Source organism: Pinus tabuliformis, chromosome 5_2 (genome assembly GCF_031772625.1).
Source record: "Pinus tabuliformis cultivar Carrire ecotype Pingquan chromosome 5_2, CPIR1, whole genome shotgun sequence".
Classification (NCBI taxonomy): domain Eukaryota; kingdom Viridiplantae; phylum Streptophyta; class Pinopsida; order Pinales; family Pinaceae; genus Pinus; species Pinus tabuliformis.
In genome coordinates, this window is record NC_142306.1 from 248938533 (window position 1) to 249226890 (window position 288358).

The 288358-nt window shown below is 36.7% G+C and overlaps 1 protein-coding gene across 1 annotated transcript; it reads left to right on the forward strand.

Annotated features, from left to right (window-relative positions):
* Positions 1–97690: 97690 nt before the first annotated feature.
* Positions 97691–99016, forward strand: LOC149158473 (carbon catabolite repressor protein 4 homolog 1-like). The gene has a single exon (XM_089433999.1). It carries the CDS (start codon positions 97691–97693, stop codon positions 99014–99016), a length of 1326 nt encoding a protein of 441 aa, XP_089290125.1.
* Positions 99017–288358: the final 189342 nt, after the last annotated feature.

The window sequence follows — 288358 nt, forward strand, 5'->3', positions numbered from 1 at the left end:
TCCACTCATCCCTAATTTTTCTAAGTAAGAGGTTTTTTAGTGTGTCAAATCCTAAATGATGTAGTTTTACCCTCTTAACATTATACATGAACCTCTCTATTAGATCCTCAAGACTTTCATATTCTCTTTGATTCATTCTAAAGATTTCTTCCTTAAGATCATGATCTTTATATTTTCTAGAAATATATTTTGCATATCATTCCATGATCTTATTGAATTAGTCCCTAAACTCATGAACCATTTAAGAGGTTTATATTTCAATGTTTTCGGAAACAATATCAATTTTTGAGTTTTTAATAAGTAACCATAAGATCTACAAACAATTTCAAATTCAAAGAGAAAGGTTTTTGAATCCTCTGACCTTAGACCATGAAATTTTTGAAGAAAAGAGGGAGGGATGTTCTTCATGTGTACACTAACATCAGTATCTTGACTGGGAAATCTAAGAGGATCTTCCTCATTGTCATCATCTCCATCCATTTATTCTACATTTTTTGTCATCTTCTTCTACTACCTACAAAAGTGAATGGTGATGTGGCTCTTACTGCACCACGTGATCAATTGGGGGGTGGGTTTGGTGTTGGAAATTTATTTTTTTGTTTTTATGATTGAATGAAAACATTAATGCAATGCAATTTTCTACTTTTGAAATGAAATATACCTAATGCAAATATTTTTTTATTTTTTTTCAAAAAGTAAAAAGAAATTAATCAACATAGGAAGAAAACAATGCATACTTTGACACCTCCCTGGCAACGGTGCCATAAAGTGATGAACCTCGGTATTGCAACAAAAATGTTGCAACTCCCTAATGAGCCTCATCATTGGGTAATTATATGGGCCTTAATTCACCTCCTAGCTTAGTCAAACCAACTATTCTCACAACTTATTGCATACTTTTGATTATATTTTGTTTATGAGATGAGTTAGAGTTCGATATTTTGCTTTGTGGTCTAATGTGCATTTAAGATAGGATTAAAGGATAAAAGCAAGGAATTTTAGCAAAGACCTTGGTCAAAACTCAAATGGGACAAGGGAGAGGAATTATAAGAGGTAAATCCTCCTCATTTACTACCCCTCCATTCGAATATTCCTCCTTCATTTCGGAGTGCAAACAACCAAATCACGAGGACTAGAAGGCAGCCGAACAAGTGAAAGTCAAAGCACCAGTTTATCTTGAGTTTGGGAGACAAGCCTCCCTAATTTTAAAGAATTTATTGGAGACTTCAGATGTATAAGTGGAGAGGCCTAGGAACTTAGTATGATTCAGATTTTTTATTGTAAAACTTTACTCTATTTTTGAGCTGCAAGACTTGTGACAATTTTTGATGTAATCCATTGTTTTGATAATAAAAATGAGTTTTTTTTTTATTTAGCCAGCACTGAGTTAACTCAAAGGTCTGAAGCTCTTGGGATTAAGGCCCAACCCTAGTAGCCAAGGCTCCTCTTTATTGTACATTTATGCTAGCATATATTCATGGTTTGATTGTTCATTTGCTTAAGTAGCTGCATTTCCATTACAGCAGTGCAGAGTAGATTAGTTGTGTTTTAGTTTGCTTCCATTTGTTCCTTCTTTCAATTAGCAAGTTAGAAAGGAGAAAATGATCACTATAAGGTTGTCAGCAAGTGTCTCAACCTCACCTCCTCCCTCTGGGACCATGACATGAGGAAGAGACCCTTCAGTAACCTCAAAAACACAGATTTCTAATTTTTGCATGAGCTTTGGAGTTTGTTGTCTTGATTCAGTACTTGGTTCATTTCATTGTCATCTTTTTCCATCACTCTCTTTCAGTAATAAGATCTCACTCATATTCTCATTTCCTTCAACACGAAATTCTTAAGCGGAAGCTAATAAATCACATCTTAATCAGATTATACCCGTGGATTTCCTTACTTTCTTATCCACAACAAACTTGGCCAATCACCGTTAACCATGTGTCACATATCTGACATACTCATTTCAACGTTTGACTTTATGCACTCCAAATATCCATCATCGATCTGCCTTGCTTGATTCTACGGCTATCGCGTCACCCTCCCACCAACTAGCTTATTTGATCTCCACCATTGATCAATCCTGCATGATCCAATGGCTATCGCACAATCTCGCATGGATTCTTGCACGACCGATATTAGATCAAGAGCGCGTGAGGAAAGTGGTTTTCCCATGCTACGTGTCACCCACTTAGGCTAATCGTATAAAATTTAGGAATTCCACTTACAGCTTTGAGGGCACACGACAAACTTCTTACCACCTACGAAGACCGCTCCATCATTCCGCACATTTTCCACCCTTCTGCCGACACGTGACTTGATGTGATCCATCCATCTATTCACTTAATCTCAGCGATAAGATCTCTACCACTCATCTTCCGTTAATCATGTTTGTTGATCAATCCATCCATCTATTCACTTAATCTCCACGATAATATCTATGCCACTCATCTTCTATTAATCTTGTTTGTTGATCGATCCATCCATATATTCACTTAATCTCCGCGATAAGATCTCCACCGCTCATCTTCCGTTAATCTTGTTCATTGATCAATCCATCCATCTGTTCACTTAATATCCACGATAAGATCTCCGCTGCTCATCTTCCATTAATCCTGTTCATTGATCGACCCATCCATCTATTAACTTAATCTCCAGCGATAATATCTTTGTCGCTCATCTTTCGTTATTCCTGTTTGTTGATCGATCCATCCATCTATTCATTTAATCTCCTGCGATAGGATCTCCACCACTCATCTTCCGTTAGTCATGTTCGTTGATCTGCCCGATCCAATGGTTCCTATGAATTGTTGCTTCATTACATCTTCGTTTCACTGATTTTGATCTTCGATTGCTCTTCTGCTTGACTCCTTCCTGAACTTTGTTCTACATATTATTTAAACAATGCCACTCCTAAGCTTTTATTTGGTTATTCAATCAGACTCCAACATTGTCTGATCATCACAAACACCAAAAAACCAAAAAAGTGAAAACAAATTTAGTTTAGTTTCCTTGCTTACACATTAGTATGGTTTGATGTTCTTTACTTCTATAACTTAGATAGCAGCATTAGGTTAGCATTGATTTAGCAATTCTGCTTAGCAAAGTTGTTTAAATGGTTAATTAGGATATGGTGTGATTTAGCATTACATGTTATTTTCTTTATTATTGCAGTAGAGTAGCTCTCTTAGAATAGATTTGCTCTTCTTCCATCAAAGAATTAAGATTCTTCTAACTCTATAGAAGTTTGCCTTGGTACCCCTAGGGTCTCTTGCTAGATGAACAGTGACAACAGGTAGGAGCTTCACTTTTACTTTTGCATATAGCACTCTCACCTCCAATTTTGTATGAACCCTGGGTTGATAAGTAAAGTTGGTAGCCCAGGAGTTGCAGCATCCTTGCTGCAATACTGGCACTCATCACTTTTTGGCGCTGTTGTCGGGGAGCTGTCTGAGTAGAATGTGATTACTGTTTTCTTTTCTTCTATTTCTAGTCTTTAATTTTCTTCCATTAGTTTATTTCTATAAAAGTAATCTAGTAGCTTCCTTTCTTTCATTTGCCATTATCTGCTTTCCTTTCCATTCTGCAATTAGAATTTCAATTCAGCAAGTAGCTTTTCTTTTTGTGAGTAGTTTTCATTCAGTCAACAATTTCATTTCTGAAAAGTACTTTCCAGCTAAAAAAATCTCACAAAAACCAACCCAAAAACGTTTCCTTTCATGCCTCGCAGGAATAGGACAACTTAGGGAAATTCTTGCCAAATACCCCCACTGCATTCAATACCCAACCTTTTCTCTTCTTCGGTGGATGTGAACTAGAGGAACCTTTAGGTGAGAAACCTAACATATTTGAAAAACCTACAAAGGAAGAAGAAGAAGAAGAACCCATTCCTACTGAACCAATGGCTGAAAACTGAAATGACAGAGGGAATAGAGAGAGTTGAGGGTGCCTCCCTTATCAAGGGAACCAATGGGGACACCAAGATGAAGAATATAAGCCCATCTTCCCTACCTCATTTCCATGGCCTGACCACAGAGGACCCCGACACTTTCTTATTTGAGTTTGTTGTTATATGCTGAAGCTATGACTATATAGATGACGAGCAAAAGTTAAAATTGTTTCCATCTACCCTCAAGGATGCAGCATTGCGTTGGTTCATGGGTTTACCTAGAGATAGCATCACAACTTGGGCTCAGATGCAGCAAGCATTTAAAAAAAAATATCAGGACTAATGTGGGTCAAAGGATACTAAAGAAGAGATTTTTAGGATGACCATGGGACGGGATTAATCCTTAGAAGACTACAAAGAAAGATTCCAGCTTAGTTACAAAAGGGCCAGGTGCACACTTGACCCTGAGTCACTAAAGTTGGTCCTGCTCAGAGGAGTAAGGGAAGATCTTCTGGATACCTTATCCCTGTTAGCAGGAGGATATATCTACCAATTACCCTATGAGGATATCAAGAATGTATTTAGAAACCATTCTAGGGCAGCCAGGAAAAATGGTAGCAGTAGTCAACCTATGGCCAGTACATCATTTTCCAACTCATCCATCAAGGGTGAAATAGGAAATATGTTGTAAGATTTCAAAAGTGAGATGATGCAAACCCTTGCCTTGCAATTGGACACCATGAATATCAAAAAGTAGCAAGAGGGAGCAAAGAGAGCCTTGGCCATCTTTTGTCCTAGATGCACCAAGAGGCATCCTAGAAAACCACTCCACAAACAAGTGCCCTTCTTTACCCAAACTTAAAGTTGTATATCAAGGAGTTGAAGGCATCACTCATCAGCTTTGTTACATCAACCAAAGGAGACCGCCTGTGCCTAGACCATACCAGCAGGGTATGCAAGGGTCATCCCATTCATATTACAACCACAACTATACCTTCTTGGGGACCCCCTGCTCATCCTTCCTGGTATACACCCCCTCCTTGGTCATATGCATCTTAGTATCATTCCCAGCTAGCCAGCCACTCATTTAAACCTTATGTTCTACCACAACCTCAGTGGAATCCCCACTCCAGTGGTGGAGGCCCCAATACAACAATGCTCCATGTTGGGCGCGAGATCCCCCAAGGCAAGTTTTGGGGCTTAGAGCCCAAGTTTTGACTAAGTCTAATATAAATACTTTGCGATGTGTGGGCACGGAGCGTGAAGATTGTAAATGCGTTAGATGGTTTTCTACCCTCATTTTTGTAATGTAATGTCGGCTTGACAGATCTACCCATGGTCCACGAACCATGGGATTGTATAAATAGGGCGAGGCTCTAACTTGTAAAGGGAAAAGAATGAATAAAATATATGAATGACAATGAATTGAGTTTGATCTAAGTATAGGGTGATTCATTGGGTTGTAGAGTAGGAGAAGGCTCTCTAGCTGAGTGCGCAGAGGCCTAGTAGTCTGCAGCTGAGTGCGCGGACCCCTGCAGCTGAGTGCGCAGGACAGGTTGAGTCTATAACCGATTAAAGCAATAATAAAGAGGATTTTTACATTATTTTTGTGTATTGTTTCCTATTTTATGCTTTGAAGTACATTGGGCATGCATTATAAGGTTACTGTTTATTTGCCGCGCGAAATTATATGAATATGTTGAATAAGTGAATATAAGATTAAGTATCTATTTACGTGAAGATAACTAACTATTATAAGAAGATAAGTAAGATCCACATTGTTACTTGTGGAAATAGTGTAGATCGCTACTTTAGCAGCGCGAAAGCTCCATAGCCCCTTGTTAGGGTTGTGCGAAGTGGAATACGACAGGGCGCGAAGGCCTCACAGGTCAGGAAATTGCAGAGTAACCTACGTGAAGGTATTCATAGTTGGACTAAATTGACCCCTCAAACATCTCAAGGGTGCAGAAACTTGGTTCTAGAATCCCCCCATACTGCTTCAGGTGAGACCTTAGTCGCGCTCTGCGGGCTGTTGCCGAAAGGGCCAGTAGTACAGGGATTTGTTTGGCTAGATAACTTCAAACCTGGGTCAGGCCCCATCAATCCAACAAATGGTTTTTTTGTCGAGACCAAAATCTGCATAGAGATGTCTAATGTCATATCATTGGAATCCAACTAAGAAGGAAATTGAAGATTGGTTGGATAGGAGAATCCACGAGTTCATGGCACAAGAGAACATGAATCTGCAACTAACAAAAGAAGAGTGGTTAAACTGCTACCTGTACGTAGAGACCCACAAAAATTTCTTCACATCCTTCTCTACTGAGTTGTACAAGTGGATCGCGAAGCTAGCAGATAGCTAAGGAAGGTGCAAGCTCAATAGTCCTATTGTGTGGACCCCAGAGTTTGTGCGCAGATTGGAAGGATAGGAGGATAAGATCGCATGCACTGTTGATCACTGGCTCGATCAGATTATATGAGGATTCATTACTGAGTTTACAATAGACACTACGGTAAGCTACAGCGAGGCCGAGCGACGCTTTCTCAAAGGACCACGAGGTAAGTACGTTAAGTCTCTGAACACTTGGATCTAAATGCTAATGTGTGAAAAGCGAATTATGTGAATACATTGATGTTCGAGGCTACGTGAAGTTGGAGAATTTACAGAAATGAAGGTAACACAGAACTAAAAACTAACCCCTTGATTTCGCCTCTGTGAGGGGACGAGGAAGAGCTCGCGAAGGTCTCACCAAGAAGTGCGATCAATTTGATAAGGCATAGGATTCTGCACATACCACCCCCACCCACACCACCACCAACTTCACTGCCTTCACCCCCATCTTCACCTATACGAACCCGCATTTTAATATGGTGAGCTCGATAAAGTTGCCTATGTTCAAAGGAGTGAGAAATGAAGATCCGAACCAGTTTTGGTTTGTGGTAAAATTTGTATGGGAAGCGCAGGGAGTGACAGATGATAATATCAAGAAAGCAATGTTGGTTAGCACTTTGCAAGATCGCCTGCTGACCTGGTACTTTAAGCACTCTAGTGATCACCTGAATGTAGGAATCATGGCTATCCAAGCTCCGCTAACTAGGGAGTTTAGCATACCGAAGTCAAAAGCATAGTCAATCATTAAGTTCAAAGAAATTAAAATGCTACCAGGTGAGACTCCTTGGGAGTTGGATCAAAGGATGAAGTGCATGATTCGTGAAGCTAATATGACCCTAACAGATGGACAACAACGTGAATGGTTTGTAGCATCACTATCGCCACATTTGAGGAACACGTTGTCGCAGTAAAGGTTGACAACTCATGCCGAAGCCTTAGAGACCGCGATGAGGCTGCATGAGACCCCCATATAGGAACCTAACCCGGGAGTTCAGCAAATCCATGCACAGTTGAAGAAACTATGCCTCGAGACACAGAGTCTGAAACAGGACAGAACAGTTCATCTAGAAGTGGGCAAAGAATTATGGTGCATAAAATGTAAGCCTCAGGGACATGACAAGGACCACTACCCAGTATTCGAGAATTATCTCACAAGAGGAGGACTGATGCCAGTAAGGCCAAAAGCGCAATCAGGACTCAGCGTGGTGCCTGCTTTGTGGTGCACGATTTGTCAAATAGGAGGAAAGCATGTTATGGACAACTGTCATGTGTTGCAAAAGTACACGCAGAATTCGTAACAGTTGTTCTGTAATTTCTGTAGATCAGTGGGACATGATGAGCGCACCTGTAGAAGTTATGAGCTAATGATGGATAGAACTCCTACTTATAGGGTTCAGGCCAAAATGTGGCCTTTAGACTGGGGCACAGGGATGGCGCGGGCCAAATTCCAAGGCATGGTAAATTTTAGGGGCGAATTATAGCCCAAAGACGAAATTTGAGGGTTTTTACATTTTAAGAGGGCGAATTTTTTATTAAAAACTCTTTTCATATAGTTAGCCCCAATTTTATTTAAACAATAATTAATTTTTTGATTTTATCCCAAAATAAAAAATGGGCGGATAAACTAACCGAACCTTCATTTGGCCTAATTCGCTGGTTTTGGGAAATCGTATTCCCTTAAAATCGCTGAATTTTGATATTTGCCCCTCATTTGGGAGATTAAAATGATTTAATACCTTACATTGGGCACAATTTTTTTTAATACCATGGGCCAATACCACATGCCCAAATACCATCTCTCATTTCACAATCAAAATATTTATAAATATTTTATTTGAATTTAATTTTATAACATTTTTAAATTAAATCTAAAAGCAAAAATACTATAATTACTTTTAAGATATATCTAAATCCCTTATCACATTCAAATATATGAGATATAAATAATAGTTATAAATTAAGATCCATTTTACCATATAAGTTAGTCTAATAATTTTTTAACCATATTTAAACTTTATTAATAAGCACATAAAAATTCAATACTTATAATATAACAATTTTTTTAACCATGGATATTCACCACCACTTTACCATGGACATTATTAAATTGTGAACATGCTTTGTTACAATACCATGGGCCAATACCATGACTTATCAATACCACATGCCCAAAAACCATCTCTCATTTTACAATCAAAATATTTTATAGTTTTTTTTATTAATTTAATGTTATTACATTTTTGGTATGGAAAAGATATTGTAATGTCATGTTATGTTATCTAAACATTATGACTCAATCAAATTTAAAAAATTGATTAATTAATTAATTAAAAATTAAAATATTTTGACTCAATGAAATTGCATAAAAATAGAAATTACATTAAATAATAATAATAATAATAATTACAATAATTAATAATTAAACAAACCTAGATCCATTTTAACTTTGGATCTATCTAGAGATTTGATAATTAATAACCCTATGTTAAAATGAAAAGTCTACGTTATTATTTTATGTAAAAATTTTAGGTTATTATTTTTTTAATCAATTTTTGTTGAGTAAAGGTAAATTTGAAATAAAAATAAACATAACTCTATGTAAAAATGAAAATTCTACATTATTTTTTTTTATTATATCAAGAGATATTGTTTCGTCCATCACTGGTTTTTGAGCTCAAGGTTTATAAGAACCCATGGTATTCATGTGGAATATAGTCTATTTAAAGGGGGGAATTATGCCATCCTAAATCCATCTTCTCATTCTCCCTCTCTCTCTCTCTCCCTCAGTTTTGTTTCACATTTCGCATTAGCCTTAACTGTGGATCTCTCAAAGATTTGTCGATCTCTCAAGCTTAGAGAGGGATGGATCTTGGCTCGTGTATATCTAAAGAGAGGTATGCTTTGAATTCCTAAAGTAGTATACTTGGATTTGCAAAATGTAAGATTTTGTTTACATAGGGATATCTTAAAATAGTATACTTGGATTTGCAAAATGTAATACTTTTTTTACATAGGGATATCGTTTACTTTTGATTATGGTCTTGCATATTAAGTGCCCATATTTAGTTTTCATGAGTTTTGATTATGGTTTTGATCAGGTGCAATGTGTATGACTCTTTCCTATTAAGTGTCTATATTCTATATTTGATCGAGTGAAGAGTCTATAACCCTTGTCTATTAAGTGCCCATATTCTAGCTATCATTTGGGAGGTTTTTTTTTGCATCCAAGGATGTTGTCTTGTTCTGTGAAGTTACCAGTGGTTTTTGATCTCCAGGTTTATGAGAACCCATGGTATTTCCCATGATATTCATGTGGAATATAGTCTTTTTAAAGGGGGAATTAAACTAGCCTAGATCCATCTTCTCCCTCTTCCTCTTCCTATGCATCGAAACCATCAGTTTTGATTCTCATTTCCCACTTGCTAGGTTTTGATTCTCATAAAATAGCCTAGATCCATCTTCTCCCTCTTCCTCTGGGTATCCCTCAAAACCCTCGGTTTTGATTCTAATTTCCCACTCACTAGGTTTTGGTTCTCATTTCCCATTCACCTTAACTAAGGATGGATCTAGGTTGGTGTGTATCAAAAGAGAGGTATACTGTGAATTCTTAAAGTAATATCCTCTGATTTGCAAAATGTAAGGTTTTTTATATAGAGATATGGTTTACTTTTGATTATGGTTTTGATCAGGTGAAGCATCTATGACACTTGCCTATTAAGTTCCCATATTCTACATATCACTTGGGAGGTTTGAATAGGTTGATCATGACTGTGAAACCCTATTCCAAAACAAAGACATCTATCCACTTAATTAATATATATTTTTTTCATTTTAAATTAAAATAAAAATCAATAATATGAAAAATATCAATTATGGGGCTGAAAAACGCTAAAAGCACTAGTAGTTGTTGGGAGATTTCAGGTTTTCTAATATCATGAGAATTTTTTTTTTTTGTTGCTTTATAATTTATAGTTTGTGTACAGTAAAATATGGTATATTAACGGCTTAATCACTTTCTATCTTAATGTTTAATTTTTTAAATTAATTTAAATTATAATTAATTAACTTGATATAAAAATTATTGATGAGACAATATTATATACAGGGAAAGTGATTTGATAATTATAATTACAACTTGTCCAAATTTGTGAGTGAATGATTATCTTCACTTTCAATTTTTGAATTGAGATATAATTAAATTTGTAATGGTTTATTTATACAATCATCATTCAAACATGATATTTTTCCACAAGGAGGTCACTCACAAAACATTATATATATATATATATATATATATATATATATATATATATATATATATATATATATATACATTTAATTCCAAAACTAAAGAGATCATTTCAAGTTACAAGGGTTTGTCTAATATATATCTATATATCTATATATATATGAAAATTAACCATCATGCAATATAATATTATGTTGACTCCGTTAAATTAAAACATAAGGTATTATTTTAATATGATAACTATAATTATTATTTTATATGTGTCCTTATAGGTATCCTAAAGTGTTGTTAGATTCTAGCTAGTTCATTTTTTATCATGTTAAGGAAACAATCATAGTACCTAAGGTGACCATGTATATTCATTTTAAAATTTAAATATTTTGTAATAATTTTTGTCAATATAGACAATTTTAAAAATGAAATTCACTAAGCAAAATCATAACAACACTTATCTACTAATCTCTTTCAAAACATCTCTCCCTAGACTTTTGTAATTAATATACATTTAAAAATAAATATTCAAAACTGAAAACTAAATCTCTCCTTAGTTTCAAATGTTATATAAAATGTTTTTTAAAAACTAAATATTCAAAACTTATTTTTATTCACATCGAGCGCTCATATTGCTGGGAGGATGATACTAAGATGTAAAAACTGGAAATTCAAAAAATATTGTAAGATAAAGAATAAATAAGTTAATTACATTATAATTTTTTTGAGTTGAATTGCAAGTCACAACCCTCGAAATTTAACAAAACATTACTTAAATCATGATCAAGCTATTTACCTGCTTGCAAATAGTAAAATCTCATCTTCCTTCTTAACTCTTGCGAATATATGTAGGGCTCTACATTTTAAGGACCTTGCTTTGAAATGTAGAGCATTTTTGCAGGGCAGAAACCTCTTCTTTGACTGATGCGATGGGTTATCACTTATTTTCATCTAGGGCTTTACGTTTTTGGGTTTCATCTTGATACATAAAATTCCAAGGGAGACGTGGACTTATTATCATTGTTTTGCTTGGTCGCAGGAGTTTTAAGGCTGATTTCTATTGCAAACCTTTATGCACTATAACCTTTCTTTTTTATTTTCACCATGCAGATTTTATTAATATGTTATTTTAGTATGTAATGTTGGATTTTTTATGCTTTTTAGTTCTAATTTTTTTTTGGTTTGGGAATATTGTCGATACAGTTGGGGCATACTTGATGATGGACATGGCTATACCTGTACAATTTGTTACAACAAAAAAATGGGAGAATTCTATCTCCAATACTCATATTTGTTCATCTCCATCTAAATATAGGTAGGATGAGTAAAAAAAAATTCAAAAAATCCATGCTCTAACATAGCTACTTGGAAACTATTTTACAAACTAATTATATAACAAGATACATAGATAGATCATTCCTTATTTTTCAATAGGCCTCAAAGGAAGTACTCAAACTCAACGAGCAAGGATTGTAATCACAATGCTTTGTTCCATTTAAATTCTTGTTCTCACATTTCCTTCCCAGATTTCCTCCCTCTCATGACTGGCATAGAGCTTAATGTTTGTTTAGCTACACTTGCATAAGTGAGAGTTCTAATGTCTACCTTTGTTACCCGTAGGCTGAGGGAACATCTTCTCTCACTATCTCTAATCATTGTTCCTCCCATGGATTATTAATTTGTTGTTTCACCATTTTTCCCTTGTATTTCTTCTCAATTTTTCCATTTTCACCTTCTTCTTTTTTTGGCACTTATCTTCTTCATGTCAATTTTCTAAGGACTTATTGTGGCTCATTTCCCACTCCTCAGTCATATATTTATATTTCAATACATGAGAAATATATTTATATTCCATATGAGTAATATACATATTTCAGCCCTAGAGGGATTGCTTAGAAAACAAGGCTCATAGTCATTACAAGAAATACTCATTATGAGTCCAACACATTGTCACATGTAGGATTTCTCCCTACCACCTGCGCTAAACGTAATTGACTTTCCATGAGAAATATCTTTATATTCCATATAAGGAATATACTTATAAGGAATATACTTGTTTTGGTTCTTGATGGATTGATTAGCAAGGCTTCAAGCCATTACAAGAAATACTCATTATGAACTTTGTTAGCCCTTTACAAAGCCTTTATTATTCAGTGAAATATTCACCAAGATCTTACAAGATTTTATAATCCAATGAAAGATTCGCCATGATTTTACAAGATAATATAATTTGGTGAGATTTGCCAAAAGAATTATATATACATATTATATTATTGATAAAATCGCCTTCCATTTTTCCTATGTATCATGGGGATTCGCCCATTTATTATATATATATATATATATATATATATATATATATTATAGGGGGGTTCTTAAAATTTTCCTGTTCCAGGGGCTCAGACGAGGCTTAGGGGGAGGAGGACTTGGGAGAGGTCGTGGAGAGCTGATATGCTACAATTGTAGAGGGCCAAGACATTATGCCCTTGATTGTACAAATCCAACATGTCTATCATGTATGTATTGTACCTGTTTGATCATGATACGGGGGATTGTCCCACGCTAATAGCTAGGCTGCGTGATAAGGGAGAGCTCCAACCTACCCTAGCTCAGAACCTGCAAATGATGAGTTTTGAGCCATGCAAGGAAGATCCAAATGTAAACATTGTGCTCCGAAGTGGTATTAGGACAGGAGAGGATAAAGGAAAACAGCCTGAAGATAGTACTTGGGTTCACAAGGCTCTGACGAAAGAACCATAGTTTGATTTGGAGCACGCTAAGGAAACCTTCATGGAAGCTAGGAAGAGTTTCGCTGATGCCTCCACTTTAGGAAGCAAAGATAGATCAGAGCCAGAAATGGACCCATCTATGATTACGACGTTCCTAGAAACATGTATGAAGTTACTGTGTGACAGTAAGGCAATAAAGGGACTACAGCAACTCATTAGCAGATGCGATGGGACCATGCCAGGAGAACCGCACGCGGTCTAGAAGATTGGAAAACACAAGGCAAGAAGAAGAAGAGAAATGAGGCTAACTGCGTAGATTGGCGAATATGAGATGGACCAAAGTAATTCTAGATCTAGGATCAGATGCGAACATTCTGCCAAAGTAGACATGGGAGCACATGGGGAGGCCTACGCTGTGATAACACCCCTGGGGTGATTATATGGAATCACAGTGGATATAGAAGGAGCGAGCATGCTAGCTAACTTTGAGGTGATAGAGATTGTCGATGACAGCAATCCCTACCCCGTGCTCTTAGGAATCGATTGGGCCACTAACATGAATGAGGTGACTAACCTAAAAAAGCACAAGATGATTTTTGAGAAGAAGTCTCTGCACTTAGTGAAACCTTTGGACCCTACTGAGGAATCGTGCTACACTAAGCCAGTGCACAACTATGAAAGCGACGATGACTTAGACTGCATCTATAAGATAACCGTGTGACAGTAAGACTGGGTAAACCCCACCATGGATGGAAAAATCTCATGGGAGCGTGAAATCTCCTCTACGTTGGACTCGGATGAAGAAATAGAGCGATGGAAGAACTGGTTACACGAGGTAACCACGTTGAACTATAACATGATGACAAGATCATTGCGCTACGTTTCAATGAAAATGAGAGATTTACCTACTTATGATCGATTAAGTGATATAGATTCTTTCTTGGACAAATTTGAGAGAGAGGTGTCAAAGAAACAACATTTTGAAGCCTTGACTTGGGTATTATGCGCTATGCCCACGATATGGTGGGGTACGCATAAAGGAAACTTTGATGACTGGCGTGAATGTAGAAGGATGATGATACATTTTGGGAAGCCTTAGATGTGACTAACAGATAAACACAATGTACAGGATGGTCCACGCGCGCATATGTCCAAGTGTGTATAGGCATATGGTGAACAACCTGCGCAGATGCCCATGGACTTCATGTTGAGGAACACCGTCAATAAGCATGTGTTGGGGAGGTAATTGTGCAAACGGTCCCTCAAGTTGGAACGACAGAGGCTGAAAAAATGAGTGCGCAGAAGGTTACCCATGCAGAAGCATCTAACGAAGTACATGAAGCATGGAACAAGGTATATAATGCGCAAAAAAGTGATTGGGACCTATGCCTACTAGTAGTTTTGTGGGCTTGTAGGACAACATGCAAGAAACTGATGGAATAGATGCCTTCTAGGCTGGCCTATGGAGCAAACATTGTAGTCCCAATAGAGTATAATATGCCTAGTCTGTGCATAGTAGTGCTGGTGGATATGACGGTCCAAGGAGCCTTGGAAGAAGGGATCGTGCAGCTGAACGAAGAAGAACGTTTGGGACCTAAGAAAGAAATCCGACAGGGTGATCTTAGACACCAAGAACTCATGAAATAAAGAGTGTGGTTAAGGGAGAAAAGTGCTCTAGTGGAAGCGGAAGTCAAGAAGCTTGAGGAAGAAATAAAGAAGGATTTTCTCGATAATAAAACTATGGTGATAAAAGAGGGTGCGCACAATTACATTGACAAATTTGGGGACAACCACCGAAAGTTGATCAGATTGATGCCTTGGATTAGATAGTATATTACTAGAGGGATCACCCATAGTGGCGCAATACATATGGTAAAGTGTGCAACATAGATAGTAAAGATAGAAGGTGATTTTTTTCCAGGAAAAGTGATAGATGGTCAGTTGAAACCCTCTACAGGTGGCGCGGCCACCTAACTAGTCGTGGGAAGCACATTCTTAGCACACCAGGTAGTTGAAAGGAGGTGTGGGAGTATAAACTACTCTGCCCGAGAGTTGCGCGATGTTGGGGCTGCGCGCTAGAGAGAAGTGTCACAAGGTTCGCAACAGCGCAAAGGTAGCTGCGTTGCCACGTGTGTTGGCTAGAAAGTGACTGTTATAGTCACTATTCACGATGTGATGCTTGGTTTGAGACCAAATGGAGTAGGTGGTGGGCATTTAAGGCGAGTTTTATGGGCAATATTTGGGAAAATCTACCGCCAAGGGAGCATTAATGGACTGGGTTTTGGGGGAATGGTCGAATTTGAATTCAAAAGGTGCTATAAATTACAAAGGACTACCCAAGACACAATATTTGGTCATTTGAGCACTGAGCTATTGCACGCCCCGAGTATTCTGAACCGAGACTTGTTTTCCCTATGGAGAGTGTTGTTCGAGCACCTCATTAAACAATTGAGAGATTTCTGGATGAAAAATATGGCAGCATCTGAAGAAGCCAGGGAAATCACAGAAATAACCACCAAAGAAGTCGTGAAAGCCATGACCATAGAAGATTCCCCTAAGAACATCAGGATTGTTGCGAAAATCCCTAAATCATCATGCACGTCGAGACCAAAGAAATATAAACAACCCATAATTCTAGTGCATGTGTCCCCTCAAAACCCGCTGCGAACTAGATTAATAATGGAGGAAAAAGGGAAAGTAGTTAACTTGGAAACCGATGAGGAGGAAGAAGACCTTGAGGATATAATAATCGAAGAGGATGAGGACAAGGGCATGGAGGAAGAAACCGAGGGCACGGTCCCTCTAACCAAGCTACCCACATATGTCCCTCTATGGAAGGGGAAGGCAAAGGTGCCCAAGGACCTGGATGATAGTAAAAGACCTCTATAGACTCCATTGTTACCTGATGATATCATTTTCGAAGGAGCACACTTGGGAAGGGTGTCGAGTTTAAAGTTAGAATACTAGGATCTTGCTGACCATCAGAAATTCCCTCACATAGCGACCACGCACATCATGAAGTTAAAGAAACACACCACGATGAGAGTTATAGAGTTGGAGTCGCACAAATGGTTTCATCGGGTTGAAAAGGCAAGGTTGTTGAACTTGCTCTAGGTACCGCATTACCATCATTCCCCAGTAACTATCTTTGCCATCAGGCAGTTGCTCTACTTGGTGCATGATGGGTGTTTGTGGCTGGAGGAGCCCATCCCCTTCACGGACCACCTGATCCATCGAATTACCCATCTCACGTGTAAAGGAGAAGACCCCGCAAACACTTCGGAGGGTAAAAGCATTGATTTAGCCATCAAGGCCATGAAACAGAAATACAAATTGGAGAAGTAAAAGAGGGGCTATGCAATCTCCAATATCAACAACAAGACAGTCAGATTTGTGACTCAAATACTAGTGGGTAAGGTCATGTGGAAGTGCCTCACAGATGAGGTGCCCGCGTCGGTGGTTTCAATTGCCAAACACTGCGTAGAGGGGGTCTAGTTTAACTGGTCCGAATTCTTATGCAAGGAGTTCCTAGAGAATTTTTGTGAAGCACAGGAACAAGGGAAAACCTTCCACTATGCATGGCTTCTCCTTTTCATAGTGTTGGTGGCTGGGGAATTGCCTAAGGACAGCTAGTTCCCCACAATTGCAAGGGATATCCCAGAGGCTGCGAAGTACGCTTCACTATGGTCTACTAAAGATGTGCAACACATCTGCGACAGTAAAATATTCTAGGTGTTTATGGAGATGAACATCAAGATGGGGATTAACTGTAAGTTGTGGTTATCACCCACTGTCTACAACAGCCTACAAAGTTTCGCAGAGTTTAAAGTGGACTTTCATCACATCTACCTCAGGGCACGCAAGGACATTGCAAAGAAGTGGAACAAACTATCGTATATGAGCACAGATGATGTGATCTTCGACGTACTTGAGACATGGTCACCGGAATGGCGCACTCCAGACATCTCTGTGGTGAAAAAGTCTATTGCGCAGAAAAAGAAGGAGGAAAAACTATGTGTGGCATAGTTGCCGGAAAAGAGAAGAAAAGAAGCAATAGTAGCAAAGGTGTAGGAGGCACGACATGCTACGCAAACAACAGCAGAATATAAAAAGGTCATAGCAAAAGCATAGAAGGCAGAAGAAACGGAGCGCGAGGGCCAGAAGTCACCTTCGCCTGACCAGGAGCAAGAGATGGAAACAGAGATAGGGGAGGGAAACATGGACCCACATACAGCATCAACACAATTGAAGTGCCAGCGCCCGAGAGAGCAAGTGGGATCACGCAAGAAGGTAAAAGTGTCTAATATGTCTATCGACCCAATCACCCTTACCGAGGGGGATCTGCACAATATAGGAGAGATGATGCGCGGTGTCACCAAAGAGGCCCTCCAGAACTTTGCAGAGGAGAATCAGATTGTGTTGGGGGCCCTCCGAGCACAGATTCAGGAGTTGCAGGTGTGCACTCCTCAGGTTGGTACTCTCTTGACTAGCCTCGTAGTAAGAACAGTCATAGTCGAGGAAATTTTTCACATCGTATGACCAACACAATAGTGTTGCCAGAGGGGGCATTGGTTACAACAATTGAGGCCGAAACACCTACGGTCAGTGCATTGAAAGGAATAGGGATCGACATGGTTGTGCTCCCTTGGGAGACGCTCTATGTTTTGTAGAATGGGATTACTGCAAAACTGCGGGCTAGGGAGAGTCGCGTGCTATTGGTGTTGAGTGAATAGAGGATTAACATGGAGCAGTTGAGCTTGTAGTGCGACGAGTTCATGTCTTAGAATAGGCAAATGGTATAGTTAATGGAAGAAGCCTGCCAGATGGTCCCTGAGTTGGCCATCCCAACAGAAGCACTAGTAGAGGTGTGCATCTAGAGATTAGTAGCAGGGGCGCATGAGGCATGAGAAGAAATGGCCAAGGTTCAGCTGGAGTTGAACCTCCAAATAGCAGAGCTGTGGTTGAAGGCACAACCTTCAACTCCTCCAGAGGTAAGGGAACAGTGTGTCAACACCATTACATCAAGGATGGAGGAGATCTATAGTGCAGTAAAGGAATGCACCAAAATGTTGGAAGAATCATTCGAGGTCCTCACCACTCTACAGGAGGACCTGAACATACAATGCTTAGAAATAGAGGCACGTGAGCTACAACAACAATATGACAATGTCAAAGGGATCGCGCAGATGGTGGCCCTTACACAAAGGCTCACATGGATGCAACAAGCCAAAGCGCTTATGGAGCAGGTAGATGCAGCACGACATAGAGAAGCAGTTTTGAAGGCATGTGTCCAGCCTTGGATCAATGAGGCCTTCGTTATCACAGCAACAATTGAAGGCAAGCTCGTGCAGATGTAGGGGATGCAGGAGCAGCTATAGGGAAGCAATTCAGATACCGTGGTCTCCAAATAACACGTCCAGGAGATACAACAGACAGTCGCTCAGTGCGTTGCTAACCTTGTAACATTCCAAGCAGAGTTGGGAGGTCTCCACGCAAATATCTCTGCATTGATAGAGTGACTCGAGGGCAAGTTACAATGTTTGTGTTAGGGGCCTATTGGGAATGGGATCCCCCAAGGAAATTTTTGGGGCTTAGAGCCCAAGTTTTGACTAAGTCTAATGTAAATACTTCACGATGTGTGGGCGCTGAGCATGAATATTGTCAATGAGACAGAGGGTTGTCCGCCCTCATTTTTTGTAATGTAATGTCGGCTTGAGAGATCTACCCATAGTTTGCGGACCATGGGATTGTATAAATAGAGTGAGGCTCTAAGTTGTAAAGGGACAAGACTGAATGAAATAGATGAATGACAATGAATTGAGTCTGATCTAAGTATACGGTGAGTCGTTGGGTCGTAGAGTAGGAGAAGGCTTTGTAGCTGAGTGCACGGACCCCTACAGCTGAGTGCGTAGGGAAAGTTGAGTCTATAATTGAGTAAAGCAATAATAAAGAGGAGTTTTACATTATTATTGTGTATCATTTCCTTTTTTATGCTTTGAAGTATGTTGGGCATCCATTGTAAGGTTACTATTTATTTGTCGTGCGAACTTATATGAATATGTTCAATAAGTGAATATAAGATTAAGTATATGTTTACGCGAAGATAACTAACTATCGTAAGAAGATAAGTAAAATCCACAGTGTAACTTGGGGAAAAAGTCTAGATCATTGCTCTAGCGACGCAAAAGCTCCGCAGCCCCTGGTTAGGGCTATGCGAAGGCGAATACAACAGGGCACGAAGGCCTCGCAGGTCAGGAAAGTGCGTGGAGTAACTTGCACAAAGGTATTCACAGTTGGACTAAATTGACCCCTTAGACATCTCAAGGGTGTAGAAACTTGGTTCCAGCATCCCCCCATACTGCTTCGGGTGAGACCTCAATCCTCACTCCACGGGCTGTTGCCGAAAGGGACAGTATTACAGGGATTTGTTTGGCTAAATAACTCTAAACCTAGGTCAGGCCCCATCAAGCCAACACTCTATCTCTATTTCCTCCACCAACTACCCAACCACAACTCCTACACTCTACCCCACCCAAGCAACCCCATATGCCTACCTAGCCAAATCCGAACCTGAAAAATAGGCAGGCTCAACAAGTATACAGTGGAGAGACATCATACCCAGCTTATGCTATAGAAATATAGGAGGTCAACCTAAGATCTAGGAAAATTCTCCTGGATAACCAACCTCCCTCTCCACATAGGGAGGTTAAGGGAGAAAGAGAGAAAATCAACCCTAAAGTAAATCCACCCTTTCCTGAGAGATTAGCCCAACCACTCCAGCCTACCCCAGAAGACACTGAACTTCTGGGAGAATTGAAAAATTTATGTGTAAAGATCCCTCTTCTCTAGGAAATAAAATATGTTCCCATTTACAATAACTTGATTAAGGATAAATTCTTCAAGCATCCAAGACGTATAAAAAGGGATGCCCCTACCACTAATGCCATTGGGCAGCTGTCCAACTTAATGCTGGGGTAGGTAATATGTCCGAAATATTTCAACCCTGGAAGCACTATAGTAGATGTGCACATCAATGGCACCATCGTCCCACACACTCTGATCAATCTTGGGGCTACCATTAATGTGATGACCAAGGACACCATGCTCAAGCTAAACCTCCAAGGGTCATTGAGGAAGACCACAACGGTTCTGCAACTTGCAAACCATTCCACGGTCACCCTTGAGGGAATTGTGGAGGATGTGATGGTCTCCATTGACTCTTGGGAGTACCTTGCAAATTTTCTAGTTCTCCAGCCTAAGGCTAAGCTTACTAGTTACCCTCTCATCCTTGGGAGGCCATGGTTAGCCGTAGTTGATGCTTACATTAGCTGCAAAGATGGGAATATGACCATCAGGAATGGGCATATGTCCAAACAGTTAGTCCTATAACCTCCTTCTCAACCTTCTCTAGAGCATGATTTACCTTTATGGTTGGATGAGGAGGAAGAAGATGAGGTTTATTCAGCCCAACTTTATGCTTTGGAAGCAACCATAGGAGGAGGACAGCAAGATGAGGATGACTTAATTGAACACCTGCTCCAAAGTCCAACTCCTAGTTCATTACCATTAGAAGAAGAAGTAAGGGAAACCTAGAAAAATCATCCAATTGACTTATGCTTAGCCGATTCCAACCCACTTCGTGTCAAAACTATAGAATTTGGCCCAAGAAAACTTTGAAAATTAATCCATCTATTTCTACTATTGAAGAGGAAAAGCCATGCACCATGTTGAGAGAAAACCTAGAAGCCTTCGGTTGGAGTTATAAGGAAATAGAGGGGGTACACCCTTAGTGTGTACTCACCACATATACATCAAAGAAGGTTGCAAGTTGGTCCGCAACCACAAAGGAGGATGAATCCATCTCTTGAAGATATAGTCAAAGAAGAACTGCAAAAACTGCTAGATGCAGGATTCATTTACCCTATCTCCGACAGTGAGTGGGTCTCTACTTTAGTGTTAGTTCCCAAGAAAAATGGTAAGTGGAGGATTTGTGTTGATTACAAGGAGTTGAACAAAGCCACAAAGAAGGATCATTTTCCCCTACCCTTCATTGACTAAGCGCTAGATGGCCTGGCAGGGAAGAAGTTTTTTCTTTCCTAGATGGATTTAGTGGGTACAACCAAATCCAAATCTGCCTAGAAGACCAAGATAAGACCACATTCACCTATCCTTGGGGTACCTTTGCCTATAGGGTCGTTCCTTTTGGCCTATGCAATGCTCCTGCCACTTTCTAGAGAGCAGTCTTGAGTATTTTTGCTGAATTAGTATTGTTAGCTCTGGTACATACTTCAGCATTTGGAGGACCAAATATCAGCTCGACCATGAGTTTATGCAGAAAAGGCAGATTACAGCAGTATTTTACTCCCTTCTCCTTCATTTTCCTTATACTCCATAGCCTCGCCATCTCTGTTTTTCCTCCTAAAACCTCTCCATTCCCCGTTTAAACCCTCTAAAACCCAACAAAGCCCCTGTTTGGCCCCTAGTCCTTAATCGTGAAGTGAAAAGTATAAACCCATAAGACCATGATCGTGTGCCCTCATGCCTCCATTTTCTACACCCCGATCTGACGGTCCAGCGCCACGCATAACTCGCCCAGTTGTTCCCCGCCGTCCGATCATCCCTACCGCGATCGGACGGTAGTCGCTCCTCCTGATCCTGTAAACTGCCCACGCATTAACTCGTGGGGAACGCGGTTTTCATCACGTCCCATCCGCCACGCGTTGCCCGATGGATGTGATCGCTGGCCTTTGTACATTTACCACTCGCCTCTGATAAGCAGTGTGGGCAAAACCGCTTACCGCTCGTCCGTCATCCCCGCTCATTAACCTTCGTGCATATCCTCCGCCCGGTGATTGTTGGATCTACCCGCCCAAGATCCAACGGCTCAAAATTGTCCACCCCCGCTTTCTCCCGATGCCTCCCATCGAGAGATCCCTGTCGTTCATTTTTTTAATCCAACGACCAATATTTCTCTGCCATCCAACCACTCCGCCCACCTACAATCCACGTACTGTAACCATTCTATGCTCCCGAAATGATGAAGGTAGTCAATTTCTGGTGTTAGGTGCATTTCCTCCTCAACAACTTCGCTCCACGAACAGTATGGCTGAGGGGAACAGGACGTGCTTCGAGCATATCAGCGCAGTTATCAGTTATGGAACTTCTTTCAGACAACACTCCACCTGCTCGAGAAAGATAACAGAGGCCCGAAGACCCATTCTATCACATAAAAAAAGGCCGGGAAATAACTTTCGGGAGACAGAGGCCGAGAAGCAATCATGGGCATCGATAGCATAGCTCAACAAACCAACAGAATCAATTATGGAGCATATTTGGCACGAGAGAGCTCCCTGACAACACAGCCTAAAATATCTTAATATGGTTAGTCTTCTGTTAGAAGAAGAAACCACCGAGCCATTCCTGCCGATAGATGGAATCAAACAGTTAGGGACAGATCAGGAAGATTAAGACTCTGAGCCTTCTTGAGAGCTCAGGAGCATTGTAAACAGGCTATAAATAGTTGTTAGTAAGATGTAATAGGGGTTCAACTTCTGTAGACTCATGAGACTTTGCTACTCAAGCTTCTCATCTTCATTCATTAGTAATACAAGCTTCTTTTGCTGTTATACGTTCAATGTCGATTTTCTCTTCTGTTCTAAGCTTGCACTTGAACAGGTTGTTCATGTTTCTTCTGTGTTTAAGGCTAGATAACTAACATCTTATCTCTACTTTGATATAGTAGATTTGCAAGCTTCTTTGTTGCCTATAGACAGACATTCATATGTGTTCATGTATGCAATCTGCTGGTATGGGTAGTATTCTCCATCTATCCATTAAATCTAAAAACTATTAAGCATTTGCAGTCTAAAGCCTTGTGCTATTGGGGGTGTTCATGCATATCTTGAGTAAAAACATAGTCGAAATGGTTATCTAGCTTGATCCAAACCATCATTTATTCCCATAGTTCAGAGAACAATATTGAAGATTATATGTTACCAGGCATCTCCGATCTACAGCCTAGGAGAGTTTCTTGGAGTGCTAACATTAATTGGAGTCGTTACCTAGGAGAGGAAACTAAATCTCAACTTCCCTAGGAAACGACACAGACCCAGCTTTGATGATATACAAAGTCTAGGCATATTTTTGGTTGTAATCATCTATCTGGCGACTCTACTGGAGGCCAAACTTCTTGGCGACTCCACTCCATAATTCTAGCTCAGTTTGTGAGGCATACTCGGAGAAATCCTCATAAATCGCGAGCTGACCCAGTACCTGACTCGGAAAAGACCATCAAGGAGAAGAAAGTATTGTGGAAAGGAGCATCGGGTTTAGGCAAACCTAAACAATATTCTATATCTCTTCAAGAAGGTCCTGCAATAGAAAAAATACATGTTGAGAGTATAGATTCTAATGCTAGCAGTGAAGAAAAGCTCTCAAAAATTCATAAAGATTCTTATTCTTTAGTTTCTCGTTTTTTTGTTAGCCCAAAGGGAACCTCACCTCCTATTCACCATACTCCTTTGATCTCGTCAATCACTCCCCCACCTTCTATCATTCAGACTTCTAGTACTCTTTTAGTCACCACCGTTATGGCACATCCGCAAGCACCCACCAAAATGGAAAGAATCATAGCCGCTAGGTATGGACCTTTGATATTTCCCACTCCTTTGAATGCTATGCCCACTGGAGAATATCAGAAGTATATGCTAAGTTCACTAGGGACTGAAGGTGTCACTGCTGAAGAACACCTTGAGTCATTTTATAGCTATGCTGATAATCTAGATATTAGTGAAGATGATGTGTGGATGAGAGTCTTTGTCCAAAGCCTAGATGGGGAGGCTAGGAAATGGTTCAAAGAACAAGCCCCAAGATCTATAGCGGATATAGAAGCTTTAGATGATGCATCCCTAAAGCACTAGGGGGATAAGAAGGATCTCCTCTATTACCACACTAAGTTTGGGAACTTAAAGAGAGAAAATGGTGAACTGCTGTCTGATTTTAATAAGAGATTTAACTGCATGTACAGCAAGATACAAGCTGAAGTGAAGCCCACTACTACCTTATGCCTACTGTTGAGAGAGAGGCAGTGTGCTACTTTGGCTAACATGCAGGACAAAACCTTGGAATTATAATAAAAAATCATGGCTGCAAAAAAACTCAAGGGAAATGCTAATAGAAGAAGACAGAGGGGTGAGTCTTCATCCTCCTCTGATCCCAAGATAGATAAAATGACCAAAATGATCGAGTTATTAGCCTTTGAAATTTCCAAATTAAAGTTTAATCAGCACCCTCGGAAAGGGAGAGCTCCCAATACCTTTGCTCCTAGAAATTCAAATCCATATAGAAGAGCTAATGAACAGTTGCAGATATTTCAAAGAAGAAAAGATGCCAATGAAGACCAAAGGTTCAAGACCCATTTCCAGAATGTAGTCATGGAGGAAGAGAAGTTTGAAGAAGATGATGAGATCCATTGCCTTGAAGACAAAGGCAATGCTTCCTTTTTTACCGCAGCTGCATATGAAAAGTCATTATGCAATGACCAGAATAACCAAGAATGGGGTGCTGAAGCTGTTCTACAGATTGGTGAACAGCAAAGATATAATCTGATATCAAAGGAAAACAATGTCAAGGAGAATCCTGCTCAAAGAGCTACAATCCCAACAGAGCCACAAAACACCAGACAGAAAAGGCCGGCAGCTGATCAAGTCATCCTCAAAGCACTAGCTCAAGAGGTAAGAAGTTCTGACATTCCCCTTTCAGCTTTGAAGCAGAAGTCTAGAAGTTAAAAATATTTGTACCTCTGTTAGAACTTGTAAAGAGTGAAGAGTTTAGAAAGCCTATCCTTGAAGCCCTTGAGCTGAAAGCCACACAAACCTCCACTGACTCTGTGAATTTGCAAGATGATAAACCTGCAGTTGTGCTTGGCCCAATGACTGAACCTATTGATGATAATTCTCCATCATTTTATGACTCCTTGACCATTCATGATAAAATCCTTCATAATTTCCTGCTAGACACCGAGGCTAGACACCGGGGCTAGCCACAATCTGATGCCTAAAGCAGTCATGGAAGAGTTAGGAATTGATGTCAAAAAACCATATCATGATCTATTCTCCTTTGATTCAAGAAAGGTGCAACTTCTGGGACTGATTAAAGATTTAGTCTTTACCCTAACTCAACTTCCCGTGAAGAGTATGGTGATAGACATTGTGGTAGCAGATGTCCCTCACAAATTTGGCATGTTGTTGTCAAGAGGATGGATTAAGAGACTAGGTGGGACATTACAGAATGATCTATCTTATGCCGATGTCCCAGTTTTTGGAGGAGAAAGCAGGAGATTGTACAGAGAAGCATAGCTGGCATATATCATCAGTGATGAGAAGAATCCTTCCAATCATCCTATATATGTTGTGGACACTAATTGTGGAGCATGTATACTCCAAATAGAAGAATCTCAAAGGGCCTCGACCCAGATCAAGAAACCAACAAATTAGGCCGAGGAAGAGCGAGGAAGTCAGGTTTGGGATATTTTATTTGATGGAGCATGTTCTAGGGAGACTGCAGGAGCAGGGGTGGTGCTGGTATCTCCAAAACAAGAAAGCACACAACTGTCTTTTAAGTTGGATTTTCAAGTAACTAATAACATAGAAAAATATGAGGCTCTGATATTGGGCCTTAACGCAGCTAAAGACAAAGGGATCAGAAGTATAAAAGTGTTTGGGGATGCTGATATGATCATTCAACAGGTAAACAAAATGTTTCAAGCAAAGCACCCAAGGCTGAAAGCATACAGAGATGAGGTATGGAGACTCAAAGATTCCTTTGATAATTTCTGTATTTCATATATCCCTAGAGCCAAAAATCAGCTTGCTGATTCCCTTGCTGTGTCTGCTAGCATGTTCATACCTCCCATGCCTCCCAAACTAGTTTATGAATTTCAAATGAAATATAGACCATCCTTGCCTGATAATGTCCAACATTGGAAAGTTTTTGAAGATGATGATGAGGTGAATAGGTTCCTGCAAGTCATTGATGAATTTTCTGAAATGCGAATTTACCAAGATGTTGGGTTGTGTTATATTCTTTCCACGACTAACCTACCTATGGTTTTTTTTGGACCCTATATTAGGTTGGGCGAACCTACCTATGGTTTTGTGCATGATTTTCGCACATGGTATTGGACGCGATGGTTTTTCGGTTCATGGTATTGGATGCTTCGGCATGTATAAATATGTATTGTAACATTGAAAGGAACATAATGAAAAATCAAGCTGGTAGTCCCGGTTTTGGGATCCAGGGAAAAATCTCTGTGCATATGTGTTTTATGGGTTATGCTCTCGCATTGTTTATTTTCTTTGTTTAAGAATTCGTATGCAGGTAATTTCTGTATAGGGTTAAAACCTACATTTGGTATCAGAGCTGTTTTGGCTTCAAGGGGACGCCTTTGTTGCTGAGGGGTTTTGCTCGGGCCTGTGGTAGACCCTGTTCAGTGGGAGATCTGCGAGATCGATTCTGGTGGTGAAAGAAGATGGCGAGCAGTGGAAAGATCGAGATTGAGAAGTTCAATGGTCAGAGTTTTGAGTTGTGGAAACTCAAGATGGAGGATCTGTTGGTCGATAAAGATCAGTGGATCGCGGTAGATCCGGGTACTAAACCATCGGGAGTGACCGATGAAGAATGGAAGAAATTGGATCGGAAGGCAAAGAGCACAATACGATTGTGTGTCTCAGATTCAGTATTGTTGAATGTATCAGGGGAAGCTACGGCGAAGGCTTTGTGGGTCAAGTTAGGGACTTTGTACCAATCTAAGTCTCTGGTGAATAAATTGTTCCTGCGGAAAAAGCTGTATAACCTGAGGATGAAAGATGGAGACTCGGTGACAGAGCATTTGAATGCGTTTAATACTGTGGTAAGTCAGTTATTATCTGTTGATATTAAAATTTCAGATGAAGATAAGTGCATCAGTCTATTGTGTTCTCTACCAGATTCGTGGGATAGTCCGGTTATTGAAATAGGTAGCAATGCAACTGCTTTGCAGTTTGATGAAATAGTCTCAGCCTTGCTGACGGAGGAGATGAGACAGAAGAATATGGACAACCAGAATGGTGATGCCTTGTCTGTACAAGGACGGTCCCAGAACAGAAACAAAAATAAGTCATCGAGTGGGAGATCTAAATCTAGAGGGAGATCTAAATCTCCAGGAAAACCTACAAAGGTGGTGTGCTGGAAATGCGGAAAGGAAGGGCACTTCAGAAGGGATTGTAAATCTAAAGCTCCTGATAAAGGAAAGGGATCTGATGATGCTCCTTCTGCAGAGGCGAAAACCACCTCAGATGAAGGTGGGGATGTGTACTTGGCTTCTTCAAGTACACATGTAGATCATGAGGCATGGTTGATTGACTCAGGTGCATCCTTTCACTTCACTCCCCATAGAGAGTGGTTCTGCGAGTATGAGAAATATGATGGTGGTGATGTCTTCTTAGGAGATGATAGGAAGGCTAGAATCATTGGTCGGGGAAAAGTAAAGTTGAAGTTGCAAGGTGGAAGGGTTAGAACACTTCCAGGTGTTCTACATATTCCTGCATTGGCCAGAAATCTTATTTCTGTAAGCAAGTTGGATGATGCAGGTGTAAAGACGGTGTTCGAGAAAGATACCTGCAAGATGGTTCGAGGAGCACTGATATTGATGCGGGGAGTTCGAACTGGAACTCTGTATAAACTGCAAGGTAGCACTGTTGTTGATGGGTGCAATAGTTCTATGGTTCCTGAAAATGGAGTAGAAAATCTAGTGGTCTCTGGAGAGAAGACCATGTTGTGGCATCAAAGGCTTGGACATATTGGAGAGAAGGGCCTTCGAATACTTCATGGTAAAGGTATGGTAGAAGGTATGAATGATAGCTCTCTGGATTTTGATTTCTGTGAAAATTGTGTGTATGGGAAGCAAAATCGAGTGAGTTTCCCCTCTGGTGGTAAGAGGATGAAACAAATATTAGAGCTTGTGCACAGTGATGTGTTTGGACCTGTGAAGGTTCCATCACTGGGTAAGTCTGTGTACTATGTATCATTCATAGATGACTTCTCAAGGAATACATGGATATATTTCCTTAAGAAGAAATCTGAAGTCTTTGACAGGTTTAAAGAATTTAAGGCTCTGGTGGAAAATCAGACAGAGAAGAAGATAAAGGTGCTGAGCACAGATAATGGTGGAGAATTTTGCAGCAAGGAATTTGAAGAATTTTGTAAGAAGTGTGGTATAGCACGACAAAAGACTACTCCATATACACCTCAGCAAAATGGAGTCGCAGAAAGAATGAACAAGACGTTGATGGAAAGGGCAAGAAGCATGCTCAGTGGTGCCGGGTTAGGACAGGAATTCTGGGCAGAGGCGGTGGATACTGCACGTTACCTGATCAACAGATCACCCTCATCAGCGTTGGAGGATAAGACTCCATAAGAAGTATGGACTGGTAAGAAACCCTCTCTTTCACATCTGAGGGTATTTGGATGTGATGCATATGTACATGTTCCAAAGGAGAAACGAACCAAGTTGGATAGTAAATCTGAAAAGTGCATCTTTATTGGGTATAAGGATGGTTTAAAGGGTTATAAGCTTTGGAACCCAGTCACACGGAAGGTTGTGTACAGTCGAGATGTGGTGTTCAGAGAGGTAAAAGATGTTATTCAATCTGAAGTCCAACCAAAGGAACCTGAGAAGATAGAGTTTGAGCCAAAGGAGGAAGAATCAGACTCTGCGGAAGAGGAGGAATCAGAAGATGAAGATCCACAAACTCCGGCTGTGAGAAGATCAGGTCGAGAAAGAAGGCAGCCAGAAAGGTATATTCCATCTGCTTTCAGTTCAAATTTTTCTTTGTCTGTTACTGATGATGATCCCAGAACTGTGAAGGAAGCAGTGGATTCAGAGGATGGAAAACTCTGGAAAGAGGCCATGGTTGATGAAATGGCATCTTTGCACAAAAATGAGGCTTGGGATCTGGTAGAGTTGCCGGCTGGAAGGAAACCCATTGGCAGCAAATGGGTGTTCAAGAAGAAGACTAATGCAGAAGGAAAGGTGGAGAAATACAAAGCTCGGTTGGTAGCAAAAGGTTATTCCCAGGTGCCGGGAATTGATTTTGGTGATATTTTTTCTCTTATTGCCAAGGTAGCTTCTATTAGATTACTTTTATCTGTTGCTGCTGCTTTTGATTTTGAGGTAGAACAGATGGATGTGAAGACAGCATTTCTTCACGGGGATTTGGAAGAGGAAATCTACATGAGGCAACCTGAAGGCTTTGCGGTGAAGGGTAAGAAAGAACTGGTATGCAAGTTAAAGAAGTCTCTGTATGGGTTAAAACAGTCACCAAGGATGTGGTATCAGAAATTTGATACATTTATACGGGGACTTGGCTTCACCAGAAGCAAAGCAGATCATTGTGTGTATTTTAAATTAATTGGTGACCGTGTTATTTATCTGGTCTTGTATGTGGATGATATGTTGCTGGTTGGAAATGACAAAGAAATTATCCAGGATTTGAAGACCCAATTGTCCTCCAAATTTGACATGAAAGATCTTGGTGCTGCAAACTATATTTTGGGCATGGAAATTAAAAGAGATCGGGCAAAGAGGAAGCTCTGGTTAAACCAGAGGAAATATGTCGAGACAATACTGCAGAGGTTTAATATGCAGGATAGTAAACCGGTGAAGGTTCCTATTCCTGTAGGTGTGAGGTTATCTGCTGAACAGTGTCCCAAGACACAAGAAGAGGAAGAGGACATGTCCCGTGTTCCATATGCAAGTGCAGTCGATAGCCTGATGTATGCAATGGTTTGTACTAGACCAGACATTGCACATGCAGTGGGAGTATTGAGCAGGTTTATGTCAAAACCTGGGAAGGAGCACTGGACAGCAGTGAAGCGGGTTTTCAGGTATTTGCGTGGCACTAGTGATTATGGTTTGTGCTACCAAGGAAGACCAGGATTGGACAAAGTGTTGGATATTCATGGTTTTGTTGATGCAGACTGGGCTGGAAATCTGGATCAGAGAAGATCTACAAGTGGGTATGTGTTTAACCTATTTGGAGGTGCAGTCAGTTGGATGAGTAAGAAACAATCTGTAGTGGCACTATCAACTACAGAGGCAGAATACATGGCAGCCACTCATGCAAGCAAGGAAGCAGTTTGGTTGCAGAGATTGTGTTCAAGTATGGGGTTAGTACAGGGAGCTATAAGAATAGACTGTGACAGCCAAAGTGCAATCTTCTTGGCAAAGAACCCTGCTTATCATTCAAAGACAAAGCACATTGATGTTCAGTATCACTTTGTGAGGGATATGATAGAAGACAAAAAGGTGTTGCTGGTAAAGGTGGACACTTTGAAGAATACTGCAGATGCATTGACAAAATCTGTGAGCTCTGAGAAGTTCTCTTGGTGTAGAGAAACAATGGGTGTTTCAGGGCTGGAAAAATGACTAAGCTCTCCTGTGGCCCCCTGTGGAAAGAAAACAACAAGTGGGAGATTGTTGGGTTGTGTTATATTCTTTCCACGACTAACCTACCTATGGTTTTTTTTGGACCCTATATTAGGTTGGGCGAACCTACCTATGGTTTTGTGCATGATTTTCGCACATGGTATTGGACGCGATGGTTTTTCGGTTCATGGTATTGGATGCTTCGGCATGTATAAATATGTATTGTAACATTGAAAGGAACATAATGAAAAATCAAGCTGGTAGTCCCGGTTTTGGGATCCAGGGAAAAATCTCTGTGCATATGTGTTTTATGGGTTATGCTCTCGCATTGTTTATTTTCTTTGTTTAAGAATTCGTATGCAGGTAATTTATGTACAGGGTTAAAACCTACACAAGAGAATGAAGCCTTAGAAGAAAGCCCCCAATCCCAGCTTAGAAATAAAATTGGTAAAGATAGCATTGTCCAACTTCCCAACAATCATATACCTAAAGGTGTAATTACTCTAGAAAGACTTTTTGATCAGAATGATGTGCCTTATAAGGCTACACAAAAAGAAGACCAATCTTCAGTCTGTAAGTATGATATAGGGAGTCCAGGTCAGCCAAGATATATAAATTTGTCCTCTCATCTGTCTGTTGACCAAAGTTCTGAATACTGCAATTTAATGAAGCAATTTGCTTATGTCTTTGCCTGGGAATATAATGACCTGAAAACTTATGACAGAAATATCATCCAGCATAAAATCCCTTTAGAGAAGGACACCATCCCTTTCAAGCAGAAGCTGAGACCAATAAACCCTTTGCTCCTTCCACTCATTGAAAAAGAAATTAAAAAGTTATTGGCTGCTGTTGAGGGCCCCGAAGTCGGGTCAACAACAAGGGGGATACCCACCCGGTGCGGAACCTGGTTGGCGGCTCCTTGCCCGTTTGGAGTAGCGGGTCCGACTGGGGGTAATGGGACCAGTTTCCCAATGTGAAGGGTGTGCGTGTGTGTGTAGAGTTTGATGATATTAATCTAAAAGGTTTCTCTGAACTAGTCTTAATTCTAACAACTAAATTACTTCTATACTAATGTGATCTAATGAAGAGAAACAATACATCTAATCTACGCTAACCCGGGGTGTTCTCTTTTGTTATGCGATCTAGAAAGATTTCTAACAACAGCTGGTAATAAAGATCATTCAACTGTTATCAGAATATAAATCGATAAAGATAAACCATTCTGCATAGGAAGTTAGGCAGAGTAGTTGTGAACGGCATATCGCATAATCAGTTTTCTATATGTCAAGCATAAATAAATGACTCCACTGTACAGAAGTGCCAAATGGTAATACAGACATTCATACAGTAACATATAAAGAACTCAGCTGTATATCACTTTAGGGATACTAGCAGAATTTAGTCAAGAGATAAAAGTACCATTTATGACTGATTTCACTAATAAACTTCAAGCAATAATGATTTACTTCTACTTGTTCTAATATCTGCTAAGAGTACAGAAGTGCAACATCAGTAACAGACATTAAAATGCAAACATAAATAAATCTCGATCCATCCATTCATCAAAAACCTCCTCTGAGGGTGCAGAAGTGCATGTTCTGAGGACAAGTTTTTTGACAGATTTCCGGACCCTTCTCCAAATGCCATGAGAAGGGTTAAATACTACTAGCTAATTGATCTTAATTACACGAATTTAGGGAATCGGCTTCAAATGACCGCCCTTTACTAAAAGCAAATTTATTTCTAAAACTTTAAATCTAATTTCTGACCGTTTCTGTATATTCTCTTTAGTGCTGTCAACTACGCAACACTTTCCTGGGAAGAGTCGGCTGGCTGCCTTCTTCTTTTGCTCGGGAGATAAAAGTGGAAATAACAAGAGCTGGCACCTCCTTCTGACAGACCAGAAGATATTTTCGAAAACCTTTCTCTAGCTGGGTGTATTCGCCGCGTGTATACTTAGCACAACCCAAGTTCTTCTCGAACTGATTTTGCTGTTGCTGTTTCGGTTTCCGGTCGTGCGAATGACTGAGTGGGTTAGGAGTCGCGCTGTATGGACATCCCCCTGTTTTGGGAATTGTTTCCATTCTTTGTTCCAGGTTTTTCTGGAGCGTCTTCCTTCCTATGCGCTTCTTTCTCTGCTTTACCAAGTCTGAGCTTCAGGATTTTTTGTGAACACGCTGCTTTTGTGCGCCTTTAACTCTGAGTCTTGGATAGTCTAATTTCATCAGTGCCGGTTGTCTGATAGTCTGGAATCCACGGCCCTGCTGCATGCGGCATTCGTTTGCGGAGGCATCTTCTCTCTGCTATTTGATTGGCGCTTTCCCCTTTCTCTCAGATGTTTCCTGCATATAGATTTATATCAGTTGCGTGTCTTGCAGTCTACGCAAAGAAGAAGGGAAATGAAAAGATTGACATAAAAGCATTAAACTCTAATGAATGCATAATCCTGACATGCATCATGACTTGACTCTTCGATAAATGTGATGTAATCATTCCTTGATACTCAAGCATGCGGTCATTAATTTCCTTTAAGGCGCGCGCTTGGTCTCGGGTTTATCGTGTGATGAGTCTTTTCAGATCGCAGATCACAGTTTACTGATATCGCAGATCGCAATCATCGCAGATCGCAGATCGCAGTTTTTATTCAATGGTTCATGGTGCCATAGCGTGACGTTTGCGATGTGCGATGTCGCATATCGGCAATCGGCGCTTCTTGGAGGTTCTCCTTTTAGAGCGCGTTTGAGATGCATGCGACGCGATGAACTTTGCGTCGCTCTTTCGCAGTTTTACTTTTCGCGTTTTAAGTAATGCTTCAACCTTTCTTTGCGATGCGATTTAAGCCTTAGGGAGAAAAATACAAAAAATTAACAAAATATTTTTTGGGATTTTTTGTTCAGGGTCCCCCCTTTGCTCGACGTTATTGCTAATATCAAGCAAAGAGGGGGGGTTGTTGGTGACCACAACACCTGCCAAAATCATAGTTCCTCTCAGATATTCAAAATGGGTAGCCAACTTGGTAGCGGTAAGGAGGAAAAGTGGAGAAATCAAACTTTGTGTTGACTTCAGAAACTTAAACAAATGTTCTAAGAAAGAAAATTATCCCCTACCCAAGATGGAGCATTTGCTACAGAAAGTCTCAGGAGCTAAAGTGATGTCTTACTTGGATGGATTTTTTGGGTATAATCAAGTTGTTGTGCATCCATCTTATCAAGAGAAGACTGCATTCACCACTCCTTGGGGCACTTTTATGTATTCCAATATGCCTTTTGGGTTGATGAATGTTGGAGCCACCTTTCAGAGAGCTATGGATATAGCATTTGTGGGAGAGAAAGATAAATTTGTCCTTATCTACCTTGATGATATAACAGTATACTCCAACAACCATCAAGACCATGTGCAACATTTGAAGAAAGTGTTTTTGAAGTGCAGAAGGTTTGGGATTTCAGAAAATCCTATGAAGTCACAGTTTGCTTTAGAAGAAGGCAAGTTGTTGGGACATATTGTTTCTGCTGCAGGTGTCCGAATTGACCCAGAAAAAGTAAAAGAGATACATACCTTGTCTATCCCAAGATTGAAGAAGGAAATCCAATCCTTTCTGGGTAAGATTAATTTTGTAAGGAGGTTTATCCCAAATTTTGTAGAACTTTTGAAGCATATTACATCTAGGTTGAAAAGGGGGTCAAAAATCAAATGGACTAGCGCGGTAAGAAAATCCTTTGAGTCCATTAAACAAGCTATTATGGAGGCTCCCTCTTTAATCAGTCCAGATTACAACAAGGAGTTCCATATATTTTCTTTTGCCTCTATTGACACCCTTGCAACATTTTTATTGCAAGCAGATGAAGAAGGCTCAGAACATCCGGCGGTATTTTTCAGTAAAACCTTAAGGGATGCTGAGTTGAGATATGATATTATTGAGAAACAAGCATATGCTCTTATCAAGTCTTTGAAATCTTTCAGAGTTTATATTCTGCATTCCAAAATAGTTGCATATGTACCCTCTGCTGCAATAAAAGATGCCTTAACACAACCTGATGGTGATGGAAGAAGGTCTAAATGGATTGTAAAGTTAATTGAATTTAATATAGAACTGAAGCCCACTAAGCTTGTCAGATATTAGGGTCTTGCCAGACTATTAGCTGAAGAAAATTGCTTAATATTAGACATGAACCTAATGTGTTCGAATTCAGAAAATGGTCAAACAAAATAAGAGGAAGCAGTTGAACCAGGAGAAAAGCAGTCATTGACAGAGAATCTAGCTTCTTGTGATTGGTATTCTGCAATATCTAATTTCTTGCTGAAGCTAGAAATCCCTCTAGCCCTTACTCAAAGTCAGGCCAGAACTGTTAAACTCAGGGCAGAAAAATATTGCATCCATGAAAATCTGCTCTACTGGAGGGACCCATCTGGAATGCTTTTTCAGGTGTCTGGACAAAGAACAATCAATGGAAGTTATGCAGCAATTTCATTCTAGCATGTGTGGAGGACATCATTATTGGAAAACTACAGCCCACAAGATCCTCAGAGCTGAGTACTATTGGCCCACCTTATTTTCTAATGTCTTTTCTTTTGTTAAATCTTGTGACAGGTGCCAAAGATTCGAAGGGAAACAACAATTGAAGACCCTGTCCTTAAAACCAATACATGCAAAAGGACCTTTTCAACAATGGGGCTTGGATTTCATTGGAGAAATCAATCCACATTCCAATGGCCAGCACAAATCGATATTAGTAGCCACTGATTATTTTACTAAGTGGATTGAAGCAATCCCTACCAGAAAGGCTGATCATAATGTGGTCATGAAGTTTTTGATTGATCATATCTTCACTAGATTTGGTTGTCCACATAAATTAGTCACAAATAATGTAGCAGCCTTCAGAGCAAAAGAATTGGTGGAAATGTGTAATTCAATGGACATTAAACTGGTTCATTCCACCTCATACTACCCTCAAGGCAATGGTCTAGCAGAATCTTCCAACAAAAGTCTTATAAGGATAATTAAGAAGTTGTTGGAGGACAACAAAAAGAATTGGGATTCTAAGCTCAAATATGCACTTTGGGCTGATAGAGTGACCATTAAAAGATCCACAAGGAATTCTCCATTCAATCTGGTGTATGGCACCGAAGCTGTGTTCCCAATTCAGTTAACTCTCCCTGTGGCAAAGTTCCTACAACAAGAAGAGGATGAGGAAGAAGATATGGAAAAAAGAATCACTGATTTAGTAGAGGTACATCAAATTAGAGAGCAGTTGGTTGAAGAGTCTACAGCAAATCAGAGAAACATCAAGGAAGCCTTTGACAAAAGGAAAAAAACAGATAATTTTCACGTTGGAGACATGGTCCTTAAATGGGATGCACTAAAAGAAAAGAAAGGCAACCATGGGAAGTTTGATTCTTTCTGGACAGGACCTTTTATCATTTCTCAGATCCAAGGGAACAATACCTTCATGCTACAAAGTATGGGGGGAGAAGCAGTTTTTGATGGCCCAGTTAATGGGCGTTTTCTAAAAATTTATGTGATTTAAGGTCTTTTGGCCTTAAAATTGTAAATATTTTATTTTATCAGTTTTAGTGTAGGTTCAATCAAACTCCATGCCCAATGGAACACTAGGAAATTTTGCTAATTTGTTTTCATCAGAAAGGCAGTGATCTGCAGGTTCTTGAGACCTCACAGGGAGGATCTCATCCCGAGAAGGAGTCAATGTTAGCTCTGCTACATACTTTATCATTTTGAGGACCAAATATCAGCTCGGCCATGAGTTTATGCAGAAAAGGCAGATCGCAACAGTCTTTTCCTCCCTTCTCCTTCATTTTCCTTATACTCCATAGCCCCGCCATCTTTGTTTTTCCTACTAAAACCTCTCCATTCCCCATTTAAACCCTTCGAAACCAAACAAAGCCCATGTTTAGCCCCTAGTCCTTAATCGCGAAGCGCAAAGTCAAAACCCATAAGACCATGATCATGTGCCCTCATGCCTCTGTAACCCATCATCACCGTCTTCGCAACCGTTGATTTGTCGCGCCCCGATCTGACGGTCCTGCACCACACATAACTCACCCAGTCATTCCCTGCCATCTGATCATCCCTGCCGCGATCGGACAACAGTCGCTCCTTCTGATCCCGTGAACTGCCTGCGCATTAACCTACGGGGAACGCGGTTTTTGTCACATCCCATCCGCCACGTGTCACCCGATGGATGTGATCACTGGCCTTTGTACGTTTACCACTCACCTCCGATAAGCAGTGCGGGCAATATTTCTTACTGCCCGTCCATCGTCCCTGCTCGTTAACCTTCGTGCATATCCTCCGCCCGGTGACTGTTGGATCTACTCACTCGAGATCCAACGGCTCAAAGTTGTCGGCTCCCATTTTCTCCTGATGCCTCTCGCTGAGAGATCCCCGCCATTCATTTGTTTAATCCAACGACCAATATTGCTCTGCCATCCAACCACTCTGCCCACTGTACAATCCACGTACTGTAACCATTCTATGCTCCCGAAAGGACGAAGGTAGTCAATTTCCGATGCCAGGTGCATTTCCTCCTCAACAACTTCGCTCCACAAACAATATGGCCGAGGGGAAGAGGACATGCTTCGAGCAGATCAGCACAATTATCAGTTATGGAGCTTCTTTCAGACAACACTCCACCTGCTCGAGAAAGATAACAGAGGCCCAATGACCCATTCTATCACATAAACAAAGGCCGAGAAATAAATTCCGAGAGACAGAGGCTGAGAAGAAATCATGGGCATTGATTCCATAGCTCAGCAAACCAATAGAATCAATTAAGGAGCATATCTAGCACGAGAGAGCTCCCTGCCAACACAGCCTAAAATATCTGAATATGGTTAGTCTTATGTTAGAAGAAGAAGCCACCGAGCCATGCCTTCCAATAGAGAGAATCAAACATTTAGGGAACGGATCAAGAAGATTAAGACTCTAAGCCTTCTAGAGAGCTCAAGAGAATTGTAAACAAGCTATAAATAGCTGTTAGTAAGATGTAATAGGGGTTCAACTTCTGGAGACTCATGAGACTTTTCTACTCAAGCTTCTCATCTTCATTCATTAGTAATACAAGCTTCTTTTGTTGTTATACGTTCAATGTCCATTTTCTCTTCTGTTCTAAGCTTTCACTTGAACAGGTTTCTCATGTTTCCTCTGTGTTTAAGGCCAGATAACTATCATCTTATCTTTTCTTTGATATAGTAAATTTGCAAGCTTCTTTGTTGCCTATAGACATCCATTCATATGTGTTCATGTATGTAATCTGCTAGTATGGTCAGTATTCTCCATCTATCCATTAAATCTACAAACTATTGAGCATTTTCAGTCTAAAGCCTTGTGTTATTGGGGGTGTTCATGCATGTCTTGAGTAAAAGCATTGTCGAAATGGTTATTTGGCTTGATCCAAACCATCATTTATTCCCATAGTTCAGAGAACAATATTGAAGATTATATGTTACCAGGCATCTCCGATATATAGCCTAGGAGAGTTTCTTAGAGTGCTAACAAGTACATGTTGCGGTGGCAATTTATATGGATGATTTTACACCTTATGGCTTTGATTTTCAAGAAGCACTAACTAACCTAGGCAAAGTATTGCATAAATGCATTGAAATGAACCTGTCTCTAAGTCCAGAAAAATGTGAATTCTTAATGACTGAAGGGACCATGCTAGGTCATTAAATATCTCAGCAAGGATTGCAAGTGGACCTGAACAAAATAGAAATCATCCAAAGGGTCCCACCTCCACAAAAGTAGAGGGATTTCAGGAGTTTCTTAGGGTTAGCTGGATACTACCGAAGATAACTAACTATTATAAGAAGATAAGTAAGATCCACATTGTTACTTGTGGAAATAGTGTAGATCGCTACTTTAGCAGCGCGAAAGCTCCATAGCCCCTTGTTAGGGTTGCGCGAAGTGGAATACGACAGGGCGCGAAGGCCTCACAGGTCAGGAAATTGTAGAGTAACCTACGTGAAGGTATTCATAGTTGGACTAAATTGACCCCTCAAACATCTCAAGGGTGCAGAAACTTGGTTCTAGCATCCCCCCATACTGCTTCAGGTGAGACCTTAGTCGCGCTCTGCGGGCTGTTGCCGAAAGGGCCAGTAGTACAGGGATTTGTTTGGCTAGATAACTTCAAACCTGGGTCAGGCCCCATCAATCCAATAAATGGTTTTTTTGTCGAGACCAAAATCTGCATAGAGATGTCTGATGTCATATCATTGGAATCCAACTAAGAAGGAAATTGAAGATTGGTTGGATAGGAGAATCCACGAGTTCATGGCACAACAGAACATGAATCCGCAACTAACAAAAGAAGAGTGGTTAAACTGCTACCTGTACGTAGAGACCCACAAAAATTTCTTCACATCCTTTTCTACTGAGTTGTACAAGTGGATCGCGAAGCTAGAAGATAGCTAAGGAAGGTGCAAGCTCAATAGTCCTATTGTGTGGACCCTAGAGTTGGTGCGCAGATTGGAAGGATTGGAGGATAAGATCGCATGCACTGTTGATCACTGGCTCGATCAGATTATATGAGGATTCATTACCGAGTTTACAATAGACACTACGGTAAGCTACAGTGAGGCCGAGCGACGCTTTCTCAAAGGACCACGAGGTAAGTACGTTAAGTCTCTGAACACTTGGATCTAAATGCTACTGTGTGAAAAGCGAATTATGTGAATACATTGATGTTCGAGGCTACGCGAAGTTGGAGAATTTACAGAAATGAAGGTAACACAGAACTAGAAACTAGCCACTTGATTTCGCCTCTGTGAGGGGACGAGGAAGAGCTTGCGAAGGTCTCACCAAGAAGTGCGATCAATTTGATAAGGCATAGGATTCCGCACATACCACCCCCACCCACACCACCACCAACTTCACTGCCTTCACCCCCATCTTCACCTATACGAACCCCGCATTTTAATATGGTGAGCTCGATAAAGTTGCCTATGTTCAAAGGAGTGAGAAATGAAGATCCGAACCAGTTTTGGTTTGTGGTAAAAGTTGTATGGGAAGTGCAGGGAGTGACAGATGATAATATCAAGAAAGCAACGTTGGTTAGCACTTTGCAAGATCGCCTGCTGACCTGGTACTTTAAGCACTCTAGTGATCACCCGAATGTAGGAATCACGGCTATCCAAGCTCCGCTAACTAGGGAGTTTAGCATACCGAAGTCAAAAGCATAGTCAATCATTAAGTTCAAAGAAATTAAAATGCTACCAGGTGAGACTCCTTGGGAGTTGGATCAAAGGATGAAGTGCATGATTCGTGAAGCTAATATGACCCTAACAGATGGACAACAACGTGAATGGTTTGTAGCATCACTATCGCCACATTTGAGGAACACGTTGTCGCAGTAAAGGTTGACAACTCATGCCGAAGCCTTAGAGACCGCGATGAGGCTGCATGAGACCCCCATATAGGAACCTAACCTGGGAGTTCAGCAGATCCATGCACAGTTGAAGAAACTATGCCTCGAGACACAGAGTCTGAAACAGGACATAACAGTTCGTCTAGAAGTGGGCAAAGAATTATGGTGCATAAAATGTAAGCCTCAGGGACATGACAAGGACCACTACCCAGTATTCGAGAATTATCTCACAAGAGGAGGACCGATGCCAGTAAGGCCAAAAGCGCAATCAGGACTCAGCGTGGTGCCTGCTTTGTGGTGCACGATTTGTCAAATAGGAGGAAAGCATGTTATGGACAACTGTCATGTGTTGCAAAAGTACACGCAGAATTCGTAACACTTGTTCTGTAATTTCTGTAGATCAGTGGGACATGATGAGCGCACCTGTAGAAGTTATGAGCTAATGATGGATAGAACTCCTACTTATAGTGTTCAGGCCAAAATGTGGCCTTTAGACTGGGGCACAGGGATGGCGCGGGCCAAATTCCAAGGCATGGTAAATTTTAGGGGCGAATTATAGCCCAAAGACGAAATTTGAGGGTTTTTACATTTTAAGAGGGCGAATTTTTTATTAAAAACTCTTTTCATATAGTTAGCCCCAATTTTATTTAAAAAATAATTAATTTTTTGATTTTATCCCAAAATAAAAAATGGGCGGATAAACTAACCGAACCTTCATTTGGCCTAATTCGCTGGTTTTGGGAAATCGTATTCCCTTAAAATTGCTGAATTTTGATATTTGCCCCTCATTTGGGAGATTAAAATGATTTAATACCTTACATTGGGCACAATTTTTTTTAATACCATGGGCCAATACCACATGCCCAAATACCATCTCTCATTTCACAATCAAAATATTTATAAATATTTTATTTGAATTTAATTTTATAACATTTTTAAATTAAATCTAAAAGAAAAAATACTATAATTACTTTTAAGATATATCTAAATCCCTTATCACATTCAAATATATGAGATATAAATAATAGTTATAAATTAAGATCCATTTTACCATATAAGTTAGTCTAATAATTTTTTAACCATATTTAAACTTTATTAATAAGCACATAAAAATTCAATACTTATAATATAACAAATTTTTTAACCATGGATATTCACCCCCACTTTACCATGGACATTATTAAATTGTGAACATGCTTTGTTACAATACCATGGGCCAATACCATGACTTATCAATACCACATGCCCAAAAACCATCTCTCATTTTACAATCAAAATATTTTATAGTTTTTTTTATTAATTTAATGTTATTACATTTTTGGTATGGAAAAGATATTGTAATGTCATGTTATGTTATCTAAACATTATGACTCAATCAAATTTAAAAAATTGATTAATTAATTAATTAAAAATTAAAATATTTTGACTCAATGAAATTGCATAAAAATAGAAATTACATTAAATAATAATAATAATAATAATAATTACAGTAATTAATAATTAAACAAACCTAGATCCATTTTAACTTTGGATCTATCTAGAGATTTGATAATTAATAACCCTATGTTAAAATGAAAAGTCTACGTTACTATTTTATGTAAAAAATTTAGGTTATTAATTTTTTAATCAATTTTTGTTGAGTAAAGGTAAATTTGAAATAAAAATAAACATAACTCTATGTAAAAATGAAAATTCTACATTATTTTTTTTTTATTATATCAAGAGATATTGTTTCGTCCGTCACTGGTTTTTGAGCTCAAGGTTTATAAGAACCCATGGTATTCATGTGGAATATAGTCTATTTAAAGGGGGGAATTATGCCATCCTAAATCCATCTTCTCATTCTCCCTCTCTCTCTCTCCCTCAGTTTTGTTTCACATTTCGCATTAGCCTTAACTGTGGATCTCTCAAAGATTTGTCGATCTCTCAAGCTTAGAGAGGGATGGATCTTGGCTCGTGTATATCTAAAGAGAGGTATGATTTGAATTCCTAAAGTAGTATACTTGGATTTGCAAAATGTAAGATTTTGTTTACATAGGGATATCTTAAAATAATATACTTGGATTTGCAAAATGTAATACTTTTTTTACATAGGGATATCGTTTACTTTTGATTATGGTCTTGCATATTAAGTGCCCATATTTAGTTTTGATGAGTTTTGATTATGGTTTTGATCAGGTGCAATGTGTATGACTCTTTCCTATTAAGTGTCTATATTCTATATTTGATCGAGTGAAGAGTCTATAACCCTTGTCTATTAAGTGCCCATATTCTAGCTATCATTTGGGAGGTTTTTTTTTGCATCCAAGGATGTTGTCTTGTTCTGTGAAGTTACCAGTGGTTTTTGATCTCCAGGTTTATGAGAACCCATGGTATTTCCCATGATATTCATGTGGAATATAGTCTTTTTAAAGGGGGAATTAAACTAGCCTAGATCCATCTTCTCCCTCTTCCTCTTCCTATGCATCGAAACCATCAGTTTTGATTCTCATTTCCCACTTGCTACGTTTTGATTCTCATAAAATAGCCTAGATCCATCTTCTCCCTCTTCCTCTAGGTATCCCTCAAAACCCTCGGTTTTGATTCTCATTTCCCACTCACTAGGTTTTGGTTCTCATTTCCCATTCACCTTAACTAAGGATGGATCTAGGTTGGTGTGTATCAAAAGAGAGGTATACTGTGAATTCTTAAAGTAATATCCTTTGATTTGCAAAATGTAAGGTTTTTTATATAGAGATATGGTTTACTTTTGATTATGGTTTTGATCAGGTGAAGCATCTATGACACTTGCCTATTAAGTTCCCATATTCTACATATCACTTGGGAGGTTTGCATAGGTTGATCATGACTGTGAAACCCTATTCCAAAACAAAGACATCTATCCACTTAATTAATATATATTTTTTTCATTTTAAATTAAAATAAAAATCAATAATATGAAAAATATCAATTATGGGGCTGAAAAACGCTAAAAGCACTAGTAGTTGTTGGGAGATTTCAGGTTTTCTAATATCATGAGAAAAATGTTTTTTTTGTTGCTTTATAATTTATAGTTTGTGTACAGTAAAATATGGTATATTAACGGCTTAATCACTTTCTATCTTAATGTTTAATTTTTTAAATTAATTTAAATTATAATTAATTAACTTGATATAAAAATTATTGATGAGACAATATTATATACAAGGAAAGTGATTTGATAATTATAATTACAAGTTGTCCAAATTTGTGAGTGAATGATTATCTTCACTTTCAATTTTTGAATTGAGATATAATTAAATTTGTAATGGTTTATTTATACAATCATCATTCAAACATGATATTTTTCCACAAGGAGGTCACTCACAAAACATTATATATATATATATATATATATATATATATATATATATATATATATATATATATATCATTTAATTCCAAAACTAAAGAGGTCATTTCAAGTTACAAGGGTTTGTCTAATATATATCTATATATCTATATATATATATGAAAATTAACCATCATGCAATATAATATTATGTTGACTCCGTTAAATTAAAACATAAGGTATTATTTAATATGATAACTATAATTATTATTTTATATGTGTCCTTATAGGTATCCTAAAGTGTTGTTAGATTCTAGCTAGTTCATTTTTTATCATGTTAAGGAAACAATCATAGTACCTAAGGTGACCATGTACATTCATTTTAAAATTTAAATATTTTGTAATAATTTTTGTCAATATAGACAATTTTAAAAATGAAATTCACTAAGCAAAATCATAACAACACTTATCTACTAATCTCTTTCAAAACATCTCTCCCTAGACTTTTGTAATTAATATACATTTAAAAATAAATATTCAAAACTGAAAACTAAATCTCTCCTTAGTTTCAAATGTTATATAAAATGTTTTTTAAAAACTAAATATTCAAAACTTATTTTTATTCACATCGAGCCAAGTTTTCCAATGATGGTCTAAAATCCAAAACCCTAGTAGAAAAAAAGATTCCTTGCCACATGATACCCTTCTTTGCGCTCATATTGCTGGGAGGATGATACTAAGATGTAAAAACTGGAAATTCAAAAAATATTGTAAGATAAAGAATAAATAAGTTAATTACATTATAATTTTTTTGAGTTGAATTGCAAGTCACAACCCTCTAAATTTAACAAAACATTACTTAAGTCATGATAAAGCTATTTACTTGCTTGCAAATAGTAAAATCTCATCTTCCTTCTTAACTCTTGCGAATATATGTAGGGCTCTACATTTTAAGGACCTTGCTTTGAAATGTAGAGCATTTTTGCAGGGCAGAAACCTCTTCTTTGACTGATGCGAGGGGTTATCACTTATTTTCAGCTAGGGCTTTGCGTTTTTGGGTTTCATCTTGATACATAAAATTCCAAGGGAGACGTGGACTTATTATCATTTTTTTGCTTGGTCGCAGGAGTTTTAAGGCTGATTTCTATTGCAAACCTTTATGCACTATAACCTTTCTTGTTGATTTTCACCATGCAGATTTTATTAATATGTTATTTTAGTATGTAATGTTGGATTTTTTATGCTTTTTAGTTCTAAATTTTTTTTGGTTTGGGAATATTGTCGATACAATTGGGGCATACTTGATGATGGACATGGCTATACCTGTACAATTTGTTACAACAAAAAAATGGGAGAATTCTATCTCCAATACTCATATTTGTTCATCTCCATCTAAATATAGGTAGGATGAGTAAAAAAAAAATCACAAAATCCATGCTCTAACATAGCTACTTGGAAACTATTTTACAAACTAATTATATAACAAGATACATAGATAGATCATTCCTTATTTTTCAATAGGCCTCAAAGGAAGTACTCAAACTCAACGAGCAAGGATTGTAATCCCAATGCTTTGTTCCATTTAAATTCTTGTTCTCACATTTCCTTCCCAGATTTCCTCCCTCTCATGACTGGCATAGAGCTTAATGTTTGTTTAGCTACACTTGCATAAGTGAGAGTTCTAATGTCTACCTTTGTTACCCGTAGGCTGAGGGAACATCTTCTCTCACTATCTCTAATCATTGTTCCTCCCATGGATTATTAATTTGTTGTTTCACCATTTTTCCCTTGTATTTCTTCTCAATTTTTCCATTTTCACCTTCTTCTTTTTTTGGCACTTATCTTCTTCATGTCAATTTTCTAAGGACTTATTGTGGCTCATTTCCCACTCCTCAGTCATATATTTATATTTCAATACATGAGAAATATATTTATATTCCATATGAGTAATATACATATTTCAGCCCTAGAGGGATTGCTTAGAAAACAAGGCTCATAGTCATTACAAGAAATACTCATTATGAGTCCAACACATTGTCACATGTAGGATTTCTCCCTACCACCTGCGCTAAACCTAATTGACTTTCCATGAGAAATATCTTTATATTCCATATAAGGAATATACTTATAAGGAATATACTTGTTTTGGTTCTTGATGGATTGATTAGCAAGGCTTCAAGCCATTACAAGAAATACTCATTATGAACTTTGTTAGCCCTTTACAAAGCCTTTATTATTCAGTGAAATATTCACCAAGATCTTACAAGATTTTATAATCCAATGAAAGATTCACCATGATTTTACAAGATAATATAATTTGGTGAGATTTTCCAAAAAAATTATATATACATATTATATTATTGATAAAATCGACTTCCATTTTTCCTATGTATCATGGGGATTCGCCCATTTATTATATATATATATATATATATATATATTTTAGGGGGGTTCTTAAAATTTTCCCTGTTCCAGGGGCTCAGACGAGGCTTAGGGGGAGGAGGACTTGGGAGAGGTCGCGGAGAGCTGATATGCTACAATTGTAGAGGGCCAAGACATTATGCCCTTGATTGTACAAATCCAACATGTCTATCATGTCTGTATTGTACCTGTTTGATCATGATACGGGGGATTGTCCCACGCTAATAGCTAGGCTGCGTGATAAGGGAGAGCTCCAACCTACCCTGGCTCAGAACCTGCAAATGATGAGTTTTGAGCCATGCAAGGAAGATCCAAATGTAAACATTGTGCTCCGAAGTGGGATTACGACAGGAGAGGATAAAGGAAAACAACCTGAAGATAGTACTTGGGTTCACAAGGCTCTGACGAAAGAACCATAGTTTGATTTGGAGCACGCTAAGGAAACCTTCATGGAAGCTAGGAAGAGTTTCGCTGATGCCTCCACTTTAGGAAGCAAAGATAGATCAGAGCCGGAAATGGACCCATCTATGCTTACGACGTTCCTAGAAACATGTATGAAGTTACTGTGTGACAGTAAGGCAATAAAGGGACTACAGCAACTCATTAGCAGATGCGATGGGACCATGCCAGGAGAACCGCACGCGGTCTAGAAGATTGGAAAACACAAGGCAAGAAGAAGAAGAGAAATGAGGCTAACTGTGTAGATTGGCGAATATGAGATGGACCAAAGTAATTCTAGATCTAGGATCGAATGCGAACATTCTGCCAAAGTAGACATGGGAGCACATGGGGAGGCCTACGCTGTGATAACACCCCTGGGGTGATTATATGGAATCACAGTGGATATAGAAGGAGCGAGCATGCTAGCTAACTTTGAGGTGATAGAGATTTTCGATGACAGCAATCCCTACCCCTTGCTCTTAGGAATCGATTGGGCCACTAACATGAATGGGGTGACTAACCTAAAAAAGCACAAGATGATTTTTGAGAAGAAGTCTCGGCGCTTAGTGAAACCTTTGGACCCTGCTGAGGAATCGTGCTACACTAAGCCAGTGCGCAACTATGAAAGCGACGACGACTTAGACTGCATCTATAAGATAACCGTGTGACAGTAAGACTGGGTAAACCCCACCATGGATGGAAAAATCTCATGGGAGCGTGAAATCTCCTCTACGTTGGACTCGGATGAAGAAATAGAGCGATGGAAGAACTGGTTACACGAGGTAACCACGTTGAACTATAACATGATGACAAGATCATTGCGCTACGTTTCAATGAAAATGAGAGATTTACCTACTTATGATCGATTAAGTGATATAGATGCTTTCTTGGACAAATTTGAGAGAGAGGTGTCAAAGAAACAACATTTTGAAGCCTTGACTTGGGTATTATGCGCTATGCCCACGAGATGGTGGGGTACGCACAAAGGAAACTTTGATGACTGGCGTGCATGTAGAAGGATGATGATACATTTTGGGAAGCCTTAGATGTGACTAACAGATAAACACAATGTACAGGATGGTCCACGCGCGCATATGTCCAAGTGTGTATAGGCATATGGTGAACAACCTGCGCAGATGCCCATGGACTTCATGTTGAGGAACACCGTCAATAAGCATGTGTTGGGGAGGTAATTGTGCAAACGGTCCCTCAAGTTGGAATGACAGAGGTTGAAAAAATGAGTGCGTAGAAGGTTACCCACGCAGAAGCATCTAACGAAGTACATGAAGCATTGAACAAGGTATATAATGTGCAACAAAGTGATTGGGACCTATGCCTACTAGTAGTTTTGTGTGCTTATAGGACAACATGCAAGAAACTAATGGAATAGATGCCTTCTAGGCTGGCCTATGGAGCAGACATTGTAGTCCCAATAGAGTATAATATGCCTAGTCCGTGCATAGTAGTGCTGGTGGATATGAAGGTCCAAGGAGCCTTGGAAGAAGGGATCGTGCAGCTGAACGAAGAAGAACGTTTGGGACCTAAGAAAGAAATCCGACAGGGTGATCTTAGACTCCAAGAACTCATGAAAGAAAGAGTGTGGTTAAGGGAGAAAAGTGCTCTAGTGGAAGTGGAAGTCAAGAAGCTTGAGGAAGAAATAAAGAAGGATTTTCTCGATAATAAAACTATGGTGATAAAAGAGGGTGCGCACAATTACATTGACAAATTTTGGGACAACCACCGAAAGTTGATCAGATTGATGCCTTGGATTAGATAGTATATTACTAGAGGGATCACCCATAGTGGCGCAATACATATGGTAAAGTGCGCAACATAGATAGTAAAGATAGAAGGTGATTTTTTTCCAGGAAAAGTGATAGATGGTCAGTTGAAACCCTCTACAGGTGGCGCGGCCACCTAACTAGCCGTGGGAAGCACATTCTTAGCACACCAGGTACTTGAAAGGAGGTGTGGGAGTATAAACTACTCTGCCCGAGAGTTGCGCGATGTTGGGGCTGCGCGCTAGAGAGAAGTGTCACAAGGTCCGCAACAGCGCAAAGGTAGCTGCGTTGCCACATGTGTTGGCTAGAAAGTGACTGTTATAGTCACTATTCAAGATGTGATGCTTGGTTTGAGACCGAATGGAGTAGGTGGTGGGCATTTAAGGTGAGTTTTATGGGCAATATTTGGGAAAATCTACCGCCAAGGGAGCATTAATGGACTGGGTTTTGGGGGAATGGTCGAATTTGAATTCAAAAGGTGCTATAAATTACAAAGGACTACCCAAGACACAATATTTGGTCATTTGAGCACTGAGCTATTGCATGCCCCGAGTATTCTGAACCGAGACTTGTTTTCCCTATGGAGAGTGTTGTTCGAGCACCTGATTAAGCAATTGAGAGATTTCTGGATGAAAAATATGGCAGCATCTGAAGAAGCCAGGGAAATCACAAAAATAACCACCAAAGAAGTCGTGAAAGCCATGACCATAGAAGATTCCCCTAAGAACATCAGGATTGTTGCGAAAATCCCTAAATCATCATGCACGTCGAGACCAAAGAAATATAAACAACCCATGATTCTAGTGCATGTGTCCCCTCAAAACCCGCTGCGAACTAGATTAACAATGGAGGAAAAAGGGAAAGTAGTTAACTTGGAAACCGATGAGGAGGAAGAATACCTTGAGGATATAATAATCGAAGAGGATGAGGACAAGGGCATGGAGGAAGAAAACGAGGGCACGGTCCCTCTAACCAAGCTACCCACATATGTCCCTCTATGGAAGGGGAAGGCAAAGGTGCCCAAGGACCTGGATGATAGTAAAAGCCCTCTATAGACTCCATTGTTACCTGATGATATCATTTTCGAAGGAGCACACTTGGGAAGGGTGTCGAGTTTAAAGTTAGAATACTAGGATCTTGCTGACCATCAGAAATTCCCTCACATAGCGACCACGCACATCATGAAGTCAAAGAAACACACCACAATGAGAGTTATAGAGTTGGAGTCGCACAAATGGTTTCATCGGGTCGAAAAGGCAAGGTTGTTGAACTTGCTCTAGGTACCGCATTACCATCATTCCCCAGTAACTATCTTTTCCATCAGGCAGTTGCTCTACTTGGTGCATGATGGGTGTTTGTGGCTGGAGGAGCCCATCCCCTTCACGGACCACCTGATCCATCGAATTACCCACCTCACGTGTAAAGGAGAAGACCCCGCAAACACTTCGGAGGGTAAAAGCATTGATTTAGCCATCAAGGCCATGAAACAGAAATACAAATTGGAGAAGTAAAAGAGGGGCTATGCAATCTCCAATATCAACAACAAGGTAGTCAGATTTGTGACTCAAATACTAGTGGGTAAGGTCATGTGGAAGTGCCTCACAGATGAGGTGCCCGCATCGGTGGTTTCAATTGCCAAACACTGCGTAGAGGGGGTCCAGTTTAACTGGTCCGAATTCTTATGCAAGGAGTTCCTAGAGAATTTTTGTGAAGCACAGGAACAAGGGAAAACCTTCCATTATGCATGGCTTCTCCTTTTCATAGTGTTGGTGGCTGGGGAATTTCCTAAGGACAGCTAGTTCCCCACAATTGCAAGGGATATCCCAGAGGCTGCGAAGTACGCTTCGCTATGGTCTACTAAAGATGTGCAACACATCTGCGACAGTAAAATATTCTAGGTGTTTATGGAGATGAACATCAAGATGGGGATTAACTGCAAGCTGCGGTTATCACCCACTGTCTACAACAGCCTACAAAGTTTCGCAGAGTTTAAAGTGGACTTTCATCACATCTACCTCAGGGCACGCAAGGACATTGCAAAGAAGTGGAACAAACTATCGTATATGAGCACAGATGATGTGATCTTCGACGTACTTGAGACATGGTCACCGGAATGGCGCACTCCAGACATCTCTGTGGTGAAAAAGTCTATTATGCAGAAAAAGAAGGAGGCAAAACTATACGTGGCATAGTTGCCGGAAAATAGAAGAAAAGAAGCAATAGTAGCAAAGGTGTAGGAGGCACGACATGCTACGCAAACAGCAGCAGAATATAAAAAGGTCATAGCAAAAGCATAGAAGGCAGCAGAAACAGAGCGCGAGGGCCAGAAGTCACCTTCGCCTGAGCAGGAGCAAGAGATGGAAACAGAGATAGGGGAGGGAAACATGGACCCACATACAACATCAACACAATTGAAGTGCCAGCGCCCGAGAGAGCAAGTGGGGTCACGCAAGAAGGTAAAAGTGTCTAATATGTCTATCGACCCAATCACCCTTACCGAGGGGGATCTGCACAATATAGGAGAGATGATGCGCGGTGTCACCACAGAGGCCCTCCAGAACTTTGCAGAGGAGAATCAGATTGTGTTGGGGGCCCTCCGAGCACAGATTCAGGAGTTGCAGGTGTGCACTCCTTAGGTTGGTACTCTCTTGACTAGCCTCGTAGTAAGAACAGTCGTAGTCGAGGAAATTTTGCACATCGTACGACCAACACAATAGTGTTGCCAGAGGGGGCATTGGTTACAACAATTGAGGCCGAAACGCCTACGGTCAGTGCATTGAAAGGAATAGGGATCGACATGGTTGTGCTCCCTTGGGAGACGCTCTATGTTTTGTAGAATGGGATTACTGCAAAACTGCAGGCTAGGGAGAGTCGCGTGCTGCTGGTGTTGAGTGAACAGAGGATTAACATGGAGCAGTTGAGCTTGTAGTGCGACAAGTTCATGTCTTAGAATAGGCAAATGGTATAGTTAATGGAAGAAGCCTGCTAGATGGTCCCTGAGTTGGCCATCCCAACAGAAGCACTAGTAGAGGCATGCATCTAGAGATTAGTAGCAGGGGTGCACGAGGCATGAGAAGAAATGGCCAAGGTTCAGCTGGAGTTGAACCTCCAAATAGCAGAGCTGTGGTTGAAGGCACAACCTTCAACTCCTCCAGAGGTAAGGGAACAGTGTGTCAACACCATTACATCAAGGATGGAGGAGATCTATAGTGCAGTAAAGGACTGCACCAAAATGTTGGAAGAATCATTCGAGGTCCTCACCACTCTACAGGAGGACCTGAACATACAGTGCTTAGAAATAGAGGCACGTGAGCTACAACAAAAATATGACAATGTCAAAGGGACCGCGCAGATGGTGGCCCTTACACAAAGGCTCACATGGATGCAACAAGCCAAAGCGCTTATGGAGCAGGTAGATGCAGCGCGACATAGAGAAGCAGTTTTGAAGGCATGTGTCCATCCTTGGATCAATGAGGCCTCCGTTATCACAGCAACAATTGAAGGCAAGCTTGTGCAGATGTAGGGGATGGAGGAGCAGCTATAGGGAAGCAATTCAGATACCGTGGTCTCAAAATAACACGTCCAGGAGATACAGCAGACAGTCGCTCAGTGCGTTCCTAACCTTGTAACATTCCAAGCAGAGTTGGGAGGTCTCCACGCAAATATCTCTGCACTGATAGAGTGACTCGAGGGCAAGTTACGATGTTTGTGTTAGGGGCCTATTGGGAATGGGATCCCCTAAGGAAAGTTTTGGGGCTTAGAGCCCAAGTTTTGACTAAGTCTAATGTAAAGACTTCACGATGTGTGGGCGTGGAGCATGAATATTGTCAATGAGACAGAGCGTTGTCCGCCCTCATTTTTTGTAATGTAATGTCGGCTTGAGAGATCTACCCATAGTTTGCGGACCATGGGATTGTATAAATAGAGCGAGGCTCTAAGTTGTAAAGGGACAAGACTGAATGAAATAGATGAATGACAATGAATTGAGTCTGATCTAAGTATACAGTGAGTCGTTGGGTTGTAGAGTAGGAGAAGGCTTTGTAGCTGAGTGCACGGACCCCTACAGCTGAGTGCGTAGGGAAAGTTGAGTCTATAATTGAGTAAAGCAATAATAAAGAGGAGTTTTACATTATTATTGTGTATCATTTCCTTTTTTATGCTTTGAAGTATATTGGGCATCCATTGTAAGGTTACTATTTATTTGTCGCGCGAACTTATATGAATATGTTCAATAAGTGAATATAAGATTAAGTATATGTTTACGCGAAGATAACTAACTATCGTAAGAAGATAAGTAAAGTACACAGCGTAACTTGGGGAAATAGTCTAGATCATTGCTCTAGCGGCGCAAAAGCTCCACAGCCCCTGGTTAGGGCTATGCGAAGGCGAATACAACAGGGCACGAAGGCCTCGCAAGTCAGGAAAGTGCGTGGAGTAACTTGCACAAAGGTATTCACAGTTGGACTAAATTGACCCCTTAGACATCTCAAGGGTGTAGAAACTTGGTTCCAGCATCCCCCCATACTACTTCGGGTGAGACCTCAATCCTCACTCCACGGGTTGTTGCCGAAAGGGACAGTATTACAGGGATTTGTTTGGCTAAATAACTCTAAACCTAGGTCAGGCCCCATCAAGCCAACACTCTATCTCTATTGCCTCCACCACCTACCCAACCACAACTCCTACACTCTACCCCACCCAAGCAACCCCATATGCCTACCTAGCCAAATCCGAACCCGAAAAATAGGCAGGCTCAACAAGTATACAGTGGAGAGACATCATACCCATCTTATGCTATAGAAATATAGGAGGTCAACCTAAGATCTAGGAAAATTCTCTTGGATAACCAACCTCCCTCTCCACATAGGGAGGTTAAGGGAGAAAGAGATAAAATCAACCCTAAATTAAATCCACCCTTTCCTGAGAGATTAGCCCAACCACTCCAGCCTACCCCAGAAGACACTGAACTTCTGGGAGAATTGAAAAATTTATGTGTAAAGATCCCTCTTCTCTAGGCAATAAAATATGTTCCCATTTACAATAACTTGATTAAGGATAAATTCTTCAAGCATCCAAGACGTATAAAAAGGGATGCCCCTACCACTAATGCCATTGGGCAGCTGTCCAACTTAATGCTGGGGTAGGTAATATGTCCGAAATATTTCAACCCTGGAAGCCCTATAGTAGATGTGCACATCAATGGCACCATCGTCCCACACAATCTGATCAATCTTGGGGCTACCATTAATGTGATGACCAAGGACACCATGCTCAAGCTAAACCTCCAAGGGTCGTTGAGGAAGACCACAACGGTTTTGCAACTTGCAGACCATTCCACGGTCACCCTTGAGGGAATTGTGGAGGATGTGATGATCTCCATTGACTCATGGGAGTACCTTGCAAATTTTCTAGTTCTCCAGCCTAAGGCTAAGCTTACTAGTTACCCTCTCATCCTTGGGAGGCCATGGTTAGTCGTAGTTGATGCTTACATTAGCTGCAGAGATGGGAATATGACCATCAGGAATGGGCATATGTCCAAACAGTTAGTCCTATAACCTCCTTCTCAACCTTCTCTAGAGCATGATTTACCTTTATGGTTGGATGAGGAGGAATAAGATGAGGTTTATTCAGCCCAACTTTATGCTTTGGAAGCAACCATAGGAGGAGGACAGCAAGATGAGGATGACTTAATTGAACACCTGCTCCAAAGTCCAACTCCTAGTTCATTACCATTAGAAGAAGAAGTAAGGGAAACCTAGAAAAATCATCCAATTGACTTATGCTTAGCCGATTCCAACCCACTTCGTGTCAAAACTATAGAATTTGGCCCGAGAAAACTTTGAAAATTAATCCATCTATTTCTACTATTGAAGAGGAAAAGCCATGCACCATGTTGAGAGAAAACCTAGAAGCCTTCGCTTGGAGTTATAAGGAAATAGAGGGGGTACACCCTCAGTGTGTACTCACCACATATACATCAAAGAAGGTTGCAAGTCGGTCCGCAACCACAAAGGAGGATGAATCCATCTCTTGAAGATATAGTCAAAGAAGAACTGCAAAAACTGCTAGATGCAGGATTCATTTACCCTATCTCCGACAGTGAGTGGGTCTCTACTTTAGTGTTAGTTGCCAAGAAAAATGGTAAGTGGAGGATTTGTGTTGATTACAAGGAGTTGAACAAAGCCACAAAGAAGGATCATTTTCCCCTACCCTTCATTGACCAAGCGCTAGATGGCCTGGCAGGGAAGAAGTTTTTTCTTTCCTAGATGGATTTAGTGGGTACAACCAAATCCAAATCTGCCTAGAAGACCAAGATAAGACCACATTCACCTATCCTTGGGGTACCTTTGTCTATAGGGTCCTTCCTTTTGGCCTATGCAATGCTCCTGCCACTTTCCAGAGAGCAGTCTTGAGTATTTTTGCTGAATTAGTATTGTTAGCTCTGGTACATACTTCAGCATTTGGAGGACCAAATATCAGCTCGGCCATGAGTTTATGCAGAAAAGGCAGATCGTAGCAGTATTTTCCTCCCTTCTCCTTCATTTTCCTTATACTCCATAGCCTCGCCATCTCTGTTTTTCCTCCTAAAACCTCTCCATTCCCCGTTTAAACCCTCTGAAACCCAAAAAAGCCCCTATTTGGCCCCTAGTCCTTAATCGCGAAGTGCAAAGTATAAACCCATAAGACCATGATCATGTGCCCTCATGCCTCCATTTGCTACACCCCGATCTGACGGTCCAGCGCCACGGATAACTCGCCCAGTTGTTCCCCGCCATCCGATCATCCCTGCCGCGATCGGACGGTAGTCGCTCCTCCTGATCCCGTAAACTGCCCGCGCATTAACTCGTGGGGAACGCGGTTTTCATCACGTCCCATCCGCCACGCGTTTCCCGATGGATGTGATCGCTGGCCTTTGTACATTTACCACTCGCCTCCGATAAGCAGTGTGGGCAATACCGCTTACCGCTCGTCCATCATCCCCGCTCATTAACCTTCGTGCATATCCTCCGCCCGGTGACTGCTGGATCTACCCACCCAAGATCCAACGGCTCAAAATTGTCCACCCCCGCTTTCTCCTGATGCCTCCCATCGAGAGATCCCTGTCGTTCATTTTTTTAATCCAACGACCAATATTGCTCTGCCATCCAACCACTCTGCCCACCTACAATCCACGTACTGTAACCATTCTATGCTCCCGAAATGATGAAGGTAGTCAATTTCTGGTTTTAGGTGCATTTCCTCCTCAACAACTTTGCTCCACGAACAGTATGGCTGAGGGTAACAGGACGTGCTTTGAGCATATCAGCGCAGTTATCAGTTATGGAACTTCTTTCAGACAACACTCCACCTGCTCGAGAAAGATAACAGAGGCCCGAAGACCCATTCTATCACATAAAAAAAGGCCGGGAAATAACTTTCGGGAGACAGAGGCCGAGAAGCAATCATGGGCATCGATAGCATAGCTCAACAAACCAACAGAATCAATTATGGAGCATATCTGGCACGAAAGAGCTCCCTGACAACACAGCCTAAAATATCTTAATATGGTTAGTCTTCTGTTAGAAGAAGAAACCACCGAGCCATTCCTGCCGATAGATGGAATCAAACAGTTAGGGAACGGATCAGGAAGATTAAGACTCTGAGCCTTCTTGAGAGCTCAGGAGCATTGTAAACAGGCTATAAATAGTTGTTAGTAAGATGTAATAGGGGTTCAACTTCTGTAGACTCATGAGACTTTGCTACTCAAGCTTCTCATCTTCATTCATTAGTAATACAAGCTTCTTTTGTTGTTATACGTTCAATGTCCATTTTCTCTTCTGTTCTAAGCTTGCACTTGAACAGGTTGTTCATGTTTCTTCTTTGTTTAAGGCTAGATAACTAACATCTTATCTCTACTTTGATATAGTAGATTTGCAAGTTTCTTTGTTGCCTATAGACAGACATTCATATGTGTTGATGTATGCAATCTGATGGTATGGGTAGTATTCTCCATCTATCCATTAAATCTAAAAACTATTAAGCATTTGCAGTCTAAAGCGTTGTGCTATTGGGGGTGTTCATGCATGTCTTGAGTAAAAACATAGTCGAAATGGTTATCTAGCTTGATCCAAACCATCATTTATTCCCATAGTTCAGAGAACAATATTGAAGATTATATGTTACCAGGCATCTCTGATCTACAGCCTAGGAGAGTTTCTTTGAGTGCTAACATTAATTGGCGTCGTTACCTAGGAGAGGAAACTAAAGCTCAGCTTCCCTGGGAAACGACACAGACCCAACTTTGATGATATACAAAGTCTAGGCATATTTTTGGTTGTAATCATCTATCTGGCGACTCTACTGGAGGCCAAACCTCTTGGCGACTCCACTCCATAATTCTAGCTCAGTTTGTGAGGCATACTCGGAGAAATCCTCTTAAATCGCGAGCTGACCCAGTACCTGACTCGGAAAAGACCATCAAGGAGAAGAAAGTATTGTGGAAAGGAGCATCGGGTTTAGGAAAACCTAAACAATATTCTATATCTCTTCAAGAAGGTCCTGAAATAGAAAAAATACATGTTGAGAGTATAGATTCTAATGTTAGCAGTGAAGAAAAGCTCTCAAAAATTCATAAAGCTTCTTATTCTTTAGTTTCTCCTTTTGTTGTTAGCCCAAAGGGAACCTCACCTCCTATTCACCATACTCCTTTGATCTCGTCAATCACTCCCCCACCTTCTATCATTCAGACTTCTAGTACTCTTTTAGTCACCACCGTTATGGCACATCCGCAAGCACCCACCAAAATGGAAAGAATCATAGCCGCTAGGTATGGACCTATGATATTTCCCACTCCTTTGAATGCTATGCCCACTGGAGAATATCAGAAGTATATGCTAAGTTCACTAGGGACTGAAGGTGTCACTGCCGAAGAACACCTTGAGTCATTTTATAGCTATGCTAATAATCTAGATATTAGTGAAGATGATGTGTGGATGAGAGTCTTTGTCCAAAGCCTAGATGGGGAGGCTAGGAAATGGTTCAAAGAACAAGCCCCAAGATCTATAGCGGATATAGAAGCTTTAGATGATGCATCCCTAAAGCACTAGGGGGATAAGAAGGATCTCCTCTATTACCACACTAAGTTTGGGAACTTAAAGAGAGAAAATGGTGAACTGCTGTCTGATTTTAATAAGAGATTTAACTACATGTACAGCAAGATACAAGCTGAAGTGAAGCCCACTACTACCTTCTGCCTACTGTTGAGAGAGAGGCAGTGTGCTACTTTGGCTAACATGCAGGACACAACCTTGGAATTATAATAAAAAATCATGGCTGCAGAAAAACTCAAGGGAAATGCTAATAGAAGAAGACAGAGGGGTGAGTCTTCATCCTCCTCTGATCCCAAGATAGATAAAATGACCAAAATGATCGAGTCATTAGCCTCTGAAATTTCCAAATTAAAGTTTAATCAGCACCCTCGGAAAGGGAGAGCTCCCAATACCTTTGCTCCTAGAAATTCAAATCCATATAGAAGAGCTAATGAACAGTTGCAGATATTGCAAAGAAGAAAAGATGCCAATGAAGACCAAAGGTTCAAGACCCCTTTCCAGAATGTAGTCATGGAGGAAGATCAATTTGAAGAAGATGATGAGATCCATTTCCTTGAAGACAAAGGCAATGCTTCCTTTTTTACCGCAGCTGCATATGAAAAGTCATTATGCAATGACCAGACTAACCAAGAATGGGGTGGTGGAGCTGTTCTACAGATTGGTGAGCAGCAAAGATATAATCTGAGATGAAAGGAAAACAATGTCAAGGAGAATCCTGCTCAAAGAGCTGCAATCCCAACAGAGCCACAAAACACCAGACAGAAAAGGCCGGCAGCTGATCAAGTCATCCTCAAAGCACCAGCTCAAGAGGTAAGAAGTTCTGACAAGTCCCCTTCCCCTTTCAGCTTTGAAGCAGAAGTCCAGAAGTTAAAAATATTTGTACCTCTGTTAGAACTTGTAAAGAGTGAAGAGTTTAGAAAGCCTATCCTTGAAGCCCTTGAGCTGAAAGCCACACAAACCTCCACTGACTCTGTCAATTTGCAAGATGATAAACCTGCAGTTGTGCTTAGCCCAATGACTGAACCTATTGATGATAATTCTCCATCATTTTATGACTCCTTGACCATTCATGATAAAATCCTTCATAATTTCCTGCTAGACACCGGGGCTAGCCACAATCTGATGCCTAAAGCAGTCATGGAAGAGTTAGGAATTGATGTTACCAAACCATATCATGATCTATTCTCCTTTGATTCAAGAAAGGTGCAACTTCTGGGACTGATTAAAGATTTAGTCCTTACCCTAACTCAACTTCCCATGAAGAGTATGGTGATAGACATTGTGGTAGCAGATGTCCCTCACAAATTTGGCATGTTGTTGTCAAGAGGATGGATTAAGAGACTAGGTGGGACATTACAGAATGATCTATCTTATGCCGCTGTCCCAGTTTTTGGAGGAGAAAGCAGAAGATTGTACAGAGAAGCATAGCTGGCATATATCATCAATGATGAGAAGAATCCTTCCAATCATCCTATATATGTTGTGGACACTAATTGTGGAGCATGTATACTCCAAATAGAAGAATCTCAAAGGGCCTCGACCCAGATCAAGAAACCAACAAATCAGGCCGAGGAAGAGCAAGGAAGTCAGGTTTGGGAGATGTTCTTTGATGGAGCATGTTCTAGGGAGACTGCAGGAGCAGGGGTGGTGCTAGTATCTCCAAAACAAGAAACCACACAGCTGTCTTTTAAGTTGGATTTTCAAGTAACTAATAACATAGAAAAATATGAGGCTCTGATATTGGGCCTTAACACAGCTAAAGACAAAGATATCAGAAGTATAAAAGTGTTTGGGGATGCTGATATGATCATTCAACAGGTAAACAAAATGTTTCAAGCAAAGCACCCAAGGCTGAAAGCATACAGAGATGAGGTATGGAGACTCAAAGATTCCTTTGATAATTTCTATATTTCATATATCCCTAGAGCCAAAAATCAGCTTGTTGATTCCCTTGCTGTGTCTGCTAGCATGTTCATACCTCCCATGCCTCCCAAACTAGTTTATGAATTTCAAATGAAATATAGACCATCCTTGCCTGATAATGTCCAGCATTGGAAAGTTTTTGAAGATGATGATGAGGTGAATAGGTTCCTGCAAGTCATTGATGAATTTTCTGAAATGCGAATTAACCAAGAGAATGAAGCCTTAGAAGAAATCCCCCAATCCCAGCTTAGAAATAAAATTGGTAAAGATAGCATTGTCCAACTTCCCAACAATCATATACCTAAAGGTGTAATTACTCTAGAAAGACTTTTTGATCAGAATGATGTGCCTTATAAGGCTACACAAAAAGAAGACCAATCTTCAGTCTGTAAGTATGATATAGGGAGTCCAGGTTAGCCAAGATATATAAATTTGTCCTCTCATCTGTCTGTTGACCAAAGTTCCGAATACTGCAATTTAATGAAGCAATTTGCTTATGTCTTTGCCTGGGAATATAGTGACCTGTAAACTTATGACAGAAAGATCATCCAGCATAAAATACCTTTAGATAAGGACACCATCCCTTTCAAGCAGAAGCTGAGACCAATAAACCCTTTGCTCCTTCCACTCATTGAAAAAGAAATTAAAAAGTTATTGGCTGCCAAAATCATAGTTCCTCTCAGATATTCAAAATGGGTAGCCAACTTGGTAGCGGTAAGGAGGAAAAGTGGAGAAATCAAACTTTGTGTTGACTTCAGAAACTTAAACAAATGTTCTAAGAAAGAAAATTATCCCCTACCCAAGATGGAGCATTTGCTACAGAAAGTCTCAGGAGCCAAAGTGATGTCTTACTTGGATGGATTTTTTGGGTATAATCAAGTTGTTGTGCATCCATCTTATCAAGAGAAGACTGCATTCGCCACTCCTTGGGGCACTTTTATGTATTCCAATATGCCTTTTGGGTTGATGAATGTTGGAGCCACCTTTCAGAGAGCTATGGATATAGCATTTGTGGGAGAGAAAGATAAATTTGTCCTTATCTACCTTGATGATATAACAGTATACTCCAGCAGCCATCAAGACCATGTGCAACATTTGAAGAAAGTGTTTTTGAAGTGCAGAAGGTTTGGGATTTCAGAAAATCCTATGAAGTCACAGTTTGCTTTAGAAGAAGGCAAGTTGTTGGGACATATTGTTTCTGCTGCAGGTGTCCGAATTGACCCAGAAAAAGTAAAAGAGATACATACCTTGTCTATCCCAAGATTGAAGAAGGAAATCCAATCCTTTCTGGGTAAGATTAATTTTGTAAGGAGGTTTATCCCAAATTTTGTAGAACTTTTGAAGCATATTACCTCTAGGTTGAAAAGGGGGTCAGAAATCAAATGGACTAGCGCGGTAAGAAAATCCTTTGAGTCCATTAAACAAGCTATTATGGAGGCTCCCTCTTTAATCAGTCCAGATTACAACAAGGAGTTCCATATATTTTCTTTTGCCTCTATTGACACCCTTGCAGCATTTTTGTTGCAAGCAGATGAAGAAGGCTCAGAACATCCGGCGGTATTTTTCAGTAAAACCTTAAGGGATGCTGAGTTGAGATATGATATTATTGAGAAACAAGCATATTCTCTTATCAAGTCTTTGAAATCTTTCAGAGTTTATATTCTGCATTCCAAAATAGTTGCATATGTACCCTCTGCTGCAATAAAAGATGTCTTAACACAACCTGATGCTGATGGAAGAAGGGCTAAATGGATTGCAAAGTTAATTGAATTTAATATAGAACTGAAGCCCACTAAGCTTGTCAGAGGTCAGGGTCTTGCCAGACTATTAGCTGAAGAAAATTGCAGAACATTGGACATGAACCTCATGTGTTCGAATTCAGAAAATGGTCAAACAGAAGAAGAGGAAGCAGTTGAACCAGGAGAAAAGCAGTCATTGACAGAGAATCTAGCTTCTTGTGATTGGTATTCTGCAATATCTAATTTCTTGCTGAAGCTAGAAATCCCTCTAGCCCTTACTCAAAGTCAGGCCAGAACTGTTAAACTCAGGGCAGAAAAATATTGCATCCATGAAAATCTGCTCTACTGGAGGGACCCATCTGGAATGATTTTCAGGTGTGTGGACAAAGAACAATCAATGGAAGTTATGCAGCAATTTCATTCTAGCATGTGTGGAGGACATCATTATTGGAAAACTACAGCCCACAAGATCCTCAGAGCTGAGTACTATTGGCCCACCTTATTTTCTAATGTCTTTTCTTTTGTTAAATCTTGTGACAGGTGCCAAAGATTCGAAGGGAAACAACAATTGAAGACCCTATCCTTAAAACCAATACATGCAAAAGGACCTTTTCAACAATGGGGCTTGGATTTCATTGGAGAAATCAATCCACATTCCAATGGCCAGCACAAATCGATATTAGTAGCCACTGATTATTTTACTAAGTGGATTGAAGCAATCCCTACCAGAAAGGCTGATCATAATGTGGTCATGAAGTTTTTGATTGATCATATCTTCACTAGATTTGGTTGTCCACATAAATTAGTCACAAATAATGCAGCAGCCTTCAGAGCAAAAGAATTGGTGGAAATGTGTAATTCAATGGACATTAAACTGGTTCATTCCACCTCATACTACCCTCAAGGCAATGGTCTAGCAGAATCTTCCAACAAAAGTCTTATAATGATAATTAAGAAGTTGTTGGAGGACAACAAAAAGAATTGGGATTCTAAGCTCAAATATGCACTTTGGCTGATAGAGTGACCATTAAAAGATCCACAAGGAATTCTTCATTCAATCTGGTGTATGGCACCGAAGCTGTGTTCCCAATTCAGTTAACTCTCCCTGTGGCAAAGTTCCTACAACAAGAAGAGGATGAGGAAGAAGATATGGAAAAAAGAATCACTGATTTAGTAGAGGTACATCAAATTAGAGAGCAGCTGGTTGAAGAGTCAACAGCAAATCAGAGAAACATCAAGGAAGCCTTTGACAAAAGGAAAAAAACAGATAATTTTCACGTTGGAGACATGGTCCTTAAATGGGATGCACTAAAAGAAAAGAAAGGCAACCATGGGAAGTTTGATTCTTTCTGGACAAGACCTTTTATCATTTCTCAGATCCAAGGGAACAATACCTTCATGCTACAAAGTATGGGGGGAGAAGCAGTTTTTGATGGCCCAGTTAATGGGCGTTTTCTAAAAATTTATGTGATTTAAGGTCTTTTGGCCTTAAAATTGTAAATATTTTATTTTATCAGTTTTAGTGTAGGTTCAGTCAAACTCCATGCCCAATGGAACACTAGGAAATTTTGCTAATTTATTTTCATCAGAAAGGCAATGATCTGCAGGTTCTTGAGACCTCACAGGGAGGATCTCATCCCCAGAAGGAGTCAGTGTTAGCTCTACTACATACTTTAGCATTTTGAGGACCAAATATCAGCTCGGCCATGAGATTATGCAGAAAAGGGAGATCGCAGCAGTCTTTTCCTCCCTTCTCCTTCATTTTCCTTATACTCCATAGCCCCGCCATCTTTGTTTTTCCTACTAAAACCTCTCCATTCCCCATTTAAACCCTTCGAAACCAAACGAAGACCCTGTTTAGCCCCTAGTCCTTAGTCGCGAAGCGCAAAGTCAAAACCCATAAGACCATGATCATGTGCCCTCATGCCTCTGTAACCCATCATCACCGTCTTCGCAACCGTTGATTTGCCACGCCCCGATCTGACGGTCCTGCACCACACATAACTCGCCCAGTCATTCCCTGCCATCTGATCATCCCTGCCGCGATCGGACAACAGTCGCTCCTTCTGACCCCGTGAACTGCCTGCGCATTAACCTACGGGGAATGCGGTTTTTGTCACATCCCATCCGCCACGCGTCACCCGATGGATGTGATCACTGGCCTTTGTACGTTTACCACTCACCTCCGATAAGCAGTGCGAGCAATATTGCTTACCGCCCGTCCATCGTCCCCGCTCGTTAACCTTCGTGCATATCCTCCACCCGGTGACTGTTGGATCTACTCACTCGAGATCCAACGGCTCAAAGTTGTCGGCTCCCACTTTCTCCTGATGCCTCTCACTGAGAGATCCCCGCCATTCATTTGTTTAATCCAACGACCAATATTGCTCTGCCATCCAAACACTCTGCCCACTGTACAATCCACGTACTGTAACCATTCTATGCTCCCGAAAGGACGAAGGTAGTCAATTTCCGATGCCAGGTGCATTTCCTCCTCAACAACTTCACTCCACAAACAATATGGCTGAGGGGAAGAGGACATGCTTCGAGCAAATCAGCACAATTATCAGTTATGGAGCTTCTTTCAGACAACACTCCACCTGCTCGAGAAAATAACAGAGGCCCAAAGACCCATTCTATCACATAAACAAAGGCCGAGAAATAACTTCCGGGAGACAGAGGCTGAGAAGCAATCATGGGCATTGATTCCATAGCTCAGCAAACCAACAGAATCAATTATGGAGCATATCTAGCACGAGAGAGCTCCCTGCCAACACAGCCTAAAATATCTGAATATGGTTAGTCTTATGTTAGAACAAGAAGCCACCGAGCCATGCTTGCCAATAGAGAGAATCAAACAGTTAGGGAACGGATCAAGAATATTAAGACTCTAAGCCTTCTAGAGAGCTCAGGAGAATTGTAAACAAGCTATAAATAGTTGTTAGTAAGATGTAATAGGGGTTCAACTTTTGGAAACTCATGAGACTTTGCTACTCAAGCTTCTCATCTTCATTCATTAGTAATACAAGCTTCTTTTGTTGTTATACATTCAATGTCCATTTTCTCTTCTGTTCTAAGCTTTCACTTGAACAGGTTGCTCATGTTTCCTCTGTGTTTAAGGCCAGATAACTGTCATCTTATCTTTGCTTTGATATAGTAAATTTTCAAGCTTCTTTGTTGCCTATAGACATCCATTCATATGTGTTCATGTATGTAATCTGCTAGTATGGTCAGTATTCTCCATCTATCCATTAAATCTACAAACTATTGAGCATTTTCAGTCTAAAGCCTTGTGTTATTGGGGGTGTTCATGCATGTCTTGAGTAAAAACATTGTCGAAATGGTTATTTGGCTTGATCCAAACCATCATTTATTCCCATAGTTCAGAGAACAATATTGAAGATTATATGTTACCAGGCATCTCCGATCTATAGCCTAGGAGAGTTTCTTAGAGTGCTAACAAGTACATGATGTGGTGGAAATTTATATGGATGATTTTACACCTTATGGCTTTGATTTTCAAGAAGCACTAACTAACCTAGGCAAAGTATTGCAGAAATGCATTGAAATGAACCTGTCTCTAAGTCCAGAAAAATGTGAATTCTTAATGGCTGAAGGGACCATGCTAGGTCATTCAATATCTCAGCAAGGATTGCAAGTGGACCTGAAGAAAATACAAATCATCCAAAGGGTCCCACCTCCACAAAAGTAGAGGGATGTCAGGAGTTTCTTAGGGTTAGCTGGATACTACCGAAGGTTCATAAAGGACTTCAGTAAGTTTGCCTCTCCTTTATTTGGGTTGTTGGCCAAAGATTCTGAGTTTATATGGTCAAAAATTTATCAAGAGGCCTTAGACATTTTAAAGGGTAAGTTAACCACTGCACCAATTCTTCGAGGCCCAAACTGGGCCCTCCCTTTTCATATTCATGTTGATGCCTCACACAAATCCATATGAGCAGCCTTAGGTCAAGTAGAGGAGAAATTTTCCTATGCCATCTATTTTATCAGTAAGAACCTGTCAAAGGATGAGCTAAATTATATTGTGACCGAAAAGGAACTCCTAGCTATTGTGCATTCATTAAACAAATTTAGGCATTACATTGCAGGCTACCAAACATTTGTGCATAATAACCACGCAGCAATCAAATATTTAATGAACAAACCAGATGTGAATGCTATAATTATAAGATGGTTGTTTTTATTACAGTAGTTTGATCTAACTATTGTTGATAATCCTAGTTAGGAAAATGTTGTTGCAGACATTCTATCTAGGATGAATCTGCCTACAGGTGAAGAAGGAATGGTGGATGACCAATTACCAAACAAGCATTTGTTTTCTATTTCAGTTCTCTCCCCATGGTTTTCTGATATAGCAAACTATTTGGTATTAGCACAATTCCCACCAAACTTTCCCTCCAAAGAAAAAAGCAAGAAAGTGAGGAAAAGTGCCCCCTTCACCTGGATTGGGGGCAATCTTTTCAAACTTGGCCCAGATCAAATCTTGAGAAGGTGTGTAAGGGAAGAGGAAGTTTTTGACGTCCTTCTGATCTATCGTGATAGGCCTTGTGGTGGTCAATTTGCATCAAAGAGGACAGCATTCAAAGTGTTACAAGCAGGCTATTATTGGCCCACTCTTCATAAGGATGTGAAAATGTAAATTAGTCAGTGTGATTGGTGCCAGAGGATGGGAAAGCCTACTCCAAGAGATGAAATTCCCCTACAACCTTAAGTGAAATTCGAGCCATTTGACAAGTAGGGCATGGAATTCGTTGGGCCTATAAGCCCTCCTTCAAAGAAAAAACAGTATATTATTGTGTGCACTGATTATCTAACTAAGTGGGTTGAAACCAAGCGATTAAGGCAACAACAGAAGAGAAGGTGGTTGAGTTCCTAAGGGAGAATATATTCTACAAATTTGGGTACCCTAGAGAACTATTCACAGACCAAGGCAACCAGTTTACCGCCAACATGATTGAAGAACTTCTCAACCATCAAAAAATCAAGCATAGGACCTCCACTCCTTATCATCCACAAGCTAATGGGCAAGTGGAGGTGACCAACATGGCACGAGAGAGCATCTTAACCAAGGTAATGAGCAGGAGCTAGAAGGATTGTTGAAATCTGGTACCGGAGGACAGGTGGTTCCCTTAGGCTTTGATATTTGGCCTAGAGAAAATTGTCCAAAAGAATTTAATTTTTCTCCTAAAGTGACTTTATAATTTTATAAAGTTAAATCTAATTTAAAAGTGACTTTAAGTGATAAAGTTACTAAGTCTAATTTTAAAGTGACTTTTATAAAGTCAATGAAAAATTAGAAAGGAAAAGTGACTTTGGAAATAAATGACTAAGTGGGTCTTTATTAAAGTGGGGTGAATTAAAAAATAAAAAGTGAGATTTAAATGAGCATTTAATCTCAGCCATTGATCTAAATCTATTTCAGCCATTGGATTTATAAATCACCCAAAAGTCACTTGGATCACCCAAAAGTCACTTGGAGTTATATTAAGGGAGGAAAAGGAGGAAAAGATCACATTCGATTCAATTCTTTCATGAGCAGATTGAGAGAAGGAGAGCAAGAGAGCAAGGGAGATTTCTGGGCGGTGTAACAGCTACGGAGTAACAACAGCGAAGTATGAGCAAGGCTGAGTTTCAGCAACGGTGTAACAACAACGGAGTATCAGCAGCGGTGTAACAGCAGCGGAGTATCAGCAGCGGTGTAACAGCAGCGGTGTAACAACAGCAGTGTAACAGCAGCGGAGTAACAGCAGTAAAAAGGCATTTTCCAGAAATAAAGAAGAGCTCTCAAACTGGTTTTCCCCAAGAGTTGTAGGGGGTTTTTCCAGGGTCACATTGACCAAAAATCTCAGTGTTTAAATGTGTTTTAATTACTATTTATTACTGCTGATTTTTGTTTCTGCAATTTCCAGCATTCTGTAAAATTTCCAGAATTTGTGTTTTCAACAAATTTATTTTTTCAGCTTGTTAAATGTATGGTTATGGGAAAGGGCATTTAACTATATGGGAGAAATAAGGAGAAACTAAAACCGGGGTGGGAAATGAGAAATTTCTACAAGGATTGTGCAAAGAGACTAGTTGAGGCCACCTGGGGTTATAATACAACATGGAATACTGCCACTAGATTTACACCCTATGAGATGGTATATGGGAAAAAGACTTTGCTATCCAATAAGTTTGAATATAACACATTGAGGATGGAAGCCCAAATGGATTTGGATCTCAGTCATGCACAGAAAGAAAGAGTGTTCCATTTGAATGGCTTGGATGAATTCAGAATGCTGACCCTCCTACCTACAGAGATAGTTCAGCTTCAAAGGAAGATCTGGTATGATAGAAATATTAAGGAGAAACAATTTCAATAGGGCAATTGGGCATTGTTATATGATTCTAGGTATAAAGACTTCAAGGGAAAGCTAAGGACAAGATGGATCGAACCTTATGTGGTGGAAAGATGCCATGATAATGGTTCAGTGAAAATCAAAACTATAGATGAAGAAGCAATTCCATTGTTTGTTAATGGGCACTGATTGAAAATGTACAAGAGGCCTTTATCAAAACAAGATTTCATTGAAAATATCAATAAGATAGTGATGATGGTGGAGCAAGTTCCAGCTCCTCCCTCATCAGGTCACTGAAAAAGAAAAAGAATAAGGATTCAAGTGAAAACCTCCATGAGGTTCCTGAGTCCCATCTTTGGACTGAAAACCTTGTGAGGTGGCCCAATGATGAAACAAAATTCAAAAAAGAATAAGAAGATCCCTGGGTGAAAACCTTCCTTGAGGTGCCCAGGGAAAACATCCAGGGTGAAAACCTCTCTAAGACACCCTAGGTGTTTTTCAAAAAAAAAAGAGAGAAAAGAGAAAAAGACATAATTGTTATTTGCAAGTGGGCGAGAAAGACAATCAAGGAGCAAAGAGAAGATCCAAAGGGGACCATGCCTCACATATATTCATCTCCTCCACTCCTTACCATGCATCCCTCCATCAATTCCATTGTTTTTTCATTTCATTGCTTCAATTTAGGCGAAGATTGTGTTTCCTACAAGATGATCCTATACGAATTACAATGGCCCAGAAAACCCATAGGAAGCAATCCAAGGGTTAATGGTAGGTTGGTTAAGTCCCAAAAATTCATTCTATATATGATCTAACCCCTCACCTCATCCATTACCATCATCCCTACACTCACCATTCAAAACAAAAAAGAGATGAGTTTCTGCTAGTTATGAAAAAAAAAGAGAGGGGAGTAAGAGCATTACCTGAATATCCCTTGCTCCACACACACACCTACTACCTTTGTCCATTCATTGCAATACCCTCACAGCCCTAGCCAGCGACATGATTAAGAAATTCTAAGGGAGAAGCAGCTATAAGACATCCTGTAGGGAATCCTGTAGCAACCTATCCCAAAAATATCAATCATCAACTACAAGTCTTCACTAGGATGATCCAAGAGCTCCACAGTGTAGAGTTTTGTAGAATTTTTCCTACAAATCTGCTAGCTTTGATACCATGTAGAACTTTTTCTACAAATCAGCTAGCGCTGATACCATGTAGAAATTTCCCACCTGTAGATCAACCTAGTAATGCAATGTACTAAAGCAAAACACTTGATCTACTTCTACAAACAATTTAGCGGAAGCTTAATCAACCATGAGCAACATCAATAAGAACACATATAACTAATATGGAGAAATCAAACACACATAACACGGAATATATCACTAGGAAAAGCACCAACATAAAACCCCAACACTGTATTATCAATCAAGTGTAAATATGTCCGGATTACACAAAGCCTTAGCTCGGAAGCTATCCAGCTCTCAGTACAATCCCTCTGCTGCTCATAGACAGTCAAAGGCTTCTCACAAACCTTCTCCTCTACACTCCAAGCCTCCTATTTCTATGCCCATTTTTTCTTGGGTCCTCCAGCTGCAACCTGTGTAATTCTCACCTCACACACAACATTGACCTCTGAAATAACTACACAAACCTCAAGGAGATAAATCCTCATCATGGATGAGCTTCCTTTATAGGAAAATTATTCATCCAACTAATTGTACATTGTCCCTTCTAAGATCTCAACTAGGTTTCTGTTTGAACTGACATGCATTAATTATCCATGAGTGAATACATAGTTATCTGAAAAAAATAGTTGTCACATGCATGAAAGCATCAACAAACTGTATCTCATTAATTTAACAGCTTGTTAAATTAATCTAACTAAACTTGACTAAGTTAAACTAAGTCAACTGGTCCTCTCAATATAGAACTCATCCTTAATTCCTCAATCAATGGACAAAATCAAGGACACATTCCCCAATTAGTGGAGAAATAATTGCATGTTCTCACAAAGACTTCAAGTTTGATTTTCCTTAACTAATTAACTCATGGAAAATTAATTAATTAATATTCCAAACTGTTGTTAATACCAAATTCGATTTTACTTCCTATAGATAGACCAGGGACTACTATAAATAAGACGGGACCCAAAAATGCTATTTTTAGAAGATTCTATTTTTATCAGTTTCACCTCTCACCGAAGGTGGCCAAAATGCTCATTGGCCAAAATGTTATTTTTAGCAGTGTTATTTTCAGCACTTCTATTTTTAGCATTTCTTGTTGCACATTTTTCAACACACAACAACAACATCATTAGATATTCAGTCACAGACACCTGCAAAAGCCAAGAAACCATCAGTAAACAACAAAGGAGGAAGAAGAATGACCATGCAGCAAATAAACAACACAGCACTGCTGATCTTCGACAAATGCAGCATGGCATCGAGACCACAGGTAAGTATCCCACTCACTCACTCATATGCATCATGTGATCAAAAGTTGTAAGGGTTACGAGGTAATTGGTTTATAAGTGAAAAGGTGGCCAATTAACTTGGCCACCTTCGTTTAGTCATCACATACAAAATCGGGTGTCCTCTCACATGTGGCTGCAGTCAACTCAAAGACAAAGGAGGAGTAGGACAAGAAGTGGTTAACTACGGATCTACGAGGTGGGAGCTGATTACAAGGAACCTCACCCCGAAAAGCCATAAAGGGAAACAAAACATCGTTTGCATGCATTCATGCATTCCACCTCCTTGAAACTCCCTCACTCAAGTTGCTCTCATAACTCTGGCCACCCACCGGAAGCAAGGATCCATCGTTCTACAAGAGAATTTCTACATGAGCATGCAGTCTACAGGAGTAGTCTACAGGATACACAAAGGCAGTCTACAAGATAGGCAGAGAGGTTTTCAAGATGGAATATCACAAGAATCGTCCACTTCCACCATTCTAAAGAGGTAGGACCTAAAAATCCATCCCCATTTACAAGCAAATGAACTAGAAATGCTCTAAAAGCTAGTGGATGTAACAACTGTGGGAGGTGAATTATATACACAGGAAACTTTGTTTTCTCCTGAATTTAAAATTCTTGTGTCAAACCACTCATTTAATCCTCAAGCCTCACAAGTAAGATTACAGGAGGGTTTAATAGGAGAGAACCCACAAACACAGTGAGGATACAACAACACCCCCAAGTTCTTGAAATCTTTAGAAGACACCAATGGATGGGGTTTTTTGAAAAATTCATAGGGTATGATGATGAGGTGGCTAGAGAATTTGCTAATTCCCTCACTCCACATAGCAGAATCCATGCCACTATTATAGTTAGAGGGATCACTATAGATCTCACCCCAGAGCTCATCAGTAGGGTCACCACAATTCCCCTAGGAATTCCATGGAGAAAATAAGACAAAGCAGACAGTCAGGTGGCAAAAAGGAAATTCTTTTTAGAAGGTGAAGAACCCATAGAGAATAAAAATGGGGTAAGGAGAGATATTCTTCCATACCCATGGAGTGAGGTAGGTTACCAACTCATCAAATATATCTCATGTGAGGGTAGATACAGTGTTGTCTATGGGTACCATTTTAGGATGCTTGACGAATTAAGATTTGGGGTAGAAACACCAGTTCACCAAAGACTTAGCATGCCCTATTTCTTGATGCAATCACTCATAGACTCCAACAACAAAGTAAAGGAAAGGAAATCCCAAAAATTGGCTCACCATGGGTTGATCAATATCCTCATTAAGGATGCCCTCTGAAACCTTATTATTCCTATAACATGGTCAATCTTCAGAGACTTACTAGCAGAGGATGACATCAAAACCCTCACCTATGATGTTAGTCCTTCTGTCAGTGAGGTGGATGAAAAACAATAAGAAGAAGATAGAGAGCTAGATGGGGATGAGATGGATAAAGAAGAAACTAATACAGAGGAACAGGATGAAGCAGAAGAAGAAGGGGGAGAAGAGAAGGAGGATGATGCTGAAACAGAGGAGGAAACAAAGGAAGAAACTGATGGAGATGAGAAAGAATAGCAAGAGGAAGAAGATGAGAAAGAACAACAAGAGGAAGAAGATAAGAAAAACAGAGAGGAAGAAGGCATTGAAACAAAAGGGGAAAAAATAAGGAGTTGTCACCTAGGGTGTCTCCAGAGGCCCCTGAGAGGGAGGCAGTAGCTTCCCTCACTGCTCTCAGCACCCCAGTCAAGAAAAAATAGAAAGGAAGGAGGAAAACCCCTCTACATTTCAGAACACGAAAGAGCACAAGAATCAAACAAGGGAAGCCACAAATATCAACAAAAATCCATATTGAGATTGAAGATCCCCCTACACCAAGAGACAAAAGGCCTTCCCCTCAGTCACCAATCACCTATGTAAGGAGGCCTAGTACTAGATCAACTTACTTAAAGGGTAAGGCCATCCTACAGGATCCACAGCAAAAACTACAGGAAGCACAGAAATTGGAAACCAAGGTATGGGAGCAGCAAGAAACAAAAGAGGAAGACATTGTGCACATGGAAGATAAGCTCAAGGAAATGGGCAAAGAGCTAAGTGGCTTAAGGGACAGAAAAGCAATAATGAGAGATCAACTTGAGAGGGAAAATGAATGGCTGAGAGGACAGTTGTAGGAAAGGCAAAACCAACTAGCATGTATGGCCAACCTCTCTTTGGAGGCCATCCAGTGTAGGATGCCTGCTAAATCCTATGCTATTTACCTCAAAGAACAATGGCTGCAATTTCAGATTAAAACATTAGCACAAAGGGGAACCATGCCATTTTAGGACTATAGGCAGTTTATTGATCTTTGCGATCAAAGTACACTAGAGGATAGGGACAAAATGGCTAAGTTTTACTTGCACAACATGGCCCTCACAGACCTAAATTTTTTGGATCCTAATGCTGAGCTAGGAGATCTACAATTAATGGCTTTGGCATCATGGATGAACCATGAGGAGTCTAGGACTGTAGAGATGAAAATAATATTGGCCAGATTGAAAAATGAAACTCTTTTCATCAAAGCTAAACAATCAAATCCCATGGCCTAATCAGCAACCATAAGCTAATTGCAAATAATCCTCAACTGGCACTTGGATATCTTACGTCCCAAGAGAAAACAATTTCACATTTTGAGGATATGTTTAGGCTGCTAGGAGATGATAGTATACATGCCTGCTTAAGGCGATGTAACACGTTGCCACACAACTTGAAGATCATAGGATATCACTCCCCTCAAAGGTTGAGAGAGGTACTCAACAGGACACCTATGTATAAGCAAACAATGCAAAGTCTGAAGGTCAATTGGATAGGCCTAAAACTCAGTCCACCACTACTCCTAGGGATGCTAGAAGGGAGAAAAGAAGAAGAGGAAAAGAGGTAGTGGGAAGAAGTAGAAAGGAAATCAGGCTTCTATGAACAAGAAGAAGAGAGCACAGTAGAGGCATGGAATGTCAGAGAGGCTACTAGAGCCATGAAGGACATGGACATTTACTAAGTTCCTCAAAGGATGAGCAACACTTTTAGTAGCGGGGTGATGATGAGCCTCAATGTTGGGTAATTATATGGCCCTTAATTCACCTCCTAGCTTAGTCAAACCAACTATTCTCACAACTTATTGCATACTTTTGATTATATTTTGTTTATGAGATGAGTTAGAGTTGGATATTTTTCTTTGTGGTATAATGTGCATTTAATGCAGGATTAAAGGATAAAAGCAAGGAATTTTAGCAAAGACCTTGGTCAAAACTCAAATGGGACAAGGAAAAGGAATTAGTGAGGGGATAACATGAGATTTGAACCCAAGAATTTCAGTTGAGTGAGACTTCATTTCCAAGCCATTCACAATTGAGCTACCCCAAGGCCATAATGTTACATTATTTCAATTACATAAATGATCTATTCAAACAAAACCAATATAGATCCATGTTAACTATGGATCTAGTAAGTACATTAAGAGATCAAATCTCTTAACATACAAATCTATTTGAGAGTGAAAATTGAGACTAAAAAATTTACAAACTACATATTTTATCCTAGGAAACCTAATAGATTTGTAATTATTATGTATCTATAATGGTGATATATATAATTTTTAGTTATTTAAATTATATTTTTCAAAGAATAAAATATATTCAACCTCTTCAAAATTTACTTGGGAACTTATTGTGTGCACCAAACAACTACTTCAAACACATGTTTGCTACCTTTTAAATAAAACTAATAAAAAATAACTTAGAAAATGGCCAGAATGAGGCTACTAAAAATGTTTTAGCCATAACGTTTTTGCAATGCTTTATAGAATTTATATATAATTCTTTTTTTTTACTAATCTATAATATACACATTTTTAAATAGTTTTCTTGAAATATTTAATTTTTTGACTATATTTTCCACATTAAAATGATTTTAATATGGTCAACTCTAAAATATTTTTTCATTTAATTTCTCTCCATATGCATTGGGATGAAATTGAGATTCAAATAAATTAGTGAACATGTGTATTTAAAAAAATTATCATATATATATATATATATATATATATATATATATATATATATATATATATATATATATATATATATATATATATATATGGAAAGAAGGACATGTCATCTTTATGTTGACCTAAATTATACATCTCCCTCATAAAAAAAGACACTCTCATCAGTTAGATAAAAACATTTCATAAGAATAACCAACTATAAATTTATAATCCTTTCTATCAATTTTTTTCACATATTGATGTCTTCTTAATATTGTATATTATCATCAAGATTTTATATCTTCTTTTCAATTTTATTTTATTATTAAAATAATATTTTATAATTATAGTAACCATTTAAATAAACAATTAAAAATCTATTAACACAACACAATTGCATATTCTTGGCACTAATAAATTGGAGTTCATTTTAAGTGGCTAAATTTGTTTTGGTTATAAATCCTTATTGTTTTCTTGTTTTGGTTCTTAGTCCATGGGTCAATACTCCCTATAAAAAATAAATTCCATATAATGGCAAATCTCCTTAAATAATTCATATCATCAGTTTTGGTTGAGTTTGGTTTTATTTATTTTTTACTTTTTTAAACTAATTTTAAAGATTTAACTTTATTTGAATGGATTTGTGCACTCTTTCACTATTGATTACAATTTGTCACTAAGTGGGTCTTCTCATAGGTAATCAAATCCCTAATCTAGTTAGAATATTAAAATATTTTCCAGCTAACTCAAATAACAATGTTGTTGTCAATTGTTGAAGGACAAAGGCTAAAATAATCATAAGATACTCTCATTAAAAGATAAATCTAGTTACTATCATTAAAAAGGAATCAAGAAGCAACATTTACCATTTACAAATTATCTCTAATAATATAACTATTTCAATTTGTGTTGATTATGTAGAATTTAGGGAGAAAAAATAGAGTTGTAGCAAATTAGAGCCAAAATATTCAAATTGGAATATTTTTGTGGAAGGTAGGTTTTGATAACTCCTTGCCATAGCAATGATGTAATTTCTTGGTCAATACTTTTGCATATTTACATTACACTGAAGAAAACTTGGGAATGGTAAAATTAGGAGGACACAAATTTCTAATTTAATATATAGATTCATCTTTTCAAATTCAAAACCCAATAAATTCAGAAGATTAGAGTTATCCTAAAACCACATAAAATGGCCAAAATTATATAAAATGCCCAAAATTGTATTTTTCTTCTGGAATTCAAAACTCAATAAATGCAAAAATTCTAAAAGATACTTTAGTGATAGTGTATAGGTATCTGCATCATTTTTCACTTTTTGTGGAATTATATCTATACAAGGCAAAATGGTAGGTTTCTTTTCATACCCAACATACATAACTAAAATTCTTTTTATTTTAACTTAGCTACCAACAACAAGGATGAAAAGTGAAATTAAATAATCACAAGACATAAAAACATTGGAGTTTACAAAACCAAGTAACAAAGAGAAGTGAAAATTAAATAATCATAAGACATAAAAAAACCTTGAATTTAGGGGTTCTTATATATAAAAATATCCTAAATGTTTTACATGTTCCCAAGATATCTTCATCATTTATTCACTTTTTTGTGTTACCTTGTTAATTCCATTTGTTTCAGGTATTATGATATTATGCTCATAATTTATGCATTTTTCAAACCTAAATTGTTTTGGATTTAGGTGATATTATAAGATAATTAAACACCTTTTTAAATAGAGAGAGTCCTCTATTTTCACCTCTATTTCTAAATATCTCCCACCATAATATGGGTCCAATATTTAAAGGATTTGGTGCTCCACTAGCCATGTAGTTTCTAAAGAGAGGTATTTATTCTTTAGAATGGTCTTCTACATTACACTTTGTATACCACTCCTTTTTTATGGCTTCCTTACTTTTCTTTATATCTTGTATATGGAGAGTCAAATTTGTGAGTTGTCTATGGATCTGCTGCATACCTACATTGGTATCCCCTATATGCGAAGCTTCTAATTTCATCCCAAGTTCTAAATCTTCAGCTTGAGTTTCTATCTTCTATTGCCACAAAGGCAATCTTATATGTGGCACAAATCAACTATAAACCATTCTTTATGTTGTTGTAAAGTTATTTCATAGCTCACCTCATCTAAAAATACTTTGAATCTCTAATCAAATTCCAAAACACACTAAGTAGGCTTTCGTTTTGATTTCTTTTAGCTCTGCGATGTTATTTTACAAAAGTTGTTTTAATGTTTGCAAATCATCTAATTTGATTTCTGGAATACTTCATGTACCATGTCAAATATTTATCTCGAAATGTAGTGACAAGCTACGCTTTATTCATATTTTCAACATGGACCTATTAGCCATACTCCCTCACATAAGAACCAGAACTAGTATGGATCCTTTGATCCAATCCATTTTAAGATAGGTATATTAATATCATCATCCATAGTTCTTCTTGGAGGGAGAGGGGGAGAGGGTGGGTGAGGGGGATTCATAAGGGGAGGGGGATGGGGGGTAGTAGGACAGGAAACCCAAAACCACCTTCATTTCTACTTAATCCTGGCTTCAAGGAACTTTCTGGCTAGAAGGGCGAATACTGCGGAGTTACTTCATGGTTCTCACTGAAGTTTTCTTCAATTTAAAACTCACTTAAAAGAGGGCCATAGTGAGTTTCTATAAAAGTATTTGGATAGTGTTGTTCCAGTTTCTTCTTCCGATTTTCTCCCAAACATAAGTAACCAATAATCTCACTACATTTGTAAAATTTACTTTTCACACAAGAACTTACAAAGTTTTGGAGATCTCAAGAACTTAGCTCGCTGTCTTTTGAAAATTTTCCATTCTTCTTTTCTATAGGACACAATCAAGTCCACCATGAACTGTATAATGAATCCTACCAATATGTTATCAATCTAGAAATCAACAACTCTTAAGATCCTATTTTTGATGTTCTTGAGTTGTTGTATCACCTTAGGAGTCCACTCCCTAGGTCTCTCTCCTCCAAAAAGTTCTTTCTCTCTTTCATCCTTGATACCCAATGGTATAATTCCACATGGAACAAATTGAAGAAGATTTCATATTTATCTTCAAAAATATACTTCTCCAACCAACTTTCAGTTGAGAGATGACTATTTTATTGTTTTGCAAATTCTTGGTCCTTTTATTCTACCCAATCTTGAATTTCTTTCTTTGATGGGTGCCACATAAACATATCCCTCAAATAGATTCTGGTCCCAGCAACAAAGCCATTGGTTGGCTTAGGTTGGGCTAACCCTTGTTCAAATATATATTGCACACCAACAAAAACCTGGCCCCTTAGGCAATGACCTCTAAGTAGATCATAGTCTCACTCAAAGTGATTATGGGAGGTTGTAGAACCAGGTTAGTGCAGCGTGGAGGGATATTGCAATGTGGAAATTTTGTATTTTATTATGATTTGATAGTTATAAACTACTTCAAATTCATGAACTACTTCTCACTTATATATTACTTTGTAGAATTGCATTTCTCAAACTTCACAATACTGAAATAAAGTGTAGTCAATAAGAAAATCAACACATGAAGACACATATTTTACCGTGGTTCATCCGAATGTGGGACCACATCCACAACTGATGTTGTTTATAATAGAGAATTTGGTACAACAAATAGTTCTTCACCTATTCACACAGTTGTATGTTGTTTGTGTGCTAAGTTGCAAACTGTCTGCACACTAAGCTGTAGACTGAGGCCTCCATGCACTTACCTGCACATCCTTGCCCCTTTCTCCAAAGTAGAGATCACAAAAATACAACCATAAACATAGATATCGATCATATTGATTCATTTCATGCCTTCCTTCTTTATTATTCATCCCTATATATATTATTACATTGAGGTATTACATTGCTACATTACCATGGACCCAATACCATGGTTTCTAGAAGACAAGGGACTATAGTCCAAAACCATTCAAATTTTACAATATGCTATGCTTTTACAAAATTTGAGGGGCTTCACTGTGAAGCCCCTATAATGCGCGATGATTTTGTTGTGTGGTCCTCATTGTGCTCCGTTGGTCTACGTCCACTTCGCATTGTGCAACACCATTTCTACTGTGTTCTCTACCCACAAAATTGAGATTCCTTGCCCAAAATTTACCAAAGTTAGGTTGTACCCAACACTCCTTGTCTCTATGGCTTTACCATAATCCAGAGTGGATCACTAGGACCTAAACCAAGACATAAGCCTCTGAGTCTTTACTGCGATCCACATCGGATCATTGATGTTAGGTCCCTATACTACTAGTGTAACCCCTTATTGTTATTAGTACAACCCCCTAATTTCCTATGTAGTCCCAATATTGTTATTATTGTGCCCACAAAAGCCTACTATTGTTATTATTGGCCCTTACATTATTATTGTCATGTTCACTCAAATTATATTATGACCCCTTAGACACCTATATATAGAAACGAGGTCTTTCCATTTGCATCATCAAATAATTGTTCATTTGTGTAATGTAAAGGAAGTTTCCCCCTCGAAGACGCTTAATTCTAAGGCATTGATCTATCTTTTTATCCTTTTGTGAGCTCGTTTCCTAACATTTGGTATGAGAGCTTTGGATTCTAGGGTTTTGCTACTCCAAATAGGTCATCATGGCATCATGGCATTGATGTTTCAGAAGCTCAAAAAAAAAAAAAAACCCATTTGAGAGGAAATCGCATTGAACCTCGAGGCTGAATTTCATATCATGTTTCGCTATATTTTCGGAGATATGATCTGAGGAATGGAGGGCTTTTACAAGCTCAAAAATTTCATCTAAAACAGGTGAATGTAGAATTTTCGTTATAACTCTTTTGCTACAAAATTTCAGAAGCTAAAACCAAAACCCATTTCAGAATAGATCGGTCTGAATCGCAGCTCCAAATTTCAGATTCTATCTTGCTATATTTTTAGAAATATAATTTGAGGAAGTTAGGGTTTTTGGAGACCCTCGAATTACATTCCAATAGGTCACCTTCGCAAAATCACCATAACTTTTGTTTTGAGCATCAAATTGAAATTTCGTCAAAAGTTTGAGAAAGAGGACGAACTATAGTTTCCTTTGTATATTTTTCAGATCCGAAGGTCAAAACAGTGACATGTGTCATGTCGTACAAGTTTGCTCTACTCAACTAGTTTATAATCAGGTCACCGTGGGAGATTTGGCATAACTCTTCCTTGGAGAATCCAATCTTGATCATACTTGTTGGGTTAGAAAGAGGACTCAAAGGGCTACTGCAGGACGAAATTTCGGAACTTAAAGATCCAAAAGTATAAAGTTACAGCCATTTCAAGATCGAGCTCCTAAAATCAAGAAAAATCGAGATGAGGAAGTTTGATGGCAAGGATCTGGTAAATTGGATACTATAGATGGAGAAATATTTTGATCTACATGGTGTACCATTGTTACAAAAGGTATGTATTGCATCTTCATATTTAGAATAAGATCAATTTTTATGGTATAAAGGGCTTTGTTCTCGTAAACCAATTATTACGTGGTCAATTTTCACAGAGGAAATTTAGCACATTATGAGGATACAAAGAGCAACACCTTCTTTAGAGCAACACCACAACAATTGGAAGAAGAAAAAGCAAAAGGGCTTTGTCACAAAGTGGAAAGCAAAATTATGGCAACAAGGAAGTCTACCCTTCATAAATATAAATATGGAAGTGTTGTTTCTCCTAGGCTTCCACAACCTACAAGGGTTACACCACAACAATTGGAAGAAAAAAGAGTAAAAGGGCATTGTTACAATTATGATAGAAAATGCACTAAAGATCATAAGTGTGCCGAGAAGAAATTATTTTACATGGATTATGAAGAGGAGGAAGAAAAGGATCAAGAAACATCAAAAGAAGAGGATATACACGAGGAACCAACCCCAGAGAAAGAAGAAATGAATCCTACCATATCTTGTAAAGCATTGGCAAGAATTACCACTCCTCAAACTCTCAAGATAGAAGGATATATCAAGAAGAAAAAAGTTCAAGAAGTGAAAGATCACATCGAGAAAGAAGAAATGAATCCAACCATATCTTATAATGCATTGGTTGGAATTACCACTCCTCAAACTATCAAGATAAATGGACATATCAAGAAGAAAAAGGTTCAAGCAGTGAGACATCACATCGAGCATCAACAACAAGTTCTCCAACTTTTAAAGGATAATGCCACTTTGGTGTAGAATCAAATGAAACAATAGGTAGATCAACATCGCAATGAAAAAAAATTTGATGTAGGTGATTGGGTATTTTTATGGCTACATCTCAAGCAAGCTATTTATGAGAAGGAAATGTTGGCAAAATAGTAGGTAATTCTTTTCATACCTAACATACATGGGTAAAACTCTTGTTATTTCAACTTAGCTACCAACACCAAGTAGCCAAAAAAAGTGATAATTAAATAATAACAAGACGTAAAAATCTTATAACAAAGAAAAGTGAAAATTAAATAACCATAAGACATAAAAAATACTTGAATTTAGGGGTTCTTATATATAAAAATGTCATAAATTTTTTACATGTTTCGCAAGTTATCTACATCATTTATTCACTATTCTATGTTACTTTGTTAATTCCATTAATTTCAAGTATTATGATATTGTGCTAATAGTTTATGCATTTTTCAAACTAAATTGTTTTATGGATTAGTCAGGTGATATTAGAAAAGAATTAAACACTAATTTCTTTTTTCCTATTCTATATTTTTGTAGATTATTTTTAATAAAATTAGTTAGCACAACAAGATAGGTTAAAGGCAGTTCACAAGGTATAATGCCTAATTTTCATAACAAATAACAATCTTCTTCTTAATGTTCACCTCTATTTTTAAATATCTCACACCATAATATGGATCCAATATTTAAAGGATTTGGTGCTCCACCAGCCGTGTAGTTTTTGAAGAGAGGGATTTATTCTTTAGAATGATCTTCTACTTTTAACTTTGTATACCACACTTATTTTATGGCTTCCTTGCTTTTCTTCAAATCTTGTATATGGAGAGTCAAATTTGTGAGTTGTCTCTAGATCTGCTGCATACCCACGTTGCTTTCCCCTATAGGTGAAGCTTCTAATTTCATCACAAGTTCTAAATCTTCAGCTTGAGTTTCTATCTGTTGTTGCCACAAAGGCAATCTTATATGTGGCACAACTCGACTATAAACCATTCTTTATGTTGTTGTAAAGCTATTTCATAGCTCACCTCATCTAATAATACTTTGAATCTCTCATCAAATTCCCAAACACACTCAGTAGGCTTCCATTTTGATTTCTTTTAGCTCTGCGATGTACTGCGACTAAGACATCGACTTCTTAAATTATTTTACAAAGTTTTTTTAATGTCTACAAATTATCTGATTTGATTTATCGAATACTTCATGTACCATGTCAAATATCTATCTTGAAATGTAGTGACAAGCTACACTTTCTTCATATTTTCAACATGGACCTACTTCACTCGCCATACTGCGTCACATAAGAACCAGAATTAGTATGGATCCTTTGATCCAATCCCTTTTAAGATAGGTATCTTAATATCATCAGCCATAGTTCTTCTCAGAGGGGGAGGGGGAGGGGGTGGGTGAGGGGGATTCGTAAGGGGAGGGGATGGGGGTAGTAAGATGGGGAAACCCAAAAGCACTGTCATTTCTACTTAATTCTGACTTCAGTGAACTTTCAAGCTAGAGGGGTGAATACTGTAGAGTTATTTCAGGGTTCTCAAAGAAGTTTTCTTCACTTTCAAACTCACTTAAAAGAGGGCTATAGTGAGTTTCTATAAAAGTATTTAGATCTTAGCCACGGGATCTCTTCCTAGTGTTTATCATATATATTTTTCCACTTCGTGTTTTTCCAGTTTCTTCTTCTGATTTTCTCCCAAACATAAGTAACCAATAATCTCATTGCATTTGTAAAATTTCCTTTTCACACAAAAGCATCTTAATCCAAAGTTTTTGAGATCTCAAGAACTTACCTCGCAGTCTTTTGAAAATTTTCCATTCTTCTTTTCTATAGGACGCAATCGAGTCCACCACAAACTATGTAATAAATCCTACCAATATGTTATCAATCCAGAAATCAACAACTCTTAAGATCCTATTTTTGATGTTCTTGAGTCGTTGTATCAGCTTAGGAGTCTACTCCCTAGGTCCATCTCCTCCAAAAAGTTATTTCTCTTTCAACCTTGATACCCACTCGTATAACTCCACATGGACTGAACTGAAGAAGATTTCATATTTATCTTCAAAAATATACTTCTCCAACCACCTTTGAGTTGAGAGATGACTATTTTATTGTTATGCATCTTGGCCCTTTTATTCTACCTAATCTTGAATTTCTTTCTTTGATGGGTGCCACATAAACATATCACTCAAATAGATCCTGGTCCTGGCAAAAAAACCATTGGTTCGCTTAGGTTGGGTTGACCCTTGTTCGATTCTTTATTGCGAACCAACAAAAACCTCAGTCACTGGCCCCTTCAGCAATGATCTCCAAGCAGATCGTAGTCTCACCCAAAGTGATTATGGGAGGTTGTAGAACGAGGTTACTGCAACATGGAGGGATATTGCGAAGTGGAAATTTTATATTTTCTTATGCTTTAACAATTATGAACTTCTTCGCATCCATGAAATACTTCTCACTTACATATTACTTTGTAGAATTGATTTCATCACTTAAACATATCATAAACATTAATAAACTTCACAGTAGTAAAATAAAGTGTAGTTAATAAGAAAATCAACCCATAAAGACACATATTTTACCATGGTTCATCTAAATGTGGGACCACATCCATAAGTGATGTTTCTTATAATAGAGAATTTGGTACGACAAATAGTTCTTCACCTACGCACACAATTGTAGGTTGTCTATGCACTAAGTTGTAGATGGTGTGCGCACTAAGCTATAGACCAAGGCCTCCACACACTTAGTCGCACATCCTTGCCCCTTTCTCCAAAGTAGAGATCACAAAAATACAACCATAAACATAGATATCGATCATATTGATTCATTTCATGCCTTCCTTCTTTATTATTCATCCCTATATATATTATTACGTTGAGGTATTACATCGCTACATTACCATGGACCCAATACCATCGTTTCTAGAATACAAGGGACTATGGTCCGAAACCATTCAACTTTTACAATATTATATGCTTTTACAAAATTTGAGGGGCTTCATAATGCCTAGTGAGTTTTTTGTGTGGTTCTCGTTATGCTCAGTTGGTCTGCTACGGGGTCCACTTCACACTCTGTAGCACCATTTCTATTGTGCGCTCTACCCACAAAATTGAGATTCCTTGCCCAAAATCTACCAAAGTTGGGTTGTACCCAACACTCCTTCTCTATGTGGCTTTACTGTAATCCACAATGGATCAATAGGACCTAAACCACGACATAAGACTCTGAGGCTTTACTGCAATCCACATTGGCTCAATAGGTCCTATACTGAGACTTCACCCTTAGGCTTTATCGTGTATCTTGCCAAAACTAGTTAAGGGATTCCTATTCCTTCAGGAATTTTCATGGGACAACCTCCACCTGAGATTCTGAAACCATCTCACAATTCCAAAGATGAAAAACTGTGAAAGCAATCCCATCAGACCATGGCTATCTGCGAAAAGGAAAGGCTAGGATGAAATCCATTTTCAAAACTTAACAAAATCATGCCACCAATAGCAAGAGAACCATATACCAACATGCAAAGTCATCCATGTCAAAACGTGCTAGGAAATCACACATGCAATATGTTACCTACAAGTATTCCTATTGAAGCTCTTTGATCCTTTTCTTCCTTGCTTGATCTTTGCTTTCCTCCCTTTCCTCTGCTTGCTTTTCCCTTCCTTGCTCCAAAGCTAAAATGCTCCAAGAAAACTCTAAATTTCCAATAATGAGAGAGAGAGAGAGAGAGAGAGATATCGAGACACCTCCAAAACTAAACTCACAAAAGGTATCGACTCATCCTTATAAACCTTTTTATCAATTTTGCCTCCATTTTATCAATTTTCCATTATTTTCCTTCATTTTCCTACTCACATGCAACCTATGACCTTTCACCTTCCTGTCAGGCGGAAAGAGTCGATAGTGCAGACACAACCAACCTCCCTAGGAGCCTAAGACTCTCTAGTGAAAAACAAGACAAACAAGAGCGATCCTTCTCTAAACATTCATTTACCATACATGAAATCAAGTGTTTAGATCCGACCTGTAGTCCAACGCTGTTGTAGCAGTCCAGCCTCGCTGATCCAGATGAGCTCCTCCTTCACTTCAAAACCTACGTTCACTAACAATCAAAAGATTAAATAGCACTTGATAATCTCATAAAATAAAACATATTTAACACATAGACCAAAGAGTACATGAAATAACTCACAAATAACAAGTTATTGAGAAGAATGGACTCATTTGCATTAATAGGAAAAAAAAGGAACAATTACAACCTGAGCCTTGGTGTTGTGCAAGTCCCTCCCAGGGTCCATCAAGAGTTCTCCTTTACTTTGACAAAGCTCACCCACTTCCAAATAGAACAAGCAAAGATGGAAATCTCTCCTCACAAGCTTCTAAATGGGAGTCCTAATTCCAGCAGCATCTACCCTTAGAAATGTTTAGCTTTCAACCTCCCCTCCCTTTGGCCCATGCCTGTATTTATAGTGCTCTAGAGGAAGTTATTCAGGTCCACCATCAATGGGATAAGCCCCTCTTTGGATGGGATAGCTCCCTTATTGATGGGATAAGTTCCTCTTTGGTAGGGGTACATGAACCATCAAGAGGCGCTTCATACACGTCAAACATACTTCTAGAAGCCTCTAGAAATGACCACAAGTAACTTTTTTGGAGTGAAACTTGCACTTTTTGACCTTTACAGGGGTACGCACCTGCCCCTTTACATACAGAGTGTACAAGTACGCAACTTTTGTGAACATTAGGTGCGTACCCGCAGGTAAGGTCGAGAGAATCTGCGTACCCAGAGATAAACACATTTACAAAGATTTTCTCTCTTTCTTGAAGTTTGACATGGAGAGCAGAGGCATGAGACTTGCCCAGGAGGATAGCATGACTGTTGATGGAGCCATACTAACTGTAAATAGCCATGGTGACATTTTTTAGTGTAACACTTCCTTTTCTCCTATTTTCTTTTATTTTCGTAAATAAATGTGCTAAAAAGGTGTTTTTACCTTGTTAATGCCTTAGTGATTTCCTTTACGAGTTTCCTCAACCATAAACACATCGAGTGATGCCCACTGGGATATCTTTTCCCAAAATTCAACTTGGAATAAGTGTCCCTTAATCATGGTATTATTTTTCCTTTATTAACTTCTATTACATGAACTTTTAATGAGGAGTTGTTACATTTTCGGACTTGTCCTCAAGTTCTCTATGGCTCTTGTTTGGAACAAGTGCTCTAGAGTCCCTGAAATATCTTGGCGTGAGCTACTAGTTCACATAGTTGTACGTTGGGACAAATGATTTGGAGCCCTCAGTGGGTTGAGTTACTCGTTCGTGGAGCCTCGATTGGAACAAACACTCTAGAGACCATGAAGGTCGTGGGTTGGGTTAATAGTTTCTGTAGCGACTAATCGTGTTGATGTTAGTGATATTTGTACCATAGAGGTTGAATGAGTGTGGTTGAAGGTTGAGGTGGTTTGGTCTTTGAAAGCGTTGGTTGGTTTTATTCTGGTTTATTCGAGGAGATCCTATATTCATGCTTGGAATATGGCGCAGGGGTGATTGGTTGAAAGACAGATTTGCTTGAGCCCAATCTATGGTCGGGTGGTACATGAAAGTCCTTTACTTGGTTCGAATTTTCATATGTTAATAAGAGTTATTTTCATATTATAACCTAGGAGAAATTGTGCTCGTTATTATGTTGACATTGTGACCTCATTTGTCATGGTTTATATTATAGTTTATATGTTGGTAATATGTTTCATACTATCTATGGCTCTCGTCATGTTTTGACAAGTTAATGGATGGTTGAGGAATGCATGGGCTAGCAATTTTTAGTGTAGCTATTTTGATAAGGCATTAGAGCCCTCTCGGTGATAATAAGATGAATTTGAGAGGTTTATAGTCAAATATGCCTTCTTAACATGCAGCTATGGTGTTTACCACATATGTACACCTAGGGTGGATATTTGGCTCCTTAGCGATTTGTAGTCGAGGAGGGATGTCAAAAAGGCTTCAAGTTGTAGGCCCCACTTCCATAATTGGGACTTGGATGTTAGGTCATATCATAGTGACACTCATCTCATGTTTACCCTCCCTAGATGTGAAATTAGGTAAATGTGGGACGAAGTGGTTAGAGCGGGGCCGAGGTGTCATTTTCACCAACCCACAACAAGTCACCTCATGGGATTTTCCAATGTGTAATTACATTTCCCCCATAATGTTTACCATGGAGTGAGATTCACAACCCAAACCTCAATATCCACATGCATATATGTACAACACACACGTGAGGGAAGGGTATTAATTAATAACTAGTTGTTGTGTCAAACGTGGGTAGAGGGGGTGAAGTCTTGATGGCAATTGGCTATTGGATAGGAAGTAATACCTAGCATAGATCACCTCTTGAGGCGATCCAAGAACTTCAAAGCAAGTTTTTTTTTTCATGGAGGTAGATCATAAACTAGGAGGCATCCACAAATTGGCTAAAAAATGGCTCATGTAGGAGAAATTTGGATTGAGAGAAGATATTTTCTAGGTTTAGAAGATATGGACAAATGCTTCTAAATATTGCAGTGCAAAAATAAGGGATGATGAAGACTAAGAATTATGGTCTTTTAAACCTTCCATGACTTGTGCCTCCAAGATGGGATATAAAGTTGTATTTGAGGAAGGTTTAGTGGGAGAATAAATTTGGTGGTGGAGAACCATATGAAATGTAAGGTGTGCCTCCAATAAAAAAATATTCTTGTGTATGGAAGTAAACCACAAGGATCATTCTTGGGATGTTTTATAGAGAAAGCACTTTCAGCAGAAGATGGATGGTGTAGTTTATACTGATAAGTAGAAGAAGCTATAGATCATTTACTTCTGACATGCTCCTTTTCTTAAAAGGTTTTAAAATAATTTGGCATTATGCCAAGGCTAAGGAATGGATGGCAAGGAGGAAGCATGAAAGAATCTTGATATACACACAAATAAACAAATAAAATGAGATCTCTCTCACCAATACAAAGTGGAAAAATTGTCTCACTAGAAACTTTAGTATTTTGCAATGACAAGAAACCCTAACCTCAAACATCTAATTTATTAAATGTTTGCCTCCAAATTAAAGAAAAAGAAAAAAACAAAGAACTAAAGAAAATGTCATTATGGATATTAAGTAAGAATACATTTAATGTTCCTATAAAAGAAATCAATTAATAAGAGGCTCGGGAGGAAACTAACATTTATATATAATTTTTGTTTATATTTATTAAAACTTATTTTAAATGATACTCTAATTTAACTAATTCTTAGAATTTGGTTTGGTTTCTGTTTTATCATAATAAGTAAATTGATAAGCATCATGATAAAGTAATTGTTTCTGGCCTATTCCCATTTACGAGCCATTTAATGGGTATAATTATATTAGTTTTATATTCCCTCATAAATCATTAGTAACCTGCACATACTGCTTATTTTCATTATTTATTATGGCTAAAAGTTTGCTTTTCCAAAATACAGGATAGATCGCAGACTTCTTTGGGGAGATGTGATTTCCTAGGCTACAATGTATTAAAATTAAGTGAATCATGGAACTCTGACTGCCCATCCATCCTTCGGAGGTAGGAAATATTAGGTCGACATTGCAAACAAGCCCCAATTTCAATTTCAATTTCAATTTTAAATAGCTAAGGGTGGTGAGTTAACTTGGCCACCCTCAGCTATTGAAAAAAAAGTGATCCATTAGTCCTCATGCATTATAGGAGTTTCATATCAATCAAATTGGTTAAGAGGTAAGTCAGAATCAATTAAGAGGGAGTGGGTGTTAATTACGAGGCTCAAGAGAATGATCACACAAGGTGGGCGAATGGTCCAAATAAGGAAAATTCATACCACTGAGAGCCATCACAACGCTATGATCCCTAGCCATAAATAACATAAATCTTGAACTTCCTTGCATTTTAGATCATTCCAAAATCCATTGAGGTATGCCTGAGCTCGGGAAGCTATCGAGAGAGTCGAATGCTACTTTGTCAATCCTACGGGAAACAACTACAAGCGGTGTAGGAGGCTACATGAAACAACTATAGGAAGTGCAGGAGGCTACAGGAAGCTACAATAAGCACATAAATTGCTACAGGAAGCCTCCAAGGGTGCAAAAACACTTCCTATGGTTGATTTAGTCTTCAATTGTCATTACACCATGCTTTATAGTGAAAAGTAAGTGGTCCTCCCATTCTTTTGTCCATGATTTTCATGCTGGGACACCTTGTCCTCTCCTAGAAATTTAGAGAAATATGATGTTGCCTTCATGTGTCCAGCATCAATATTAAACTCACAACTTGTTTATTCAATAACCCAAATACGGCCCACTCATCGAAGTATACTTCTAAAAAATTGTGATATATTCTTTGAAAGTTGTAACCACAACTCTTGAAAATATGGCAGGGACATTCTTAAGTACAAAAGTAATCATTGTATACTAATATGAACCCCATTCCATAGTGAAGGTGCTCTTATTTTGATCCTATGGTGAAACTCTAATCTGATGGTATCCTGAAAATTCATCTAAAAATGAATAAGCTTCCTCACATCCTACATTGTCTAATAATTCATCAATGAAAGGAGTAGGGAATGGGTTATGTAGACATGCAACATTTAACTTCCTTAAGTCAACACAAATCCTGATTTCTTCTTGTGTTTTCTCTTCTTATACCACCATAGGACATACCCACTTTCATTCTTCCACATGTTCAATGATTCCAACTCTTATCATTTTTTCAAGTTCTCTATTCACTTTCTCTTTGTACTTTGGATTCAATATATAAGGCCTTTGCAACTTGCTTTGGATCAGGCTTGATAGGAATATTCATAACTCCTAAATCTCCTACAATTCCCTTCATATCCTAACACTTAGTAGGAAATAACTCTTGGTATTCATGTAGAAGATCTGTCACTTTTCTGAATGTTTCTTCATCCCAATAATCTCCTATCATTGCAAACTTCGACCCCTCTTATAATCCTATATTCACCTACTTTGTCTTCAATGGCTTTGTTATATCACAAATTTCTAACTCAGGTCCTTTCACTTCATGGTAGCCTTCATATTCTACTATGTCAATATTGTGAGGGTCTTCATCTTCGTATCGAGTGATGTTGTAGCATTCTAGTACATTATGTAGTTGCACAACCCAATCAAGCTTCCAATTGAGTGGAATTTCATTTTCAAAAATATTCTTTTTAACTTCGTTAAGGGCTAAATCTATATATGAACAATTATCTTCAAAGTTGAATGTCAACATAAAACCATCAACCATATTTGTCGAGTTTCCCTGTACCATGTCGAAATTCTATTTCTAGGTACTGGTTTTGAGGTATTGTCTCCAATGTATGGATGAACCCATGCACCCATTCTTCTCATTGAATCTCTTTCCATGTTGTCATGTAGAGCTAGATGTGCTCTCTAGGATCAATTTGACCATCATATTTATCTGCCAACTCTATTTCTACCTAACTAGAACTTATCCATATCAACCTTCGACATTCTTACCAAGTTCCTATATTCTTCTTATGTGCATAGTGCCATCTTGGATGAGTAGCTCTTAGGGATATATCCAAAGCTAACAATATTTGACACTCTCGTGCCTATTCTTCATATCCTTCAAGAAAAGTATTATATCACCCAAACCATCATAAAAAGGCAAGTCACATACCTCAGTTTTCATACAACAAACTACTTTAGCGACTCTTGCACATCGCCTTGTAGACACTTCATGTAACATGTTTTGCCAACTTTCTAATTCGTTTTCTAAATCTGAAGCACATGAACTGTCATGCTCCAAACTCAACCTTCCTTGTCTAGGGTTAACACAGTCTTGCTATTTTTTTGTCATCTAATATAAGCTATCTATATTAGCTACAATGTACTCCTCTTTAGTTGGTTCAACATATGTTTCTCCTTCTGATGGATCCAAGGGAATGATCACTCTCATATTGTTGATTTCAAATATCATTTGCCTCTTCTTTAAGTTAATTATATCCATGTTGGGAAATTCCCAATCCATTCCAAGTAATGAAGGATAGGGGTTACTGTCATCCATAATTTCTATTACTTAAAAATCAATACTGGTGGACGCCCCTTCAATGTCCATTGTAATGCTAGATAATCTTCCTATAGGAACAATCTTTTGTTAATTCACCATTCTTAGTTGAATATGTGACCACTGCAACTTTGGTTTACCCATTAACTCCCATGTTTTATTTGTGAGAACATTAGCTTCAGATCCCAGATCTAAAATAACTTGGTCCATGTCATATTCTCCTAGTTATGCACTAAGCCTCATTTCCTTTCCAGTTCTCTTCTCTCTCTATAAATTGCTAACTTCGCATATGTCACTCCGCGATACTTTTTTAAATGCATAGGAAGATATCAATTCCCGAAGTCCTTCTACAACTCTTTTATCTCGCAACAATTTCATACAAATTTGAAGAAAATATTTTAAAGTATCTACCTTATATTATGCATGTTGTTTATGTATTGTTAGAGCTTGGCCTTGTGTCGAAGATGATACACTGCACATATTCTTCTGATTCTACTGCACACTAAATGTTAAATCTCCTGCATCCATAAAGCTTCACTTCACTTCCATAAAGACTTCCTTTCCCTTTTGAATATCAAACATAAGAGATTTTTGAGTAGTATTTCTTACCCATGTTGCTTCAGCTTCCTTCTCTCCACCTGATTTATCATTTCCAATCACAACTCCACTCCTTACAATATTAATGCGAGGTTCGTTGTTCCACAGTCATCATCTGAATGTTCTATTGGTGAGCGCCAGTATTGCAACAATAATGCTGCAACTCCCGGGCTTCCAACTTTACTTTTATCAACCTGGTAGTTCGTAACAAACTTGGAAGCATCGGTGCTATATGCACAAGTACTAGTTCTCACTGCAGGTTATCACTTGGTCAGCCAGCGTGAGATCACTAGGAGCTCAAGCCAACTTCTATATATTTCAAAAGAAGCTCTATGTGTGATTAAAGGAAAGAAATATTACTCTACAGATGCTATTCTAACTACAAAAAGAAGAAAGACTAGAATGTAAAGCAAAACCTAGTAAACCATAATTAACAAGCTAATTCTACATTTGCCAAAAACACTATGAAAACCATGAAAGAAATGTCATTACCTACTCAAGGAAGTAAAAAACATCTAACCATGCTATTTCTAGAAGTAAATAAGAAAAAAACATATTTTTGGATTTTTATGTGTTTTTATGTGAATTTAACATGCATATAATTTATTGTGTGTGAGTGTGGCAACAAACAGGTGGCCTTAGAGGATGGTTTTGGAGCTTGGGAGAATGTAGGATGGTGTGGATGGGTCCTAAGAGGCCTTAGGTGGCCTTCTAGAGGCTTTTCCCACACTCGGCCTTTAAAAGAAAGACAACATGAAAACTACAGGAGGAAAATAGGGAAACTACAAGAAGCCTATAGGAGGAGGCCAGAGAAATTTTCATTGTTTTGAGGGTGTGAGAGTGGGTGGAAAAGGTGGATGAAGGTTTGAATGAGGTGTTATGGCACCTAAGGTATACCATGAATCACGAGGAGAGAGAAATATGATTAGGTTTGCTCAAGGAAAGAGGAAAAAGTTCTATAAAAAATGAAGGAAACTAGGGCAGAATTAAGGTGAGGTTTGGGAGACCTATAGGGCATGGATCAGATGGAGGGTGTGATTTCTGGTAAGATGGCCTACTACTGGAAGAGATCTACTGCATAGAAACTGACAGTCAACCGAGAAAATCAAGCAACCAATGAAATGAGTGCATTATAGGAAAAACAAAGTTTTGCATTAAAATGGCCTAAACTATGATGTATAGAAGGAAATGCTGGGAAATGTTGTAAGAAAGGAAAGAATGCAAAAGGACTATTTCAAATCAAGAAGTAGACATGATAAAGAAGATCTAAAGCAAAGCAAAACTGGACTATCAACCTACTAGAGAGCTGCAAACACTAGAAGTCCTAGGAATGATGAAAATCTGTGTTTTTAGGGCAACAAGAGAGTCTTTGCCTCAAATCATGGTCCCAGAGGGAGGAAGAGAGGCCTAGGCATTGTTTCTATCCTTTTTAATCTTCTCTGATCACTGCTTAACCTACTACAAAAATCATTAATGGAAGCAAGCTACTAAATCATCAAAAGCAACCTATTCTTAACCATAAGAGAAATACATCTAACATCAAACTAATCTTCAAACTGAGGTAAAGCATACAAATACAAGTAAAGAGAAGCTTGGATTCTTGGATTGGGCCCTAACTCAAGATCTTCATCCCTTTGAGGTAACTCAGTGCTAGCTCAAAAAGGATTCCATCTTCATTATCAAAAAATAACAAGATTACATAAAACCATCATAAAATAGTAAGCTCGAAATTTGAAGAGAGTTTACACAAGAAAAAAAAAGATGACCCTAGTGAGGCCCTAGACTTCTCTACTTATACATATAAAGCTACCAACAACTTCTTTAAAATTAGGGAGGCTTGGCTCCCAAAACTCGAGATAACTATCAATCATCTTCCACTTGCTCGCTACCTTCTAGTGCATGATTCAGCTGCTTGTACCCCGAGCTGAATGAAGGGGAATTCAAAGTGAGGAGCAATAAATGAGGGGGATTCCCTCCTATAAGTCCTCTCCTCTGTCTACTTTGATTTATTGCTGCATTTTGACCACTAGGTCCTTGACTTTGACATTGAAATCCATTAACAATCTGCATTAAATACATGTTTGACCACATGGCATAATAACTAACTCAACTCACCCTATAAGCATAAATATAATCAAAAAATCATATAATAAGCTAAGAGAATGGTTGATTTGACTAGGTTAGGAGGTAAAATGAGACCATATAATTACCCATTTATGAGGTTCATCATCTATGTCGACTATTGATTTTTCTTTTCTTGCATTTTTACCATAAGTACTGGACACTCTTCAATTACATGTGGTGGTGGGATTCTGACGATCTCTTGTGAAGTGTCCTGGTCAGCCTCAATTATAGAAGATAATATGTCCTCATCCTCGAACTCTTCCTTGATAACCACCTTGACCACTGCGATGCCCATTCTATTCGTGTCCATGTTCTTCCACTTGCATTCTATATGCATCAACACTTCACTCCATCATTAGTTCATAAGATCAACAGTTATTTTAATCATGTCCAACTGATTTTCGTAACAAATAACAATCTTCCTCTCAATGTTCACCTCTATTTTTAAATATCTCACACCATAATATGGATCCAAGATTTAAAGGATTTGGTGCTCCACTAGCCATGTAGTTTCTAAAGAGAGGGATTTATTCTTTAGAATGGTCTTCTACTTTACACTTTCTATACCACACTTCTTCTATGGCTTCCTTACTTTTCTTCATATCTTGTATATGGAGAGTCAAATTTGTGAGTTGTCTCTGGATCTGCTACATACCTACATTGGTATCCCCTATAGGCGAAGCTTCTAATTTCATCGCAAGTTATAAATCTTCGACTTCAATTTAATCCCTCAAATAAGCTCTTCTTCTATCAAGCATTCAAGTTGTCCTGATGATGGATCCCGGTTGGGATTTGAAACGTTGGCAGAAAATGGTTCTTACTATGGATTCTCCGGTAACTAAGTTGAAATTACATTTATATCTTCTGTTGCCACAAAGGAAATCTTATATGTGGCACAACTCAACTATAAACCATTCTTTATGTTGTTGCAAAGCTATTTCGTAGCTCACCTCATATAATAATACTTTGAATCTCTGATAAAATTCCCAAACACACTCAGTAGGCTTCCATTTTGATTTCTTTTAGGTCCGCGATGTACTGCAACTAAGACATCAACTTCTTAAATTATTTTACAAAAGTTGTTTTAATGTTTGCAAATCATCTCATTTGATTTCTCGAGTACTTCATGTACCATGTCAAATATCTATCTCGAAATGTAGTGACAAGCTATGCTTTCTTCATATTTTCAACATGGACCTACTTCACTGGCCATATTGTGTCACATAAGAACCAGAACCGGTATGCATCCTTTGATCCAATCCCTCTTAAGATAGGTATCTTAATATCATCAACCACAGTTCTTCTCGTAGGGGGAGAGGGAGGGGGTGGGTGACGGGGATACGTAAGGGGAGGAGGATGAGGGGTAGTAGGATGGGGAAACCCAAAAGCACCCTCATTTATACTTAATTCTGATTTTAGCGAACTTTCAAGCTAGAGGGGTGAATACCGTGAAGTTACTTCAGGGTTCTCACAGAAGTTTTCTTCGCTTTCAAGCTCACTTAAAAGAGGGCTATAATGAGTTTATATAAAAGTATTTGGATCTTAGCAAGGGGATCTCTTCCTAGTGATTATCCTGTATATTTTTTCCACTTCTTGTTGTTCTAGTTTCTTCTTCCGATTTTCTCCCAAACATAAGTAACCAATAATCTCATTGCATTTGTAAAATTTCCTTTTCACACAAAAGCATCTTAATCCAAAGTTCTAGAGATCTCAAGAACTTAGCTCATGGTCTTTTGAAAATTTTCCATTCTTCTTTTCTATAGGACACAATCGAGTCCACAATGAATTGTGTAATGAATCCTACCAATATGTTATCAATCCAAAAATCAACAACTCTTAAGATCCCATTTTAGATGTTCTCGAGTCATTGTATCAACTTAGGAGTCTACTCCCTAGGTCCGTCTCCTTCAAAAAGTTATTTCTCTCTTTCAACCTTGATACCCACTCGTATAACTCCACTTGGACCGAACTGAAGAATATTTCATATTTATCTTCAAAAATATACTTCTCTAACCACCTTTGAGTTGAGAGATGACTATTTTATTCTTCTACAAATTCTTGGTCCTTCTATTCTACCCAATCTTAAATTTCTTTCTTTGATGGGTGCCACATAAACATATCCCTCAAATAGATCCCAGTCCCGGCAATAAAACCATTGGTTGGCTTAGTTTGGGCTAACCCTTGTTCGATTCTTTATTACACACCAAAAAAAACCTCAGTCACTAGCCCCTTCGACAATGATCTCCAAGCAAATCGTAGTCGCACCCGAAGTGATTATGGGAGGTTGTAAAACGAGGTTACTCCAACGTGGAGGGATAGTGCGATGTGGAAATTTTGTATTTTCTTATGCTTTAAAAGTTATAAACTACTTCCCATTTATGAACTGCTTCTCACTTATACATTACTTCGTAGAATTGCATTCATCACTTATACATATCATAAACATTAATAAACTTCAGAGTACTAAAATAAAGTGTATCCAATAAGAAAATCAACACATGAAGACACATATTTTACCGTGGTTCATCTGAATGTGGGACCACATCCATAAGTGATGTTTCTTATAATAGAGAATTTGGTACAACAAATAATTCTTCACATGCGCACACAATTGTAGGTTGTGTGTGCACTAAGTTGGAGATGGTGTGCACACTAAGCTATAGACCGAGGCCTCCACGCACTTAGCTGCACATCCTTGCACCTTTCTTGAAAGTAGAGATCACAAAAATACAACCATAAACATAGATATCGACCATATTGATTCATTTCATGCCTTCGTTCTTTATTATTCATCCCTATATATATTATTACATTTAGGTATTACATCGCTACATTACCATGGACCCAATACCATGGTTTCCAAAATACACGGGACTATGGTCCAAAACCATTCAACTTTTACAATATGATATGCTTTTACAAAATTTGAGAGGCTTCACCGTGAAGTCCCTATAGTGCACAATGAGTTTGTTGTGTGGTCCTCGTTGTTCACCTAGGGTGGGTTCTTGGCTCCTTGGCGTTTTGTATTCGCGGAGGGATGTCAAAAAGGTTTCAGGTTGTAGGCCCCACTTCCATAATTTGGACTTGGATGTTAGGTCATGTCATAGTGACACTCATCTCATGTTTACCCTCCCCTCCCTAGATGTGAAATTAGGTCAATGTGGGACGAAGTGGTTAGAGCGGGGCCGAGGTGTCGTTTTCACCAACCCTTAACACGTCACCTCATGGGATTTTCCAATGTGAAATTACATGTCCCCCATACTGTTTACCATGGAGTGAGATTCACAACCCAAACCTCAATATCCACATGCAAATATGTACAACACACACATGAGGGAAGGGTAGTAATTAATAACTAGTTGTTGTCAAACGTGGGTAGAGGGGGTGAAGTCTTGATGGCAATTGGCTATTGGATAGGAAGTAATACCTAGCTTAGATCACCTCTTGAGGTGATCCAAGAACTTCAAAGCAAGGTTTTTTTTTTCACCGAGGTAGATCATAAACTAGGAGGCATCCACAAATTGGCTAAAAAATGGCTCATGTAGGAGAAATTTGGATTGAGAGAAGATATTTTTTAGGTTTAGAAGATATGGACAAATGCTTCTAAATGTTGCAATGCAAAACTAAGGGATGATGAAGACCAAGAATTATGGTCGTTTAAACCTTCCATGGCTTGTGCCTCCAAGATGGGATATAAAGTTGTAGTTGAGGAAGGTTTAGTGGGAGAATAAATTTGGTGGTGGAAAACCATATGAAATGTAAGGTGTGCCTCCAATAAAAAAATATTCTTGTATATGGAAGTAAACCACAAGGATCATTCTTGGGATGTTTTATAGAGAAAGCACTTTCAGCAGAAGATGGATGGTGTAGTTTATACTGATAAGTAGAAGAAGCTATAGATCATTTACTTGTGACATGCTCCTTTTCTTAAGAGGTTTTAAAATAATTTGGAATTATGCCAAGGCTAAGGAATGGATGGTAAGGAGGAAGCATGAAAGAATCTTGATATACACATAGAGGAACAAATAAAATGAGATCTCTCCCACCAATACAAAGTGGACAAATTGTCTCACTAGAAACTTTAGTATTTTGAACCCTAACCTCAAACATCTAATTTAGTAAAGAAAAAGAAAAATACAAAGAACTAAAGAAAATGTCATTATGGATATTAAGTAGGAATACATTTAATGTTCCTATAAAAGAAATGAGGCTCGAGAGGAAACTAACATTTATATATAATTTTTGTTTATATTTATTAAAATTTATTTTGAATAATACTCTAATTTAACTAATTCTTAGGATTTGGTTTGGTTTCTCTTTTATCATAATAAGTAAATTGACGAGTATCATGATAAAGTAATTGTTTCTGGCCTATTCCCATTTTACGAGCCATTTAATGGGTATAGTTATACTAGTTTTATCTTCCCTAATAAATCATTAGTAACCTGCACATACTCCTTATTTTCATTATTTATTATGGCTAATAGTTTACTTTTCCACTTCTTTGGGGAGATGTGATTTCTTAGGCTACAATGTATTAAAATTAAGTGAATCATGGAACTATGACCGCCCATCCATCCTTCGGAGGTAGGAAAGATCAGGCCGACATTGCAAACAAGCCCCAATTCCAATTCCAATTTCAATTTTAAATAAAATTAGTGAAATTCGGTATAAGATCAGGCCGACATTGCAAACAAGCCCCAATTTTAATTTTAAATTTAAATGAAGTTAGTGAAATTCGGTATAAACGCATGGACAAATCTTTTCTATTTATATCACGAACACAACTACAGATCCATCTGCGCGGAGCTACATTGTAGGTGAAAAACAGAATTCGATCTTAACCACAGCATGCCGGTAAGGCTTATAAAAGGCTGGTAACTCCCAACAGAAGGCTAAAAATAAACAAGTTTGTACGCGAAGAAGCTAAGCCTAAGATTGCTGAGCTGGTACACGAAGAGGCTAAAGAAAGTAGAACAACAAAGAGTATTTAAGGGTAAAATTGGTGGAATTGAAAATGTTTCCTGTTGAACCTGTTGTTGATATTACACTAAAAATGGTGGAATTGAAAATGGTTCCTATCGAGCCTGTCGTTGATATTACACTGCATGCAAATGATTTAGCAGAGGGGCATTTAAGTGATGATTATGATTATTTTAGGAGCAGGAAATGGTATTCGAGGAGCAAGAAATGGTATTCGAGTAGTATTGTTGATGAATGCAATTTTCCCAACGACACTTGTTTGTTACTGTCTTCCTCTGACTTTTACAAACCCACCACTGAAGATGTGGGCAAGGTATTAGTTCTCGAAGTTGAAGGAGAGGGAAGTCTTGTTACTAAGCCTGTTATTCCTTTTCCAAGTCCTCGGCAAATGGTACAAATTAAGAACGACACCAACAAAGATGGAAGTTTCACATCTCCATCATTCACAATTGTGACATACAATGTTCTGGCAGACGTATACGCTACCTCACAACACTTCCCCAACTGTCCTTCATTCGCTCTCAAATGGGCATATCGCAGACAAAACTTGTTGAAAGAAATATTACAGTGCGATCCTGACATCATTTGCCTCCAGGAGGTCCAACAGAACCATTTTATTTATTTTTTCCATCCAGAATTGGTCAAATTAGGATATGAAGGGGTGTTTAAGGAAAAGGAAAGACAGCCACCCATTCCAACTGTTGACTGTTGTGTTGATGGTTGTGCAACTTTTTATAAACTGAACCAATTTCACTTGGAAGGTCACTGGTCTATTCATTTGGTATATAGAGACAACATTTCCCTGCAAGTGATCCTTTCATTCAACAATGCCGATCAACGTCTATGCATAACCAATACCCACATCCATGCAAATCCTAAGAACAGAGATATAAAACTATTGCAGGTTGATTATTTGGTCAAAACGTTGGAGGCATATGTCATGGATCACCCTGATCTCACTCTTGTACTATGTGGTGACTTCAATTCTTTGCCAGGAAGTGCCGTCCACTCACTTCTTACCAAAGGCAGTGTCCATCCATCACACCAAGAACTTTCGCGTTTTCATCCATCTGATAGATTGAAGTTTATTCATACAATACCTATAGGAAATGCTTATCTTTCCTATTCTCGATGTGCTGTTCCCCTGGAGGAAGTGTTGAAGAAAATAGATAGTCAAACAGGGGAACCGCGTTTCACTAACTCCGCACAGAATCCCCAAGGAAAATTTCACGGAACCTTGGATTACATTCTCTACAGTGCCAAGAAGTTGAAGGTGGTGTCGTTACTGGAGCTGATTGATGAGGACGAGGTGAAGGACCGCGCACTTCCTTCAGTTAAGCGTTCTTCGGATCACATTCCACTTGCAGCTGAGTTTAAATACATCTCCGCATCAGAATAGCTATTTTCTGCTGGGAATTGCGATTTTTTTTTAAATTTTATTTCAAATATTCAATTAGTAGATTAACTTGAATATCTTTTGTTATTTGTTGAACTTGGATAAAACTTTCAAGGATCAAATTTTACACTCCAGGATTTCTATTATTTTGTAATGGAAATTTATGCTTATTGCCTTCTCTTTTACATCCATCTCCATCTGTGTTAGTAGTCACCACTTGAATGTCAAAATATGATTTCCCACATGTCAAAGCCATGACAGGTCTAAGGATGAACTAATTTATCAATTCTTTTAGAATTTCTTTTTATGTACAGTCACTTTATCATCTTTATATAAAGTCACTTGCAAAAAGTTATTGTTTAAGTTGTGATGATTTTCTATATTCAGGCTCACTAGTAAGTTGAATATCATTTCATGCTTATCATCACATTGCTCCATTGGTTTATTGTTTTTAAGACTCATATCTTTAGGAGAATAAGGTTAAATAAATTATTCCACCTCTTAATTATCTTCTTCAATGTGCTCTTACTTGTTCTCCATTTTTACTTATTTCCTCTCCTTTTTCATCCTCAATTCATTTCTTCACATTCCTATTTATGGAGAAGGTTATTTGAAAGCTTAATTACATATATATATTTTTTATTTCTCAATAAAAAATATTTTTCAAAACAATCTTCTTTTATACTTTTATAATTTATATCTTTCTTTTCTTTTGATTTCACAAAGTATAATGCCTTTAGCCTATCATGTTGTGTTAACTAATTTTATTAATTTTTTTTTACAAAAATATAAAATAGGAAAAAAGAAATTAGTGTTTAATTCTTTTCTAATATCACCTAACTAAGCCATAAAACAATTTAGGTTTGAAAAATGAATAAACTATTAGCACAATATCATAATATCTGAAATTAATGGAACTAACAAAGTAACATAGAATAGTGAATAAATGAGGCAGATAACTTGGGCAACATGTAAAACATTTAGGACATTTTTATATATAATAACCCCTAAATTCAAGTATTTTTATGTCTTATGATTATATAATTTTCACTTTTCTTTGTTACACTATTTTTATGTTTTGTGATTAGTTAATTTTCACTTTTCTTTGCTACTTGGTGTTGGTAGCTAAGTTGAAATAACAAGAGTTTTACTCATGTATGTTAGGTATGAAAAGAATTACCTAACATTTTGCCTCATACTTATTTTCTGATTGTTGATGTAGATAATTCCACAAAAAGTGAAAAATGATGGATACCTAGAATCTTGGCATTTATTGAGTTTTGAATTCTAGATGAAAAATGCAATTTCCAACATTTTATGTGGTTTTTGGATAAATCTAATTTTCTTAATTTATTGGGTTTTGAATTTCAAAGGATAAACATATAGATTAAGTTAGTAATTTGTGGCCTCCTAATTCCACTATTCCCAAGTTTTCTTCCTTGAGATGTAGATATGCAAAAGAATTGGACAAAAAATTAAATCATTACCATCATTGCTATGCCTCTAATTTGCTACAACTCTATTTTTTCTCCCTAAATTCTACATAATCAACCCAAATTGCAATAGTTATATTATTAGAGATAAATTGTGCAAGGTAAATATTTCTTCTTAAGTCTTCTTAAGGTTTACCTTATAATTATAGTATCTCAGGTTTATTTTAGCCTCTGTCCTTTAGAGATTGACAACAACATTATTATTTGAATTAGCTAGAATATTTTTTAATATGCTCACTAGATTAGGGATTTTATTACCTATGAGAAGACCCCTTAGTTACAAATTGTAATCCATAGTGAAAGATGGTACATAATTCATTTAAACAATTTTTTTTTAAATTAGTTTTAAAAAATAATAAAAAAGACTCAATAAAACATTATATGCATTATTTAGAGAGTTTTGTCATTATATGGAATTCACTTGTTATAGGGAGTAGGAATGCATGAAGTAAGAACCAAAATAAATTTAGCCACTCAAAATGAACACCAATCTAATTAATATGGAATTTTGTTATGTTAATAGATTTTTAATTGTTTATTTACATGGTTATTTAAGTTTTGTTTAATCTAACCTTATTTATATACTTTATATGGTTATTTAGATTTTTAGATTTTTAATTCTTTTTGTTTCAAAAATGTACCACATGAATTTCAAAAAATAAATGGTATCCAAATGGATTGCATGATACCTTGGGAACATTTAAAACATTTAGGATATTTTTATATATAAGAACCCCTAAATTCAATGATTTTTATGTCCTATGATTATTTAATTTTCACTTCTCTTTGTTACTTGGTTTTGTAAACTCCAATATTTTTATGTCTTGTGATTATTTTTAGTTAAGTATGTTAGGTATGAAAAGAAACCTACCATTTTGCCTCATATAGTTATGATTCCACAAAAAGTGATAAATGATGCACATAGGTACACACCATCACCAAAGTATCTTTCAGAATTTTGGCATTTATTGAGCTTTGAGTTCTAGAGGAAAAATACAATTTTGGGCATTTTATAGTTTTCCAATTTGAATATTTTCTCTCTAATTTGCTACAACTCTATTTTTTCTCCCTAAATTCTACATAATCAACACAAATTGAAATAGTTATACTATTAGAGATATCTTGTAAATGGTAAATGTTGCTTCTTGATTCTTTTTTTAATGATAGTAACTAGATGTATCTTTTAATGAGAGTATCTTATGCTTATTTTAGCCTTTGTCCTTGAACAATTGACAATAGCATTGCTATTTGAGTTAGCTAGAAAATATTTTAATATTCTAACTAGATTAGGGACTTGATTAAGTATGATAAGACCCACTTAGTGAAAAATTGTAATCAATAGTGAAAGATTGCACATAATTCATTCAAATAAAGTTTAATTTTTAAAATTAGTTTAAGAAAATAAAAAATAAATAAAACCAGACTCAACCAAAAATGATGATATGAATTATTTAAGGAGCTTTGCCATTATATGGAGTTTATCTTATAGGGAGTATTGATCCATGGACTAAGAACCATAACAAGAAAACAATAAGGATTTATAACCAAAACAAATTTAGCCACTTAACATTATTTATATATTTTGTATGTTTATTTATATTTTTGGATTTTTTTATTTTTATTTAGCCTTATATTTACAAACAATTTAGGTGGAAAGACAAACTTACACATCTCCTTTTTACTAGGCACATATTCCATAAGAAATTTGGGATGATATTATATTAAGAAACAGCTATGCATTCCTCATAATTAGAACATGTAATCATTGTTATTATTAGATATGGAGTTGTTGTTGTTGTTGTTGTTATTCCAATCTATTTGGGTTACACTTACATGCAAGCAAGTTTTTAAAAGATATAACAACAGACTTTCATCTACTTATATATACCATTCAAGAAAATTTAATCTAACAATACATGTGTATTTTGAATCAATAAATTTTAAATTAATAATGAAGTGAAATTTAAATAGAATTATAAAATATTATTTTAATAATAAAATAAATTTGAAATGAAGATATAAAATCTTGATGATAATATACAATATTAAGAAGATATCAATATGTGAAAAAAAATTGATATAAAAGATTATAAATTGATAGTTGGTAATTCTTATGACCCGGACTGGAGAAAAATCAGGTCGTAAGGGTTTGACGAGATTCAACAACTGTTACTAATGGAGAAATGCAGGGGAGGGAGCTCCCCTCCCTCATACAAAACTGTTGTGGCCAATGGAGGCAAGTCCCCTATGGGCAAAGTCAAAGATTCGGAGGAAGGGGAACAAAGTAATAGTGAAAAGGATACAGAGGGGGGAAGACCCAAGGAAAATGTTAGTACTAAAGACAAAGAAGAAGGAGACAAAAGCCATGGCACAAGGAAAAATAAACAAAAGGGACCATGCAGACCCAAAATGGAGGTAACTCCTAGAGTGGTTAAATGATCCTACACTTCAGGAACATAGAGAACACATGGGGATCTACGCTATAATCTCCAAGTTTATGGGATTATGGCCCACAGAAAAGACATTGCAGTTATGGATCGAGTATCACTGGAAACCCAAAGGAAGTATAGACTTGCATCTAGGGTCCAAGGGATTTTTCAGTGCGGTGTTCACAAACATTGAAGACAAAGACAAAATATTCGAAGGAGGACCCTATTTTTATGCAGCAGCTCGCCTCTATATGCGGCCTTGGAAGATGAAATTTGTGCGAGAGCAGGAGACTTTCACTTTGGTTCTCATTCTGGTCTGGGTAAGACTTTATTCTCTTCCTCTTGATTATTGGCAAACTAAATCACTTGCTGCCACTGGTAACAAACTAGGACGTTTTGTTAAAGCTTCGGAAGCCACAGGAAGGGGAAAATACACTTCCTATGCTAGGATCTGTGTAGAAATGGATCTATCATGAGCGCTTCTGAATCAAGTCATCTTGGAAGTTTTTGATGAGGATTGGGTTCAAACAGTAGACTATGAGCATATCCCGTTTAGATGTCGTAAATGCCATGAACATGGACACTTGTTCAGAGATTTCCCTCTTAGTCAAGCAGAAAATAAAGGCAAACCTAAGTAAATGAAGGATACAGATAGCTTCGAGAAAGTTATAAGCAGAGGAAAAGGAGGCAAAAAAGGATCAAGGTAACTACATAATGAGGAGCAAAAGGTTAGTGAAAACAGGTATCAAGTACTGGAGGAAAATATAGAAATGGCAAATGAAGACCAATCTATGGAGGACAGCCCTAATGGAATGGAAACGGAGATTAAAGAAGATTGCAACCCATCACAAGAGACAGATAATAAGAAAGATACCATACCGAGTGAATCGGAACTCGAGATGGATCAGGAGATGACCCAAAGCAAAACAGATCTGGAAGATCATGAGCTTCAAGAAATTCTAGATAAGGAACATCTAGATCTAGAAGGGTTCTTGAGGGAGGGATCCATGGGAGGGATAGATTCACCACCCCAAGAACACTGCAACAAAATTCAGCAGATATTCTTATGGAAAACTCAGGAAAGAGATTTAGTTAATGAAAAAACCATTGAGACATTGGAACAGAGAGGAGTTAAAGTAATGAAAACTACTCCAGGATTAGCAACAAGTAATGCAGGAAAAAATAGAGGTAGGAAAAAGCAGAAGGACCTCTTGATGGAGTGTGGAAAGTTAATGATAGACTCAGGTAAGATGAAAGACCTAACTAGTTACTCATTTACAAATATTTAAATATGAAGCTTACATCATGGAATATCAGAGGTCTAGGTAGTAAAAGAAAACAAAGAATGCTCAATCATAGAATGAAACTGGGAATGCCAGATGTTATCTTCATCCAAGAAACGAAATGTTCAATCCAAAAAATAAAAAAAATCCATAGCAAATGGCTCAATAGATTTGATTTCCTGGAGGTTAAAGCTGAAAACATAGCGGGAGGCATTCTGACTATGTGGAACCCAAGGAAAATCAGCATAACAGATGCAGAAGCATCTAGAAACTACTTACCAGTGGTCATTCAACGAGTGGGGGAATCAAATACCTTCTTAGTCACGAATGTTTATTGTCCTCAAAGAATAAACAATAAACTCAAAATGTTAGACTTCCTTATTGATCTTAGGCATAGATAGGGTAGGATGCCTTGGATCATGAGAGGGCACTTTAATATGATCAAATCATTCTCGGAAAAAAAAGGAGGTACCAGAGCACTCAACAAAGACTCCTTAGTGTTTCATACTTTCACAGAGGAGATGAAACTCGTTGATTTAGACCTTAACAATGGATTTTTTACTTGGAACAACAAAAGAGGAGGTAAGGCACAGGTAGCCTCCAAATTGGACAGGTTCATGATTTCAGAGGAGCTCTTGCTTACATATAAAGAAATTACAGCAATGGTCCTTCCCTTTGGAGGTTCTGACCACTGGTCGATTCAACTGGAAATCAAGGGTTTGATTTCTCCTAGGAACAGGCCCTTCAAATTCGAGAATATTTGGCTCTCTCACTCGAATTTCATCAGCAATATTGAAAAATGGTGGTCGGAGGACTTGCAATTCCAGGGCTCGAAAATGTACCTCCTTCACAAAAGACTTAAGCATGTCAAATTCAAACTAAAAGAGTGGAACAAAAAGGATTTTGGCAACATTTTTGTGAACAAAAGATCTTTGGAAATCAAATTACAGGAACTCAACTAGGCTCTGATCAAAGACGGCTTTGACAAAGTCAAAAGTGATCAGGCTGACAATTATCACCAAGAATGGGATAATTTATGCAAACAAGAGGAAATATTCTGGAAGCAGAAATCTAGAGTGCAATGGCTCAAGGAAGGAGAGCGGAATACAAGATTCTTCCACAGATCCACGATGGCCAACAGAGCACACAATAGAATATCAACGATAAAGGATGAGAATGGACAGCTATAGAACACCCATAAGAGTATTGAAGTTGTTCTTGTACAGTATTTCTGAAATATCACCTGAGAAAACAATCCAAATAGAGAACATTACATCGAGGAAATTACAAGGCATATTCCCAAGATAGTGTCTAGAGAGGATAATTTTAATCTTAACAGACATGTTACTGAAGAGGAAGTTAGTGAGGTCCTCAAAGATATGAAGAACTGCAAAGCACCAGGTCCGGATGGTTTCAATGTGGATTTATTTAAAGCTTGTTGGCACATTGTTAAACAGGACATTCGGGATGTAGTGGAAGACTCCAGATCCAGTAAAACGATCCTAAAAGCCCTCAATACTTCCTTCATCTCTCTGATCCCCAAAGAGGAATTAGCCCAAACTGCAGACAAATATAGACCCATAGCTTTATGCAATGTGGTTTACAAGATAATCTCTAAGATAGTGGAAAATAGACTTAAACCTCTCCTTCCTTCTTTAGTTTTAGAGGAACAATCAGGTTATGTGGAGGGCAGACAAATCTTAAATAACATCATTCAAGCCCATGAGGTGGTCCACACGCTTACCAGCAAAAAATAGGCAGGGATGATAATTCAATTAGATATAGCAAAAGCCTATGACATGGTTAATTGGAGCTACATCAAAAAGGTTCTCAGCGCTTTTGGGTTCGACCACAATTGGATCCGTTGGGTCATGGCTCTGGTGACCTCTTCCAGATTTTCAATTTTGGTGAAAAATTAAGCATGCCAAGGAAATGGGAAAAATCATAGGTCTTCAATTAACGAAAAATGGTCTATCTCTTACTCACCAACAATTTGTAGATGATACCATGCTACAAGGGCTCCCCACTATCAAAGAGGCTTCAGCCTATAATCTAATCCTGAAGGAATTTGCTTTGGGCACAGGTATGGAAGTCAATCTTTCCAAGTCAAAAATTTTCTTCTTAAACACTAATATTGCTATTCAGAGAAATATTTCAAGAATTCTAGGCTTCCAAAGGGATTCCCTCCCCACAAAGTATTTGGGAATTCCTCTCACAGACAGACCAATGCACAAAAGTATCTGGGAACAGACGGTTAATAAATTGCTTGACAAAGTTAAAAATTGGACTTTTCGGGTCTTGAATCTAGCAAGCAGGTTGGTTTTAACAAAGGCAGTTCTACAATCAATCCCAGTTTTCATGTTATCAGCCCTCCCAGCTCCCAAAGGCGTTTTAGAGAAATTTAGAAACATTCAAAGAGATTTCCTCTGGGGTAAAGAAGAAACCAAGAAGAAATGGGCATTGGTCTCTTGGGACAAAATCTGTAAACCCAAGGGACAGGGGGGTCTACGCCTAGATGATCAAGAGAGTCTCAATAAAGCTCTAGGAGCCAAGCTTTGGTGGCATTGGGTTCAAGAGCCACAAGCTCAGTGGGCAAGAATCTGGAAAGAAAAATACGCCAGCTCTTGGCACAATAAGGATCTAATAAGAATGTCTCGCAATGTGAAAGGGTCTCAGGGAATAGAGCCTCGGATAACAGAAGCCTTGTTCAAAATAACAGCTTCTGGGAAATCAGAGTTGGAGATCTGGCACTCTTTTGGGAAGACAAGTGGCAGCAAGAACCAACACTGTTGACAAAGGACTTTGTGAGTCTCAAGTGGGAAACAGATAATCAAGGGCTAAATAAAGTCAAGGATTTCTAGGATCTAACTCAGACATCAGGAAAATGGAGAAGCTGGAGTAAACTTTATTATGGAGATGATAACCCCATGAAGATTAAGGCAGAGGTTCTTGGGAGCTTACTTAAACAAAGAACGATTTTAGCCACGGAGGGGCAAGATCAACTGAGATGGGGCAATAACAATAAAGGTAATTTTGATCTTAAGGAAGCCAAAAGTATTCTTCTTGGGCTTGATTACAGTGCTCCAGACAAGACATGGCAGATCCTCTGGAAGCACCAAGGTTGGATGAAAATCAATATTTTCATGTGGTTGGTTCATCATAAGAAATTTTTGACTTCGGATAACATACGGAAAAGGGAAGTCATGGGGCCCTCCAAATGCGAGCTTTGTGAAGAGGAGGAAACTATGGAGAATATTCTTAACAGATGCTCTTATACTACCTGGTTTTGGGATTCCTTCTCTTCCATTTTCCAGTAGTTAGACAGGGACATTAGTAGTATCACTAATACCCTAAACAATTGGAGAGTTAACTTTTCAGAGAATGAGTTCATTAATTTGGCCTAGGCCTTCACGCCAAGCTTCATAATCTGGAATATTTGGAAAGAATGGAATAAAATGATTTTGAAAAGTGAAAAGTACACCCCACAAGGTCTTTTTAATCTTATCCTAAAACAACTTCAGGAGACTGTTAGTACCGCGGTTCAAAATCTCCCCAAAAATCCTCCCTCGTTGTTTGAGCTGAAAATTCTCAAACAATTGGGATTGAAATGGATTATTCCTCAAAGTCTAAGGAGAAAGGACATAGCAAAGGATATAGGGGAGTTCTAGCAACCTCCACCGAAAGGTTATCTGAAATACAATATTGATGGGGCTTCAAAAGGCAATCTGGGAACAACTCGTTTTGGAGGATTTTTAAGAGATGAAGAGGGAAAAATCATATTCATATTCCATTATCATCTTGGCAGAGCCACTAATAATATGGAAGAATTAATGGCGCTGGAATAATGTCTGGAGTTTCTTATCCAACATCATTGCTCAAATGTCATTGTTGAAGCGGACTCGGAGATTACTATCAACTTTGTGAAAAGAATCAATTGTGGTACTCAGCCGCAGAAAGTTTCTAATCACTAGAAACTTCTCCTCATTTACCAAAGAATCTAGGTTCACCTCCAAAAGCTGCGAATGGTGAGTTTCAACCATGTTCGACGTTCGGCCAATAAACTAGCGGACCTTCTTGCCAACCAAGGGGTGAACAATGCAGCAAGTGGGATAGCATACAAATGGCGCGAGACTCCTCAAAATTGTTTAAAGGTCCTCTACAAGGAACAAGCTACGGAAGATAAGGAAATCTTTTGTTATCGAACTCGGATAGCAAGTATTAATTAATTTCTCTAGCATGTTGCTTCTAAACCTTTTGGAATGTATTTGATAAAAAAACATTCAAGGGTTTGTCTTTTGCCCTACCGGAATCAGGTGAAGGGCAGTCTCAGATTCTCGAAGAACATTTTAAGGGATCACTGATGAGCCCCAAAAATGGATAATTATTTGGGCTCATTCAACCTCCTAATTCAACTTAATCCACCATTCTCATTAGTTTATTGCATGTTTTTTATTATATTTATGTTAATAGAGTGAATTGGGTTAGTCATTATGCCAACAAGTGTAATGGGTGCTTTGTGTAGCCTTTTTGGTCAATTTGGAGACAAAATTGAAGGTTTTAATGAGCACTTGGCAGCCAAATTCGTGGGAGAACAAGGGAGAGGATTTGTAGGAAGGTGCCCCCTTCATTTATGGGCCTTACCTCAAATTCTCCACCATCACCTCGGAGTTCAAGGGCCACCAAATCAATTAACACAAGGGCAGCCAAGCAAGTCACGTAGGACAACTGTTAACTACAAGTTTTGGGCAGCCGAGTCCCTAAAGTTTAGGAGGACTGTTGGGGTCCTCAATTTGTATAAATAAGAAGCCTTAGCGCCTCATTTTGGTTTAGCTAGTGGTTAGTCATTTTTTGTTAGCTGGTATTTAGTCATTTCATAGTCTTGTTGTAGTCATTTTGTAGTTTGATTTTTAGGCAATAGATTAGTTTTGTTGTCAGCTCATTTTCAAGTTCTCCTTGTGGATAGTTTTGATGTAACTCTTCATTTCTTGATCAATAAAGATGAATCCAGCTTTGCACCAGCTCTAAATCTCTCTTAGGAGGTTGTAGCTCTCTGGGTTGGGCCCATCTCAAGCACCCAGTACCTCCTTTGTTTACCTTTATGTGTCTTTGCTGCATTTCTTAGAGTAAAATCTGCTATTTAGATTTAAAACTTGTTGTGTTATTTAGGTTGCTTTTGATGATTAAAGTAGATTTTCATGTTCAGATTGATTTGGATAGATTAATAACATAAAGGATCCTTGGAAAAAGGGGCTCAAGCACCTCTGATCTTACCTCTCCCTCAGTGGGATCGTGAGTTGGGACAAAGGTGACCTTGCTGCCCACAAAAACGTTGTTTTGCTTCACCATGCAAGTATTAGTGTTGGATTCTTAGTTGTCAAACTTGATATCAGTTTTGACTACATGCTTAGGGTTATGATTTCTTAGTTGCATAGTTAGTTCATCTGATTTTGTGCAGATAAACTTCTGTTCCATTTCTTTTGCTATTATCTAGGTCAGATTAGGTCAAGGTAATTAGGTTCTTGATTTTCCAAGTCTTCATTTGTTAAATTCGAAAAATAACTTGCAGATCACCTGTTATCCTTCTCTATCTACCCATAATCCATCAGATAATCTGCTCCAACCCTTATTCCATGATTCGTACCCTTCATTTTCCATACTTTCCCCACCTTGCCCTAATTCCTACATTCTTGTGCATCATCGCTTCCTCCATTCTTGAACAAATCCAATCGCTCCTTAGCCTCATCCACCAAGTCCTAGACCTCTTCACACCCCTATTTCACCTCCATACTCATTCCTCCATCTTTTTCCCTCCATCCATGCTCCAAAATCCCATTTTGAAACATCCTGTAGAAGAATTACAGAACATCCTGTAGAAATCCTGAACATCGTGTAGAACCCCTGCAGACTTCCTGTAGAAGCTCATAAACACAGTTTCTTGGCAGCCAAACTTTGTGAAACTCCCTGGAAGGGTGTTAGGGACCCCTTAGACCCTCTCTGAACCTTCCCAACCTTTCCCAAGCATTTCTCCTCCTTGATCCACCTCTGCACAGTCAAAAATAGTTAGAAGCACATGCATGATAATTCCAACAACTTAAACAAAAATACAAAAAGATGTTTTCTTCAGATAGAGGTAGTCTAGACACATGTATTTTACCTTCATAGAAGTAATGGCATCTCTTTTAGTAGTTTGCATGCTCTCCTTTGCGTCAGTAGGACTAGCTGTTAGAATTAGGGTTTGCTAGGGTTTGTGTTTCTTTTTGGCTTTCAGTTTCTTTCCACAAGTAGATCAACTTCCTTTGAGTTAGCTTTCATCCATCAGTTAACAAGCTTCTTCTAAGAGCTCATAGAAGTTGGCTTAAGCCCCTAGCGGACTTGTGCCAGCTAACCAAGTGACAGCTGCGGCAAGAGCTAGTACTTGTGCATACAGCACCGTCGCTTCCATGTTTGTTATGAACTGCCGGGTTGATAAAATTAAAGAAGGGAGTTCCAGGAGTTGTAGCATTATTGCTACAATACTGGAGCTCACCATCTTTTTGGCACCGTTGCCGGGGAAGCGTCAGAGTATTGGCAATTGCTGCTTTTCTTCTATTTTCCACTACAATCTTCTGCTAAGTAGTTTATTTCATTTCCATTATGCAATTTCGTTTATGCAAAAGTAGATTAGAATTTCCCGCTTTCATAGATTAGCATTTCAGTTCCGCAATTTCATTTCTGCAAGCGTAGATTAGCATTTCAATTCCAGAATCGTAGCCTAGCATTTCATTCCTGCAATTTCATTTGAGCAAAATAGATTAGTCCTTTCCTGCTTTCATTTCAATTCCGCATTTTCATTTTAGCAAGATAGTTAGTTGTAGTTCAATCTATTTCAGTTTTGGAGGTACAAGTATAAAAAAGCAAAAATCAACCAAAAAGATTTCATTTCATGCCTTGTAGGAGTAGAGATAAGTTAGAAAAATGATTGCACAACACCCCCCACTGCTTCACACAGCCAACCTTCTCTCTTCTTCTATGGTTGTGATTAAGAAGAAGCCCTAGGTGGACATCAAGGCATCTTTAAAGAACCTCTAGGGGAGACAAAGAAGAAAACATTCGTCTGGAGCGAATGGCTACAAGTAGAAATGTTGGGAGCAGTGTCTTATCCAAAAATGAATTTGCAAATCAGATCGAAGATTTCAAGAGTGATATGAGGCAGTTTCTTGCCATGCAACTGGATACCTTGCGGATCCAAAAGAAGCAAGAGGAAGCCAAGAGGGCTTTGGTTATTTTTTGTCCTATGTGCACTAGAAAGCATCCTAGGAACGAATGTCCATTGTACTCTATAAAAGTGTGTTTTGTCTGTGAAGAATACCATCCTACAGATCAGTGCCCTTCCTTGCCCGGAATTAAAGCTGCATATAAAAGAGCTAAAGGAGCCACTGAGCCACTCTATTATATGAACCAAAGGAGGATGCATGGACCTAGATCTTACCAGCAGGAAGTGCAAGGGATAGACGAGACCTATTATGACCCCTATCAAGCCACTTTCATGCCTTCTTGGGGTCCCCCTGCTCATCCTTCCTGGTTCACACCTCCTCCTTGTTCCTTCATAGATCCATATTATGCCCAACCATCTTCTCATTCATTTCACTCTTATGCTCAGCCACAACCTCAGTGGAATGCACCTCATCAGGGGTGGAGGCCCCAATACAACACTCCTCCCGCTTATTTTCCTCCACCACCTGCTCATCCACTAACTTGCAGCAGTACTCTCTTCCTCAGCTATGTTTGATCCCTTCAAAGTCAAATCATTTGGTCTCTCAGATCTCGATAGCTGTCAAAGCATGCATTTCAAGCCGCCACATCATTTTATCTCTAATCTCAATGTGCACATGGTTCCATTGGAAGTATTCTTATACTTGAAAATGATTTTGTTTTTCAAGTAGGGTAGGGTAAAAAATAAAAAATAAAAATGAAAATAAGAGAAAAGTAAAAATCTAAGGTGAAAACCTCTTCAGAGGCGCCTTAGATTGGCTCATTGATTGAAAACCTCCATGAGGCGGTCAATGGGTTGGGAAAAAAAAGAAAAGAGAATAAGATCTCTGGGTGAAAACCTCGCTTGGAGGCGCCCAGGGCAGGCAATTAGGGTGAAAACCTCCATGAGGCGCCCTAGTTGTTTTTCAAAAAAACAAGGAGAAAAAGAAAAATGAAAAATAAACCTAATTTGCATTGAATAATTGTAGGTTGCAGCAAGGACATTTCAGGTCAGGAGGATCACTCAAAACAAGGTCAAAGGAGTTTTTGTGCCTTCTACAGGAAGTTCTGTATTTCTACAGGAAACATCCTGTAGAACCTTCAAGCGAGCCAGATTCGATTTTGGAAGGGAATCTAAATCTTGGAATCTGTTGGTTAGGCCTGCAAGCACCTCTGTGTCCATCCCTTTCCTTTCTCCATCATTTGTCCACCTCATTGTGCTTCTACATTGTGCTTCTACAGGAAGTTCCTGTAGAAATTGTAGGAAGCTAGAAATGGATTTCAAAAAGGTGGTTTGGCGAACATGGTAGCTTCCTCAAGGGTTCAAAAGTCATCCTGCAATGTTCAAACTCCTCCTCCATCATCTCCATACCTGCATCACAGCCCAAGCTCAGTTTTTCCTTCCATGAAAAAACTTGCAAAATGCTTTGAAGAGAAAATACATAGAACAAAATTTGTTTTTTCCATAACTTGAAAGCCATGCATCCATTTGAAAAACTGTTTTACAAAGAATTGTATAGGGATGATGGCAACATGCTCGAGCAGTTTCAGGCCATTCCAGTGCACGGTTTCCAAGAAATTAGTCTCCATCAACATCAGCCATTTTTGCATTTTCTCCATATCCATGCATCTGTTTCAAAACCTGTTTCATGGGGATATGCATATGGGTGATAGTAACCTACCCAAGCAGTTTCAGCCGATTCCGATGCACGGTTTCCGAGAAATTGATCTCTGAAATATTCAGCCATTTTCCATTTTTCTCGAAATCTGTGCATCCATGTATCACGATTTTTCTATGGGAGGTGCAGAATGATGATAGGAATGTGCTCAACAAGTTTCAGATCAATCCGGTTTACCGTTTGGGAGCAATGGCGATGGTCCTCTGAAATTCAGCAGCAGTAGCTTGAAGTTGCAAATTTGAACGTGGAAACAAATTCTTGTAGCTTAGATCTGGTCAGAGGACAACTGCACAAGGAAAACAACCAAAAAATCAGCAGCCAAGCCACATGCAACCGCAAAAACCAGTGCATGCAGCAAATGACAGGCCACAACACCTCACAGCAGCCATTGGACTTCCAGGTACGTGACTGAAACTCATTCCTCTGATTGCATGAATGTAATTTAGAAACTGCATGAGAAATGAGATGGTCGGGATTAAAAAAATCAGTGTCCAGCTAACTGACCACTGTCATCCAGTTCAATAGCGCTCGGTGGGTGAATGAGACACGTGCGCTCAGCCATCTCAAGAGGGAATTAGAAAACAGGTAGTGATGGACAGTTAAACTTCAGCGTGATTGATGGACGAAATTACAGGCAGAGAAAAAATAGTTAAGCACTGCAGGGAACCAACAGTTTGCATGGGCCAACGCATGTCTCTACCACCTCACCACAATTCACGCCACAATTAAAAATTCTCTGCTGACTCTCACCATCCGCTGATTAATTTGCACTTGCAACATTCTTAGCTGAAGTATGCGTCCTCTGCTCCCACAATTGGTTAACCTATCGTCCTCCACTGAGCTTTGCGGCCTGGTTCGAATTTCTCTAGTGTATCGGGCTCACTCAAAGGCAGAATAACATTCTACAGGAAACGGGAGGGGTCTTCTACAGGAAGTACGTTATATCCTTCTGAAGCAGAGGAGCCTGAGTTTTTCTTCATCAAGTTTGGAGCTTGAAGAAAGGTAGGCTCAAAAACACCATTCCCATGCATGATATTTCGAAAGGTGGTGAACTAGCTTGGTTGAAATGGGGAAAATTAAAACCAGTCTACCTGTGGGTCAAGAATGGTGGTTTGCTCGTGGGATACACGGAATTTCTTTCAAATAGCGCTGCATCACATTCTCTTCCAAGGTTCCTGTTAACAAATGCTCCATATGATAATGATAAACCACTGTAAGGCTTACTTGTGCATAAAAAAATTTGTGACTGTTATGTGGTTGGAATAAAAAACAAGCTCTGCGCCCTGTCTGAGAGAGCCTAATTCCCTTTTGTCAGTCGAATTTGGGCAGCAGCAACATTCTAAATGGGGATTTGGTGCAAAGGAAAATACAAAAAAATGAGGGGAACTCTCGAGGTGGTAGACCTGTTTACCCATGCCAATTGGATGACCTTCTGTGACAGAATCCAAGGCTATGATGATGAGGTAACCGAAGAATTCCTAATATCCCTGCAGCCTAAATCCAAAATACTGGCCAGTGTAAATTTCAGAGGGTTGACCCTAAAACTGACCCCACAACTCATTAGTCGAGTCACTGAGATGCCATTGGGGACATCATGGAGTAAAGAGGAGAGGTCATTGGGCCAAAAAGCCAAAAAGGAATTTTTTCTACGAGAAGAACAATTTTCAGAGGATAAGAATGGGGTCCGGAGAGCCAGCCTTCAGCCATTATTAGAGCGAGGTCAGCCTTCAAGTTATGAAGTATATTACCTGTGAGGGGCGATTCAACATTGTATATGGTTATCATTTCTACTTACTAACAGAACTCAGGCATCAAATGGATCTGCCCTCAGAAAAAAAAATTGAGCATCCCCTACTTCCTCCTGCAATCCTTGATGGAATGTGCCACAAAGCTAAGGGAGGGGACACCAGACCAGCTGGCCCATCATGGGCTTATCAAGCTCCTCGTGGAAGATGCACTCCATACTTACACTGTCCCTCTCTCCTGGGGAATTTTTCGGAATATGTCTAAGGATGATGACATCCGAATTTTGGCCGAGGAACTCACTTCCTCCAGTAGCAAGGAAAAGGAGAAAATTGAGACAGAGAAACTAGCTAAGAGCAAGGAAACGCAGGGCAGACCATCACTGGAAAGGCCGCCAGAAAAGAAAGAGGAAAAGCAAGAGAAAAAAATAGGATGTTGAGGCCAAAACAGTGGGTAGTAAAATAACACAAACATCCAGGGAGAAAAGACTGCAGAGTAGGATAGAGAGGACTGAGAAAGCCCAGGCCAGTGAAGGCACCCCTAAGGCAGCATCAACCAAGCTAAAGGAAAAAGCACCCTCAGCCAAGCAGGCTAAGACAGTGCCAACTGCTTCTACAGGAAGCTAGAAACTAGCCACTACAGGCATTTCTACAGGAAGTCTGAAGAAAGGGCAGCAAAAGGCGAAATTGGCCGAGATTTTAGCTAGGGAGGCAGCACTTGTGCTGGCCACCCTAAGCACATCCATCCCCTCCATCAACACTCATTTTTTTCAGGGTTCGGACACAATTTAGTCATGGTTCAACCTTCTACAGGAAGCTACAGGACTTTCTACACGAAGTTCTGTATTTTTACGAGAAACATCCTGTAGAAGCCTTTGGGCAGGCTAGAATCAAATATGGAGAGGGATTTGAAGCTTGAAGTTTGTTGAGGAGGTATGAAACCACTCTTTTCTTCCATCCTCCACTGGTTTCATCTCCTTTCACCACCATTGCCACCATCATATTGAATATACTTGCACAATCATACCAAAGTTGAGAATTCTCTAGGAAAAGAAGCACAAGTAGTGGGAAGAAGAAAAGAGAAAAGCATGGTTTCATGACAAAGAAGAGGACATCACTTGAGAAGCGTGGCATGATAGGGAGGCCGCCAAGGCCATCAAAGATGAGGAGATATATTGGTTGCTCAGAGGATGAACAACACTTTCAGTAGGGGGTGATGATGAGCCCCAAAAATGGATAATTATTTGGGCTCATTCAACCTCCTAATTCAACTTAATCCACCATTCTCATTAGTTTATTGCATGTTTTTTATTATATTTATGTTAATAGAGTGAATTGGGTTAGTCATTATGCCAACAAGTCTAATGGGTGCTTTGTGTAGCCTTTTTGGTCAATTTGGAGACAAAATTGAAGGTTTTAATGAGCACTTGGCAGCCAAATTCGTGGGAGAACAAGGGAGAGGATTTGTAGGAAGGTGTCCCCTTCATTTATGGGCCTTACCTTAAATTCTCCACCATCACCTCGGAGTTCAAGGGCCACCAAATCAATTAACGCAAGGGTAGCCAAGCAAGTCAAGTAGGACAGCTGTTAACTACAAGTTTTGGACAGCCGAGTCCCTAAAGTTTAGGAGGATTGTTGTGGTCCTTAATTTGTATAAATAAGAAGGCTTAGCGCCTCATTTTGGTTAGCTAGTGGTTAGTCATTTTTTGTTAGCTGGTAGTTAGTCATTTCATAGTCTTGTTGTAGTCATTTTGTAGTTCGAGTTTTAGGCAATAGATTAGTTTTGCTGTCAGCTCATTTTCAAGTTCTCCTTGTGGACAGTTTTGATGTAACTCTTCATTTCTTGATAAATAAAGATGAATCCAGCTTTGAACCAGCTCTAAATCTCTCTTAGGAGGCTGTAGCTCTTGGGGTTGGGCCCATCTCAAGCGCCGAGTACCTCCTTTGTTTACCTTTATGTGTCTTTGTTGCATTCTTAGAGTAAAATCTGCTATTTAGATTTAAAACTTGTTGTGTTATTTAGGTTTCTTTTGATGATTAAAGTAGATTTTCATGTTCACATTGATTTGGATAGATTAATAACATAAAGGATCCTTGGAAAAAGGGGCTCAAGCACCTCTGATCTTACCTCTCCCTCAATGGGATCGTGAGTTGGGACAAAGGTGACCTTGCTGCCCACAAAAACGTTGTTTTGCTTCACCATGCAAGTAGTAGTGTTGGATTCTTAGTTGTCAAAATTGATATCAGTTTTGACTGCATGCTTAGGGTTATGATTGCTTAGTTGCATAGTTAGTTCATCTCATTTTTTGCAAATAAACTTCTGTTCCATTTCTTTTGCTATTATCTAGGTCAGATTAGGTCAAGGTAATTAGGTTCTTGATTTTCCAAGTCTTCATTTGTTAAATTTGAAAAATAACTTGCAGAGCACCTGTTATCCTTCTCTATCTACCCATAATCCATCAGATAATATGCTCCAACCCTTAGTCCATGATTCGTACCCTTCATTTGCCATACTTTCCCCACCTTGCCCTAATTCCTACATTCTTGTGCATCATCGCTCCCTCTATCCTTGAACAAATCCAATCGCTCCTTAGCCTCATCCACCAAGTCCTAGACCTCTTCACACCCCTATTTCACCTCCATACTCATTCCTCCATCTTTTTCCCTCCATCCATGCTCCAAAATCCCATTTCGAAACATCCTGTAGAAGAATTATAGAACATCCTGTAGAAATCCTGAACATCCTGTAGAACCCCTGCAGACTTCCTGTAGAAGCTCATAAACATGGTTTCTTGGCAGCCAAACTTTGTGAACCTCCCTGGAAGGGTGTTAGGGACCCCTTAGACCCTCTCTGAACCTTCCCAACCTTTCCCAAGCATTTCTCCTCCTTGATTCACCTCTGCACAGTAAAAAATAGTTAGAAGCACATGCATGATAATTCCAACAACTTAAACAAAAATACAAAAAGATGTTTTCTTCAGATAGAGGTAGTCTAGACACATGTATTTTATCTTCATAGAAGTAATGGCATCTCTTTTAGTAGTTTTCATGCTCTCCTTTGCGTCAGTAGGACTAGCTGGTAGAATTAGGGTTTGCTAGGGTTTGTGTTTCTTTTTGGCTTTCAGTTTCTTTCCGCAAGTAGATCAACTTCCTTTGAGTTAGCTTTCATCCATCAGTTAACAAGATTCTTCTAAGAGCTCATAGAAGTTGGCTTAAGCCCCTAGCGGACTTGTGCTAGCTGACCAAGTGACAGCTGCGGCAAGAGCTAGTACTTGTGCATACAGCATCGTCGCTTCCAAGTTTGTTATGAACTGTCGGGTTGATAAAATTAAAGAAGGGAGTTCTAGGAGTTGTAGCATTATTGCTACAATACTGGAGCTCACCAGTCACTTCTCCACAGAGCTTAGTTTTAGGGACAGATACAGTGGAAAGAACAACCAGAATTTGAGAAATATTTTGCAGGCTATGATTTTTCCCCCTCTTCCCACTTTAAATTTCGAAAACCACCCTTGGATCGGCTTTCTGGTGATCGTGCGTCCCATAAGCGATATGTGGTTTTCAAGTTTTGGTAGCGATCCCATAGAGAGGGCGACATGTGGGAAAGGGTGGGACTTGGATACTGCTGTTGATCGCACACTATTCTTCAGACAAGTTGGGGTGCGTGAAATGTTCCCTGGACGTTGGATCCAACAGCAAAGATCAATGGCCGAGAATGCTAGTGTGGTTTTGATCACGCGTCCCATAAGAAGTATGTGGTTTTCGAGTCTTGGCAGTGATCCCATAGAGAAAGCGACATGTAGCAAGGGTGGGACTTGGATACCGCCGTCGATCGCACACTATTCAGACAAGTTGGGGTGCATGAAATGTTCCATGGCCATTGGATCTAGCAGTAAAGATCAATGGCCGAGAATGCTGGTGCAGTTTTGTGGGCCCGATGAGTACTATTCATCTTTTCCTTTTGGCGTGTCCTCTCCCTTTTTTGTGGGGGGTGAGTTACGCGCAAAGGGTTTTGTTTGTGTTTAGTTTGTAGCCTTGGAAAATGTACATGTATGATTTTTCTCTTGTGGATGGGGGCTCTCATAGCCTTCCTTGGCATTTACTCTTCTTGTAAAAGTTTCGGATGGTTGTACATATTTGTAATCTTTCTTTTGATTTAAGGAAATAGAAGGTTCAGCCCTTGCTTTAGCAAAAAAAAAGATAGTTGGTTATTCTTATGCAAATTTTTTTATCTAAATGATGAGAGTGGCTTTTTTTTTATGAGGGAGATGTATAATTCACTTCAACATAATTTATTTGAATCTCAACTTCATCCATATGCATATGGAGAGAAATTAAATGAAAAAATAATTTAGAGTTTATTATAGTAAAATCATTTTAATGTGGAAAATATGGTCCAAGGATGAAATATTTCAAGGAAACTATTTAAAAGTGTGCATATTATAGATTATTAAAATATATATATATATATATATAGAGAGAGAGAGAGAGAGCATTGCAAAATGTTTTGGCTAAAACATTTTTAGTAGTCTCATTCTGGATATTTTGTAGGTATATTTTTTGGATAGTTTTATTTAAAATGAAGCAAGCATGTGTTTGAAGTAGTTGTTTAGTGTAAACAATCTGAGGTTGAATATATAACATCACCTAACTAATCCAAAACAGTTTAGGTTTGAAAAATGCATAAATTATGAGCATAATATCATAATACCTAAACTAATGGAATTAAGAAAGTTACAAAAAAAAGTGAATAAATGATGCACATACCTTGGGAACATTTAAAACATTTAGGATATTTTTATATACAAGAACCTCTAAATTCAAGGATTTTTATGTCTTTTGATTATTTAATTTTCACTTCTCTTTGTTACTTGGTTTTGTAAACTCTAATATTTTTATGTCTTGTGATTATTTAATTTTCACTTTACTTCCTTACTACTTTTGTGTAGCTAAGTTAAAATAAGAAGAGTTTTAGTTATGGATGAAAAGAAACCTACCATTTTGCCTCATATAGTTATAATTCCACAAAAATTGAAAAATGATGTAGATACCTACACACTATCACCAAAGTATCTTTTAGAATTTTGGCATTTATTGAGTTTTGAATTCTAGAAGAAGAAGAATACAATTTTGGGCATTTTATACAATTTTGGCCATTTTATGTGGTTTTTGGATAATCTAATTTTATGAATTTATTGGGTTTTGAATTTGAAAAGATAAATCTATATATTAAATTAGAAATTTGTGTCCTCCTGATTCTACCATTCCCAAGTTTTCTTCAGTGTAATGTAAATATGAAAAAGTATTGGCCAAGAAATTACATCATTGCTATGGCAAGGAGTTACCAAAACCTACCTTCCACAAAAATATTCCAATTTGAATATTTTGGCTCTAATTTGCTACAACTATTTTTTCTCCCTAAATTCTACATAATCAACACAAATGGAAATAGTTATATTATTAGAGATAATTTGTAAATGGTAAATGTTGCTTGTTGATTTCTTTTTAATGATAGTAACTCCATTTATCTTTTAATGAGAGTGTCTTATGATTATTTTAGCCTTTGTCCTTGAACAATTGACAACAACATTGTTATTTGTGTTAGCTGGAAAATATTTTAATATTCTAACTAGATTAGGGATTTGATTACTTATGGGAAGACCCAATTAGTGACAAATTGTAATCAATAGTGAAAGAGTGCACATAATTCATTCAAATAAAGTTAAATTTTTAAAATTAGTTTAAAAAAGTAAAATATAAATAAAACCAAACTCAACCAAAAATGATGATATGAATTATTTAAGGAGTTTTGCCATTATAAGGAATTTATCTGTTATAGGGAGTATTGATCCATGGACTAAGAACCAAAACAAGAAAACAATAAGGATTTACAACCAAAACAAATTTAGCCACTTAAAATGAACTCCAATTCTATTAGTGCCATGAATATGGAATTGCTTTGTGTTAATAGATTTTTAATTGTTTATTTAAATGGTTTAATTTTATTTTATTTTGTTCAAGTTAACATTATTTATATATTTTGTATGGTTATTTAGATTTTTTATTTTTATTTAGCCTTACATTTACAAAAAATTTAGCTGGAAAGACAAACTTACACATCTCCTCCATACTAGGCACATATTCCATAAGGAATTTGTGATGATATTGTATTAAGAAACAACTATGCATTCCTCACAATTAGAACATATAATCATTGTTATTATTATATATGGAGTTTATGTTGTTGTTGTTATTCCAATCTATTTGGATTACACTTACATGCACAAAAGTTTTTAAAAGGTATAACAATAGGCTTTCATCTACTTATATATACCATTAAAGAAAATTTAATCTAACAATACATGTGTATTTTGAATCAATAAAATTTAAATTAATAATGAAGTGAAAGTTAAATAGAATTATAAAATATTATTTTAATAATAAAATAAAATTGAAATGAAGATATAAAATCTTGATGATAATATACAATATTAAGAAGATATCAATATGTGAAAAAAATTGATAAAAAAGATTATAAATTTATAGTTGGTTACTCTTACGAAAATTTTTTATATAAATGATGAGAATGTCTTTTTTTATGAGGGAAATGTATAATTCAGCCCAACATAAAGATGACATGTCCTTCTTTCCTATATATATATATATATATATATATATATATATATATATATATATATATATATATATATATATATATCTATATACATATATGACATAATTTTTTTAAATACCCATGTTCACTAATTTATTTGAATCTCAACTTCATCCACATGCATATGGAGAGAAATTAAATGAAAAAATATTATAGAGTTGATCATAGTAAAATCATTTTAATATGGAAAATATAGTCCAAAAATAAAATATTTCAAGAAAACTACTTAAAGCATTATATAAAAAATTATATAAAAAATTATATATACATTCTATAAAGCACTCCAAAAAAGTTATGGCTAAAATATTTTTAGTAGTCTCATTCTGGCCATTTTCTAAGTATATTTTTTTATTAGTTTTATTTAAAAGGTAGAAAACAGGTGTTTGAAGTAGTTGTTTAGTGTACACAATCCAAGTTCCGAAGTAAATTTTGAAGAGGTTGAATATATTTTATTCTTTGAAAAATATAATTTAAATAACAAAAAATTATATATATCACCATTATAGATAAATCATAATTACAAATCTATTAGGTTTCCTAGGATAAAATATGTAGTTTGTAAATTTTTTAGTCTCAATTTTCACTCTCAAATAGATTTGTATGTTAAGATATTTGATCTCTTAATGTACTTACTAGATCCATAATTAACAAGGATCTATATTGGTTTAATTTGAATAGATCATGTGGCCTTGGGTAGCTCAATTGTGAATGGCTTGGAAATAAAGTCTCACTGAACTAAAATTCTTGGGTTCAAATCTCATGTTATCCCCTTATTGGGGTGAGAAATTGGACTTGATGAAGATGTATTCCTATTAAGCTTACATTTTCTTTTTTAAATAATCCAACATTAATCAATAATGGTAGATTAAAAATCAAGAGATATATGAGTTTATAAAGTTTTAGAGTTACATGCACAAAAGTTTTTAAAAGATATAACAATATCCTTTCATCTACTTATATATACCATTCAAGAAAATTTAATCTAATAATACAGGTATATTTTGAATCAATAAATTAACTCAACAAATTTTAAATTAATAATGAAGTGAAAGTTAAATAGAATTATAAAATATTATCTTAATAATAAAATAAAATTGAAATAAAGATATAAAATCTTGATGATAATATACAATATTAAGAAAATATCAATATGTGAAAAAAATTAATATAAAATATTATAAATTGATAGTATGTTATTTTTATGCAATTTTTTTATTTAAATGATGAGAGTGATTTTTTTATGAGGGACATGTATAATTCAGATCAACATAAAAATGACATGTACTTCATATATATATATATGATATTTTTTTAAGTACCCATGTTTACTATTTGAATCTCAACTTCATAGATATGCATATGGAGAGAAATTAAATGAAAAAATATTTTGTTGTTCATAGTAAAATCATTTTAATGTGGAAAATATAGTCCAATAATTAAATATTTCAAGAAAACTATTTAAAAGTGTGTATATTATATATATATATATATATATATATATATATAGAGAGAGAGAGAGAGAGAGATACATTATATAAGGCATTGAAAAAAATTATGGCTAAAACATTTTTAGTAGTCTCATTCTAGCCATTTTCTAAGTACATTTTTTGGTTAGTTTTATTTAAAGTGAAGCAAACATGTGTTTGAAGTAGTTTTTTAGTTTACACAATCCAAGTTCCCAAGTAAATTTTGAAGAGGTTGAATATATTTTATTCTTTGAAAAATATAATTTAAATAACTAAAAATTATATATATCACCATTATAGATAAGTCATAATTACAAATCTATTAGGTTGCCTAGGATAAAATATGTAGTTTGTAAATTTTTTAGTCTCAATTTTCACTCTCAAATTTATGTAATTGAAATAATGCAACATTGTGATCTTAGGGTAACTTAATTGTTTGTGAATGGCTTCCAAATAAAGTCTCACTGAAGTCTTGGGTTTAAATCTTATGTTATCCTCTTGGGACCCAGAAATTTGACAACATGAAGATATAGTCTTACTAAACTTACATTTTTTTTAAAATAATCTAACATTAATCAATAACTGTATATTAAAAATCATGAAAAAAAACTTATATGATTTTATAAAATTTTACATAATTAAGACAATTTTTAGAATATGTGATCCATTAAATTCCTTAGAAGTTAGCTATATATAGATTTGATTATAATGTATGAAATTATAAATTATATTCTAAAAAAATATTAGAAAAATATTTTAATGTTATTATTCATTTTAAATACTCTAAAGTGTTTTACTTTATTATATATAAATATAACTCTTCCTAATGAAAATCATAAAGAAAATTGGTTTGAGGAACGATAATTGGAGAATGTCAATTAGAGAGAGCCTCCATTTTAGTGAAGGAAAAAATATCTTTTAGATTAATAAGTTATTTTAATTAATATTTAAGTAATATGTATAAAATAATTACTTAAAGATTTATAGATAAAAAAGGATGAGTTTTTTATTATTTTCAAATAATTAATTGTTATCAGTTATAATTGGAAATTATGGTATAACAATTAAATGTGTGGTTACATCTAGAGATATTAGTTTTAGTTAAACTCTTGTATATATTAGTTTTAGTTAAACTCTTGTATAGTTTATTTATTTTTCAGATATATATGTTTAGAAATTATATTATAATAAATAGTCTCTCAACCCATATACATATTAGAGCAAAAAATTATAATAATAATATTGATAATAATATAACAAAATGTTGAAAAACAAAAATGATTACATATTATAGTTACAATTATCTTTCTTTATTATGTACAATGCTATATATTCCATATGAGTATTATAAATATATTGTAAATATCCATCATGTCACTTTTTTTAAATTCAATATGTATTAAGGGGACTCCACTTCTTCCTCCAAACTACACAAGATAACCCTGACAATTACCCTCTTATATTTATAACAATTAAAAAAATCTATTGTTAAATTATATATATATATATATATATATCATTTGGATTAAAAAAATTGCATAATGTAACCAACCCCATTTTGTGCAACTTTTCTCTCCAGTTTTCTAAGTTATCAATATCCTATTAATAATGTAAGTTCTCATCAAGATTTATAAATTCATCTCAATGTTATTTATTATTAAAATAAAAAGTTATAATATTTTTTTAAATTCACTTAACTATTAATTTAAAATTTATTGATTTAAAATAAGCATGTGTTATTATATTAAATTTTCTTGAATGGTAGACATATAATTGAATCAAAACTCATTCCTATATCCTTGAAAAACCTTTGTGTATTTTAAGGGTAACCCAAATAATTGGGACTAATAATGTTAACTTTTTCCACCTCTATTTGCATTCTCACTCAAATGATCAATATAGTTTGCAATCTAATAATAATAATATCTAACTTGTTATCATATATATATATATTTCAATCTTGTAACATTTTATTTTATGGGATTTTTTATTATTTAAAATTATGGTTTAAATGCATATACCATTTTTTACTAAGCAAGCTAACCATAGGGCCTCCAAAGTAAATATTAACACACACAAAAAAAACTAAAATCCACACAATACCTATGCACACAAAATCAGAAATAACTCATTAAAACATAAATTATTTACAGCAGAATTATTGGCCTATTCATTGACCTCTCATTCCTCTCTTTCACTCACTTACATGCATGCCACATTGGCTCACCTAGATTTATACAAGTGGATATAAATCCAAAGTAGGTTCTCCATATTAAACAAACTCCTAAAATATATCTCAAGATCCATAAAATCTCTCAAATAATCCCTTATCTCTAGATAAGATCTAACTAACCCACAAATCTCTCAACTCTTCCAAAATACTATAGAACCTTCTCCTATTTACAATAATTATCATTGTCTCCTTAAACAATAGGAAAATACAATAAATAATTAAATACTAACTTAGGAAACTAACTCCTTTACTAAACATTCAACCCTAGGTTAAGATGCACCTACATAGACTCCCCAAGAAAAAGAAATTCATGGCCTCCTAGCCATATATCTTTACAAGTTGATAAAATCCCAAACTTTAGTATGTTGTTGATCATCCATTATTTTTTTTTCTATTTTGTCTTTTACTTCGGGAGGTGTCCAAATTTTATGCTCCAATTCTCCTCCTTCTTTGTTGATTTATACTCTAGAAATCAAATCTTTAAGGTTGTTTTCTTTCTCCCTCTTCTTACAATATCTTGGTTTTTGTTCTTTTTCCATCATTTTATTTAATCTTTCAATTTCAATATTCTATCTAGTTTGAGGCTCTTGTTACTAGTGTGGAATTTATTACTCTCAAAATTAAAGTGAAAATTACATTTTATCTCAAGTTCCACATTTTTAGTGCTTGAACATTTCTCTTCTTTATCTGTAACTTACTTATATTCACATTTTATCAGCATATTCTCTAGTAATTGGAGTTATTATTTCATCAACATTTTAATTTCAAGAGACTCGTCCTCATTTGTGCATGAAACAAAATTAGTTTCCTGTCCATCATTTGCAACACATCCCCACACACTAATTGTTACTTTTAAAACCAACATAAAGTTTATCTTGTGGTGCCATGTGTGGGAATCAAACCCACTTTCACTTCACCAAAATTCATTTAAGCTTCACCATCATCCTCACTAAGCATGGGTCCTTGTTCTCATTCACAAAGCATACATTCATCTCCATTATATAGAGTTTTTCCACAAAATTTTCAACTTGTGTTTCTATCTTCTTGCAATCAACCATTTGATTGGTCATCTTGTTATGTGATAATAAGAATGAATATGTGTGTGTGTGTGTGTTGTAGTTTCATTATACAATCTTCTAGCATTTTTTTTGTTGGGATTTTTTATTATTTAAAATTCTACTTTGATTGCATATACCAATTGTGATGAAGCAAACTAACCATAGGTCCTCCAAATTGAATATTAACACACAGAAAAACTAAAATCCACACAATACTTATACACATAAAATCAGAAATAATTTATTAAAACATAAAATATTTACACTAGAACTATTGGCCTATTTATTGGCCTCTCATTCCTCTCCCTCACTCACTTACATGCATGCCTCACGGGCTCACCTAGATTTATACAAGTGGAAATAAACCCAAATTAGGTTCTACATCCTAAAATAACTCTCATCCATAAAACCTCTCACCTAATCCCTTATCTTTAGATAAGATCTAACTAACCTACAAATCTATCAACTCTTCCAAAATTCTATCGAACCTTCTCCTCTTTACAATAATTATCATTGTATCCTAAAACTATAATAAAATACAATAAATAAATTCTTCCAAAATTCTATTGAACCTTCTCCTATTTACAATAATTATCATTGTATCCTAAAACTATATGAAAATACAATAAATAATTAAATCCTAACATAGGAAACTAACTCTTTTAGTAAAAATTCAACCCTAGGTTAAAATGCACCCAAAGGTAAAATAAATTCATGGCCTCGAGGCTATATGTCTTTATAAGTTGATAAAATTCCAAGTGGATCCGAAAATTTAGTATGTTGTTGATCATCCATTATTTGTTGTTCTACTTCACTTATTGTGTATTTTAATTAGTGAGGTGTCCAAAATTTATGCTTCAATTCTCCTTCTTTGTTGATGTATACTCCAGCATCAAATCTTTCATGTTGTTGTGGTTCTACCTCTTCTTACAATATCTTGGTTTATGTGTTTTTTCCATTAGTTTCTTTAATATTTCACTTTCAATATAAATTCTATTTTAAGGCTATTGTTACTAGTTTGGCTTTTATCATTCTCAAAATTAAATTGCAAATTTCATTTTATTTCAAGTTCCACATTTCTAATACTTGAACATTTCTCTTATTTATGTGCAACTTTCTTAGATTCAAGTTCCATCATCATCCTCTCTAGCAATTGTAGTTCTTCTTCAAATTTCATTAACATTTTATGGTCTCTTTCAAATCATTTCGAGAGACTCATCTTGATCCCTCCATGAAACAAAATTAGTGGGGTGTCTCTTCCATTCAATCATCATATGGAGATCTTCAAAACAGTTTTTGGTGCCATTTGTGGCAATCAAACCCACTTTCACTTCAACATACTTCATTTCAACATCATCATCATCCTCACTAAGCATCCCTCCTTGTCCCAGCTCACAAATGCATACATTCATCTAGGTTATCTAAAGTTTTTTCAATTCCCTTAGCAAAATTTTCAACTTGTGTTTTTGTCTTCTTGCAATCAACTATTTGATTGGTCATCTAACTGTCATCTTCATTATCCATCCATGTTTATATATTGTAGAAACTCCATTAACAGATTCATATGTACCTTCAAATCAACAATTTCTTTCTTGAACTCTTCATCACAAACTATTATGCCATTACTATGGATTTTCTCTTTTCTCTGAGTTCTGCAAATGACTATCCATAGTCATTTTCATCTCGTTTTCCCCTTGTATAATCTCCTTTGTATTGTGCTTTCTTTTCTACAAACAAGTGTAATAGCCCTTGTCCTTACAATACATTGACTATAATTTTGGGTGTCGGGCTCTTGGATCATGCATCCATTACATTCAATTAACCTCATCTCAATACATTCCTCACTTAGCTTATTGACTTCTCTTGAATTCAAATTTAAAACTTTCAACTTTCTCTTTGTCTTTAAATGAATTTTCCCATGGTTTCTCCCATTCACAATTAAACCACTTTCCATTAAGACATACTTATCATCCAAAGTGATGTTATTCTTAATACATAAAAATGAAATTACACATGTCGATTCCTTCCATCATTTATGGTTGAATTTAAAAACCATCAAAAGTGTTTTACAAAACCATTATAAAAATACTCTTAAACCAACCATTATAATCATACTCTCAAACCCTTTAATTTCGATAACTTATGACATTTCACTTTAAAGATAATGTCTTTATTCACACATTGTTCTTAACCATTCTTTGTTTTCTTTATCCATGGATATACCATATGAAGTTTTTGGAAATGTAAAATTGATTTACCAAAATTAATTTCTAATGGGTTAGAATTGCCAATTTAATATTGTCTTTTTTTAATTTGCATGATACAAGGAATTTATTCCAAGTTAAGTTGCAAATGGACTATCATTGCATTAAAAGATTAATCAATATATGTTTCTTCCAGAATTTGATCATTTCCTTGATTTCCTTGACGATGTTTAAAATGTGAGTAGAGACTTAAGAGTCAAGAATCTGCTTGATTATCCTTATGGGAGGGAAACTTGTCCCAATATAAAGTGTAACTTGCCAAAAGTCAAACTCGAAGATAAAGAGGGATCCTTTTTGTGGTACAAGTAGAAATTTATTTTCTAAGGTGAGCATTCCAAATGTGTTTGTTGTTTCTAGAACCATGATGCCTTGTACTCCTATAAAGCTTTTGTTTTTACTAATGGCCCCAAGAAATTCATCCGCCATGAGGCACTATTCAGTACTTATGTACTCTTTCCACATGTGTTATAGACATTTTTGTGCCTTACAGCTATAAGCATGAAATGTCCATAAACCAAGGGATCCTAAGTCCCTAAAAGTGTTGTTCCAGCTCCTAAAGAAACAAGGTCAACAAATTACAGCTTCTCCCAGAAGTTCTCCACCAGAAACTACTCAAAACTAGTCAAAACAGGATCATTTCAAGTGCTCCACTAGCTGACTGCGTTGCAAAGCACCCAAATACACTGGCTAGGTGCATTGCAACGCACTTGAATGCACTACCAGGGTGGGTTGAGCGGGAAATGACAAGTGGCAGAGTCATTCCACGAGGTGGAGAGACAATGGAATCTTCCAGAATCTTCTCCAATGACACTTGCCTCACTGAATTCGACCAGTGATGAGTAAGAGGCTCTCAGTCTCCAAGTGGAAGCAAGAACTGACAGAGAGAAGCCACTAATCAATTCATGAGCTGACTCATCCTCTTTGCATACATCTATATATGGATCCCTCACCAAGAGATCCAGAGGCGGGAATTTTGTACATTGCAGAGAATTGTTGCTGGTTTTGTGATAGATATCAGAGTATTGGGTGATTTATGCTTTGTTGGAAGTGAAGAAGGGATTCTATGCTGGGAGGTTGATGCTAGATCAGGAATCATCAGTTGTAACTCCTCCTGGATCTTCTTGTTTTATCAATAAAGCTACTTGAGTTTCTCCTACATGCTTGTATATCTGATGTGTGTTATATTTGTATGTTTATCTTAAATCTGATCCTAAGATTTTTATGAACACAAATCTATGTCTTTGTGTAGTTTCTCTCTTCTGTGAACTTGCAGGAACTTGGTGATGCTGGGCAAGTGAGGGAGTAGATCATTAGAAGCTGTCAAAGAGAAGAGGGATTGGATCAAACGACTAGCGCAAGACACAGGTCACTTCATCTTAATCATCTTCGTTTATAGTTCATAAAGGAGAATACAAGAGTAGTTTTCCATGTTTGTTTCTGAGGTCTCTGTCACAACCTGGTGGGATAGGGTCGTTCTGAATAGACACTTTTCCTGAAAACAAAATGGCGACTCCGCTGGGGATTGTGTCTAGTTATTTTGTTTGTGTTTATATTGTTGTTCATCTCATAAACTTAGGAGTAGCGAATCGAACTGCATTTTCCATTTACAAATGAAAAGTAGACATCTGCTACTCTAGTCCATTCACTGGAACTGTTTATGATCTGAACAGTTGACTCATAAATGATCTCATTACCCTTTTTGATAGCTCTTAAGCCTCTAGTAAATCAACCCTCTGATTGTGCGCTATTGATTTTTTTACCCGGCCAAAAACCATAGATTAAACTGCAAACCGTGACCCAGAACCCGGAGAGAATTCTCGTTTCTGCTCCAGCGCAGGCTCTGTGAAGAGACTCTGCATTTCACCGCAGTTCCCGAGAGGGCTACCTGTGTTGCAATTCAATTTCTCTGTGTAGCAGGTGCGTTGATCAGCCTAGCCCTGCCTAGCTGAGGTTCTTTTCTCACTTTTTCCAGTTTTGCCTCTGATTTTTGCAGCCTGTGATCAATGTGTTTGTCTGTTTAAAAGCCCCTTTTCTTTGCCTTAATTCCACCTCATTTGTATAAAAGAAACTGTATTTGTTTTTGTGTGTTTGTTACATCATTTACAGTTTCCCATTGCAAAAGTAAACTAGTCATACTGTCATCCTTAGATTTAGATCTGTCGCAAGTGTCGATTTTGATCTTAGGAGAGAGTTTATTTGTTGTTGACAATTGATTACGCTTTTACTTTTGCCTTTGGCTTGAATTTGTGAATTTCTAGTGTCAAAACAAGTGTTTAATTCCAAATCATAAAGTGTCGTAATCGTCTCTACCTTTTGATTTCAAAAAGAAGCTTGTTTGTGTTTTTCACTTAAAAGCGAATTCAAATTTGTACAACAACTTTATTTTTAGGCATCAATATTAAGAAAGTGAAAAAAAAATACATGCACAAGTGCATTTGCATATTGACAGTTTGTATGGCTTGATTTAGGAAAAGTGCATTTACAGTGTGCTCTTTGCTCTTTGAGAAAAGATTATGTCTTTCTTTTCCCCTTGTAGCTAGGATTTTCATTGCTGAAAAGAGATAAAAGCTTGCTTAGCATCTTTAGATTGCATTTTAGGAGTTACATCTACATCTCGTGGTGAACCCAAAAGGCAAACTTCATAAGAAAGATAAACCTAAAATAAACTCAATGAACTTAACAACGCTTTGTAACTTAACGCACAACATCTAGAGGTCTAAGCTAGAGACGTGTTCCGGCGTCGTAAAACCTGGTAACTGTTGTCCTCACTGATGGTTGGGTGATTCCTCCACTTTGAGACGATAAGTGCCAGTACGGACTTGTGCTCCCACGTACTGTCGAGTATATATTGGGAGACCCCTATAGGCATAAAACCTTTATCCATGGGAAGTCGTGTCGGCCGCCCTACTGATCGCAATGCACCAAACACAGCATTCGGAAAGATTGACTGCCGTACCCTAAAAAGTATTCTGCAGTTTTGCGATTGGTTTGGTAATCCCTCTACCTAGACCTCGAGAGCAGTCCCTTTCGTTCCTTTTCAGACTCCTTAACGAAAAAGGTCCATCTGAGCACTTGTCAGTTCAGGCTCATTAAAAATCGAAGGAGACTAGAGTCATCTTTTGTTTTTTCTCGACTCTTTAAAACTGGAAAAAAAAAGTTGTGTCAAAAGTGTCTAAAATTCATTTAATACGGAAACATACTTTCCCTTTTATTTTAGTTGATCGAGTAATCCACAATCGTGGAAGAAAGTCAATTGAAACCCCATCATTCGCGGAGGCTTACAAGTCAACCATCTTTCTCTCCGGAAGCTAAACCAGTACGGACAAAGCGAACTCGTTTAACCGGATCCAAGTCTCCTATCAAAGTTAGAACAAGTGTTCCAACGACATTAGAGACTCCGGTTACTCCAACCATTTCTGGAATCCCTGCCTCAAAAGAAGAAGTTCAACAGCCACAGACGAATAGTGGTACTGATCCTAGTTTGAGAACAAGCACTTGTGTTACTAAACCAGCTTCGTCCATAACCGGTTCAGAGAGTCTTACTCTTCAAACATCTGTCGCTGCCTCTTCGGCACCAGAAATATTTTACGGACCTGATGGTCTTCCCCTTCCACCTGGTCTGATTGCGATAGAAGAAATTGTAGAAGATCCACAACCAAGTACTCCAACGCATTTTGGAGTCGGGATCACTTTATTTCCTTTGACATCAGAAGTTAGTCTACCACCAGCAGAAGTTCCTGTAGAATCGCTAGGTAATCTTTTGGGTAGACTACAAATGTCTGAGAAACCGTCAACATCTAGGACTGTGTCTTCCGACACAGCGACGGCAGAACTTCCTGTTGTCACTCTAACAATGTTCGCCGGCATACCATCTGTCCCGACTAGCTCACAACCGCTAGAAGGAGCCCACCCAGGGGCTATTTCGACAGTCTGGTCCGTTCCCTTTTGTTCATCCGGAATTATATCCAGAAACTCTTATGTTGAGTCTCAACAAATTGATCCGTTTGGAGGTCAATTTGGGCAGTCCCGTCCCCAAGGGCAAACAATTCCCTTGAGTTCTGGATTACCACCGTATGGGGGGGCAGTACGCCCTTTCATTACCACCTCCGGGAGGATATCCATACGGGAGTTCACAACAGCATTCAGGTTACACTGGAATTACCTCAAGTGGTTGGGTACCTATACTACCTCAACAACCAAGAGTTGTATATTCGATGTAACAATGCGTACGTGTGTCGAACATACCGACTACGCCAGCTATTGTGACTGTGTCGCAAGTTCAAGCGCTGCCTGTTGTATGTCAACCTCAAGTTTCTCAGGTTGTAGTGCAACAGCCCATTGACCCTGCAACTCAACCACAATCGCCAACTAGTGGGGCGACACAAGCCCAGACGGGTACAATTACCCCTCACCTTGGTCAAACGGTTAGTATCGGGCAACAACACATAGCTTCACAATCGTGGCTGGTGCAATACCAACAACCACAATTCCAACAAGTATACCAAGGTGCTGAGCAGCAGATCTTTGCAAACAATGGACAGCCGTACATTCAAAACGGTCAAAATCAACCATTTTATAATGGTCAAGTCCACCAACCTTACCAAACATACCAGCATCAAATTCATTATGCCGGTATGCAAAGACCAACTGCTCAGGCGATTCCATCATATCCTGGGTATGCTTCACCTAACCTGAATCAACAGTTACCATTCGTGGCAACCTTAGAGTTACCTGATTTAAACCGGTTAACAAATGATCCAATTGCTTACGCCCCTTGGTGGCCAGCGATTCCGCATAAGCTTCCATCAGATATTCCTAAATTTAATGGAAATCTGGGTGAAGATCCATCGAATCACGTGATGACATTTCATCTATGGTGTTCATCAAACACTTTAAATGATGATTCGATAAGGCTTTGCCTTTTTCAGAGGACATTAACGGGTCCGGCGGCAAAATGGTACATTGAATTGCCTAGAGCTTCGTTTGACAACTTCAGCACCTTAGCCACAACCTTTTTAACCCATTTTCAATTACCGATAAGATATGAAATGGGAACAGAACTGCTTACCAACTTTAAACAGACAACAGCCACTCACATATCTGATCATATACATGAGTGGCGACGTCATCATAGGATGGTAAAAACGTACGTTCCCGATCAGCTATTAGCTGAATGGTTTATCAAGTCATTACTGCCTTCCATCACGGAAGATGTGGCAAAGGGGGGAGTTGTAACAGAAGAGCAAGTGATTGCTTGTGCACAATATCTGGATTTGATTTACACTCAGTCCCGCATGCTCTACGACAAAATACCTGACGCCTCTGGACCGGAATCCTCGATTCCTCCTCCTCCTAAATCAAACAATGACTCTCATGCCGGTGATGGCATGATTGGCACGACCGTTACACTAAAAAATGTCACCATGACTATTTACAGTTAGTATGGCTCTATCAACAGTCATGCTATCCTCTTAGGCAAGTCTTATGCCTCTGCTCTCCATGTCAAACTCCAAAAAGAGAGAAAGTCTTTGTAAATGTATTTATCTCTGGGGACGCAGGTTCTCTCAACCTTACCTGCGGGGACGCACCCAATGTTCACAAAAGCTGCGTCTTTGGACGCTCTGTATGTAAAGGGGCAGGTGCGTCCCCCTGTAAAGGTTAAAATGCGCAAGTTTCATCTTTAAAAAGTTACTTGTGGTCATTTCTAGAGCATTCTAGAAGGTTGTTCGACGTGTATTGAGCGCCTCCAGATGGTTCATGCACTCCTACCAAAGAGGAACTTATCCCATCAATAAGGGAGCTATCCCATCCAAAGAGGGGATTATCCCATTGATGGTGGACCTGATTAACTTCCTCTTGATCACTATAAATACAGGCATTGGGCCAGAAGGAGGAGGGGTTGGAAGCTATACATTTCTAAGGGTAAATGCTGCAGGAATTAGGACTCCCATTTAGAAGCTTGTGAGGAGAGATTGCCATCTTTGCTTGTTCTATTTGGAAGTGGGTGAGCTTTGTCAAAGTAAAGGAGAACTCTTGATGGACCCTGGGAGGGACTTGCACAACACCAAGGCTCAGGTTGTATTTGTTCCTTTTGTTACCTATTAATGCAAATAAGTCCATTCTTCTCAATAACTTATTATTTATGAGTTGTTTCATGTACTCCTTGGTCTATGTGTTAAATATGTTTTATTCTATGAGATTATCAAGTGCTATTTAATCGTTTGATTGTTAGTGTATGCAGGTTTCAAAGTGAAGGAGGAGCTCATCTGGATCAGCGGAGCTGGACTGCTACAAAAGCGTTGGATTACAGGTAGGATCTAAACACTTGATTTCCCATATAGTAAATGCATGTTTAGAGAAGGATTGCTCTTATTTGTCTTGTTTGTCACTAGAGAGTCTTAGGCTCCTAGGGAGGTTGGTTGTGTCCACACAATCGACTCTTTTCACCTGACAAATTGGCGACTCCACTGGGGACTCCATTGATGTGAAAGTCTTTTCCTTTGTATGAACTTTGCTCTGAGAAAATTGGTTTATTTTTCTGGTTTTTGGCTCTGTGACTTTGTCTTTGGATGGGTTATCTTAGGGTTAGATTTATTTTGGTTTTTCTTGAATTTTCCAGTAGGACGCACCCTCTGAGTATTGCACAGTGCGTCCCTGGATGCACTGTCACTGTGTGCACAGAGCGGGCCCGCACCTGTTCTAACGGGTTGCCTGCGTCCCCTGCTAAAATTTGAGAAAATTCCATTTTTTGCATTTTTTTCTCTTAGTTTTTGCTTTTTCTTAGTTTTTACTGCCCAGATTCATTAGTCTCTTGTCAAAGATCTTCACCTGAACTTGTTTCGATAGCATTGAGTGTTTTAGTGGATTTCATAGAAGTTTAAGCCCTAGGGTTTGATTTTTGAGTAGGTCTTGTAGTGACTTTGACGGTAGAAGTTGTCAAGCCTTAGATCTCTCTGGTTTTGTCAGCATTCTTAGAAGTCAGACCTGTCATAAAGTCTACCTGTGAGAGCAACTTACCATTGAGTTGTCTCTTTGGGGCAAATTTCGAAGTGCTTGTTGATTAAGTCTTGAATTCCATTTTACAAAAAGAACAAAAAGATTTGAGTTTTGTTTTGACTAGTCTTTTGATTCTGCATTAGCTAGTCCTTGATTTGATTTTGGTCAAGTAAAACAACCTAGAATCATCTTTGTGAGCTTTTGCCTTGTTAGGTTTGCTTAGAGTAATTTCCCTTTTTGATTTGCTTGTGAGTCAAGTTTTCATAGATTTTATAGCTTTTAAGATTGATTTTTGTTAAAATAGGTTTATATGCTTTATTAAAAAGAGAAAATACAAAAACATCTCCTTTGAAAAGTTTTGTTTCAAGTAGCTTTGAAAAGTTTTGAAAGAAAAAGAGTTTTTCGTGCACGTAAGGAGTGGTCATGTTTGTATGCTTGAAAAGATAAAGAGAATTGTTTCTTTGATTGTCTTTACTAAGAAAGTTGTTTTCTATAAAATTTGCATCTCTCAACTCTCTTAGTTAAGAATTTCATTGAAAAAGGAAAGTAGCGTAAATCATCTTAGGTGCATCTTTGTAGTGGTTTGAGTCGAGTCTACACACCATTGGTTTCACTTCCGCTACCTTTTGTCTTTAAGAAAAACCATAAAATTAACGCTTAAAGTAAAATCGACGTAGTAACTTTTATTTACTAGGGCTCTGAAACACCAATTTAGATCAAGCTAGTGTCTTGGAGCAGGTGAGTAATTAACTCTCCAAGACAACAAAACCAAACAAGTAACTTATCTTGTGATAGAATAAATCCAATTGTCTCATTTGTACTCTGGGAAAGCTCCTCTTAAAGGAGAAGCACGAGCTCGTGTCCGAACCAGTGAGGGGATCAATCCCCCCTCGTTGGGAACGATGCCAGACACACATGTATTACAAACGGTAAACCTCAGATTAACCATTGTCAAGGAGCCAGGGGTCACTTGTCGGTAAACCTTGGATTATTGTCAAGGAGCCAGCAAGGGGATTGAGCTTGCTACTCTGCCCTTGCGTGCTGTCGGAGTTTAGACTGTTCCCCCAGGTGCATTTGTTATGGTTGGTAACCTTAGTGACCATTATCTTTAGGATTCTACCGAGGTGACGGTGGAGGGAAGATCCCACTGTACCTGGAGCAGACGTCGGCTAGACTCACTTGGATTTTCTGGGGGGTTCACTTCACTCGAGATGGTTAAAGTGGAGGAACTTGGTCCAGTCTATTCATTAAGCAGGTTGCCGGGGTAACTGTTCCACCCACCACTTCTGTACTGAATCCAGCGATGTTGGGTTTCATCACCAACTAGCGCTTTCAGTCTGGAAGGCTACTGTTTGTGCTTGGTTTGATGCCCTAGATTCTTTAGGCGTGTGATTCAAATTTGTTTGGTTCTTTAGAGACTTTAGGTGGTTTGATTTGAAATTTTATTTTGTTTTCGTGTGTAATAGTTAAAAGTTTTTAGCTGTGGCGGAATTACCGAGACAGTCCCGTAGACTTCGGGGCAAGTCACCTGAAATTGTTACCGGAACAGATTTGTTAAGAAAACTCCGTAGATCGCGGGGTGGATCCCAAGACATTCCGGTTCAGTACAAAGGGTTGAAGGTCCTTGTAACTCCTCCTAGTGGCAGTAGAGTAGGTTCACCTGAAGAAGGAGAATCTTCCTTGGTAGTCCATCCAGATTACCAAAGTTTAGAGACAGGTTATAATCCCGAAGCTGTTACAGTTTCTGAGCTTGTTGGTAGTTTTTCGTCTGCTAGTGATACAGGCGAAGAACCTGAAATATCTGAACCTGTTACTCCGACTTCTAGTGTTCCAGATTCACCGAGAATAGAAAGAATTATCACCGAAAATCTTCCTACTGGTTTGATTGCTATCAAAGAGCATGCTCCAGAGGAAGAAATAGGCGTCTCTAACCTTGAAGATCAACTTACTATTGATCTAAGGGAGCGTGAATCTATCTTTTACAGTCCTCCTAGAAGTACTACTTGGTACCTTTCGTTAACCAATTATTTAGACAACTTTGGGGTAGGTTTTTCTACACCTCGTACTCCTTTTCCACCTGGAGGTATTCATACTCCTGTAAATATGTCTGGTCAGTCGTCCGTGTTTACTCAAAGTCCTGAATCTTTCTTACACGGCGGTCCTTCTGTTCCCACTGGGTATCAATCACTTTCTGGTACCTTTGCGGGGGCATCTCCTCAACCCGTTGATCATGGGTTATTAGCTGGAAACAGTGGTAATATACCATTAGGTGTAGGAGACATTTACATGATGTCAGGTTCAGTTCCCGTTTCCCAACCTCAAGGTGGCCAATTACCACCTGGGGGGCAGCCTCAGTTAACGCCTGGGGGGCAACCTCAAGGTACACAAATCGTGTCTGGGGGGCAACCTCAAGGTCAGTATGCACCTATGGTGCAATACATGCCTCAAGGTCAACCCCAGCCTCAATATGTACCCCAGGGTCAACCTCAGTATCAATATCAACCTCAAGGATGGCAACCTCAAGGATGGCAACCCCAAGGGTATCAACCCCAAGGGTATCAACCTCAAGGGTACCAACCTCAAGGTCAAGGTCAACCCCAGTATCCGTATTTACCTCAAGGTCAATACTCGAGTCAAGGTTATCAACCGCCTCAAGGTCAGTCATATGTTCCAAGTATGGGAACTGCACCTTACAATTATCAATCCTATCCTCAATCCGGTTATGGATCTCAGTATCCTCAACCTGTTACGGGTCAGTACCCTGGAATGTTAGTATGGGATCCATCACAGGGTCAACAGGTGTTGCAGCCAAGTATGCAGTTGGTTCCTCAAGCTGGACAACCCGTAGTTTCTGGTCCACCCCAACAACCGCAACCTGTCCAGTCAAATGTTCAAACTTCTGTAACTTCGGTAGTTACTCAGCCGCCAATTGCACCTAGTACTCCATCTCAAACGGCTGCTGCAACTACCGCCACATCTACCATACTTACTTCTGGAGTATCGACGGCTCCGGTTTCTACTGTCTCTGTAACCACTCCTCAGACATCTTTACCGTTGTCCGGATCTACGATTCAAACCACGGTCCAGATGCCTGCAGGTCAGCCTGGTATAAGTACGGTTGTCACTACTCAACCTCAATTTGTTCACCAACCGTACCAGGGACAGTACCAACCTGGGCAAGCTGTCCAACAACCGGTTTACCAGTATCAACCGTATCCTGGGTACACTTATCAACAACCTCAACAACCCCAGTACGATCCGGTTAATCTTGGTTTTCCAAGAGGATATAATATCCCAAATGCGACTCCTGTTCCTAGTTATCCTGGATATCCTCCTCCTGGGACTGGTCTTGTGACCCAGAGTTTTAGAGATCCTAACCGGCAGTTACAATTTATCGCAACTTTGGATTTACCAGACTTGACGCGCCTAACGAACAATCCAATTCAATATCTTCAGTTCTGGCCGCCAATGCCAAATAAGTTGCCCAGTGATATACCCAAGTTCAAAGGTAAGTCTGGAGAGGATCCGTCCAATCACGTGATGACTTACCACCTCTGGTGTGCTTCAAATTCTGTCTCGGATGATTCGATCGGCTTACGTCTTTTCCAGCGTACACTCATTGGTCTCGCGGCCAAGTGGTACATTGAGTTACCACGGGCCTCTTTTTACAATTTTAGCCAGTTAGCTACCTCGTTCTTAACTCACTTTCAGTTGCCAGTCAGATACGATAACGGCACGGAATTATTAACTTCACTAAAACAATCAACATCCACGTATATTTCTAATCACATTCATGAGTGGAGACGTCGAAGAAGACTAGTGAAAGTTTTTATCCCGGACCAAATCTTAGCTGAATGGTTTGTTAAATCATTATTACCGAAGATTATTGAAGATGTAGCTAAGGACAGAGTAGTTACTGAGGAGCAAGTCATTGCTCAGGCGCAATACCTTGACTTAGTTTACACTCAGTCGGGTACGTTACACGAGAAGATTTCGGATCTTCCAAAGTCGAATCAAATCGCTGCTGCTCCTTCGGGATCTCATGCCGCTGATGGTATGATTGGTATCGTGAATACAAAGAGCAAGAAGAAGTCTTCCAAGGCTTCAACTACTCCTATTATCACTTTGCCTGATTCTCCGACAGGAGAGTCTTCTCCTGAACTTACCGCCGATATTCACGCTGTAGAGTCATCTACGGCCAAATCTAAAAATGGTGGAAAGAAGAAAGGAAAGAAGAAGGCTAAAGCAGACAAGGCTCCGAAGGAGAAAACGGAAAAGTCGGAAACTAATGACGAAAAGCGCAAACCTCGATATCCTTGTCTTATTTGTGAAGAGGATCATTTTACGAGAGACTGCCCTCATCGGGCCGAGGTTGTGAAAATAGTCAAAGGTTCTCCCACTCCTGCTGTGTTAAAAAATCTATTTCCGGAGCAGGAGAATAAGATGATAGGTTCTTCCTCGAATGCCAGTGAAGAACCCATTTTGATGATGTCTCATGTGAGGATTGCGACTCGATCGCAAGATTATGGTAGTAAGAATCCTGTTGATGGTAAGGAAGCAGAATCTTCTCACTCTAACCCATCAACCTCAGCTCCTGGTTCCGATCCACTACAGATCGAGAAACCTAACCCGGACTTAGTAATCAAACCACCCGCCAAGGGTGTACTTCGAAGTTCTGCTTTCAATCCACATGCGAGAGCAGCCCAAAATTACAACATTGTTGAGGACTTAGCTGTTTCACCCTCAGCAATGTCGGCATTAGAAGTGCTACAATCATGCCCAGCACAACGAAAATTACTTTTGTCGGCTATCGGAGCTGTTGATGTTCAGGACCCGAATCTAATAATCTTCGATCTAGAAAATAGTACACCGCGTCTCCCCCATCAAATGGCTTTCCAAATTCCAGTGATAGTCAAAAACATGCCTATTCATCGGACTGTGATTGATGAGGGAGCTTCTACGTGTATTATGTCGATTCAATGTTGGAGATCTCTTGGTTCTCCTTCGTTGAACCAATCCCCAACCATCCTTAAGGCCTTTGATGGCCGTGGGTTCCGTCCGTTTGGTATTCTACAGGAATTGCCTATAGGGGTAGAAGGTAAAACCGTTAGTCTGGATGTGGAAGTGGTTGATGCCCCTCTAGACTACAACCTTCTTTTGGGTCGAAGTTGGTCATATGCTATGACAGCGGTCGTTTCATCGGTCTTCAGAGTAATTAAGTTTCCACATAACGGTAAGATCGTGACTATTGATCAGCTGACATACTTTTCATCCGACCCAGCCTCTTCAGAGAGTATCCAGCATGTCGGTAAGACGACAATCCCTTATAGGGACGTTGGCATAGGTTTAGTTAAAGATTCTGGTTTACTGGGAACTTTTCCTCTCCCTCCACTCAGCGTAGATCCTTCATTTGCGACAATTCATATGATTACATCAGAAAACATTATTTATGATGATCCTTGGATTGTCCCATCTGACTCTGAGATAGACTCATTCGGTGATGCTATGCCTTTGAGTCCATATGAGATTGCTTATGAAGCCGTCATGTCTTTTACCGACTCACGTTCAACCCAAATCGACCAAATGAATGTGGTCAGTGAAGAATCACTTTTCACCTCAACCTTAGAACGGATAGCGTTTCCCGAAGTCGTGTCATCTGATGAACAACTTCGCGAAATCCTAAGTGTAGACGATCTACCATGGGAAGATCTCCATCACAGATCTTCGTTTTTACCTAAGGATGATGCATTTGAAAATGATTTTTCATCTATTTTTACCGCTGAATATGTCAAAGACGCTCAGGATCCAATGAAACATTATGATTCCGAGTTGAATTTAGGGAATATTTCTCGCACTATTCCCATTGACATTTCAGTGAAGCTAGGAATTGAGGAGAACATTCATATAGGCACCGCATGTACAGAAGATGAAATCCAAACTTACAAGGCCCTATTCCAAGAATTCCGCGATGTGTTTGCCTGGTCTTACGAGGAAATGCCGGGAATCGATCCTGCCATTGTTGTTCATGAAATAAAGACCTACCCGGATGCTAAACCCATCCGGCAACGGTTGCGTCAGATTCACACTTGAAAAGCGCCTGCGATTAAAGCAGAAGTCGAAAAGCTGTTGAAAGGAGGTTTCATTTATCCGATCCTGTTAACGGATTGGGTATCGAATATTGTTCCGGTCAACAAGAAACAAGGAACAATAAGAATCTGTATCGACTATAGGGATATAAATCGAGCTTGTCCAAAAGACAACTATCCTACGCCTTATATCGATCAAATTATTGATGATTGTGCCGGAAGCGAAATGTTTTCCTTTATGGATGGTTTTTCGGGCTATAATCAAATCAATATTCTACCTGCCGACCAACCAAAAACGACATTCATTTGTCCATGGGGGACATTTGCTTATTGCAAATTACCTTTTGGACTTAAGAATGTCGGGGCCACTTTTCAACGGGTGATGTCTTACGCATTTCATGACATCAAGCACATTGTGCAACCGTACCTCGATGATTTGCCTGCTCATTCTTTACATCGAGCTGATCACCTTGTCCACTTACGAGCAATCTTTATGAGGTGTAGGCATTATCGAATTCGGTTGAATCCCCACAAGTGTGTTTTCTGTATAGAAACAGGTCGATTGCTGGGATTTGTTGTTTCAAAAGCCGGCATTCGCGTCGATCCCTAGAAGGTCGAAGCTATCATCAAATTGCCTCCTCCTTCGAGTTTGTGCCAACTCCAAAGTTTGCAAGGGAAAGCAAACTTTTTACGCCGATTCATCCCAAACTACGTCGAGGTCACTAAAGGTTTTACACGGTTGTTGAAACAGAACGCTCAATTCTTTTGGGACGAGACTGCCCAACAATCTTTTGATGCAATTAAACATGCGTTGACCCATGCACCGTTGTTGCATCCTCCCAACTACAACCAGGACTACTTCTTATATCTCGCAGCTTCGCATTCCACCATTGGAATGGTGTTAGTTCAAGAAGATGAATTCGGAGCGGAACATGTGATATATTATCTCAGTAGGACCTTAAATCCCACTAAGCTAAAATATTGGCATGTGGAGAAATTGGCCCTAGCAGCCGTTCAAGCTGTCCAGCGTTTTCGTCACTACATTCTTCTCCGTAAAACTACAGTTATTTCGGATTGCAACCCTATGATTTACATTTTGAAAAAACAATTGCTAGGGGGCAAGTACTCTAAATGGATCGTTATCCTACAAGAGTTCGACTTGGAGTTCGAAAAGTCCAAGTCTAAGAAATCCTTAGTTTTTGCGGAAATAATGTGTGATTTCCCGTGTGCTGACATAGAAACTGTGGCAGAGGAGTCCATTGCAAACGAATCTTTGTTTCTTATCAGTACTGTAGATCCGTGGTACGGAGATATAATCATCTATCTCCAAACCCAAACCTTTCGGCCTGAAGTTTCCAAGGCGGAACGTCGCAAAATTCGGTTTCAATCCCAGCAATACAAAATTATTGGAGATACACTTTATCGCCGGGGGGCAGACTTAGTTTTTCGACGTTGTTTAACTCACAAAGAGGCTGAGAGAGTTTTGAATGATTTTCACTCTGGAGCATGTGGCGGTCATATGTCTGGGTATGCCACAGCTCAGAAGGTGTTGCACGCTAGCTATTTCTGGCCGTCTATGTTTAAAGATTGTATCATTGCAGTCCGGAAGTGCCACAACTATCAAGTGTTTGATCGCAAGATGCGCGCACCACCTGCTCCTCTCCACCCTATAATTGCCGTTGGTCCATTCGCCAAATGGGGTATCGACTTTATTACTTGTAACCCTCACTCGGCCGGGGGGCATGCGTATATCATCCTCGCGGTTGATTATTTCACAAAATGGGCCGAGGCGATGCCTACATTTGACGCAAGCAGAAAAAAAGCTGCAGTTTTCGTATTCAATCATATTATAACTAGGTTTGGTGTCCCACAAGCAATCATTACTGACCATGGGAGCCATTTTCGAAACATCATGATGACTGAGCTTACAAGCCAGCTTGGTTTGCGCCACGATAGCTCTACTCCTTATTATCCGCAAGCCAACGGTTTGGTTGAGTCTATCAACAAAGTTCTGGTTATCATGATTCGACGAACCATTGGTATTCATCGGTCGAATTGGCACAACATGTTATTTTCAGCGCTATGGGCATACCGAACCTCAGTGAAAACTTCAACAGGGTTCACTCCTTTCCAGCTAGTTTATGGCTTGGAAGCTGTGTTACCCATTGAATGCGAAATCCCATCACTTCAAATGGCTGTCGAATTACTTCCAGCTACTTCCGAAGAGGAGAAACGTTTATTGTACTTAGCTAAATTAGATGAGACTCGATGTGACGCTGCATTGGCAATCGAGACTCACGTGAAGCGAATGAAAGATCAGTATGATAGAAATGTGACCCCTCGAAGTTTTTCGGAGGGAGACCTAGTGCTATTATATGATCAAGAAAACGATAAGCTAGGTGCTGGAAAATTCGTTCCTATGTGGCATGGACCCTACATTGTAAAGCGGAAACTAGCAAAAGGGGCTTATGAACTGGTAGATTTTGATGGGGACTCTTTGGGTAAACCCAGAAATGGACTTTACCTAAAGAGGTATTATGCTTAAATGGTGGGTATGGAGAATTTTTAGTTAGGTTAGGTTTTCTTTCTAGCTAGTATGTTTGTTAGTTAGTCAGTGTGCTTAACTTAGAGAGTGTGTTTTTCGTCGTTATTCTGGCTTATCTTGGTTTTACTCTTGATATTGCAGATGTCGACGCCTCTCCAAACATACATTGGATTAGCTGATGGTGCTTGTCGTAGTACACGGAATATCTCTTCCGCAGCTTGGGTTATCTATTCGCCCTCTGACGAGTTAGTTTCTATGCATGGGGTAAGCCTCGGTCAAACAACGAACAACATTGCAGAATACATTGCAGTGATTGAATTATTATCCGAATCTATTTCATTTGGAATTCGACGTTTGATAGTGAGGTTAGATTCTGAACTTGTTGTATTACAGCTTAATAGAGTATATGCCATTATAAATCCTATGTTATTAAAGTTGTTTTTGAGAGTGCGTCTCTTGGAACGTGAATTTGATTACATTGAATATCAGCATATTCCAAGGTCTTTAAATACATTAGCAGATGCAATTGCTTCTCGAATGTTGGACAGACATTTACGATAATCATGCAAGTAAATTTAAAAACATTTCATCACATATGTTAAACAAGATAAGCCGGTAATAGTGATATATATATAGATAGGAGTGTGTCAAAAAATATACATCGTCTTCGATCATAGGTTGAAAAACACCTTATGATCGGCAAAAATGATAAAGTACAAAAAGTCAAAAATGTCACATGTGTCTACAAAGTGACTAGCCAATCACTGGTGGTGCTCCCTATACGACACCACTGCACGGGCTACCTTACACAAAAATCTTCTAAACGGTCCAGGGACTGCGACTACATAGCGCTGAAGTCTGATAGGAATATCATCTATGGTAGTCTCAGGCATATCCGCCGTCAGATGCTCTAGATCCTGCTCCAACTCAGCTAGTGACTCTGCAGCCGCGTCCTGTGGGACCGGTACCGGTGCAACTGGATGTCTCCTCTCAAAAGGCCGGAGGTTGGCTAGACGCTGTGGACCAACATCTGCATTTTGAAAATTTTTACTGTCAGTTTTGAGACGATATATATAAAAAACAAAAAATACATAATTTGAAAACTGGTGAAAAGTAAAGTACCTTTGTCATCCCATTGTTCTCCCTGTGGAAGAACCATGTCCGGATCACCTCGAAAATCTACTCCGGCATATGGAAAGTCCTGGATCGAAAAAACCTGGTCCTCTAACCAGTGAAAATAACTATCAGAGAATCGAACAATCGTCGTGCCCTCGTCAGGATGCCGGGCCATCACCGTAACCCATCGTATCAGCTTTGGCTCCCGAGGACCCAAGATATCAACAGTGAGTTGCTGAGGGATCAGCATCGGAACTCTCTCTAAGGAAAAGCTCACAACTAGAGGCCCATATCCAAAGGTCTTCAGTCGTCCATTCTTTGCCCTAGTCAGTTTGCTCTTCATATTAGCCGACACAGCATCACACCAGTTAAAAATGGTGCCTTGGTAACAGTCAATCGCCATCCGCATTTGGGACCCAGAGGCAATATGTAAAGCGACTGCGCCGCAAATTCTGGTAACCGTGAAAGCTATAACTTTGAGTTCACGTAGAGAGATGTGTTTGATTTCCACGCCTTTCGCATGGTGTGCATTGGGTGTGCACCAATCTGCCCGGAGACTAGCAAGGGATTGGCCAGCCGGCCTAGTCCCGGCTAGATTGAGTTTCTCGCCTCTATTCGGCAAGCCAGTGAGAAAGTATATGTTAGAGGGCTCTATCTCGAGTTGGTGCCCTCCGATGTAAAAGCATTGCTCTTGAATGTTCCATCTCTCAACCAGCCATTCCAAGAATCTCACCTGAGCCCTCATGCCAGGTATGGCCCAGTATTTATATAGCCTGCATGCTTTTAGGGCATCAATGGAAGGTTGATGTTCAATTGTGGCTAAATCAACGTCCTCGTGCTCTCTTTCTCTCCAATCCAACATGGTGAGTGCCCTACACACCAAGAAACAGAGATTAGGATTGATTTGGGAAATTTTTAATGGTTATTTGTGGAGTTTGGGGTTTCAAATTCCGCCTTTCACGGGGGACGCACCCCGCATTTAGAACACAGGGCGTCGGGAGGCAGCTGGCCTGAAGGTGGGCTGCGTCCCCCGACCTTTTTCCTGTACAGGAAAAATTCGAGGGACGCAGGTCACCCGAAGGGCACCTGCGTCCCCCGCAGAGCGCACTTTGAAACCCAAAACCCCCCAAAAATCAAAACTAAAACCTAAAAAACAATTTTAATCGGATGAAATTGAAGAGGAGGATGTTGTAAAATACCTGAAAGAGACGGCGTTCGATTCTGACGGTCGGATTTTCCGCAGCGACCACGGGAAGTTTCTTGCCAAAAGCCCTTTTTTCAACCTCAACAGTAAAATGGTAAAAATGACATGGTAAAAAGTCTTTTTATAGGTTTTTTGGATGAATTTGTTCATTTTTCACCATGGAAGGATGTGTTTCGATGTATTTTTGCCTATCTTAAACATGTATGAGTAATGTGTCGTTTTTGTGCAGGACAAAGGGATTTAGAGGGAAAATTGTCATTTTTCACGAACCAAAATATCAGAGTCATCTTTTAAGCCCTTTTCTGACTCCTAAAAAATGAAAAGATTGCCGAGCGTTTCTTTTACACTCGTTAAAACGGAATTAAAAGACGGTCCCCTTATAGCTCTTTTCTGACCGTAAAATCAGGAAAAGATTGCCGGGTTTTTGTCGTTTCAAACTCGATACGGAAATAAAACGACGTGTCCTTGATCGCTTTTTACTTTTCAGGTCAGTGGCACTAATTATGAAATTACTCCTTGGTCGCAAGATCAAGCGGTTCCCCCAGGTATTATTTTATACTTTTTCGGGCTTGAGGGACACAAATCTACGAAAAAAGTTCAACTTGGAGTCTTCTTAAGTTTTTCAGACTCTCTAAAATTGAAAAACGCCGAGTTTCTCCTATATTGGGCTCGTTAAACATTTCACAGTAAAGTACCTGTTCAATTACAAACAGGAACAAACCACTCCTTCCTAGGGTTCGAATCAAAACTAGGTTGGACTCATCTGAAGGATGAGCTTATAATCAAGCATATGTTATCCTCCTCAAGCTTGTTAAAAATAAAGAGGTACTTGCCAGAAATGGTGGGGGAAAAGAGAGAAGAATGAGCCTATTTGTTACCTTTTGTCTCAAAAGAAACTTTATTACCACTCTTGAACACAACACTTTTCATTCACCTGGGTTGGGAAATCCTTTACCTCACAGTTGATCAAACCACTTTGAAAGTCTTTAGCCGGGTTCCGGGGATTAACTTTGAGTCGTTTATCACCAAGCCATCTGTTGTGTCGTTATGTGTTCAAGAGGTCTGCAAGCAAAACTTTCATCTGCAAAATACTTGTCATCCATTTGACCATCCCTGAGTTAGTCCTTACATCAACATTTCTTCAACTTGAACAATGATTTCGTGTTGCGGGCTTGCCTGCAACGGGTCGCTTTCTATCGACATCAGCACATTATCTAGAGAGATGACTTAGAAATTGTCAGTACCTTGAAGTCTGCATGCATCAATGGCAGGTTTCTCGCCTTTGACGTCAGTTTACATCATTGACTTTCGATCGAAGGATTCCGTGAAATGTTCGACATCAACTCATTCATTCACATCTCATGGATTGTACTGGGTACTTTGAGAACCATTGACATTACTGGTGGTCTCTCTCACGCTTGTTAACAGTTTTCATCATCGACTGGTAATCAAGTGGTTTCTACCATGTTCGACATCAACTCATTTATTCGCATGACTAGAATCGTACCTATTCGGGAAGTAGAAATGAAGACCCTGGATCTAGTTTCCACCATCCAGGCTGCGAGGATTTTTGTATTCATTATCTAAGTAGACTAATCATAAACAGATGGCTGCGCCCATACTGTGTCTACAAAAGTCTATGATTATGATGTACTGCAAGATCATTCCTGTATCAGAGTAGTTAGTCTGTTAGTTAAAGTTTTGATCTGAGTATGGGAATGCCTACCTCAGTGATGATATAATCTTATACATGTATTTTGTGTTGAAAATTGCAGGTTCTGACCAGGCTCTCCACGAGATAATCCTTGAAATGGTAAAGCGCTTCACCCTTCCTAGATAATACAAAACCCTAATCTATTACAGGCTTCGCACTTTAGGGGGCAATCTGTTACACTAAAAAATGTCACCATGACTATTTACAGTTAGTATGGCTCTATCAACAGTCATGCTATCCTCTTAGGCAAGTCTTATGCCTCTGCTCTCCATGTCAAACTCCAAAAAGAGAGAAAGTCTTTGTAAATGTATTTATCTCTGGGGACGCAGGTTCTCTCAACCTTACCTGCGGGGACGCACCCAATGTTCACAAAAGCTGCGTCTTTGGACGCTCTGTATGTAAAGGGGCAGGTGCGTCCCCCTGTAAAGGTTAAAATGCGCAAGTTTCATCTTTAAAAAGTTACTTGTGGTCATTTCTAGAGCATTCTAGAAGGTTGTTCGACGTGTATTGAGCGCCTCCAGATGGTTCATGCACTCCTACCAAAGAGGAACTTATCCCATCAATAAGGGAGCTATCCCATCCAAAGAGGGGATTATCCCATTGATGGTGGACCTGATTAACTTCCTCTTGAGAACTATAAATACAGGCATTGGGCCAGAAGGAGGAGGGGTTGGAAGCTATACATTTCTAAGGGTAAATGCTGCAGGAATTAGGACTCCCATTTAGAAGCTTGTGAGGAGAGATTGCCATCTTTGCTTGTTCTATTTGGAAGTGGGTGAGCTTTGTCAAAGTAAAGGAGAACTCTTGATGGACCCTGGGAGGGACTTGCACAACACCAAGGCTCAGGTTGTATTTGTTCCTTTTGTTACCTATTAATGCAAATAAGTCCATTCTTCTCAATAACTTATTATTTATGAGTTGTTTCATGTACTCCTTGGTCTATGTGTTAAATATGTTTTATTCTATGAGATTATCAAGTGCTATTTAATCGTTTGATTGTTAGTGTATGCAGGTTTCAAAGTGAAGGAGGAGCTCATCCGGATCAGCGGAGCTGGACTGCTACAAAAGCGTTGGATTACAGGTAGGATCTAAACACTTGATTTCCCATATAGTAAATGCATGTTTAGAGAAGGATTGCTCTCGTTTGTCTTGTTTGTCACTAGAGAGTCTTAGGCTCCTAGGGAGGTTGGTTGTGTCCGCACAATCGACTCTTTCCACCTGACAACGACAGACACGAAATCGACAAGGGCCACATCCAAAAAGGCCCCTAAGGTTTCAGGTCAAAATGCAAAAGATGAACTTCTTGCTTCGGAAGTAAATGTTGTATCGACAGATAAAGGCAAAGAAACCAAACAACCAAGAAGCAAGAAGAAAGAAAAAGGGAAGAAGAAGAAACAGGATGAGCAATCTCCCGAAAAATCTTCTTCAAACCCTCCTGGAAATAGGAAACCATCTATAGGGTGCATGATATGCGACGAGGATCATTGGACGAGAGAATGTCCATACAAAGATAAGCTTAAGAGATTCTTTAAAAGTTCGAAAACCTCAGCAGTGTTAACCGATCCGTTTCCGAATCCAGGAACAAATCTGGTTGAAAGTGGAAATGCTTCCCCATCTCAAGTGATAATGTTGTCGATTTCGAAACAGCAAAATGATGCTTTGATTTCGACAAGGAACAAAGATTACGGGAATCCATAGCTGTCGAATAACAAGGCTAATGAACAACCTAGTAGTTCGACGACAACTTTGACCGAAGTTGTGCCACCCATCACTCCTGAACAAATGATAAAGTTGCCAAAGGGAGTAGTACACAAATCGACATTTAATCCTCGTGCAAAAATAGCACAGAATTATAATATAATAGAGGACCTGGCCCAATCGCCATCCGCTATGTCGACACTTGAGGTACCGCAAAATTGCCTCTCCCAAGAGCAAGATTTATTATCAGAAATAGGTGGGATTGAACCAATGGATTCCAATCTTGTGGCCTTTGATCATAAAGGATATGACCCTCAGTTACCAGCTCAACTAGCTTTGCTTATTCAAGTGAAAGCCCTCAACAAAACTGTTCATCGAACAATTATTGATGAGGGGGCATCTACATGCATTATGTCGATGAGTTGCTGGAAAACTTTAGGATCTCCAACCTTGTTGCGATCTTCGACGACATTAAAAGCATTCGACGGAAGGACATATACCCCATATGGTATCCTAAGTAACTTGAAAGTTGAACTAGGAGGGAAAACAGTAGAAATTGATGTTGAAGTAATCGACGGAAACCTTTATTACAACATCCTATTGGGAAGAACCTGGATATATGCCATGGCCGCAGTCGTGTCGACCTACTTCAGGAAGATTGCATTTCCCTTCCAAGGAGGAATTACAATCGTCGACCAACAAACATTTCTCCCCAACAGCCCACAAGTTACGGGAAGAATTCCAATGATCCATGGAAGCAATAATTCGCTCCAAAATATCTGAGTAGGTCTCCTAAAAGACCCTGCCTTAATGGGTACTTTTGCCCTACCGCCTCCGAGTAATCTGGTGGAAGTGGCCACAGTGGAATATGAAACCTTCTATATCTAATGGATTTGGACTCTGAGGACGGTTCTTATCTCGTGTCAACCTCGTTAAAAAATGAAACAAGGAGTCATGAGGATAGTTCTTTTACTGTGTCAACCTCATTAAAAAATGAAACAAATCCCCTTTTCAAATCTCAAAGGTAAACCTTTATTCCAACCACCGAGTTGAATGCAATGAAGCTTGGGGGGCATGCACCTCGATTTGCGTTATTATGCTGGGGGCATGCAAACTTATCACGAGCAGTGTTACTGCAGGGTTCAAGCTCGTTAAAAAAATAAACCTGCATCGAGCAGTTTTAGCACATAGTTCAAGCTCGTTAAAAAATAAACATAAGACCGAGCAAAATTTTCCACCCGCGTTTAAGCTCGTTAAAAAATGAACTATCCTCCGGTAAATAACCACCGTGAATGAAGCATTTTCAGCCATTAAAGCCTTGGTCGTGTTTGCACCGTCACCTCCACTTTTCCATTGGCCGATCATTCACCTCTATTTGATTGTTTACCCATTTTGAGGAACAGCTGCGAAGAGTGATTTCACTAGCCATCCTTGTGACACTGCCGTGATTGGAAAATTCCAAACCTTACCTGGAATCAGCTGCTACCCATTTTATCACTCGTTCCTCAAAATATGAGTCTTCTTTAAGCTCTTTTCATCTGACTCGTAAAATATGAAAAGATTGTCGAGTTTTGGCCTTCCAGCTCGTTAAAGCGACCGGAAGTGCTATCCCTCCTCTAGATTTTAATCTTTTTGGACCTGAGGGATTATTGCACAAAAAGATCAAGCGCTTGTTTTGTTCGGCTCGTTAAAACTATCGAAAATTCATCCCTTCTGTATTGTTTTATACTTTTTCGAACTTAAGGGATTAGATGAAGAAAAAGGAATTCTGGAGTTATCTTTACGTACCTTTTCAGACTCCCTAAAAAAGAAAAGGACCGAGTTATCTTTGTCGTTAAACTCGTTAAAAAGATTAATAGCGACAAACTTGTCTTTAGACGAGAACGAGTTTCACTATCGCTAGGCTCGTTAAAACATAGCGATGGGTTTGCCCGAAGGGAAAATTATAGAACAAGCATATGTTATCCTCCTCAAGCTTGACAAAAATAAAGAGGTACTGGTCAGAAATGACTGGGGAAAAATTGGGAAGAAAACTCAAAGAAACTTTATTGGTAGCAAGTCGCTCTTGAACATGACACTTCCATTCCGTGCCAGAGTCGGGTTGGGTTGTTTCATTCACTGGTCACATCACCATGGTCACGCCATACCATCCACATTTGGGGTAAATGCTACCGATCCATCACATAAGTGTCACCGACATGTTCAAGAGAAGTCATCCAGAGAAGTCACCCGTGTCCCATCCACTACCATACATTATACTTCACTCTTTCATGAACCGTATGTCACCAGATCGTTTTCACCTCCATCAAAATCATTTGCTCCGTTCCGTGTCATTGATGTGGGATTCATTAAGGCCCCCCTTTGATGGATCGCTTCTTGTCGACATCAGCTCATTATCCAAGAATTTGATCTAGGAACACCCCTTCAGTACTTTGAAGCTTGCATGCCTCAATGGCAAGTTTCTCACTTCCGGCGACAGGTATACATCAATGACCTTCGACCGAAAGATTTTGCGTGGTGTTTGACGCCAAGTCCTTTATTCACACCACGTGAATTGTACTGCAGTACCTTGAGGGTCATTATCATTATCGGTGATTCCTCTTGCGCTTGTTAACAGTTTACATCATTGACTGGTAATCAAGCGATGTCTTTCCATGTTCGACTTCAAAACATTTCTCACATGGATTGACTTGTACTTAGAGTGAAGATCGAACAAGATTGAAGACCCTAGATCTAGTTTCATCCATCCGGGCTGCGATATATATTCAGGAAAAATAAAGACATTGAAATGTACAGCATTGCAGCACAGATAATCATCCTACTAAAAGGATGATGACTTCGTCAGAATCATCAGTCTACCATCAGACAATTGTCTGTCCTATGTACATGAAAATGAATTTATAAAGCTGAGCATGGGAATGCCCGCCTCAGCTAGATCATGAAAACAGTATGAAAATAATGTATTGCATTGTATCTTATTACAGGTCTCGTCCCCAGCATTAGAAGAACTTCGGATCCTCCTAATAAAGCATTTCACCCGATAAACGGCCTCATACTTTAGGGGGCAACTGTTATAGACATTTTTGTGCCTTACAGCTATAAGCATGAAATGTCCATAAACCAAGGAATCCTAAGTCCCTAAAAGTGTTGTTCCACCTCCTAAAGAAACAAGGTCAACAAATTACAGCTTCTCCCAGAAGTTTTCCACCAGAAACTGCTCAAAACTAGTCAAAATAGGATCATTTCAAGTGCTCCACTAGCCGACTGCATTGCAAAGCACCCAAATACACTGGCTAGGTGCTTTTCAACGCACTTGAATGCACTACCAGGGTGCGTTGAGTGGGAAATGACAAGTGGCAGAGTCATTCCACGAGGTGGAGAGATAATGGAAGCTTCCAGAATCTTCTCCAATGACACTTGCCTCACTGAATTCGACCAGTGATGAGTAAGAGGCTCTCAGTCTCCAAGTGGAAGCAAGAACTGACAGAGAGAAGCCACTAATCAATTCACGAGATGACTCATCCTCTTTGCATACATCTATATATGGATCGCTCACCAAGAGATCCAGAGGCGGGAATTTTGTACATTGCAAAGAATTGCTGTTGGTTTTGTGATAGATATCAGAGTATTGGGTGATTTATGCTTTGTTGGAGGTGAAGAAGGGATTCTATGCTAGGAGGTTGATGCTGGATCAAGAATCATCGGTTGTAACTCCTCCTGGATCTTCTTGTTTTATCAATAAAGCTACTTGAGTTTCTCCTACATGCTTGTATATCTGATGTGTGTTATATTTGTATGTTTAGCTTAAATTTGATCCTAAGCTTTTTATGAACATAAATCTATGTCTTTGTGTAGTTTCTCTCTTCTGTGAACTTGCAGGAACTTGGTGATGCTGGGCAAGTGAGGGAGCAGATCGTTAGAAGCTGTCAAAGAGAAGAGGGATTGGATCAAACGACTAGCGCAAGACACAGGTCGGTTCATCTTAATCATCTTCATTTATAGTTCATAAAGGAGAATACAAGAGTAGTTTTCCCTGTTTGTTTCTGAGGTCTCTGTCACAACTCGGTGGGATAGGGTCGTTCTGAATAGACACTTTTCCCGAAAACAACATGCTTTGTAAAAAACATATTAAACTTTTGATACTTTTGATGATGTTTTCACATAGACATATATTTCATTGAATTTTTTCCACGAAAACATGAGCGAGAAAAATTTATGAGATATGTATCAGTACATACTCAACAGGGAAAATTGTAAGAACCCCCCCTAAATTTATAAATATAATAAATGGGCGAATCTCCATGGTATATAGGAAAAATGGAAGGCAATTTTATCAATAATATAATATATATATATAATTTTTTGGCGAATCTCTCACTAGGCATGGCGAATATTTTACTCAATCATAAATCTTGTAAGATCTTAGCGAGTCTTTCACTAAATAATAAAACTTTGTAAAGTCCTAGTGAATCTTATCATAGGCTACATGTTGGTTTAATTCCCCCATTTAAATAGGCTACATTCCAGGTGAATACCATGGGTCAATACCATGTGTCATTTTTATTTTTATTAATTCTAATATTAGGGTTAATAATGGTTTTTTGCATGGTATTAATAACAATCTAGTCCATGGTATTTGTCCCATAGTATTTTGGCCATAGGTATCACCTAAATATAACCCATTTTTTGAGTGTTCGTAAATATAAGGTGACTTATGGAGTAAATATAAAAAAATATTTTATTTGTTTACCATACCTCTCGTTTATTTATATTTTTATTAATTTACCATACCTCTTTTACAAATATGGTATTTGGCCATAGGATTCACTTAAATAAAACCTCTTTCTTGAGCCTTCATAAAAATAACGAGGGTTATGTACTAAATATAAAAAGAGGTTTTATTTATTTACGATAGTTTATTTATATTTATATTTATTTACCATACCTTTTGAGTAAGTATAAAAAGATGTTTTATTTATTTACCATACCTCCACTTTACTTATATTTTTATTTGTTTACACCCTTACATGTATATATGGTGACTTATGGAGTAAATATAAAAAATGTTTTATTTATTTACCATACCTCTCATTTATTTATATTTTTATTAATTTACCATACCTCTTTTATAAATATGGTATTTGGCCCATAGGATTCACTTAAATAAAACCTATTCTTGAAAATGGGCAAATGGATTCACTTAAATAAAAACTATTCTTGAAAATGGGCAAATGGAAGGTTGTAAGTCCTAATTTCAAGGGCTAAATTTACCTTTTTTACCATCTCCCTTAAAATAAGGTGGGCTATTTGAGGTGATTTGTAAAAATGTACTATGATACAAAATATTCGCCCACTAAAAATTTAAAACCCCTTAATTTCGCCAAAGGGCGAACATTCGCCCCTAAAATTATCCTTGATACTCAATCATGTACTAAAGTGAACCAAAAATGCATGTAATCACAATTTGGTGATGGAAATACCTACGTTTCTCATTACTTTACCTGTTTCTTCAAGCACACAACTCGCACATTGTTAAAATTGATAAAAAATTCAACAAAAAAAATAATGATCTTGATGTATTTCTATCTTGCGCAACTAACAACAACAATAAATTCATGTTCGTGAGATTACGTTCACATCCTCTAAGTTGCCACTTCACGATTCCCTAGTCTCTTTCTTCAACTCTCCATGCTTCCGCTTCATGGCTCCATTCTCCACGCTATTTCTTTACTTAATTTCAGCTTCTAAGAGTAAATCTTGTCATATAAATTTTGAAAGCAATCTATATTGGCTCTCGTACCAAAAATGATACTACAAATTAAGAGTAAAGCCTACAAAGTAAATATTAACACAAAAAAAAAAACTAAAATCCACACAATACTTATACACATAAAATAAGAAATAACTCATTAGAACATAAAATATTTATAGGAGAACTATTGGCATATTCATTGGCCTTTCATTCCTCTCTCTCACTCATTTACATGTATGCCTTATGGGCTCACCTAGATTTATACAAGTGGATCTGAACCGAAAGTAGGTTCTTGATCGTAAACTAACTCCTAAAATATCTATCATGATCCATAAAATCTCTCACCAAATCCCTTATCTCTAGATAGGATATAAATAACCCACAAATCTCTGCCAAAATACTCTCTAACTTTCTCCTATTTACAGTAATTCTCATTCTCTCCTAAAAGTACATGAAAATACAATAAATAATTAAATCCTAGCTTAGGAAACTATATCCTTTAGTAAAGAGTCAACCCTAGGTTAGATGCACCAGCATCAAATTTAGTTCCCTAAAAAAATGTGGGGCACTTAGAATATACAATTTACACAACTCAAATTTACCATTCCAATAAATCCTTACTTAATTTTACACAAAATTGTTTAAGTTTAAGCTATATTATACCTAATCATTTAAGATTTAAAAAATAATAATAATAATAATTAGAAAGAGAGCCACCTCTCATTTTTCATGATTTTTCTTTATAATTTTGATAACCCTAATCTCATTTAAATTGGCAATATTGAAAATATTTTTTATTTTAGCCAAATTTCATTTCATTATTGATCCATAATTTAAATTATTGATCCATTATTGATTCAAGGTAGGGGTATATTAGCTTGAGGGGTATTGTCTTGCATCTCCTCTTCAAGATTTGTAGGTGGAGAAGGTGAGTGAGAATTTACAAATCTAGATTGTTTGTATGTGTAAAGTTAAATGGTAATCTAGTTATCAACCAACCATTCAAATACAAATCAAACCTTAAACTTCATAGGTAGCCTAATATTCAATCCAACAAAAAAGTTAAATCTTATAGATAGAACCCTCTCTCAAGTTGACAAGACTAGATCCTAGCTTCAAAAGTTGGTTTGTGGTTACCTTTGTGATTTTCTTCTCCAACCTCCAAAAATTATTGAGTGCTAACATTTTAGTGATCATACTTGGGACGCACCAAGAAAAGTGTATCAAGTTCCAGATCTAATTACTGATAGTGGAAAGTGATCAGACATAAGAAGGTTGTATCATTCACCTCTCAACTCCACGTTCAAGCATCCAGAGCTTCAATTTTTTTAGGGTGACTCGAGTGTTAAAGAATCCATATTTGTAGAAAACTCATGGCGACTCCACTACATATTGATCAGATTTCTTGCTAAGCAACATGATAGGGTATGTGGTAAACCCTAGATATGGTGAAGTTTTAAAAGAATTCAAGGATATGTTAACAAATTTGAAAACGAGGAAAAGTTCTTGTGAAGGTAAAATTTGTTTTCTTGAGTTAATTGCTGAAATATTTAAGAAGGGTATTGAACTTTTGGATTTTCAGATTGAACCATATAGTTTCCAAGATCTTAAACAATTCTTAGAAAATCTTCCTTCTCGAGAACAAAAGTAGATTATATTTCCTTTTAATTTGCAGATTGATGAGATTTTTATTTTCAAACATAAGGCTGAAACTGAATAGTGGGAATCAAGGGTTAACCTTGAGAATACTACTAATGAAATATTACATGCTCAATTGGTTAATCAAGGCCTGCAAGGTAAACAAATTAATCATGCCTTTACTAATCCTATAACAAACTACATGGAGGTTCTTTTTAGCTCAAGAGTTCAAACATATTTCCATGATCAGATCCAATAGCAGTTGCCATTACATTTTACAATTTTGATTTTATGGACAAAAAATCAAGTTGTCCTTTTGATCGTACTAACAAACAGTCAAGCCACCCACTTGTTCAACAAGTACTTGACTGGTTTCATTAGCATTTTTTCATTATTTGATTCAACATAATTTTCACCAGTATAGGGTAGGTAGGAGTGTGAAAATAATCTCAGTGCTTTGAGCATTTTTCAAGCATTCGATCGAGTTTTAGTTTGCAGTACAACTTTTAGTTTAGTGTATATTTCAGATTTTAGTGTGCATAATGCTTTTGATTTGTGTTTGAGAGTTTTTTAGCGGTAGAGATTTTATGGTAGAATAGGTTGTAGGTTTTGGGATCAACCCAATGGATCAAGCTACTAGTCTATGGTGTTCTTAACACCTCATAAGGAGAGTTACATCCCCAGATGGAACCTAATTTAGGGTCCTATAATTTTTATAGGAAAGTTTGATTATAGTTAATCGTTATTATGCTTGAAATGTTGTAAATTATTTCCAAAAAAAGGTGAAAACCTTAAGAAAAAAAAAAAAAAAACTATGCTTGCAAGTCAAAATAAAGTATTTGAGGATAATTAAGAATGTTTAGATTACATTAATCACATCATTTAAATGTGATTAAATGCATTTTAGTAAGGCCTTAGTACTATAAATTTGATTTTGTGTAGAGTTGAAAATGACAAATGGAGATTTGTTGTATGTGGTTAAATAGCGCACATATTCCTCACTCTGGATCACATCACCCTTTTCATCAGACAGATCCAGCATCTTTTTGTACCCCCCCCCATGATTCTCCTTAATGGTGAGGGGGGTCCGAAAAGTAGTTTCCTCGTCGCTACGTGTCTTCGCCTCATGATTTTGGACCCTCCCCCCTCTAACACCACAAAAAACACCGACCCCCCTCTAAAAGTGGTTTCCGTTGTTCCCCTCATAACCCACTTTCCCACTAAAGTCAACCCCCCATGTCCACTCAACCTCCATTCCCCTACCGCCATGTATCCCTTCCGCCTATCACCTCCCACCAACATTTAACCTCACTGTCACTCCCGCACCACTCACTACTTGCCACTTGCACTATTTTCCCCACTCATCTCCACATCATTTCTCCACATCACCCTTGCAAACTCCGCTTCCTTTCCACCAACCATGTGCCTCCACATCATCCCCCACCTCCATGTCACCTTGTGCCTCCATGTCATATGTCTGTTTGATGTTCAGTTAAACTATGTTTTTTCCTGTACACCACAGTACTTTAAAACATGGTTTACAAACCACGAATTATGGATTTTCAAAAACCCAAAGAGGTTTTTTCTAGGCACATCCTAATTTACAAAAATCTCTCTCAATTTTCATACATATATTATGGTTTTGGAAATTTGAATGAATATTTGCAAGCATATTTTCCTGAACTTTGCTATTTCTAGCCAGTGTTTTAAAATGCGGTTTTCGAGCAGGCGGAAATGAATTTTCAAACGTTAAAACTAGTTTTTGTTGCCAACATCATCATTTACAAAAACCTCTCTCATTTTTCTAACCGATATTAGGCTTTTCAATATGCAAAGGGATTACAGGACCCTATTGTTCATAATTTCGGGAGGAAAAAGCTCAAATATAATTAGTGACTTGGATGCCACCTTATCAAATAAGAGTTGATATCAATTTCGAATTGATCTTCTTTGTCACCAAATATCCAAAAAGATAGTTCCAAGTAGATTCATTAGTTTTGAATGTCCTATATGTCAATTCTATTTGTGTAAATATAATTTTAGATATTTGTAACAAATCTTCATATTTTTTCAAGATATTTTAGTTTAGAATTTTTATAAATACTTCATCATTTGAAGTAAGAGAGGTTGGCTTTTCTATTAAGAACACTATTATATATTTCTGAAGCATCATTGGATTTACTAGTAATACAGAAGCTTTTTGAGAGGATTCTTGTGTCAAGCTTTTGGCGAAGTGCATCTATCTTCTTATGTCTTTATATTTCTTTGTTTATAGCACATGTTTGTTTTCAAATCTGAATTATTCAATAGATAAGTAAAGGGAAGAATTTGTTTAAGTCTACACTCTGCACCCGGCTATGAATAATTTCAATGTTATACTCTAATCTTTATATAGAGAATTCAGGTAACAATGCTCTATATTTAAAGTGAACCTTAAATCTATTCTTATTCTCCATTTCACAAACCTTAAAGAATCCATTCGGTTTGGCTACCCTTCCCTATGAGATGTATCTGTAGATACTACATTCAATCTGTATTTTATGTAACACACTCCATAGCCCAATGGTAATCTAGCTATAACCAACCATTCAAATACAAATCAAACCTTAAACTTCATAGCTAGCCTAATATTCATAGAGCCCTCTCTAAAGTTGGCAGGGCTAGATCCCAGCTTCAAAAGTTGGTTTGTGGTTACCTTTGTGATTTTCTTCCGCAATCTTGAAAAATTAGAGAGTGATAACATGTCCGACCATGAGGTGGAATCACTGTTTGATGGGTTGAGGTGGATGGCCTTTGGAAGCCCTGGATGACTCTTGATTGATGTGTTCTATGAGATCCCACATCCATGCTTGGATTATGGCATGGGGGTGAATGGTTGAAGAGAGATTTGACTCAGCCATTCTATGGTTGGGTGGAATGTGATAGTCCCATCATTGGTTGGTTCATTAAATTCATTAATGAGAAATCCATTCCCTTGATTTTCATGTGTAAAGTTATTGATGTATTTATGGATTTGATGGCTTACATGTTTATTTTATTTTGTTCCTATTATGTTGGTTATATGCACATTTTATGACATGATGTATGGCTCTTAGCATGTTTTTACTTGTATGTGAATGGATAATGTGTCTATGACTTAATGGAGGATAATGCAGTAAATGGCATGAGGGAACAATGGTTCATAGTGATTCTCAGATACATATGAGATCCCTACACTTAATTATGTTATTTACACCTGTAGATTACATATCGATTCCATTTCCTTAAAGTCACCAAGGAGGTTGAATCTTATCCATAGTGGCCTCTTGTCGCATGTTTACTCCGAATGGCTGGTTGCTTGGGTAGATATGGGAGGAGGGTGTTACATAGTGGTATCAGAGTTGGTTATGCTCTCCTTGGATGGTGTGTGTCAATCATGCATGCATGTCAATTACATGTGTATCTCTTACACTTCCATTTCATGTGCTTGTTTCACTTGCTTGATGATTGATTATGGCTGTAGTATGGTTATCATGGAGAATTTGATATTGATTTAGTGGAATGAATATGTCATGAGTAAGTGACTCATTGTATATGGTTATATATTGCTTACATGTTGATTTTATGTCACATAATTACATCCTTGTAGGTTAGGTTACATGTATCAGTCTTGTAGGTTGATTACAAGAATTGATCGCCTATGCTCGACTACATGCGTTTATGAGTATGTATAGTTTATTATGCATTCCTTATGCATGTTGATGGTTGCATGTGGAAATGCGTATAGTGGAGTAATGTTTGTTTTCATGCATGAGGTCATCGTTTGTGTAGTTGGTATCGTCATGCATTGATAACTAGATTCTAGCTAGAATGATGAGTATATGGCTTGGTACTCATGTGTTATATGTATATATGTAGTTATTATGCATGTATGGTCTTGGTTATAGTTATGCATGAATAGTAGGTCAAATATTCCTTGTGAAGTAATTGTATGCAATTTAGGTCATCATGATGTTATTGGTTTTTATGATGCTAATGTGTTGGCTGAGATAGAACAAGAGATGTAGATCATCATAATGAGGATGCAACACTAGACTTTGGGGTAAGAGTAGATAGTCCTACAAGTATTATATGTTCGACATGCAGGTATGTTAGTTAATGGATTGTGATATACATTAGGGTTATATAAATTAGGTTTATGAACATGTATTTTATGTTATGGTTACATTCATGATAGATGTTAGATGATTAGTGTGGTTATATGCACATGTGTCAGATAGTCATGAATGATAGTAACATGTGGTTGTACACATTGCTATTGTTGTTTTATGTTAGATAACTTGATGATTAGGATTATATGTTGTTGATGAGCATGATATGTAGCTTATTGTTGTTATATGCTATTAACTTGATGATTAGGGTTATTTCATTGAGATATTGATGTTGTAATTTGGATTGGTCATATGCGTGATGGTTATGTTCATTGCATTGAAAATCTTGATGTTATATGTATTATGTTAACCTAGTTTGACTGTGCAGATGATTATGGTTGCGATATTCAGGTATGAGTCGATTTATTGTGTTGCATTGTGTGGTACTAATCTAGACTGATCGTACATATGTGATTGTTATGCATGAACGACAAATTCTTATAAGCTTATGATGTGAACATGTTAGTTAGTTACTGCTATGGATATCATGATTTATGTTTGAGTTGATATGTTGTGAAGTTGTATCATGCTAACCTAGATTGATTGTGCAGACAAGATAGCCTCCCCTGAGGTACACTAAGGTATGAGGTTGCTTATGTAGTATACTTGGTGCTTCATTCTTGATTATGTTGTTTATTGATGTTTAATGTTGTTGTCTATTATGTCGTCTAGTTAATTTAGTTAACATGGTATGTTTGCAAGTGGTTGAATGATTGATGAATTCCTTAATATGAGTATGTGTTCAAATGATTTTGTTTTAAGATGATTGTACTAACATATATGTGTTGAGACAGTTGGTAGGTACTTGAGTGTAGTAGGTGATAGTTGTAGAATTATGTCTAATGACTATGAGTTGACTATGGATTATGACATGATTGTTTGTAAAAGTTGATTTCAAATTGATATTTATGATTGTCTTGATATTTGGAACATGTGTTTGACATGTGTGAGCAGTTGCAGTAAAAATGCTTAGTATTAACATGATGAGGTAATAGTTTATATGTTTATATAACTAAGAGTTGGGTGACGTGACAGTATATAGTAAGACTCAGCTACAGCAGGGTAAAGGTAAAAGAAAAGAATCGGGTAAGAATTCCTTTGGCTATGTTTGGAAACCCTAATTCCTATTGAAAGAGTTCTTTACATGTAGGGAGTCTTCTTAACCTTGATTTTGTTTGACATTATGTGGATACCTTCTAGATTCATGAACAAGTAATTTATAGGTATATTAGCTAGTCTCTAGTTACAGATGGATTTTTCAAGATAATTGGAGTCCCTTGAGAGATGGCATGGATGTGTTCAATCGCAAGGTAACATGCTTGGCACAACAAGATGAGGTAGTTGGTGTATTTTTATGTTTATGATTGCACTAAAATTTATGTGTTAATGGCAGTATGATGTAGGGGATTGCATGGAAAAGAAAATTTCCATGAAATCTTGAAGAAGGTTCAAGTTGAGCTTTCCTAAGGAACCATAGGGATTGAGTCATGGTGTTTGTTTTTAGTCTTGTGAATCTTGTATTTTATTGTTTTCTCGCACTTGATTTGCAATTTTGTTGTGTTTAGTGGATGATCATGCCACTTTTTTTGAAGTCGTGTTGTTATTGGTTTTCATGGTTTTCTTCTTGTTTGTTTCTTGTCTTGCCTTTTGTGTTTTGAGCCTTAGGAATTGTTTGGGTAAAGAGGAAAGTTAATGGAGCTTGAGGAGAGATGTGTTGCACCTAAAAGGTAATGTAAGATTTAAATGAAGTTGGGTGCATGAGTAAGCACAACTAAAGGTAAGATTATGAAAGTCGATTGGACTGGATGGGTTCATTATGGTAAATGGATGGTGGCAGTATAGTCATGATAAAGGTAATAGGAAAAGGTAATGTAAATGGATTTCATACCTTATTCTTTATAGGGCTGATTTCATCCTTAAAGTTCATAATATGACATGTTATACTTGTTCCTTACGAAATTCAAGCTCTACTTTATTTTTTTAATCATATTACTACCCTCAATAATGGTGAATGTATGACCTAGGAATAACATAAAAACTTCAATGGAGCACATCACTAAAGAATGAGAAATACAAATTATTGAAGTATAGTACTAATGAAATATATTAAGAGAGGAAAAAACACATCATCTCCTTGATACCACAAAACATCTAAAAGCTAGGTTAGTTAGAACATAAGCTAATACTGAACATCCCATTAGGGATCATAAAGCATAAGGAAATTTTTGTTTATAAGGAAGCATGTACTAATTTTATTGTGAGACCTCATCAAGCAACTTGACCCCAATGCATAATATTATTGTGGAATATTTCTTTGTTATCTAAACTAACTTCTAGGATAATAAAACATATGAAAATTTTAAGTGAATACTTTTTTGAAGGAAAATTATGAAAATTTCATAAGCTTTGAGAACATACCTCCTAAGTCACACCAAGAATGCATGAGTTTAATAAACATAGTGTTAAACATTGATCCTTAGTATTTGTGAGCAAAAATAGATATAAATTATGAAAATAAAAGTAACTCCTTATTAATTGAATACATTTCTAGTAACCCACCACATATTCTTGTACTAGCCATTTGTTCTAATTTATGGTGAGAAATTGAATTTGGAGATTCAAATTTTACGCATATATTGGTAAGTGCTACCTAATATCATTATGCAAAAAACCTCTCCTATAGTATATTAACTAGAAAATTCCCCGTAGATGCAAAGGCTGATGCAGGAGCATCATCTCCGAAAAACACCTTGTATTTTACCTAAGCTATGGGGTTTCATGTTTTGAAGAAATATTAAAATTTCATGTAAATATTAATATTATTTTGAGTGATTCATTAATTATCTGTGAGAAATTGTAAATGTGAGAGAAATTAGTTTCTAGATTATTTAGAATTAATGAGGGAGCCTAAGTTGGAATTAGTTTCTAAGTTTTAGGGATGAGAATCTATCTTTTAGGGATGTTGAGAGATTTAAGGGTTTGTTGAGAAATTGAAGGGATAAAGCATTAAATTAGATTTCTTTTAAAATTGTATAAATAGGATGGCGATTGTGAGTTACGGAGAGAGAGAGAGAGAGAGAGAGAGAGAGAGAGAGAGTAGGCTTAACCAGTAAGGCTGTAAGCCTTCAGCAATTGTAAAGGCCACGGAATTGAAATAGCTAGCAAGGAAAAATTGTAAGTCATTGTTTTGTTTCAGTTTATATACATTGATTGATTGTGGAAAGGTATGGTTATCTCTAGTCAAATGTATATATATGTTTAAGGAATGGAATAGAATCGTCGGTTCTACAATAAAAACAACAGTGCCTTGAATTATTATTATGCGTTCTGTGTATGGCGAAAATGGTGTAGTTGTTATGCAATAAAGGCTGTGTATAGACGTGGTTCAGAGTTGTGAATTAATGTGGAAATCGCTATAAAAGATGGGAGAAATCCCGTAACTTCACATGACGCAACCGTGTAGATAAACCCTGTGTATTAATGCTTGCAAGCACCGTTGAATTTGGTGTGATAAGATAACCTGTGCATAAGGCAATTGGAATGGTTTGCTGTTGAATTGCATATGATATATATAATTCTTTGAGCGTTAAGGCAGCGTAATGACTGTTCTTTATATGTTCTTTATATTCCTGATTGAATACATGTATGCGTGTGGGGGTCGATTTCTTTGATCCTGGTTTGTATTAAAGTCAAAACGCGTGGAAAGGGATCTGCTAGCAGAGCGGTTTTAATCATTCAACCAACTGTTAACCTATGTGCTGTTGATATAAAGCTATGCATGTGGAAAAGCGGAGCGTGGTTGCATATATATATGTATAAACAGTGTTTAATTCCGGAGCAGAGGAGCGCGTGGTTCTGTTGGAGAGAACCGTGGAACAATATTGAGCAAAATCATCAGTTGTATTCTTTATTTGTTTCTACCTGTGCACGTGGGAGGGCAGAGTATCAATCTTCCAACCCATTGATGCGCGTTGGGGCAGAGTATTTGCGTGGGCGCAGCTCATTGTGAATAATGGTATGCGGGTTATATAAACCTGTGCGAAGCATGGATATATATATGAGCTTGTATCTTAACTCCGGTGGCGCAGCTGACATACATAACAGTGTGTTATTACCTTGGTGAGGGCTGGTTTGTCAATTCTTTGGTATTTGGTTGAATTCAAAACCTTTATCACAACAGAGCTATTGCTGGAGAAGGGACAACGTTTTTCTTGCTGAGATCAGATTTAAATTGTAGTCAGAATATCTCATAAGTTCTAGATTAATTGAATTGGTGTGTTTGGATTTTAATTTCTATTTGGAAGCTTCCGCATGTATCTCTGTTGAAATTGCCAGTGAATGGAATCACTTGGAATGAATTTGGAATGACATTTTTATATGCATAGCTCAATAGAGATTCTGGGTATGACGGTTTGACCGTCATCATAATGAAGGAATCAATTTGTAAAATGCCAGAATGAACTGAATGCATTAGCATTGGTAAAGGTAAATACATTAAGAACGCTGAGAGAGCAATTTTGCACCAAACGCAGAGCAGAAGTCAGCGTTGATTCATCGAAATGGATTGAGGTTTTCTTTATTGTTTGTTCACGTCATGTTATTGAATCATGTTTGACATAATTATATGCAGACACAGAATTAGTACGTGATTTTTTATTGTAATTAAACCAGTTCATGTGTTTAATGACAGAACCAATGAGCAAGATGTGAGAATTGTTGAGCACGTAATGAATTCTCATGGATACAATTAACTGATATAATTCTGGGTGAATTATTATGTAAACTCTACAGGCATTAGATGTGATTGAATTGCAGATTTCATTGAGGGTAAATGCATGAGTCGGAAAGGATCCGGGTTATGCAGGCAACCTGCATCAATTTTGGTATCAAAGCCGGAATACTCTGTTGAAATATTTATTTTCTAAATGAGAACTGAAGTGTATTTTTGACTGTATGATGAATGATGAAAGGAAGATCAGAGTTTTAAATCTGATATGCAGCATACATAATTGCAAGTGAACAGGATTACAGTGAAGGAAATTACAGAGGCGAATGAAGGACGAGATCAGGCAGGTGAGATGTTTTTTTGATTTGAAATTTATGATTGAGGTTTATGGTTGCAGAGAAGACGTTGGCATTGAACCTGGCATTCAGCTAAAGGCTGAATAAGGAGGACAATTGTAGTGTCCTGAAGAAGAAGGTGAGTTGAAGAGATAGCCTAAAGAGAGCAGAGAGAGTGCTCGAAAGGTTCTAGAGGCAGTGAACCAAGTACTTACCAAAAGACTGAGTGAGGAGAGCTTGGTGAGGTAAGTGACAGCAGAAGAGATTGCTGTCGTAAAGGCTAGTACAACTCATGGGGAGTGAGAAACTCATGGAGAATGTGATCATGGAGGATCAAAGAAGAGGTTCAGAGGAATGCCATAGCGATGAGATGACTGCAGAAGTCAGAGAAAGAAAGATTGCAGTAATGAAAGTGCAATTGCAGGTACTAGAGGAATGGTTGCAAGAGCAGGAAAACCAGAATAGAGGATGGATCTTTCCACTGAAGGGAAAGAAAGTGAAATGGCAGAGGCTACAATAGAAAAGAGATCGACAGATAAACATGCAGTTAACAGAAGAGCTGAGAATGCTCGAGCAGATGATGGATGTACAAGTGAGACATGAAGAACTCAGAGCAGCTGAGTTGGAAGAGGAGGAGGAGATCATTGATGATTTCTTGAACTATTGGGCAGATCCAGATCAGCTAGATAATGTGAACTCTTGTGTTTTTATAGTTGACAGTTGTGATGTGATTACAGGTTTTGTTGAAGAGGAAGTTCATGTGAATGAAGAAGATGATCAGCTGGAAGAGCTGGTATATGAACCGATGATTAAAGCTGTTGAGACTTGTAGTTTTCAAACTGACAAGTTGTGTATGAATGCAGGGACTGTAAGTGATGGTGATGTTATGCTTCAGCAATGTCACAGAGAAATTGCATTGCTAGAATATTTGTTGAAAAATTCGGAGTATGACAGGGAGATGGCAGAAGAAAGAGTTCAGTACAGTGAACGAGTGCAGAAAGATATCATGGAAGCAGATGATGTGGGAGAAAGACTGGTTGACAGTCATGAGAATTCTTCAAAGGATTGTTTGGGCAAAGAGAATCAGCATAGTGATGTGCTGATAGTGGAGGAGAATTCAGAACAGCATACTGAAGTGCTGGAAAAGGAGGACAAGGCACTGATGCCTTCTGATTTTTATTCTAACAAGTGTTTTGTGAATGCAGGTATTGTTGTAGAACATTTGACTCAGTTGAGTAGTCAAATGAAGGAAGAAGAAGTTTTCTGTTCCAGAAGACTAGAGGGTATGGATGATCGGGTGGCAGTCAGAACAGAAACAAGCATAGAAACAAGAAGTCAACAAGTGACAGTACAGATAGAGAAAGTAAAAACTTAGCAAGTCGTCTTAGCTCAGCAGGCAGCAAGAAATCAACAGCCGGGAGATTATTTGGACCGAGAGATTGAAAGTATCAGAAGACTGATGACGAAAGAATCCCGGAAGAGACCAGCAGCAAGAAAGAAAAGGAAAGACAACAAGCGAAAGACAGCAAATGATTGCAAGAGCAGAGCAAGTGGAGCACTACAGCACAAAATATGGAAGCCTGGAGAACAACAGCAGATAACAACAGAAGTAAAGCAATTGACAAGCAAAGAAAGATTACAAAATAAAATTTGGGATCCAGGAGGAAATATCCAGACTTATGACCAGGTGGTCATGAATTTTCTTACATGGGGAGTCTGATACAGGAGCATCATCTCCGAAAAACACCTTGTATTTTACCTAAGCTAGGGGGGTTTCATGTTTTGAAGAAATATTAAAATTTCATGTAAATATTAATATTATTTTGAGTGATTAATTAATTATTTGTGAGAAATTGTAAATGTGAGAGAAATTAGTTTCTAGATTATTTAGAATTAATGAGGGAGCCTAAGTTGGAATTAGTTTCTAAGTTTTAGGGATGAGAATCTATCTTTTAGGGATGTTGAGAGATTTAAGGGTTTGTTGAGGAATTGAAGGGATAAAGCATTAAATTAGATTTCTTTTAAAATTGTATAAATAGGATGGAGATTGTGAGTTACGGGGAGAGAGAGAGAGAGAGAGGGTGTGACTGAGAGTAGGCTTAACCAGCAAGGTTGTAAGCCTTCAGCAATTGTAAAGGCCACAGAATTGAAATATCTGGCAAGGAAAAATTGTAAGTCATTGTTTTGTTTCAGTTTATATGCATTGATTGATTGTGGAAAGGTATGGTTATCTCTGGTCAAATGTATATATATGTTTAAGGAATGGAATAGAATCGCCGGTTCTACAATAAAAACAACAGCGCCTTGAATTATTATTATGCGTTCTGTGTATGGCGAAAATGGTGTAGTTGTTATGCAATAAAGGTTGTGTATAGACGTGGTTCAGAGTTGTGAATTAATGTGGAAATCACTGTAAAAGATGGGAGAAATCCCGTAACTTCACATGGTACAACCGTGTAGATAAACCCTGTGTATTAATGCTTGCAAGCACCGTTGAATTTGGTGTGGTAAGATAACCTGTGCATAAGGCAATTGGAACGGTTTGCTGTTGAATTGCATACGATATATTTAATTCTCTGAGCGTTAAGGCAGCGTAATGACCGTTCTTTATATGTTCTTTATATTCCTGATTGAATACATGTATGCGTGCGGGGGTCGATTTATTTCATCCTGGTTTGTATTAAAGTCAAAACGCGTGGAAAGGGATCCACTGGAAGAGCGGTTTTAGTCATTCAACCAACAGTTAACCTATGTGCTGTTGATATAAACCTGTGCGTGTGGAAAAGCGGAGCGTGGTTGCATATATATATATGTATAAACAGTGTTTAATTCCGGAGCAGAGGAGCACGTGGTTTTGTTGGAGAGAATCGTGGAACAATATTGAGCAAAATCATCAGTTTTATTCTTTATTTGTTTCTACCTGTGCACGTGGGAGGGCAGCGTATCAATCTTCCAACCCATTGATGCGCGTTGGGGCAGAGTATTTGCGTGGGCGCAGCTCATTGTGAATAATGGTATGCAGGTTATATAAACCTGTGCGAAGCATGGATATATAGATGAGCTTGTATCTTAACTCCGGTGGCGCGGCTGACATACATAACAGTTTGTTATTACCTTGATGAGGGCTGGTTTGTCAATTCTTTGGTATTTGGTTGAATACAAAACCTTTATCACAACAGAGCTATTGCTGGAGAAGGGACAGCGTTTTTCCTGCTGAGATCAGATTTAAATTGTAGTCAGAATATCTCATAAGTTCTATATTAATTGAATTGGTGTGTTTGGATTTTAATTTCTGTTCGGAAGCTTCCATATGTATCTCTGTTGAAATTGCAAGTGAATGGAATCACTTGGAATGAATTTGGAATGACATTTTTATATGCATAGCTCAACAGAGATTCAGGGTATGACGGTTTCACCGTCATCATAATGAAGGAATCAATTTGTAAAATGCCAGAATGAACTGAATGCATTAGCATTGGTAAAGGTAAATGCATTAAGAACGTTGAGAGAGCAATTTTGCACCAAACGCAGAGCAGAAGTCAGCGTTGATTCATCGAAATGGATTGAGGTTTTCTTTACTGTTTGTTCACGTCATGTTATTGAATGCTGTTTGACATAATTATATGCAGACACAGAATTAGTACATGATTTTTTTATTGTAATTAAACCAGATCATATGTTTAATGACAGAACTAATGAGCAAGATGTGAGAATTGTTGAGCGCGTAATGAATTCTCATGGATACAATTATCTGATATAATTCTGGGTGAATTATTATATAAACTCTATAGGCATTAGATGTGATTGAATTGCAGATTTCATTGAGGGTAAATGCATGAGTCGGAAAGGATCTGGGTTATGCAGGAAACCTGCATCAATTTCGGTATCGGAGCCGGAATGGTCTGTTGAAATATTTGTTTTCTGATTGAGAACTGAAGTGTATTTTTTGGCTGTATGATGAATGATGAAAGGAAGATCAGAGTTTTAAATCTGATATGCAGCATACATTATTGCAAGTGAACAGGATTACAGTGAAGGAAATTACAGAGGCGAATGAAGGATGAGATCAGGCAGGTGAGATGATTTTCTGATTTGAAATTTATGATTGAGGTTTATGGTTGCAGAGAAGACGTTGGCATTGAACCTGGCATTCAGCTAAAGGCTGAATAAGGAGGACAATTGTAGTGTCCTAAAGAAGAAGGTGAGTTGAAGAGATAGCCTAAAGAGAGCAGAGAGAGTGCTCGAAAGGTTCTAGAGGCAGTGAACCAAGTACTTACCAAAAGACTGAGTGAGGAGAGCTTGGTGAGGTAAGTGACAGCAGAAGAGATTGCTGTCGTAAAGGCTAGTAAAACTCATGGGGAGTGAGAAACTCATGGAGAATGTGATCATGGAGGATCAAAGAAGAGGTTCAGAGGAATGCCACAGTGATGAGATGACTGCAGAAGTCAGAGAAAGAGAGATTGCAGTAATGAAAGTGCAATTTCAGGTACTAGAGAAATGGCTGCAAGAGCAGGAAAACCAGAATAGAGGATGGATCTTTCCACTGAAGGGAAAGAAAGTGAAATGGCAGAGGCTACAACAGAAAAGAGATCGACAGATAAACATGCAGTTAACAGAAGAGCTGAGAAAGCTCGAGCAGATGATGGATGTACAAGTGAGACGTGAAGAACTCAGAGAAGATCATTGATGATTTCTTGAACTATTGGGCAGATCCAGATCAGCTAGATAATGTGAACTCTTGTGTTTTTATAGCTGACAGTTGTGATGTGATTACAGGTTTTGTTGAAGAGGAAGTTCATGTGAATGAAGAAGATGATCAGCTGGAAGAGCTGGTATATGAACCGACGATTAAAGTTGCTGAGACTTGTAGTTTTCAAACTGACAGGTTGTGTATGAATGCAGGGACTGTAAGTGATGGTGATGTTATGCTTCGACAATGTCACAGAGAAATTGCATTGCTAGAATATTTGTTAAAAAATTCGGAGTATGACAGGGAGATGGCAGAAGAAAGAGTTCAGTACAGTGAACGAGTGCAGAAAGATATCATGGAAGCAGATGATGTGGGAGAAAGACTGGTTGACAATCTTGAGAATTCTTCAAAGGATTGTTTGGGCAAAGAGAATCAGCATAGTGATGTGCTGATAGTGGAGGAGAATTCAGAACAGCATACTGAAGTGCTGGCAAAGGAGGACAAGGCACTGATGCCTTCTAATTTTTATTCTAACAAGTGTTTTGTGAATGCAGGTATTGTTGCAGAACATTTGACTCAGTTGAGTAGTCAAATGAAGGAAGAAGAAGTTTTCTGTTCCAAAAGACTAGAGGGTATGGATGATCGAGTGGCAGTCAGAACAAAAACAAGAATAGAAACAAGAAGTCAACAAGTAACAGTACAGATAGAGAAAGTAAAAACTGAGCAAGTCGTCTTAGCTCAGCAGGCAGCAAGAAATCAACAGTCGGGAGATTATTTGGACCGAGAGATTGAAAGTATCAGAAGACTGATGACGAAAGAATCTCGGAAGAGACCAGCAGCAAGAAAGAAAAGGAAAGACAACAAGCGAAAGACAACAAAATATTGCAAGAGAAGAGCAAGTGGAGCACTACAGCACAAAATATGGAAGCCTGGAGAACAACAGCAACAACAGAAGTAAAGCAATTGACAAGCAAAGAAAGATTACAAAATAAAATTTGGGATCCAGGAGGAAATATCTAGACTTATGACCAGGTGGTCATGAATTTTCTTACATGGGGAGTCTGATGCAGGAGCATCATCTCCGAAAAACACCTTGTATTTTACCTAAGCTAGGGGGGTTTCATGTTTTGAAGAAATATTAAAATTTCATGTAAATATTAATATTATTTTGAGTGATTCATTAATTATTTGTGAGAAATTGTAAATGTGAGAGAAATTATTTTCTAGATTATTTAGAATTAATGACGGAGCCTAAGTTGGAATTAGTTTCTAAGTTTTAGGGATGAGAATCTATCTTTTAGGGATGTTGAGAGATTTAAGGGTTTGTTGAGGAATTGAAGGGATAAAGCATTAAATTAGATTTCTTTTAATATTGTATAAATAGGATGGAGATTGTGAGTTACGGGGAGAGAGAGAGAGAGAGAGAGGGTGTGACTGACAGTAGGCTTAACCAGCAAGGCTGTAAGCCTTCAGCAATTGTAAAGGCCACGGAATTGAAATATCTCGCAAGGAAAAATTGTAAGTCATTGTTTTGCTTCAGTTTATATACATTGATTGATTGTGGAAAGGTATGGTTATCTCTGGTCAAATGTATATATATGTTTAAGGAATGGAATACAATCGCCGGTTCTACAATAAAAACAACAACGCCTTGAATTATTATTATGCGTTCTGTGTATGGCGAAAATGGTGTAGTTGTTATGCAATAAAGGCTGTGTATAGACGTGGTTCAGAGTTGTGAATTAATGTGGAAATCGCTGTAAAAGATGGGAGAAATCCCGTAACTTCACATGGCGCAACCGTGTAGATAAACCCTGTGTATTAATGCTTGCAAGCACCGTTGAATTTGGTGTGATAAGATAACCTGTGCATAAGGCAATTGGAATGGTTTGCTGTTGAATTGCATACGATATATATAATTCTCTGATCGTTAAGGCAGTGTAATGACTGTTCTTTATATGTTCTTTATATTCTTGATTGAATACATGTATGCATGCGGGGGTCAATTTCTTTGATCCTGGTTTGTATTAAAGTCAAAACGCGTGGAAAGGGATCCGCTGGCAGAGCGGTTTTAGTCATTCAACCAACTGTTAACCTATGTGTTGTTGATATAAACCTGTGCGCATGGAAAAGCGGAGCGTGGTTGCATATATATATGTATAAACAGTGTTTAATTCCGGAGCAGAGGAGCGCGTGGTTCTGTTGGAGAGAACCGTGGAACAATATTGAGCAAAATCATCAGTTGTATTCTTTATTTGTTTCTACCTGTGCACGTGGGAGGGCAGAGTATCAATCTTCCAACCCATTAATGCGCGTTGGGGCAGAGTATTTGTGTGGGCGCAGCTCATTGTGAATAATGGTATGCGGGTTATATAAACCTGTGCGAAGCATGGATATATAGATGAGCTTGTATCTTAACTCCGGTGGCGTAGCTGACATACATAACAGTGTGTTATTACCTTGGTGAGAGTTGGTTTGTCAATTCTTTGGTATTTGGTTGAATACAAAACCTTTATCACAATAGAGCTATTGCTGGAGAAGGGACAGCGTTTTTCCTGCTGAGATCAGATTTAAATTGTAGTCAGAATATCTCATAAGTTCTAGATTAATTGAATTGGTGTGTTTGGATTTTAATTTCTATTCGGAAGCTTCCGCATGTATCTCTATTGAAATTGTTAGTGAATGGAATCACTTGGAATGAATTTGGAATGACATTTTTATATGCATAGCTCAATAGAGATTCTGGGTATGACGGTTTGACCGTCATCATAATGAAGGAATCAATTTGTAAAATGCCAGAATGAACTGAATGCATTAGCATTGGTAAAGGTAAATACATTAAGAACGCTGAGAGAGCAATTTTGCACCAAACGCAGAGCAGAAGTCAGCGTTGATTCATCGAAATGGATTGAGGTTTTCTTTACTGTTTGTTCACGTCATGTTATTGAATCCTGTTTGACATAATTATATGCAAACACAGATTTAGTACATGATTTTTTGATTGTAATTAAACCAGTTCATGTGTTTAATGACAAAACCAATGAGCAAGATGTGAGAATTGTTGAGCGTGTAATGAATTCTCATGGATACAATTATCTGATATAATTCTGGGTGAATTATTATATAAACTCTATAGGCATTAGATGTGATTGAATTGCAGATTTCATTGAGGGTAAATGCATGAGTCGGAAAGGATCCGGGTTATGCAGGCAACCTGCATCAATTTTGGTATCAGAGCTGGAATGCTCTGTTGAAATATTTATTTTCTAAATGAGAACTGAAGTGTATTTTTTACTGTATGATGAATGATGAAAGGAAGATCAGAGTTTTAAATCTGATATGCAGCATACATTATTGCAAGTGAACAAGATTACAGTGAAGGAAATTACAGAGGTGAATGAAGGACGAGATCATGTAGGTGAGATGATTTTCTGATTTGAAATTTATGATTGAGGTTTATGGTTGCAGAGAAAACGTTGGCATTGAACCTGGCATTCAGCTAAAGGCTGAATAAGGAGGACAATTGTAGTGTCCTGAAGAAGAAGGTGAGTTGAAGAGATAGCCTAAAGAGAGCAGAGAGAGTGCTCGAAAGGTTCTAGAGGCAGTGAACCAAGTACTTACCAAAAGACTGAGTGAGGAGAGCTTGGTGAGGTAAGTGACAACAGAAGAGATTGTTGTCGTAAAGGCTAGTACAACTCATGGGGAGTGAGAAACTCATGGAGAATGTGATCATGGAGGATCAAAGAAGAGGTTCAGAGGAATGCCACAGCGATGAGATGACTGCAGAAGTCAGAGAAAGAGAGATTGCAGTAATGAAAGTGCAATTGCAGGTACTAGAGGAATGGTTGCAAGAGTAGGAAAACCAGAATAGAGGATGGATCCTTCCACTGAAGGGAAAGAAAGTGAAATGGCAGAGGCTACAACAGAAAAGAGATCGACAGATAAACATGCAGTTAACAGAAGAGCTAAGAAAGCTCGAGCAGATGATGGATGTACAATTGAGACGTGAAGAACTCAGAGCAGCTGAGTTGGAAGAGGAGGAGGAGATCATTGATGATTTCTTGAACTATTGGGCAGATCCAGATCAGCTAGATAATGTGAACTCTTGTGTTTTTATAGCTAACAGTTGTGATGTGATTACAGGTTTTGTTGAAGAGGAAGTTCATGTGAATGAAGAAGATGATCAGCTGGAAGAGCTGGTATATGAACCGACGATTAAAGTTGTTGAGACTTGTAGTTTTCAAACTGACAAGTTGTGTATGAATGCAGGGACTGTAAGTGATGGTGATGTTATGCTTCAGCAATGTCACAGAGAAATTGCATTGCTAGAATATTTGTTGAAAAATTCGGAGTATGACAGGGAGATGGCAGAAGAAAGAGTTCAGTACAATGAACGAGTGCAGAAAGATATCATGGAAGCAGATGATGTGGGAGAAAGACTGGTTGACAGTCTTGAGAATTCTTCAAAGGATTGTTTGGGCAAAGAGAATGAGCATAGTGATGTGCTGATAGTGGAGGAGAATTCAGAACAGCATAATGAAGTGCTGGCAAAGGAGGACAAGGCACTGATGCCTTCTGATTTTTATTCTAACAAGTGTTTTGTGAATGCAGGTATTGTTGCAAAACATTTGACTCAGTTGAGTAGTCAAATGAAGGAAGAAGAAGTTTTCAGTTCCAGAAGACTACAGGGTATGGATGATCGGGTGGCAGTCAGAACAGAAACAAGCATAGAAGCAAGAAGTCAACAAGTGACAGTACAGATAGAGAAAGTAAAAACTGAGCAAGCCGTCTTAGCTCAGCAGGCAGCAAGAAATCAACAGCCGGGAGATTATTTGGACCGAGAGATTGAAAGTATCAGAAGACTAATGACGAAAGAATCCCGGAAGAGACCAGCAGCAAGAAAGAAAAGGAAAGACAACAAGCGAAAGACAACAAAAGATTGCAAGAGCAGAGCAAGTGGAGCACTACAGCACAAAATATGGAAGCCTGGAGAACAACAACAGATAACAACAGAAGTAAAGCAATTGACAAGCAAAGAAAGATTACAAAATAAAATTTGGGATCCAGGAGGAAATATCCAGACTTATGACCAGGTGGTCATGAATTTTCTTACATGGGGAGTCTGATGCAGGAGCATCATCTCCGAAAAACACCTTGTATTTTACCTAAGCTAGGGGGGTTTCATGTTTTGAAGAAATATTAAAATTTCATGTAAATATTAATATTATTTTGAGTGATTCATTAATTATTTGTGAGAAATTGTAAATGTGAGAGAAATTAGTTTCTAGATTATTTAGAATTAATGAGGGAGCCTAAGTTGGAATTAGTTTCTAAGTTTTAGGGATGAGAATCTATCTTTTAGGGAAGTTGAGAGATTTAAGGGTTTGTTGAGGAATTGAAGGGATAAAGCATTAAATTAGATTTCTTTCAAAATTGTATAAATAGGATGGAGATTATGAGTTATGGGGAGAGAGAGAGAGAGAGAGGGTGTGACTGAGAATAGGCTTAACCAGCAAGGCTGTAAGCCTTCAGCAATTGTAAAGGCCACGGAATTGAAATATCTGGCAAGGAAAAAATGTAAGTCATTGTTTTGTTTCAGTTTATATACATTGATTGATTGTGGAAAGGTATGGTTCTCTCTGGTCAAATGTATATATATGTTTAAGGAATGGAATAGAATCGCCGGTTCTACAATAAAAACAACAGCGCCTTGAATTATTATTATGTGTTCTGTGTATGGCGAAAATGGTGTAGTTGTTATGCAATAAAGGATGTGTATAGACGTGGTTCAGAGTTGTGAATTAATGTGGAAATCGCTGTAAAAGATGGGAGAAATCCTGTAACTTCACATGGCGCAACCGTGTAGATAAACCCTGTGTATTAATGCTTGCAAGCGCTGTTGAATTTGGTGTGATAAGATAACCTGTGCATAAGGCAATTGGAACAGTTTTCTGTTGAATTGCATACGATATATATAATTCTCTGAGCGTTAAGGCAGCGTAATGACTGTTCTTTATATGTTCTTTATATTCCTGATTGAATACAAGTATGCGTGCGGGGGTCGATTTCTTTGATCCTGGTTTGTATTAAAGTCAAAACGTGTGGAAAGGGATCCGCTGGCAGAGCGGTTTTAGTCATTCAACCAACTGTTAACATATGTGTTGTTGATATAAACTTGTGCGCATGGAAAAGCAAAGCGTGGTTGCATATATATATGTATAAACAGTGTTTAATTCCGGAGCAGAGGAGCGCGTGGTTCTGTTGGAGAGAACCATGGAACAATATTGAGCAAAATCATCAGTTGTATTCTTTATTTGTTTCTACCTGTGCACGTGGGAGGGCAGAGTATCAATCTTCCAACCCGTTGATGCGCGTTGGGGCAAAGTATTTGCATGGGCGCAGCTCATTGTGAATAATGGTATGCAGGTTATATGAACCTGTGCGAAGCATGGATATATAGATGAGCTTGTATCTTAACTCCGGTGGCGCAGCTGACATACATAACAATGTGTTATTACCTTGGTGAGGGTTGGTTTGTCAATTCTTTGGTATTTGGTTGAATACAAAACCTTTATCACAACAGAGCTATTGCTGGAGTAGGGACAGTGTTTTTCCTGCTGAGATCAGATTTAAATTGTAGTCAGAATATCTCATAAGTTCTAGATTAATTGAATTGGTGTGTTTGGATTTTAATTTCTGTTCGGAAGCTTCCATGTGTATCTCTGTTGAAATTGACAGTGAATGGAATCACTTGGAATGAATTTGGAATGACATTTTTATATGCATAGCTCAATAGAGATTCTGGGTATGACGGTTTGACCGTCATCATAATGAAGGAATCAATTTGTAAAATGCCAGAATGAACTGAATGCATTAGCATTGGTAAAGGTAAATACATTAAGAATGCTGAGAGAGCAATTTTGCACCAAATGCAGAGCAGAAGTCAGCGTTGATTCATCGAAATGGATTGAGGTTTTCTTTACTGTTTGTTCACGTCATGTTATTGAATCCTGTTTGACATAATTATATGCAGACACAGAATTAGTACGTGATTTTTTTATTGTAATTAAACCAGTTCATGTGTTTAATGACAGAACCAATGAGCAAGATGTGAGAATTGTTGAGCGCGTAATGAATTCTCATGGATACAATTATCTGATATAATTCTGGGTGAATTATTATATAAACTCTACAGGCATTAGATGTGATTGAATTGCAGATTTCATTGAGGGTAAATGCATGAGTCTGAAAGGATCCGGGTTATGCAAGCAACCTGCATCAAAGGCCAAAATGGATTATTAAATAACTAGAGTATAATCACAATACAAGACTACACCTAGAAATCATGTGTTAAAAAATCTTCTTCCAATGGAAATATATATATATATATATATATATATATATATATATATATATATATATATATATATATATATATATAGATATATATAGGTACTTCTGATAGCTCTTTTTTCTAATTTGTTTCATTGAATGGAATGAATAATACCACTAATGTGTAATTACAATATTGTAAATTTATATCTTTATGAATTCTATATTGATTTACATTGCTTACTAAAGGGTAACTAAGGTTTATAGTTTCCACTTATGGAAGATTTTTTTTATCTTTCATTCACTTTTGAGATAGTTGAGAAAAGATTTAGTATAAATTTTTGCACTACCAATTGGTACTATAATTTGTATTTCATATCACTATTAAAATTGATTATTAGAAAAATATTAAACATAACAAAACTTCTAGGTTGAGGTGGATTTTTTAAATTTCCATTAAAAATTGTTTGAAAGAAATTTTGAGAGCAATAATAAACATGCAATTACCATAAATTAAAATTACAAAAAGTTATGTTTTATACTTTATTATTATTACTTTTTTTACACTAGACTTTGGAAGTGAACTTTGATGTAGGTGACATATCTCTTTCATCCTAAGCTAAAACAACACCTCTCTCTTCTAAATGCAAAGACAATAACAACACCTCTCTCTTCTGAGTGCAAAGACAATAATTAGATAGAAAAATGTTATTTTTTGGGAATTAGATTTTTAAATGTCAATAATATTATTGCTCATTTATTATGACATATTAGTTGCATTTAACAAAGAATGACATATGCTCATCAAATTGGAAAACCCAAAAATTGTCAATAACCTTAAATATAAATTGAGCATGATTTTTGACTAAGATTACTTATGACACCAACTAGATCAGAAAGCGTTATTGTTAAAATTCACTTTTTAAAAATCTAATAATAAATTTTGAATGAAGTACACATACTCTGAAGCTAAGGGTTTCCTATTATATAGGGGTTTAAATATATACTTGTGACTACTGCAATTAAATAAAGTGAGGAATTATGTAAAACCCTTATTATCTCCCAATATTGCTTTATTAATCTCAAAAATATTAATATAATTTTTTTTAAAGCCAATTTCCTTGACTACTTCTCGAATTCAAGCAATTGTGTCAAATCAAGTAATAGATGGATCAAATCCAGCAACTGCAAAAGTCCAACATGGTTATCGCTAAGAAATTATTCCATGCCACTTAACTCAATAAATTCACTAGACATTGAATCAATTTGAAGTTTTCAAAACCTGAATACATCAAGAAAAGTTAAACCATTTTCAATTGTTAATTTTTTTTTCATTAGAAATACAAAAGCACCTCCATTACATCGAGCAACTACAAAAGTCCAACATGGTTATCACTAAGAAATTATTCCACGTCACTTAACTCAATAAATGGACGAGACATTGAATCAGTTTGAAGTTTTCAAAACCTAAATTCATCAAGAAAATTTAAACCATTTTCAATTGTTAATTCTATTTTCATTAGAAATACAAAATCACCTCCATTACATCAAGCAAATGTAAAATTCCAACATGGTTATCACTAAGAAATTATTCCACGCAACTTAATTTAATAAATTCACTAGACATTGAATCAATTTGAAGTTTTCAAAACCTAAATACATCAAGAAAAGTTAAACCATTTTCAATTGTTAATTATGTTTTCATTAGAAATACAAAAGCACCTCCATTACCACTTGGATTAAGTAATCTAATGGCAATTTTATTCCAAAAATATCATGGTTTCCAAATAACCAACCTAATTTTTCTTTGAATCTTTTATGTCGCATTTCTAAATCTTTTACCTAACATATCTAGTTCAAAAATTTTATGTTTAAAGGTTTGCGTAATGAATATGAACGTAATCGACATTCCATCCATCATGAAAGAAATATTACATTTTTCTACAACAACAAAAAAGTAGTATTATTTTTTGTTCCATCATCAACATATTGCATGATGCTTCCATTTTCTAGTTTTATGACCAAAAAGACAAACTTACCATAAAGAAATATTACGTTTTTCTACAACAAGAAAAAGTAGCATTATTTTTTGTTCCATCATCAACAAATATTGCATGATGCTTCCATTTTCTATTTTTATGACCAACAACTCAAACTTACGATAGGAGGCATAAAGTCCATGAACTCAAATTTAGTTTACTTTTGAAAATATATTTACCATTTGTATTTTCAAGAAGCAACAATCATTCATATTTTGAAGAATAATCAATGGACAACAATCATTCATATATTGAAGAATAATCAATGGACGAGGGTGTTTAGTGTTTTGAAAGAAAGAATTTTTTATACCTTGATGATTTTATCTTTGAACTTTTGAATAGAAATTGTAATAACTATTTTTAATGAGATTCAATCTATAGTTATTTTTTAATAATATCATGGCTCCTTAGTGTTAGAATAAGAATGTTAATTGTCCTCACTGTATTGACTTCAATTATTAGCTTCACGTTTGTACAAACACAATCTTAAGAGGGTCAAAGCTATTTGTACAACATGTAATGTATTGTTCTTTTGTGGATCTCATGCACCTCAAGGGAAACTATGTTGTACAATGGCCTCACTTTCTATCAAAAATACAAAAAATACTTAGAAACTTTAGAAAAAAACAACTAAACATACTCTAATTTTGTAGAAAAATAAATGGCAAACAATAAACCTACTTTATTTACAGAAAAAAATAGAAAGTAGATGTACTTTATTCGAAGAAAGGTAAAGAACAACAAATATCCCGATTATAATTATAGGAAAGGAAAAGAAACAAGTAAAGCTAGTTTAATTGCATGAAAGCGAACAAAATGATTTCCATAAGCTTGAGAAAAATAAAGTTTTTTCTATCATCCCGTGTAAACCAACTTGAAATTGAAAGAAGAAACCATTCAAACTGTAAACCTTAATTTGCAAAAAAGAAAGTTGTTTTGCTACAAGTACGAGGTTAAGGATTCTAAAGGGTCTCCAAACTTCTAAATTCCATCTTTAGGGTATGGTATGCACTCTATTGTGATAAGGAATGATAAACATGATTTGGATGCAAATATGGAGGTGTTCTAATGTAATTAATTGACTACTACAAGATTCCCCTAGGTCACTATAGGATATGAACAATTGTCATATGATATATAAGTTATATCGTTAAAAATCTTATTACATGTTTTTTTTTTAATTTAGTTAATTCATATATATAATATTAATATAATTGTTTAAGATAAAGTTATTTTCTATCATTTGTTTATGTGAAATTTGATGTATGAGATTAAAAATATTGTCATATTTAATATACATTAGTTATTTAATTTATATATATAAACTAATTTTTTTGTTTGAATAATAAACCAATTATAATTTTAAGTTAGATAACGAGTGTGCATGTATTTATTAGTTATTTAATATATATAAACCAATTTTTTTGTTTGATTAATAAACCAATTATAATTTTACTTAGATAACCATTATTAAAATAAAAATACGGCTAATTTCCATCATTTGCCATATATATTTAGTTACCAAATAACGGTAAGATTGCCAAATTTTCAAAAACATGTTTTTTTTTAATATTCCAGTCTTTCCTAAATTATCCAAATGCCGACATTTTAACCAAAATCGAATTTCAATAGTCTTTTTTTGGTTTAACATACAACATATTTAAGCTATATATACAAAAAGGTTATGGAGCACTAATCCATCTCTTATGTTTATTGAGAAGCGGGCAAAAGCACAGATCCATCTCTTCCATTTATAGAGCAGAGCATATAAAGGGAACGATCTTAACCAAAAAAAAGTTGACTGGTAGGGCTTATCAAAAAGTTGAGTTAATAAGAAATCAAACTAGTAAGTCTAAGAAAGCTTGTTTGCAAGGGGTAACAACGTTAAAGCTAGTACAACTTGTTAGTGTCATTATTTGCGTCTTACTATCAATGATCAAAAATTCTCTTTTCATATCATTTCAAGGGTCCGATTAAGAAATTTTTTATCATTCCACTAGGTCATGCAAAAAATTAGTCACTCATGGTAGTCCTAGTCCAAAAACATCACTCTTCCCTAAATGTGATTACTTGCTAGCATAGTTTCATATCTTGTTGGCTGTACATCATCTATAAAGTTATTTTTATCATGCCATTTGTATCAGTCATGAGTCATTACGTCATCTTGAAATTCAGTCCTTCAAGGTCTCATTAGTTCTTTAGGGTTTTTCAAGGTTTCATTAGGTCATTAGTCATCCTTCAAGGTCTCATTAGTTCTTTAGAGTTTTTCAAGGTTTCATTACGTCATTAGGGTTGCCAAAATTCCATTCCATTGCATAAGACTAGCAAGTAAAGCATGATCGATAAAATCCCTTCACCATGTGAAGATGATTTGTAAAGAGAAATGCTTATTTCATTATGTAATTTTATGTTTTTCAAATGTATAATTTCACCATCCCAAGCTGTTAAATGAGTGTTCCAAAGATGCCAAACCATCTGTTAATGTCGATATCTTCATCCCTCTATTAGTGATCAAATTCTCTTGTTGCATTGCATGTTAGGTGTCTCGCTCAGTCAGCTGCATTCCATTAGGATCATGGATCACCTGAAGATAGTGGCTTATTGTACATTTTTCGTCATGTCCTTTACGTGCTGGCCCATTTTTATTCATCTAGATCATCTACAGTCAATTCTTGTATTTAAATATGCAAATGTCATTTTTATGGTTTTCGATCTCATTAGGTCTATGGTTTCGTCAAAAAGGTCTTCAAAATTCTCAATAACGGTCAGCAGGCACATGAGGAGGTCAAATAAAGTTCCAGTACCAATAATTTCCGTAATCACATATTTAGTGATGTTTTTTCCTCAAAACCATGTTTTGAGGAAAAACAGAGTATTTTATGTTTTCATGTATAAATTTGATGTAATTTCAGTTTTTTCATATGTAATAGCTTCAGTGGCAACCCTAGTCACCTTTTCAAGCTTCAGCATCTCTATCACCTGCAAGGCAAACAAAAAGTCAAATCATTCAATTCATTAAAGGCAAAAATAAAGCAAACTGCCCAAAAACAGAGTTTGAAAAGTAAGTCAAATGCAAACATTACAAAAGTGGGTTTTTATGAGTGAAAAAATAAAATCTTTTGTATATAAACCATTTTTCATGTTCAAAGAGCTCATTTGCATCTAAAGGAGAAAGATTGAGCAAGAGAAAGGTTGTGTTGGAGAAAAAGAGCAAAATCACAGCAAACTATGCAAATTTCAGGGGTGCAGCGCATTGGGTTGTGGGCACGGCGCATTGGGCCACCCTCTGCAGTGTTAAACTTACATTGGCATGGCATTGAATTGGCACAGCGCATTGGGCTTGTGGTGCAGTGCATAGGGCTTCAAGCCGATTTCACCCACAAACTCTCCCAATTTTGCAAAATTTGCTCAATCTTCAGGTGTCCAAGTTAGTCAAGCATTCTTCCACTACCAGTGAATGAGTTTCTCTTAAAGTTTATGGTGATTTAATGACAAAAACTTGAAACCCTACCTCCTTGCAATTTTTGCCAAAAAACGGTTGCATATGGTTTACAATTTGTGTTTTTGCTGCCAATTTCACTCCATCACTCCCTCACTCTTTGATTCCCTCATTCATTTTCTAGTTTCATCAAACCATTCCCCCAAATCCCATATCCCCAAATTACTAATCTTAAATCTCTAAATCCCACTATCCCAAACCCTAGTTACAAATTCCTAAACCCTAATTATTGTCCCTAAGCCTACTTATTGTCCCTAAACCCCTATTCCCCAAAGTTTTGTCAACAACATTACCAAAACCCCTCATACCCTCTCCCTCCACAGCCCCTCATACATTCTCATATATTTGGCAGCAAAACCTAAAGACACCATAAATCTCTTCATACTCATCTAAGAAAACTCAAACATTGGCAAACATGGAGTCTGATCCTTCCTATGACCAAGATGAGGAGACACACAGTGATTCTTCTAGAGAAATGCATGCACCAAGGAGACCTCACAACGGTGGTAAATGTATATGAGAGGAGCCTACTTCACTTGCCGAGCTGCAGGCCTGCCCTCTTGCTGTCACATGCTTTCAACACCAATCCTGTTATCAGTTCTGTGAGATGGTAGAGAGAGTCCAGTACCATCATGAGTTGGCCAGGTTTTTTGTGCTCCACCTTCAAAATGGCCAAGTCACTCTAGCAGGTGTGACATTCACCTTGACACCAGAGTCTATTTCTCTAGCAACTGGCATTCCAAATGTTGGTGAGCAGTGGAATAAAAGGCAGCAGATTGACAGTGAACATTATGAGCCTTACATCAAGGTTGGTTATCAAACACATCTCAATAGAGTTTTTCCCTTCCAGCATCTGAAGGACAGATATGCTCCCTTGATGAAACTTATAATTAAGTATTTCAGCTGTGAGGGCCGGTTTTCTCGCCTATATGCCTATCACATCAAATTGTTGATGCACTTTACTAGGGTGAGAATGATGAATCTCCCCTATTTCATATGCCGAAACATTGAGAAGATGACCACCTTAGTGCAAAGGAAGCCTCCTCAGCAGCAGTATAACATCATATATCATTTTGTACTAATCAAAATTGTGGTCTTGCATTAGCTTGGTTTACAAAACATCTCATGGGAGCATTTTATTTCACATGAGGTCTTCACAGGTCCTCAAGTACCCCTACCAGCTTTTCATGAGACAGAATGACCTTCACATCGATAGGAGATTCATGAGACACAAACCACTACTGTGCCATTGTTTGTCACCTACCAAAAGGGCACTAGAAGGTTTTTTGCAGCAGCAAAGCGAGTATTATCTCCACCCGAGGTGGAAGGGGTCTCGCTTCCTCTATGAGTAGAGCAGGTTCAGGACAAGGGCAAGCAGCCATTACATGATGATGGGCCTTCAAGAGGGCAGGAGATAGATTTCATTATTATTCAGGATGGTGACACTGATTTGGGCTCACAAATCTCAAAGCTTAAGGAGATCATTCAGGAGAAACAGGCGGACATTAATGATTTGTCTCTCAACCTAGAAAGAGCCAAGTGGATAATCAAATATTTGGAGGAAAGAAACAAACAACTAGAGGATCAGCAAACTATTATGGAGCTACAAAACATATGAGAAAACCAGCAAGCTGCAAAGAGGAGGAAAGTGAAGCTCACACCACTTGAACAAGAAATCAATGTTGATCATGAGTCTTGGGTTGAGAGGGAAAATATCCACTTGGAAAAGTTACTAGAGAACGCCAACAGAGAGAAAACTATGTTGAGGCACATGGCCTACCATTGCTTGGTGAGAAACAAAGTGTGCAAGGCAAGAATCAGGAACTTGAAGGCCAAGTTGAGGAAATCATCGAGGAAGCGAAAAGAGCAAGATAGACTTTAGATCTTGGCTAAGGCTTCCTTGGCCCAACATAGCACTTAATGCAAAACACTCAGCCCAAATTTCAAAAAAATTGGGACATTTTTTTACAATTTTGGAATTTTTGGCCCAAAAAACAGGTTTTTCTTCCCAATGCATCGTGCCACTTGGCGCTTGCTTTTGATGGGGACCTCCTTTTGAGTAAAAATCAGCATTTTTTGATTTTTCATGGAAAAATATGCATGCGCACAAATGGCCAGGAAATTTTGACATGTTTTGAGCTTCCAAAAAGGTCAAAAACACCTCAAAAATGACCTTTCTGCCCCTATTTGGAAACACAGGAAGTAGTGTTGGGAGAACTCAGTTTTGGAGGGGAAAATGGAGGCCAAGTTCAAAAATTCCACCTGTTCTGGAAAATAGACAGGTAGACCTTTCCAACAAGCACACTTGGAGAAAATTTTGACGCAGGGAAGGCCTCCAAAGCAGCTATAAAAAGGCGCTATGCACAGGGAATCAACGGCGCATTGGAGGAATTTTGCTCTTTTTGGCCAAAATACTCTGTTTTTTGCCTAGTTTCTTGACAGTTTGACTTTTCTCCTTATAATTGTCAAACTCATGATGTAATTTAATGTGACTTGATGGATTTTGATGTAATTATGCTAAATTTTCACTCATAGGGGTAGATTCGTCCATGAAAAGGTAGTTTGCAACTGAATGAATCAATTCCCTAGTTTTTAGAGGCAAGTTGTTCCACTGCCTATTTTTTAGTTCTCAGTTTAGAATTTGTTGGAACAGCTCCTAAACTCATGAGCTCGACCCCTAGAGGCTAGGATGAGTTGTTTTTTTCCTATATCTTGTGATTTTTCAGTCATTAGCAAAGGTTGGACTTTGAGAAAGCTTGGAGCTTCATTGTATACACATTTCAGCAGTTTGGCTAAGGAATAGACCAGGGTTTGCAGCACTTTATGGGATTCATGTGGCATCTTACTTTAGTATTTTGTTTCCTTCTATAATTTTAAGTTTACATGTGTTTTATGTATGCCATCATCTCTCTTTACTTCATCTTAACTAAATCAAACAAGGATAAAGGTAGAATCCATTGAAATTGCAGTGCTCTACCTAGGGTTTGTTTACTTATTTATGTTTTCAACTGTTTGAAGAGGATCCCTGAGATTTTCTTGCCCTCTTCAACTCCTCACCTATCTAAAAGCTCTCCATCTCATTCAATTTCAAGTACCAACCATTAGCCTACCTTTCCCCATAGAGATCTCTGCAAAAATAAGCCTCATTCCCCAGACCCAAATCTTCCTTTCACATTTGAGCCAACAAAACATCATCAAATTAAATAAAACTCTTCTACACACATACCTAGCCTAAGATCAGTATTCAAATTAGTCGTCTCAAGCCCTCATTGATCATATTTTGCTGAGATTGACAAGGAGAGAGCCCTCTCTCGACCTGGTAGGGCTAGCTACTAGGTTAAGCATGATTTGATGTTATCCTAGATCCTACCTTTCTTAGCCTGAGGTATATTTAGGCACTAACATAGTGGCGACTGTATTGGGGAAGAAATTGTTTGTTTGTTAGTGTTCTTCATTTTATAAACTACAGACGAAGCCTGAAGTTATGCCAGGTAGCCTTCGAAATGCTCTTTCTTTGCATTAGCGAAAGTAGATAAAAGTTGCTTCAGTCAATCTCCAGTCTAGTCTTATAAACGGAACAACTGACTTGCAAATTTCCCCAGTACATCTGATAATTCTAAACTTTTGGATGATAAGTTTATAATTTGATAGGCTAAACAAGTTGATAATTTCCATTTGATTTCTTGGAAGTAATAACACACTGGCTCCTAGAAGATATACCATAGAAAATCCTGATCCTGATCCACCCCTTGTGTACGAAAATCCCAATCTCATTCTGAGAATCCTTCGCCGAGAAAGTTCTGTGATTCCTATGTTTAGATCTCATTCATGCCCGATCATTTTCGAATATCTTGAAGATCTTGAGTTTGATGAACATTTTGATCTGTCATTATTTGAGACTAAATTTGAAAGTGTTGTTGGTTCTACTATCCTAAATCCAGAGTTTGTCAAAGATATTGAAACTGAAAAGGCCAATAAATCAATTGATGATTATATCTTGAAACTTCAAACTTCCATTGTGGATACAAACATTCCTGAATTCTTAGAGTCTGCATCTACAACTCTTGGGTCATCCGCTATTGCATCTAGTTCAGAAATTCCTACCGAAACTCCTTTCATTCCCACCATTCCCATGCAACCTTCTATCTCTGATCAAAAATCTGCAGTGGTGTCACCTCCATCCACTCCTTCTACCCCTCAAACATCAAAAATTTCTTCACCTCCATCAACACCTCATACACCTCATACATCAGCTGCTCCAACTCCTCCTACATCCCCAAGACCAGTTGTAAATCCACCTAGAGCAATGGCTGCCCGATTTGCACCCCTTGTGTTGCCTCAAAATTTGGATGACATGCCCGCCGATTATCAAAGAAAAATTCCATTGTTTGATGGCACTCCTCAAAGTATTATAGCTCAACAACATGTGGATAGGATGGCAGATTTCTTTGACCTTCATGAGATTGATGCGGAAAATGTGACAATGAGACTGTTTGTACAAACTTTTGGAGGTGAAGTGAGGAAGTGGTTCAGAGCTTTACTAGCTGCAAGTATCACTACATTGCCTAATCTTCAGAGATAATTCTTGGATCGCTGAGAAGTTAAGAAAAGCCCTCTTCAGATCCTTTCCGAATATGAGAACATCAAGTGGAATGTTGGTGATCCTGTTCAAGATTACTATATTAGATTCAATTCTATTTACAATGCAAGTCCTATTGATATAAAGCCACCCATGGGGTTGGCTTTGATTAAGTTTCCAAATGGTTTCGATCCTGATATGGCCTATCAATTATGAGAAAGAGATCTGACCACTTTGGAATACATGCAGAAAATTGCAGTTAGCGTTGAAGAAAATCTGCTTGCCAAGAGAGCTAGAAAAAAGGCTGAAAAGAAGGTAACAATAAAGGAAGAGGTTTCCACTTCAGATAAAGTGCTTCGTAAGATGGAGAAGATGTTTGATAGATTGAAAATTAACAAGTATAAACCACAAGTCAGAAATCCCAACTTCCGTGGTCAGTAGAAACCACAATTTAGAATCAGGAAAAGAGAGCAACGAGCACAAGACCAAGTAGCACAGCAGCAGGTGAAGACACCCTTACAGTAGAATTTTGTACATGGTATGGAATTAGATGATGAGGAGAATGTAATTGGAGAGGAGAATCATTTATTTACACCCGATGATATGCCAATTTTTATCACTGAAGATGAGGAATATTCCGAGAAATCAGTTGTACAAAGGGATGAAAATTTCATCTTGGCAAATGAAACAGTTCTTGAAGAAGAGTCTGATGAATATTAGAGAGGGTACATGAATGCTTTGACAGCTTAGCAGCCACAATATTCACTCAGGAGTAGATATGTACCCATAAATCCAATTCGGAAAAGGAAGGAGACGACACCGCTAAAGAATGATCCGCCCATTGTGCAGAAAAAGGGAAAAGAGACAGCGGATCCTACCACCATCAAAATGCCATCAGCAAATGAAAGATCCAATCAGCCAAGTATATCAAAGGAGAAAACTGAAAAGAAGGATGTTTCAACTAAAGAAGTAGAGAAAACTTTAGTTTTTAACTTAGAAAATGAAATTTCTAAGTTAAAAGTATCTATTCCTTTGACTGAGTTGATGAAGAACAACAGCTATAAAATTCAAGTGTCTAAGATTTTGAATTTAGATCCATTATTTGATATGGTAAACATGGAGGATGATCGACTTGAGTTGATCTTTAGTCCAGCATTGGAAGGTCAGTCTCAAAATAGTGATGTAGCTCCTTTTTACATCAGCCTTAGGGTGCATTACTATGTGTTACACAATGCTATGTTTGATTCTGAAGCCTCTCATAATCTTATGCCTAAGGCAATCGTGGAGAAATTGGCATTGGATATCACCAGAAAGTATCAGGACCTTTACTCTTTCGATTCTGGTAGAGTAATATGCATTGGTCTTACCAAAGATTTGGTGGTCAGTTTGGATCAGATTCCAGCTAAAAATGTTTTGATGGATGTGGTTGTGGTGGATATTCCTCCTAGATTTGGCATGTTTCTTTCCAGATCTTGTGGAGGAAAACTTAAAGGGACATTGCAATTTAATTTCTCCTATGCTACTATTCCCGTGTTCGGTCATATGAGCAAATTATATCGGGAGAAAAAGATGAAATACATGATCACTAGTAAGGAGAAACCAGTAAATCATCTAATCAACTATGTACATACTAATTTAGAATCATTTTTTTTGTATTCAAATAGTTTTAATTATGTAAATAGCCAAGTAGTTGAAGTAGAAGACATTCCAGAGATCACTGAAAATTTCAGAGAGGTCTTCAAGCAATAAATATAAAGACTTGATAACAACGCTAAGCAATCAACCTTCCGACAGTAGCAAAATATTGATGGGCAGCAAGGAAAAGTAAAAGAGCAAACATAATTTCATCATTTGGAAGAGGACGAAGCCGGTTTGTGGAGCATAGATTTTGATGGCGCGGTAGGAAGGGAAGGTGCTAGAATTGGCATTTGCATACGCAGCCTTGTTTTCTCCCCAAACAAGGTGCCAAGTAATGTAATGGTCTCTTCTTATAAATTGGCTTTTGACTGTTCAAATAATGAGGTTGAATATGACGCTTTAATTGTTGGTTTGAAAATTCTTAGAAAGTTGAATTCCAAAAGGATTTCAATGTATGGCAACTCCGAGTTAGTTATCAAGCAAGTGAAAGGGGAATACCAAGCTAAGCATCCTCGAATGTGGGCCTACCACAATGCGGTATTAGATATCTTGAGATTGTTTTCATATTACACTTTGACATGTGTTCCTCATGTTCAGAATGTCATTGCAGATTCACTCGCAACAGTAGTAAGTAATTTGAAAATTCCGATGAATTCAAACAACAAGTTTGAAATTCATGTGAAACATCGCCCAGCTGTCCCTGACAATCAAAGGTATTGGCAAGTGTTTCAAGATGATGAAGAGATCGATGAATTTTTGCAAAATGAGGGTAAATTCAAAGACACTTCTATTGATGTGGAGTATGATGATGGTGAGGTGGATATAGAAGTCAATGAGATGGAAGTTTTGCAGCTGAAGGACAATGCCATTCCTAAAGGCCTTTAGAGGAGTTGTTCAATCAGGATGATGTAGCCTGAAAACCGAGTTTGCTACTAACCGAGAAAGGAGTTGAGGATGTGAACATTAGATCAGCAGAAAATCCTAGAATGGTGAAGTTATCAAAAGCATTGCCTCCATAGGTAAAAGCAAAGTATATCAGTTTATTATCTTCATTTACTGATGTATTTGCATGGGATTATTCAGATTTGAAGGCATATGACACAAGCATAATTCAGCATATCATTCTGATCAAGCCAAATCAAAAGCCTTTTCGTCAGAAGCTAAGAAGAATAAATCCAAAGTTGTTGCCCTCAATAGAGAAGGAAGTGAATTAGTTTTACAAATCTGGTATAATCGTCCCCATAAGATTTTCAGATTGGATTTCTAATTTGGTGCCTGTGCGCAATAAAACAAGTGAGATCCGGTTATGTTTTGATTTTAGAAACCTGCATAAATTATCTTTGAAAGATAACTATCCATTACCGAAGATGGATCACATGCTTCAAAGAGTAGTAGGAGCATCCCACATGTCGCTACTTGATGGGTATTCGGGTTATAACCAAATTCTGGTCCATGAGGATGACAGGGATAAAACAGCGTTCACCACTCTGTGGGGAACTTTTCATTATGCCAAGACGCCCTTCGAATTGAAGAATGTTGGTGCAACTTTTCAGCAGGCAATGGATATTGCATTTGCTAATGAAAAAGATGTCTTTTTAGTTGTTTATCTTGATGATTTTACAGTTTTCTCTAATTCATATGAAGAGCACCTATATCATTTGAAAATTTTATTTCAACGGTGTAGGAAGTATGGTATATCTCTTAATCCAAATAAAAGTTTGTTTGCCATGGATGAAGGCAAGCTTCTTGGTCATATCATATCAAAGGAGGGAATCTGCATCGATTCAGCTCGGGTGGAAGCCATTCAAAAGATTTATTTTCCACGAAGTAAGAAGGAGATCCAATCATTCAATGGTAAGATGAATTTCTTACGTTGCTTTGTGCCCAATCTTGCAGAAAATTTAAGGGAAATCACAAACATGCTCAAGAACGATAGTATAGTGAGGTGGACCGAGGAAGAAATTAAGTCTTTCAATTTTGTGAAATTGGCCCTATCTTCAACTCCAGTTTTGATCAACCTGGACTATACTCAAGATTTCATTTTGTTTTCATTTGCCTCGGATCATACTATGGAAGCGGTCTTGATGCAGAAAAGAGACTAGCTCGAGAAACCAATTGCATTTTTCAACAGAACCATAAGGGATGCAGCTTTAAAGTATAATATTATTGAAAAACAAGTTGTTGCTTTGGTAAAGGCATTGAAATATTTTCGAGTCTATATTATGCATTCTCACATCCTTGCTTATGTCCCTAATGCTGCTGTTAAAGATGTCTTAGTGCAAAAAGATCCAGAGGGGAGAAGAGGCAAATGGATTGTTACCTTGTTGGAATATGACGTGGAGATCAAACCAACAAAGCTCATCAAAGGATAGGGGCTGGCCAAACTAATGGCTGAGTCAAATTTGCATGCCTTGGATATTAATCTCATTACTACTATGTCTAAGGAAGATGAAGAGAGTTCACCCGCTCAGGTATTAGAAATTTTTCTTCTTTCTCGTTGGTATTCGGACATTGTTTATGTACTCCAAAATCTGTCACCACCACCTAGAATGGCTACGAACAAAAGTAGGACACTGAAATTGAAGGCAGCCAAGTTTTGTATCATGATTAATGCACTCTATTAGAAAGATCTTGGTGGTGTCTTGCTCAATTGTTTGGTTGAAGAAGAGGTAAAACAAGTTATGGAAGACTTTCACAAGGGAGATTGCGGAGGTCATCTTTTCTGGAAGACAACAGCCAATAAAATTTTGGGAGCGGGATATTATTGGCCAAATATTTTTGCTGATGTGTCAAAAATTGTAGCAAACTACCATAAATGTCATATTTTTCAAGGTAGGAGAAAATTGCAGCCTTTACCGCTCAAGCCCATTGAAGTAAGTGCTCCATTTCAGTAGTGGGGTTTGGACTTCATTGGCGAGATCCATCCTACTTCAGTGTAGCACAAATGGATCCTGACAATTACAGACTATTTCACCAAATGGATTGAGGCGATTCCCACGAGGCAGACCACTGATTCGGTAATCATTTCATTTCTTGAAAACAATATTTTGTCTCATTTTGGCTGTCCAAATAAGCTAATCACTGATAATGAAGTAGCCTTGAAATCTAAAAGAATGATTGAATTTTTTAATAAATATCAAATTACCTTGGGGCACTCAACTGCATATTACCCACAAGGTAATGGATTGCAGAATCCTCAAGTAAATCCTTGGTCAATATTATCAAAAAGCTATTGGAAATGAACAAGAAGGGTTGGCACAAAAAGCTTGTTAATGCACTTTGGGAAGACAGAGTAAGTCAAAAGAAATTTATAGGCATGTCCCCTTTCGAGCTTGTGTATGGTGTTGACATGGTCTTCCCGACCTCTCTCACAGTCTCGGTGGTTAAACTCCTACAAGAAGCAGGCAGCGAAGATGGTCATTTGCAGCGGAGAATCAATTAAATGATTCATTTGCAGCAAACTAGAGAGGAGGTTTCTCAGAACACTTTCTCAAGTTGTAGGAGAGAATCAAGAAGATATATGATTGAAAGGTAAAGGTGGACAAATTTCAAATAAAATACATAGTGCTGAAATGGGACATGAGAAATGAAGATAAAGGTAAGCATGGAAAGTTTGAGAATATTTGGAAAGGACCTTTCAAGATTGCTGCATATTGGGGCCAAAATGCTTTCCTTTTGAAAGAAATGAATGGAGAAGACTATCCAGGTGGGTCGGTCAACGGCTGGCTACTCAAACGGTACTATTTTTGAAATGTTTTTTGTTGTCATCTGTATCATTGTACATACCGGTTTGCTTAAATTTCATTGCAAGTGTGTACTATATCATTCTTTCAATTTGGGGCCCGAGGTGAAGGCTATAAAACTGAGGTTTGATTTCAGTTTTGGTTTGGTTTGTTTGAGTCAGGTCTTTCAGTTGATTTCAGTCCTGAAATTGAGTCAAGAGTTTGGTTTTGGTTTGTCGACGTTAATGACTCCATAACCCAATGGACGAAGGCAATGCTTGCTTTCCCAGATATCTGTAGTTCTTGGCACCTCCAAGGAGCTACCATCCCCATTAGAGCCAATGTTAGTGTCGGTATATTCATCCCTCCGTCAGTCATCAAATTCTCTTGTTGCATTGCATGTTAGGTGTCTCGCTCGTTCAGCTACATTCCATTAGGATTATGGATCATCTGACAGTAGTGGCTTATTGTACATTTTCCCTCATGTCCTTTACCTGCTGGCCCATTTTTATTCATCTAGATCACCTGCAATCAATTCTTGTCTTTAAATCTACTAATGTCATTTTTAGGGTTTTCGGTCTCATTAGGTCTATGGTTTCATCAAAAAGGTCTTCAAAATGCTCAATAACGGTCAGCAGGTGCATGAGGAGGTCAAATAAAGTTCTAGTACCAATAATTTCCATAATCACATATTCAGTGATTGCTTTTTCCTCAAAACCCTGTTTTGAGGAAAAGCAAAGTATTTTATGTTTTCATGTATAAATTTGATGTAATTTCAATTTGTTCATATGTAATAGCTTCAGTGGCAACCCTAGTCACCTTGTCAAGATTCAACATCTCTATCACCTGCAAGGCAAACAAAAAGTCAAATCATTCAATTCATCAAAGGAAAAAATAAAGTAAACTGCCCAAAAACATAGTTTGAAAAGTAAGTCAAATGCAAACATTACAAAAGTGGTTTTTTATGAGTGAAAAACTAAAATATTTTGTATATAAACCATTTTTCATGTTAAAAGAGCCCATTTGCATCTAAAGGAGAAAGAATGAGCAAGAGAAAGGACGTGTTGGAGAAAAAGAGCAAAATCGCAGCAAACTGTGCAAATTTCAGGGGCGCGGCGCATTGGGTCGTGGGCGCGACGCATAGTGCTGGCACGGCACATTGGGCTGCCCTCTGCAGTGTTAAACTTACACTGGCACGGAGCATAGGGCTTCAAGCCTATTTCACCCACAAACTCTCCCAAATTTGCAAAATTTGCTCAACCTTCAGGTGTCCAAGTAAGTTAAGCATTCTTCCACTATGAGTGAATGAGTTTCTCTTAAATTTCATCGTGATTTAATGAGAAAAACTTGAAATCCTACCTCCTTGTAATTTTTTCCAAAACGCAGTTGCATAGGGTTTACAATTTGTGTTTTTTCTGCCGATTACACTCCCTCACTCTTTGATTCCCTCATTCATTTTCCAGTTTCATCAAACCATTCCCCCAAATCCCATATCCCCAAATTACTAATCCTAAATCTCTAACTCCCATTATCCCAAACCCTAGTTACAAATTCCTAAACCCTAATTGATGTCCCTAAGCCTACTTATTGTCCCTAAACGCCATATTCCCCAAAGTCCTATCAACAACATTTCCAAAACCCCTCATACCCTCTCCCTCCACAGTCCCTCATACATTCTCATATATTTGGCAGCAAAACCTAAAAACACCATAAATCTCTTCATACTCATCTAAGAAAACCAAAATCCTTCCTATGACCGAGATGAGGAGACACGCAGTGATTCTTCTAGAGAAATGCATGCACCAAGGAGACCTCACAAGGGTGGTAAACATATATGAGAGGAGCCTACTTCACTTGCCGAGTTGTAGGCCTGCCCTCTTACTGTCACATGCTTTCAACACCAATCCTGTTATCAGTTTTGTGAGATGGTAGAGAGAGTCCAGTACCATCATGAGTTGGCTAGGTTGTTTGTGCTCCATCTTCAAAATGGCCAAGTCACTCTAGCAGGTGTGACATTCACCTTGACACCAGAGTCTATTTCTCTAGCAACTGGCATTCCAAATGTTGGTGAGCAGTGGAATAAAAGGCAGCAGATTGACAGAGAACATTATGAGCCTTACATCAAGGCTGGTTATCAGAGACATCTCAATATATTTTTTCCTTTCCGGCATCTGAAGGACACATATGCTCCCTTGATGAAACTTATAATTAAGTATTTCAGCTGTGAGGGTCAGTTTTCTCACCTATATGCCTATCACATCAGATTGTTGATGCACTTTACTAGGGTGAGAATGATGAATCTCCCATATTTTATTTGCCATAACATTGAGAAGATGACCACCTTAGTGCAAAGGAAGCCTCCTCAACAGCAGTATAACAACATATATCATTTTGCACTAATCAAAATTGTGGTCTTACATCAGCTTGGTTTACAGAACATCTCATGGGAGGATTTTATTTCACATGAGGTCTTCACAGGTCCTCAAGTACCCCTACCAAATTTTCATGAGATAGGAGGACCTTCACATCGGCAGGATATTCTTGAGACACGAACCGCTAGTGTGCCATTGTTTGTCACCTACCAAAAGGGCACTAGAAGGTTGTTTGTAGCAGCAAAGTGAGTATTATCTCCACCCAGGGTGGAAGGGGTCTCACTTCCTCTATCATTAGAGCAGGTTTAGGACAAGGGCAAGCAGCCATTACATGATGAGGGGCCTTCAGGAGGGCAGAAGACAGATTTCATTCTTATTCAGGATGATGACACCGATTTGGGCTCACAAAGCTCAAAGCTTAAGGAGATCATTCAGGAGCAATAGGCAGACATTAATGATTTGTCTCTCAACCTAGAAAGAGCCAAGTGGATAATCAAATATTTGGAGCAAAGAAACAAACAACTAGAGGATCAGCAAACTATTATGGAGCTACAAAACATACGAGAAAACCAGCAAGCTGCAAAGAGGAGGAAAGTGAAGCTCACACCACTTGAACAAGAAATCAATGTTGATCATGAGTCTTGGCTTGAGAGGGAAAATATCCACTTGGAAAAGTTGCTAGAGAAGGCCAACAGAGAGAAAACTATGTTGAGGCACATGGCCTACCATTACTTGGCGAGAAACAAAGTGTGCAAGGCAAGAATCAAGAACTTGAAGGCCAAGTTGAAGAAAGCATCGAGGAAGCGAAAAGAGCAAGATAGACTTCAGATCTTGGCTGAGACTTCCATGGCCCAACATAGCACTTAATGGAGGACACTCAGCCCAAATTTCAAAAATTTTGGGACACTTTTTGCAATTTTGAAATTTTGGCCCAAAAAATAGGTTTTTCTGCCCGATGCGCCACGCCACCTAGCGCTCGCTTTTTATGGGGACCTCCTTTTGAGGAAAACTCAACATTTTTGGATTTTTCATGGAAAAATATGCATGCCCACAAATGGCCAAGAAATGTTGATAGGTTTTGAGCTTCCAAAAATGTCAAAAACACCTCAAAAATGACCTTTCTACCCCTTTTTGGACACACAGGAAGCAATGTTGGGAGAACTCAGTTTTGGAGGGGCAAATGGAGGCCAAATTCAAAAATTCCACTTGTTCAGGAAAATAGAAAGGTAGGCCTTTCCAACAAGCACACTGGTAGAAAATTTGGACACCAGGAAGACCTCCAAGAGCAGCTACAAAAAGGCGCTACGCATAGGGAAATCAACGAGATGCATTGGAGGAATTTCGCTCATTTTTGCCAAAATACTCTGCTTTTCGCCTAGTTTCTTGACAGTTTGACTTTTCTCCTTCTAATTTTCAAACTCATGATGTAATTTAATGTGACTTGATGTATTTTGATGTAATTATGCTAAATTTTCACTCATAGAGGTAGATTCATCCATGAAAAGGTAGTTTGCAACTGAATGAATAAGTTCCCTAGTTTATAGAGGCAAGTTGTTCCACTGCCTACTTTTTAGTTCTTAGTTTAGAATTTGTTGGAACAGCTCCTAAACTCATGATCTCGACCCTAGAGGCTAGGATGAGTTTTTGTTTACCTATATCTTGTGATTTTTCAGTCATTAGCAAAGGTTGGACTTTTGAGAAAGCTTGGAGCTTCATTGTATACACATTTCAGCAGTTTGGCTAAGGAATAGACCAGGGTTTGCAGCACTTTATGGGATTCATGTGGCATCTTGCTTTGGTATTGTGTTTCCTTCTATAATTGTAAGTTTACATGTGTTTTATGTATGCCATCATCTCTCTTTGCTTCATCTTAACTAAATCAAACAAGGATAAAGGTAGAATCCATTGAAATTGTAGTGCTCTACCTAGGGTTTGTTTAGTTATTTATGTTTTTAGTTGTTTGAAGAGGATCCCTGAGATTTTCTTGCCCTCTTCAACTCCTCACCTATCTAAAAGCTCTCCATCTCATTCAATTTGAAGTACCAAACCATTTGCCTACCTTGCCCCATAGAGATCTCTGCAAAACTGAGCCTCATTCCCCAGACCCAAATCTGCCTTTCACATTTGAGCCAACAAAACATCATCAAATTCAATCAAACTCTTCTACACACATACCTAGCCTAAGATCAGTATTCACATCAGTCATCTCAAGCCCTCATTGATCATATTTTGCTGAGATTGATAAGGAGAGAGCCCTCTCTCGACCTGGTAGGGCTAGCTACCAGGTTAAGCTTGGTTTGATGTTATCCTAGATCCTACCTTTCTTAGCCTGAGGTAGATTTAGGCACTAACACCATCAAAACCAAAAAAAGTTGACTAGTACGACTTATCAAAAATTTTAGTTCATAAGAATTCAAACTCGTAAGGCTAATAAAGCTTGTTTGCAATGGGGTAACAACGCTAAAGCAGGTAGAACGTAGGAGGATAAGTTGTTGTTATCAAAGGGGAATTATAGTTACTGGAAAAAATGAAATTGAAAAGGGTTTCCATAGAAACTATTGTTGATATAACGTTGAGTGTAAAAGATGTGGTAGACGGTCATTTCAGGGATGATGATGAGGATTTAAGGAGAGAGAGATGGTATTGCATCCATAGTGTTGGTGAATGCATTTCTCCAAACAACACTCATATGTTTTTGTCTGCCTCCGAGTCTTATAAACCCAACATGCAGGATGTGTAGGTTTTAACCCTGTACAGAAATTACCTGCATACGAATTCTTAAACAAAGAAAATAAACAATGCGAGAGCATAACCCATAAAACACATATGCACAGAGATTTTTCCCTGGATCCCAAAACCGGGACTACCAGCTTGATTTTTCATTATGTTCCTTTCAATGTTACAATACATATTTATACATGTTGAAGCATCCAATACCATGGACTGAAAACCATCGCGTCCAATACCATGGACCGAAAACCATCGCGTCCAAAAAACATGTGCGAAAATCATGCACAAAACCATAGGTGGGTCCGCCCAACCTAACATATGGTCCAAAACCAAAATTTTCCGGGGCCCTTCAAACCCCCTATTAACTACGTGGAAAGAATATAACACAACCCAACAATCTCCCACTTGTTGTTTTCTTTCCACAAGGGGCCACAGGAGAGCTTAGTCATTTTTTCAGCCCTAAGATTCCCATTGCTTCTCTACACCAAGAGAACTTCTCAGAGCTCACAGATTTTGTCAATGCATCTGCAGTATTCTTCAAAGTGTCCACCTTTACCAGCAACACCTTTCTGTCTTCTATCATATCCCTCACAAAGTGATACTGAACATCAATGTGCTTTGTCTTTGAATGATAAGCAGGGTTCTTTGCCAAGAAAATTGCACTTTGGCTGTCACAGTCTATTCTTATAGCTCCCTGTACTAACCCCATACTTGAACACAATCTCTGCAACCAAACTGCTTCCTTGCTTGCATGAGTGGCTGCCATGTATTCTGCCTCTGTAGTTGATAGTGCCACTACAGATTGTTTCTTACTCATCCAACTGACTGCACCTCCAAATAGGTTAAACACATACCCACTTGTAGATCTTCTCTGATCCAGATCTCCAGCCCAGTCTGCATCAACAAAGCCATGAATATCCAACACTCTGTCCAATCCCGGTCTTCCTTGGTAGCACAAACCATAATCACTAGTGCCACGCAAATACCTGAAAACCCGCTTCACTGCTGTCCAGTGCTCCTTCCCAGGTTTTGACATAAACCTGCTCAATACTCCCACTGCATGTGCAATGTCTGGTCTAGTACAGACCATTGCATACATCAGGCTACCCACTGCACTTGCATATGGAACACGGGACATGTCCTCTTCCTCTTCTTGTGTCTTGGGACACTGTTCAGCAGATAACCTCACACCTACAGGAATAGCAACCTTCACTAATTTACTATCCTGCATATTAAACCTCTGGAGTATTGTCTCGACATACTTCCTCTGGTTTAACCAGAGCTTCCTCTTTGACCGATCTCTTTTAATTTCCATGCCCAAAATATAGTTTGCAGCACCAAGATCTTTCATGTCGAATTTGGAGGACAATTGGGTCTTCAAATCCTGGATAATTTCTTTGTCATTTCCAACCAGCAACATATCATCCACATACAAGACCAGATAAATAATACGGTCACCAATTAATTTAAAATACACACAATGATCTGCTTTGCTTCTGGTGAAGCCAAGTCCCCGTATAAATGTATCAAATTTCTGATACCACATCCTTGGTGACTGTTTTAACCCATACAGAGACTTCTTTAACTTGCATACCAGTTCTTTCTTACCCTTCACCGCAAAGCCTTCAGGTTGCTTCATGTAGATTTCCTCTTCCAAATCCCCGTGAAGAAATGTTGTCTTCACATCCATCTGTTCTACCTCAAAATCAAAAGCAGCAGCAACAGATAAAAGTAATCTAATAGAAGTTACCTTGGCAACAGGAGAAAAAATATCACCAAAATCAATTCCTGGCACCTGGGAATAACCTTTTGCTACCAACCGAGCTTTGTATTTCTCCACCTTTCCTTCTGCATTTGTCTTCTTCTTGAACACCCATTTGCTGCCAATGGGTTTCCTTCCAGCCGGCAACTCCACCAGATCCCAAGCCTCATTTTTGTGCAAAGATGCCATTTCATCGACCATGGCTTCTTTCCAGAGTTTTCCATCCTCTGAATCCACTGCTTCCTTCACAGTTCTGGGATCATTATCAGTAACAGACAAAGCAAAATTTGAACTGAAAGCAAATGGACTATACCTTTCTGGCTGCCTTCTTTCTCGAACTGATCTTCTCACAGCCGGAGTTTGTGGCTCTTCATCTTCTGATTCCTCCTCTGCTGCAGAGTCTGATTCTTCCTCCTTTGGCTCAAACTCTATCTTCTCAGGTTCCTTTGGTTGGACTTCATGTTGAACATTTTACCTCTCTGAGCAACACATCTTGGCTGTACACAACCTTCCGTGTGACTGGGTTCCAAAGCTTATAACCCTTTAAACCATCCTTATATCCAATAAAGATGCACTTTTCAGATTTACTATCCAACTTGGTTCGTTTCTCCTTTGGAACATGTACATATGCATCACATCTAAATACCCTTAGATGTGAAAGAGAGGGTTTCTTACCAGTCCATACTTCTTGTGGAGTCTTATCCTCCAACGCTGATGAAGGTGATCTGTTGATCAGGTAACATGCAGTATCCACTGCCTCTGCCTAGAATTCCTGTCCTAACCCGGCACCACTGAGCATGCTTCTTGCCCTTTCCATCAACGTCTTGTTCATTCTTTCTGCGACTCCATTTTGCTGAGGTGTATATGGAGTAGTCTTCTGTCGTGCTATACCACACTTCTTACAAAATTCTTCAAATTCCTTGCTGCAAAATTCTCCACCATTATCTGTCCTCAGCACCTTTATCTTCTTCTCTGTCTGATTTTCCACCAGAGCCTTAAATTCTTTAAACCTGTCAAAGACTTCAGATTTCTTCTTAAGAAAATATATCCATGTATTCCTTGAGAAGTCATCTATGAATGATACATAGTACACAGACTTACCCAGTGATGGAACCTTCACAGGTCCAAACACATCACTGTGCACAAGCTCTAATATCTGTTTCGTCCTCTTACCACCAGAGGGGAAACTCACCCGATTCTGCTTCCCATATACACAATTTTCACAGAAATCAAAATCCAGAGAGCTATTATTCATACCTTCTACCATACCTTTACCATGAAGTATTCGAAGGCCCTTCTCTCCAATATGTCCAAGCCTTTGATGCCACAACATGGTCTTCTCTCCAGAGACCACTAGATTCTCTACTCCATTTTCAGGAACCATAGAACTATTGCACCCATCAACAACAGTGCTACCTTGCAGCTTGTACAGAGTTCCAATCCGAACTCCCCGCATTAATATCAGTGCTCCTCGAACCATCTTGCAGGTATCTTTCTCGAACACCGTCTTTACACCTGCATCATCCAACTTGCTTACAGAAATCAGATTTCTGGCCAATGCAAGAATATGTAAAACACCCGGAAGTGTTCTAACCCTTCCACCTTGCAACTTCAACTTTACTTTTCCCCGACCAATGATTCTAGCCTTCCTATCATCTCCTAAGAAGACATCACCACCATCGTATTTCTCATACTCGCAGAACCACTCTCTATGGGGAGTGAAGTGAAAGGATGCACCTGAGTCAATCAACCATGCCTCATGATCTACATGTGTACTTGAAGAAGCCAAGTACACATCCCCACCTTCATCTGAGGTGGTTTTCGCCTCTGCAGAAGGAGCATCATCAGATCCCTTTCCTTTATCAGGAGCTTTAGATTTACAATCCCTTCTGAAGTGCCCTTCCTTTCCGCATTTCCAACACACCACCTTTGTAGGTTTTCCTGGAGATTTAGATCTCCCACTCGATGACTTATTTTTGTTTCTGTTCTGGGACCGTCCTCGTACAGACAAGGCATCACCATTCTGGTTGTCCATATTTTTCCGTCTCATCTCCTCCGTCAGCAAGGCTGAGACTATTTCATCAAACTGCAAAGCAGTTGCATTGCTACCTATTGCAATAACCAGACTATCCCACGAATCTGGTAGAGAACACAACAAACTGATGCACTTATCTTCATTTGAAATTTTAATATCAACAGATAATAACTGACTTACCACAGTATTAAACGCATTCAAATGCTCTGTCACCGAGTCTCCATCTTTCATCCTCAGGTTATACAGCTTTTTCCGCAGGAACAATTTATTCACCAGAGACTTAGATTGGTACAAAGTCCCTAACTTGACCCACAAAGCCTTTGCCGTAGCTTCCCCTGATACATTCAGCAATACTGAATCTGAGACACACAATCGTATTGTGCTCTTTGCCTTCCGATCCAACTTCTTCCATTCTTCATCGGTCACTCCCGATGGTTTAGTACCCGGATCTATCGCGATCCACTGATCTTTATCCACCAACAGATCCTCCATCTTGAGTTTCCACAACTCAAAATTCTGACCATTGAACTTCTCAATCTCTATCTTTCCACTGCTCGCCATCTTCTTTCACCACCAGAATCGATCTCGCAGATCTCCCACTGAACAGGGTCTACCACAGGCCTGAGCGAAACCCCTCAGCAACAAAGGCGTCCCCTTGAAGCCAAAACAGCTCTGATACCAAATGTAGGTTTTAACCCTGTACAGAAATTACCTGCATACGAATTCTTAAACAAAGAAAATAAACAATGCGAGAGCATAACCCATAAAACACATATGCACAGAGATTTTTCCCTGGATCCCAAAACTGGGACTACCAGCTTGATTTTTCATTATGTTCCTTTCAATGTTACAATACATATTTATACATGCCGAAGCATCCAATACCATGGACCGAAAACCATCGCGTCCAAAAAACATGTGCGAAAATCATGCACAAAACCATAGGTGGGTCCGCCCAACCTAACATATGGTCCAAAACCAAAATTTTCCGGGGCGCTGCCCCGGACCCCATAAAGTGGGGTTACGGGTGCCCTTCAAACCCCCTATTAACTACGTGGAAAGAATATAACACAACCCAACAGGATGTAGGCAAGGTATTCCATTTCTCCACCCCGTTCCTAGGCAAATGATTCAACTTTACAACAACAGGTATGATATAAGTTTGAGGGTTCCATCATTCATAGTTGTGACATACAACATTTTGGCAGACGTGTATGCTACTTCAGAGCAGTTCCCCAACTATCATTCATTCGCGCTCAGTTGGGAAAATCGGAGAGAAAACTTGTTGAAATAAATATTACACTGTGATGTTGACATCGTTTGCCTCCAAGAAGTCCAACAGAAACAAATTAGGATATGAAGCGATGTTTAAGCGAAAGCGAAGAGAAGACAACATTCCAACTGTTGATGGTTGTGCAACGTTTTATAAACTAAATCAATTTGACTTGATAACTTTGTCTTCGATTGATTTGAGATATAAATACAACATTGCCCTGCATGTCATCCTTTCCATCAAAAAAACTAGTGAACGTCTGTGCATAACCAATAACCACATCCATGCAAATCCTAAAAATAGTGATGTAAAGCTATGGCTCGTCTACTACTTGCTTATTTTAACTCCTCCCGATGCAATCTTCCCCTACAAGACACGTTGAATAAAATTTATGGTTAAACAGGGGAGCCAATTTCACTATTGAGGGAAATTTCACGGAACGTTAGATTACATTTTCTACCATGCCACGAAGTTGAAGTTGGTGTCATTACTGGATTTAATTGAGGAGGAGGAGGCGATTCCTTCTGTTAATCATTCTTCTAATCATATCCCAATTGCAGTTGTGTTTAATTATATCTCCACATCAAAACCAGCAGTATATGGAAACATGGAACTGAAGAGTTATGGGCCAAAGCCATCGATACTGATAGAAAACTAAGGAACTTATTAAATGAAAAGTTCCTAGCTATTGGTTGATAGCGGCTATAAAATTGTGTAGTAATTTCTGTTTTTAAATCTTTTATAGATGAAATCGCTGACATGAGGTAGAATAAATCATCGATTAATTTAGATTCTTAATTGATGTGATTATTTAAAAACATGTTATTCTCACAGTGTGGTTATTTAGAAATTTGATTATTGAAAATTATGTTATTCTAACATTATGATTTATTGAAAAATATATTTTATATATATTAATTAAATCATAAATATATTTTATATATATTAATTTTTTCAATAATTTTGGTAATTGAAATTTTAAAGAAATAAGCTAATTTATATATATTTTAGTATTTTTTTACTTTATCATTTCAATCATTTTCATGTTTCTTAAATTATAATTAATGAAATCTTTAAAAAAAATTGTATTTATTTCATTGACAATATAAATAAGTTTAAATTATTGTTTTTTAAATTATAATTAATTAAATCATTAAAAAAAAATGTATGTATTTTATTAACCATATAAATAAGTTTAAATTATATAATTTAAAATGTATGAGAATAACTCAATTTTATAAAAAAATGAAATCTTTTTATGTTTTGCTACATTATCATTCTCTCATCATTATTCAAGTACCAATTCCAAATCACCTCACCTATAAACCAACACCTCTATCTCTAGAGTATAAACAATGCCTTCAAAGAAATATAGGTTAATGGTTCAATAAAATGTTTAAAGTTAGAATTTTATTGGCCGATTTCGTTCACATAAAGAGCACGATATTATGAGGCACTCTTATGCCTGGTGTCTTATAAAACATAATCGTGTAGAAAACATAATCATCTAAAAGCATTGCGTAGAGTATGAGAACTTTACAGTATATAATGGTATTTTGGCTTTGTCTAGTTTTTCTTTTTGTGAATTGACAATGGAAAGAATTTGTACAACAACTTGTCCCCTTATCTCTATAATATTCAAATTTTGAAATAATTTTGATAATCTCAAATTTTGGAATATTTGAATAATAAAAAAGAAAAATCAATTGTATAACTTTATTTTTATAATATTTTACTATTCATAATCCTATATAATTCTAAATTTATTTTTCCTCCTGATAAAAGCAACATGCTCCTAAATTTTAAATGAAAACACTAAAACATTGCTCCTAAATTTTAAATGAGAGCACTAAAACATTGCTTCAAGTCACCTTAGGAATTTATATGTTATTTTACTGGCAAGTAGCTATATTAGCACTCCTGAGTGGTTTTGAGAGTCTTTCCCTCATTGACATCTAAGTTATTAGAATCATTTATTTCGTGATTGTATCATTTTTTGTTTATATTACTCTTGAAACAAATGAACTCTCATAACTTGAGAGAATCCCTTACCTCAGGAAATTTTGGATTATGAACATATATTAAACTACAGTTTCCTCATTCAATACCTTAAGAAAACAATTATCTTTCCTATCCTTGATGTAATGTTCCCATAGAAGACATGTTGAAGAAAATTGATGATTAAACAATGATCTTTCCTATCCTTGATGTAATTCTCCCATAGAAGACGTGTTGAAGAAAATTGATGATCAAATAGGGGAGCCACGTTTCACTACATTCGTCGGAAATCCTGGGGGAATTTTTAGGGAACATCGGATTACATGTTCTACAATGCTATGAAGTTGAAGGTTGTGTCTTTACTAGAGCTGATTGATGAGGAGGAGGTGAAGGACCATGCACTTTGTTTGTTAATCATTCTTCCAATCACATCCCAATTGTAGCCAAGTTTAGTTACACCTCCGCATCAAAACCTGCAATGAAAGGAAATACGCATCTCAAGAGGTATGACCATCACTTCAGATAGAAAAATGAAGAACCTTATTAAATGAAATGTTCCTTGTTGTTGTTTGATAGTCAAAATAAAATTGTGTGGTAATTTACGTTAATTTTTTCTTTAATAAAAATTAGATATACATTTTTTTTATTTTTTTTTTTTTCCTATTATGTTCTTAGTAGTTAAATGGATATTATCACTAGAACTAAATTATGTATCACTAAAATTAAATTGTATCTTTCTACAATTAAGTGAACTTTCTTTAATCCTATATTTTAAGACAATGATTCCTTTTTGCTTAGAAAGTGTGGAATGTCTCTCCCTAGGTAACATTCCACTCCACTCACATGTAGGCATTTTAGTTTACCTTTTTGCATGTCATACAATGTTATCTCTCTCTCTCTCTCTCTCTCTCTCTCTCTCTTCTATGCTAAACCACAGTGTTGAATCATCAAGATTTATAAGCATTGGACTGTGGTCATTGTCACAGTTTGTATGGGATGTGAAATTGGCTATTTGGTTAGTGGAAAAATTAATTCTTGTTGCTTATGAGCATTTTATCTCCATTGTGTGTGTTCTCATTATCATGTTAGTTGTGTGGGATGTGAAATTGGCTAGAGGGGAGATTTGATGAGTACAAGAATTAATTCTTGTTGGTTATGAGCATCTTATCTCCATTATGTGTGCGGTTCATTGTCATTTTCATGGTAGTTGTGTGGGCTGTGAGATTGACTAGAGAGGAGATTTGGTTAGTGGAAAATTTAATTCTTGTTGGTTTTGAGCATCTTATCTCCATCGTGTGTTTCGTGACAAACTTAGTTTCATAAACTACATAAGTAAATATGTTGGAATGATTTTTTTCTCTAAATATCCATGAGAAGAAAGTTTATGTACCCATTCCTAAGTGCTTAATTGTAAATAGAGTGCCTTTTTTTAATAAAATGTGTAAAGTGATGTGAAAAAAATCTATGAATAAATAATATAAGAAAAAAAGACACACATATATAAATATACCTAGAAATAATTGAATGTTGTAAATAAATATTAATATATACATTTGTGAAACAATAAACAAAGTATAATATTGTAAGACTCTTAGAGGAGTTATAGTCGAATATTGGAAACCACTTAAGTTTGAAAAAAAAAACATTACCCGTATTTACTATTACAGGGTTTCAAGATACCTTTCATATTGACAAAATGTTCTTTTTATTGTATATAAGGTAACATTTTATGATAATAAAAAAAGAAGAAATTCTAATCAGCCACTCTAGGGGCTTGATAAACTAAATTTCATCTCAACATTGAAAAATTGTTGTTTTCTTGAAATTATATAATAGAAGATACAATGTACAAAATACCAGGGAAGTTATAAATGATGTAGGCTTGAAAGTTTCTTATGGAATGGTGCACTTAGGCCATGACCTTTAATGACATATAGGTTAGGTGTGTAATATATGGCAAACAAAACCCTTTATTTTAACTACAAAAAAAACTATACTGTTTGTTTTCAAGGGAAAATGTAACAACCCTCGTGAAAATTCCATGTAAAAATATATAAATACCATGGGCGATGGGACATGCATTCCAAGTTGTAAAGATATATTAAAGAGTCAAAAAGGTATTTTGGAACATTTATTTATGAAACTAACGGAAAGTAGGAGAAAAAGGATGTGAAAGGTCACAAGTTGCATGTGAGGAGGAAAATGAAGGAAAATAATGGAAATCGAGAGAAAAAAGAGGTGAAAGGTCACACATTGTGTGTGAGGAGGAAAATAATGGAAAATAGGAGAAAAAGTAGTTGAAAGGTCATAGGTTGCATGTGAGGAGGAAAATGAAGAAAAATAATGGAAATTAGGAGAAAAAGGAGATGAAAGGTCACAGGTTGCTTGTGAGGAGGAAAATGAACGAAAATAATGCAAAATGAAGAAAATAGAGGCCTCATACATAAAAAGGTTTCTAAGGATGAGTTGGAAAGTATTGCCGAAGCTAACTACTTAAAAGGGCCTAAACAAAGTAGCTAAAGGTAAGGCCTTGAAGATGTTGACTCGCATTCAGTCATGGAGAACATGTCAAAAACACCCCCTCTTCTCCTCAAAATGGTGGACGAGAGAGATAACCAACCCTTTCGATTCAGTGCCTGACCAAAACCATCCATTTAGGTTGGCCTTAGTGTGTCTGCTAGTTAGATTGCGTTGGAACTTTGGATCTCTCTCATACTCTTGGATACTTAGAGTTTTCTTGGAGCTCTCTTGGAGGTTGTGGCATACTTGGATTATTGGAGCAAGAAGGCAAATGAAGAGTAGGAAAGTGAGAAGGCATCGACATCAACAACTACATCATATTTGCTTGTAGCTACCAAGTTGCATGTATGATTTCTTCACTAGTCTTGGGTATGCATGTGGTTTCTTGATTATGATCTGTCATTGGCATGGAGGATTTCCTAGATCGAAAGTGGATTGCCTAGCCTTGCAATTTTTTGGATAACCATGGTGATTGTCGATTTACTTTCATTGTTTTTTTTGGTCCTCATGTTTCCTTAGCTTGGGTTGAGTTATTATTCCTTGAAGGTTTGGTTGAATAAACAATGTGGAAGCCCTGTAACAGCTTCAGTTGAGTTACTAGTCCTAGAAGCCATGGTTGGAAAAATGCTCTGGAAACCCTTTGTGGGTTGAGTTACTAGTCCTGGAAGCCTTGGTTGGACAAACACTTTAGAAGCCCTGTATAAGTTGTGGGTTGAGTTACTAGGTTTGGAAGACTTTGTTGGACAAATGCTCTGGAAGCCCTGGAAGGCTTGGATGGAGACCAATCTGATGATGGTTTTTTTGGTGATTTCGTGTTAGGGTCCTATATTTTTTATAGGATTCTTTCATTATAGTTGATCGTTATTATGATTGAAATGTTGTAAATAATATTCCATGTTGTAAATTATTTCCAAAGAAAGGTAAAAACCTTAAGAAAAATAAAAAAATATGCTTGCAAGTCAAAATGCAGCATTAGAGGCTAATTAAGCATGTTTAGATTAAATTAATCACATCATTTAAATTTTATTAAATGAATTTTAATAAGCCATTAGTACTATAGCTTTGATTTTAGTGTAGAGTTGAAAAAGTCAAATGGAGATTTGTCATATGTGGTTAAATATCTCACATATTCCCCACTCAGAATCAAATCGCCTTCTTCATTGGATGGATCCAGTGTATTTTCAGACCGCCACCCCCCCAGGCTATGATTCTCTTTAACAATGAGGGGGCGGTCCGAAAACAAGTTTCCCCGCCGCAACGTGTCTTCCCCTCATGATTTTGGACCCCCGCCCCCCACCCCCGTCTAATACAACTAATAGCTATGACGCCCCTCCGAAAGTGGTTTCTATCGTTCCCTCCGTAACCCACCTTCCCGCTAATGTCACCCCCCACATCCGTTAAATCGCCATTCCCCTATTGCCATGTATCCATTCCGCATATCACCTCTCGCAAACATTTAACCTCGTTCTTACTCCCACACCACTCACTCCCTGCCACTTGGACTATTTTCCCCACTCACCTCCACATCATTTCTCCACATCACCCTTGCGGACTCGACTTCCTCTCCACCAACCATGTTCCTCCACATCCCCCACCTCCATGTCACCCCATGCCTCCATGTCATATGTTTGTTTCATGGTCAGTTAAATTATCTTTTTTCCTATACAACACAAGAATTTAAAACATGGTTTAGAAACCACTAAGAACGAATTTTAAAAAATTAAAAGAGTTTTATTATGATAAGATCCTTGTTTACAAAAACCTCTCTCATGTTTCTAACATCTGTTGCAGTTTTGGAAATTCGTATGAATCTTTACAAGCATATTTTCCCGAATTTTCCTGTTTTTAGCCAGTGTTTTCAAATGCAGTTTCGGAGCAGGTAGAAATGAATTTTCAAAATGAAAATCAGTTTTTTCTTTCAACATCATCATTTACAAAAAAACTCTCTCAGTTTTATAAAATATCTTATGGTTTGGGATATACAAAGGGATGACAAGACCCCATTGTTCAGAATTTCAGAAGGAAAAAGCTCAAAGACAGTTAGTCACTTGGATGCCACCTCATCAAATAAGAGTTGCTATCAAATTCTAATTGCTCTTCTTTGTCACCAACAATCCACAAAGATAGTTCCAAGTAGATTCATTAGTTTTGAATGTCCTATATTTCAATTCTATTTGTGTAAATACAGTTTGAGATATTTGTAACAAATCTTGATACTTTTCCAAAATATTTTAGTTTAGAATTTTTATAAATAGTTCATCATTTGAAGTAAAAGAAGTTGTTTTTATATCAAGAACACTATTGTATATTTCTAAAGCATCAACAGATTTACCAGTAATACAAAATCTCTTTCACGAGATTCTTGTGTCAAGTTGTTGGTGAAGTGCATCTATTGTCTTATGTTTTTATATTTCTTTGTTTATCATATATTTTTTTCAAATATGAATTATTCAAAAGATAAGTAAAGCGAATAATTTGTTTAAATCTAGACTCTACACCCAGCTACAAATAATTTCAATGTTTTCTTTTGATCTTTAAATATAGATTTCAAGTAACAATGCTCTATATTTAAAGTGAGCCTTAAATCTGTTCTTCTTCTCCATTTCACAGACCTTAAAGAATCCATTCGGTTTGGCTACCCTACCCTGTGAGATCTATCTGTAGATACTGTAGTCAATCTATATTTTATGTAATAGACTCCATAGCCCATTGATAATCTAATTATCAACCAACCATTCAAATAAAAATCAAAACTTAAACTTCATAGCTAGCCTAATATTCAATCCAACAAAGTTAAATCTTATAGAGAGAACCCTCTGTGAAGATGACAGGGCTAGATCCCAACTTCAAAAGTTGGTTTGTGGTTACCTTTGTGATTTTCTTCTGCAACCTCAGAAAATTACTAAGTGCTAACATTTTGATGATCATACTTGGGACGCACCTAGAAAAGTGTATCAAGTTCTAGATCTAATTACTGATGGTGGATAGTGATCAGACACAAGAAGGTTGTATCATTCACCTGGCGACTCCACATTCAAGAATCCAGAGCTTCAAATTTTTTAGGGTGACTCCATTGTTAAAGAATCCATATTTGTAGAAAATGCATGGTGACTCCACTGCATATTGATCATATTTCTTGCTAAGCAACATGACAGGGTATGTGGTAAACCATAAATATGGTGAAGTTTTAAAAGAATTAATGGATACGTTAAAAAATTTGAAAATGAGGAAAAGTTCTCATGAAGGTAAAATTATTTTCTTGAATTGCTGAAATATTTCAGAAGGGTATTGAACTTTTGGATTTTCAAATTGAGCCATATAGTTTCCAAGATCCTAAATAGTTCTTATAAAATTTTCCTTCTCGAGAACAAAAGGAGATTTTATTTCCTTTTGATTTGTATATTAATGAGAGTTTTGTTTTCGAACATAAGGCTGAAACTAAATAGTGGGAATTGAGGGTTAACCTTGAGAATAAAACTGATGAAATCTTACATGCTCAATCAGTCAATCAAGGCCTGCAAGGTAAACAAATTAATCACACCTTTACTGATCCTATAACAAACTACATGGAGGTTCTTTTTAGCTCAAGATTTCAAACATATTTCCATGATTAGATCCAATATCAATTGCCATTATATTCTACAACTTTGATTTTATGGACAAAAACCAAGTTGTCTTTTTTATCGTACTAACAAACAGTCAAGAAGGCCACTTGTTTTAGAAGCTACTTGACTAGCTTCATTGGAATTTTTGCATTATTTGATTCAACATAATTTTCACCAGTATAGGGTAGGTAGCAATGTGCAAATAATCTCAGTGCTTTGAGCATTTTTTCAAACATTCTATCCAGTTTCAGTTTGCAGTACAACTTTTAGTTTAGTGTATATTTTAGATTTCAGTGTGCATAATGGTTTTGATTTCTGTTTGAGAGTTTTTCAGTGGTAGATATTTTCTTAAAAAAATACAAGAAGTGTTAGCATATACAAACACATTGAGTAAGCTTCCGTTTTGATTTCTTTTAGCTCTGCGATGCACTACGACTGAGACATCAGCTTCTTAAATTATTTTACAAATGTTGTTTTAATATATACAAATCATCTGATTTGATTTCTTGAATACTTCATGTACCATGTCAAATATCTATCTCGAAATGTAATGACAAGCTACACTTTCTTAGTATTTTCAACATGGACATGGTTCACTGTCCATACTATGTCACATAAGAACTAGAATGGGTATGGATCCTTTGATCCAATCCCTTTTAAGATAAATATCTTAATATCATCAGCCATAGTTCTTCTGAGAGGGGGTAGGTTAGGGGATTCGTAAGGTGAGGGGGATGGGAGTAGGGGGTAGGAGGATGGGGAAACCCAAAAGCACCCTCATTTCTACTTAATTCTGACTTCAACGAACTATTAGGATAGAAGGGTGAATACTATGGAGTTATTTCAGGGTTCTCACGAAAGTTTTATTCACTTTCAGACTCACTTAAAATGGGGCTATAATTAGTTTCTATAAAAGTATTTGGATCTTAACCAGGAGATCTCTTCCTAGTGTTTATCCTATATCTTTTTCCACTTCGTGTTGTTCCAGTTTCTTCTTCTGATTTTCTCCCAAATATAAGTAACCAATAATCTGACTGCATTTGTAAAATTTTCTTTTTCACACAAAAGCATCTTAATCCAAAGTTTTGGAGATCTCAAGAACTTACCTCGTGGTCTTTCGAAAAATTTACATTTTACTTTTTTATAGGACACAATCAAGTCCACCACGAACTCAATAATGAATCCTACCAATATGTTATCAATCCAAAAATCAACAACTCTTAATATCCTATTTTCAATGTTCTTGAGTTGTTGTATCAGTTTAGGAGTCCAGTCCCTAGGTTCGTCTCCTCCAAAATGTTATTTCTCTCTTTCAACCTTGATAACCACTCATATAGCTCCATATGGAACGAATCGAATAATATTTCATATTTTTCTTCAAAAATATACATCTCCAACCATCTTTCAATTCACAAACAACTATTTTATTGTTTTGCAAATTATTGGTCCTTTTATTCTACCCAATATTGAATTTCTTTCTTCAATGGGTGCCACATAAACATATCCCTCAAATAGACCTGGTCTCAACAACAAAACCATTGGTTGGCTTAGGTTGGGCTCACCCTTGTTCGATTCTTTCTTGTGCACCAACAAAAACCTCAGTCACTGGCGCCTTTGGCAATGACCTGCAAGCAAATCATAGTCTCACCCAATGTGATTATGGGAGGTTGTAGAACCAGGTTATTGCAGCGTGGAGGGATACTGCGATGTGGAAATTTTTTATTTTCTTATGTTTTAACAGTTATAAACTACTTCACATTCATGAAATACTTTGCACTTATATATTACTTTGTAGAATTTCATTCATCACTTAAACATATCATAAACATTAATAAACTTCACAGTACTAAAATAAGTGTACTCAATAAGAAAATCAACACATTCAGACACATATTTTACCGTGGTTCATCTGAATGTGGGACCACATCCACAAGTGATGTTGCTTATAATAGAGAATTTGGTACAACAAATAGTTCTTCACCTAAGCACACAGTTGTAGGTTGTTTGTGCACTAAGTTACAGACAGTCTGCACCCTAAGCTATAGACCGATGCCTCCATGCACTTAGTTGCACATTCTTGCCCCTTTCTCCGGAGTAGAGATCACAAAAATACAACCATAAACATAGATCTCGATCATATTAATTCATTTCATGCCTTCCTTCTTTATTATTCATCCCTATATATATTATTACATTGAGGTATTACAGTGCTACATTACCATGGACCCAATACCATGGTTTCCAAAATATGAGGGACTATGGTCCAAAACCATTCAACTTTTAAAATATTACATGCTTTTACAAAATTTGAGGGGCTTCACCGTGAAGCCCCTATAACGTGCGGTGAGTTTGTTGTGTGGTCCTTGTTGTGCTTCGTTGGTCTACTACGGGGTCCACTTCACACTCTGTAGCACCATTTCTACTATGCGCTCTACCCACAAAATTTGGATTCCTTGCCCAAAATCTCCCAAAGTTGGGTTGTGCCCAACACTCCTTGTCTTTGAGGCTTTACTGCAATCCACATCAAACCACTAGGACCTAAACCAAGACATAATCCTTTCAGGCTTTACTACGATCCACATTGGATCATTAGGTCCTAAACTGATACTCCACCCTTAGGCTTTACCGTGTATCTCACCAAAACCAGTTAAGGGATTCCTATGCCTTTGGGAATTTTGTGGGACAGCCTCCACCTGGATTTTGAAACCATCTCACAATTCCAAAGCTGAAAAACTCAGAAAAAATCCCATCAAACCATGGCTATCTACGAAAATGAAAGGCTAGGATGAAACCAATCTCATAACTTGACAAAATCATGCATCGATAGCAAGAGAACCATATACCAACATGCAAAGTCATCCATTTCAAAACTAGCTAGGAAATCACACATGCAATATGTTACCTACAAGTATTCTTGTTGAAGCTTCTTGATCCTATTATTCCTTGCTTGATCTTTGCTTTCCTCCCTTTCCTTTGCTTGTTTTTCCCTTCCTTGCTCCAAAGCTAAAATGCTCCAAGAAAACTCTAAATTTCCAATAATGAGAGAGAGAGAGAGATTATCGAGACACCTCCAAAACTAAATTGACAAAAAGTACGAACTCATCCTCATAAGCCTTTTTATCAATTAGGCCTCCATTTTCTTAATTTTCCATTATTTTCCTTCATTTTCCTCCTCACATGCAACCTATGACCTTTCACCTTCCTTTTCTCCTATTTTCCTTTATTTTCATAAATAAATGTGCTAAAAAGGTTCTTTTACCTTGTTAATGCCTTAGCGATTGCCTTTACGAGGTTTCCTTAGCCATAAACACATCGAGTAATGCCTAGTAGGATATATTTTCCCAAAATTCAGCGTGGAATAAGTGTCCCTTAACCGTGGTCTTATTTTTCCTTTATTAAATTTTATTACATGAAATTTTAACGAGGATTTGTTACATTTTCGAACTTGTTCTCAAGTTCCCCATCATTGTTGTTTGGAACAAGTGCTCTAGAGTCCCTGAAATATCTTGGCGTGAGCTACTAGTTCACAGAGCAGTAGGTTGGGAAAAATGATTTGGAGCCCTTGGTGGGTTGAGTTACTCATTCGCGGAGCCTTGGTTGGAACAAACGCTCTAGAGACCATGAAGTTCGTGGGTTGTGTCACTAGTTTCTATAACCTTATACAGTTTAGGTAGTGACTAATCGTGTTGATGTTAGTGATATTTGTACCATAGAGGTCGAATGAGTGTGGTTGAGGGTTGAGGTGGTTTGGTCTCTGAAAGCACTGGTTGGTTTTGTTCTAGTTTATTCAAGGAGATCCTATATTCATGCTTGGAATATGGCACAGGGTTGATTGGTTGAAAGACAAATTTACTTGAGCCCAATCTATGGTTGGGTGGTACATGAAAGTCCTTTACTTGGTTGGAATTTTCATATGTTAATAAGAGTTATTTTCCTATTATAACCTAGGAGAAATTGTGCTCGTTATTATGTTGACATTGTGACCTCATTTGTCATGGTTTATATTATAGTTTATATGACAGTTATATGCTAGTAATATGTTGCATACTATCTATGGCTCATTTCATGTTTTGACAAGTTAATGGATGATTGAGGAATGCATGGACTAACAATTTTTACTGCAACTATTTTGAGAAGGCATTAGAGCCCTTTTGGCGATAATAAGATGAATTTGAGAGGTTTATAGTCAAATATTCCTTCTTGACATGTAGCTTTGGTGTTTATCACATATGTTCACCTAGGGTGGGTATTTGGCTCCTTAGCGGTTTGTAGTCGCAGAGGGATGTCAAAAAGGCTTTAGGTTGTAGGCCCCACTTCCATAATTTGGAGTTGGATGTTAGGTCATATCATAGTGACACCCATCTCATGTTTACGCTCCCTAGATGTGAAATTAAGTCAATGTGGGATGAAGTGGTTAGAGTGGGCTCAAGGCGTCTTTTTCACCAACCCGCAACATGTCACCTCATTTCCTTTTCCATCATGAAATTACATGTCCCCCATACTGTTTACCATGGAGTGAGATTCACAACCCAAACCTTAATATCCACATGCATATATGTACAACACACACGTGAGGGAAGGGTATTAATTAATAACTAGTTGTTGTCAAACGTGGGTAGAGGGGGTGATGTCTTGATGGGAATTGGCTATTGGATAGGAAGTAATACCTAGCATAGATCACCTCTTGAGGTGATCCAAGAACTTCAAAGCCGGGTTTTTTTTTCGCAGAAGTAGATCATAAACTAGGAGGCATCTACAAATTGGCCAAAAAATGGCTCATGTAGGAGAAATTTGGATTGAGAGAAGATATTTTCTAGGTTTAGAAGATATGGAAAAATGCTTCGAAATATTGAAATGTAAAAATAAGGGATGTTGAAGACCAAGAGTTATGGTCTCTTAAACCTTCCATGGCTCATGCTTCCAAGATGGGATATAAATTTGTAGTTGAGGAAGGTTCAGTGGGAGAATAAATTTGGTGGTGGTGAATCATATGAAATGTAAGGTGTGCCTCCAATAAAAAAATATTCATGTGTATGGAAGTAAACCACAAGGATCATTCTTGGGATGTTTTAGAGAGAAAGAATTTTCAGCCAAAGATGGTCTATTTTATACCAATAAGTAGAAGAAGTGATAAATCATTTACTTGTGACATGCTCCTTTTATTAAGAGGTTTTAAAATAATTTGGAATTATGCCAAGGCTAAGGAATGGATGGTAAGGAGGAAGCATGAAAGAATCTTGATATACACACACATAAACAAATAAAATCAAATCTCTCCCACCAATACAAAGTGGACAAATTGTCTCGATAGAAACTTTAGTATTTTACAGTGACAAGAAACCCTAACCTCAAACATCTAATTTATTAAATGTTTGCCTCCAAATTAAGGAAAAAGAGAAAAACAAAGAACTAAATAAAATATCATTATGGATATTAAGTGGGAATACAATTAATGTTCCTATAAAAGAAATCAATTAATAAGAGACTTGGGAGGAAACTAAAATTTATATATAAGTTTTGTTTATATTTATTAAAATTTATTTTAAATAATACTCTAATTTAACTAATTCTTAGGATTTGGTTTCTTTTTTATCATAATAAATAAATTGACTAGTATCATGATAAAGTAATTGTTTCTGGCCTATTCCCATTTACTATCCATTTAATGGGTATAATTATAATAGTTTTATTTTCCCTAATAAATCATTAGTAACCTGCACATACATCTTATTTTCATTATTTATTATGGCTAAAATTTTATTTTCGAAAATGCTGGACAGATCGCACACTTCTTTAGGTAGATGTGATTGCTTTTAGATTCTCACTTAGTACTCTACTTATTTTTCTAGGACATTAGAAGTTAAAGTACAAGTGATTGCTTATACTCCATCTCAAGAAGATCATACTTCATAATTTAATGCTAAACTAACAAGTACTTTAATTGATTTCATTTTATGTCTTTACTTCAAACAAACACTGCAATTTCATTTTTGGTTTTAAGAATTAGATCCATGGATTAGGACTAATGATAAGATAAGATAGATGCTTTGTTTTCCAAATTAGGTTCTAACTAGCCAACAATTTTTGGTTTAGAGAATTAGATTAACTTAGGAACATTTCTTTAGATTCACTTAAATCTTCTCATAGTTTTAGGTTGAACATTCTTAGACATCAAAGAACAAAAACCCCCCAAAACAACATAAAATACAAAACAACGAAGTAAGAAAATGTTAACTAAGCACATATAGTGCACCACACTTCATCAGTTTACAAACCTTAGTCGATAATTTATGCAAGAAATTTAGGACACTAAATTAACTAAACAATGTACGTGGTTCACCTAATTTGGGCTACATCCATGGAAAAACATCGAGTCCTTCCTTTTATATTATCCATCAAAATGAAGAGATACAACCTACAAAAGATCTGTTGTAATTCCCTCTTTTCTCTCACACAGTCTCCTCTCTCTTTCTTGCTCATAATACATATCTACATAGACGCAATATAATTCCCTCATATATAGTGACAAGTTGCCTTCTCGGGAAAAACCCTAAATTAAACATAACTTCTACTGTCATATTTCCACCTAATGAACGACCGAGATTGACTACGAAATTACAAAATTTTACAAGTTTACATCTATTTTTAAATGTCGCCCCGCCCCCCCCCCCCCCCAACCCCCCTAGTGGCGCACATTTACGGGTGGCGTTGTCGCCACATTACGAATTGGGGTCCAATGAGACGATGCCTCTGAATAAAAAATATAACCACGCTCCACACCTAATACACATGGAATGAACCGAAGAATATTTCATATTAATTTTCAAAAATATACTTCTCCAACCACCTTTCATTTGATAGACTAGGGATTCTATTTTCTTTTTCTACAAATTCTCATTCCTTTTTCTCTGCCCAATCTTGAATTTCTTTCTTTGACAAATTCCACATAAACATATCCCTCAAAAAGATCCCAGTCCGAGAAATGGAACCATTTGTTGGCTTAGGTTGGGCTAACCTAGGTTCAATTCTTTAGTGCGCACCAAAAAAAACCTCAATCACTGGACCTTTCGGAAATGACCTGCAATCATATCATAGTCTCACCCAAAGTGATTATGGGAGGTTGTAAAACCAGGTTTCTGTAGCCTTGAGGGATGTTGCGATTTCAAAATTTTGTATTTTCTTATGCTTTAACACTTATAAACTACTTTGCATTCATGAACTACTTTACACATATATTAATTTACATAGTTACATTCATCACTTAAACATATCATAAACATCCATAAAATTCACAGTACTGAAATAAGGTGTAGATAATAATCAAATCAACACATGAAGGCACAGATTTTACTGTGCTTCATCCCAATGTGGGACTACATCCACAAGAGTTGTTTCTTATAATAGAGAATTTGGTACAACAAGAATTTCTTCACCTACGGACACAGTTGCAGGTTGTATGCACACTAAGTTGCAGATGGTCTGCGCACTAAGCAGTAGACCAAGGCCTCCACGCACTCAGCTGCACAACCTTTCCCCTTTCTCCGAAGTACAGATCACAAAAATTAAACCATAAACATAGATATGGATCGTATTGATTCATTTCATGCCTTCCTTCTTTAGTATTCATCCTTATATATATTATTACATTGAGGAATTACATCGCTACATTACCATGGACCCAATACCATGGTTTCCAAAATACAAGGGAATATGGTCCAAAACCATTCAACTTTTACAATATTATATGCTTTTACAAAAAGGGAGGGGCTTTGCCGTGAAGCCCCTATACTATGTGATGATTTTTTTGTGTGGTCCCCGTTGTGTTGTGCTACTCTGATGCATTTTCTACTTCACACTTTGCGACATCATTTCTACTGCACGCTCTACTGAAAAAATTCAAATTCCTTGGCCAAAATCTAGCCAATTTTGGGTACGCCTCACTCTCCTTGTCTATCAGGATTTACTGTAGTCCACACTATATCACTAGGGCATAAACTAAGACTTAAGCCTCTTAGGCTTTACTACAATCCACATCATATCACTAGGTCTAAATTGAAACTCCACCCTGAGGCTTTACCATATCTCACGCCAAAAGCAGTTAAGGGATTCCTAGGCCTTTGGAAATTTTCGTGAGACCACCTCTTCCAGAGATTTGAAACCATCTAACAATTCCAAAGCTGAAAACTAAGAAAAAAATCCCATCACACCATGGCTATCCGTGAAAAGGCAAGGCTATGATGAAAACTGATGTCATAACCTAACAAAATCATGCCACCGAGAGCAAGAGAACCATATACCAACATTGGAAGCCATGCCTGTCAAAACTAGATAGGAAATCACACATGCAATATGTTACCTACAAGTATTCGTGTTGAAGCTACTTGATCCTGCTCTTCCTTGCTTGATCTTTGCTGTCTTTTTCCTTCCTTGCTCCAAAGCTAAAATGCTCCAAGAAAACTCTAAATGTCCAATAATGTGAGAGAGAGGGAGAGAGAGAGAGAGAGAATAATGAGACAGCTCCAAAAGTGAACTCACAAAAGGTACCAAGTGATCCTCATAAGCCTTTTTATCAATTAGGCCTCTATTTTCTTCATTTTCCATTATTTTCCTTCATTTTCCTCCTCACATGCAACCTGTGACCTTCCACCTTCCTTTTCTCATATTTTCCTTTATTTTCATAAATAAATGTCCTAAAAAAGCCTTTTTTTCTTTTTAATGCCTTACCCATTGCCTTTACAAGTTTCCTTAGCCATAAACACATCTAATGATGCCCCATTAGGATATCTTTTCCCAACATTTAGCTTGGAATAAGTGTCCCTTATCTGTGGTCTTATTTTTCCTTTATTAACTTTTATTACGTGAACTTTTAACAAGGGGTTGTTACAATTTTTTACAAGTTCTCATGTTCCCTATGGTTGTGGGTTGGAATAAGTGCTCTCAAGTGCATGAAATAACTTCACATGAGTTATTAGTTCATGGAGTTGTAGGTTGGGACAAATGCTTTGGAGACCTTGGTGGGTTGAGTTACAAGTTTTTGTAGCCCTTGACAGTTTGGGTAGCGACCTATCTTGTTGATGTTAGTGCTATCTGGACCATAGAGGTGGAATTAGAGTGGTTGAGGGTTGAGGTCGTTTGGTATGTGAAAATGCTTGTTAGTTTTGTCTTGGTTTAGTACTTGGGATCCTATATTCATGCTTGGAATATGGCGCGGGGGTGATTGGGTGAAAGAGATATTTGGTTAAGCACAATCTATGGTCGGGTGGTACATGAAAGTCCTTTACTTGGTTGGAATTTCGATATGTTAATAAGAGTTATATTCCTATTGTAACCTAGGAGCACTTGTGCTTTTTATCATGTTGACATTATGACCAGATTTGTCATGGTTTATATTATAGTTTATATGTTGGTTATATGCTCATAATATGTTGCATACTATCTATGGCTCTTTGTATGTTTTGACAAATTAATGGATGGTTTGAGTAATTCATGGGATAACAATTTTTACTGCACCCATTTTGAGAAGGCATTAGAGCCTTCTTGGTAATAATAAGATGAGTTTCATAGGGTTATATTCAAATATGCATTCTTGACATGTAGCTTTCATGTTAAATACCAAATGTTTGACGAAATGTCTATTATGTATCATGCATGTCCTTGTTAAGATATTGTTAAAGTTTTGTATGGTTGGCTTTGTTATCATGTCATTGATGATTCTCGAAAGTTATAGGTAGTTGTTGGTAGTGGTCTAGAGGCTAACCTAAAAAATGGCTCACATCTTGGAACTTGACAAACAAAAATCTAGGATTTAGGTCATAAATGCATGAAGGCAAACTTATGAGTGTCGTTATAACCTCCCAACCACATGGATGCAATGTCAAGGGTGTGATTATAGAGCTATGTCAATGAAAAAGTGTTCCATTGTTAAGTTATGGTATGTTCTATGCTTATAACAGTTTACTTCTTTTTCTTATTATATTCCACCGATTAGCAATCACATGTACATAAAGTAAAGTGCAGATAGAACATTAAACGATCGACAGAAAATAAGCCAAGACAAGAGATACGAGATGTGGCGGCTAGCCAGGGACAAACCCCACAATGTGTGGGGAAACCCTTTGATCAAATCTTATTTTATCTTCAATAATTCAGCAGAGATAAATAGTACAATAAATCTGATTAATATCAGCAGTAGCAAACCCTAGAGTAGCATCAGCATTAGCGGCTTCATTATCAAACTAGGGCAGATCATATCTCACAAACCGATAGTCAGATTGACTTCATTCCACCACCAAAAGTTTCGGCTTCCAGAGGAGGTTCAGATGAACCTACAGCGCAGTTTAGATGAGGAGATCTTCTAGGCCACGCAAGTCAATCTTTACTTCTGCAGTTGCAGCTTGAGTTTCAGCAGTTTTCGACTTCAAACTAGGGCAGTCGATATCTTGCAAACCGTTCGTCGGATTGACTTCATTCCACCACCAAAAGTTGCGGCTTTCAAAGGAGGTTCAGATGAGCCTACAGCGCAGTTCCAAAGAGGAGATCTTCTAGGCCACGCAAGTCAATCTTTACTTCTGTAGTTGCAGCTTCAAATTCAACAGCTTCCGGCTTCACATGTGTGAGAGAGAGAGACCTATTTCAGCGCAGTAGAGAAGAGACTCATATCTGCGTAGTAGAGAGAGAGAGATGTGATAAGATGAGTGAGTCCAAATGAGGAAAAATCCTCTTATATTTATACACAACGTTGGTGGGTGAATAGATGCGACTGTTGGGCTTCTGAGCCTACATGAGTTGTAGGTCGGCTTGATAATAATTCCATAATCAAAATAAATTCATATCTCCATGAATACTTATCGAAATTGGATGATCTTTATATCAATCCTACACCTCTCGATGAGAGGAATCTAATAAAAATATTATTAGCCATGAATAAGATGACCCACATGAATTTTTTCCCTGGTTTCCAATTTTAACACTCCCTCTCAACCATGGAGAACTTCATCTGCAATCTGTCTATCGGTCATTACTATTCATCCATCAAATGCACTGCCTTGTATAGCCTGACCCTTTCCCTGCTCTGCTCTATTTTGCCTGTTCTACTTTATCGTGTTCTACCCTGCACTGATCTGTATATTTTGTTCTGTTCTACTCTGCTCTTGCATTGTTTTGTTCTACTTTTCTTTTGTTCAAATTATGAAGAAAAAGAAATGATCGAGGATGTATCATACTGACTCAAAGTCAGTCTCAGAGTATGTACCACTGGTCCCAGACCAGTCTCAACCAACCCAAATTCAGTGTCATAGTGAGTACAACTCCAATGGTCCGAGACCAATATCATCCTCCACTAACTCAAAGTCAGTCTCAGAGTATGTACCACTGATCCCAGACGAGTCTCAACCGACCCGAAGTGAGCGTCATAGTATGGTACAACTCCTACCACTGGTCCCAGACCAGTATCATTGATCCCGGATCAATGGAGGTCATCCTAGCATAGGGAGTACGGTAGTTACAACGATGCGTCCATCGGTACTACTATGGTCCCTAACTTCATTTCCCTGCTCATTGATCAGATGAGAGGTACTTCCCATGAGTCCCAGACTGCATGGGTAGGATGCCTCGACAGGAGAACTAATCAATCCTGTCCTCACAGGAGAACACATCAATCCCGCTACAATTGCCATGGAGAACACATCAATCCAGGCCTCACAGGAGAACAGATCAATCCTGCTACAATTGCCATGGAGAACACATCAATCCAGGCTGCCATGGAGAACACATCAATCCAGGCTGCCATGGAGAACACATCAATCCAGGCCTCACGGGAGAACATATCAGTCCTGCTACAATGTCGCCACGAGGTGTACATGTATACCACCAGGGGATAGTGAATAATCCTGTGGACATATGCTGCTCCAAGAAGCACCCCGCACCCCCCTGGAGCTCTCAGAGCTCAATGCATCATACATGACCCTCATTGGAGGGTCTTTGAACAACTCCAAGTTGTTCACGGAAAGTCAGAAATTTTACTTTCCCAAGGGGTTTTGTCAAAATGTCGCTACCTGTTCATCTGTACCGATATGATGGAGCCTTATAGCTCCCTGTTGCACCATATCTCGAATATAATGGTATCTGATATCAATATGCTTGGAGCGATCATGGAATACGGGATTATTTGACAAACGAATCCCACTTTGGTTGTCACAAAGGATCACAGTGGTATCCAATGTGAATCCAAACAACTCACTGAAGAGCTTTCGCAACCAAACTGCCTCACAAGAAGCCATGCTAGCAGCAATATACTCTGCTTCGGCAGTGCTCAAAGCCACTGACTTTTGTTTCCTGCTCATCCAGGATATCGAAGCATATTCCAAGGAGAAACAACACCCGGAAGTGCTCTTACGGTCCTCCACATTTCCTGCCCAGTCAGCATCTGTGTATCCAAATAGTCTCACATCTCTGGCAATGTATCTTAACCCATAAGTGATAGTGCCACGAAGATATCTCAGCAGATTCTTGGCACCAATCCAGTGTATGTGGTGGGTTTCAACCATATGCTGGCTCAACATGTTGACTGCAAAGCATATATCTGGACGGGAGTTCACTAAGAACATTAATGCTCCGACGAGTTACTGATACTCGGTAGCATTTCGTAAAACAGGTCCAGCAGCACTACCGCTTAACTTCTTGAAGTCAAGCTCCATCGAAGTAGTTACAGGCTTGCAGTCCACCATTCCGAATCTTTCCAATATCTTCACCACATATTTTCCTTGAGATAGGAAAATTTCTCATGGCTTTTGCCACACTTCAAGTCCTAGGAAGTAGTGCATCAGTCCTAGGTCTTTCATTTCAAATTCAGAGGCCAACTCCCTCTTACATTTGTGAATGAGAGGGTCTGCACCTGTTAGAAAGAGGTCATCCACATACAACACTAGTATGAGAGGCTTGTCATCTTCAACCTAAAAGTAAAGGTTAGGATCGGCTTCACTCCTAGTGAATCCCAGCTTCATCAAGTAGCTATTGATCCTCTCATACCATGCTCGGGGTGCTTGCTTCAGCCCATAGAGAGCTTTCTTCAACCTGCATACATGAGATTTTCGATCATAAATCTCAAATCCTTTGGGTTGCTCCACGTAGACCTCTTCTTTGATCGAGCCATGCAAAAACGCAGCCTTGACATCCATCTGATGTAGGTTCCATCCTTGTGAAGCGGCAAGGGCTATGATCGAGCGGATGGTCGTATATCTGGAAACAGGTGCAAATATCTCATCATAGTCTATACCTTCCTTTTGGGAGAAACCTCGAGCAATAAAACGAGCCTTATACTTTTCCGTGCTTCCATCTGTTGCATGCTTTATCTTGTAAAGCCATTTGGAAGTAACAACAGTCTTGTCCTGGGGTCTGGGAACTACTTCCCAAACATCATTCTTTATGATAGACTCATATTCTTCGTTCATAGCATCCTTCCATACTTGATGCTTGACGGCATCTGAGAATGATGAAGGCTCATTTTGTATGATCGTGCTCCTGATGGTTAGGTATCCTTGATACCTATTAGGTTTCTTACTTTCATGAAAGGTTCCTCAGGGTGCAGCATATCCTTCAGCATCATCAAGTAACCCCTTAAGCCATGAAGGCCTCTTCCTAGAAGAGGAAGGCTCATATGGAGGAGGATCAATCGGATCCATGGGTTCTTCTACATCAGGCATTGATTCATCATCCTTTTCTTTCGATTCCCTGGTGTCGGCTTCTTGAGAGCTCCTCAAAGTCGGAAGATTGATCACCTTGCTGAGAGCCATATCTTTGTCAAAGGTGACATCATGACTAATTATGACTTCCCTTTGACCGGCTACATAGATTCTATAGCCTTTAGTATTTTCACCATAGCCCACGAAAATTCCCTTCTTTCCAGATGCTCCCAATTTATTTCTTTTCTCTTTCGGCACATGAAAATATACAAGGCTTCCAAAAATTTTAAAATGAGAAACATCAGGTTTCTTACCGGTGAATTTTTCTTCAAGAGTCTTGGAACCCAATGCTTGATGAGGGCATCGATTTTGTATATATACGGCAGTGTTTGCAGCTTCAGCCCATAGAAACTTAGGAAGATTTTGATCATGTAGCATGGCCTGGACAGCTTCCATAATTGTGCGGTTCTTCCTTTCTGCCACACCATTTTGTTTAGGAGTATATGGTTTAGTAGTCTCCCTCTTGATGCCAGCCTCCTTACAAAAATCATGGAACTCATTAGATTCATATTCAATCCCATTGTCAGTTCTTAAGATCTTGATCTTCTTTTCGGTTTGATTCTCGATTAGGGCTTTGAAGTGTCGGAACCAAGGGAACACTTCATCCTTCTTTTTCAAGAAGTATATCCAGGTCTTTTGAGAATGGTCATCTGTAAAAGTGAGATAATATGAGTATCCTACCAAGGAGTTCACAGGCATCATATCTGATATGTCTGAGTGAACTAGTTGTAATATATCAGAGGTCTTGCTTTGACTTGAAGGGAATAGTCCCCTTTTGAGCTTTCCTTCGGCACATCCCGGACATACACCTTCTTTCTCTACTTGGAATTCAAGTATCCCTGTTACCATTTGTCTTACAACGGGTAGAGCTTTGTAATGAAGGTGGGCAAACCTCCGATGCCAAAGTTCGGACTGAAGCGTTGTGTCACAAGACATGAAACCTAGCGGACTTCCACCGACTTGATATAAAGAATCAACTCGAAACCCAAGAGTGAAAGCATCTTTAACATTATTTTTCCATATGCGTACCTTACCATCACTGAAGGTTACCTTGTAGCCTTTGTCTTCCATTGCCGAGATGGATACTAGGTCCTTTTTGAGATCATGTACATATAATACATCTTGTAAGCGAATCGTATTACCTTGATTCAGTTTAAGAGAAACATTGCCTACACCTTTCACTGGGTATTTCATGTCATCTCCAAGGACAATTTCCAGGTTAGTTTCTTTCTCTACTAGATTATAGAGTACTTCTTTGTAACCAGTGAAGTGTCTTGAGGCACCACTATCAATGAGCCAAATTCCCATTGAGTCCGAAGGAGCGGAGGTAGATAAAGCAGCTGGTAGATAATATTCAGCTTGCTTATCGTCAAGAGTGTTAGATTCATACGTGGAATTTCTAGCCTTCTTGAATGGTTGCCCTCTTCCTTGATTTCCCGCATTCCTTTTTCCTTTGTTGTTTAATTTTCCATTCCTTCGATTACCATGAGAGGGATTTTGATCATCGTCACGGTGACATTCCTTTCTATTAGGGCATTCCCTTGCATAATGACCTGCTTTATTGCAAATGAAACATCGTCCTTTTCTTCCACCCTTAAATCCAGCCTTTCTTTTCGATTTAGACCCAGAATTATTTCTTTTCTTAGCATGAGAAGAAAAAACAACAGGAGGACCTTTAGGCAAGGGCATTTCCTGCTCTTCTACCCTTGTTTGTTCTTGAATGCATCTAGCCATTAATTCCTCGAAACTAGGAATTACATTATTGTTCAGAAGAGTAGTCCTGAACACATACCATTCAGATGGTAATCCTCCGAGAGTTGTGAGTGCCATTTCTCTGTCAGTAATGGTTTCCCCAATAGATAGGAGATTGTTCTTGATCTCGGTGATTCTTAAGAAGTATGCTTCCATACTTTCATCTTTACCCTTCTTGATTTCCCTCAACTTATTTCTAAGAAACAAAACTTGATTTGCATCATTAACTTTAAATAAACTGACGAGTCTGTCATAGATTTCTTTGGAGGTGTCTAGATCAGAGATGTAGGCCACCAAGCGCTTGTCGATAAAGTCCCGAATGATCTTCTTCTTTTTTACTTCTCCATTTTTCCATTTGTTCTAGGCAGCAGCAGATGCATTTGATGAAGGCTCAACAATATTGCCTCTTACATGGTCCAGAACTCCTTGATCTTCAAGGGTTAGATCGATAGACATCTTCCATCCGTGACAGTCAACTTTCTCATGGAGCTTGTCTTCGGCAGGAAAGAGTGTTGAGGACCCCATAGTTCTTTTAGGATAGCCTTGCCAACTTCTCTTCAATGATTGCTCTTGCTCTTGCTCGGGCTTTGTCTTCACCTCAGCTCTGATACCATGTTAAGTTATGGTATGTTCTATGCTTATAATAGTTTACTTCTTTTTCTTATTATATTCCACTGATTAGCAATCACATGTACATAAAGTAAAGTGCAGATAGAACATTAAATGATCGACAGAAAACAAGCCAAGACAAGAGACACAAGATGTGGCGGCTAGCCAGGGACAAACCCCACAATGTGTGGGGAAACCCTTTGATCAAATCTTCTTTTATCTTCAATAATTCAGCAAAGAGAAATAGTACAATAAATCTGATTCATATCAGCAGTAGCAAACCCTAGATGAGTAGCATCAGCATTAGTGGCTTCATTATCAAACTAGGGCAGATCATATCTCACAAACCGACAGTCGGATTGACTTCATTCAACCACCAAAAGTTTTGGCTTCCAGAGGAGGTTCAAATGAACCTACAACGTAGTTCACATGAGGAGATCTTCTAGGCCACGCAAGTCAATCTTTACTTCTACAATTGCAGCTTCAGTTTCAGCAGTTTCCGGCTTCAAACTATGGCAGTCGATATCTTGCAAACCGTTCGTCGGATTGACTTCATTCCACCACCAAAAGTTGCAGCTTTCAAAGGAGGTTCAGATGAACCTACAGCGCAGTTCCAAAGAGGAGATCTTCTAGGCCACACAAGTCAATCTTTACTTCTGCAGTTGCAGCTTCAGTTTCAGCAGTTTCCGGCTTCAAACTAGGGCAGTCGATATCTTGCAAACCGTTCGTCGGATTGACTTCATTCCACCACCAAAAGTTGCGGCTTTCAAAGGAGGTTCAGATGAACCTACAGCGCAATTCCAAAGAGGAGATCTTCTAGGTCACACAAGTCAATCTTTACTTCTGTAGTTGCAGCTTCAAATTCAACAAGCTTCCGGCTTCACATGTGTGTGAGAGAGAGACCTATTTCAGTGCAGTAGAGAAGAGACTCATATCTGCGCAGTAGAGAGAGAGAGATGTGATGAGATGAGTGAGTCCAAATGAGGAAAAATCCTCTTATATTTATACACAATGTTGGTGGGTGAATAGATGCGACTGGGCTTCTGAGCCTACATGAGTTGTAGGTAGGCTTGATAATAATTCCATAATCAAAATAAATTCATATCTCCATGAATACTTATCAGAATTGGATGATCTTTATATCAATCCTACACCTTTGGACGAGAGGAATCTAACAAAAATATTATTAGCCATGAATAAGATGACCCACATGAAGTTTTTCCCTGGTTGCCAATTTTAACATCCATCTCACGCATTGATCACATGGGGTGGGTATTTGGCTCCTTAGTAGTGTGTAATGAGTGAGGGATGTCAAAAAGATTTCATTTTGTAGGCCACACTTCCATAATTTGGACTTGGAGGTTAGGTCATATCATATTGACACTCATCTCATAAGTAGAAGAAGCTATAGATCATTTGCTTCTCGCATTCTCCTTTTCTTAAGAGGTTTCCAAAGAATTTAGAAGTATGCCAAGTCTAAAGAATGGATGGTAAAGAGGTAGCATGAAAGAATCTTGGTATACACACACAAAGACAAATAAAATGAGATTTCTTCCACCAATACAAAGTGGACAAATTGTCTCCCTAAAAACTTTAGTATTTTCCAATAACAAGAAACCCTATCCTCAAACATCTAATTTATGAAATGTTTGCCTCCAAATTGAGGAAAAAGAAAAATACTAAGAACTAAAGAAGATATCATTATTATGGATATTAAATGGGAATGCATTTAATGTTCCTATAAAAGAAATCAATTAATAAGAAGCTGGGGAGGAAACTAACATTTATATATAAATTTATTTTATATTTATTAAAATTTATTTTAAATAATACTCTAATTTCGCTAATTCTTAGGATTTGGTTTCCTTTTTATCATAATAAATAAATTGACCCCTATCATGATACTGTAATTGTTTATAAAGAAATCAATTAATAAGAGTGCTAAGCTGGTACGCGAAGAAGCCAAAGAAAGTAGAACAACAAAGAGTATTTAAGGGTAAAAATGAGGGAATTGAAAATGGTTCCTATTGAACCTGTTGTTCATATTACACTAAAAATGGTGGAATTGTAAATGGTTCCTATTGAACCTGTTGTTGATATTACACTGCATGCAAATGATTTAGTAGAGGGGCATTTAAGTGGTGATTATGATTATTTGAGGAGTAGGCAATGGTATTAAGATGTGGGCAAGGTATTAGTTCTCGAAGTTGAAGGAAAGGGAAGTGTTGTTACTAAGCCTGTTATTCCTTTTCCAAGTCCTCGGCAAATGATACAAATTAAGAACGACACCAAATATGATGGAAGTTTCACATCTCCATCATTCACAATTGTGACATACAATGTTCTGGCAGACGTATACGCTACCTCACAACACTTCCCCAGCTGTCTTTCATTCGCTCTCAAATGGGCATATCGCAGACTAAACTTGTTGAAAGAAAAATTACAGTGCAATCCTGACATCATTTACCTCCAGGAGGTCCAACAGAACCATTTTATTTATTTTTTCCGTCCAGAATTGGGCAAATTAGGATATGCAGGGGTGTTTAAGGAAAAGGAAAGACAGCCACCCATTCCAACTGTTGACTGTTGTGTTGATGGTTGTGCAACTTTTTATAAACTGAACCAATTTCACTTGGAAAGTCACTGGTCTATTCATTTGGTATATAGAGACAACATTGCCCTGCAAGTGATCCTTTCATTCAAAAATACCAATCAACGTCTATGCATAACCAATAACCAATAGCCACATCTAAGAATGACCTAATTTATCAATTCTTTTAGGAAAGTTTTTTATGTACAGTTACTTCATCTTTATATAAAGTCACTTGCAAAATGGACATCATTTAAAGTTATTGTTTAAGTTGTGATGATTTTCTATATCTAGGATCACTAGTAAGTTGAACATCATTTCATGTTTATCATCACATTGCTCTATTGGTTTAATGTTTTTAAGACTCATACCTCTAGGAGAATAAGGTTAAATTATTGGCTTTACAATATTGAGACCTCTCTTATTTGTTCTCCATTTTCACTAATGTGTTTTTCTTTTTCATTCTCAATTCATTTCTTCAAATTCTTATTTTTTTACTTTCAGATATTTTGTTTCAAAAATGTACAACATGAATTTCAAAGGGTAAATGGTATTCAAATAGATTGCATGATAATATGCACCAGCACAATTGGTAAAGCATCATACCATGTGCTTTGATACATATGCCAACCTTGGTCAATTTATACTTTTTCTTTATATAAGATATTATGGAGAAGCTTATATGAAAGCTTAATTACATTTTTTTTATTTCTCAATAAAAATTAATTTTCAAAACAATCTTTTTCTATATTTTTATAATTTATATATTCCTTTTCTTTTGATTTTACAAGGTATAATGCCTTTAACCTATCATGTTGTCCTAACTATTTTTATTAAAAATAATTTACAAAAATATAGAATAGGAAAAAAATAATAATATTTAATTCTTTTCTAATATCACATAACTTATACATAAAACAATTTAGGTTTGAAAAATGCATAAACTATTAGCACAATATCATAATACTTAAAATTAATGGAATTAACAAAGTAACATAGAATAGTGATAAATCATGCAGATAACTTGGGGAACATGTAAAACATTTAGGACATTTTTATATATACAAACCCCTAAATTCAAGTATTTTTATGCCTTATGATTATTTAATTTTCACTTTTCTTTGTTACATGATTTTTATGTCTTGTGATTATTTAATTTTCACTTTTCTTTGCTACTTGGTGTTGGTAGCTAAGTTGAAATAACAAGAGTTTTACTCATTCATGTTAGGTATGAAAAGAATTACCTACTATTTTGCCTTATATAATTATTTTCTGGTTGTTGATGTAGATAATTACAAGAAAAAGTGAAAAATGGTGAATACCTACACACCACCACCAAATTATATTTTAGAATCTTGGCATTTATTGAGTTTTGAATTCTAGATGACAAATGCAAATTCCAAAATTTTATGTGGTTTTTGGACAAATATAATTTTTTGAATTTATTGGGTTTTGAATTTCAAAGGATAAACATATAGATTAAGTTAGTAATTTGTGGCCTCCTAATTCCACTATTCCCAAGTTTTCTTCCTTGAGATGTAGATATGCAAAAGAATTGGCCAAAAAATTAAATCTTTACCATCATTGCTATGGCTCTAATTTGCTACAACTCTATTTTTTCTCCCTAAATTCTACATAATCAACCCAAATTTGTGAAAGGTAAATGCTACTTCTTAAGACTTCTTAAGGTTTATCTTATAATTATAGTATCTCAAGTTTATTTTAGCCTTTGTCCTTGAGAGATTGACAACAACATTATTATTTGAATTAGCTAAATAAAAAAAAAAAATTAATATGCTCACTAGATTAGGGATTTTATTACCTATGAGAAGACCCTTTAGTTACAAATTGTAATCAATAGTGAAAGATGGTACATAATTCATTCAAACAAAGATAATTTTTTTAAAATTAGTTTTAAAAAATAATAAAAAAGAGAACCAAACTCAATAAAAAATGATATGCACTATTTAGAGAGCTTTGTCATTATATGGAATTCACTTGTTATAGGGAGTAGGAATCCATGGAGTAAGAACCAAAACAAAAAAACAATAGGAATTCATAACCAAAATAAATTTAGCCACTGAAAATGAACATTAATCTAATTAGTGCCAAGAATATGGAATTTTGTTGTGTTAATAGATTTTTAATTGTTTATTTACATGGTTATTTAAGTTTTTTTTTTAATCTAAGCTTATTTATATATTTTGTACAGTTATTTAGATTTATAGATTTTTAATTGGTTTTGTTTCAAAAATGTACCACATGAATTTCAAAAGATAGATGGTATCCAAATGGATTGCATGATAATATGCAAGAACATAACTGGTAAAGAATCATACCATGTGCTTTGATATATATGTCAACCTTTGTCAATAAATACTTTTTCTTTATACATGATATTATGGAGAAGGTTATTTGAAAGCTTAATACATTTTTTTATTTCTCAATAAAAAGTAATTTTCAAAACAATCTTCTTCTATATTTTTATGATGTATATGTGTCTTTTATTTTTCTTTCACAAGGTATAATTCGTTTAACATATCATGTTTTGCTAACTAATTTTATTAAAAACCATTTACAAAAATATAGAATAGAAAAAAATAAAAATAAAAATAGTGTTTAATTATTTTATAATATCACCTACCTAATGCAAAACAACTTAGGTTTGAAAAATGCATAAATTATGAGCATAATATCATAATACCTAAAACTAATGGAATTAGAGTAACACAAAAAAATGAATAAATGATGCACATACCTCGCTAAAGTTTAAAACATTTAGGATATTTTTATATATAAAAACCCCTAAATTCAAAGATTTTTATGTCTTAGGATTATTTAATTTTCACTTCTCTTTGTTACTTGGTTTTGTAAACTCTAATATTTTTATGTCTTAGAGATTATTTTTAGTTAAGTATGTTAAGTATGAAAAGAAACTTACCATTTTGCCTCATATAGTTATAATTCCACAAAAAGTGAAAAATGATGCACATACCTACACACCATCACCAAAGTATCTTTCCCATAATTTTGGCATTTATTGACTTTTGAGTTCTCCAGAAAAATACAATTTTGGGCATTTTATACAATTTTGGCCATTTTATGTGGTTTTTGGATAAATCTAATTTTCTGAATTTATTTGGTTTTGAATTTGAAAAAATAAATCTATATATTAAATTAGAAATTTGTGTCCTAATTCTACCATTCCCAAGTTTTCTTCCCTAAAATGTAAATATGCAAAAGTATTGGTTAAGAAATTAAATCATTGCCATCATTGCTATGGCAAGGAGTTATCAAAACCTACCTTCCACAAAAATATTCTAATTTAAATATTTTGGCTCTAATTTGCTACAACTCTATTTTTTCTTCTTAAATTCTACATAATCAACACAAATTGAAATAGTTATATTATTAGAGATAATTTGTAAATGGTAAATGTTGTTTCTTGATTCTTTTTTAATGATAGTAACTAGATTTATCTTTTAATGAGAATATCTTAAGCTTATTTTGGCCTTTGTCCTTGAACAATTGACAACAACATTGTTATTTGAGTTAGCTGGAAAATATTTTAATATTCTAGGGATTGGATTATGTATAATAAGACCCACTTAGTGAAAAATTGTAATCAATACTGAAAGAGTGCACATAATTCATTCAAATAAAGTTAACTTTTTAAAATTAGCTTAAAAAAATAAAACACAACCAAAAATGACTATATGAATTATTTAAGGAGCTTTTCCATTATATGGAATTTATCTATTATACGGAGTATTGATCCATGGACTAAGAAGCAAAACAAGAAAACAATAAAGATTTATAACCCAAACAAATTTAGCTACTTAAAATGAACTCCAATTCTATTAGTGCCAAGAATATGGCATTGTGTTGTGTTAATAGATTTTTAATTGTTTATTTAAATATTTATTTAAGTTTTTTTTTTTCAAGTTAACATTATTTATATATTTATATGGTTATTTAGATTTTTAGATTTTTTATTTTTATTTAGCCTTACATTTATAAAAAATTTAGTTGGAAAGACAAACTTACACATCTCCTCTATACGGCACATATTTCATAAGGAATTTGGGATGATATTATATTAAGAAACAACTATGGATTCCTCATAATTAGAACATGTAATCATTGTTATTATTAGATATGGAGTTGTTGTTGTTGTTCTTATTCCAATCTATTTGGGTTACACTTACATGCACAAAAGCTTTTAAAAGATATAACAATAGGCTTTCACATACTTATATACATCATTCAAGAAAATTTAATCTAACAATACATGTGTATTTTGAATCAATAAATTTTAAATGAATAATGAAGTGAAAGTTAAATAGAATTATAAAATATTATTTTAATAATAAAGTAAAATTGAAATGAAGATATAAAATCTTGATGATAATATACAATATTAAGAATATATTAATAAGTGAAAAAATTAATAGAAAAGATTATAAATTGACAGTTGATTATTCTTATGCAAAATTTTTCTAATCAAAATGATGAGAGTGACTTTTTTTATGAGGGAGATGTATAATTCACCTCAACATAATTTATTTGAATCTCAACTTCATCCATATGCATATGGAGAGAAATTAAATGAAAAAATACTTTAGAGTTTATTATAGTAAAATCATTTTAATGTGGAAAATATAGTCCAAAAATGAAATATTTCAAGAAAACTATTTAAAAGTGTGTATATTATAGATTATTATAAACACAGAGACACACACATTATATAGAGCATTGAAAAAAGGTTATGGCTAAAACACTTTTAGTAGTTTCATTCTCTGAATTTTCTAAGTATATTTTTTGGTTAGTTTTATTTAAAATGAAGCAAACATATGTTGAAAGTAGTTGTTTAGTGTACACAATCCAAGTTCCCAAGTAAATTTTGAAGAAGTTGAATATATAACATCACCTAACTAATCCAAAACAATTTAGGTTTAAAAAAATACATAAATTATGAGCATAAAATCATAATACCTTAAACTAATGAAATTAATAAATTAACACAAAAAAGTGAATAAATGATGTACATACCTTGGGAACATTTAAAACATTTAGGATATTTTTATATATAAGAACCCTTAAATTTGAATATTTTTATGTCTTATGATTGTTTAATTTTCACTTCTCTTTGTTACTTGGTTTTGTAAACTCTAATATTTTTGTGTTGTGATTATTTAATTTTCACTTTTCTTCCTTGTTAATGGTAGCTAAGTTCAAATAAGAAGAGTTTTAGTTATGTATGTTAAGTATGAAAAGAAACTTATCATTTTGCCTCATATAGTTATAATTCCACGAAAAGTGAAAAATGCTGCAGATACCTACACACCATCACTAAAGTATCTTTTCTAATTTTGGCATTTATTGAGTTTTGAATTCTAGAGGACAAATACAATTTTGTGCATTTTATACAATTTTGGCCATTTTATGTGGTTTTTAGATAAATCTAATTTTTTGAATTTATTGGGTTTTGAATTTGGAAAGAGAAATCTATATATTAAACTAGAAATTTGTGTCCTCTTAGTTCTACCCTTCCCAAGTTTTCTTCCCTAAAATGTAAATATGCAAAAGTATTGGCTAAGAAATTACATCATTGCCATCATTGCTATGGCAAGGAGTTATCGAAACCTACCTTTCACAAAAATATTCCAATTTAAATATTTTGGCTCTAATTTACTACAACTCTATTTTTTTCCCTAAATTCTACATAATCAACACAAATTGAAATAGTTATATTATTAGAGATAATTTATAAATGGTAAATGTTGCTTCTTGATTCTTTTTTAATGATAGTAACTCTCTCTTTTTAATGAGAATATCTTATGCTTATTTTAGCATTCTTCCTTGAACTAGATTAGATATTGGATTAAGTATGAGAAGACCCACTTAGTGACAAATTGTAATCAATAATGAAAGAGTACACATAATTCATTCAAATAAAGTTTAATTTTTAAAATTAGTTTAAAAAATAAAAAATAAATAAAACCAAACTCAACCAAAAATGATGATATGAATTATTTAAAGAGATTTTCCATTATATGGAATTTATATGTTATAGGGAGTATTGATCCATGGACTAAGAACCAAAACAAGAAAACAATAAGGATTTATGACCAAAACAAATTTAGCCACTTAAAATGAATTCCAATGCTATTAGTGCCAAGAATATGGAATTGTGTTGTGTTAATAGTTTTTAATTGTTTATTTAAATGATTATTTAAGTTTTTTTGTTAAGTTAACATTATTTATATATTTTGTATGGTTATTTAGATTTTTAGATTTTTTATTTTTATTTAGTTATATATTTTGTATGGTTATTTAGATTTTTAGATTTTTTATTTTTATTTAGATTTACATTTATAAACAATTTGAAAGACAAACTTACACATCTCCTCCATACTAGGCACATATTCCATAAGAAATTTGGGATGATATTATATTAAAAAACAACTATGCATTCCTCATAATTAGAACATGTAATCATTGTTATTATTAGATAGGGAGTTGTTGTTGTTGTTGTTGTTATTCCAATCTATTTGGGTTACACTTACATGCACACAAGTTTTTAAAAGATATAACAATAAGATTTCATCTACTTATATATACCATTCAAGAAAACTTAATCTAACAATACATGTGTATTTTGAATCAATAAATTTTAAATTAATAATGAAGTGAAAGTTAAATAGAATTATAAATATTATTTTAATAATAAAATAAAATTGAAATGCAATAAAAAATCTTAATGATAATATACAGTATTAAGAAGATATCAATAAGTGAAAAAATTAATAGAAAAGATTATAAATCGATAGCTGGTTAAGCTTATGAATTTTTTTAGTGACTTTTTTAATGAGGGAGATGTATAATTCAGGGCAACATAAAGATGACATGTCCTCTCTCTCTCAATTTTTTTAAATACCCATGTTCACTAATTTATTTGAATCTCAACTTCATCCATATGCATATGGAGAGAAATTAAATTTCAAGAAAACTATTTAAAAGTGTATATATTATAGATTATTAAATATATATATATATATATATATATATATATATATATATATATATATATATATATATATATATATATATATACACACATTATATAAAGCATTGAAAAAAAAGTATGGCTAAGGCATTTTTAGTAGTTTCATTCTGGCCATAAGTATATTTTTTGATTAGTTTTATTTAAAATGAAGCAAACATGTGTTTAAAGTAGTTGTTTAGTGTACATAATCCAAGTTTCCAAGTAAATTTTGAAGAGGTTGAATATATTTTATTCTTTGAAAAATATAATTTAAATAAGGGAAAAATTATATATATCACCATTATAGATAAATCATAATTACAAATCTATTAGGTTTCCTAGGATAAAATATGTAGTTTGTAAATTTTTTAGTCTCAATTTTCACTCTCAAATAGATTAGTATGCTAAGAGATTTGATCTCTTAATGTACTTACTAGATCCATGGTTAACATGGATCTATATTGGTTTAATTTGAATAGATCATTTATGTAATTGAAATAATGCAACATTGTGGTGTTGGGTAGCTCAATTGTGAATGGCTTGGAAATGAAGTCTCACTGAAGTGAAAGTCTTGGGTTCAAATCTCATGTTATCCCCTCATAGAAGTAAGAAATTGAACATGATGAAGATGTAGTCATACTAAGCTTAAATTTTCTTTATTAAATAATCCAACATTAATCAATAATGGTAGATTAAAAATCAAGAAAAAAAACTTACATATATATGACTTTATAAATTTTTACACTTACACAAAAGTTTTTAAAATATATAACAATAGGCTTTCATCTACTTATATATACCATTCAAGAAAATTTAATCTAACAATATATGTATATATTTTGAATCAATAAATTTTAAATTAATAATGAAGTGAAAGTTAAATAGAATTATAAAATATTATTTTAATAATAAAATAAAATTGAAATGAACCTATAAAATCTTGATGGTAATGTACAATATTAAGAAGATATTAATATGTGAAAAAAATTGATAGAAAAGATTATAAATTGATAGCCTGTTACCCTTATGCATTTTTTTTAATTTAAATGATGAGAGTGACTAACTTCGTCCACAAACATGACCATGACTAATTACATTCTCTACTGTGCAAGGAAGTTGAAGGTGGTATCGTTACTGGAGCTAGTTGACGAGGACGAGGTGAAGGACCGCTCACTTCCTTCAGTTAAGCGTTCTTCCGATCACATTCTACTTGCAGCTCAGTTTAAATACATCTCCATATCAGAATAGCTATTTTCTACTGGGCATTGCTGTTTTTTTTTAACTTTTATTTCAAATATTCAATTAGTAAATTAAATTGCATATCTTTTATTATTTTATTATTTGTTGAACTTGAAGTCTACACACAGGATTTCTATTATTTTATTATTTGTTGAACTTGAAGTCTACACACAGGATTTCTATGATTTTGTAATGGAAATTTATGCTTATTACTTTCTCTTTTACATCCATCTGTGTTAGTAGTCACCACTTGAATGTCAAAATATGATTTTTCATGTCACAGGCATGACAAGTTTAAGGATGACTTAATTTATCAATTTTTTTAGGAAATATTTTATGTACAGTGACTTCATTTTTATATAAAGTCACTTGCAAAATGGACATCATTTAAAGTTATTGTTTAAGTTGTGATGATTTTCTATATGTAGGCTCACTAGTAAGTTCAACATCATTTCATGTTTATTTGCTCCATTAGTTTATTGTTTTTAAGACTCATACCTCTAGGAGAATAAGGTTAAATTATTGGCCTTACAACATTGAGACCTCTCTTACTTGTTCTCCAGTTTTACTGATGTGTTCTTCTTTTTCATCTTCAATTCATTTCTTCAAATTCCTATTTTTTACTTTCAGAAATTTGTTTCAAAAATGTACAACATGAATTTCAAAGGGTAAATGGTATCCAAATGGATTGCATGATAATATGCACCATCAAGATTGGTAAAGCATCATACTATGTGCTTTGATATATATGCCAACCTTGGTCAATTTATACTTTTTCTTTATATAAGATATTATGGAGAAGCTTAATTACAATTTATTTTTTTTATTTCTCAATAAAAACTAATTTTCAAAACAATCTTCTTCTATACTTTTATAATTTATATATTACTTTTCTTTTGATTTCACAAGGTATAATGCCTTTAACCTATCATGTTGTGCTAACTAATTTTATTAAAAATAATTTACAAAAATATAGAATAGGAAAAAAGAAATTAGTGTTTAATTCTTTTCTAATATCACCTAACTAATCCATAAAACAATTTAGGTTTGAATAATTTACAAAAATATAGAATAGGAAAATGGAAATTAGTGTTTAATTCTTTTCTAATATCACCTAACTAATCCATAAAACAATTTAGGTTTGAAAAATGCATAAACTATTAGCACAATATCATGATACCTTAAATTAATGGAATTAACAAGGTATCCTAGAATAGTGAATAAATGATGCAGATAACTTGGGGAACATGTAAAACATTTAAGACATTTTTATATATAAGAAACCCTAAATTCAAGTATTTTTATGTCTTATGATTATTTAATTTCCACTTTTCTTTGTTACAGGATTTTTATGTCTTGTGATTATTTACTTTTCACTTTTCTTGGCTACTTGGTGTTGGTAGCTAAGTTGAAATAACAAGATTTTTACTCATGTATGTTAGGTATGAAAAGAATTACCTACTATTTTGCCTCATATACTTATTTTCTAATTATTGATGTAGATAATTCCACAAAAAGTGAAAAATGATGGATACCTACACACCATCACCTAAGCATCTTTTAGAATCTTGGCATTTATTGAGTTTTGAATTCTAGATGACAAATGCAATTTATGACATTTTATGTGGTTTTTGGATAAATCTAATTCTCTGAATTTATTGGGTTTTGAATTTCAAAAGATAAACATATAGATTAAGTTAGTAATTATTTTATAATATCACCTAACTAATCCAAAACAATTTAGGTTTGGAAAATGCATAAATTATGAGCATAATATCATAATACCTAAAACTAATGGAATTAACAAACTAGCACAGAAAAGTGAATAAATGATGCACATACTTTGGGAACATTTAAAACATTTACACTATTTTTATATATAAGAACCCCTAAATTCAAGGATTTTATGTCTTATGATTATTTAATTTTCACTTCTCTTTGTTACTTGGTTTTGTAAACTTCAATATTTTTATATCTTGTGATTATTTTTAGTTAAGTATGTTAGGTATGAAAAGAAACCTACCATTTTGCTTCATATATTTATAATTCCAAAAAAAAGTGAAAAATGATGCAAATACCTACATACCATCACCAAAGTATATTTTAGAATTTTGGCATTTATTGAGTTTTGAGTTCTATAGGACAAATACAATTTTCCAAGTTTTATACAATTTTGGCCATTTTATGTGGTTTTTGGATAAACCTAAGTTTCTAAATTTGTTTGGTTTTGAATTTGGAAAGAGAAATCTATATATTAAATTAGAAATTTGTGTCCTCTTAATTCTACCCTTCCCAAGTTTTCTTCCCTGAAATGTAGATATGCAAAAGTATTGGCCAAGAAATTAAAACATTTCCATCTTTGCTATGGCAAGGAGTTATCAAAACCTCCCTTCCAAAAAAATATTCCAATTTGAATATTTTGGCTCTAATTTGCTACAACTCTATTTTTTCTCCCTAAATTCTACATAATCAACCCAAATTGAAATAGTTATATTATTAGAGATAATTTGCAGATGGTAAATGTTGCTTCTTGATTTCTTTTTAATGATAGTAACTAGATTTATCTTTTAATGAGAGTATCTTATGCTTATTTTAGCCTTTGTCCTTGAACAATTGACAACAACATTGTTATTTGAGTTAGCTAGAAAAGATTTTAATATTCTAACTGGATTAGGGATTTGAGTATGTATGAGAAGACCCACTTAGTGACAAATTGTAATCAATAGTGAAAGAGTGCACATAATTCATTGAAATAAAGTTAAATTTTTAAATTAGTTTAAAAAAATAAAAAATAAATAAAACCAAACTCAACCAAAAAGGATGATATGAATTATTTAAGGAGCTTTGTTAATAGAATTTTAATTGTTTATTTAAATGGTTATTTAAGTTTTTTTTGTTCAAGTTAACATTATTTATATATTTTGTATGGTTATTTATATTTTTAGATTTTTTATTTTTATTTAGCCTTACATTTACAAACAATTTAGTTGGAAAGGCAAACTTACACATCCCCTCCATACTAGGCACATATTCCATATGAAATTTTGGATGATATTATATTAAGAAACAACTATGAATTCCTCATAATTAGAACATGTAATCATTGTTATTATTAGATATGGAGTTGTTGTTGTTGTTGTTTTTATTCCAATCTATTTGGGTTACACTTACATGCACTCAAGTTTTTAAAAGATATAACAATAGGCTTTCATCTACTTATATATACAATTTAAGAAAACTTAATCTACCAATACATCTGTATTTTGAATCAATAATTTTTAAATTAATAATGAAGTGAAAGTTAAATAGAATTATAAAATATTATTGTAATAATAAAATAAAATTGAAATGAAGATATAAAATCTTGATGATAATATGCAATATTAAGAAGATATCAATATGTGAAAAAAATTGATAGAAAATATTATAAATTGATAGTTGGTTATTCTTATGCAATTTTTTTTATCTAAATGAAGAGAGTGACTTTTTTTTATGAGGGAGATGTATCATTCACCTCAACATAACTTATTTGAATCTCAACTTCATCCATATACATATGGAGAGAAATTAAATGAAAAATTAGTTTACAGTTTATTATAGTGAAAACATTTTAATGTGGAAAATATAGTCCAAAAACTAAATATTTCAAGAAAACTATTTAAATGTGTGTATATTATAGATTATTAAAAAAAATTATATATACATTATATAAAGAATTGAAAAAAATTATGGCTAAAACATTTTTAGTAGTAGCCATTTTCTAAGTATATATTTTGGTTAGTTTTATTTAAAATGAAGCAAACATGTGTTTGAAGTAGTTGTTTAGTGTACCCAATCCAAGTTCCCAAGTAAATTTTGAAGAGGTTGAATATATAACATCACCTAACTAATCCAAAACAATTTAGGTTTGAAAAATGCAAAAATTATGAGCATAATATCATAATACCTAAACTAAGAAAAAAGAAAAAAAAATGAATAAATAATGCACATACCTTGGGAACATTTAAAACATTTAGGATATTTTTATATATAAGAACACCTAAATTCAAGGATTTGTATGTCTTATGATTATTTAATTTTCACTTCTCTTTGTTACTTGGTTATGTAAACTCTAACATTTTTATGTCTTGTGATTATTTAATTTTCACTTTTCATTGTTACTTGCTGTTGGTAGGTAAGTTAAAATAAGAAGAGTTTTAGTTATGTATGTTAGGTATGAAAAGAATCACCTACCATTTTGCCTCATATAGTTATAATTCCACAAAAAGTGAAAAATGATGCAGATACCTACACACCATCACCAAAGTATCTTTTAGAATTTTGGCATTTATTGAGTTTTGAATTATAGAGGAAAAATACAATTTTGGCCATTTTATGTGGTTTCTAGATAAATCTAATTTTTTGAATTTATTGGGTTTTGGATTTGAAAAGATAAATCTATATATTAAATTACAAATTTGTGTCCTCCTAATTTTACCATTCCCAAGTTTTCTTCATTGAAATGTAAATATGAAAAAGTATTGGCCAAGAAATTAAATCATTGCTATGGCAAGGAGTTATCAAAACCTACCTTCCACAAAAATATTCCAATATGAATATTTTGGCTCTAATTTGCTACAACTCTATTTTATTCTCCCAAAATTCTACATAATCAACCCAAATTTCAATAGTTATATTATTAGAGATAATTTGTGAATGGTAAATGTTACTTCTTGAGTCTTTTTTAATGATAGTACCTAGATTTATCTTTTAATGATAGTATCTTATGCTTATTTTAGCCTTTTTCCTTGAACTATTGACAAAAACATTGTTATTTGAGTTAGTTCCAAAAGGTTTTATTATTGTAACTCGATTAGGGATTTGATTAAGTAAGAGAAGACCCACTTAGTGACAAATAGTAATCAATAGTGAAAGAGTGCACATAATTCATTCAAATAAAGTTATATTTTTAAAATTAGTTTTAAAAAACAAAAAATAAAAAATAAAACCACACTCAACCAAAAATGATGATATGAGTTATTTAAGGAGCTTTGTCATTATATGGAATTTATATGTTATAGGGAGTAATGATCCATGGACTAAGAACCAAAACAAGAAAAAAATAAAGATTCATAACCAAAACAAATTTATCTACTTAAAATGAACATCAATCCTATTAGTGCCAAGAATATGGAATTTTTTTTTTGTTAATATATTTTAAATCGTTTATTTAAATGGTTATTTAAGTTTTTTTGTTTAAGCTCACATTATTTATATATTTTTTATGGTTATTTAGATTTTTTATTTTTATTTACCCTTATATTTACAAAAACAATTTTTATGGTTATTTAGATTTTTTATTTTTATTTACCCTTATATTTACAAAAACAATTAGCTGGAAAGACAAACTTACACATCTCCTCCATACTAGGCACATATTCCATAAGAAATTTGAAATGATATTAAGGAATGCATATTTGTTTCTTAATATAATATCATCCCAAATTTCTTATAGAATATGTGCCTAGTATGGACACATATCCTCCATACTAGGCACATATTTCATAAGAAATTTGGGATGATATGATATCAAGAAACAATTATGCATTCCTTATTAATTAGAATATCTATTAGATATGGATTATTATTATTAATAAACCAAATACAAGTTGGCAATATTAACATTAGTAGTGGAACTTATTTGTGTTACACTTATATGCACAAAAGTTTTTAAAAGATATAACAATAGGCACAATAGGCTTTCATCTACTTATATATATCATTCAAGAAAATTTAATCTAACTATACATGTGTATTTTGTATCAATAAATTTTAAATTAATAATGAAGTGAAAGTTAAATAAAACTATAAAATATTATTTTAATAATAAAATATACAATATTAAGAAGATATCAATATGTGAACAAAAATTGGTAGAAAAGAGTATAAATTGATCGTTGGTTATCCTTATGCAAAATTTTTTATCTAAATGACCAGAGTAACTTTTTTTATGTGGGAGATGTATAATTGAGATCAACATAAAGATGACATGTCCTTTATATATATATATATATATATATATATATATATATATATATATATAGATATATATATTTCTTTTAAATACCCATGTTCACTAATTTATTTGAATATCAACTTCATCCATATGCATATGGAGAGAAATTAAATGAAAAAATATCTTAGAGTTGATCATAGTAAAATCACTTTAGTGTGGAAAATATAGTTCAAAAATTAAATATTTCAAGAAAACTATTTAAAAGTGTGTATATTATAGATTATTAAAAAAATCTATATATGTATATATATATATATATGTATGTATGTATGTATATATATATATATATAAAGAAATTGAAAAAAGTTATCCATAAAACATTTTCAGTAGTCTCATTTTCTCCATTTTCTAAGTATATTTTTTGGTTAGTTTTATTTAAAATGAAGTAAACATGTGTTTGAAGTAGTTGTTCAGTGTACACAATCCAAGTTCCTCTCATTCCCCTCTCTCACTCACTTAACATGCATACCTCATTGGCTCAACTAGATTTATACAAGTGGATATAAAACCAAAGTAGGTTTTCCATCTTAAACTAACTCCTAAAATATCTCTCATGATCCATAAAATCTCTCACATAATCCCTTATCTCTAGATAAGATCTAACTAACCCACAAATCTCTCAACTCTTCCAAAATACTATAAAACCTTCTCGTATTTACAATAATTATCATTGTCTCCTAAAACTATAGGAAAATACAATAAATAATTAAATCCTAACTTAAGAAACTAACTCCTTTAGTAAACATGCAACCTAAGGTTAAGATGCACCTCCATAGACTCCCCAAATAAAAGAAATTCATGGCCTTCCATCCATAGGTATTTATAAGTTGATAAAATTCCTTGTGGATCCTAAACTTTATTATGTTGTTTATCATCCATTCTTTGTTGTTCTACTTCAATGATTGTGTCTTTTAATTCATGAGGTATCCAATTTTTATGTTCCAATTCTCCTCCTTCTTTTATGATGTGTACTCGCAATCAAATCTTTCAGGTTGCTCTCTTTCTCCCTCTTCTTACAATATCTTGGTTTATGTTCTTTTTCAATCATTTTCTTTAATCTTTCAATTTCAATATATGATCTCGCTTTAGGGTTATGTTACTAGTTTGGAATTTATCATCCTCAAAATTAACGTGCAAATTACATTTTATCTCAAGTCCCACATTTTTAGTGCTTGACCATTTCTCTTCTTTATCTGCAACTTACTTATATTCATATTCCATCAACATCTTCTCAACATTTTCATTTCAAGAGACTCGTCTTCATCTATGCATGAAACAAAATTAGTGTCGTGTCCATCATTTGTAACACATCCTCCATCCACACACTAATTGTTACATTTAAAACCAACATAGCATTTCTCTTCCATCCATGATTCATCATATGTAGATCTTCGAAATAGTTTTTGGTGCCATGTGTGGGAATCAAACCCATGTTCACTTCACCAAACTTCATTTCAGCCTCATCATGGTTCTCAACTTGGGTTTTTGTCTTCTTCCAATAAACTATTTGATTGGTCATATTGTTATGTGATAATAAGAATGAACATATATATATACTATGGGGTAGTTTCATTATTCAATCTTCTAGCTTCTCTTTTGTTGGGAATTTTTTATTATTTAAAATTCTCTTTTGAATGCATATACCAATTTTGATGAAGCAAACTAACCATAGGTCCTCCAAAATAAATATTAACACACATAGAAAAATTGAAATCCACACAATACTTATACACATAAAATGAGAAATAATTTATTAAAACATAAAATATTTACACGATAACTATTGGCCTATTCATTTACCTCTCATTCATCTCTCTCACTCACTTAAATGCATGTCTCATGGGCTCACCTAGATTTTTACAAGTGGATATAAACCCAAAGTAGGTTCTAGATCCTAAACTAGCTTCGATCCATAAAATCTCTCACCTAATCCATTATCTCTAGATAATATCTAACTAACCTACAAATCTCTCAACTCTTCCAAAATACTATGGAACCTTCTCCTATTTACAATAATTATCATTGTCTCCTAAAACTATAGGAAAATACAATAAATAATTAAATCCTAACATAGGAAACTAACTCCTTTAGTAAAAATTCAACCTTAGGTTAAGATGCACTACTACGGAGGTAAAAGAAATTCATGGCCTCTAGGCCATATGTCTTTATAACTTGATAAAATTCCTAGTGGATCCCAAACTTTAGTGTGTTGTTGATGATCCATTCTTTGTTGTTCTACTTCAAGTATTGTGTCTTTTCATTAGCAAGGTGTCCAAATTTTATGCTGCAATTCTCCTCCTTCTTTGTTGATGTATACTTGAGCAGTCAAATCTTTCATGTTGTTGTCTTTCGGCCTCTTCTTACAATATCTTGATTTATGTGTTTTTTCCATCAGTTTCTTTAATATTTCAATTTCAATATCCAATCTAGTTTCAGGATGTTGTTACTAGTTTGGAATTTATCATCCTCAAATTTAAATTGCAAAGTTCATTTTATCTCAAGTTCCACATTTTCACTACTTGAACATTTCTCTTCTTTATCTGCAACTTTCTTAGATTGAAGTTCCATGAGCATCTTCTCTAGCAATTCTAATTCTTCTTAAGATTTCATTAACATTTTATGGTCTCTTTCAAAAATCATTTCAAGTGACTCATCTATATTCCTGCATGAAACAAAATTAGTGTCTTGTCCATCATTTGCAACACATCTTTCATGCACATAGTAATTGTTACATTTAAAACCAACATAGTGTTATGTTCCATCCATGATTCAGTCATCATATGGAGATCTTCAAAACAGTTTGTGGTGCCATTTGTGGGAATCAAACCCAAGTTCACATCAACATACTTCATTTCCAAATCATCATCATCCTCACTAAGAATAGGTCTTGTTCTAGTTCACAAATGCATACATTCATCTTGGTTATCTAAAGTTTCTTAGATACCCTTAACAAAATTTTAAACTTGTGTTTTTGTCTTCTTGCAATCAATAGTTTGATTGGTCATCTAATTGTCCTCTTCATTATCCATCCATGTTTATGATATTGTAACAACTCCATTAACACATTAATATGTACCTTCAAATCAACTATTTGTTTCTATAACTCTTCATCACCAATACCAATTGTTATGCTATTGCTGTGGATTTTCTCTCTCTGAGTTCTGCAAATGACTATTCATAGTCATTTTCATATCCTTTTTCCCTTGTATAAGCTCCTTTGTACTCTGCTTTCTTTGCTACAAACAAGTGTAATATACCTTGTGCTTATAATACATTGACTAGACTTTTGGGTGTAGGTCTCTAAGGATCATGCATCTATGACATTCAAATAACCTGATCTCAATACATTCCTCACTTAGCTTATTGACTTGTCTCTCGATTTTAAATTTACAACTTTCAACTTTGTCTTTGTATTTAAATGAAATTGCCCATAGTTTCTCAAAACTACCCATTCACAATTAAACCACTTTCTATTAAGACATTCTTATCATCCAAAGTGATGTTTTTCTTAATACATGAAAATAAAATTACACATCTATTCCTTCCATCATTTATGTTGATTCCTTCCATCATTTATGGTTGAATTTAAAAACCATCAACTCCTTCCATCATTTCTGGTTGAATTTAAAAACCATCAACACTGTTTTTCCAAACCCTTATAAGAATACTCTTAAACCAACCATTATAAGAATACTCTTAAACCCTTTAATTTCGATGACTTCTAACATTTCACTTTAAATATAAAGTCTTTATTCACACATTGCTCTTAACGATTCTTTGTTTTCTTTATCCATGGATATACCATATGGAGTCTTTGGAAATGTAAAATTGATTTAACAAAATTAGTTTCAATGGGATAGAGTGGCCAATTTAATGTTGTTTTTTTTATTTGCATGATACATGACATTTATTCCAAATTAAGTTGCAAATGAACTATCGGTGCATTAAAAGATTAATAAATATATGTTTCTACCTAAATTTGATCATTTCCTTGATTTCCTTGACGATGTTGAAAATGTGAGTAGAGACTTCAAAATAAAGAATCGACTTGATTATGCTTGTGGGAGGGAAACTTGTCCCCATAAAGTGTATTTCTATCTTGCACAAGGAACAACACCAATAAATCCATGTTCGTGAGATTACGTTCACATCCTCTACGTTGCGCCACAACTTCACGATTTCATGGTCTCTTGCTTCAATGCTCCATGCTTCCACTTCATAGCTCCATTTTCCACGCTATTTCTTTACTCAATTTAAACTTATTAGAGTAAATATTGTCATCTAAATTTCAAAAGCACTCTACATTGGTGTTGATACCAAAAATGATGCTGCAAACTAACCATATGGCTTGCAAATTAAATATCAACACACAAAAAAAATTGAAATCCACACAATACTTATGCACATAAAATGAGAAATAATTCATTAAAACATAAAATGTTTACATGAGAACTATTGGCATATTCATTGGCCTCTCATTCCTCTCTCTCACTCACTTACATGCATGCCTCATGGGCTCACCTAGATTTATACTAGTGGATCTTAACCCAAAGTAGGTTCTAGATCCTAAACTAACTCCTAAAATATCTCTCATGATCCATAAAATCTATTTATCTCTAGATAGGATATAACTAACCCATAAATCTCTCAACTCTTCCAAAATACTCTCAAACCTTATCCATTTTACAATAATTCTCATTCTCTAGTAAAACTACAGGAAAATAAAATAAAAAATTAAATCATAACTTAGGAAAGGAACTCTTTAGTAAACATTCAACCCTAAGTTAGATGCACCTGCATCAAATTTAGTTCCCTAAAAAAATGTGGGGCACTTAGAATTTACAATTTACACAACTCAAACTTACCATTCCAATAAATCGTTACTTCATTTTACATAAAATTATTTAAAGCAAAAGTTTAAGTTATATTATACATAATCATTTAAGATTTCAAAATATTAAAACAAATTGTCTCATTCCCTAAAGTATCTCTCCAAATTTATTATGGTCATTTAAATAAAACAATTCTATAAAAGTATCTCTCCAAATTTATTATGGTCATTTAAATAAAACAATTCTATAAAGAGAACCAACTCTCATTTTGCATGATTTTTCTTTATAATTTTGATAATCCTAATCTCATTTAAATTGGCAATATTGTAAAGATTTTATTATTTTAGCCAAATTGTATTTCATTATTGATCCATAATTTAAATTATTGATCGGTTCTTGATTCAAGGTAGGGGGTATATTGGCTTGAGGGGTACTTTCTTGCATCTCCTCTTGAAGATATTTAGGTGGAGAAGGTGGGTGAGAATTTACCAATCTAAAATTATTAATTTTATAATCCCAAACATTTATATTAACTAAAATACTATTTACAACCTATACTTTGGAAAGACGCCTTAGTAGCCTTTATCTTTTTGTTTTTCTTTTAGTTTGGAAACCATACCATATGCATTAATTGAGGATCAAACATGAGTCTTCCAAAATAAGCATGTTATGTTATACATGACAAGTTTTTACATTACAAAAATTTGGCCTGGAAGCCTTGGAAACTAGAGACGCATAAACTAGATATGATATAACTAAAAATATAAATATGGGGTGTATCATAGCATGAGAACATGAAGCGACTCATTGGTTAGAGAAGGATGCCTACACTAACCTGGTGGTGGCTAATCCCTATTGCAAAGGATGACTTCCTCCATGTCTTGCATGCACTCATATATGTTTTGGTAAAGTGTAGTTACTCCATGTAGAGAATTAGCTTATATATTCTTTCATTGTGTTCAAATAGGACCTTTCCCAACATAATTTTGACATTAAAATATAGGTCAATAGTTTGTATGTTATCTTAGATCACCTAAATATGGAACCTAGTTTGAAACCTCTTCCATGACCTTTGAATCTCATACATAGTCATTTTCATCATCAATAATTTCATGTTGAATGACCAATGACATGTGTCTGTAGTATCTATTGGCTGAATCATAAGATAGGTCTATATCTTTGGTGGTTTTTTAGGTGATATGACTTACAACCCCCTTCTTTGAGCAAGACGGCCCACATGGCACATTGAAAACTTATGGAAAAGAATTGAGCCAAATGAAAACTATAGGGGTAGCACTAAGAAAATTAAGTCTTAAGGTAAGAATATGTAGGTTGAGGTGAAGGTGGGTGAATCCAAAGAGAAAGAGGAGAAAGAGGTGAGAGGGAGTATGGTGTTGAGGATTATGATCTTATACGCATTGAAATTTATTAGAGAGGCTAACAACAAAACAATCCATAGGCCAAAATTCACAGAAAGACCAACCATGAGTGATATGTCAAAAAATCACCATTAAGTAGTATACGTAAGAATTCCAATTGACAATGTTGAGGAGAGGCGGCTCAAGTAGAACAATAAGATCATTGTTTCTAATGAGTGCCTACATTGGATGAGAAAAAAAGGAACCTTACAAAAGAGAATGAATTGTAAGGAAGGGAAGGGACTAGGCTAGGAGGACCTGATCCTTCTAATTTCTTAGCTTCACCTAGGAAATGAACAAAGATGATTCCTTCTTATGCCCTTCAAAAACGAATTCCTTCACCATAAAACAACCATAATGATTGGAAAACCCCCAATTGCACCTTAAAATCACCAAAGAACATGTTGGCACTAGCATTTCCATTAAATGCAATGGGATCAACAAGTACTTAAGTCATATTTAAAATGAGGATTATTTAATGTCAGAAGTACCTAATCCTTGATATTGTGGGTCGTGCACGATGTTGTAATCTTGAATACCAAATTGACATTGTCTTCCCTTTGTTCCTCCTTCCACACTCACACCTATGGGAGGCCTTAGTTGGGTGGTAGCTTGTCTCGATTGCAACACCCCCATTGGGGAATCTAAAATGAAATTTATTAGATTCGAAATAAAAAATAAATGTATAAATATATAATTTAATTAAAATTTCAAAAAACATTGGTGGGCCATTGTTTTAACATACATTACACTATTGGTCATCCTTTTTACATTTTTATCTCATTCCTATAACCATTTAGTATTCCTCTTATCACATTTTCTCACAATTTTGAAGCTAAGTGTCATCAAAAGCTTAAATATGTATAAAGTTGTTCATTATCGTAATTTTCTTTATTCTTTATGAACTAGATAGGACTTGGATTAGTCCTACAAATGAAAATGATGCTTAGTTTAGTTACAGTAGCTCTTATGTAGTTCCAGTAACTTACATCAAAGGTTAGAATACATGGACAAGACATGTGTTTTTCTAGTTACCCCATCAATATACATCCTTATTTCTGAGAATGTGCCTAAGATGACCCCTCAAGCCTCAAGCTAAAAAAAGTGTCCTAGTTGAATTGTGCCATGTAAAGTTGAACAATAATATTAACATTCAATTTCTAGATAAATAAGGAAAATTTTGAAGATCTTATGACATGTTTCTTGTGCAAGATGTACCCAATTAGTTGACTCGCAAGTTGATTCCTCAGAAAGTGCAGTATTAGGAATGTATGGGCATTTCTTAAAATAATATTATCCCAAATTTCTTGTGTTATATATGCCCAATAAAGTGACGCATAAGTGGATTCCTCAAAAAGTGCATTATGAGGAATGTAAGAGTGTTTCTAAAAATAATATTATCCCAAGCATCATAGAATAGAAGGTATGGGTCATGAAGAAGCCTTCTATAAAAGAAAGCCAGAGGTGATGCATATGAGAATCTTTGGTTATCATATATATATTCATGTTCCTTAGGATAAAGGGAACATGATTGATACTTTAATAAATAAAGGAATATTATTTGGATATAGTGAATCTTCAAAGGCCTATAGAATATACATTCCAAAATAGTTGCAGTTTGACTTCAGTAGGGATGTAACTTTTCATGAGAAATTGGCATATTAGAGGTCTAATGAAGTCTCCATAGATTTCTTAGATGAGGTAAAGTGGAACCAACCATAGCTCAAAAGATAAAGAAGATATTGACATCGCTTAGATCCATGTTAGAAGAGGAAGAAGGGTATGCATCACTTGATGGAACATCTCGAAAGGTGAAGAAACCTAAAAGGTTCTCTAGCTATGCAGTTTCCATAAGAAAACTTATTGATGAAGAACATTCCATATAGGAAGAAGAAAATAGTTAGAAGGTTTGGAAGGAAGCAATGAATGAAGAGTACAAATAAATCATGAAGAATGATGTTTGGTAGATTGCACCAAGGCATGGAGGAAAGTCAATGGTGACTTCCAAGTGGATATAAAATATCAAGCATCCTGCAGATGGGAGTATTGACAAATACAAGGCATGGTTCCTGTCTAGAGGATTTTCCCAGAAAGAGAGAGAAGACTATGATTGAGTAAGAGGTTTACATAGAGCAACCTCAAGGATTTGAGTTATATGGAAATGTAACATGCCCCCTCCCACATTTACCCACTTTTACAAGCCCTCTAGGTAAATTTGAAGCGGAGTGCCACTATGATATGACCAGACCTCCTAGTTCTAGTTAAGGAAGTGGGTCATATAACTGAGACTTATTGGAAACAAATTAACATCCTACATGGACTATAGATCACCTAGGATCTGAAGAAACACCTGAAGTAGTGATTTCCTAAGCTAGAACCTTGTTTCTCAGATCCCCAACTACATGCATGAAAAAGATTGGGTGTGGTTGTTGACCTCAAACCCCATGCACAACACTAACCGAATGTGGTTATAGGCCAAATATCTAATTCAGAGGGTTCTGTCCCAAGATCTAAGCCACCTTTCCAAGTCACCCTCTAGACCACTGCCCAAAAATTCTTATAAATTCTCTGAATGATAAATGACATAATGAAAAGGCTAAAGATAGAAACTTGAGTAATAAAATTGATCTATAATGATTTGAACATACTAGGCATTTCATCAAACACATGGTATACATGTCCGCTATGGGTCATGAATGCATATGTGTGTAAATCTCTATTATTTATCTTCGAATCACTTAAAAGGTTTGATTCCCTCCCAAATAGCTACAACAACACTTATTACCCCATGCATTCATCAACCATTCGTCAACTAATCAAAGCATCACAAGAGCCATAACTCGAACATGTTATAAAATGATGACTATAATCAACATATAATCATAATATGAACCATGTCATAATAGTCATCAAAGCCACATAATAACTAGTATAAATTCTCATATATTAAAATAGAAAAATAGATGTTATTAACTTATGGAAGAAATAAGGTAAACTATCAAACGAGAGTTGTACCAAGTCCTTATTTTTTTGAGGTAGCAAAAATTCATCCTATTTTGAAAAGTGTTGAATCAGAATACACCTTTTTTTAGCATATTTTTGACATTTTCTTCTAATTTTCCCAAGCTACTCTTACTACTTTGTCTAATGCATCTTTGTGGATGTGGAAAGGAAATGCCCATTTGGGACATGTATTAATTGGTGCAATGGTTAATCTCTCTTTCAACTCTTCAAATTCCTCCTGACATTTATCTGTCCAACAAAAATATGAATATTTAGTCAAGAATCCAAATAGAGGTGAATCCATCTTGCTAAAGTCTTTAATGAATCATTTGTAATACCCATCTAGCCAAAGAACTTTTAACATCCCTCTTCTTTTGAGTGATAGGGACCATTTTGATAATGGAAGCTTTGTTCGGCTCAACTTGGATCCCCTCCATAGAAATAATATGACATAGGACAATCCCTATATTTATAAAAAAAATCACACTTTTCAGCATCCAATGAAAGATTCATTTCAACGCATTTCTTTATAACTTTGTACAAATTGGAAAGCGCTTCCTAGAAATCATTTCTATGAGGGGTGAAGTCATCCATGTACATTTCAATTGTGTCATGAACAACATCAACAAAAGTACTCAAGAAATCCCTCTAAAAAAGTAGCATGGGCATTGCACAATCCAAATGGAAGGACTCTATAGGAAAAGGTCCCCCATGGACATGTGAAGGTGGTCTTTTCCTGGGCCTCGAACCTAATTTGGATATGATTATATCCACTAAATCCATCTAGGAATGAGAATAAATTCTTCCTTACAAGTCTATCTATGATTTTATCAACGAAAGGCAAAGGGAAATGATCCTTCCTTTTTTCTTTGTTGCATACCGTATTGTCAACCAAAAACCTCAACTTCCCATTTTTCAATAGTACTATGAAAAGGGGGTACACTCACTAAGTATCTGAAATGGGGTAAATCAATCCTTCATCCAATAGCTTTTGCAATTCTTCTTTCAAAAAATTCTTAAGGGCAGGGTTTATTCTCCTCTTAGGTTGGTGCACATATTTAAATCCCTCCTTAAAGTAAATATGATGGGTACAAATTGAGGGATACACCTATTTAAGTTCCTTATAGTCCCAAGCAAAGGCATCAAGATGTTGCCTCAACACAATGCATATTTTCTCTTCTTTCTCTACTGAGAGGGAAGGGTTGAATTTTAAAGTTTTGTATTGGTTGTTTTCCACAATAATACCATGGCCTAGGTCGTATTTTGTAGAGCACAATTCAGCCCATGGATTTGTCTCATGATTCTCTAAGGATTCTTCCACTAGATCCTCAATTGGCTTTGTAGTAGTTGGTTGACTCTACAATAAGTGATCAATAACATCATCCAGATCTAGGTATGCACTTCCTACATTAGTGACTAATGTAAAAATTGGGAATAGGGATGATGAATAAAGGTCTTATTCTTCCTCTTCCTCTACCCAAAATGATAAATCATGCTCAACGAAGGTTTTAGAAGGGGGATATAATACAAGATACTTTGAGAGATTACTATTTTTAATGGTTATGTTTCTAACCCTTCAACTAATGTAAGCATCAATAGTGGCTAACCAAGGTCTCCCTAGAGTGAAAGGGTACCCATTAAACTTGGTTTTTTTGCAGGATAAGAAAACCTGTGGGATATTCCCAAGATTTGATGGAGACCATCACATCCTCAATAGCTATGTCAAGGGATAATGTGGAACCATCTGCAAGACACAACAATATAATGGTCTTCCTCCAGGCTCCTTGGTAGTTGAGTGTAAACATGGTTTTCTTGGTCATGACATTAATTGCATCCCCAAGGCCAATCAATGTGTTAGGGAGTACAATATTATTAATGTGCACATCCACTACCGAAGTACCAGTATTCAAGTGATTTGAGAGATAACCCTCCCAAGAATTAGATCAAACAACTTCCCAATAATATTGATAGTGGGGCCATATATTTTTATTCTTTGAGGCCTCTTGAAACACTCTTCCATTTTAATCTTGTTGTAAATGGGAACATATTTGATGACCTGGATAAGGGGTATGTTAATTCATAATTTCTTTAATTCTCCTAGAAGTTTACCTTCTTATGGAGTGTGCTACTTAGCTTCGACCAACCTTTCAAGGGATGGAGGTATATTGGCTTGAGGGGTATTTTCTTCCTACTCTTCTTCAATATATTCAGGTGGAGAAGGTGGGTGAGAATCTAGAAGTACCTTCATAGACCTAAGGTTCATTTCTTCAATTGCAACAACATAAGTAGGATAGGATGTTTCCCCACTATAGACCTTTTGTGCATGCTTATTGTTCAGTTTCAGATTGGGTTGGGAAGGCACATGAGGTTGCTTAGGTGGGTTATTTTGGGGTAGTTGTGGTTAAGATCGAGGAGTAGGAAAGAAGGCTAGAGTTTGGGCTATGTGAGGCGCCCACCATGTGAAGGGTTTACCCGTTGAGGAGGTTGAGGTTGGTATGGATGAAAGGGGGGATTGACAAGATGAGTGGGATACTGAGGGCTATAGTGTCAAGGAGAAGGCATGGACCAAGATGAGTGAGTTGGAGGATACCACAGCTAGAAGGTTGTATTATGGTTTGAACTCAAAGAAGGATAGTGTGTGCCCTACATGCCTTGTTGGTATGACCAAGGTCCTTGTTGGCCTTCTTAGACTGATGAAACAAATCTTCTCCAAGCCACTCGCTTCCCCTTAGTATACAAGCTTTAGGCCTAGAAGAGAGGGAAATTTGTCTATTCCATGGTTCTCCTCCACAAATAGAGCATACTTCTATGGAATTCAGTGGACACTCATTTATAGGGTTCCTCTTGGTGCATCTAGGGAAAAATATATCTAATAACCTTTATGCTTCCTCTTACCTCCTCTGAATTGGCATAGTATCTATTTGTATGGAAAAAGTGTGTAAGATCGAACTCTTAAAGTATTCTACCATACTCCCTTTCACATTTTGATGGTCGAGGTAGAGGGAGATGAGTTGATGAAGCCTTGATTGGACCTTCCTCTCTTTCTTGTAGCCCTATAATGATTTTTGAATACTTTCTTGATGTATTCATAAGTAAGATTGTAAATATATCCACAAGAAAAAATATTAAGGGTATCCATTACATCTTCCCTAATCCCTTGAAAGACTACAAGCTTGAGTGATTCAGGGTAAAGGGTACAGTTATCCCTTCTATAGTTGAGTTAGAACCTTTCCTCATAATATTCTATTGACTTGTCTGGCACTAGGATCATCCTAGATATCCTTTCTTTTGTCTCCATAGACATTTGATAATCCTTGTCTTTCTCGTTAAATTCATTCTTCATTTATACCTAGGTAGTGATGTAGCCTCTAGGTATGCTCATGAATTAGCACAAGGATGCATCATTGAGGGTGGAAGGAAACAATTTTAGCTTCTATTCATTAGAAATATATTCATAGTTTCTACAAACTACAATGATTTTGAACATGAATGTGGGGTTTATATTCTTTATCATGTCTTACCCATTGGTTTCTCAGATATTCTCATCCATGCTTTGGGTACATGATATACGTTCTTCCTCCACTATGAATTTTTCAATGATTTATGACTTCTCACCTAAGGGATTCTCCAATGCTTTTGTGGTATGAGAAGGGTGTACATAATCACCAAATAAAAGTGATAGTTAACCACTAGAATGGGTGGGGGGGGTTTTGGTAGAAATTTCCCTTAATTTCCCCACTCCAACAAGGCATGAAAAAAAAAAATATTTTTGTGTTTTTCCCTTTTGTTTATTTTTTTTAAATAAAAAATAATAATTCAAACCAATTGAAATATGAAAAAGAAATGAAATTTCTATGTAGAAACAACACCTACATGGACAACTCACATTTAATGGCACCAAAAAGTGTTGAGCCTCAGTATTTCAACAAGATTCTTGCAACTCCCAGGGCTTCCAACTTTAATTATTGATGAGCCTTGGTATTGCAACAAGAATGTTGTAACTCCCAATGCTATCGACTTTAATTATCAACTCGTGGTTCATACAAACTTAAGAGGTGTCAACACTATATGTGCGGCATACAATGTGTCCTTCCTTTGTTGTCATGATGTAATGGAGTGCATGTACTGAAGTCAAATCCTAAACTAATTGCAAAAAATGAAATGTTCGAAATGGAAACTTAACCTATTGCAAGAAAGAAAGCACAAGGAAAGAGACAGAAATTAAATGCTAAATCACACCATTTCCTAATTAACTGCCAAGAAGCTATGCTTTGCAATAATGCTAAATTATCATGAACCAAATGCTACTATATAAGCATGGAAGTAAGAAGCATCAAACATCACTAATGTGCAAGTAAAGGGACTCAAATAATTCTGTTTTTGTCTTTTTGTCTTTTCATGCAAAATCAAGTATGAAAACTAATTTGTTTTGGTGATGTGGCAGGTGAATTGGAGTTCCACAATTTGTGCCATCACTAGTAGAAAATGAGAAATTAGTGACTAGGTGACTAAAAAATTTAGTCACCACATATTTTCCAAGTGAAATACTACCAAAATGAGCAATCTTAAGTGACCGAACTAAAAACGACTAACATAAATCACTAATTTAGTCGCGGGTTAAAATATGTGACTAGATAATAAGTAATACAACTAAATATGACTAACATGAATGACTAATTTAGTCTAAGAACAAAATACAACTATCTAACAAGTATACAATAATATGAATCAAATTTTTATGTTAGTCATCTTAATTATGTCAAGCAATCTAAACTTACTAGTGATAGGGGATTGAAAGGTTGTTAAAGATTGGTTGAAAGGTTATCCTTCCTTAAACACTTCTTCATCCTCACATGGTACACTATAGGTGAGCCAAATTTTCATTATTTATCTCTAATAATTTGTAATTTTAAAAATATATTTTTAATAAACAAAATTATTTTATGTATTTTTTAAAAATCTATTCATTGAATTTAATTGGATCTAGTTCCAATTTGAAATTACTTTGAAGAGCAATTCAATTTTTAAGACTATAATATCAAATAAAAACTACATTAATTTTATATTAACCAACCTAGATCCATCTCAAGCAAGGTCTGCCTTGTTAATATCTGCTTGGAAATGCCATAAGAAGGAAGACCATCAACGTTATCTATGGATTTCATGGGATTCGAACCCTAGATTGAGTTTGCATGGGAAACACCTTTGGAGATTTTGGCCATTTGTACATGGGTATGAATTTGGACTCTGGAGAGTTCTTCCTTTTTACTAAAGATGATTTTTGTTCTTATGGGTAAACAATTTCAAGGGTTTATATGATCAAAGCATAAATTTCATCTAGAGTTGAGGGTTTAATGATCATGATAATGAAGATCTTGATTGTGGCCAACAATTCATCAAAAGACAATGTAGATCTTGATTGCAGTCAACAATTCATTGCGGCCAACAAGTAAGCATTTTGCATGTTCTTCTTTTACAAAGGGTTTAATGATTATGATAATACAGATCTTGATTGTAGCTAAGTAATAATTTTGCATGTCCTTCTTGTACAAAGGGTTTAATGATTATGATAATGTAGATATTGATTGTAGCTAACATAAAATGGACAAGTAAGCATTTTTCATGTCCTTATTGTACAGATGAGTTCGATCCTCACTAACTTTTCTAGGGTCATTCTAGGGTCAGAATACATGCAATTTTATTTTTGCTTTCACCTTTTTTTTATTGTTTAATTTCGGTGAGAGGCGCTATACAACCCATTATGGGGGTAGATCTCACATAAACATGCATAAACATGTAAAAGTAAATGTAAAAATTTAACATGTAATGTTTAAAATTTAACATTTATGCCGACCCTACTTAGAAATCAATCTAATTATTATTATGTATAAACACAATATAAATTTAAAATATAAAGAGGTTTATGAACACTAAAGAAATAGGTATGGTAAATAAATAAAATCGAGGTATGGTAAATAAATAAAACCTATTTTTATACTTACTCCAAAGGTATGTCAAATAAATAAAAATATAAATAAACTAGAGGTATGGTAAATAAATAAAACCTCTTTTTATATTTAGTCCATAAACCTCTTTATATTTAAAGGAGACTCAAAAAAGAGATTTTATTTAGGTGAAGCTTATGGGCCAAATACCATTTTAATACCATGGGCTAAATACCATGGGCCAAATACCATATTTATAAAAGAGGTATGGTAAATTAATAAAAATATAAATAAACCAGAGGTATGGTAAATAAATAAAACATTTTTTTATATTTACTCCATAATTCACTTTATATTTATGAACACTCAAAAATGAGGTTTTATTTAGGTGAAGCCTATGGGCCAAATACCATGGGCCAAATTATTATTAATACCATGCAAAAAAAACATTATTAACCCTAATATTAATATTAATAAAAGTAAATATGGCACATGGTATTGAGAACCAATGGTATTGATCCATGGTATTCAAATGGAATGTAACCTATTTAAAGGGGGGATTAAACCATCATAGATCCATCTTTAGTGTGGATCTAGTAAGCCTCGAGAGGCATCAAATATCCTGATATGCAAACTAGAATAGAGTGAAAAAATATTTTATTCTTCTCAATATCATAATATGCAAACTAGAATAGAGTGAAAAAATATTTGATCCCCCTCAATATCGTGATATGCAAACTAGCATAGAGTGAAAAAAAGCTTTGATCCCTCTCAATGCTTGGTAGATCCAGAGTAAAGATGGATCTATGATAGTTGTTTGCATAATGGAATCTACCATGCCCAAATTTAAAGGGCTCGAGTGATGCAAGCAAATTTTCTGGTAGGATGCAAATATTATACATTCCTCAAACTTTTTTTCATTTTAAAATTTCTTGTAATCATGAACATAAAATATTTTGTGTTTCATCCTTAGATTCTGATATCAATGTATATAGTTTTAAACCATGTTACTACATTTTAAGTAGAATATAATTAGATCCATTAAACCTTAGAACTCTCCAAATCTTAGATTAATTTACCTAAAAAGGAGGAACCTGAATGGATTTTGCAATTTAGACTCAATGCATACAAACAATGATTAGAAATGGAAGAACCCAAATAGTCTGATAAATTTTACCCACCCATCAATTTCCAAGACCTTTATTATTATTTTGAACCTAAATAGAGAGAGTAGAAGAACAAGAGCAGCCTGGATGAGGTGGACCTTGACCTGCTTGATACTTTTCAAAAGTTGGGCATGTCCTTGACTAGAAGAAGAGATTGACCAACGTTGTTGTAGATGTTGTTTTTTACAGTGTTTTCATTGCTAGCATGCATAGGTAGACTCTATAGGCAGTTGATGTTATATTTTGTTTGTTATAAGAGGTAATTTGGGAGTATCTTGATGTAGTTAGGAAGTAGCTTGGCAGGTTTGTTCCTCCTGTTGATAACTATTATGTTGCATTGTATATTTTTTTAGTGATAGTTCCTTCTATTAAATCCCCAAGCACACTTTGTCACCCATTGAAATATCCGCTTATTTCGGGATGAATGAGATGGAGACCATGTCGTTTAAAGAGGACTCTTATTTTTGTAGATGAGAGGAGTTTTGTCACATATATTGAAGGATGCATTGCACCATTTTATGACACCAATCATCTTCATGCCACAGTAGTGGATCTCTATTGTACCAAGGGAGAAACGATAAAGTATTACACTGTAAAGAATTGGTATGTTGAGGACGAGGAATACAGGCGTGGGATTTATAATTTTATTATGAAAATAGGTTTGTGCAATGGAGACAAATCAAAGATTTCATGGACTTGAGTAGAGACTGGTTTGACAATCTCCTGCAAAAACTCAAACATTATTTTGAAATGATGCAATTGTAGATTTTTATTCTGTTACCTTGAAAAATAACTATCAATAGGAGGAACAAATATGATCCATATAGGGAATAATTTGTAGGAGTAGGATTTTTTCTAAAATTATATCTATAGGAAATTCAAGGAACTACTATAGAGGATTAGTGCATGTGCAACCAAATTCTCATAATGCAAGGAATGTTTCATAGTGTGATTCAATCCTCATCGGTGACCAGGCAGCTGCAAATACTTATCATTACATTCACGTACAATTTGAGTTGTATTCTAAAGTCTCTAATTTCATTTATTAATAGTCCTTCTTGTGTCCTTTTCTCTTTTAATTTCATTGTGGTAGGATTGGAATGGGTTAAAAAATAAAGCATATCATTGAGTAAAATAGACACCCACATGTCACTACATGTCATTGTGCATACTCTCTATTTTTTATACAATTAGAAGTGAGAAATATGATGTGTGCACAAATAAAAATCCTAGCAAACATGATGAATCCAGTCTTAGCATGGAAATCAAAACCAAGAATCATAAAATATAAATAAATTTGTGACACGGAGTAAAAAGCACAATAAAATATTACATGCAAACATTGTCTATTTGGTGCAAGATACTACTAATATTTCATAATTTTCAGAGATGGTGGATGTCATGAAGATGCCCTCAAGAAAATGTATTGACTTGAAGATAAGATGATCATTGCAACTATTTACTTTAAATAGGCTAAATTTAGGTAATTAAAGCAAGTTTGAAAATCACACCAGCCTTGTTTATTTTAAATAGGCTAAATTTAGGTAACTAAAACAAGTTTGAAAATCACTAGAAACATTGCCCCCGCATAATTTTATTTCTAGTTGTACAAGATAATATTGGATAAAATTATGAACACTTCCATTTAAATTGACCATACATAAAATAAAAAACAAGTTTGATGGTTTTAAAATCTATATCCATCATTAAATATAAGATATGACAAGGATGGCTCATAATTTTAAAGGCTATATTCATCACTAACTATAAGGTAAGAGTTAATGAGATGAGAAAACGTTTTTCTTGATATAACATATAAACGTCATATTACTTATAACTCATGCATATTGTATCTTATTGTGCATATGTTAATTGTATAACTTCAATCTTGATAATTTTTTACATTTAAATTGTCAAATATGTAGAAGTTACATTACACTAGCTTAAATTTGCACACAAATAAAATATCAGAAATATGGCAGGGGAATGAGTAAGCATTTTCACACTGGTTTAAAATTTCCCCTTGGTTGGTGAAGAACCAATTCAATGCTATTTTTTGTGGAATATTAAGTTATTAACCGAAGTTAAAAAAATGTTTAGAATGTTATATAGAAGTTACATTTCACGTAGCTATATCTACCCTGATGTAATTATAATATTCCAACTCCATTTTTTTATATAGAAGTTACATTTCATGTAGCTATAGAAGTTACATTTATGTGTTTTAGATAGAAGTTACATTTTACATAGCTATATCTATCATGACATAACTATAATATTCCAACTCCATTTTTTCACACTTTTCAACATTTTAAAGATTTGTCTATTTTAGTGTGATTATGCAATTAAATAGTTGATATTGTTTAATACATATCCTATTTATAAAATTTAGAATTCTTAAGTGGGATCTTCGATAGGTTTTTGTTACTACAATATATCATGTTTTAAGTAGATGGTGTTTTATAATTCACCCAAAGAAACCTTGAGTTGCATGCTTATTTCCATTATACATCTAATATTTGCAACCTTTTCCACATGAAGAACCAAATAGCCCATGCTGAACATAAAGCAATTACCTCAAAAAGTTGGGAATACCAATTATTCTATTTCCATAGGGGGATAGATCTAGAGAAGGCAATGACAACTATCATAAATGGATTTTGTTGGGTTGTATTTAGTGAAATCCCACTAGAATTTTCTACTAAAGTAAATCAATTGATGAATTTGAAGCTTGAAGGTAGTGTTGAATAGGTGTCGTAAGGTATCTCTATAACACTATCTATCTACATGATTCTAATGCCATGAGATTGTGTCTCAATAACACTATTTTCCAATGACAGGTACTAGATGTAGATAGCTTTCTCATGTCCTACAAGTAAATCGCATCATTAGATTTCTATGAAATCTCGAAATGTGTTCAAAGTTTGTCTCAAATAAGGAAATATGTATGTACTCTTGAATTGATCTATGTTGTAATAAGATCAAGAATAAAGTTTTCATTGCAAATAACTGGGATCTACCATGTAAGTTTACTTTACTACATGAAATTCTTGATTTGTTATATCCCAACTAGTTAGGGTTGAATTTGTTTTTGTTGTAATGAGATTAAGAATAAAGTTTTCATTTTAATCACTGAAATATACCATGTAAGATTTATTCACTACATCAAATTGTTTATTTGTTAGAACCCAACTTATTAGGATTATGAAGAGTCCTCTTTCATGACAATATTTATGAATGCTCTATTATTGCTCAAAGAATTACATATTACAAAAAGGTGGAACATTAATGAGATACAATTGAATGGCTTTTGTTTTAAAATGTGTGGAGGGAGTATAAAATCATTTTCAGTTGCGTTCAAATATTTTGGAGCACCCACTATAATTCTTCATTTTCCTCCTATTTAATTCCATTTCTACTATCCCAATGCTTCTAGAAGTCCTCCAAAGTGATATCTTAACTATATGGGAGGGAAATTGATTACTTGATTGGAACCCATGGATTACAATTTTATTAGGGACAAGGGATGAGAAAGCTTCATATTCTTCAATATATTCCTCAAGTTAAAAGCATATCGAACGATTTCCTTTCTGTTTAATTGATATGGAAATCACTTTATCATTTGTTAGGATTTTGAGACCTTTTTCAATGAATTTTTTTCTTTTCAAAGTTAAGTTCTCAATTAAAGAAACTAAAGAAAAGGTGAAAATGATGCAATGGAAGTATTTTCTGTTTTAGTGCCTAAAATTTCCTTGCTAATGTGAAGGGCTTGGTATTTTATTGACTCAATATTAGTCGCATTTGACTTCCTCTCATTTCTTTTAATTTCAATTTTGTTGTGCTTATATTGCTATCCTTGAAATTGGTGATCTATTGTGTGTAATAGGAAGTATTAAATACTAAGAACTCTCAAAGGTGATATTGATGGATGACTAACTTTAAATTTCCCTACTTTACACTTTAGTATTACATGATCATGCAAAAAAATTATTCATCAATATTAAAGGGAAGATGATTAACATGCTTTGTTTTTTGGCTTGTCATATAATTACTGCATTTTGGCCTGCAATGATATATTTGAGGCTACCTTTTGGTTGTCATTTGTGGAGCCTCCCTTTGTCTTAGAAAAACATCAAGGACAAATGTCCATTGCATTGGCATTGGACATCATCAAAGAGGAATTCACCAAAATCACTAGAGGACATGGGAGAAATTGGTAGAATGAGCAGATAACCGCTAGAAAAACACTAAGGCACCATAATTTCTTGTGTATTTAGATTCACTTGAAATTTACTAGTCACAAAAAGTACCTTCTTTTTCCGAATATTTTCATGTATACAGAAATACTAAAAACATAATTTCAGACTAATTATTCAAACTAATAATAATCTAATAGTCATAATTTATAATTAAATGGTATAATATGACTAATATTATAGGACACAACTATAGGGTCTGACTGTGAGGAACATTATGATAATATATGTACACTTCTGATTGTATTAGACAATCATCTCTCAGAGTGTGATATACATCCAACGCAATGTACTCCCAGAGGCCATTGTGGGATTGAAATTTTTTCTTTCAGTGGACAAGTGGTGATATATTTTCTTAGGCTTGAGTGTTCTGATTCCCTAAGGTTTTGACAATACTCATAGCTAGCACCTTCATTCAACCAAGTGAGGTACTCATCTTAGAAAGTTGAATAATTTTGTATCCACAATCGAATATGATGTTGGATCAATCTCATGATCCTAAAAACATAGGTCATAATACCGAGGAAATTTTAATGTGGGAAAAATAATATCCAAATTTAAGGAACATGACTCTTTTAGAACAAAAAATAATGATATTTTTTAGAGTGATCTTTTTTTTTTCATTTCTTTTCACAAGTTATCAATTGCATAATATTTTTAACATGTAACTTAGTTGGTATGATTGTGCCTAAGGTTTTGTTGAAGGTTGAATACTAATTTCCTAAGGTGTTATTTTCTATGGTGATGTTTTGTTTGCTTTGTTTACACATGTCATCTAGCCACATAGTGGCCATTATCGAATTTTGAGGTATATGTCGTATAAATATTTTATATTATACTTTATTTTATATTCAAGTATTCATCGTCTTTCATGTCTTATACTCTGCATTGTATCTTCTTTCATTTTCAGGAGAGAAACTCAATATTGATGGTAAGAATTAGCAATTGAGGAAAGAGGAGAACAATAACATTGGAGCGACAAATGAAAAATGACAGAGAGAAGAGAATATGTCTAGTGATACACTTAGAGCCAATATCTTGCATAAGGCACACTTATAGAAACTGATGGTCGAGCCTTCAGTGTTCATGAATTCACTTGCAATGCTTTGGAAACACAATGATTTTTGAAATGATGAAACAATATTTCATGTGTAAATTGCAGTCCAAACAATCTTAAGTTGGAAACTCATATTGTGATACTTGATATTTTATGCAATAAAATTTATATAATTGAAATTATTTTTATTTGCACTTGATATTATTTAGTCTTGTAATTAACGTATGTAATTTTGCATTATCATATTAGATAAACATGCACATTGTATGGCATTTTTTTAAAATTTAATCGCAAAATCATACTAATTAATTAATGTTGATTAATAATCAACTCATAAAATCAATCTAAAACTACTAAATTAGTAGTTTATATTAATTAATGATGAACACGAATAAAATGAATATATGACTAATTTAGTCATTTATAATGCTTATGAATGAAATTAAATGAAATGAATAGAAACTACTAAATCAGTCATTTATATAATGAATATGAAAATACCAAAAAAAGGTAAATGGCTACTGCAAATGATAAAGTTTTTATTAAAATGATGACTAAATTTTTCATATATATGACTATTAGTAGCTAATTTACAGTATCTTATAACACAATTAAAATTTAGTCATATTTCTTTAGTCATTAATTGGTTTTAAATGATGACCAAAATTTGCATATATATGACTATTAGTAACTAATTTAGAGTATCTTATAGCATGACCAACATTTTGGTCATATTTCTTAGGTCATTAATTGGTTTTCTCAAGGATTCATATAGTAATATATTTTGTTGTATATTTGGTCATTAATTGCGACAATTAATGACTAAACCAATGAAAAAATAGTGACCAAATTAATGACTAAATATACTACTAGATGGTAAAATTGAGGAAACCAATTAATGACTAAGCTAAAAATGACTAAAAGCTGGTCGCATTATAAGATACTGTAAATTAGCTATTGTTGGCCACCGATTGAAAAGTGGTCGTTTATATGCAAATTTTATTTTATTTTTAGTAATTAATTAGTCATTTTGTACTAGTGCATAATTCCATAATATATTGTTGACTTATTATTTATTATTGATCCTCTGGTAGTAGGGAAAAAGTCCCTAAATTATCTCCTCCTCCAACTCTTCATAATCTGCCCAATATTCTCATAATATCCACAAAAAATAAATAATATTAGGCACAAATATTAAATTATTCATAAACATTTCTAATGAATATATTAAAGATAAAAATAAATTATCTAATGCAAAAAGAGAGGTTGTAAGCTCTGCAAGGACAAGCCCAAAAACAAATTTGTTCAAATAAAAATCATTGTTTCTTAGGACCATTAGCTTTCTTTCTTGCTCTTATTGAAGATGAGTTCTTTAATATTTTTTGTTTAGCAATGTCTTCCATGTCCTTATCAACCTTCTGCTACCTTGTTACACCATTTGGACACCTCTAAAACCTTCAAACTGCCTTTAGATGAGAACTAGGACATCTTATAGTAATTCCTGTCAAACCTACAGGAAACCCTGTTAAAACTATAGGATACCAGTTTTGAGTGTAAATGATAGTGTGAGGTTAGGGAAGGCCCTTACTTGACTTCCATGCTTTTCTCCCATTTTTATAACATCTTTTAGGCCTTGGAAAAAATCTAGAAAGAGATTAGAGACCTCTTCGAAACCCTCTTTTTATCACTGCAGTTTAAGTTTTGTTTTCATTGTGAATGCCCCATTTCCTTTTGTTGCCTTCTTCTTCTCTTTTGTGGACTAGGTGATTTCCTAATCGCCATGGATTTCTCTAAAAAATCTTTCCCATGTCGGGGTTTAGCATAATTTGTTCATTTCTTCCTTCTTGTAGCAACATTCTGCCTTCTTGTAGTAGTGATTCCTCCTCCTTCAGGGGCTTCTAACTGTATGAGAGTCTTCTTCCCTTTCTTGTTGTTTTCTAATGACTCCTTTGTGTGTGCAAGTACCTGTGGTTGAAGATGGTGGTGTTGTTGCTGCTTTGGAGCTCCTTCTTCTCATGGAACATCATGTTGGAGGTTTCCTGTTGTTATGATATGTATTATGTGGGATACGTTGCCACAGGATTTCCTACAGGATGTCCTGTAGCTACTTCTCCCTCAAAAATCTTAATCATACACTTTGCTGAGATGGTGACGTGGATGGAGAGAAAGACTAGTAGTGTGGAGAACAAGGAATACTGAGGTGATGCTCTCTATTCCTCCCTGTTTCCCTTATTTTCGAAGAATTTTTTTTTTTTAATGGCTAATTTTGTTTTTAAGGGTGAATGCAGGGGTGATGATGGTGGACAAGGTATGGTGATGGAGTGATGAAGGGGTTGCATTTTATTGGCACAGCAAGTCATTTATTTGCCTTAGGACTACCTCCTATAGGATTTCTGGGTCACTGTAATTCCTATAGGATCATCATGTAGGCTTTCAGGGGATCCTATAGAAAACACAGTCCCTTTATAAACTGAAGTAAAGGAGTGGAAAAAATGATAGAAATGGTGGAGGAATGAATGGTAATGAGTCGTAAAATAAAAATTTGAGTGACAAGGGTCTCTTTGTGATCCTCCTTTACTCTTTCACCGTCCTTCTTGTTGACCTACAAATGGAAATTTCATGAAAATGGAGAGGATTCTCTCTTTGTTATTTTCAAGAATGAAACGGGATGGATGAATGATGAATAGATATTGAATATGAAGTGGATGGAGGGCTTGGAGTGTTGTGGTGACCTTGGCCTTTGCAAAAAAATCTTCTTTTAACTGTTGTCCTCATTCCTTGAAATCATCACCCTTCATAATTTGACTTTTCAACATTGCATGAGTGAAGGAGTGAGTTGCAATTAACTAGCTAAAGACGGTTGAGACTATTGTCCAATCCTTAGCTTTTAAAACCTCATCTCTCATGCATTGACAACAAATTTCTAACTATAATATGCTCAAGAGAAGAGGTCAAAAATATTGCATACATGTACCTACCTGATGGTTGTTGGAGAGACATGCATATTTTTGTTGAGTTGATGTTGATGTGCAAGTGTTGGATGGTGATGTTGATGATCCTGATACTACTGCTAAGCTCTAGAGGAGATTTTTTGACCTTTGTGTCTCCTTTAAAACTGTTCACTACCAATCTTGTAGGTTTGTTCTGTATCCTGTAGGGAATCTTGTAGGTTTAGAGGACAACGACTTGTTTTGTCCATATCTCCCAAACGGTAGACTGGATTGAGCTGAAACTTTTTGAGCATGTTGTCATCATCATTATGCACCTCCCCATAAAACAATTTTCATCAATCAGTGCATGTATCTCAAGAAAAACTAAAAATGGCTGAAGGTGATGGAGGTTGATTTCTTGGAAACCGTGCACTAGAATTTGCTAAAATTGCTTGGGCATGTTACCATCATCCATATGCATCTCCCCATGGAACAACTTTTTAAATGGATGCATGGATATCGAGAAAATGAAACAATGGTTGAAGGTGATGGAGGCCAATTTCTGGAAACCATGTGCTGGAATTTGCTGAAATTTTTTGATCATGTTACCATCATCCATATGCATCTCCTCCTAAAACAGCTTGCAAAATGGATGCATGGTTTTCAAGTTATGGCAAAAACAAATTTCTACTCTATGTATTTTTGTATCTTGTAGTAAAATAGAGCATCGTGTAGTTTTTTAGGACAGCAAGGAAAATTATTGGAAGAATGTTGAGAATGATGAGTGGATGGTGAAAATAGATGAGAGTGATGTATTGTCATGGCCTTGGCCTTGTTGGAGCATTTGAGTGAAGTAGGAGAAAGTCAAAATTTAGCTTCATTTGACTAGGCTTGACCAATTTTCCTTTTGGTACCAACTTGTTCTTGTTGCTTGCAGATGTTTTAGAGAGTACATCCATACATGGAGCAAGGATTCTTCTATTTTTTCTCTTTTTTTTCTTCTAGGCCTACTAGCTGCCTCAATGAAGTTTTCAACTAGTAGGTTTGCCTAGGCGCCTCAAAGGAGGTTTTCACCTAGGATCTTCTTCTTCTTTTTTCTCTCTTTTTTTCTTTTTTCTTTTTTTCAACCCATTGACCACCTCATGGAGGTTTTCAATCAATGAGCCAATCAAAGGCGCCTCCAAGGAGGTTTTCACCTCATATTATTTTTTTCTCTTGTTTTTCATTTTTTTTTCTACCCTACCCTACTTGAAAAACAAAATCATTTTCAAGTATAAGAATACTTCCAATGGAGCCATGTGCACATCAAGATGAAAAACAAAATTATGTGGAGGCTTGAAATGTATGCTTCGACATGTACCTAGATTTCAGAGACCAAATGATTTGACTTTGAAAGGATCAAGCATAGTTGAAGAAGAGAGTGATGCTATAACGTAGTGATTGTCTAGAACCATCTTTCAATATAGTTGTGATGTCTTTGGTCCTTTTCTTGATCTGGATCATTCTTCATGTCCTCTTCTACCATGACCTTCAAATCTTCCTCTTTTTGTTGATTGTTCTCTTGAATACATGGAGGATTTGATGGTAACCATGAGGGAGTTCTCTCGATCTCTGATTTTGATGTATACTCTTCATCAATTGCAACCTATGGTTTTGTGGCTTCTTATTTGAATCTTCTTCTTCTGGATGTGGTCCTTCAATGATATCAAGATAATCTCTTTTTTTGCGATACTCCTCCTAAGCTATGGCAAATACCATTGAGCTCAAGAGGAGATGTTTGGAAGTTTTGTACCTTAACATTATAAGTGGGCTGAGCTACTTCAATGTGTGGGTTTGGAAATGGTGGTACAGGTAGTTGAGAGGGAATGTATATTTGAGATGGATGTGGATGGGGTTGTGGTGGAGGTGGAGGTGAATGGTAGGGATAACATGGAGTTGGGTATGGAGGATATTGAGGATATTGTGGATGGCTTCCATAAGTTCCTTGCCAACCTTGTTGCCAAGATTGGTTTTGGGGTTGAGATGGTCAATTTGCCAAGGAAAGAGTGTGTTCCAATTACTTTGAGGTGGATGTGCATAATCTTGAAATTGTGAATTAGGCTCTTGCATCATATCAGGTTGAATAGGCTGCCATGGTCCTCTTGGAGCTACATAACATAGCTACATTGGCAATTGACTTGCTCCATTTTCCTCTTGGTAAACTTCCTTCAACCTTGGTAATGATGGAAAATGTTTAACATCATGTGATTTTGCAACACAAATATCAGCATTTTCTTTTCCTTCATCTTGCATTCTTAACATTTCTACTTGTTTTGTTAGATTGCTATGAATTTCTGTTTTAAAATCATCAAACAACTTTCCAAGTTTAGCTTGACTTTCCGATCTTGATGTTGATTTACCTACACTTTCTTTTCCTCTTGATATGTGTTTGCTTGTTTCACAAATTTTCTCAAATGATAATTGATATACATCACCTCTACTCATGAGATTAAGGACATCAGTCCACTCATCCCTAATTGTTCTAAGTAAGAGGGTTTTTAGTGTGTTGAATCCTAAATGATGTAGTTTTACCCTCTTAACATTATACATGAACCTCTCTATTAGATCCTCAAGACTTTCATATTCTCTTTGATTCATTCTAAAGATTTCTTCCTTAAGATCATGATCTTTATATTTTCTAGAAATATATTTTGCATATCATTCCATGATCTTATTGAATTAGTCCCTAAACTCATGAACAATTTAAGAGGTTTATCTTTCAATGTTGTCGGAAACAATATCAGTTTTTGAGTTTTTAATAAGTAACCATAAGATCTACAAACAATTTCAAATTCAAAGAGAAAGGTTTCTGAATCCTCTGACCTTAGACCATGAAATTTTTGAAGAAAAGAGGGAGGGATGTTCTTCATGTGTACACTAACATCAGTATCTTGAATGGGAAATCTGAGAGGATCTTCCTCATTGTCATCATCTCCATCCATTTATTCTACATTTTTTGTCATCTTCTTCTACTACCTACAAAAGTGAATGGTGATGTGGCTCTTACTGCACCACGTGATCAATTGGGGGGTGGGTTTGGTGTTGGAAATTTATTTTTTTGTTTTTATGATTGAATGAAAACATTAATGCAATGCACTTTTCTACTTTTGAAATGAAATATACCTAATGCAAATATTTTTTATTTTTTTTCAAAAAGTAAAAAGAAATTAATCAACATAGGAAGAAAACAATGCATACTTTGACACCTCCCTGGCAACGGTGCCAAAAAGTGATGAACCTCGGTATTGCAACAAAAATGTTGCAACTCCCTAATGAGCCTCATCATTGGGTAATTATATGGGCCTTAATTCACCTCCTAGCTTAGTCAAACCAACTATTCTCACAACTTATTGCATACTTTTGATTATATTTTGTTTATGAGATGAGTTAGAGTTGGATATTTTGCTTTGTGGTCTAATGTGCATTTAAGATAGGATTAAAGGATAAAAGCAAGGAATTTTAGCAAAGACCTTGGTCAAAACTCAAATGGGACAAGGGAGAGGAATTATAAGAGGTAAATCCTCCTCATTTACTACCCCTCCATTCGAATATTCCTCCTTCATTTCGGAGTGCAAACAACCAAATCACGAGGACTAGAAGGCAGCCGAGCAAGTGAAAGTCAAAGCACCAGTTTATCTTGAGTTTGGGAGACAAGCCTCCCTAATTTTAAAGAATTTATTGGAGACTTCAGATGTATAAGTGGAGAGGCCTAGGACCTTAGTAGGATTCAGATTTTTTATTGTAAAACTTTACTCTATTTTTGAGCTGCAAGACTTGTGACAATTTTTTATGTAATCCATTGTTTTGATAATAAAAATGAGTTTTTTTTTATTTAGCCAGCACTGAGTTAACTCAAAGGTCTGAAGCTCTTGGGATTAGGGCCCAACCCTAGTAGCCAAGGCTCCTCTTTATTGTACATTTATGCTAGCATAGATTCATGGTTTGATTGTTCATTTGCTTAAGTAGCTGCATTTCCATTACAGCAGTGCAGAGTAGATTGGTTGTGTTTTAGTTTGCTTCCATTTGTGCCTTCTTTCAATTAGCAAGTTAGCAAGGAGAAAATGATCACTATAAGGTTGTCAGCAAGTGTCTCAACCTCACCTCCTCCCTCTGGGACCATGACTTGAGGAAGAGACCCTTCAGTAACCTCAAAAACACAGATTTCTAATTCTTGCATGAGCTTTGGAGTTTGTTGTCTTGATTCAGTACTTGGTTCATTTCATTGTCATCTTTTTCCATCACTCTCTTTCAGTAATAAGATCTCACTCATATTCTCATTTCCTTCAACACGAAATTCTTAAGCGGAAGCTAATAAATCACATCTTAATCGGATTATACCCGTGGATTTCCTTACTTTCTTATCCACAACAAACTTGGCCAATCACCGTTAACCATGTGTCACATATCTGACATACCCATTTCAACGTTTGACTTTATGCACTCCAAATATCCATCATCGATCTGCCTTGCTTGATCCTACGGCTATCGCGTCACCCTCCCACCAACTAGCTTATTTGATCTCCACCATTGATCAATCCTGCATGATCCAATGGCTATCGCACAATCTCGCATGGATTCTTGCACGACCGATATTAGATCGAGAGCGCGTGAGGAAAGTGGTTTTCCCATGCTACGTGTCACCCACTTAGGCTAATCGTATAAAATTTAGGAATTCCACTTACAGCTTTGAGGGCACACGACAAACTTCTTACCACCTACGAAGACCGCTCCATCATTCCGCACATTTTCCACCCTTCTGCCGACACGTGACTTGATGTGATCCATCCATCTATTCACTTAATCTCCGCGATAAGATCTCCGCCACTCATCTTCCGTTAATCATGTTTGTTGATCAATCCATCCATCTATTCACTTAATCTCCACGATAAGATCTCTGCCACTCATCTTCTATTAATCTTGTTTGTTGATCAATCCATCCATATATTCACTTAATCTCCGCGATAAGATCTCCACCGCTCATCTTCCATTAATCTTGTTCATTGATCGATCCATCCATCTGTTCACTTAATATCCACGATAAGATCTCCGCTGCTCATCTTCCATTAATCCTGTTCATTGATCGACCCATCCATCTATTAACTTAATCTCCAGCGATAATATCTTCGTCGCTCATCTTTCGTTATTCCTGTTTGTTGATCGATCCATCCATCTATTCATTTAATCTCCTGCGATAGGATCTCCACCACTCATCTTCCGTTAGTCATGTTCGTTGATCTGCCCGATCCAATGGTTCCTATGAATTGTTGCTTCATTACATCTTCGTTTCACTGATTTTGATCTTCGATTGCTCTTCTGCTTGACTCCTTCCTGAACTTTGTTCTGCATATTATTTAAACACTGCCACTCCTAAGCTTTTATTTGGTTATTCAATCAGACTCCAACATTGTCTGATCATCACAAACACCAAAAAACCAAAAAAAGTGAAAACAAATTTAGTTTAGTTTCCTTGCTTACACATTAGTATGGTTTGATGTTCTTTACTTCTATAACTTAGATAGCAGCATTAGGTTAGCATTGATTTAGCAATTCTGCTTAGCATAGTTGTTTAAATGGTTAATTAGGATATGGTGTGATTTAGCATTACATGTTATTTTCTTTATTATTGCAGTAGAGTAGCTCTCTTAGAATAGATTTGCTCTTCTTCCATCAAAGAATTAAGCTTCTTCTAACTCTATAGAAGTTTGTCTTGGTACCCCTAGGGTCTCTTGCCAGATGAACAGTGACAACAGGTAGGAGCTTCACTTTTACTTGTGCATATAGCACTCTCACCTCCAATTTTGTATGAACCCTGGGTTGATAAGTAAAGTTGGTAGCCCAGGAGTTGCAGCATCCTTGCTGCAATACTGGCACTCATCACTTTTTGGCGCTGTTGTCGGGGAGCTGTTTGAGTAGAATGTGATTAATGTTTTCTTTTCTTCTATTTCTAGTCTTTAATTTTCTTCCATTAGTTTATTTCTGTAAAAGTAATCTAGTAGCTTCCTTTCTTTCATTTGTCATTATCTGCTTTCCTTTCCATTCTGCAATTAGAATTTCAATTCAGCAAGTAGCTTTTCTTTCTGTTAGTAGTTTTCATTCAGTCAACAATTTCATTTCTGAAAAGTACTTTCCAGCTAAAAAAATCTCACAAAAACCAACCCAAAAACGTTTCCTTTCATGCCTCATAGGAATAGGGACAACTTAGGGAAATTCTTGCCAAATACCCCCACTGCATTCAATAGCCAACCTTTTCTCTTCTTCGGTGGATGTGAACTAGAGGAACCTTTAGGTGAGCAACCTAACATATTTGAAAAACCTACAAAGGAAGAAGAAGAAGAAGAACCCATTCCTACTGAACCAATGGCTGAAAACTGAAATGACAGAGGGAATAGAGAGAGTTGAGGGTGCCTTCCTTATCAAGGGAACCAATGGGGACACCAAGATGAAGAATATAAGCCCATCTTCCCTACCTCATTTCCATGGCCTGACCACAGAGGACCCCGACACTTTCTTATTTGAGTTTGTTGTTATATGCTGAAGCTATGACTATACAGATGACGAGCAAAAGTTAAAATTGTTTCCATCTACCCTCAAGGATGCAGCATTGCGTTGGTTCATGGGTTTACCTAGAGATAGCATCACAACTTGGGCTCAGATGCAGCAAGCATTTAACAACAAATATCAGGACTACTGTGGGTCAAAGGATACTAAAGAAGAGATTTTTAGGATGACCATGGGCCGGGATTAATCCTTAGAAGACTACAAAGAAAGATTCCAGCTTAGTTACAAAAGGGCCAGGTGCACACTTGACCCCGAGTCACTAAAGTTGGTCCTGCTCAGAGGAGTAAGGGAAGATCTTCTGGATACCTTACACCTGTTAGCAGGAGGAGATATCTACCAATTACCCTATGAGGATATCAAGAATGTATTTAGAAACCATTCTAGGGCAGCCAGGAAAAATGGTAGCAGTAGTCAACCTATGGCCAGTACATCATTTTCCAACTCATCCATCAAGGGTGAAATAGGAAATATGTTGTAAGATTTCAAAAGTGAGATGATGCAAACCCTTGCCTTGCAATTGGACACCATGAATATCAAAAAGTAGCAAGAGGGAGCAAAGAGAGCCTTGGCCATCTTTTGTCCTAGATGCACCAAGAGGCATCCTAGAAAACCACTCCACAAACAAGTGCCCTTCTTTACCCAAACTTAAAGTTGTATATCAAGGAGTTGAAGGCGTCACTGATCAGCTTTGCTACATCAACCAAAGGAGACCACCTGTGCCTAGACCATACCAGCAGGGTATGCAAGGGTCACCCCGTTCATATTACAACCACAACTATACCTTCTTGGGGACCCCCTGCTCATCCTTCCTGGTCTACACCCCCTCCTTGGTCCTATGCATCTTAGTATCATTCCCAGCTAGCCAGCCACTCATTTCAACCTTATGTTCTACCACAACCTCAGTGGAATCCCCACTCCAGGGGTGGAGGCCCCAATACAACAATGCTCCATGTTGGGCGCGGGATCCCCCAAGGCAAGTTTTGGGGCTTAGAGCCCAAGTTTTGACTAAGTCTAATGTAAAGACTTTGCGATGTGTGGGCACGGAGTGTGAAGATTGTAAATTAGTTAGAGGGTTTTCTACCCTCATTTTTGTAATGTAATGTCGGCTTGACAGATCTACCCATGGTCCACGAACCATGGGATTGTATAAATAGAGCGAGGCTCTAACTTGTAAAGGGACAAGAATGAATAAAATATATGAATGACAATGAATTGAGTTTGATCTAAGTATAGGGTGATTCATTGGGTTGTAGAGTAGGAGAAGGCTCTCTAGCTGAGTGCGCAGAGGCCTAGTAGTCTACAGCTGAGTGCGCGGACCCCTGCAGCTGAGTGCGCAGGACAGGTTGAGTCTATAACCGATTAAAGCAATAATAAAGAGGATTTTTACATTATTTTTGTGTGTTGTTTCCTGTTTTATGCTTTGAAGTACATTGGGCATGCATTATAAGGTTACTGTTTATTTGCCGCGCGAAATTATATGAATATGTTGAATAAGTGAATATAAGATTAAGTATCTGTTTACGTGAAGATAACTAACTATTATAAGAAGATAAGTAAGATCCACATTGTTACTTGTGGAAATAGTGTAGATCGCTACTTTAGCAGCGCGAAAGCTCCATAGCCCCTTGTTAGGGTTGCGCGAAGTGGAATACGACAGGGCGCGAAGGCCTCACAGGTCAGGAAATTGCAGAGTAACCTACGTGAAGGTATTCATAGTTGGACTAAATTGACCCCTCAAACATCTCAAGGGTGCAGAAACTTGGTTCTAGCATCCCCCCATACTGCTTCAGGTGAGACCTTAGTCGCGCTCTGCGGGCTGTTGCCGAAAGGGCCAGTAGTACAGGGATTTGTTTGGCTAGATAACTTCAAACCTGGGTCAGGCCCCATCAATCCAACAAATGGTTCTATTGTCGAGACCAGAATCTGCATAGAGATGTCTGATGTCATATCATTGGAATCCAACTAAGAAGGAAATTGAAGATTGGTTGGATAGGAGAATCCACGAGTTCATGGCACAAGAGAACATGAATCTGCAACTAACAAAAGAAGAGTGGTTAAACTGCTACCTGTACGTAGAGACCCACAAAAATTTCTTCACATCCTTCCCTACTGAGTTGTACAAGTGGATCGCGAAGCTAGCAGATAGCTAAGGAAGGTGCAAGCTCAACAGTCCTATTGTGTGGACCCCAGAGTTGGTGCGCAGATTGGAAGCATCAGAGGATAAGATCGCGTGCACTGTTGATCACTGGCTCGATCGGATTATAGGAGGATTCATTACTGAGTTTACAATAGACACTACGGTAAGCTACAGCGAGGCCGAGCGACGCTTTCTCAAAGGACCACGAGGTAAGTACGTTAAGTCTCTGAACACTTGGATCTAAATGCTACTGTGTGAAAAGCGAATTATGTGAATACATTGATGTTCGAGGCTACGCGAAGTTGGAGAATTTACAGAAATGAAGGTAACACAGAACTAGAAACTAGCCCCTTGATTTCGCCTCTGCGAGGGGACGAGGAAGAGCTCGCGAAGGTCTCACCAAGAAGTGCGATCAATTTGATAAGGCATAGGATTCCGCACATACCACCCCCACCCACACCACCACCAACTTCACTGCCTTCACCCCCATCTTCACCTGTACGACCCCTGCATTTTAATATGGTGAGCTCAATAAAGTTGCCTATGTTCAAAGGAGTGGGAAATGAAGATCCGGACCAGTTTTGGTTTGTGGTAAAAGTTGTATGGGAAGCGCAGGGAGTGACAGATGATAATATCAAGAAAGCAACGTTGGTTAGCACTTTGCAAGATCGCATGCTGACCTGGTACTTTAAGCACTCTAGTGATCACCTGAATGTAGGAATCATGGCTATCCAAGCTCCGCTAACTAGGGAGTTTAGCAGACCGAAGTCAAAAGCATAGTCAATCATTAAGTTCAAAGAAATTAAAATGCTACCAGGTGAGACTCCTTGGGAGTTGGATCAAAGGATGAAGTGCATGATTCGTGAAGCTAATATGACCCTAACAGATGGACAACAACGTGAATGGTTTGTAGCATCACTATCGCCACATTTGAGGAACACGTTGTCGCAGTAAAGGTTGACAACTCAGGCCGAAGCCTTAGAGACCGCGATGAGGCTGCGTGAGACCCCCATATAGGAACCTAACCTGGGAGTTCAGCAAATCCATGCGCAGTTGAAGAAACTATGCCTCGAGACACAGAGTCTGAAACAGGACAGAACAGTTCATCTAGAAGTGGGCAAAGAATTATGGTGCATAAAATGTAAGCCTCAGGGACATGACAAGGACCACTACCCAGTATTCGAGAATTATCTCACAAGAGGAGGACTGATGCCAGTAAGGCCAAAAGCGCAATCAGGACCGAGCGTGGTGCCTGCTTTGTGGTGCACGATTTGTCAAATAGGAGGAAAGCATGTTATGGACAACTATCATGTGTTGCAAAAGTACACGCAGAATTCGTAACAGTTGTTCTGTAATTTCTGTAGATCAGTGGGACATGATGAGCGCACCTGTAGAAGTTATGAGCTAATGATGGATAGAACTCCTGCTTATAGGGTTCAGGCCAAAATGTGGCCTTTAGACTGGGGCACAGGGATGGCGCGGGCCAAATTCCAGGGCATGGTAAATTTTAGGGGCGAATTATAGCCCAAAGACAAAATTTGAGGGTTTTTACATTTTAAGAGGGCGAATTTTTTATTAAAAACTCTTTTCATATAGTTAGCCCCAATTTTATTTAAAAAATAATTAATTTTTTGATTTTATCCCAAAATAAAAAATGGGCGGATAAACTAACCGAACCTTCATTTGGCCTAATTCGCTAGTTTTGGGAAATCGTATTCCCTTAAAATCGCTGAATTTTGATATTTGCCCCTGGTTTGAGAGATTAAAATGATTTAATACCTTACATTGGGCACAATTTTTTTTAATACCATGGGCCAATACCACATGCCCAAATACCATCTCTCATTTCACAATCAAAATATTTATAAATATTTTATTTGAATTTAATTTTATAACATTTTTAAATTAAATCTAAAAGCAAAAATACTATAATTACTTTTAAGATATATCTAAATCCCTTATCACATTCAAATATATGAGATATAAATAATAGTTATAAATTAAGATCCATTTTACCATATAAGTTAGTCTAATAATTTTTTAACCATATTTAAACTTTATTAATAAGCACATAAAAATTCAATACTTATAATATAACAATTTTTTTAACCATGGATATTCACCCCCACTTTACCATGGACATTATTAAATTGTGAACATGCTTTGTTACAATACCATGGGCCAATACCATGACTTATCAATACCACATGCCTAAAAACCATCTCTCATTTTACAATCAAAATATTTTATAGTTTTTTTTATTAATTTAATGTTATTACATTTTTGGTATGGAAAAGATATTGTAATGTCATGTTATGTTATCTAAACATTATGACTCAATCAAATTTAAAAAATTGATTAATTAATTAATTAAAAATTAAAATATTTTGACTCAATGAAATTACATAAAAATAGAAATTACATTAAAAAATAATAATAATAATAATAATTATAGTAATTAATAATTAAACAAACCTAGATCCATTTTAACTTTGGATCTATCTAGAGATTTGATAATTAATAACCCTATGTTAAAATGAAAAGTCTACGTTATTATTTTATGTAAAAATTTTAGGTTATTATTTTTTTAATCAATTTTTGTTGAGTAAAGGTAAATTTGAAATAAAAATAAACATAACTCTATGTAAAAATGAAAATTCTACATTATTATTTTTTTATTATATCAAGAGATATTGGTATTCATGTGGAATATAGTCTATTTAAAGGGGGGAATTATGCCATCCTAAATCCATCTTCTCATTCTCCCTCTCTCTCTCTCCCTCAGTTTTGTTTCACATTTCGCATTAGCCTTAACTGTGGATCTCTCAAAGATTTGTCGATCTCTCAAGCTTAGAGAGGGATGGATCTTGGCTCGTGTATATCTAAAGAGAGGTATGCTTTGAATTCCTAAAGTAGTATACTTGGATTTGCAAAATGTAAGATTTTGTTTACATAGGGATATCTTAAAATAGTATACTTGGATTTGCAAAATGTAATACTTTTTTTACATAGGGATATCGTTTACTTTTGATTATGGTCTTGCCTATTAAGTGCCCATATTTAGTTTTGATGAGTTTTGATTATGGTTTTGATCAGGTGCAATGTCTATGACTGTTTCCTATTAAGTGTCTATATTCTATATTTGATCAGGTGAAGAGTCTATAACCCTTGTCTATTAAGTGCCCATATTCTAGCTATCATTTGGGAGGTTTTTTTTTGCATCCAAGGATGTTGTCTTGTTCTGTGAAGTTACCAGTGGTTTTTGAGCTCCAGGTTTATGAGAACCCATGGTATTTCCCATGATATTCATGTGGAATATAGTCTTTTTAAAGGGGGAATTAAACTAGCCTAGATCCATCTTCTCCCTCTTCCTCTTCCTATGCATCGAAACCATCAGTTTTGATTCTCATTTCCCACTTGCTAGGTTTTGATTCTCATAAAATAGCCTAGATCCATCTTCTCCCTCTTCCTCTGGGTATCCCTCAAAACCCTCGGTTTTGATTCTCATTTCCCACTCACTAGGTTTTGATTATCATTTCCCATTCACCTTAACTAAGGATGGATCTAGGTTGGTGTGTATCAAAAGAGAGGTATACTGTGAATTCTTAAAGTAATATACTCTGATTTGCAAAATGTAAGGTTTTTTATATAGAGATATGGTTTACTTTTGATTATGGTTTTGATCAGGTGAAGCATCTATGACACTTGCCTATTAAGTTCCCATATTCTACATATCACTTGGGAGGTTTGCATAGGTTGATCATGACTGTGAAACCCTATTCCAAAACAAAGACATCTATCCACTTAATTAATATATATTTTTTTTCATTTTAAATTAAAATAAAAATCAATAATATGAAAAATATCAATTATGGGGCTGAAAAAAGCTAAAAGCACTAGTAGTTGTTGGGAGATTTCAGGTTTTCTAATATCATGAGAAAAATGTTTTTTTTGTTGCTTTATAATTTATAGTTTGTGTACAGTAAAATATGGTATATTAACGACTTAATCACTTTCTATCTTAATGTTTAATTTTTTAAATTCATTTAAATTATAATTAATTAACTTGATATAAAAATTATTGATGAGACAATATTATATAAAGGGAAAGTGATTTGATAATTATAATTACAAGTTGTCCAAATTTGTGAGTGAATGATTATCTTCACTTTCAATTTTTGAATTGAGATATAATTAAATTTGTAATGGTTTATTTATACAATCATCATTCAAACATGATATTTTTCCACAAGGAGGTCACTCACAAAACATAATATATATATATATATATATATATATATATATATATATATATATATATATATATATATATATATATATATATTTAATTCCAAAACTAAAGAGGTCATTTCAAGTTACAAGGGTTTGTCTAATATATATCTATATATCTATATATATATATGAAAATTAACCATCATGCAATATAATATTATGTTGACTCCGTTAAATTAAAACATAAGTTATTATTTTAATATGATAACTATAATTATTATTTTATATGTGTCCTTATAGGTATCCTAAAGTGTTGTTAGATTCTAGCTAGTTCATTTTTTATCATGTTAAGGAAACAATCATAGTACCTAAGGTGACCATGTATATTCATTTTAAAATTTAAATATTTTGTAATAATTTTTGTCAATATAGACAATTTTAAAAATGAAATTCACTAAGCAAAATCATAACAACACTTATCTACTAATCTCTTTCAAAACATCTCTCCCTAGACTTTTGTAATTAATATACATTTAAAAAATAAATATTCAAAACTGAAAACTAAATCTCTCCTTAGTTTCAAATGTTATATAAAATCTTTTTTAAAAACTAAATATTCAAAACTTATTTTTATTCACACCGAGCCAAGTTTTCCAATGATGGTCTAAAATCCAAAACCCTAGTAGAAAAAAAGATTCCTTGCCACATGATAGGCTTCTTTGCGCTCATATTGCTGGGAGGATGATACTAAGATGTAAAAACTGGAAATTCAAAAAATATTGTAAGATAAAGAATAAATAAGTTAATTACATTATAATTTTTTTGAGTTGAATTGCAAGTCGCAACCCTCGAAATTTAACAAAACATTACTTAAATCATGATCAAGCTATTTACCTGCTTGCAAATAGTAAAATCTCATCTTCCTTCTTAACTCTTGCGAATATATGTAGGGCTCTACATTTTAAGGACCTCGCTTTGAAATGTTGAGCATTTTTGCAGGGCAGAAACCTCTTCTTTGACTGATGCGAGGGGTTATCACTTATTTTCAGCTAGGGCTTTGCGTTTTTGGGTTTCATCTTGATACATAAAATTCCAAGGGAGACGTGGGCTTATTATCATTGTTTTGCTTGGTCGCAGGAGTTTTAAGGCTGATTTCTATTGCAAACCTTTATGCACTATAACCTTTCATGTTGATTTTCACCATGCAGATTTTATTAATATGTTATTTTAGTATGTAATGTTGGATTTTTTATGCTTTTTAGTTCTAAATTTTTTTTGGTTTGGGAATATTGTCGATACAGTTGGGGCATACTTAATGATGGACATGGCTATACCTGTACAATTTGTTACAACAAAAAAATGGGAGAATTCTATCTCCAATACTCATATTTGTTCATCTCCATCTAAATATAGGTAGGATGAGTAAAAAAAAATTCACAAAATCCATGCTCTAACATAGCTACTTGGCAACTATTTTACAAACTAATTATATAACAAGATACATAGATAGATCATTCCTTATTTTTCAATAGGCCTCAAAGGAAGTACTCAAACTCAACGAGCAAGGATTGTGATCCCAATGCTTTGTTCCATTTAAATTCTTGTTCTCACATTTCTTTCCCAGATTTCCTCCCTCTCATGACTGGCATAGAGCTTAATGTTTGTTTAGCTACACTTGCATAAGTGAGAGTTCTAATGTCTACCTTTGTTACCCGTAGGCTGAGGGAACATCTTCTCTCACTATCTCTAATCATTGTTCCTCCCATGGATTATTAATTTGTTGTTTCACCATTTTTCCCTTGTATTTCTTCTCAATTTTTCCATTTTCACCTTCTTCTTTTTTTGGCACTTATCTTCTTCATGTCAATTTTCTAAGGACTTATTGTGGCTCATTTCCCACTCCTCAGTCATATATTTATATTCCAATACATGAGAAATATATTTATATTCCATATGAGTAATATACATATTTCAGTCCTCGAGGGATTGCTTAGAAAACAAGGCTCATAGTCATTACAAGAAATACTCATTATGAGTCCAACACATTGTCACATGTAGGATTTCTCCCTACCACCTGCGCTAAACGTAATTGACTTTCCATGAGAAATATCTTTATATTCCATATAAGGAATATACTTATAAGGAATATACTTGTTTTGGTTCTTGATGGATTGATTAGCAAGGCTTCAAGCCATTACAAGAAATACTCATTATGAACTTTGTTAGCCCTTTACAAAGCCTTTATTATTCAGTGAAATATTCACCAAGATCTTACAAGATTTTATAATCCAATGAAAGATTCGCCATGATTTTACAAGATAATATAATTTGGTGAGATTTGCCAAAAAAATTATATATACATATTATATTATTGATAAAATCGCCTTCCATTTTTCCTATGTATCATGGGGATTCGCCCATTTATTATATATATATATATATAGGGGGGTTCTTAAAATTTTCCCTGTTCCAGGGGCTCAGACGAGGCTTAGGGGGAGGAGGACTTGGTAGAGGTCGCGGAGAGCTGATATGCTACAATTGTAGAGGGCCAGGACATTATGCCCTTGATTGTACAAATCCAACATGTCTATCATGTCTGTATTGTACCTGTTTGATCATGATACGGGGGATTGTCCCACGCTAATAGCTAGGCTGCGTGATAAGGGAGAGCTCCAACCTACCCTGGCTCAGAACCTGCAAATGATGAGTTTTGAGCCGTGCAAGGAAGATCCAAATGTAAACATTGTGCTCCGAAGTGGTATTAGGACAGGAGAGGATAAAGGAAAACAGCCTGAAGATAGTACTTGGGTTCACAAGGCTCCGACGAAAGAACCATAGTTTGATTTGGAGCACGCTAAGGAAACCTTCATGGAAGCTAGGAAGAGTTTCGCTGATGCCTCCACTTTAGGAAGCAAAGATAGATCAGAGCCGGAAATGGACCCATCTATGCTTACGACGTTCCTAGAAACATGTATGAAGTTACTGTGTGACAGTAAGGCAATAAAGGGACTACAGAAACTCATTAGCAGATGCGATGGGACCATGCCAGGAGAACCGCACGTGGTCTAGAATATTGGAAAACACAAGGCAAGAACAAGAAGAGAAATGAGGCTAACTGCGTAGATTGGCGAATATGAGATGGACCAAGTAATTCTAGATCTAGGATCGGATGCGAACATTCTGCCAAAGTAGACATGGGAGCACATGGGGAGGCCTACGCTGTGATAACACCCCTGGGGTGATTATAGGGAATCACAGTGGATATTGAAGGAGCGAGCATGCTAGCTAACTTTGAGGTGATAGAGATTGTCGATGACAGCAATCCCTACCCCGTGCTCTTAGGAATCGATTGGGCCACTAACATGAATGGGGTGATTAACCTAAAAAAGCACAAGATGATTTTTGAGAAGAAGTCTCTGCGCTTAGTGAAACCTTTGGACCCTGCTGAGGAATCGTGCTACACTGAGCCAGTGCGCAACTATGAAAGCGACGACGACTTAGACTGCATCTATAAGATAACCGTGTGACAGTAAGACTGGGTAAACCCCACCATGGATGGAAAAATCTCATGGGAGCGTGAAATCTCCTCTACGTTGGATTCAGATGAAGAAATAGAGCGATGGAAGAACTGGTTACACGAGGTAACCACGTTGAACTGTAACATGATGACAAGATCGTTGCGCTACGTTTCAACGAAAATGAGAGATTTACCTACTTATGATCGATTAAGTGATATAGATGCTTTCTTGGACAAATTTGAGAGAGAGGTGTCAAAGAAACAACATTTTGAAGCCTTGACTTGGGTATTATGCGCTATGCCCACGAGATGGTGGGGTACGCATAAAGGAAACTTTGATGACTGGCGTGCATGTAGAAGGATGATGATACATTTTGGGAAGCCTTAGATGTGACTAACAGATAAATACAATGTACAGGATGGTCCACGCGCGCATATGTCCAAGTGTGTATAGGCATATGGTGAACAACCTGCGCAGATGCCCATGGACTTCATGTTGAGGAACACCGTCAATAAGCATGTGTTGGGGAGGTAATTGTGCAAACGGTCCCTCAAGTTGGAACGACAGAGGCTGAAAAAATGAGTGCGCAGAAGGTTACCCACGCAGAAGCATCTAACGAAGTACATGAAGCATTGAACAAGGTATATAATGCGCAACAAAGTGATTGGGACCTATGCCTACTAGTAGTTTTGTGGGCTTATAGGACAACATGCAAGAAACTGATGGAACAGATGCCTTCTAGGCTGGCCTATGGAGCAGACATTGTAGTCCCAATAGAGTATAATATGCCTAGTCCATGCATAGTAGTGCTGGTGGATATGACGGTCCAAGGAGCCTTGGAAGAAGGGATCGTGCAGCTGAACGAAGAAGAACGTTTGGGACCTAAGGAAGAAATCCGACAGGGTGATCTTAGGCTCCAAGAACTCATGAAAGAAAGAGTGTGGTTAAGGGAGAAAAGTGCTCTAGTGGAAGCGGAAGTCAAGAAGCTTGAGGAAGAAATAAAGAAGGATTTTCTCGATAAGAAAACTGTGGTGATAAAACAGGGTGCGCACAATTACATTGACAAATTTGGGGACAACCACCGAAAGTTGATCAGATTGATGCCTTGGATTAGATAGTATATTACTAGAGGGATCACCCATAGTGGCGCAATACAGATGGTAAAGTGCGCAACATAGATAGTAAAGATAGAAGGTGATTTTTTTCCAGGAAAAGTGATAGATGGTCAGTTGAAACCCTCTACAGGTGGCGCGGCCACCTAACTAGCCGTAGGAAGCACATTCTTAGCACACCAGGTAGTTGAAAGGAGGTGTGGGAGTATAAACTACTCTGCCCGAGAGTTGCGCGATGTTGGGGTTGCGCGCTAGAGAGAAGTGTCACAAGGTCCGCAACAGCGCAAAGGTAGCTGCGCTGCCGCGTGTGTTGGCTAGAAAGTGACTGTTATAGTCACTATTCACGATGTGATGCTTGGTTTGAGACCAAATGGAGTAGGCGGCGGGCATTTAAGGCGAGTTTTATGGGCAATATTTGGGAAAATCTACCGCCAAGGGAGCATTAATGGACTGGGTTTTGGGGGAATGGTCGAATTTGAATTCAAAAGGTGCTATAAGTTACAAAGGACTACCCAAGACACAATACTTGGTCATTTGAGCACTGAGCTATTGCACGCCCCGAGTATTCTGAACCGAGACTTGTTTTCCCTATGGAGAGTGTTGTTCGAGCACCTGATTAAACAATTGAGAGATTTATGGATGAAAAATATGGCAGCATCTGAAGAAGCCAGGGAAATCACAGAAATAACCACCAAAGAAGTCGTGCAAGCCATGACCATAGAAGATTCCCCTAAGAACATCAGGATTGTTGCGAAAATCCCTAAATCA

Excerpts from the sequence above, each read along its gene's own strand:
- LOC149158473 (XM_089433999.1), top strand. The coding sequence starts at position 97,691 with ATGGTGGAATTGAAAATGGTTCCTATCGAGCCTGTCGTTGATATTACA.